Consider the following 288,358-nt stretch of genomic DNA (forward strand, 5'->3'; position numbering starts at 1 on the left):
CAAAAGCATCAATTCTTCATCGCTTAGCCTTCTTCACAGTCCAACTCTCACATCCATACATGACCACAGAAAAAGCCATAGCCTTGACTAGACGGACCTTATTCAGCAAAATAATGTCTCTGCTTTTGAATATACTATCTAAGTTGGTCATAATTTTTCTTCCAAGGAGTAAGCGCTTCCTTTTCTTTTTACTCCCCTATCTTCTTGGTTTCACATATTAGTAGGATCCACAAGGCAAAACTGTGAGATAATATCTTCATCATATTGTCATCCTTGCAACACAAATCTTAAGTCATTGACTCATGGTCCTGATTGACCCCCACCCTCTGCTTCATCCAGACACAGAATTTCTCCCTCATGATTAAACCTGTATTTCTCAGTCTCAAGAACTCTATACTTTCTCCTCTTTTTAATTCTCCTCTAAAACATTTTTCAAGAAAAAAAAAAGACTTTTTCAAACATTAATTATTTTGTATTAGAGTAATTCAGTTCAAATCAGCTCAGTTCAGTTGCTCAGTCATTTCTGACTCTCTGTGACCCCATGAACTGCAGCACACCAGGCCTCCCTGTCCACCATCAAGTCCTAGAGCCTACCCAAACTCATGTCCATTGAGTCGGTGATGCCATCCAACCATCTCATCCTCTGTCCTCCCCTTCTCCTCCTGCCTTCAATCTTTCCCAGCATCAGGGTCTTTTCAAGTGAGTCAGCTCTTCATATCAGGTGGCCAAAGTAGATGAATCATTCTTATTAATCAAGGTTTATTACTTGACAGATTCATATTTGTTCTCAAATTTTAGCTCCATGATAGGTAAGTGTGTGCGTGTGTGCTAAGTCACTTAAGTTGTGTCCAACTGTTTGCGACCCCATGGACTGTAGCCTGCCAGGCTCCTCTGTCCATGGGATTCTCGAGACAATACTGAAGTAAGTTGCCATGCCCTCCACCAGTGGATCTTCCTGACCCTGGGATCTAACTTGTATCTCTTGCATCTTCTGCATTGGTAGCAGGTTCTTAACCACTGACACCATCTGGGAAACTCGATAGGTAAGTAGGATTTGTTTTTCCTTAATCTGAGATTTCAAGCTTTGATGTTCAGGCAAGAGTTTCTCTAAGTGAAAGCTGTTTCTATAATCATTTTTCTTTTTCTTCCTTGCACATCTTATGTTTATTTTCCTTAGACCAAATTCAAGTTCTCAACATCTTAAAAGATAATTTTTAAGTATGTTCTGTCAAAATGTTTCAAAAGTTTTTTTTTCTTTAATAATATGTGAGATGACATTCAAAGACTGGCATTCTTTCCCCTTATTTGTCCATTTATGAACACGATAATTACTTGATTGTGTCCAGTACTAATTTTCCTCACAAAATTTATTCTCTTCTGGGTATAACATACCCACACAACTAGGAGACCTGCATGAGAAATGTCATGGTTAAAACAGCAATTCCAACTAGAGATTGTGAGACTATCTCATACTTTCTTTCATAGGGCAAAGGTTTGTAGAAACACGCTATTAGAGTTTATTGTATTAATAATTTACCACATTGTGTTTTATATTGCTATTGTACATAATCATGAATAATATTTTAATGCAACTTTTAATTTTCTTTCAAGACTTCATTTCTCAAAACCCCAATAAACTGCAGCATTCTGTGACCTTGAGTGCTGGTTAATTTTGTCTCTTTTTAGAATGAAAAGGTATTTTCTTTGTACTATCAAAGCTGTAAAAACATCTAAGTTACGATTCTTTCCCTATCACTGCAATATGTACAACTACATTAGAAGGAATAAATTTGAGTCATATCAGAATTATGAACAAAATAGAGCAAGATATAATGACTCAAAAACACAACATTTAGAAATTTAATATATTTGATGAAGGCAATTTTGCATGAGGTTAATAAAATTTTGTTTTTGTAAAAAATTAAAACAAAGGTGTAGAAATTTCTTTTCCAAGAGCAGAAAGTTATGGCTCTTCTATAACACACAGAAGTGAATTCCAGTCAACTGCAGTTGTTGTTGTTCACTCATGAAGTTGTCTGACTATTTGCGACCCCATGGACTGCAGCATGCCAGGCTTCCCTGTCCTTCACCATCTCCCAGAGCTTGCTCAAACTCATGTCCATTGAGTTGATGATGCCATCCAACCATCTCATCCTCTATTGTCCCCTTCTCCTGCCTTCAATCTTTCCCAGTATCAGGGTCTTTTTTCAATGAGTTGTTTCTTCACATCAGGTGATCAAAAGATCAGAGCTTCAGCATCAGTCCTTCCAATGAATATTCAGGACTGATTTCCTTTAGGATTGACTGATTTGATATCCTTACTGTTCAAGGGATTCTCAAGAGTCTTCCCCAGCACCACAGTTCAAAAGCACTGATTCTTCAGTGCTCAGCCTTCTTTACGGTCCAACTCTCATATGTATACATGACAACTGGAAAAACCATAGCTTTGACAATATGAACCTTTGTTGGGAAAGAAATGTCTGTTTTTTAATATGCTATCTGGGCTTGTCATAGCTTTTCTTCCAAGGGCATGCATCTTTTAACTTTGGCTGAAGTCACCATCCACAGTGATTTTGGAGCCCAAAAAAATAGAGTCTGTCCCAGATTCTTTATTATGTTATTGACAGCATAAAGAAATATAATTGATTTTTAAAATTTGGCATTCTGTCACAGAAGAAAATTTTAAAAATCAATTATATTTCTTTATGCTATCAATAATGTATTGTTTTTTAATCCACATATAAAAGGCATCAAACAAAATTCTCAAAAATCAGATTAGCCTTTTGAGAGAGTGAATTCCTAGGCAGGTTGATAAGAAGTCCTAGAGTGTCCAAGGAGATAGGGGTCTGGAATTCCCAAGGAGGAGGAAAGGACAAACTTTTTTTTTTTTTTTCTGTCTACGTTCCTTAGTCTTAGTCACATAAAAGTTGTTTTTTTTTTTTTTTCCTTTAACCCTGGAACTGATGCTTACACAACAAACAAGTCAGTTTGAACTCTGTATGAGGGGTTATATAGCAACAATGTATCCTACTCGAGGACAATTTCTCCTTCCTGGAAACCTTCTGACAACTGTGGTGTTGGACAAGACTCTTGAGAGTTCCTAGGATTGCAAGGAGATCCAACCAATCCATTCTGAAGGAGATCAGTCCTGCATGTTCACTGGAAGGACTGATGTTGAAGCTGAAACTCCAATACTTTGGCTACCTCATGTGAAGAGCTGACTCATTGGGAAAGACCCTGATGCTGGGAGGGATTGGGGGCAGGAGGAGAAGGGGACAACAGAGCATGAGATGGTTGGATGGCATCACCGACTCAATGGACATGGGTTTGGGTGAACTCCGGGAGTTGGTGATGGACAGGGAGGCCTAGTGTGCTGCAGTTCATGGGGTCACAAAGAGTTGGATACAACTGAGCAACTGAACTGATACTGATTCCTGATATTTTAACATGTATATTATGGGAGTGGGTCTGGTAGGATCTTTCTATTGTTAAATTCTAATCCCATTATACTAAAATGTAAATTGTGGGAGTGGGTCTGATAAAATTTTCACAAACTTGAGATGTTCTTTTGATTTATTGTAATGACTAATTAAAAACATATATAACTCCTTTGCTAACACTAGCAAGGGGGGCACTCTACATCCCCCTTTTGATGTCTATGTCAGAATCTTTCTGTCTCTTTTCTTACTTTAACAAAACTCTGCTACACAAAAGCTCTTGAGTGATCGAGCCTGGTCCCTGGTCCTGAAGCTAAATATTCTTTGGAGATAATGAATCCAACATCATTCACTGTAAGCTATCACTATTGTATGTAATACTCCCAAACTTAAAATTATAAAACATCTCTAAGATAAGTTTTGAAAATCTAAATAGCTGGAGATCTTTACAGATTAGAAAAATCAATATGTTTAGTCATTGGTTCTCCCCTGATTGATATATTCAAAAACAATTTTCACCAGAATAACAGCAATTTTTAAACAGCAAATTTTAAGTTATAAAATTTACATAGAATAAAAGACCAAAAATATTCAAAACAGAACAATGCATTGGCAGGATTTACACTATTTGACATATACTTTTTCTTTAAAACTATATTAATTAAGAGATGAGATATTAGCTTAAGATAGACATATAGATGGACTTCTCTGGCTGCTCAGCTGGTAAAGAATCCACCTGCAATGCAGGAGACCCTGGTTCGATTCCTGGCTCAGGAAGATACCCTGGAGAAGGGATAGGATAACCATTCCAGTATTCTTGGGCTTCCTTGGTGACCCAGATAGTAAAGAATCCACCTGCAATGTGGGAGACCGGGGTTCACTCCCTGGGTTGGGAGGATCCCCTGGAGAAGGAAATGGCAACCCACTCCAGTATTCTTGCCTGGAAAATCCCATGGACGGAGGAGCCTGGTAGACTATAGTCGAAAAGAGTCGGACACGACTGAGTGACTTCACTCACTCATAGATATTACAGAGATGGCATTCAGAGATCACCCTTAACCCTTTCTTTGGCGTGAAATGCATATCTTTTGTAGTATGGTGTTAATTTAGAGTCTTCCTATTCTTAGAGACAAGCTCACTTCTCACTCGTTTAGCTTCTGTCACACATCAGAAATTTCCTTAATGGAAATATTTTGCCCAAGCACTTTGTAAAAACAGTCCCATCTTTTCTGAGTTCTTCTCTGACATTTATTAAAAGATATCTGGCTACCAGTAATCAACTTCATCTTTTCAAAGACTGGCTGAGATTTTTAGTTTGAAATCTCAAAGTTCTAGCACAGCTCTGGCCCAGAGTGCATTCCTGAGTCAAATGTCTAAAATTGTCTCAACTTGAACATGGATGCCAAAAGTAGTCTTTAATATGCCTTCCCAATGATGCCGCTCTCACTTTTGTTTGGAGAATGCCCAAGCACTCTAATCCTCCTATTCTTTTTTCCTCCCTCATGTACAGATTCCAATGTACTGTGCTGTGCTCAGTCATTCAGCTGTATCTGACTTTTTGCAACCCCATAAACTGTAAACCACCAGGTTCCTCTGTCCATGGGATTTTTCAGATAAGAATACTGGAGTGAGTTGCCGTTTCCTCCTCCAGGGAAACTCCCTGACCCAGGGATCAAACCCACATCTCCTGGGTCTCCTGAATCAGCAAGCAGACTATTTACCACTGAGCCACCTCAGGAGTCCACAAGATTCCAGCAGCCATTTCCAAATAGTGTGTGAATTAGACAAATGACAAAAAATGAATGGAGGAGTGACTTTATCTCAATCCTCCTTATCCTGTCATTCTAATTGAATTACTTTAACAATAGCAGTAAGGCAATTGAGAAAGGGATAAGTGTTAATCACTCAATCCTGTCTGGCTCTTTGTGACCCTCTGGACTGTGGCCTGCAGGCTCCTCTTTCCATAGGATTCTCTAGGCAAGAATACTGGAGTGAGTTGCCATTCCCTTCTCCAGAAGGCTATTACTGAAAAATAGACTTATTCTCTTCTGGTCAGTGAATTTAAAAAGATGTAGCAGCACTGACTATACATCGGTTAAACTTCTCACCTTGGTCTCAAAGCAATATTCTCTCCCAGTCTGGGCTAAATCATTTCTAATAAAGTATATTATTGACAATGTAAGTTAGAGTCATTTCCTAGGCAGGTTGATAAGAAGTCTAGGGGTCCCCAAGGAGAGAGGGGTCTGGAATTCTCAAGGATGAAGAAAGGACAAGCTTTTTTCTTCTCTACATTCCTTAGGATTATACAACAATGTATTCTGCCTGAGGACAGTCTCTGGATTAAACCTTCTGGCTAATTCTGTAAATTATGGGAGTAGACCTGCTCTTTACAAGGATTATATAACAACAATGTATTCTGCCTAAGAACAGTCTCTGGATTAAACCTTCTGGTTAATTCTGTAAATTATGGGAGCAGACCTGCTATTTACTAGGATTATATAACAACAATGTATTCTGCCTGAGGACAGTCTCTGGATTAAACCTTCTGGCTAATTCTGTTATCTTAAAATGTAAATTATGGGAGTAGGTCTGGTGAGGTCTTTACAACCTCCATACATTCTTTGGATTCACTGGAGAGTATATAACTCCATTGCTAACACTAGCAAGTGGGTACTCTTTCTACCCCCTTCTGATGCCTATGTCAGAAGCTTTCTCTATCTCCTTTATACTTTAATAAAACTTTATTACACAAAAGCTCTGAGTGATCAAGCCTCTTCTCTGGCCCCGGATTGAATTCTTCTCCTCTGGGGGCCAAGAATCCCGGCGTCGTGATTCAACAACAACCTTTCATAAGGCCGAACTAAAGATGTAAGGTCATACTAACAATGGAAGTGGCCCCTTCCCTAGAATGGAACATTATAGTTTTTGACCTACCAAACTGATTTGATTGTTCAAAGTTTGTCCAAGTGTTTAGCCTACAAACTGTTAACCATATATATATATATATATGGTTATATCAATTATTACCCCATCCATTGATAAGAATTCAGTCATCTTCCATTGGTTTTAACCCCTGGCATTAAAGTTATCCCCTGCTTCTTTAATGACCTATCATTGCTAGAAAAAGAAGGCATAATCTTGTTGCTTGTTTACAATCAAGTCCTTCTTATTAGAATTGAAAGCCTGCTTCTTTTTAGCCCAAACATTTTACCTTTTTTGCTGAAGCTGTTTTGTTACTTCAAGATTTTAAACTTCCATTATTAATGACTAGTGTAAGATTGTTACTTTCAAAAAATAAAGTGATGCTAAGCATTGTTTTGTAGTCTGAAGCCTTCAGGCCAAGATAATCACACAGAAAAAGTGAAGCAATTTCCTGTACCTAGGTAATCCTATGCCACCTAAGGTTCTTAATCAGCACCCATTCCAAATTAAGCGGAGGCCCAGAAAGCTGCTTATGTGTGCCTGTTCTGAGGCAGAACTTTATTTCTCCCAGGTGAACTGGGGTAAGTGAGAAATATGTGTCTCCAAGAGTGGCCTACTTGAGCAGAAAACTCAAATATTCTAAGGTTGACAACCATCCACATTCTAACTTTCATTCTTCGTATGCAAGTCAGTATGGAAAATCACTGTGATAGTAGATCACATGGATTGAGGCCCTTGGTATAAACACTATGCTCAGCAAGTTCCATGTAATTTTTCCAATGCCTTCAGCTGTCCTGTGATACAATTATAATTCTCTGTACATTTCACAGTGAGGAAACTGAGGCTTAAATGATTCAGGTGCTTTACTGAAAAGGTCGCACAGTAAGGAATGCAGAACAAATTCATATGCAAATCTGCCTGATTTCAGAGCCCACCTTCTTAATCACAACCCTATATATTTTCTAAATGTGATGGGCTACAATATGGAAAATTTTATTTTGAATCTCGGTTGCCAAATTCAGGGAACTTAAACATCTTACTGTGTGGAGCAATATATCTTACATGGAAGAATGTTATTATTATTATTTTTTAATAAACTGCTCACATCTTAAAAGAAAAAGAAAAGAAAAAACTTTGAAAAATTTCTGTTAATTTGCAAATGTGTTATCAAAGTTAATATGTTTATTCCAAGAATAAACTTTACTGACTCTTATAAGCATCAGTAGCATTACTTAATTAAATGATGTATTTATGACTTAAATTCATGAAAAATGTTCAACTCTAATTAACAATTTTAATCAGCACTGTAGTAAGAATCTTGCTAAATATCTGTACTGTTTCTTCATGAATTTTTTTTTTTTTAATGAGTATCTTACTTTTCTGGTTTGTGTATATATTGGAATGTAGGAAACTAGATAGCTGCCTTCAGTTCCATTACTAAATTCCTTCTAAAACACAAAATTGTCCAGTTTAAATGTCTTAAACACTGAGATATATAACTGGCACAATACATGGACTTTATGTGTTTTATATGTTTTATTAAAGTGAATTCAAAATGACATAATTTTAACTGTTACATTTAAAGTCCTATTTGACTAATAATTTCTAAGATAAAAATAAATTTGCCTAAGTAGTTGTTCAATGAAATTGTGAGGCTTCACAATCATTCTATTTTTAGGCTTGGTAATAAATGCTGAAGTTCTAAGAAATCTTCTAGAGGAGAAAATTAATCCCTGAATTCCCTGTAAATATTTTACTGACTAGTTAAATTTCCTTCTTGTGAGCTTTTTAAAGTTATCTATTAAATAATTCTGTATTATCTGTTCAAAAAGTAATTTCAGTCATTTCATCTCTTTGAAGAAAAATAATTATTTAACTTTTCTAATTAAAGGATTGCTTCCCATGTTAATTGTATTCATTCAGTTTTATTCAAGGAATTCATTTTACTTTAAATAATTTGCAAAGGGATTGGTTTATTCATTTTAGCAGTCTATAAGTAGTTAGAACTTAATGATTCTGAGAAAATCAAATCAAATGGTGTCTAGATTATTATTCAAAACTATACAAAGAGAGAGATTGTATTTTTACTACCCTTTGGTCCTGATTTCACCTTCTCAATTGTTAAAATTAGTAACTATTATTTGTTACCCCTTTCTCCTAAAATATTTTAAATAACTATACTTCTTTCTGCAAAACTCACTGATTTTCATTATTAATACTGGACATAAAGCCAGAGTCTCTTGCTGAGGAATTTAAGCACAAGACTAAAAGATGAGCAGCTATTCCTTTGCAAGGAGAAAATGTTCAAAAGTTAATTTTTATAAATGAATCATTTCAAGGTCTGGGATGCTTAATAAGGATTTAGAAACCAAAGTTCTGATATATCTGGTGAGTAGAAGTCATGACTTCACCAGATCAATTATTTCCTAACAGCAGATCAGACACATTTTTCATGTAACTCAAATGTTGATGAGGAAGTATCTAGAACTTATCTAATAACTTTGTATGAAGGGTTACAATTACATGATTCTATTAACAATAACAGACCTTTAATCAAACCATTAAAATGAATCTCACATGCTCCTAAGAAGAATTCCAACTGAAGGGTAAAAATCATATCAGGATAAAGTATTAATACATAAACAAGGGAAAAAATGGTACATTCAATATCTAACCAGTTTTTCTGAAAAATGGTTTTCAAAAGGCCCAGATTTCAAATTAGAATTTACTTCACAAGTATGAGCATCCTCTTTGGAACTTTGTAAAGAAAATTTGAGTTCTTTATATGACATTGTCTCCATAATAGAATAAATGGAGACAATATTTATTCAAATATTCCAATATTAAATTTTCAATACTCAAAGCTCTACCTTTGATAATTAAGTCCAAGGAGCTAAGGATAAGTATGAAAATGTTTACTGTTGATTATAGTATCAATTTTGTATTGAAATTGTTATCAGTTAGTTCACATTTATTTGTATTCTTATTCAATAATACAGCCCTCAAAATCAAGATATCCTATTGAATCTTTTCTTCAGTTCAGTTCAGTTCAGTTCAGTCGCTCAGTCGTGTCCGACTCTTTGCAACTCCATGAATTGCAGCACGCCAGGCCTCCTTGTCCATCACCAACTCCTGGAATTCACTCAGACTCACGTCCATCAAGTCAGTGATGCCATCCAGCCATCTCATCCTCTGTCGTCCCCTTCTCCTCCTGCCCCCAATCCCTCCCAGTATCAGAGTCTTTTCTAATGAATCAACTCTTCACATGAGGTGGCCAAACTTAATTTTATAAAAAATTTTTAATTGGAGAAAAATTATTTTACAATGTTGTGCTGGTTTCTGCCAGAAAAAAAATGTGACTCAGTCATAATTTTAAATATATATATATATATATATATATATATATATATATAATCTCCTCCCTCTTGAGTCTCCCTTCCCTCCCCTCACCATCCCACCCCTCTAAGTCATCAGTTAGTACACACAAGTTTGAGAAGTAGAAATAAGTTGCTTAAGCTATTCTCTACTTACAACTCAAAGACACACACACACACAGGGAAGGTGTATATTATGCAACATTAAGATTCAATAGGATGGAGAGGAACCTACTGAACCTTAATGCTGCCTAATACATGCCTTCCGTGTGTGTGTTTATGTATCTCTGTGTCTTTGAGTTATAAGTAGAGAATAACCTAAACAAGTTATTTCTACTCCTCAAACCTATGTTTGCTAATTTAACAAACCACTCTGAGGAAATTACAAACCTGAAGAATACTGATGTATGGGGTTTGTGTGTGTGTGTGCGTTCAGTCTCTCAGTCATGTCCAGTGCTTTGCAACCCTGTGGACTGTAGCTTGCCGGGCTTCTCTGAATGTATGGAGTAAGGCTCAACTAAGTCCCTAACACTTTCAGAGTCTATACACTTGTATTAATGCTGTTACATATTAGCTCATTTATTGCCAGCTGATCTCTCTCTGAGAACCCCAGAGTAGGAGGTAGATTTTCCATCCTGCAGTGGTTTTCAGGAAGTCTAGAGGGAATTTTTTTCTCAAGTAAAATTGTAACAAGTGTTTTTAATTCAATTGCATCCATTGGAAGCAAAACAATCACAATGAGAGGATAAAATCACAAGTAGGAAAGTAATTGCTTTGTGCATGCCTAGTGTGTGAACCTTGACACTGGACTGACAGTAATGATTTCCTCTAAATTCACCAGAACCAAAGCTTATATCCAGTAATTCTGTTTTCATCTTGAAATGCTATATGAAAACTGAAACTTTTCCTCCAGGGGAGTATACAAAACAGAGTCAAAGAAAAAAAGCAAAAGTAAGTTTAATAACAAGTAACATATGCTTGTGTCTAGAAAAGCACAAGCTCTGCTGTTAAGATTTTTTTTTTTTTTTTTGTAATTGCAGAAAAGAATTGTTGTAGGAAAGGCAAACCAGATCCTAGGTAAGCACAGAGGACCCTTCTATACTAGAAATGCAAGTTAGCTTGAAGACTTAAGTGCTGCACATGGGGAAACCAAGATTTATCCCTTCTGCTAAGAATATTGGGCTTCCCTGGTGGATCAGATGGTAAAGAATCTACCTGCAGTGCAGGAGACCTGGGTTCCATCCCTGGGTTGGGAAGATCCCCTGGGGAAGGAAATGGTAACCCACTCCAGTATTCTTGCTTGGATAATCCCATGGACAGGGGAGCCTGGTGGGTTACAGTCCATGGGGTCGCAAAGAGTTGGACATGACTAAGAGGCTAACACTTTCAGTAAGAACTTTGAATTTCATTTTGGAGAGTTTACATTTAAAGATGTATACATGTGCAGTTTTGTACAATATCATAACTTATCATCTTATAAAAGAGATGTGGCAGGTAAATCTATGAACAATCCCCTAAAATCCCTGAGAAGGAAATGACAATCCACTCCAGTATTCTTGTCTGGAATATTCAAAGGACAGAGAAGCCTGGCGGGCTACAGTTTAGGGGGTCAAAAAGAGTCAGACACGACTGAGCGACTGAGCACAATCCCCTAAGATCTTAATAAAAAAGGACACAATTCAGTAGGGTTTTTGTGAACTACTTGAAGTAAAAATAATTTCATAACAATTGGCAACCTGACAGTAGTTTTTGGCACATTAGTTCATCTTACTGGTTTCACGTTCTTCATGGACCTTTTATTAAGAAGTGCCCCTTTATGTAGGTAGGTCCAAACTCCCAGGGAACTGAAGAACTGTATTATAATAAAGTCCTTGACAAAATCACTGCATCTGAAGTGAAAAAGATGCACTCAGTGTTTTTGTTTTTGCTTTTATAAAGTAGGTCCATCTGCATAAATTTGATGGAACATTGCATTGTAATTTGGTCCCAGTGATTAATCATGGATTAGCTTGAAATGAATAGGATAAAAATGTATAATTTATATTGAATATCCCACATAACTATAGAACTGATTATCCAGGTTCGAATATTAGAATGTCTCCCTGGCTTTGCTCTTGTTTACCACATATACATGGACTAAATATTTATATCCCAGGCCCATATTTAACTGGGTTTCACCTGACAGATGTAATAACTTCCAGTATTTTATATGAAAAGGCTGGAATTTATATATACACATGACAATCAAACCCCTGAGGCTCATGCCAGAGGATGCCAGGAGAATACTGACATTTAAGGCTGCTGTGGATTTTTTTTCCCAGCTGAAGGAGCATTTAAGTGGGTCATGGCCCAAAGGTATTGAACGTCTTCCCTTGCTGACAGCTATTTACCAGAGCACAGTCAAGCAAAGGAAGAGGATTAAGGAGCTCCAATTGATCAGAAAATAGCATTCAAAGTTGAAACCTGTCTCTACTCCCAGAACTCAGCTTTTGAAAATCTTTCAGTGAAACTATTGTCAAGGGAGGGTATAATCACAGAATGAAGTAAGAAGATTTAAAATTCTTAAGCAGACAAAAAGGCATTGAGAGTCTCAGTTTTAAGGACTCATAGGAAATAGCCAAGTGAAACTGAATCACAAGGAACAGTCATTGATCCTTTCAAACTATAACAAAAGTTTTCAGAAGAAAACATATCCTCTCATTCCACAATCCCAGATGGATTAGAATGCTAGAAAAATATAGGAAATAATGGAATACACATTTTATTTAATTTGAAATAATTCATATAAGCAGTAAAATACTGAAGTTAAGGTTATATTTATTAATTTGAAAATGAGTATGCATTGCATATAAAAGAATGTAAAAAGTGTATTGAACCACTATGTTCTTGGCTGTTTATTTCCTTCAAGCTTCCATTCAACCAATTTCTACCACAAGTTAAAAATGAAAGAGGTAAGCAAAATGCAAGTGATGGAAACCTGAAAAGTACCAGTTTTAGGAAAAAACTGGACTGACTCATAAAAATGATACATATATTTTTGTTCTCTTTTCTAAGGATTATTATTTCATTTTATGTGGATTTGTTTTTGTTTTGGAAGATAAGATTGGTGAGTTTCCTGGGTCATCTCAGAGTGAAGACATTTCTAACTGAAGCCTATAAAATGAGTCATCAAGGATGACTCTCATGAAGGACTGGATATTTATCATTGCTCAGATATTCACAACTTCAAAAGTCTGGTTTAAAAAATGAAATGACAATAATAAGTGAGAGTCACTGCCTGCTGTCATATACCATAGCTGTGTGTTAGTCCCTCAGTCATGGCCACCTCTTTGTGACCCCATGGACTATAGCCCACCAGGCTTCTCTGTCCAAAGAATTCTCCAGGCAAGCATACAGGACTGGGTTGCCATTTCCTATTCCAGAAGATCTTCTTGACCCAAGGATTGAACTCGGGTCCCCCACATTGTAGACAGATTCTTTACCATGTAAGCCACCAGGGAAGCCGTAAACACTTTATGTGAATTAGGTCAATTACAGTCACAGAGTCCTGGGGAAGGGAATTCAGTATTTCCATCTTATGAAGGAGGAAACTGAAGTAAATGAAAGTTCAATAATTTGACCAAAGACACACAATTAGAAAGTGGTGATATTAAGAACTGAACTCAGTAATGTTAATTCTTGTTTACACATTAAAGTATTGTTAGAAGTTGCAGTGATCTTGAAATCAGAAGACATACATACATGTAGTGCTTTGACAAGTCACCCCAACTAGGAGATATTTTTCTTCAGTGAAATTGTAACAGAGCAGGACCCTGTGGGTTCTTCCTGAGACAGACCCCTCCCTCACATCCATTGTATTAGCTCCTTTCTGAAGTGCCTAGATAAGAGTATCTGATGCTTATTTCCTGAGTTGTTTTACAGATGCTAAAACCACCAGCAAATGGAAGACATTAACTACTTGATGACAAAGAGCACTTACCCCTCCCCACAGGCCTACTGAAGTATCAGTTCAGTTCAGTTCAGTCGCTCAGTCGTGTCCAACTCTTTGCGACCACATGAATCACAGCGTGCCAGAACTCCCTGTCCATCATCAACTCACGGGGTTTACCCAACTCATGTCCATCGAGTCAGTGATGCCATCCACCCATCTCATCCTCTGTTGTCCCCTTTTCCTCCTGCCCCCAATTCCTCCCAGCATCAGGGTCTTTTCAAATGAGTCAACTCTTCGCATGAGGTGACCAAAGTATTGGAGTTTCAGCTTTAGCATCAGTCTTTCCAATGAACACCCAGGACTGATCTCCTTTAAAATGGACTGGTTGGATCTCCTTGCTGTCCGAGGGAATCTCAAGAGTCTTCTCCAACACCAGGTTCAAAAGCATCAATTCTTCAGTGCTCAGTTTCCTTCACAGTCCAAATCTCACATCCATACATGACTACTGGAAAAACCATAGACTTTACTAGATGGACCTTTGTTGGCAAAGTAATGTCTCTGCTTTTCAATATGCTATTTAGGTTGGTCATAGCTTTCCTTCCAATGAGTAAGCACCTTTTAATTTCATGGCTGCAGTCACCATCTGCAGTGATTTGGGAGCCTAAAAAATAAAGTCAGCCACTGTTTCCACTGTTTCCCCATTTATTTACTATGAAGTGATGGAACCAGATGCCATGATCTTAGTTTTCTGAATGTTGAGCTTTAGGCCAATTTTTCACTCTCCACTTTCACTTTCATCAAGAGGCTTTTTAGTTCCTCTTTACTGTCTGCCATAAGGGTGGTGTCATCTGCATATCTGATGTAATTCATATTTCTCTCGGCAATCTTGAGTCCAGCTTGTGCTTCTTCCAGCCCAGCGTTTCTCATGATGTACTCTACATATAAGTTAAATAAGCAGGGTGACAATATACAGCCTTGGCGTACTCCTTTTCTTATTTGGAACCAGTCTGTTGTTCCATGTCCAGTTCTAACTGTTGCTTCCTGACCTGCATACAGATTTCTCAAGAGGCAGGTCAGGTGGTCTGGTATTCCCATCTCTTTCAGAATTTTCCACAGTTTCTTGTGATCCACACAGTCAAAGGCTTTGGCATAGTCAATAAAGCAGAAATAGATGTTTTTTGGAACTCTCTTGCTTTTTCCATCATCTAGCACATGTTGGCAATTTGATCTCTGGTTCCTCCTCCTTTCCTAAAACCAGCTTGAACATCTGGAAATTCATGGTTCACATATTGCTGAAGCCTGGCTTGGAGAATTTTGAGCATTACTTTACTAGCGTGTGAGATGAGTGCACTTGTGTGGTAGTCTGAGCATTTTTTGGCATTGCCTTTCTTTGGGATTCGATTGAAAACTGACCTTTTCCAGTCCTGTGGCCACTGCTGAGTTTTCCAAATTTGCTGGCATATTGAGTGCACCACTTTCACAGCATCATCTTTTAGGATCTGAAATAGCTCAACTAGAATTCCATCACTTCAAATAGCTTTGTTCATAATGATGTTTTCTAAAGCCCACTTGACTTCATACTCCAGGATATCTGGCTCTAGGTGAGTGATCACACCATCATGATCATCTCAGTCATGGAGATATTTTTTGTACAATTCTTCTGTGTATTCTTGCCACCTCTTCTGCTTCTGTTAGGTCCATATGATTTCTGTCTTTTATGGAGTCCATCTTTGCATGAAATGTTCCCTTGGTATCTCTGCTGCTGCTGCTGCTGCTAAGTCGCTTCAGTCTTGTCCGACTCTGTGCAACTCCAGAGACGGCAGCCCACCAGGCTCCCCCGTCGCTGGGATTCTCCAGGCAAGAACACTGGAGTGGGTTGTCATTTCCTTTTCCAATGTGTGAAAGTGAAGTCGCTCAGTAGTTTCCGACTCCTCACGACCCCATGGACTGAAGCCCACCAGGCTCCTCCATCCATGGGATTTTCCAGGCAAGAATACTGGAGTGGGGTGCCATTGCCTTCTCCATTGGTATCTCTACTTTTCTTGAAAAGATCTCTAATCTTTCCCATTCTGTTGTTTTCCTTTATTTCTTTGCATTGATCGCTGAAGAAGGCTTTCTTATCTCTTCTTGCTATTCTTTGGAACTCTGCATTCAGATGCTTATATCTTTCCTTTTTTCCTTTGCTTTTTGCTTCTCTTCTTTTCACAGCTAGTTGTAAGGCCTCCTCAGACAGCCATTTTGCTCTTTTGCATTTCTTTTTCTTGAGGATGGTCTTGATCCCTGTCTCCTGTAAAATGTCGTGAACCTTCATCCATAGTGCATCAGGCACTCTGTCTATCAGATCTAGTCTTTAAATCTATTTCTCACTTCCACTGTATAATCATAAGGGATTTGATTTAGGTCATACCTGAATGGTCTAGCGGTTTTCCCTACTTTCTTCATTTTAAGTCTGAATTTGGTAATAAGGAGTTCATGATCTGAGCCACAGTCAGCTCCTGGTCTTGTTTTTGCTGACTCTATAGAGCTTCTTCATCTTTGGCTGCAAAGAATGTAATCAATCTGATTTTGGTGTTGACCATCTGGTGATGTCCATGTGTAGAGTCTTCTCTTGTGTTGTTGGAAAAGGGTGTTTGCTATGACCAATGCATTCTCTTGGCAAAACTCTATTAGCCTTTGCTCTGCTTCATTCCGGATCCCAAGGCCAAATTTTCCTGTTACTCCAGGTGTTTCTTGACTTCCTACTTTTGCATTCCAGTCCCCTATAATGAAAAGGACATCTTTTTTGGGTGTTAGTTCTAAAAGATCTTGTGGGTCTTCATAGAAATGTTCAACTTCAGCTTCTTCAGCATTACTGGTTGGGGCATAGACTTGAATTACCTAATATTGAATGGTTTGCCTTGGAAACGAACAGAGATCATTCTGTCATTTTTGAGATTTCATCCAAGTACTGCATTTTGGACTCTTTTGTTGACCATGATGGCTACTCCATTTCTCCTAAGGGATTCCTGCCCACAGTAGTAGATATAATGGTCATCTGAGTTGAAATCACCCATTCCAGTCCATTTTAGTTTGCTGATTCCTAGAATGTTGATGTTCACTCTTGCCATCTCCTGTTTGACCACTTCCAATTTGCCTTGATCCATGGACCTGACATTCCAGGTTCCTATGCAATATTGCTCTTTATAGCATCAGACCTTGTTTCTATAACCAGTCACATCCACAGCTGGGTATTGTTCTTGTTTTGGCTCCATCCCTTCATTCTTTCTGGAGTTATTTCTCCACTGACCTCCAGTAGCATATTGGGCACCTACCGACCTGTGGAGTTCCTCTTTCAGTATCCTATCATTTTGCCTTTTCATACTGTTCATGGGATTCTCAAGGCAAGAATACTGAAGTGGTTTGCCATTCCCTTCTCCAGTGGACCACATTCTGTCAGACCTCTCCACCATGATCCGTCCATCTTGGGTGGCCCCACACTGCATGGCTTAGTTTCATTGTGTTAGACAAGGCTGTGGTCCATCTGATCAGATTGGCTAGTTTTCTGTGAGTATGGTTTCAGTGTGTCTGCCCTCTGATGCCCTCTCACAACAGTTACCATCTTACTTGGGTTTCTCTTACCTTTGATTTGGGGTATCTCTTCACAGCTGCTCCAGCAAAACGCAGTCACTGCTCCTTACCTTGGACAAGGGATATCTTCTCATGGCCACCCTTCTTGACCTTGAATGTGGAGTAGCTCCTCTCGGCCCTCCTGAGTCTAAGGATTGATAAAGATTAACCCTTAGACTTCACCCTGTTATCTCACTATCAACGAATCAGAGAATTGTATATGAGAGGATCACGTATCTTGGGACTCCCTTTCCTCACCTAATCTCCAAGAACACTTTGCTGAAACCCACTGGAGAATTTGAGTTTTGGGGAATTCGAGTTTTTCAGTTGGACTCCTTGCTTGGTGCCTTATAATAAGTGCTGCACTTTCCTTCAAAACAACCTACTGTTAGTAGATTGGTTTTACTTCGTCTGGGAGAGAGGACATAGGTTTTGGTTTATTAAAAAAAAAAAAAATGGATCAGCAGTCCCCATTTCACAGCATTACTATGTGCATGGAATAGAATTCAAAATATGAAAGGTTGTTTTTTTGTGTGAACTGTTAAATTTTGTATTGTATATAGAAATTCTATTTTTCATATAAAACTACATTTTCAAAAACTCCTGGGATTAGGTCATAATTCATTGGATAAATAGTAGCCTCTTCCCTTCTTTTTCTCAAATAAAGGAACAAAAAGATCAGCAAATTTTCTCAGTGTGACCTTAGGTCAGAAGAGCAATTTATGTTCATATATTTTAATTTCTCAAATTCTTTAATTTATTTAATTTAATTCTTTAATTTCTCAAATTTCTCAAATTCTTCATTTACCAACTAGTTTCATATAACTCATATATACCAAAAGCATAATTATCAGACATGTTTTGAGAGTCATTCTTGTTTCAAAAAAAAAAGAATAAAACATACTAATATATTGTAAAATATCAGGCCACTTTAAAATCATTGATAAAAATGTTTTATGTTACTATGTAGTAATTAATTTTTTTGGTTACTAAGCCTAACAGCAGGAACAGTAAATAACAGCTTATCTAAGCAATAGTCTCGGCATTACAAATAAAAGTTGTAAAACAAATGCATATATAACGGATTCTGGGTGTCTGAATATCAGAATGAAGCCACATTGCAAATGATTTAAAATTATATAAATGCCTCATGTTGTTATTATAAAGATTTCTTTGGTGGTTCAGTGGCTAAGACTCCATCTCCCAATTCAGGGGGCCAGATTCAGTCCCTGGTCAAGGAACTAAATCCCACATGCCTCAACTGAAAGATCCTACAGATCACAATGAAGCTCAAAGAGCCTAGTTTTAGTGCTGCAACTAAAACCTGGCACAGCCCAATAAATAAATAAAATTTTTTTTTAAAGCATCTTCTTGGATTCGCTAGGGCAAATGAAATCAGAATGCTTGGTGATGGGTCCGAAAATATATATCTTTTAGTCTAACTTTAACAAAATCCCCAAATAATTCTCAAACCCATGATATTTGAACAACTCTATATGCTTTCAAAACAGGATACAATCTGTGTTCTCAGCCCCTAAAACATACACAATAGGTAAACTCAATAAATATGTTAAACAAAATAAATAATGTATGTCAACAAATCCTTTCCTTTACAAATCAATAATAAATAAAAGTGTTAGGTAGGTAGAATAGGGAAAAGGAGTCCAAAATGGTGGTGGCTAAAAGACTAGGAAGGTCCAAGGACTGGAGTGAGGCCTTCAGGTAGAACAGCACTCCTGACTAAACCCAATTTGCATAGGGCAAGCCCAGAGGGAAGAAAAACAACATATAAAAAGAAGAGCCAAAGGACTCTCTCTCCCTCCCTCCCTCTCTCTCTCTCTCTCTCTCTCTCTCTCTCTCTCTCTCTCTCTCTCTCCCTTCCACGTGCGTATACTTTTTCTCTCTCTCTCTCCCCAACCCACCCCCACCCTCACCCTCACCGGCACATTCCTCCACTCTCTCTCTTCTTCAAGGATGAATTCTCCTTCTATCTTTTAAATAACATAGAGCTGTAACAGTGATTTTTCTAAGAGCTATGACATGGTTTGCTCAAGACCCGAGAGCTGCGACGCGCCAAGGGCTTTAGTGTCCACCACCCCAAATCATTGTTGTGACGAGACAAAGAACCGAAGAGCATACACTCGCCTGACATGTATTAAAAGCAAATATATTTGCCATAATAGATGCCCCCATATGCATATACGTTAAATCAAACCAGCTTTCTTGGCTTCTTTCTGCTCTCATTTTGCTTCACCTCTTCCACCACCAGGTGAATCACTCCTGCACACTGCTCTAGGATTGCTGAAATACAAAGGTGAAAGACTTTGGAATTATTTAAATATAAATAACTGCTTTGCAAAACAAACAGAAATCTCCTGTGAGGATCATATATGTCTAAAACACCAAACTTAGTATTTTTAGAATTAAACACAGACAGGGAAAATATAAATATTCTCATTTTTAAAATTATAATTTTCACTGTCAACTTTCTGAAACAACTGTGACTTTTATTTCATTTTCTTTTAATTTTTTCAATAATTTCCAAAGTTGTCTTTGTATATACAAGTAAAGGGTATCCCAGGTGGTACTAGTGGTAAAGAACACACCTGCCAATGCAAGAAGCTCAAGAGACACATGTTCAGTCCCTGGGTTGGGAAGATTTGCTGGAGGAGGGCATGGCAACCCACTCCAGTATTATTGCCTGGAGAATCCCATGGACAAAGGAGCCTGGTGGTCTATAGTCCATAGGGTCCCAAAGAGTTGGACAGGACTGAAGTAACTTAGCACACACATACAACTACGAGTCCCAGTACAAAATATCACATGACTCTGGGTGGTATCTTTAGGCATCTATGACAAAAGAATACTCTCCTTTCCCACAATATTGGATATTTATGTTTGTTTTTTTTAATATATGAATGTTTATTACTTTATACTGAAATGATCATTAGAGAAGGCCATACATCTATGGTTATCTGTAACTTTCCCTAAAAGTGATTGGGTTAATCACATGTTAGTTGTTGTTTGAAGACAAGATATATAAATTTGCAATGCCAACCTTGGAGAAGCTGTTTCCTTAGATAATGAGTTTGAATACCAAAGACGATTCTGCTTGTGCCTAGATGTTGTTGATTACTGATGATCTCTGCCCTATCATTAGTAATGGGCATGAAGACCAAAACCAGGGAATGAAGATTTTCCTTTTTTGGACTGTAGGTATAAAATAGTTGTCTTAGACTATTCAAGCTGCTATAAATAACAAAAGAACATAGTTTGAGGTGTTGGGGGTGGTGCTTAAAAATAACAGAAATTTATCACTTATTTCTCACAGTTCCGGAGGCTAGAAAGTTCATGATTAAGGCCCCTGCAGATTGTGTCTGGCGAGACCTCCTTCCTAGTTCAGGGGTCCTGTCTTCTCTCTGTCTTCACATGGCAGAAGGGGTGGAGGAGATCTCTGATGTCCCTTTACAAGGGCAACTCATCCTATTCCTAAGGGCTCTATACTTAGGACCTAATCACTTTCCAAAGGCCCCACCTCCAAATACTTTCATAGTAAGAAATAAGCTTCAACACATGAATTTTGGATGGGCACATTCAATCTACAGCTGCGAGTTGTTTAAACCAGATTATTCTCTTGCAAGTTCCTATTAAACTGCTGTTAGTGGCTATCACCTGCTATTTATAAGTTCTTGACTTAAGCTGTGAAATATAATGGTAAAGAGTTGCTCCCCTTGAAGCCAGATTTGATAGTAAGAGCAGCAAATAATGTTCAGGGGAAATTAGCCAAGGGAGAAGGGACTCATGGCTAAATTGAGTCTCCCCCATTTCCAACAGACACTTCAGAACTTTAGAAAGACAGCAGTCTTGTAATTTTTCTCCCTCTAGATTTAGTATCTCCCCTTGTCTCTTCTCTTGTTCTGTTTGGTCATGTCTTGTTATTCTACACTTATTTGATTAAAGTTAGCTTGTTGGTTTTTTCTTAACTGTATATAAACAGAGGCTTCTGCAGTGAATCGGTGGTAAAGAATCTGCCTGTAATGCAGGAGGCTCACAAGATGAAGCTTCTGTCTCTGGATTGGGAAGATTCCCTGGAGGAAGAAATGGCAAACAAACAAAATGTCCCTGGGTAATCTTCAGCGGTGGGGAATACACAAGGCCAACATATCTGAACATAATTGGTACCATCTTACAGAGTCATCTGCTTTCCCTAACCTGTTCAATAACTTTTCTCATAAAACCTTCTGATGACTGTATTTATCATATCCAGAGCTGATTTGTTTAGGCTATATAGAATTTATAAATTAGAAACACACTAAATGGATTCTACTTTGGCACTTATTTTATTCACACAGAACACTATCTGTGTGAACCCCAGAATGAAACAGTCCTAAAAAAAAATTGGTTTTGGCTGTGCCACGCGGCTTGTGGGAACTTAACTCTTCAACTAGGGATTGAACCTAGGCCCCTTGCAGTGGAAGTGCATTGTCCTAACCACTGGACCATTGCTGATGGACAGGAAAGCTTGGAGAGCTTCAGTCAAAGGGGCTGAAAAAAATCAGACACAACTGAGTGACTGAACTGAACTGAACCACTGGACCACCAGAGAATTCGCACAATAAAATTCTTGATAAATAGTTTGACTTTAATTTAGAAAGAATTATCATTGACTACCTGAAAAAGAAAATAGACTGTAATATTTTGAATTTTTGTTCAACTAGCTGAAAAACTGAGAGAGCCTCATCAGCTGTTCCAAACTCGCTTTGATAAGAAACAAGATTTTCAAGGTTGTGGGGCTTTGGCCTTGTATGATGGAGATTAACTTTCTCTCCTAAGGATGCCTACAGAAATTGTGTGTCATTAAAGAAAACCTGGGTTTCCCTGGTGGCTCAGCAGTAAAGAATCTGCTTGCAATGTAGAAGACCTGGGTTTGGTCCCTGGGTTGGGAAGATCCCTTGGAGGAGGGCATGGCAACCCACTCCAGTGCTCTTGCCTAGAGAATCCCATGGACAGAGGAGCCTGGCAGGCTGCAGTCCATGGGGTCACACAGAGTTGGACACGACTGGAGCTACTAAGCAGCAGCAAGAGCAAAGAAAGCCTAGCATTGATGATCATGAATAATTTCTCTAAAACTACAAATAATTAATAGCTTAATTTCCATTTTAGAATATAAGTTGGAAAAAGTGAATGAAAAATACCTATGAGGAGAAAAATACAAACAAAAGCATTTGTCGGTTCACATAAATAGTCATGTGAAGCCAGACTGTTTTAGTGCTTAGAGTAGATAATCTGCTTGATAACCATAATTGTGTGATCACTCACCTAGAGCCAGACATCCTGGAATGCAAAGTCAAGTGAGCCTTAGGAAGCATCATTACTAACAAAGCTAATGGAAGTAATAAAATTCCAACTGAGCTATTTCAAATCCTAAAAGATGATGCTGTGAAAGTGCTGCACTCAATATGCCAGCAAATTTGGAAAACTCAGCAATGGCCACAGTCCTGGAAAAGGTCAGTTTTCATCCCAATCCCAAAGAAAGGTAATACCAAAGGACATTTAAACTATCACACAATTGCACTCATCTCACATGCTAGCAATGGCACCCCACTCCAGCACTCTTGCCTGGAAAATCCCATGGACGGAGGAGCCTGGTAGGCTGCAGTCCATAGGGTCGTGAAGAGTCGGACACGACTGAGTGACTTCACTTTCACTTTTCACTTTCATGCATTGGAGAAGGAAATGGCAACCCACTCCAGCGTTCTTGCCTGGAGAATCCCAGGGACAGGGGAGCCTGGTGGGCTGCATCTCTGGGGTCGCACAGAGTTGGACATGACTGAAGAGACCTAGCAGCAGCACATGTCAGCAAAGTAATGCTCAAAATTCTCCAAGCCAGACTCCCACAGTGAATCGAGAACTTCCAGATGTTCACACTGGAGTTAGAAAAGGCAGAGAAACCAGATACCAAATTGCCAACATCCATTGGATCATAGAAAAAGCAAGAGAGTTCCAGAAATATATCTGCTTTTTCTTTATTGATTATACCAAAGCCTTTGACTGTGTGGATCACAATAAACTGGAAAACTTTTTAAGAGATGGGAATACCAGACCACCTTGCCTGCTTCATGAGAAATCTGCTTGCAGCTCAAGAAGCAAAAGTTTGAACTGGACAAGGAACAACAGAGCTGGTTCCAAACTGGGAAAGGAATACATCAAGGCTGTGTATTGTCACCCTGCTTATTTAACTTATATGTGGAGTATATCATGTGAAGTGCTGAGTTGGATGAAGCACAAGCTGGAATCAAAATTCCCAGAAGAAATATCACTAACCTCAGATATGCAGATGATACCACCCTTATGGCAGAAAACAGGAACAGAGGACCCTTTTGATGAAAGTGAAAGAGGAGAATGAAAATGTTGACTTAAAGCTCAACATTCAGAAAACTAAGACCATGGTATCTGGTCTCATACTTCATGGCAAATAGATGGGGAAACAATGGAAACAGCCCAAGACTTATTTTCCTGGGTCCAAAATCACTGTGGATGGTGATTGCAGCCATGAAATAGAAAGGGGCTTGTTCCTTGCAAGAAAAGCTATGACCAACATAGACTGCATATTCAAAAGCAGAGACATTACTTTGCTGACAAAGACCTATCTAGTCCAACCTATGGTTTTTCCAGTAGTCATGTATGGATATGAGAGTTGGACCATAAAGAAAGCTGAATGCCAAAGAATTGATGCTTTTGAACTGTGGTGTTGGAGAAGATTCTTGAGAGCCCCTTGGACTGCAAGGAGATCAAAATAGTGAATCCTAAAGGAAATCATTCCTGAATATTCATTGAAAGGACTGATGCTGAAGCTGAAACTCCAATACTTTGGCCACCTGATGTGAAGAACTAACTCATTGGAAAAGACCCTGATGCTGGGAAAGACTGAAGGCAGAAGGAGAAGGGGATGACAGAGGATGAAATGGTTGGATGACATTACCTACTCAATGGACATGAGTTTGAGCAAGCTCCAGGAGTTGGTGATGGACAGGAAAGCCTGGCATGTTGCAGTCCATGAGGTCACAAAGAGACAGACACAACTGAATGACTGAACTGAACTGAGATAATCTGCTAACAAATGCATTAAATGTGTCCACACGAGTAGTTAGTGAGTAGCAAATTAGGAAAAATATCAATATTTGGAAAGAGCTGTATTTGATGGAGAGATCAAAGAAGATGTGGAAATATATTTTTTTAGTGAAATTAATGATAATAACACTCAGGATAGCTATGAAAGAACATTCAATCATGTTAAAATTTAAACTGTGTCATTTGGAAAGATAGGAATTTAATGACAGAAAAGATGATCATTGTGAAATAAGGATACAGGAAGAGGAAAAAAATGAATAGAGATTGGCTTAAACTAAGGAAAAACTTGCTCATCAGAGAAGGGAATTTAATAAAATCGAGGTATCCTAAAGCAGATAAGTTTTATCATCTTAATTTTCTTCCAGAATCTCCTACATGTCCAATTGTTCACAGAGTTCATCTTAACTCTTGCTTTAGGGTAGTGCCTTGATCATTTTGCAACATTAAAATAATGATCTTTTATGCAGAGAAAAAAAATATCATCAATCACTATGTTATACTGATTTCCTTTCTAATTAGATCTTTAAAGAATGGAAGGAAAGCTATCATAATAAACATTCATATGAACTAACTAACATTCATATGAATAGGTCATGACAAAAATTTAATGAAGCACTATTTGAAATTTTAAAATATACCACTATTCAAAATGCATGAATACTGTCTTATTGTTTAATAGATTGAGGGTTTTTAAAAATTATTTAATATCAAATTTTAAAAATTATCACACTTGAAAGTATGTCCAGGATTCTTATATATAACAGATCCATGAATTTGACATGGAAATAGAGGTTTCAGTACTTAACAATCTCAATGCTTTCTCCTTTTGGGTTACACAGACCCTTCGTACTGATCCTCATAGAAAGATATATTGTTGGGCTACACCCCACAGGCCTACAAGATTTGCAGTTGCCCAGCTTTGAAACTGAAGAAAGAACCCAGAGACAACAGAGATATCAGTGGTTTAATGGAGAGAGGATCTTACGTGTCTGAATCAAGGATGTGGAGCCTGACAGGGCAAGACATCAAGGTAGCAGTCTTAGCTGGGGTGGAGGCAGAGGGTGAGGAGGGGATGAACTGACAGTTATCGGGGAATTGGTTGGTTTCAGGTGGACTCATTTGTTACCAGAGAAACCAGTAGAGGGTCGTACCCCTCAGCACTACTTTGATAAGAACAATCACTATTTCTGCCTTCCAAATAAGATCATCTATACCATTTTTCTAGATTCCACATACATGAGTTAATATATGATATTTGTTTTTCTCTTTCTGATTTACTTCACTCTGCATGACAGTCTCCAGGTGTATCCACGTCTCCACAAATGACCCATTTTTTTAATGGCTGAATAATATTCTATTGTACATATGTATCACATATTCTTTATTCATTCCTCTGTTGATAGACATTTAGGATGCCCTGACTGTTGTATACAGCGCAGTGGAAACTAACACAACACTATACTCCAATAAAAATTAATAATAAAAAAGAACAATCAGTAGCTGGGGCTTGGAGCAAGTATGTACCAAGGTCAGTCATCTGTGTAACATATAGGTGAGTGGGCCCTGGTCAAATGGGGATGTACAGAGAGCAATAGAATAGCCATCTTGGGTGGCCTGACCATACATATCTGCAGTTTTTCCAAATAAATTCACATAGGTAAGATTTGTCTACAGGGATTCCCTGATGGCTCAGTGATAAAGAATCTTCCTGCCAATACTGGAGATATAGGTTTAATCCCTAGGTCAGGAAGATCCCCTGGAGAAGGAAATGGCAACGCATTCCAGTATTCTTGCCTGGGAAATCACTATGGACAGAGGAGCCTGGTGGACTACAGACCGTGGGGTCACAAAGGGTCTGACATGACTGAGTACACACCTACAAGATTTGAACATAACTTTCCCTGAGCACTTTGTCTGGGAATCCAGCAACCCCATGCTCTATAATTATAAGACATTATGATAACTCCCTACTCTCTTTGCAACAATCCCACATGAAAATATTCTATGCCCTTTAAGTCATTATCTCAGACCTCTACTCTCTGTTCTCCAGTGATTTCTAGCTTTGTATAAACTTCTCTGAACTGGGTTGTACAGCTAACCACTCAGAAAACTTTGCATTTAAAAGGAGATTTGAAGATGATAGCCAGTCTCTCTCCATCCTATAACATGCTATAATTTTGCGCTTCTAAATCTAACCAGTCTGTTCTTGTCCACCTATAAATACAATGTAATATATGCCTCTCCTTAACCTGTCTTCCTGTTATTGACTTTGAGCATGATACTTTTATAACTCACCTTTCAAAATCTTATTTCTCTAAGAAAAGGTGATGAATGCTATTTGCAATGGAAAATACTATAAGTGTAAAATTTTCAACTATATATTTTATAGTTTGATGACTTCAGAACTTAAATGTTTTTAAATAAAATTTAAAACTTATTCACTATTCTTACCTGAAATTCTTCCAAAACTTTATTATACATACTGAAAAAAGACCACTTCAAAGAAAGAAGACTGCTGAAAAATAGATATCCTTGCCTTGATATGATTAGCCAACTGTTCCCTTGTTGACTATTTGTGGGTACATTTTTTAAACCCTTAGAACTAAAGTTTCTCCATCAACAATATGATCACAGAAATCATTCTTTTCTTTTGGAGAAGTTAGCAGAATTACATTAATTTCTAAATGTAATGAACTATTTAAATGCAAAGCATTATAACAGACAAACAAAAAAGGGCCATTTGCCATGGGTAAATTTGTCAAAGCATATACGGAGATGAATATGCGTAAATCTCAAATGGCCAGCAGTAACTCCTGAGGAGTATAGAAGAGATTTTATCTGAAAGTGGATATGAAGGGAGAATTGACTTTTTAGAGCAGATTGTTTTCATCATTGTTCAACCCTAAGAAAAAAGATTTATAAGAAAGAATGCAGAGCACAGATTAATTAAAAGATTTCAAAGAAAACCATATGGATTAAAGGGCTTCAGACTTTAAAAAAGAACAAATGAATGATCTATAACATTCCGCAATAAAGCATTCTTTTGTGATGATTTGAAGTTGTTAATTAAATCTAGTTCAGGGTTCTCATAGTGAAATTTCAACTTCCTTTAAATGGTGGCTGCAAAAAGAAACCTAATTTGATGTGCATCCACAGCTGACACACAGATTTTCTGCTTTAGATTTATTTTCTAGGCCAACACGTACAATGCATTAGTTTTCAAAACCACACCGCTCAGATTTACTCATGCATGCACACGCAAAAATGCATTCATGCGTGCGTATATTTTGTATATAATAGAGTATGATTGGATATTAGATTGTTGCTTTTTTTCTGTTAATCTCCCTCCTGTGACTCAGAACCAGTTTTATAATGTTAGTAGTAATTTATAGTATGCAATGCCAGGTGGTTCAGCGGTTAAGAATCCACCTGCTACGCACGCGTCTCAGGAGATGCAGGTTCAATCCCTGAGTCAGAAAGATTCGCTGGAAGAGGAACCCACACCAGTGTTCTTGCCTGGAGAATCTCATGGACAGAGGAGCTTGGCGGACTACAATCTATAGGTCGCAAAGTCAGACACGACTGAAGCAACTTCGCATGCATGCAGTGATATGAAAGCCCTTGAAAAAGACCGCATAAAGCACCACACAAGTGTAAAGCAATATTTATAGTTATTACTTAACCACTTTTATACCTTTTAGCTTACCACATGCTGATATAAAGGATGATATGAAGAGACATTGGTAATTATATTAATCTCCCCTTGAATAATGATCATTTTCCTGAGTAAAGTGGAATAAAATGCTGGACAGATGTTTTCAAATATTCAAGATGAGACAACAGTTAATTACGAAACTCCTACAAAACTGCAGAACAAATAAAGTTTTCATGAAAATGTACAGAAATAATGTCAGTGCCTGAAATGTATATCTGAATATATTTGGCCTTTACCAAAATAAGAGGTGACTACTTTTGGGGAGATAGGCTAAATCTTTGTTATTTTTAAGAGAAATGATGTGACCAAAATTCCAAGACATTAATCAAAGAGTTTCTCCTACTTCTTTATTTTCAACACTACCATGTAGAGCATGTGAATAACATCAAACTGGCTTCATTCCACTATTCTTGAAACCTCTTTTTTTTTTTTTCCATAGGTCACAGAGGATTAGGCCACTCCTCCCCATCATCTGGGCCATTGGACAGTTCTAAGATTAAAAGGACAGATGCTCTTGGCAGTGGTAAGATCAGGCAATGTCTCACTGCCCCAGGGAAAGCAAGTCTCATGAACAGCACACTTGCTATTACTTAATATTAACATTAAAAGAGTAAATTTGTATGCTTTCTGAACTGAGATTTTTTTAGCAGGGTATTTAGCTCAGTTAGTAAAGAATACATCTGCAGTGCAGAAGACCCCAGTTCAATTCCTGGGTCAGGAATATCTGCTGGAGAAGGGATAGGCTACCCACTCCAGTATTCTTGGGTTTCCTGTGTGGCTCAACTGGTAAAGATCTGCCTGCAATGCTGGAGACCTGGGTTTGACCCCTGGGTTGAGAAGATCCCCTGGAGAACGGAAAGGCTACCCACTCCAGTGTTCTGGCCTGGAGAATTCCATGGCCTGTAGAGTTCATGGGGTAGCAAAGAGTACAATACGACTGAACAACTTTCACTTATTTTAGGTTTTACATGTTCCATTTCTTTGCAAATAAGAACTTCAATAAGACAGAAATCTTTGTGTAACTTAATAAAAATAGTTGTCATAAATGATTACTCCCAATTTTTTGAAGGAAAAAATTATATAATGATTGATGAGTATAAAAGAGAATTTGACTATTTCTCATATTTAAGATATCCTTATGCATCAATTTCCTAGACTGCAATAACAAAGTACCACAAAATATGGGGCTTAAATGAAGTCCAAAATCAAAGTATCAGCCAGGCTGTTGTTTAGTCTCTCAGGCATGTCCATCTCTTTTGTGACCCCATGGACTATATAGCCCACCAGTCTCCTCTATCCGTGTACTTTTTACAACTCCATGGTTATAGCTCACCAGACTCCTCTATCCGTGGGATTTCCCAGGCAAGAATCCTGGAGTGGGCTGCCATTTCCTTTTCCACGGAATCTTCGCAACACAGGGATCGAACATACTCACCTGCATTGACAGGCTGGTTCTTTACCACTGAGCCACCGGGAAAGCCTCCAGCCAGGCTGTACTCTCTCCAAAACCTCTCAGGGAGGATCTCTTATTGTTTCTTCCAATTTCTGAGTGCCTCTGACATTCTTTGGTTTGTGGCAGCATCAGGTCAGTTCAGTTCAGTTCAGTCATTCAGTCTTGTCTGAGTCTTTGCGACCCCATGAATCGCAGCACGCCAGGTCTCCCTGTCCATCATCAACTCACGGGGTTTACCCAACTCATGTCCATCGAGTCAGTGATGCCATCCAGCCATCTCATCCTCTGTCGTCCCCTTCTCCTGCCCCTAATCCCTCCCAGCATCAGGGTCTTTTCCAATGAGTCAACTCTTTGCATGAGGTGCCCAAAATATTGGAGTTTCAGTTTCAGCATCAGTCCTTCCAATGAATACGCAGGACTGATCTCCTTCAGAATGGACTGGTTGGATCTCCTTGCAGTCCAAGGGACTCTCAACAGTCTTCTCCAACACTACAGTTCAAAAGCATCAATTCTTCAGTGCTCAGCTTTCTTCACAGTCCAACTCTCACATCCATACATGACCACTGGAAAAACCATAGCCTTGACTAGATGGACCTTTCTTTGTTGGCAAAGTAATGTCTCTGCTTTTCAACATGCTGTCTAGGTTGGTCATAACTTTCCTTCTAAGGAGTAAGCATCTTCTAATTTCATGGCTGCAGTCACCATCTGCAGTGATTTGGGAGCCCAGAAAAAAAAAATCAGTCACTGTTTCCACTGTTTCCCCATCTATTTCCCATGAAGTGATGGGACTGGATGCCATGATCTTAGTTTTCTGAATGTCGAGCTTTAAGCCAACTTTTTCACTCTCCTCTTTCTTACATGTTACATAACTTGTAAGAATCAAATGAGGATGTTTCCAGACCAGAAGAACTCTTTTTTGTGCAAGCAATGTACTTGCGTGCATTATTAGAGACTTCATATACTAATGTGAATCATTTCTTCCCACGTAGCAAGAAAGAACAGCAGAAGCTGCACTGGTGACACTGACCCCACCCTGCTTCCCCTGAGCCTTGGACCCTTGAAATGATAGGAGGCCACAAATCTAGGTTAGATCACCATCGTGCGTGTGTGTGTGTGTGTGAGGCTGATGTTGACAGTCCAGTAATGTGTTAGGTCACCAGCAAACAGAGCAGCAGATGGTGACACTCGTGATCACCCTTCATTTGAAATGTATGGCATAAGTGAAATGCAGATGCTGTCAGAGGTGGCTCTTATTAAGGCACACCAAACAAGCCAAAAAGTGCTCAGGTGTGTTTGACCTATTACAGCAGAGATGAATGGACCAATCCACTTAGAATTCAGTCTTCCTTTCAGGTCATCATCAGTATATTTCCTGTTCACAAAATTATACCTAGACCTATGATCAAGTAACAGAAAGTTAACCAAAGGAAAAAATAATTCCCTTTTCTGTTTTTACTAGAACTAAATGTTTGTAACAGAGACTTATAACTCTTCTAAGAGAAAATACCTAAACTATCAATATCAAAATAATATGAAACTTCCTTCAAGGAAAAAAAGTCACTACTTATTGTATATGATACTACTCACTGACACGGATACACATCTAATAGGTAGCTTAACTCATAGCCCCAAATTTTACTGCCTCCTTAAAAAGAATTACTAAGAACGGCAACTTTTATAACTATGGCTGACACTAATACTGTGTAAAGTTGGTTGGGGCTAAGGCTCATCAGTCAGTGATGATAAATATAATGGGATGATTTATGAGCTAAAAACACATCCACATACATATGCATATTTTTAATTAGCTGGAGTCACATTCAGTGAACTAAATCTATATCTAAAATCAAGAAACAATTTGAACAGAAAAATCATATCTGTCTTTAAAATTCTTAATGAATGTGAGAGACATTGAGAGATTCAATGATAGTAGAGTATGTTGGATGATTTTCAAAAGAAAACTAGATGAAACGGCTAATACAAGGCAAGTGATCCCTACTTACCAAAACTAGATTTGAAACTTGGTTCATCTAAGCAGGACCTCAGAAAGGTCATTCCAGTCACTCAAAAGCAAAACAGAAAATTGTTAGAGCTGAAGACTCAATACAAACTTCCTACTACAAGATATTAAGGAAAATACTTTTAAATATTTTAAGTAAAAAAGAAAGAAAGCTCACTCTCCTTGACTGGTAACAGTGGTCTTAAAAAGACACATGAGACACATTAAAAGTCAGGATCAAGGTGACTAGCTTATTTTTTTCCTTTTTTTTTTTTAATGAAAGGTCAGGCACATTTTAAAAATTGATTTCTGGCTATCCTGGCTCTTAGTTGTGGCACATGACCTGTTCACTGCTGCCGCAGGCTTTCTCTACTTGGCGATGAGCAGGGACTACTCTCTAGTTGCCACGTGCAGGCTTCTCATTGGAGTGGCTTCTCTTGTTGCAGAGTACAGACTCGAGGGCACATGGACGCAGTAGTTGTGGCCACAGGATTAGTTGCGCACGACATGTTGGATCTTAGTTCCTGGCCAAGCCATCTTCCCTGCATTGGCAGGTGGATTCTTAACCACTGGATGACCAGGGACAACCCGAGTTGACTTACCTTTAAGAAAGGATCCAAGACAAGTCACACAACATGTACAATGCCAGCTAGTGGAGGTCCAAATCACTCTGCATTTGGGGCACATGTATGCTAGTTAGTGAAAAGGCTGAATGAATGGGCACCCCCTCAGCTCAGGGAGGTTGTCAACCCAGGAATCCCTTCCAGCCTCATATCTTTCTCATCATATAGCTTCTTTGGGCTGTCTAGTGCCATTCTCCAGTGTGGCTGCATCTCACCCATTACTAGTTATTCAGTGCTTACAGAATCTTAGGAAGAATCTTGCTAACCCACAAGACAGGCCCTGAATTGGCATAGAGCATATTCTGCAATGTTTTCCACTGTTCATTTTGATCCTCTGAATGTTCCTTAAGTTGGTGTTGCAAGAGGCATTTCGCCAGAGGAAATGTCACAGATCCAATAGCAATTCTTTCTTTCTGAAGAAATATCTCACCATGATTTCCAATTGGATTAAATGAAGGAAAAAATTTTGAGACAATTAAAAACTTTTCAAATGAGCAACATTTCTACCAAATTGAAAAGCTGAAAGAAGTATGCTGAATACTGAAGACATATAAATCAAGGACATAAAAGACCAGCTGAAGATACTGGGCACCAGAGGAAAAGCCTATGTTTGTGTGTATGTTTACACATGAATATTTATTAAGTAGTAAATATTATGCACATGAAAATTTAAAATTTTAAGAAGCGTGGTTACTAAATATAGCCGCTTTCTTATATGTGAATTGGAATTTCTAAAAAAAAATTACATAGGGGCTTCCCTGGCAGTCCAGTAGTTAAGACTTCACCTTCCAATGCAGGGAGTGCAGGTCAGGGAGTTAAGATGCCATATGCCTCCTGGACAGATAACCAAAACCTAAAATAGAAACAATATTGTAACAAATCCAATGCAGGCTCTAAAAAAAAAAAGAATTACAAAGAGGAAGAAAAGGGAATAATTAAATAAATATTAATAATAGAAGAACACTTTCCTGATTAAGTCGGACACGACTGAGTGACTGAACTGAACTGAACTGAACTTCCTGATTTAAAGAAAGATTTGAGCAAGTGCATTTATTAGGCCAACTTCATAATAAAATATAAATCCCCAGACACATTTTAGTGAAACTTTTTGAATTTTAAAGATCTGGCAGGAGAGGACATAAGAAAGTTATCATGGAAGAAGCACATTTGCCTCAAATAGCGCTTTGGTCTTGAACATCACCAAAATCTGCTCCTGGATAAGACAAAGGAGTTAAACCAAGAGCAATAGAACCCTGCATCTATGACATTTTCTTGAGAGAAAAAAACCAGTGAATGGAAATACAGTGGGACAACCTTTGGTGAAATCAAGCAGCGCTGATCAGTTCTGCTTCTGGTAGTAAACTTGTAATAAGTGGCTGTGAGTAAGGTCCTCCACCAGCTGTGACTACAACGAAATAGTTTTTATTCACATGGAGTCATCAAACAGGAGGGTCTGCTTGAATCAAAGCAGCTGCTTAATGATATAAAAAGGTAAGAATTTTCTTTTTAATCTTTAGCATATTGACTTCATTTTCTTAAATATAATAGCAAGTGAGATGAGAAATGTAGAAAATAGGTAGGTCAAAGGTTAGACTAACCATGATGGTTTGTTGAGGGCTGCATACTTCAACACCCTCCTCAAATTTGGGGTTCTGTTAGCACAGAAGGGAAGCAGAATTTTGGTTGTGCATCTAACACTGTATCCCATAGACAGAGGCAGATGAGCAAGTGGTAGGCAGGGTTGAATCCATTCTCAGAGGACCATTGCCATGCATACCTTACCTGTTAACTTGACTCTTAAAGCCGATCACTTTCTCTGTAAGAACCAACTAAACCAACAAGCAAAACTGTTGCAATGAAAGGGATTCCAATGACATATTTTATCACAAATGCAAACTCTAAATAGGATTAATTTACCCTAAACCAGGCATGGTGGAGGATGGGAATGGGAAAGGAGACTTTTCTTTTTTTACTTTTCTATTTCATAACATTAAATTTTTTTAAAAAAATTATTGTCATTTAATGCCTGTGGTAAGAAGAATTCACATTATGACAATGTGAGTAAGCTAGGAAGAATTGAAATATATTATCATTATACTATTAGCATAATTGGTGAACCAGTTGGCAACACATTTTCCCACCTCTTTAGTTTTCAATTTTTTTTTCAGCTGTGCCCTTATTTTCCCAACCAGAGATCATAACTGGGCCCAGAGCAGTGAAAGTATGAAGCCCTAACCACTGGACCACCTAGGAATTCCCTATTTTTTTCAAATTTTATCATTGAAAATACACAATTTTATAATGATGGGACTCTTTGGAAAGCAGGAAATAATATAACCTGAATTCAACAGAATTAAATAATGGAACAAATTTTATTGAGATGGTCAATCTATAGAAAGGATACTTTAGTAAAACCAAGAAGTAGGAAGTTTTCTAATTGGTGAGCAGAAGTCACTGAATTCAATTCCTCATTGATCCTCTCATTACACATCACAATATTGTGCAGAAGAGAATGCAAACGTGACCAGATCAGCTGACTCCAGAATCTGCCACTTACTTGCTAAGTGACAATGCAAGAGTGAATTAACTTCTCTATTTTTTGGTATCCTCCTCCATTTTAAGGGAATATTATTATTTCCTACCTTACAGAATACATATGCTGGAGAAGGCAATGGCACCCCACTCCAGTATTCTTGCCTGGAAAATCCCATGGACGGAGGAGGCTGGTAGGACTGAGCGACTTCACTTTTCACTTTTCACTTTCATGCATTGGAGAAGGAAATGGCAACGCACTCCAGTGTTCTTGCCTAGAGAATCCCAGGGATGGGGGAGCCTGGTGGGCTGCTGTCTATCGGGTTGCACAGAGTCAGACACGACTGAAGCGACTTAGCAGCAGCAGCAGCGGCAGCAGAATACATATGCAGATTAAATGAGGTTATATCTGTAAAGTGTAAGTATTTAGGGTATCTGTCACATATCTATATGTGTGTATATTTATACAGACATAGATCTACATATATACCTAGTGACTAAATAAGAGTTTATGAAATAAAGTAAATGTATGCCTTCGGAGACAGAAAGGAAAACAAAGACATCATTACAGGAAAAAAGGTATGAAGAGTTAAAAAAGGTTTCTTGAAAATATTTAGGGAGGAAATAATTATATCAATACAAAGAGATATTTTGTTAACATTTATCACATTCATAGCATTGAGCTTGTGCAGAGCCAAAAATCAATGTTAATGTCTTTCTCTTTCCCACAAAATAATGTATTTTTGTTTCATTCAGGTTTTTGACACCAAGCCTGCTTGAAGGTCAGAATATCAATATATCTGAATCATTAAAATTTCCAAGAGAAAGATGTACAAGTATATTTGGAAGATATTTTTAAACATTTTTTCCTTCCTGAATGTGATGTAGCATATAATATTATTAAGGTCTTGGTGGTTCGGATGGTAAAGAATCTGCCTTCAATGCAGGAGACACAGGTTTGATCTCTTGATCAGGAAGATCCCCTGGAGAAGGGAATGGCTGTCCACCCTAGTATTCTTTCCTGGAGAATACCATGGCCAGAGGAGGCTGGCGGCTAACAGTCCATAGGATTGCACAGAGTCAGACACAACTGAGCGACTAACACTTTCATTTTTTTTTCAATATTATCACAGCATTTAAAACTTTGAGAAGTTCTTATTTGCATATATATTTAGTGGTGGTTTATTCACTAAGTAGTGTCTGACTCTTGCGAGCCCATAGACGTAGCCCACCAGGCTTCTCTATCCACAAGATTTTCCAGGCAAGAATACTGGAGCGAGTTGCCATTTCTTTCTCCAGGGGATCTTCCTAAACCAGGGATTGAACCCTGGTCTTCTGCACTGAAGGCAGATTCTTTACCAACTGAAAGGGAATTCGTGTATATATATATTATGTATATATTTAAACTTCTCAAATGGTTTATATATGTAACTACATAAGTAGTTGCTAAATAATAAGATATTACTAATGATTTGCATGCCATGCAAATCAAGACTGACAGAAACAGACACATCGCAGGAGAAACCAAAAGAGCCATAGTTTCTCCAACAATAGAGATATTTTAGGTTACTAGTGGAAACTGTTTGCTCAGTGAAAATTTACATTATGGGACTTCTTTTCCTTCTATCCCTTATTTTTTAAATTATTCTTAAAAACTGTAATAAATATTGTAACCTAGGCAGATTTTCTTTAAGTTTCATTCAAAGGCAAGACAGCAGAAAAGTTTTGAAAACCTACTATCCATAATTTTAAATTCAGATTTGACTGTGGGTTCCTACCAGGCAGATTTGCTGATTGAAACAAAACATGGATGGCCAATCAATATGGATGCAAATTTCAATAACAATGCTTTTCTGCTGGCAGGCAGTTACTTTACTACTTTCTTTGAAGAGATTATAGTGTCAGCATTCCAATGATGTCTGCCTTTATTTTGGCTTCTTTGTGAACAGATACTATTCTGTATTGTATTAGTCATACATCGCTAGGGAACTCTTTGCCCTGAAAATCTCTGGCGTCTTACTTTTTCAACATTCCATTCAGTCTCCTTTGTTTAGTTTTTTCATCCCTTCTACTGCTGTATTTACATCAAGAAAACATAAACACCATGCAGCTTAGTAAATTGCCCTTGCTTTTCAGCCTCTTTTCTAGCTGTTGGATTCCCAGCCCTTTTTGAACCATCAGCTGATAGCTTGCAGCTTTTCACAAAGCATAATTCATTCATGTGCACAGTCTTTGTTGCCCTATCGCTCCTTTTGTCAGTTCTTTTTTGAATCTGCGGAGTTGGCATCGCTTAGCTCTGATTCTGAATTAAACCTATCAGGGACTTGCTTACTTTGTGTTTCTTATTTTAAGCAAAACAGCAGCATAGATTTTATGAATCAAAGGATTAATGAGCCCTCTGTCATATTTTGCAAGAATGCCTCTGTGAATCACTTTTCTGACTTTAACTGGCACTGGGAAATTACTACCTGTAAATAGACTCTCAGAAATGTCAAACAAGAGGGTAGTATAAAGGAATGTCTGTATGGTTTCTCCATACAGACTGGTTTGGCTGGGCTGAGAGCTTTGTTAGACCACTGGGAGACATCTGGGCACTGGAGGTTAAGCAAGATGTTCAGGATGTGAAAAGGAGTATGAAAGAGCTGGAGAATAGAATTTTCTTTCAAATGAGCAGAGGTTATGAGCTTTGGAAATTATTGCTGAGCTAAATGGAAACCAAAAGAATAAATACAAGGTCTCAGATAACATTATGAATCTATTGGTGAACATTTAAATTATTTTCTTTGGAAGTGGAAAATATAATGGCTTTCCATTTGAGAATTTACAGAGGAACTCTCTATAAAAATATTTAGGCAAACTCTTGACACCTAGCTGAAATGACTTTTTCTTTAACTAAAGCAACTTTCCATTTTGGTTCATGTTGTGATAAGTCTTCCATTAAGGAGGATGAAGATCAAGATGAGGTTGATATGAAACATCACTGAGTGTTCTTAATGTCCCTGGCATCATGCTAAACACATTGAGTTGTAACCTATTAATATAAGGAAAGAGTTACTTTTATAGATAATTAGTATTTTTATTTTAAAGAGATATATATTAGTGAGGATTCTACTAAGGAATAAGAACCACTGAATAAATAAATTCATTGGGGGGATTAGATTCTCCCCAGTTATGAAAAAAACCACCAAAGGAAAGATCAGGAAATGTATGGCTGGAGGATGAGAGAAAATTCACTAACAAAGAATCACGGACAAGAGGTGGTGAAATGTATGGAAAACTGTTTGCAAAAGAAAATGCAACCCATTCCAGAATTCTTGCCTGGAGAATTCCATGAACAGAGGTGCCTGGTGGTCTATGGTCCACAGGGTTGCAGTGTCGGACACATCTGAGTAACTAACACACACATAGACTGTTGCCTCTGCATTTGGAAGTGGACAGACAATAGATCAGCAGGGTTGCACCTAAAATGAAAAAAAATTGAATAAGAACCCATGAGGACAAACCAAAATCCACGGGGATTAAACTAAAACCTGTATTTTCATTCATTCCTTCCTTATTGTCTCTAATGCAACACATAGCTTTGAATGACCTGCAGAAGAAGCTGGGGCCCTTCACCTTGGCACTGCATAGGAGCCTGGCTGACAACTTAAACCAGAGGGAGTTCTGTGCTGGCTGCCCATGCTGAGATGAGCTAGCCAGTCAGCAGCAATGTGAGACCCACAGTAATGCCTGGATCCTTTGCACCAATCTCCTATTAATAGCTTACTAGCTGCTTTTTCATACCCATCTTCCAAATCTCACTCATTTATTTGGTGGCCACCCTAGCCTATGTCAACTTCAAAAATGTAAAATGTGACAGTTTTGAGTTAAGTTTTATTTGGAACAAAATGAAAACAATAGACAGAGAGGCAGCATTTCAGATAGCTCTGAGAAACTGCTCCAAAGAGGTAGGAGGAAGGTCAGTATTTATGTGACTTCAGTGAAGGGAGAGTACACACAATCAAGCACGTATTCTTTTCAGAAGGTTTCTGCTAATCTCATGAGGTTACTGCTAATCATGAGGCTCAGATGTCACCTTAAAGGAATTTAGTGCTTTTCTAGATATGAGGAGATGCAAGAGCTGATGAGATGATAAATCAGCTCCTAGAAATATCTGACTACTTGAAGACTTGTCCTACCAGTTTTTCCCAGATCACAGAGTGCCTTATTTCTGCTCTCCACTCTGAACTCTTCTCATGGAGTGTTGAAGGTTAGCGGGTATTGAAGGCCAGCAGGTGCAGCAACACATGATTTAATCCTTGGAAAAATAGACAACAATTACCAATTTGTAGTTGACACCCAGAACCATACAGAGAAGGACACTTGAAACATCATGCTAATGTACATAAATGGACGCATGTAAAACCGTTGAATTTGCTCTTTAAACCTAGATTACTTGAATTTCCTGTATTTGGTGTTTACTGGCTCTAGTACTTCAGGCTACTCAAATGTTCAGTGTCAGTGTTCAAATGTCAGTTTCCACATCTGTCAAGTGGGAATAACAGTAAAACCTTACCCATAGTGTTATTATAAGAAGCAAATAAGTAAATACATGTAAAGTTCCTAGAATGACACATAGCCTAGAAAATGACCATTAAATATAAGTAATTACATATTATTTTATTTAATCTCTTTTTACTCTATTTTCAAAATAGTCTCCTGAAATGGTGTCTTGAGATCTGTTCTTAAATAGCATGCTTCTTCTCTAGTTAGAGCATGCTGTAATTTTTAAAAACCATAATACGACAAAATATCAAGACTCCAAGGGTTTTATTCTCTATTTATTGTCTATTAGGGGTAATACATTGCTTTCAGCCCTCTGCTTGAAGGCAGAAACACCAAAAGTGTAGGAAGACTTTTGCTCGAAGCTGGCATTATAATTTTCAGTGGACATAGCCAAAGGGATGTGTCAATGACAATTTTTCTTAGGGCAGTGAAGGTTGAACTTAAAACAGATGATGAAATCTACTTACAATCTCCCTGAGACTTAACCCGTTATCATTCCAGGCAAAATTTGATATCAGAAAAATGCTGCTCAGACCTTAAACAAAGGAGCAAACTATTCCATAATAGAGAAAGGATAAACACATTCATTGGTATAGGAGAACTATCCCCAAACAAAAGGATGGAAATTGCACATGTTATCTTTTATCTTTAATGAAACTGGGTAGCTATCTTCCAAAAATATGCTGACCTCTGGCATGCCTAAATTAAAACACTAGGTAGAATCTTATTAGAACTGTAAGAAAGGAAACCTTGTTATCTGACCAGGCATAACAATATCTGGTATCAAAGGAGAACTTTTTTGAAGTTTTCCTTTAACAGATAATTATCATATCCATTGTATTGATGAGGAAACCAATGGTCAGGGAAATTAGGTAAAATCTACTTACATCTTTACAATTAGTAACAAGAGGCCAAGATCTGAACTCAAAGTCAGTGTTTTGTTTTTTTTTTTTAATAAAGCAATGCCTTTGATTCACAATCAGCAGGGAACATTGAAAACTGTGGCCAAGGTCTTAGAACATAAAATTACAGATTCTTCTATGCTAGACCAAGAGCTGATTTGAAATGCTTAATATATTGCATATTTTTATATCATTGCAGGTCACATTAATTCTTTATTAATGCTCTTTCTCAAAATTAGCATTTATTAATATTTATTTTCTCAATGTTTACAATTATTAGTAGATAGTATTCCCCAGTAATACTCAGTGCTATATTAGTCCCAAGTCAGATATTTAAAATAACAGTTAAAAAAAGAATTTCTGAGTTTCTCCCTAAGCTTATTCTTTGAAAAGTCTGTACTTCCAGAACTTTTATATGCATATAAGTCATCTGAGCATCTTGTTAAAATAGAGATTCTTGGTAAATTATTTGGGTGAGATTCTGCATTTCTAACAAGCTTCCAGTTGATGTTCAGAGACTTAACTTTGAATGGTAAAGGTATAACCACTTCATGTCCTCTCTAGATAACTCATGGGAGAGAAAGAAAGCCCACACACCAGGAAACTCTTTGATTATATATTGCTGGGACAGACTGCAGTGAGGTCTCTAATGTCACTAAGCCCCAGGATCACATCTACATGGTGAATCCCACTAGGAGTATCTTCCCACTGCCCAAGCCTGGCCATGCTATTTATACTAAACAGAAAATCAGAGATCAAAAGCTTGTTTTACACAGCAGCAAGATCAAGCGTGCTTGTTATATGTTACACATCTTAGTCCAGTATGGTGTCATAAAGAATAACAATATCACTAAATCAAATTGCTAATTGTTTGAGGAAGTATATGAGTTTTACTATGTGTAAGGTAGTAATGGTGATTGATCTGATTCTTACTACAACCCATGAATTTTTATTATGCCTCTTAAATGTTGAAGATTTTTTTAAGCACATAGAAATAGCAAATTCAGTTGAGTTTTTATTCTCTCCAACTACAAAGTAACTTCCGGTTACCTAATAAAGAAATAATGAAAGGAAAGATTATGGCAAAGGTTGATCATAGAGTTAAGGGTTAAATGTTTGTGTTTCTCCCAAATTCCTCCAAATTCATATGTGTACCTCCAATATTCATATGTTGAAATCTCAGCTCCAAAAGGTGGGGGCTTTTGAGAGATGATTAGGTCATAAGGTGAAGCCCTCATCAATGGGTTAAATGATCTTAATAAAGGGACCTCAGATTGCTCTCTTGTCTTTTCTGCCATGTGAGGATACAATGAGAAAATGCCCATCTGCAACCAGAAGGGAACCTTCACCATAATTTGATCATCTGACACCCTGATCTCAGACTTCATACTCAGTTCAGTTCAGTCATGTCTGACATTTTGCAGCCCCATGGACTGCAGCACAGCAGGCTTCCTTGACCATCACCATCTCCCGGAGCTTGCTCAAATTCATGTCCATCAAGTCGGTGATGCCATCCAACCATCTTATCCTCTGTCGTCCCCTTCTCCTCCTGCCTTCAACCTTTCCCAGCCTCAGAGTCTTTTCCAATGAGTCAGTTCTTTGCATTAGGTGGCCGAAGCATTGGAGCCTCAGTCCCTCCAATGAATATTCAGAACTGATTTCCTTTAGGATTGACTGGTTTGATCTCCTTGTTGTCCAGGAACCATCAAAAATAAATTTCTGTTGTTTATAAGTCACCCAGTCTATGGTATTCTGTTGTTAGCAGACTGAAAATAAAACAAATGGTGACTTTAGGAATGCTGCTTAAGGTTACTCTTACCATAGACTCAACAATGTTATAGTTGGCCAACTTTGTCTCATCCAAAATATTCATTGTATAAATGCAGAAAGTGAAACTTGAATAATTCAGTTAAGTTGTTTAATCAAGAAAAGGATTTTAAATTTTTAGCTCTTAGTCTGGTGTTTAGGGAAGAATGACTTTCTATTTGGATATACCTACCTCCACTATGGGCGCCAAAGAATTGATGCTTTTGAACTGTGGTGTTGGAGAAGACTCTTGAGAGTCCCTTGGAGATCCAACCAGTCCATTCTAAAGGAAATCAGTCCTGAATATTTATTGGAAGGACTGATGCTGAAGTGGAAACTCCAAAACTTGGGCCACCTGATGCAAAAAACTGATTCATTTGAAAAGACCCTGATGCTGGGAAAGATTGAAGGTGGGAGAAGAAGGGGATGACAGAGGATGAGACGGTTGGATGGCATCACCAAATCAATGGACATGAGTTTGAGTAAACTCTGGGAGTTTGTCATGGACAAGGAGGCCTGGTGTGCAGCAGTCCATAGGGTTGCAAAGAGTCGGACATGACTGAGTGAACTGAATGACTGACTGACCCCACTATTACTATTAGATCAACCAGGACAGGCTGCACTAGAAAATGATTCTCAGGTCTCAGTGGCACACAACAACATCCCTTTCTTACCCGTATTGCATGCCCACAATTGGCTAGCTGTGACTCTGCTTCATGTTATCTTCATTTTGTGGCCCGGGTTGATAGAGCAGTCCTGTGTGAGAGATTGCTTTTCTCATTGCAAAGGGAAAATAATGATTTTTTCCACTCACATTTCATTAGTCCAAAACAATCATAAAATGACTGCAATGCATTTTCTATTTGCAGAGAGGAACATAGCAAGGGCCATGGTCACCCTTGATGTCAATGGAGTAGAGAAGAGTATTTTCCTATTAAGTTAGTGTAAAGACTTCCCCTGGTAGCTCAGACAGTAAAGAATGCACCTGCAATGTGGGAGACCTGGGTTCGATCCATGGGTCAGGAAGATTCCCTGGAGGAGGAAATGTCAATCCATTCCAGTATTCTTGCCTGGGAAATCCCACAGACAGAGAAACCTGGTGGGCCATAGTCCATGGGGTCAGAAAGAGTCAGAAATGACTGAGCGACTACTCTCAATACTTTCAGAGTAGTATAAATAGTATTTTTAAATGACACAGTTTTCTGCAATTACAAATAGTGTCAATTCTGTTGCTTTGGCATAGATCTAGTGCTTATAGTATATACTCAATAAACAGCCCATAATTAGTCCATTTTCTTCCCGTGGTGGTTCCAATTTTAATGATGTTTGCTAGCAGAGATTGGTCAGGTTTATTCTGAAGAACTGAAATGAGAGTATCCTCTTTTGTGAACTAAAAATATAGCTTACATATATATGTGTATATACTTATATTATAATTATCAAAGCAGTTTTGTTTGCTTGGTATCAGCAAAAGGCAACATCTACGGGACCTCCAAGCACAAGAAGGTTGACTCAAGCTTAAGGTTATAGCCCAGACGTCTGATGTATACATGTGGATAATTCACTCTCACAAAGACGTGACCGCTGTTATTTCTACTTATGTACTTATAACGTCATCAAGAGTCTAACTCACTGGCTACAAAATGACACCCTCATTCCAGCTGGCCACTGCAGATAAAAATGAAAAGATGCAAGAAAGACCACAGGACACTTCTCAGAAGAAGGACAACTCCCTCATGCCTAATCCACAGAAGCAGGGTACCCCTTAGACTCTTCTGGATATTGTCTGCCAGTTAGTACCAAATATTAAAGTTGATGGATGAAATGAAGCCAAAGGGGAGGGTGTGTTTGGGAAAGATGGAGAGAAGGTATCATTTCTTTTATTTTCATTGGTTATGACTGAGAGAGCAAATGATAACACATAATAATACATAATAACACATTTAGTTACCATTTCTCTGAAGAAAGAGACCAGGATACAATGACTGTTTTTCTTAAATCACTAGGCAAGTTCAGTTTCTTCCAACAGCTCTGCAAAGGGAAGATCAGCTCTTCAATTTCTTCTAATGGATTACTTGTGAAATAAATAACGCATTTTTAGCAATTATACTTTAATACACTTATGTGTGTGTGAATATATGTGTCTGCTCTTGCAGGAAAATGTATGGATTCTGAGTATGTGTGTGTATGTGTGCACGTTTATGTGCAGGGGCATGTGTGTATTGCTTATGTGCGTGGCTGTCCATGTGAGTCTGTGTACATGTTCATGCTTATATGTGTGTAGGCTACCAGTCTGACTGACCCTTTAAAGCTGTTTATGATGATAACTTCTCATTATTTTTATAACATGATCCATTCACACTAAGCAACAATAGTTTCTGACAATCTATTTGAATCGTTGCACTGAATAGTTTATTTTCTAGATCAGAAACATCTAGATACAGACATATGAGAAGGCTGAGTCTGTTTTAACATAAGGTTGCCGAGTTCAAATTGCATTGTGAATATAGCAAAATTTGTTTGACACAGATGCTACTTAAGTAATCATTGAAGTAAAGTGCTTCAAAAAAATGTTTGTTTGTTTGTTTTAAAGTAGTCTTCTGCTATTGAAAGGAAATGTGGCAGCTATTTCAACTGCATTGTGTGCTTTAATTGAACATTTTAATTATATAACCATGTTTGGGACTCTCTTCCCAAGTGGTGCTAGCGGTAAAGAACCCACATGTCAGTGCAGGAGACATAAGAGATATGAGTTTGATCCTTGAGTCAGGAAGATCCCCTAGAGAAGGGAATGACAATGCCCTCCAGTATTCTTACCTGGAGAATCCCATGAACAGAGGAGCATGGCAGGCTACAGTCCATAGGGCTGCAAAGAGTCGAACACAACTGAGGCAATTCAGCATTTAGCACTGAAACATCTCTTCTTTTATTTCTTTTTTCTAAATGAAATATAGTTGATTTAAAATGTTGTGCCGGTCTCTGCTGTAAAGCAAAGTGACCAGGTTATACACATATGTGCATTCTTTTATATAGCCTTTTCTATTATGGTTTATCTTGGGAGACTGAGTATAGTTCCCTGTGCTTATGTTGCTGCTACTGCTGCTAAGTCACTTCAGTCGTGTCCGACTCTGTGCGACCTCATAGACGGCAGCCCACCAGGCTCCCCTGTCCCTGGGATCCTCCAGGCAAGAACCCTGGAGTGGGTTGCCATTTCTGTCTCCAATGCATGAAAGTGAAAAGTGAAAAGTGAATGTGAAGTCGCTCAATTGTGTCCAACTCCCAGCGACCCCATTGACTGCAGCCTACCAGGCCCCTCTGTCCTTGGGATTTTCCAGGCAAGAGTACTGGAGTGGGCTGCTATTGCCTTCTCTGTGCTTTATGATAGGATCTTGGTATTTATCCATTCTGTATGTACCAGTTTGTATCTACCAACTCCAACTTTCAGTCCATCCCTCTTTATCTCCTCTCCCCATTGGTAGCCCCAAGTCTGTTCTGTATGTCTGTGAGTCTGTTCTTGTTTTGTAGATAGATTAATTTGTGCCATATTTTAGATTCCACATATAAATGATCTTATATGGTGTTTGTCTTTCCTTTCCTGACTTACTTAGTATGATAATTTGTAACTACATCCATGTTGATGCAATTGGCATGATTTCATTCTTTTTTTATGGCTGAGTAGTACTCTATTGTATGTGTGTATTAATACCACATTTTTTTTTTAATCCATTCATTTGTCAATGGACATTTAGGTTATTTCCATACTTTGGCTATTGTGAACAATACTCCTATGAACATAGGGGTGCATGCATTTTTTTAAATTATAGTTTTGTCCAGGTATATTTCCAGGAATGTGACTGCTGGATTACATGGTAATTCTATTTATAGCTTTCTAAGGGACCTCCACTGGTTCCCATAATGGCTATATCAATTTATATTCCCACCAACAATGTAGGAGGATACCCTTTTCTCCAAACCCTCCCCAGAATTTGTTATTTGTAGACTTTTTGAGGATGGCCATTCTAACTAGTGTGAGCTGGTAATTCATTGTCATCTTGATCTGCATTTCTCTAATAATGAGTGAGGTTGAGCATCTTTCCATGTGTCTACTAACCATCTGAAGCAATGTCTCTATTCTTTATCTTTAGAGACCTCAGGTGGGCTGTCATTGCACCTGCTTACTTGCTCTGGCATAAATTTTTATACAAGGGAGACAATAGTAGGGTTATGTAAAGTGCAGGAATGGTTCATTTTTGCCTTCTTATCTTCACAAAGTGGAGACTTTCTGATTGAATTTTTAATAACATATTTTTGGTGAAAAGGGGTAAAAAAAATTTAAAGCAGAATGGACAAATAAATGGTGATTAAACATGTCCAAAATCTTGAAACTATTTTTTGAGCCATTTTATGTAAATTTGGCATAAATATTACAATCAATGTGACTTTTTGATTACAGTTAATTCTATATCAACTCACTTCAAGCTGCTATATCACACAAAAACATTAATCTTACAATTATCAAAATGTGAATTGATATGATCATTTTATCATTATCATCAAAGAGATAGAAAGTGGACTGGCCTGACATTTCAAATTAATCTAGTGTGAGCAGACTTTGCCTTCAGAATTAATGTCTTAAAACCTCATTAAGGCAACATAAAGATCATTGAAAATGTGTCTACAATAGACAAGTACATTCAAGGTATCAGCAGGATACAAATGTGTATATTCTTGAATGAATAAGCTTATTATATCCAATAGCAAGAGATAAAGAAAATCAAAAGCTCTGGGTATTTTACAGTAAAAAGTAAGAACACATTTTTAAAATGCTTTAGAGTATGCTGCAAAGAGCTTGTGACTTTATCAAAGAATTTCACATTGTGGCTAAATATTAGAACTTCACAAACTAAAGTATCATTCTCACTTTGTTAATAGTATAGATAAATCTATACTGTTAGGAATCAAACCAGGTCTCCTGCAATGCAGGTGGATTACTTCCCAGGTGAATTATCAAGGAAGCCCATAGATAAATCAGAGGGACTCAATCACACATGCCCACTATTTAAAAGATATTTAGGATGATCAGCGGAGAAGGCAATGACATCTCACTCCAGTACTCTTGCCTAGAAAATCCCATGGACGGAGGAGCCTGGTAGGCTGCAGTCCATGGGGTCACGAAGAGTCAGACCCAACTGAGCGACTTCACTTTCACTTTTCACTTTCATGCATTAGAGAAGGAAATGGCAACCCACTCCAGTGTTCTTGCCTGGAGAATCCCAGGGATGGCCGAGCCTGGTGGGCTGCCGTTTATGGGGTCGCACAGAGTTGGACACGACTTAAGTGACTCAGCAGCAGCAGCAGCAGCAGGATGATCAGAGTTTTAATTTAGGATATCCTGGAAAATTAACAGTTAAAATGGAGTATAAACACTGTAAAATCACAAGAATTAGAAAAACTTTTAAAGAAACTAAGGAAAAATAGATAAGATATTTTAATTAATATTCGAATGGCAGTGTATTAAGTTGAGAACAAATACATTCCTACGCTTGAATAATTACTCATGGAAAAGAAAATGTTATCAAAATATCATAATTAGAGGAATTTCTATTTTTAAATAAACAAAGAAACATTTTCTAAAGATGTTTTTAAAATCTTTTAAAAGTATATCATGGATTATATTGAAATTCCTCATAAAACTCACAGTAACAGTTTACTGTATAAGTGAGATAAAGAAGTAATAAGTTGATTAAATAACACAGATGTTTGTTTTCCTGTCTATATTAGTGCAGACACAAAGGACCAGGGCATGTGACTGGCTCTGCCATTCACAAGTATTAAGAGTTTCCAAGACCACTACTTTTCCTCATTTTCTAGCCTTTAGAAAAAAAGGAGAAAATTCTAGCAAGTCTCTATAAAGAGATGATCCAGAAGTTGCACATGTAACCTTCTCTCATACCCCGCTCTCCTGAAATTAATCACATGGCCACATCTAAACTGAAAGGGCTGTTGCTCGTGGCTCACAGGGAGAACTCAGGGAGTTCCATGATTAAAAGGATGAAGAGAAAATGAAAACAGGGAAAGAGTGATCTCCACTACATTTTTGTTTACATAATTTTTTTCTTATTTTAATGCAATCTCTCCAATGACATAATGTAAGAAATCTTAGTTAATATATAAATATATATCCTGCTTAATTCCTGATGCCTAACTAACTTTGCCAAACTCATGCCTCTATCATTGACTTTGCATCTTAAAATAGTGGCTTAAGATCAAAGCTACACTCCTGGTTACTGCAAGTTATTTTATTTTTAATGTGTATAATCCCCTCTTAGCAGTAGTGGCAAGAAACATTCATTAAACACACAATTCTGGATACATTACATTATTTAAGCAAAAACTGCATACCTGACCACTTTCATCTAGAAACTGACACTCAATAAAAGAGAAGTAAACAAAATTCATATAAAGAAGCTATGCATTGGTATTTACTGATATTCCCTGGTGGCTCAGAGGTAAAGAATCCACCTACAATGCAGGAGATACGGGAGATCCCTGATTCGAGAAGATCCCCTGGAGGAGGATATGGCAACTCACTCCAGAATTCTTGCCTGGAGAACCCCATGGACAGAGGAGCTTGGTGGGCTACAGTCCATGGAGTTGCAAAGAGTCTGACATGCACGCATTACACTTACTTAGTAAAAATATTGCCAAAATAATTTATCTGGGTGTCATCTAAAAAGGCATAGTCATAGAAAATGAAGTGCAGAATTTTACTTGGGAGGTTGAGATCTGGATCAAGGTGGAAAACTTTAGTTTTCTTAAGTAGATGATTTCTTAGTTGGATTTTTATTTTTTTAGTTAGGAAAGAAAAGAAAATGAGCTTTCTGGAACTGTTTTAATGACAGGACAGTGAAAACTGCTTTAGCAAGTTGATGTGGAAAACTTGTTCTATGGAAATACTAATGCTTGATAGAAAACTTTAGTGATGATAGCAGGGCAATTAGATGAAAAGGAATTGAGAAAATTTGACAAGTAAGCTAATTCCCTTTCAATATCCAAAAATCTTTTGACCTCCAGGAACTAAGATGATTAAAGTAAAAAGAAACATGGTGAGATGACAAAACCAGCCTGAACTACAGATGTGACCATCTCAACAATATAAAATCGTGGGGTTGTGAATTGGTTAGGATTCTGGGTACATAGGGGGTTTCTTTGAAAATGACCTAAACTAGCTGCTTATAGGGAGGAACATGCTGATATTTTTTCAGAGCTCCCTACTAACCAACTAAAATGCTATAAAAAGTGTGGTAACCCCTACTAGGAAAAACCAATCTCTCCCAGCCTAGTAAATTTTTCTTTCCTGAAACACAAATCTATTTTTCACTGCTGTCATTAATAGAGTTCTCTTTCGAAACAGTTAAGCGTTATGCAGTTCAGCATGTCCTGGTGTAATACCTTTGATTTAAAAGTTTCATAATCCACTTTACAGACAAAAGTAGATTAGGGAGATAGGCTTGGTGTGAGTGACTTTCATATAGCAAGGTAAGAAGCTACATGCAGAGCAGGAACAAAGGATGAAGAACTTCAACGCACAATTTGCATTAGCAAAGGGAAAGTAAATAGGGTTTCACTGTCCTCAGACAAGAGAAGGATAAAAAAGAAACAGCAGTGAGAATGAAAGGTCAGTGGGAGAGATGAAGGAAAAGATCTTAAGAAAATGTTTGAAAAGACATTGTCTCACATGGATAATTTTTTGGTGAATCTCTGAAAGAAATTTGGGAAACAAAGACTTTCAACATGAAGGGTCATAAATCATATACTTTCCTTTGTAAGGCATCATAAAAGTCATAAACTCAGGAAATTTTAGAAATAAGGCTGATTTTAAGGTCAATAACTGTTCTCCAGATAATAAAACTGAAGCTCAAAAAGAGGTTTAGTGGAATGCCCCAGGTGCATGGTAAGGGTCTATGGCTTTACATAAAGGTGAGCTTACTGTCTACAAGACTAGTGCATTTTCCATAACCTCATGCCCCCTTCTTTGAATGGAAAATACATTTTTTTTTAGCAATTAAAGACTGCAGTTTTACAATTTAAACAGAATATTTCAGTATGTAAAAACTTACAGGGATTTCTTTTTACTATCAGCCTAAAAGTAATAGAGGAACCCAACAACTGGTTGATGGGACTGTAAAATGATGTAAAAGGTTACTATAAATTGAAAGGAGTGTTATTCTCTTTATTTTCAGTTTTCATGGATGTACCTTTTGGTAAACTAATATTTAGCTGAAAACATGGTCCATAAGTGAACTTAGTACTATTGTATCCTCGGACTTTTTCAGAGCCAAGAACTTTTGATATGATATATAAAGTAATGTTTCGGTATAGTTTTAGTTGAATAAAATTTGTATAGTCTTTAGGTCTGAAATTACAGTGGATAGACTTTTGAGTAAAGTCTGAAATGAAGCTTAACACATCCTTCTCTAGAATGTAATTAAATGAGTCATAAACTAGTTATAAGCTGAAACTCACCAATGGGAGGGAGGACGGGGTGGTGCAGAAACCAAGCAAACAAACTAACGACAACAGCAATAAACAAAGTTCTTGGCAAAACTTTGTCCAATAGCAAGAATATTATGAGGCTCAACCTGTCTCTCTTTTTCTATTAGTTACCTAACAAACCCTATCTTCCCCACAACCCTTTGGACTGTAGCACACCAGTCTCCTCTGTCCATAGGATTTCCCAAGCAAGAATCCTGGGTTGTCATTTCCCCCTCCAGGAGATCTTTCTGACCCAGGGATCCTGAGTCTTCTGCATTGCAAGAGCATTCTTTGCCACTGACCATCAGGGAAGCTCCCAATATTGCTGACGAGAACTAAAAATAGTTTAATATTTTTTTATATCTTGCAATCTGTAGAAAAGCAGGTCAAACTGGTGAACCAGGTAGCAGTAGTGATAAAGAACCTGCCTTCCAAAACAGGAGTGTAAGAGACGTGGGTTTGATCCTTGGGTCAGGAAGATCCCCTGAAGAAGGAACTGGCAACCCAATCCAGTATTCTTGCCTGGAAAATTCCATGGACAGAGAAGCCTGGTGGGCTACATTCCATGGGGTTGCAAAGAGTCTGACACACTGAAGCAACTTGGCACCCATCACAGTGATCCCTAGTGACTCCTGACTGCTAGGGCATCTCAGTGTAGACAAGCAGAAACCACAAGGCCTTGTAATCTCTCAGTGCTATTCACAAACTTGTAGGAAAGAGTATAAAGTACAGTTGTACCTCACACACATTCACAAACAAAATAAACCCCCACGTTAGTACAGGGGGAACTTTGTTGTAGGTTGTTTGACAAAATTGCAGGAGAGAAAGAAATATGAATGGTCATAAATATGGAATAGATAGCTTCTATGAGTTTGTTCTCCATCCTCAAAACCTTCTCCCAACTCCTCAGTTTACAAAAAACAAAAAAGCATATTGTATGAATTCCTCAAAATGTAGCTCCTACAAAGGCATGGAGAATTCACCAACTCTATGGGAAAACTATGGGAAAGAGTCTAAGAAAACGAAGCAAACCAAATAAAAAGAAACAGCGTGGCTTCCATGCGAATAAACCTCAGAAGGAAAGAAGGGAGAAGGGAAGAGACTAATTTATAAAACGTTGTCCAAAAATCTGACTCTAGAAGCAGTTTCAACCAAAGGAAAGTCTTCTACAGTTTTGTTGTTGTTATTCTGTTGCTAAATCATGTCCAGCTCTTTACAACCCATGGACTGCAGCATGCCAGGTTTCTCTGTCTTTCACTATCTCCTGGGGTTTGCTCAAGTTCATGTTCATTGATTTGGTGATGCTATCTAACCATCTCACCCTCTGCTGCCTTCTTCTCTTTTTGCCTTCAATCTTTCCCAGTATCAGAGTCATTTTCCAATGAGTCAGCTCTTCGCATCATGTGGACAGAGTATTGGAGCTTCAGCTTTAGCAACAGGCTTTCCAGTGAATATTCAGGACTGATTTCCTTCAGGATTGACTGGTTTGATCTCCGTACAGTCCAGGGAATTCTCAAGAGTCTTCTCGAGCACCACAATTTGAAAGCATATATTCTTCAGTGCTCAGACTACTTCTACAGTACTACTTATTAAAAAATATGTTAATAAGAAAATAAGTTCAAGATAGTAATAAATCAACAATAAGTTACTAAAACATAGAAGTGGTTAAAAGAGAAAGATTATTTAAGAAAAGTGCAATGTGAATCAACAGCATTGTACAAACTATAATAAATTAGAAACAACAGAACAGAAAGCATAGAATTGAACATCATACATAATTAAAATATATGAGAAACTTACAGATATGGTAATAATTAGGAGAAATGTATAAATATACAGAAATTACTGAGATGATACAACCAAAATAATTGGGCTCCAGCCCCCAATAAGATATCCAGTAAATTGAACAACACAAAAATTTTTTAAATTTTAATAAAAGAAGATTAATTTTTATTTTTTTTTAATTAAATTTATTTATTTTAATTGGAGGATAATGACTTTACAGTATTGCATTGGTTTTGCCATACATCAACAGGAATCCACCACGTGTGTACACATGTTCCCCATCCTGAACCCCCCTCCCTCCTCCCTCCCCGTACCATCCCTCTGGGTCAGAGACTTCAATCATATGCTTCCCCTTTCATTATATATATATATATATATATATATATATATATATATATATATATACACATATATGTTGTGCTTAGTTGCTCAGTAGTATTCAGCTCTTTGCGACCCCATGGACTGTAGCTGGTCAGGTTTCTCTGACCATGGGGATTCTCCAGGCAAGAATATTGTGATGGGTTGCCATGCCCTCCCCCAGGAGACCTTCCCAACCATCAGAGCCACCAGAGAAGCCCAAGAATACAGGATTAGGTAGTCTATCCTTTCTCCAAGGGAACTTCCTGACCCAGGAATCAAACTAGGGTCTCCTGCATTGTAGGCAGGTTCTTTACCAGCTGAATTACCTTGGAAGCCCATATGAAGTGAAACTCGCTCAGTCGTGTCCGACTCTTTGCGACCCCATGGACCGCAGTCTACCACACTCTTCCGTCCATGGGATTTTCCAGGCAAGGGTACTGGAGGAGGCTGCCATTTCCTCCTCCAGAGGATCTTCCCGACCCAGGGATCAAACCCAGGTCTCACGCATTGTAGGCAGATGCTTTACCATCTGAGCCACCAGGGAAGCCCATATATATATATATATATAAACGTATATATAAACTCTCTCCAGTGTTCTTGCCTGAAAAATTCCATGGCCAGAGGTGCCTGGTGAGCTGTAGTTCTTGGGGTCACAAAGAATCAAACATGACCGTGTGCACATACACACACACACACACATACATATATTGTGTGCATACTCAGTCGTGTTTGACTCTTTACGGACTGCAGCCCAACAGGTTCCTCTGTCCATGGGATTTTCTCCAGGCAAGAATACTGAAGTGGGTTGTCATTTCTTCTTCCACGGGATCTTCCCAACCTAGGGATGGAACCCACATCTCCTGCATTGATAGGCAGATTTTTTAACACTGAGCCACCTGGGAAGACCATACATATATTAGAATAATGCAAAAAAACTATTAATTCATGTGTCCCAATCATCTACTTTTGTCAAGTTAACATGGTTCCTTAATTTATTTCAAAAATTTTAAGAATCAACACAATGCAACTACAGTTGAAGTCCCCTTGGTTGGTATTCCATTCCCACACTATCCAATCCCGTTCTTAGCTAGAAGTAATCATTATATTGAATTTTTAATTTATCATTCATATGTAAACTTCCATTACATGTAACTACATCCCTAAACAAATTATTTTCTTTTTTTACTTTGAAAAAGTTTAACAATGCATGCATTCTTCTGCAACTTCTTTCTTGTTTTTATTGAAATATATTTTGACATACAATGATATATTAGTTCCAGGTGTGCCACATTGTAGCTGACTTCTAGTTCACAGTCTCTAGTCTCATCTCATAAGATGCTTAATATGAGTTCAATCTTCTTAAATTTGATAGGCTTGTTTTGTATTTGGTCTAGTATTTGATCTATCCTGGAGAATGTTCCGCATCCCTTGAAAAGAATGTGTATTCAGCAACATTTGAAAGGACCTTCTATCTGTCTGTCTGTCTGTCTCTCTGTTCGTGGACATGGCTAGATCTTGGGGTTTAACTGGTTTCTTTATGTAAAATGTTTATTGATTATTTCCAAACTGTTCCATAGAGTTCCGATTTGTACACTTGTAACATGTGTAATATTTTATCATGTAAAAAGTACAATTCATTTCCCTATTGATGGACACAAGGTTTCTCTCTACTTTGTGAGGCTTACGGTAGTTTCATGATGAATATTGTCATATTGTCTCATTATCTGCATGTGTTAGAGTTTCTCTAGGAGGTAATTACAAGATGAACTTGGGAGTCAAATTCTATGTGTATATTTAGTTTTGAAAAATACTACCAAATTGCTCTTCAATATGATTTTAATTTTCTTTCTCACAACTAATAGTTGCCACTGCTTAGCAATACTAAGGATGTTAAATGTTGCTAGTATATTTGAAGTCAACAATATTTCATTTTTTTATTTTAATTGGAATTCTATAATTATTATTGAAGTTGACCATCTACTAAAATTGACTGCCTATAGATGTTTGTGTTTTTGTGTTTTATTTCTTTAAAATTTGTTAGAAAAAAAAATAAATAAATAAAAATAAAAATAAAATTTGTTAGGATTTGTGCTTTTGTTAATTTCTTGGTGTTTGTCTTTTAAATGTTATTTAGAAGAAATTCTCCGTGAAGTCTTGAAAATATTTCTCAGTTGGGAACTATAAGGGTCCTCCCCACATGTGCTCTCATTCATCTCTGCAAACTAAAAGCAATTTTTCATGAATGTTCTATACACACACAAGGTGAGCTGAAAGTAGGAAAGTTAAAGCCCCAGAAACTACTGTCTGCCGGTGAGCAAGGCTATTTGGTTAATAAACATCCCTGCTTCCTTGCCCATTAATTGGGGTAATCCTGAAGACTTTTCTCTCTGTTTCACACAATCCACAGCAGGATTATGTTCCTGAGCCTACGGTGGTTTCTGGCTTGATTATAGTTTTATTGCCTTGATTGTTCCCCACTTTTCACTTCCCAACTCATCTCATGGACTTTTTTGAATTACCTTCCAAATAAATTTGAGACACTCATACAAAATCTTAGCCTCAGTTCTGTTCTGTTGTAGTCAAATAAAAACATACACAGTAAAAAATGAAGAAAAAAAAAGGAGCAATATACTTTGTGTTTTGTTTTTACTTTCGTTGTATGTCTTCTGTTTAAAATCCAGTTTGTGTTATTATTGTAAATATTATTATTAAGAATATTTATCAATATTCTTCTTAGTTCACATTTTTAATAAAATGACAATTTCTGTAGTTTTTGGTTTATTTATCCACCTGGAATTTATTTTTCTTATGATGTGAGATAAAGATCTACTTTTATATCCCTAGAAGAATAACCTGATGACCCAGCATTATTTATGAAATAGCATTCTTCTTCACATATTAGTGAGACTCTTTTTGACATATGAAATTTCCATATATGAATCAAGTTGCTTATGAATTCCTTATTCTGTTCCACTGGAATATTTTTTCCCTTTTGGCCCAATATCACTCACTCTTTATTATAACTGAGTAATGAGTTTTGTTATCTTAGATGCTAAGTTCTGGGCTTCTCTGGGAGCTTGGGGGACTTCCCTGTGGCTCAGATGGTAAAGAGTTTACCTGCAATGTGGGAGCCCTGAGTTTGATCCCTGGGTAGGAAGATCCCGTGGAGAAGGAAATGGCAACCCACTCCAGTATTCTTGCCAGGAAAATCCCATGGATGGAGGAGCCTGTCAGGCTATAGTCCATAGGATCACAAAGACTGGGACATGACTGAGTGACTTCACTTTCTTTCTTGTAGCTCAGCTGGTAAAGAATTCACATACAATGCAGGAGACTCCGGTTTGATTTCTGAGTTGGGAAGTTCCCCTGGAGAAAGGATAGGCTACCTACCCCAGTATTCTTGGGCTTCCCTGGTGGCTCAGATAGGAAAGAATACACCTATAATGCAGGAGACCTGCATTCAGTCCCTGAGTTTGGGAGACCCCCTGGAGGAGGGCATGGCTACCCACAGACATGGCTGAGCAACTAAGTGCAGCACAGCATGACAAGTTCCATTTTATTTTAGTAACTTTTTCAGTTTCAAGACATATAATTTGTCCTTTTTCATATTAACCTTTCATCTTCTTTCAGTCTGTCCTTCATATATCAACATCTTTTTAAAGAAAAGCTATTCCTCCACTTATTTGTCTGAACATAATAAGCACAGTCACTTAAAGCATATAATTTGAGGAAAAATTATAATATGAATGCTGATTTCATTTCTGAACATAAGTATATAATTGATGATTTTCAATCTTCTGTTTAATATATTATTGCCCTGTGTGGAGGATAGTGCATGAACTAATTTTGCTATCTTTTTCTTCCCTTATATAAAATCAAAAGAAAATTCTACTTGGTTTTCTGAAAGCAATTGCCAATGCAACAGCTATAATGAAGAAAACAGTCATTTATCTCCATCTTCTTGATTCTCCAAATTCAAGGGGACCCTCTCATGTCTCCCATTGTATAGGAGGGTCTCACCTATCATTAGAATCATCTCCTAGAACATGATGAAGATGAAGCTCTCCCAACTCCATCCATGGTTTCTCTCATATCATGTGTATTTTAAAGTGATTAAGAATACTTAGTATGAACTTAGTTAAATAAAAAATGTAAATATATTCCATGACATACCTTTATTTATTTATATTCCAAGTTTTATTAGTAAGGCTTTCAGAAAGCAACATGTGGTTCTTTTTATTCAAGAGTAAGGAAGAAGAAACAAATAAGTTATTGCTTATTTGAGCCAATATAATACGCCACGCTTTCAGCACATTAACCCTGGACCTAGCACTTCCTTGCCTCTGACTAGTTTTACTCGCGAGAACTAGAAACAAATTGGCTTACTTCAGAACAAGTTTGGTTTTATTTATTAATTTGAATTCTAAATTGTTATTCAGAGTGTGGAAGGCCTCATGATGAAGTGTACTTTTATTACCAAAGGACAGTCTTGGTTTTCACATAACTATCATCATGAGTGTGGTTATCTCAACCTGTCCTGTCATTATTGTGGGGATATTTAAAATAGTAAAGTTCAAGGCAAGTGAGTAATGTCTTCCCCACCCAGAATACTTCCTTAAAAGAGAAAAAAATGCTTCATTCCTCCCACAGCAGTTACTCTTGTTCATTGATAACTACGTGAGGACATTAAAATGTTGGCATGTGAAGCCTTGTTTACGTGGACTTTCCTTTAGGTTAGATCAATACTCCCTTGCATTGCGAAACTTCAGATGGGCGGCATAATGAAGACTGCCAAATTTGTGACTGCTTCATGTTTGACTCTTTGTGACTCCCATGGACTGTGGCCCACCAGGCTCCTCTGTCCATGGAATTCTCCAGGCAAGAATACTGGAGTGGATTGCCATTCCCTTCTCCAGGGAATTTTCTCCACCCAGAAGTTGAATCCAGGCCTCCTGAATTGCAGAAGGATTCTTTATCATCTGAGCCAACAGGGAAGCTCCCAATTATATAAGTATATATAAACATAAATAAATATATATATATATATATATATATATATATATATACACACACACACATATTCTCTCAATATATATATTGAGAGAGAGAGAAAGAAAGTGGGAGAGAGGGAGGGTAGGAAGAGATATAAGTGTTAATATATATGCTAGGCTATTTATCTGTGCTTAAAAGTTATCTTTAGAATGTCTAAACTTACATAAAACAGGAAAAATGCCTTAATAATGACCTGAGTCAGAGGGTAGAAGGTTAATCTGTTAAGGACTTACTACAAATATCATGTGTGTGCCCGATGACTAATTTGACTATCGTGAATTTCATATTTCTTCTACCAGTTCTCAAAATGATAAAGTTTCATTTTTGTTTACAACATGCAGTTAATTTCATTCACATTGACACTGACCTGCTTAGGTGATTAACATTTATGGCTCTAAACACCTCTGTACTCACTAATATTTTATTAAAGATTAACTTCTTAAAGATTAAAGCTAGTTAATGTATAGAGGTGTAATGCTGCCAAAGGGACATACACACTTATATACACTGACTAGTAAGACTAATGTAGATTTGTTTGACAAAACTTCTTGGAAAACTAGAGAGTTTCTGCTCTTCAACTGCTGCAAGCTTCTGTGCTCTTCCAGACTCCTTAGAGTAGCAAACCTTCAAAAACCAAAAATGGGGTCAAAGCGAAGTGTACCATCAAGGTGCCATTCTCTCACCACCTATGAAGTCATGTTTGCAGTTCTCTTTGTCATATTGGTGGCACTCTGTGCTGGATTAATTGCAGTGTCCTGGCTGTCAATCCAAGGATCAGAAAAAGGTAAGTTACATAAGCTTGGCTACAGAAAGTACTCACAGGTGAATATATACACTTCAGTCTCCAGAATCCTGCCAGCATTTTATATCCATTGCTGTGACTGATTTCCTGGCAAGGTATTTTTATTGCATCCAGATGCTTCACCTTACTTCACATCATAGGAATTTTTTAAGTTGGTATATAATTTTGAATTTAATTCAGAATTTGAATATGCGACTAAGTATTTAAAATTTAAAAATGATTAGATTCTCAGTTTCAACATATAACAAAGTAGGTTCATAGCCTTTGGGTCTATTCTAATAGAATATAAATCACAAACACATTCAAACCTTGTTGACTATAGAAGTGGCTAAATAGGCCAATTAAAAATATATATTGCTTATTTCTAGAGAATTATATCTTCATTCTTATTAGTACATCAATTTTAATTATAACAATATAAGGGACCCTTGGTATGACTGTGGATTTATAAACGTCTCAAGATGCCTGAGCAGCAATTTGTGATTAACAGAAAAAATAAATAAGAAAAAGAAACTCTTCTTTAGAGCTAAATGGCCTGTGTTGTGAAAATCACCCAGTCATGTCCAACTCTTTGTGACCCCATGGACTGTAGCCCACCAGTCTCCTCTGCCCATGAAATTCTCCAGGGAAGAATGCTGGAGTCTGTAGGCATTCCTTTCTCCAGGGGATCTTCCTAACCCAGGGATCAAATCCAGATCTCCCGCATTTCAGGCAGATTCTTTACCAGCTGAGCCAGCCAGGAAGTCCAAATTACCTGTCCCAGCTGCTTTTAAAAGCTCTACAAATGTATTCTCTTGTTACAACAAACCTATGAGTTAGTTGCTATTGTTATGCCCATTTTACAAGTGAAAAACCAGAGGCAGAATTTCGGTAACTTGTTTCAATTTGGAGCATTGCCAGGTAGTACAAACTAGATAATCTAACTGGAGAATGTGCACTCTACCATTCATTCTTTTATATGATTTTTTTTTAATGTTAGCATAGCAAAAACCTTGAATATTGGATTTATTTTTTCTGAGAAGATTTTCACATTTTTATAAAATGATGAATTATATGGTATATTAATTCCTTTAAAACCATTTAATGGTAGTGAGTTTGGTTTTACTGGGAAAATTCTCAACATTTGAGTTAGTTCTTTTCCCTTAGCAAATGAGTTTAAATTAGAAATAATAAACATGATTTATAGTTTTATAAAAGAATTCCAATATAATCCCTGGTTTATATTACTACTATGCTAAGTCACTTCAGTCGTGTCTGACTCTGTGCAACCCCATAGACGGCAGCCCACCAGGCTCCCCCATCCCTGGGATTCTCCAGGCAAGAACACTGGAGTGGGCTGCCATTTCCTTCTCCAATGAATGAAAGTGAAAAGTGAAAGTGAAGTCGCTCAGTGGTGTCCAACTCTTAGCGACCTCATGGACTGCAGCATTCCAGGCTCCTCCGTCCATGGGATTTTCCAGGCAAGATTACTGGAGTGGGGTGCCATTGCCTTCTCCTATAGCTATATACAAAGAGAAGGAAGTCTTGTGAGTATAAAATTAAATAAAATTTAGAAGTTCCCTGAGCCTTTTAGAAAAGTGACCACTTTGGTGTTAAATGCCCTGTGAATACCTTCAAGGACATGTAATCATTTGGAAGTCCATTGGAATGTTTCATATTCAATGAAAATACAAAAGTTAGTTTTTTACCAGGAAAAAAAAAAATACTTTTAAAAGCTAGTGTGATTTAATCATGAACAACTGAAAGTCAGAAGAGATTTGAAATAAAACTATAACACTACACCACAGGATGTAAGACTCACTTTCAATACATACTTTAATATTTGTTGTTGTTCTTCAGTCGCTAAGCCTGTTGTACTCTTTGAGACCCCATGGACTGCAGCATGCCAGGCTTCCCTGTTCTCCACTGTCTCCAGAACTTGCTCAAGTTCATGTCCATTGAGTCAGTGATGCTTTCTAAAACCCATCGTCTGCTGCCCTCTTCTCATTTTGCCTTCCATCTTTAGTTTACTTTACACTTACTTTAATGTATTTCATACTATACACTTGGATATACTTAACACTTTTACTGGAAATCATTTTAGATTTCAAAAAGTTATAAAAATTGTAGAATTATTTTATAACATTCATACAAATTCCCCTAATGTCAGCATCTAGTATATACATATACAGCTATCACAGCCAAGAAATTAATAAAATTGTTACAATAATACTAACTAAACACTCTACTCAAAATTCACCAGTTTTTCACTAATGGCTTTTCTTGTTCAGGATTCAGTACAGATTCCTACACTGTATTTAGTTTCCATGTTTCTTCAGTCTCTGGCAATCCATGACAGTTCCTCAGTCTTTCCTTGTCTTTTAAATACACAAATCTACATAATATTTTGAGTATTGTTTAAAATATTAATTCTAAAGTTTCTTCTGAACTAAGAGATTTGTGTCAATATTAGCAGCAGCAGCATACAATATGGGAGACCTGGGTTCTATCCCTGGGTCAAGAAGACCCCATGGAGAAGGGAAAGGCATTCTTGCCTGGAGAATCCCCATGGACAGAGGAGCCTTCCAGGCTACAGTTGGCATGGGGTCGCAAAGATTCAGACATGACTGAGCAACTAAGCACAGCACAGCATGACAGATCTTGAGGTTTGAAGTCAGTCAGTTCTTTGCAGATGACACCACCCTTATGACAGAAAGTGAAGAGGAACTAAAAAGCCTCTTGATGAAAGTGAAAGAGGAGAGTGAAAAAGTTGACTTAAAGCTCAACATTCAGAAAACGAAAATCTCGGCATCCGGACCCATCACTTCATGGGAAATAGATGGGGAAACAGTGGAAACAGTGTCAGACTTTATTTTTGGGGGCTCCAAAATCACTGCAGATGGTGACTGCAGCCATGAAATTAAAAGACGCTTACTCCTTGGAAGAAAAGTTAAGACCAACCTAGATAGTATATTCAAAAGCAGAGACATTACTTTGCTGACTAAAGTCCGTCTAGTCAAGGCTATGGTTTTTCCAGTGGTCATGTATGGATGTGAGAGCTGGACTGTGAAGAACGCTGAGTGCCGAAGAATTAATGCTTTTGAACTGTGGTGTTGGAGAAGACTCTCCAAAGTCCCTTGGACTGCAAGGAGATCCAACCAGTCCATTCTGAAGGAGATCAGCCCTGGGATTTCTTTGGAAGGACTGATGCTAAAGCTGAAACTCCAGTACTTTGGCCACCTCATGCAAAGAGTTGATTCATTGGAAAAGACTTTGATGCTGGGAGGGATTGGGGGCAGGAGGAGAAGGGGACGACCCAGGATGAGATGGCTGGATGGCATCACAAACTCAATGGACTTGAGTCTGAGTGAACTCCGGGAGCTGGTGATGGACAACGAGGCCTGGCGTGCTGTGATTCATGGGGTGGCAAAGCAGACACGGCTGAACGACTGAACTGAACTGAAGTGAATCCTTTGTCCAAATTACGTATCTGTCACTTTTATAACATTGAAAATTTTTCTTAGTGAGTCTAATCCCCAATTTGCCCAGCTGGAAAGAAAAAAAGAGAAATAGCATCTTCTCATATCAGGTCAATGCATCATTATTAGCACATTTATTAATGATCTCATCATTGTACAAGCTTCATCTGAAGCAATTTGTTTTGAAGATACATTCAAGGAAAATAATCACATAATAGTATTGTATTAGACTTAATGGCAAATTTATTTCCCACGTCCCTACCCAAATTGTTAGCTTTTTTAAACATATTTTTCATATTGAGATAATATTTTCTGCAGCATTCTCGAAAACTTCCCCAATAATGACAGTCCCCATCTAACGGCAAAAGGTTATACATGTCAAATTTATAATTATTAGAATGAAAGAAGTAGTTTCAAAGCTATGCTTCAAAGTAATGCACACGCTGAAATCCTCACAGCAATCCACATGTAGAAAACCAGCAGTGTCCCTTGATGCTAGGTGTTCAAGAAGTATCTGAAAGCAACTACAAAACTTTTAATGGTGCCTTTCTCACCATGTTTCCCTGAATCAGTTCCCATAATTGGTGGAAGTTGATCATTCCTGTATCTTCCAACAGGAATCTCAATAACAAACAAAAACAAAACAAAACTTGGTAGTTTGCAGAGCTGGTTAGATTTCAAAGAAAAGAAAAAATATATACAATGGGACAGAGATGAAGTTTTAATTTTCAATCTTTTAAAACAACTGGATAGCTAAGAAAAAATTTAAAAGATAAAAGCAGATGATAATGAAACAGGAAGACTAAAAAGAAAAAGCAAGAACTCCAGAGTCAACACATTTAGTAAGAACTTTGCTTCTGTGTCTTAACCAGAATGTGCATATTTTCTTACTCATCATTCACATTTTCAGTTTTGTTTCTTATAAAATCATCTAGATGCAGCATTTGGAAAAAGTCATGAAGCCAGAGGGACATTGAAAATAATATCTGGAGCTACTTATAATTCTCATTTGCAAGACAAACTCTCAGTGGACTTCAAAGTTCTTGCTTTTGACATTCAACAAATGGTAGGAGACTTTTTCTCTTTCTCTCTTTAACTATGTTAAAATTTCATAACATAATTTCACTAACTACTTGCTAAAGATACATAGATCTTGAAAGTGAAAGTGAAAGTCACTCAGTCAGGTCTGACTCTTTGTGACCCCATGGACTGTAGCCTGCCAAGCTCCTCTGTCCATGGGATTCTCCAAGCTAGAATACTGGAGTGGGTAGCTGTTCCCTTCAGGAATCTTCCCAACCCAGGGATCGAACTCAGGTCTCCCATGTTGCAAGCAGATTCTTTACCATCTAAGCCACCAGGGAAGCCCACATAGATCTTATTCTCTTTGAAAAAAAATCAGCCAATAAATATAACTGCTCAGGATACTTAAATATGAAATGTATTATCACAGAGAAGGAAAGTAACCCAAAATAGTTCTAAGAAGAATATTAAAAAAATGTGTTTAATATTTTGCTTAATAAATAAAATATTAAATTTAATATGTCTTTTTAACTTTCTTTCAGATAGATGATATCTTTCAATCAAGTAATCTGAAAAATGAATATAAAAACTCAAGAGTTTTACGATTTGAGTGAGTATAGCTCAAAATTTTTATATAAATAGAAAGCACAGAATCACATCATAGTAATCTCTTTGCTGCTGCTGCTGCTGCTAAGTTGCTTCAGTTGTGTCTGACTCTGTGCGACCCCGTAGATGGCAGCCTACCAGGCTCCCCCATCCCTGGGATTCTCCAGGTAAGAACGCTGGAGTGGGGTGCCATTTCCTTCTCCAATGCATGAAAGTGAAAAGTGAAAGTGAAGTTGCTCAGTCGTGTCTGACTCTTCGCGACTCCATGGACTAATATATGTAAAAAGAGCATCACAATTTTTAGGAGAAAATGGAATATTTTACATTTTCAACATTTTCTGAGAGGGTTGAGGAAAGTGGCACAGTATGGACTTTTATATTGGTAGAAAATAACAATGCTAGATAATTGATCTCATATTAACATATTCCCTTCATGTGAGTACAGAATCTTTCAGAGACACATGAAGAAGAGTGAGGTTGATTTTATGCAGATGTCTAGGAGTCTGACAGTTAACCTATATCCAAGGGAAGCCATAAGGGATTCCAGGTCATTGGAGAATACAAAGAGCATCACTTTATTTTATTAATTAATTAATTAATTTACTTATTTCCAAGCTTCCCCAGTGGCTCAGTAAAGAATCTGCCTGCCATTGCAGGAGCCTCAGGAGATGCGAGTTTGATCCCTGAGTGGGAAAGATTCCATGGAGGAGGAAATGACAACCCACTGCAGTATTCTTTCTGGGATAATTCCACGCACAGGGGAGCCCAACAGGCTACAGTCCACAGGCCTCAAAGAGTCAGACATGACTGAGCGCTCATGCAATCCATCTCAGATCAGAAACAATTAAACCAGAGAGTCTGCCATCAAAGATACTTGTTACATGGTCTTCACAACAGTCCTAACATTTGTATAACAGTCCTTTGGTTCACAGGGACCAAACAGAGATAGGTCAAGTCAAAGAAAAAGAGATTATACTTAGAAGAACAATGACAGAAGGTCAAATTAGTTAATGGGCAGAAGGAAATGTTAGTCCTTGCCATTTCTCGTTGGAACAAAATGAACAAAAGCACAAAGCTTTATTTTACCAAATACAAAAAAAGAAAAAGAAAAAAAGGCTATTTTCACCTACTTATCTATTTATCTTTATCATTCTTTATCCCAGATAGCGTATTCATGATATCTTAGTCTCAGTAGCCAGTCAACTCCACCCCATCTACTGTCTTCATTCCTGTCCACAACACAGAGGCCTTGACTCCTGTTTTCCAGGTTTACGATCACTAATAACCTCTTTCTTAACCTAATTTCAGGGCTAGAAGGAGACATGTGGCCTCTCAGGAAAGACTTACTAGTGTTTTTTGTTTGTGTATTTTATTCAACATATTGTTTTAAAATATTTATTCAGTATTTATTCCGTGTAGGTAAAGCCATGGATGCAAGCTTTTATTTCACTTTAAGTTAATTATCTATTTAGAGTAAGTGGAACTGATTTCTCTTTTCCAGTTTTAGAGAGGACTGAGTATGGAGATCTGCATTAAAGCTTCAATTAATATTTAGTTCTTAAAGGTTTTGCATAGATTCCCCCAGAGAAGAGACTGGCTACCCACTCCAGTGTTCTTGCCTGGAGAATTCCATGGACAAAGGAGCCTAACAGGCTAAACGCATGGGGTCACAAAAAGTCAGACACGACTGAGCAACTATCACTTTTAAGGAGCGGAATCCCATGTTCTTCCTCACCTTCAAAAGGCTCTGCCCAGTGAAATCCACGCTAAGCGCATTATGTAGTGCAAAGTTTATTAGGATAGTTTCCCTAATGGAACTGTTTGTCTTCTCTTGCTTACAACTTGCTGGATAACTTTGTTTTTACTCAACTGGGAAATTTTGCTGAATATAGACTTTTATATAAGGTCTGGTAGTTTATCAAAACCCTAGCATTTTCTTTGATATTTATTAAGTAACCTTACATTTCTCTAGATAGTAAAATCACTATATTTGAAACTGTAAATTATTTGAGCTGAGGAATTATTTCCTTCCCTTCCTTTAAACTACCTAGGAGACCAATATAGTGCCTAAACCTTGATACATATTTTATAGCAATTCTCAAATAATATACTTCATCAGTATAAAGAAACTTTCACCTAGTTGTAGCTGAACTACTTTTAAATCAGAAGTGAGTTTTTAAAAGATGCAACGCAAAGGAATTTCATGAAAATGTCTGTAAGATAAATTACAGGTAGGTGCTTTGGGAGACTGAGAAGAAAAGGAGGAGAAAAATTTAGAAGCAGGAAAGAAAGTAACAAGCAAACATTTAGGTTTACTTTAACTAATATGATATGAAATGACATATTCCAGTTACAGAAAAAAGTGAAAGTATTAGTTGCTCAGTCATGCCCAACTCTTTGCTACCCTATGGAGCATAGCCCACCAGGCTCCTCTGTCCATGGGATTCTCCAGGCAAGAATACTGCAGTGAGTTGCCATTCACTTCACCAGGGGATCTTCCCAACCCAGGGATCGAACCCGGGTCTCCATTAGGCAGATTCTTTACCACCTGAGCCATCAGAGAAGCCTATAGAAATAAGTGGCAGACTCTTAACTGCTTTTATAAATTATTTGTACTTTAAACTGATTGATAAAATCAAGAAACAGAAATAACTGACTTCTCAACTAACAGTAGCCATATCAACTCTGAAAAACACATCTAAAAATTCTTAAAAATGCCTATTTCATTGTTTGTTACTGATTTTAATGAAACACACACTTTATGCATGTGTGTATGGTTAAATTATAACACTCAGAATATTACATTTAGTCATTAACCTATCTCTTCTTCCTTTTAAAAATATTATTTAATGTCAACTCTTTCCTCCACCATTAAGTTTTGTGTACATGTGTGTATGTGTGTGTTTTGAGCTATTCTGCAGCACAAGCAAATGGTCTACCTATGTCTGGGAAGCCTTTTATTACTCTGCTTTGTGGAAAATGCTTTGACTCAGAGAGCATTTAAGAGTTGACTCTTTTAATAAAGTGCTGTTTACTCTTTGTAGCAATAGGAAGCTTATTTTGCCCTTTGAGCACAGATAAGTCATCAAGTTAGGAAAGGAAAGACTTTTGTTTACTCAGCAATCCTAGAGGTTATCAATGTCATTAAGGAAAATAAGAGATAAGAAACATTTGATTTATTGCACACAGGCTTTCTGTATAATGATAGGATTTATCTTTTTTTTTTAAAAAAGGATGAACTCAGATATTCCACTGAAAAAGGGCTTTGAAATAAAAGTGGTCATTGTTTCCTTTTTTTTGTTTTCTAAAGGAAAAATTCTCATTTTCTTAACAAATAAATTCAATCTCACGGCTGTGATAGAGATGATTACTAAACCACATATCAGCTTTATTATTAGGTGAAGCATACATGTTTAATATGGTTTCCCTGATTTCTACTGTATATCTTTCTTATCTCAACATTTATACTGAATAAGAAACAAATTTTAAAGAATGCAATTGTGTGTAGGTATAGAATATGTAACTCCTGTCTTTGCAAATGAATTATTAAATGCAATATACAGTTCACAACCAAAAAATCCCCACATCTTTCATGCAAAGATGTTTTATGTCTGAGAATAAACTAATCCAGTTACTTTCAACTCAGTGAAAGAAAATCCCAGATTTGTATGCTCTCTGCCAAAATTACCTTACCTCTTCTACTCCCTAATTCAAATAAAATAAAAGAAAGTGGTAAGTGAAATTAAATCTGTGAAAGTTACATAAAGAGAAAAAAACTGTTTTAATCAGAATTAAAACTATATGCTGGGCAACCAAGGATGAGTTGGCAATGAAGAACTGAAGATGGACATTGTTCACGCTCACTTTATCTTAACCACATTTAACTCTATTCATTTAAGAAGACTGGGATAAAGATTGGTAAAGAGACAAGGAAAAAGAGAAGGAAGAAGAGGAGGAAAAGATGGAGAAAGAGTGAGAAGAAAAAGAAAAAGATGAAGAGCTATTAGAGGAGCAAGAGAGGAGGGAGAGAGGGAGAGAAAAAGAGGAGGGAAGATCCTGTTTCCCAAAAGTGTGAAGGCAATTATCTATCCATTCGCCATCCCAGTTCCAACCAACCATTTCCCCATCTCTTTGGATATAAAGTTCTGGTAACAACGCAAGACAATAAAAACCTGGACCTGCATCTAGGCAAATGTATTATATTGTTTTCTGTATTAATAAATAGTGCATAATGGTGTTAATAGCAGTGCGGGGGGGTGGGGAATCAGAACTATATCAAAACACATCTGGGACACAGAGTTTCTGGGTTTTATTCCTCTATCTAGGCACAATTACATATATGACTCTAAGTTTCAGTCTCCTTATTGCTAAAATTAGTGTTGGCCAACATCAGGTGAAAAATACTAGAGTCATTTTCCTTTACTCAAGCTTCTGTTTAAATAAATATAGCATGAAACCTGAGAGTTATATGCCTGTTAGGATTTTTAAAATAGCAATTAACAGAACACATGGCTGAAAGTACCCTAAACAAAAGTGATTATCATGCGACATTACAAGAAATCCGTAGCTTTCAGAAGAGGTTAATTCAGTGATACAATGATTGTGACATGATCAAAAATGTATGTGTTTTCAATCTTTTATTATGCTATCTGTAGCTTGACAATCATAACTTGCTTCATGGTTCCAAAATAGATGCAACAATTCCAGCAATTACATGTAGACATAATAATAATCAACAGAGTAGTAATCCACTATGAGCCTTTATTATATTAAATACGGAAACATTTCCTAGAAGTTTCCAATCAGTTTTACCTTATATTCCATTAGCCAGGTCCTGCCATGAATAGTCACATGCTCATGAATAAAACTATCATTGACATGAGCAATGGTTGCAGAAGTTATGTGAAAATGGAGCATTATTTTCAAATAAAAAGAGAGACTGACCAGCACGGAAAAATTCACAAGTGTGGAGGAGTATGTAAAAACAGTGTCTGTGATGAAATCTACTTTTATCATGGATAGCAGGTGATTTACATGTGTAGGTGAATTTGTGACATTGTTACTTAGTAAATAGTTGCTAAGGAACCTTGCCATTTAAAAGATTTGGATAATTCGATTTAATCAAATGATTGGAAAGTTAAACATCCTAACATTTAAAAATTCTATACTTAATAGAGGAGAAATGTGTAATTATTGATCAGTCTGTTCACATCAATCATGAAAAACTGCTGCTGCTGCTAAGTCACTTCAGTCGTGTCCAACTCTGTGAGACCCCGTAGACGGCAGCCCACCAGGCTCCCCCGTCCCTGGGATTCTCCAGACAAGAACACTGGAGTGGGTTGCCATTTCCTTCCCAATGCATGAAAGTGAAAAGTGAAAGTGAAGTCGCTCAGCCCTGTCTAACTCTTTGCGACCCCCTGGACTGCAGCCTAACAGGCTCTTCTGTCCATGGGATTTTCCAGGCAAGAGTACTGGAGTAGCTACATAGAAGGGAATTACTTATAAACTGTGAACTTGAATAGTAGCACAGAAACTAAAAAGGAATATTCTACCGAGGGGAAATGGTGATCTACTGTGATCTTTCAGGGACATTTTGATCCTGTATTTAGTCTTGGGAGAGGAAAAAAAAAAAAACCTATATATATATTGTAGGTGTTACCAAGACATATATACATACAGATACTTAAAGAACCCTTCAGGAGTTGATGAAGCCCTTCAAGAAACTAATTAACTTACAGATATGAATATAAATGCCTAAATTTCAGAAATAGCAAATATATTATGCAAAATTCGGTTCTTTAGTCTGCCTTTTTTTTTTAAAGATTCCATTCTCCTTAATGGATATTTATATATTTTTGGTTACACTTTGGTTTTACTTATTTTATTTATTATTTTTGCTATTTGATTACCATTTATTTTATTGTTATATTAATATTATATTTTTATTATTTTGTTATTTTTATCTTTATTTACTATTGTTATTTATTTTATTAATTTATTATTTTTGTTGCATTTTTGGTTTTATTTATTTTTAGTTGTGTCATGCAGGCTTCTCATTTCTGTGGCTTCTTGTTGTGGCTCTCATTTTATGCTCGCTGGCTTCCATAGTTGACGTGCTCAGGTCTTAGTTGCCCTGCAATGGGTAGAATCTTCCCAGACCAGAAATCGAACCTGAGCAACATCCCTGCATTAGCAGACATTTTCTTATTCATTGTACCACCAGAGAAGTCTGTTAGTCTGCCTCTTTTTTTTTTTTTTTTTTTTTTTTACTTTATTTTACTTTACAATACTGTATTGGTTTTGCCATACATTGACATGAATCCACCACGGGTGTATACAAGCTCCCAATCCTGAATTCCCCTCCCACCTCCCACCCCATATCATCTCTCTGGATCATCCCCATGCACCAGCCCCGAGCATCCTATATCCTGTATCGAACATAGACTGGCAGTTCGTTTCTTACATGATAGTATACATGTTTCAATGCCATTCTCCCAAATCACCCCACCCTCTCCCTCTCCCTCAGAGTCCAAAAGTCCGTTCTATACATCTGTGTCTCTTTTGCTGTCTCGCATACAGGGTCATCATTACCATCTTTCTAAATTCCATATATATGTGTTAGTATACTGTATTGGTGTTTTTCTTTCTGGCTTACTTCACTCTGTATAATCGGCTCCAGTTTCATCCATCTCATTAGAACTGATTCAAATGTTTTCTTTTTAATGGCTGAGTAATACTCCATTGTGTATATGTACCACAGCTCTCTTATCCATTCATCTGCTGATGGACATCTAGGTTGTTTCCATGTCCTAGCTATTATAAACAGTGCTGCGATGAACATTTGGGTACATGTGTCTCTTTCAATTCTGGTTTCCTCGGTGTGTATGCCCAGCAGTGGGATTGCTGGGTCATAAGGCAGCTCTATTTGCAATTTTTTAAGGAATCTCCACACTGTTTTCCATAGTGGCTGTACTAGTTTGCATTCCCACCAACAGTGTAAGAGGGTTCCCTTTTCTCCACACCCTCTCCAGCATTTATTGCTTGTAGACTTTAGGATCGCAGCCATTCTGACTGGTGTGAAATGGTACCTCATTGTGGTCTTGATTTGCATTTCTCTGATAATGAGTGATGTTGAGCATCTTTTCATGTGTTTGTTAGCCATCCGTATGTCTTCTTTGGAGAAATGTCTATTTAGTTCTTTGGTCCATTTTTTGATTGGGTCGTTTATTTTTCTGGAATTGAGCTGCAGGAGTTGCTTGTATATTTTTGAGATGAGTTGTTTGTCAGTTGCTTCATTTGCTATTATTTTCTCCCATTCAGAAGGCTGTCTTTTCACCTTACTTATAGTTTCCTTTGTTGTGCAGAAGCTTTTAATTTTAACTAGATCCCATTTATTTATTTTTGCTTTTATTTCCAGTATTCTGGGAGGTGGATCATAGAGGATCCTGCTGTGATTTATGTCAGAGAGTGTTTTGCCTATGTTCTCCTCTAGGAGTTTTATAGTTTCTGGTCTTACGTTTAGATCTTTAATCCATTTTGAGTTTATTTTTGTGTGTGGTGTTAGAAAGTGATCTAGTTTCATTCTTTTACAAGTGGTTGACCAGTTTTTCCAGCACCACTTGTTAAAGAGATTGTTTTTACTCCATTGTATATGCTTGCCTCCTTTGTTGAAGATAAGGTGTCCATAGGTGTGTAGATTTATCTCTGGGCTTTCTATTTTGTTCCATTGATCTATATTTCTGTCTTTGTGCCAGTACCGTACTGTCTTGATGACTGTGGCTTTGTAGTAGAGCCTGAAGTCAGGCAAATTGATTCCTCCAGTTCCATTCTTCTTTCTCTGCCTCTTAAGGATCCAAGTTAACCCTGAGCAGCCCTAGCTTACTGAAGCATACAGAATGAAGACCAGAGCTAAAGTTTGTTTTCCAAACAGTTGTATCCTAAAAGCACATTGCTCCTGCTCATCCACTTCAGTCGTGTCCAACTCTTTTGCAACCCTATGAACTCTTTGCCACCAGACTCCTCTGTCCATGAGATTCTCCAGACAAGAATACTGGAGTGGGCTGCCATGCCCGCCTCCAGGGCATCTTCTTGACCCAACGATCGAACCTGAGGCTCCTGCGTTGCTAGTGGATTCTTCACCACTGGGCCACCAGGGAAGCCCTTAAAACATAGTAGCAAAGTAGAAACATAGACCAGAGAGCAAAAACCTCTGAAGCATTTCCACTGGGCCAAACATGTATTCATTTTTTGATTACCAGTGAGGAAAACTTTAAAAATGCAGGTTTCAGAGGAGGAGAGGAGATGATGACTTGGGGCGTGTAACTGAACTCTAACATCATGGTCAGAGATGAACAGACAACATAATCCCAACTCTTGACAATGACAGTACAGCCCACAACTTCCTAGCAACCCACATATGCTTGTCTTCTTTCTGCTCTTTGAAGTCAGGACATATTTCAGTATTTTATATTAAGAATGAAGAAGAAAAAAGAAGATAATTTATTAACAGTTGTTATAAGCTTGCCATTAGGCCTTTGTAAACTACACAGAAAATATTTTTTCTGAAATCAGTGTAACTACTTTAGACTTATTCCTACTTAGAAGTCATCTGTGAAAATAAAAAATCCAATTACAAATCCTCATGTTTTCAAACAGTACAGTAGGAATAAATGTCATGATATCATGCGATTTTGTTTAATTTGACGCAAGTGACTGTGGTTTGGCCTAGGGATTAGTGTGCTACTGTGGAACTGAGAAAAATTGGGTTCTAATTCTGGATATATCTTGTGCTCTTGTAGAAACAGTCATTGTTTAAGTTCTCTTTCTTCCACCTGTGAAATAAAGATAACACTTGACATGACCTTCCATGTACAAGTGTGATAGGATTAACAAGGTGATGACCATAGAGAGTCAAACACAAATCATTTGAAGAGGGCTGAGTTTTTCTCTTATGTCACTTTTTGCTTTGCAGAAATGGCAGCATTATAGTCATATTTGACCTTCTCTTTGTCCAGTGGGTGTCAGATAAAAATGTAAAAGAAGAACTGATTCAAGGCATTGAAGCAAATAAATCCAGCCAACTGGTCACTTTTCACATTGACTTGAACAGCATTGATATCACAGGTATCTGTGAACCTTATTTGATACTTTGAATCAATAAGCCATGAAATTAAAATTCTATGTACCAAAGGAGCAGTGGGATCACCCTGGACTTTTAGGAACCTGTCTTATTGCATGAGTAACACATTTACATAAGGATAGTGAAATATGGAGAAAATATATTAGAAAAAAAATGCCAATGAGAAAATCTTTGTAAAATATCAAATACCAAAGAAGATCTGAAGATATTGGCATGCATTAATGTTTGTGGGCCTAATCACACTTTTGGCAATGGCCGAGCACAACACTGATTTTCCAGGAACCCTCTATCTGAAAGTGACACATTACTTTCTGATAGTCATATTGTTGTTTAGTCACCAAGTCGTGTCTGACTCTTGCAGCACCATAGATTGACTGTAGCCCACCTGGTTCCTCTGTCTATGGAATTTTCCAGGCAAGAGTATTGGAGTAGGTTGCCATTTCCTTCTCTAGGGTATCTTCCCAGCCCAGGGTTTGAATCTGAGTCTCTTGAACCTCCTACATTGGAAGCTGGATTCTTTACCACTTCACTACCTGGGAAGCCCCTAGAAAACTTAATCTACCTCTAAATGGCTGCATTATTTAAGGCAATTTACCAAAATTTTCTGTATGTTTGTTATCTCATCTGGAAAATGGGACTAGTAAAGATACTGTGTAGTAGCATTGGTTTCAGGGGTAAATGTGTTGATATAAAAAACACTTGTTCTAGCTAATAATAGTTAGTAGTATTTTTCAGCTCATTTGAATTAGACAAAAAACCAAAATAGTCTCTGCTCCAGCAGGTGTGCCAGAGGGGACCAAACCATCAGTAGAGGAAGCACTTAAGAACTTGAGTTGCCTTCTCACTAAACAGGCACAGCAGGATAAAGCAGAAAACTGGATAAAAGTAAACTGTGCTTGATGAGCCCTTGCTGTAAAAAAAAAAGCAGCTAGAGGTCTGCAGTTTTATATCTACTATTACAAAATCAAAGAAACAAAGCACTCATGTCTTTATATATTTGCTTAAGAGCAAATCAATATTGACTTATGCTGAAGTAAAACTATTTGAAGTGGCAATAGGCTACTTAGAGTGTGCATATAAGTGGATACTTATATATTGATGAGCTTTCTAACATCTAAAAATTTCTGAATTCAAAAGCATATTTAGCTGAAGGTTTACAGAGAAGAGATTTTGGATACAGATGGGCCTGGTATTTCATTTTAATATTTATTTGCATCATGTCAATTTTCAAGTTTGTTACATTTTAAAATTGGTTAATAATCCCACAAACATCTTAGATTTTTATAAACTGTCAAGCCAGACACAATGAAAAGATATTCTTTAAGAAAAATTCTTATAAAGTTGATTTTATCTTCTTCATTAATAATCTACCACATATTTAGGAAACTGTTACAGGTCTTTTACAAAGAAGACAATGCAGTAATGAAGAAATAGTGCAATAAACCATCTAGTTAGTAGAAGAAGACCTACCTCTTAGCCCACTTACTATAAATATTGTTTTGAATAAAAGCAAATTCATTAGATCAGGGCTTCTCAGAAGATATGGTTTGGTTTCCTCTATTTTTAACATAGCTGTCATGGTGTCTTTAAAAATATTAAACATGTTAAATGGTGAAGAAAATAGCTATTTTTATCATTTAAGTGAAAATGACTTTATGCTTAAACAGTTCTTAGTTCTCAATAGATATTATCGTGTACCAGATTATTTTGGCATCCATTTGTTTCATGCAAAACCATTGATTCTAGGTCCCTCAAGATTGAGGGTATTAGATTATCTCTCTTAAATATAAATTATTCTATATAACTTTGATGAATAAGTAGATACCCTTCTTAAATGGGTAAAATAAATGAAACATTCTATATATGTAAATTTTATAGAAAGACTATATAAAGATTCTGAAAATTCATTGAATGTATCATAATCAAATAGTAATTAAATAAATAGGAACATTCAGGGTGAGAAAGGATGAAATGGAAACTCTAGATCAGAAGCCCTTTGGATAACTATTTGAACTGCACTTGATGTTTTGTAATACTCTAAACACTATATTCAAACCAACTTTATTCCAGCCCCTTTGGAGAATTTCTCTACGATAAGTCCTGCAACAACGTCAGGTCAGTACTTAATGACATTTTAAAATATATAACTCGGTGACCATAAAACTTTATGACATTAAGCAAGGATTCTAATTTTTTCTGGTGGCTCTTTCCAAATAAGGTATTTAGTCTTCATTTAAAAATGTAAAAAGTATACATTTGGCCTGGAATAATGTAGTTCATAGTATGCAGGATTCATAATGCTTAGGTATATATGCAAGGATATGCATTTCAAATTGCAATTGTCCTTTCATACGTTAAACTCTATATACATATGTACACATATATGATGTGTGTGAATATGTGTGTGTGATCTCAAAATATGACTCTGATTATGCAGCCTTGGAAATGAAGCCCTGACGTTGCTAAGGTCACTATGAATGAGGGAAAGGAGTTTTAAAGATAATGAAATGATAACTTTCAAAATATATTATACTGTTTGGAAAGGACAATCTAAAGTTTAATATTAACTTTGCTCTATTCCAGCATTTTCTTCACTCTCTCTTTCTAACTACAATTGATCACTGCTGCTCATAAAATTGAGGACTTAACTTTGTCTTATCAAGATCATACTGATTATCGAAAGAGCTTTGAGAAATTATCATTTTAAAATTAACCTGAGTTATCTTAAAATGTAAAATCATTTTGTTGTAGAAATCTTATTCAAATTGAAGTCAAAATATCTGAACACTAATCCTGTCTCTGCCAACTATCAGAATCACTGAGAATTTCACCTTCTGAAAATCTGTTTCCCATAAATTGTGAATAATAAAAGTTTTCTAAAAATGCTAAAAGTCATCCCAAACATCAAATTCATAAACAAGTGCTTTTAAACTGTAAACTGTTATAAAACTATAACCATATTACTTTTTATATCACTTGTAATCATGAACACTTTTATAACACTTTAAAAATATATTTTAGGTACTGTATTTTACAAACATTATCTCATTTAATTCCCAGAATGATTTTGTAGAGATGTAATACTTTTTCTACTTAAAAATACATAAGTAATAAAGAAAGTGCCCAGAGTCACACAGTTTACATTTATCAAAGTCGGGAATTAAAAGTAATTCTCTGGACTCCAAGGCCAATAGTTTAAGCATATCTCAAGCTCCTATTTCAAATAGCATCAGATTAAGCTAGAACATTTATGTCTACAGCCATTATGAAATAAGTGAATTCTTATATTAGTTAATTAATTATTGAAAAAATCTTTTTTCCTTAAAAAAGTGAACACATCTAAAATTTTCTGCTATACGACTCTAAAAATCAATAAAAAACATAAAAGATTTGTTTTTTAGATCCAGATACAAATGATATATTAAGTTAATGAACATTAATAGTGAAGTGAAAGTGAAGTCGCTCAGTCGTGTCCGACTCTTTGCGACCCCATGGACTGTAGCTCCTCCGTCCGTGGGATTCTCCAGGCAAGAGTACTGGAGTGGGTTGCCATTTCCTTCTCCAGGAGATCTTCCCAACCCAGGGATTGAACCCAGGTCTCTCGCATTGCAGGCAGACGCTTTACAGGGAGCCACCAGGGAATAATTCATGGTAATTTTAAAAACTCTCACATAAAATATTAAATGAGGAATTCCTAATAATCGGTTCAAAAATGTAATTTTTATTTATGTTATTTATTTTTACAGAAAAGCTAACAACCAGCATTCCTCTGGCAACCCCAGGTCAGTTTTAATAATATAATTTCTCTTGTTTTTTAAAAAGTTTTTGTTATGTTTCACTTTGGACTTCTGAGAATTATCTGATAAACAGCAGTTAACAATACGCTTATCATAGATAAGAAAAGTAAAGCATGAAAGTTTATAGTTAGCCTAAGTTTTTACCAAAAGGCAACAACATATTTGAGGTTAATTAATGCCTGTATTATCTAATCTCACTCCAGTCCTCTATCTATTAGAATCACGGTTATTATCTTTTGCTAAGTGTGCCAAGAGTAGGATCAAAATGTTTTCCAGAAAGGATATAGGTTTCATCAGGTGTGAGGGACTTTTTTCTCTAATTATTCTCTCTGAATACAAGTGACACATACTTGCTCTCTGCTTTTAACATGATATGGTTGCCAAATCAGTACCAAAGTTGCCTTGGATTCATTCATTCAACAATTTTTCATTAAGTGACTGCTTCATACCAACACATGGCATGTATTTGCTTTTAAATTTTCATTGGAGTACGGTTGCTTTAAACGTTTTGTTAGTTTCTACTGTACAACAAAGTAAATCACTTATGCATATACATATATACTATTTTTTAGATTTCCTTCCTATTAGATCACCACTGAGCAATGAGTAGGTGACTAGAGCATTGAGTAGAAGAGTAGTTCCCTGTGTTATTTGGTAGGTTCTCATTTGTCATCTTTTTTATACATAATAGTGTATCTGTTTCAATTCCAATCTCCCAATTCATCCTACCCACATTTGGCTCTGTTTGTTAAGTTTGTTAACAAACTTAAGCCTGTTCTCTACATCTGTGTCTCTATTTCTGCTTTGCCAATACATCCATCTGCACTATTTTTCTAGATTTCACAAGTAAGCAATCTTGTATAATATTTGTTTTTCTCTTCCTGATTTCCTTCATTCTGTATGATAGTCTCTAGGTCTGTCCAAGTTTCTGCAAATGGCCCTTTTCACTCCTCTTTATGGTTGAGCAATATTCCATCATATATAGGTACCACATCCCCTTTATCCAGTCCTCTGTTGATGGACATTTAGCTTGCTTCCATGTCCTGGCTATTGTAAACAGTGCATGCATCTTTTTGAATTATAGTTTTCTTTGGTCATACCCAGGAGTGGAACTGCTGGGTCATGTGATAGCTCCATTTTCAGTTTTTTGCAGAACCTCTATTCTGTCGTCTAGAGTAGCTGTACCAGTTTACAACCCCACCAACAGTGTAAGAGAGTTCCCTTTTTTCCATACCCTCTCCAACATTTGTTATTTGTAGAATTTTTGATGATGGCCATTCTGACCAGTATGAGGAGGTGATTCATTATAGTTTTGCTTTTCATTTCTCTAGTAATTAGTGAGGTTGAGCATTTTTTCATGTGCATTTTAGCCATCTGCATGTCTTCTTTGGAAAAATGTCTATTTAGGTCTTCCACCCATTTTTTTATTAGGTTGTTTTTTTATATATATATATTGAGCTACATGAGCTGTTTGCATATTGTGGAAATTAATCCCTTGGCAGTTCCTTTGTATGCAATATTTTCTCCTATTCTGAGTGTTGTCTTTTCTTTTTGTTTATGGTTTCCTTTGCTGTGAAAAGCCTTTTAAGTTTAATTAGGTCTCATCATTTATTTTTATTTTCCTTACTCTTCAGTTCAGTTCAGTCGCTCAGTCGTGTCCAACTCTTTGCAACCCCATCAACTGCAACTTGCCAGGCCTCCCTGTCCATCACCAACTCCCGGAGTCCACCCAAACCCATGTCCATCATGTCGGTGATGCCATCCAACCATCTCATCCTCTGTCGTCCCCTTCTCCTCCTGCCCTTAGACTTTCCCAGTATCAGGGTCTTTTCAAATGAGTCAGCTCTTCGCATCAGGTGGCTAAAGTATTAGAGTTTCAGCTTCAACATCAGTCCTTCCAATGAACACCCAGGACTGATCTCCTTTAGGATGGACTGGTTGGATCTCCTTGCAGTCCAAGGGACTTTCAAGGGTCTTCTCCAACACCACAGTTCAAAAGCATCAATTCTTCTGTGCTCAGCTTTCTTTGTAGTCCAACTCTCACATCCATACATGACTACTGGAAAAACCATAGCCTTAACTAGATGGACTTTTGTTGGCAAAGTAACTCTTAAGAGGTGGGTCAAAAAATATCTTGTTTGGATTTATGTCGAAGAGAATTCTGCCTATGTTTTCCTCTAAGAGTTTTATAATATCTGGTCTTACATTTAGATCTTTGCTCCACTTTGAGTTTATTTTTAAGTTTTGTGTATGTTGGTATGTGTCTTTAATGTCATAATTTTTCCAGATTCTTAATAATTGTCTACTTTGCCTTTGCCTATCTGCTGCTTAACCAAAGTGTCTTCTCTAGTTCTCACTTAATCTTCATGTTAAACAGTTTAAATGTGTACCTAATCTCTTTAGGTAAACTCCATGCAGGCAATATTGTATAACCCTTCAGCTCCTAAAATAATACTGCTATTTTCATGTTATTAGAATTTATATCAAATATTATATAATACAAGGAGAGAATATTTGTGAAATTATAAGTGGTCTCTGGGTAAGACTTAGGAATTCCTAGATAAAACAGTAGGTATAAAGTTTGAAAAGCAGAGTGATATGTGAATGATGTATCAAAATACTTTATGAAACAAATCATCCCACATCTAAACCCATGGAGAGCTCTTATGGTAGGACAAGCCTGCCTGGAGTTGTCTTTTGGTGTTGTCCAGAGAGCAGCATGACACAATAAAAGATGGAACTGCTCTTCAGCCCACTGTCCCTTATGCATTGCAGAAAACTATTTATAGCATCTAAAATCACCTTTCAACACACTCTCAAAAAGTGATTTTAAGATGAATAATGACCAATTAACTTAATCTAAAATCTAAATAACTTTATATATTTTAAGAAACATTTCTATAACTTTACAAGTCAGCAACAAATGCCAAAGTTAGTGCTGTGTTTTCTATTTACCTGTTTATTGATTCACTGAGTGATTCATAAAACCCACAGTTATTGAGGACCTCTTTGGTGTATAAAACGCCCTAAGGGAAACATGTGGAAAGACATAGAAGGGAAAAAAAGGTGCTAGAGCAAAAAATCTTTGGACTTAAATTTTCCTTCTTACTCTCTTGAAGACAAGCCCACCAAAAATATGAAAAGTGACTGAGCAATATGCCCAGTTTCTTACAAGACTTTTGGTCCTATCCAGAATGCCCATAAGGCATCTGCCCACACCAAAATGGTCCTTGATAATTTGGTCCTGTCCAGAATTATTTGAAGGACTTCCCTGGTGGTGCAGAGGTTAAGGATCTGCCTGCCAATGCGGGGAGAATGGGTTCAATCCCTGGTCCAGGATGATTCCACGTGTTGCAAGGCAACTACACATGCACCGCAACTACTGAGCCCACGTGCCCTAGAGCCCACTTGCTCTGCAACAAGAGAAGCCGCCACACTCAAGTGTAGAGATGCTCACGCTCACTGCAACTAGAGAAGGCCCACATGCAGCGACAAAAACCCAGCTCACCCAAAATACATTAAGAAACAAAAAAGCAAGCAACAACAAAACCCAAGCCATTTGAATGGAACAGATATGCTCTTGGACACTCTTTGTTATTATTTAGTCACTCAGTTGTGTCTGACTCTTTTGTGACCCCTTTTACTGTAATCCACCAAGGATCCTCTGTCCATGGATACTTTAGATAGGAGCAAATTTTAAGGAGCTTTTGGAATGGATCAAGTGTTTAAGATCCAAATGTCTTATGGACCAAAACATCCCACAAACCAAATGTATTATGACATTTTACGTGCTATGTACACACACACATCGTTGCTCAGTTGTGTCTATTTATGACCCTGTAGACTATAGCCCACCAGGCTCCTCTCTCCATGGGATTTTCCAGACAAGAATACTGAAGGGGTACCCATTCCTTTCTCCAGAGGTCCTCTTGACCCAAGGATCAAACTCAGGTCTTATGCATTGCAGGTGGATTCTTTATCTTCTGAACCACCAGAGAAGCTGGGTAGGATCAAACTTTGGCTAACAGCCCAGCTTCTGGCAAAAGGATATGGTGAAAGGGAAACACAGAGTGTGAGGGTAATACTTGACCAGCACTTTTCTTTCCCAGAGAGTGGAACAGAAATCTTTCTAACCTGTAAACTATAAGAATGGAATCAGTACATATTTATTTACATCTTTCACATTTTACATGAACAGTTGATAATCATAATAAAGACCAAAAAGTAACATACAATTTTCAAACATTGAAAGTGTGTAGGTGAATCCACCTTAACTGTTTCCACCCATTACTGTCACATAATGTTTGGTAAGCCACCTAGTTCTTGAACTTTGTATTTATTATCTGAAAGACAAAGATTTAAATATATGTCTTAAAGAGCAGTCATGAAGAAAGGAAATAATACAGATACCAATTCATGATTGGCATAAAGGAGGGCCACAACAACAGCAACAAAAAAAAAGCAAGTTGTATACTTTTTGAAAAAAATCTTTTAAAAACTAGACTAAGGTTAAAACAAGATTGTTGTATTCAGTAGTGCTCGTTTTAATCTGATTATTTCTTTGTCCTCAAAAACTCCATTTCCAAAGCTTTCCTATTATTGGAGACCATATTGAATTACCTTCCTCAATCCTGAAGAATTCTCATAATGTAAGTAGGTGGTAAAATATCACATTCCCTCTTTTACTGGATCCATGAGTCCCCAGTCACCATTCATTCCTATTCATTCCTCTCACACAGCAAGATACTCCAGATTTATAGAGGGGAACGAGGCAATTAAACTTCAAAACCACAGTTTCCAAGCAGTAATTTATTATGAATATGACTTTCAGGGATGTTAAGTTTATTCTCATTTTTATACGCCTGGAAGACAGAGTTTGAGAAAAATCAACAAATGCATGCACCATATACCTGGCATTAGTACTATTATAAATTCTGCCAAAGAGAATTTTTATTTGATAGTGGGTACAAAGTCCATGAGGATTATGTTCTATTGTTCAACTGCCTTTGTTGCCAATTACCATAAAGTTTTACTAACCCATTCAAAAGAGTAAAGGGAGAGATGGGAACTAAGGTTGCATTACACCGATTGATTTCTAGCTGTTGCAGTGTGCCCAAGAGGGGCTCTTTTGCGCAATTGTTCATATGCTTGAAGGGTTTCTAGAATACAGCTTGTTCTACTCTTTTGTTGCTTACTGGGCAGGCAGTGATTGCAGAAAAACAAGATTAACTATCATGGGCTTTCTCAGTCTCAACAAAATGTAATTTGCTATAGTTCTACCACGTGGAGGGGTTTGAGGATGGAAGGAAAAGAACTGGCTAATTTAGTAAAGAATATGAAATTGGTTCAAGAGAATTTAAGGCAGAATTATACTCTTCAATTGAATTGATTGTCCCAGGACTCAGAAACAGGCACTGCAACCAACACCAAATGTTTTTTCACTTCAAGTATCTGTTTTCTCTGCATCTGAGAAAACAACATATATATACTGCTAAGCACTCTCCTCTAATTTAAGACACTCCTACACAAATAATAACAGAACCATTAAAGTATTTTCCTACTTTAATTTCATTTGAATTGAACAGCCACAGTCTTGCTAAAATGACTAAATTTGTTCTTTTAAAGTAGAGGAGAATTTCTGTAAAGTGATATCTCCCAAACACAGTACAGTGAAATGAACTTGGTCTCTTAAAGCAGGCATTCATGCATTCAGATTCTGATTTCATTACTAAGTAAGCTATTAAATCTTGGGTTTAATTTGTCTCATATTTGGTCACCAAGGATTATTACACCTATTTTTAGGGAAAATAAAAATCAGGATGGGATGATTTGGGAGAATGTCATTGAAACATGTATAATATCATATATGAAATGAATCACCAGTCCAGGCTCAATGCATGATACTGGATGCTTGGGGCTGGTGCACTGAGACAACCCAGAGGGATGGTATGGGGAGGGAGGAGAGAGGGGGGTTCAGGATGGGGAACACGTGTACACCCGTGGCGGATTCATGTTGATGTATGGCAAAACCAATACAATGTTGTAAAGTAATTAACCTCCAATTAAAATAAATAAATTTATATTAAAAATTTTTTAATTCAATTACAAAAAAATCTAATATTTCCCAAATATGATTTTCAAATTACTGTCTTGTATGTAACACTTCTTATAAGTGGTTTGGTTTCAGTCTTTTTTTTCTCCACAATGCTTAGTCCAGAGTCTGCACGAGAGATTCCTCACCTCAAGTCACTGGACAGTGTTATTACCGTGGATTACTCTGAAGTAATCACATTTGAGTGTATACTGAATCCTTCATGATACAAATATAAATAGATGATAAAGCCTTCAATTTGCAGAATTACAAATAATGCTAATTTATGGTGGGTTTCCATATTATGCCAAAAATTAATATCCTAAAGATTAAAATGGCATATAACATAAAAATATGCTAATCTTTTTTCCACTCAAGAAAACGGCAACTAATATTTAGACAATTTGAACAGATCTTAATAAACAGAATCAATTATTATTTTTGTACACATTTCCTTAAATAGAAATCCTTAACTGTTTTGTTAAATAGTCCTCAAAAGAATCACAGTAGAGATTCCCAAGAAAAAGAGATGTGCTAAAGTAAAAACTAGTGGGTGAAATGGCAAACTAAATAGTCCAGTCAAAGAACTCTAGTTTTAAGAATGGAAAGTTACTTTAAAAACTGGCATCTGGCTAATTTCTGCAGCAGTTAATGTTTTCATCAATGGTTTTGTTGGAAATGGACATCATACCTGTGTATGTAAGATGAGAGGGAGACAGAACACTAGGTAAAAATAAAATCTGATAAAATCCTAAAACACACTTTCTTTATATAAGAAGACTATATTCATATTTTCTTTTTTATTAATTTATCTATTTATTTATTTTACTTTCCAATATTGTATTGGTTTCGCCATACATCAACATGAATCTGCCACGGGTGTGCACGTGTTCCCCATCCTGAATGCCCCTCCCACCTCCCTCCCCATACCATCCCTCTGGGTCATCCCGGTGCCCCAGCCCCAAGCATCCTGTATCCTGCATTGAACCTGGACTGGCGATTCATTCCACATATGATAATTTACATGTTTCAATGCCATTCTCCCGTATCATCCCACCCTCTCCCTCTCCCGCAGAGTCCAAAAAACTGTTCAATACATCTGTGCCTCTTTTGCTGTCTTGCATATAGGGTTATCGTTACCATCTTTCTAAATTCCATATATATGTGTTAGTATACTGTATTGGTGTTTTCCTTTCTGGCTTACTTCACTCTGTATAATAGGCTCCAGTTTCATCCATCTCATTAGAACTGATTCAAATGTATTCTTTTTAATGGCTGAGTAATATTCCATTGTGTATATGTACCACAGCTTTCTTATCCATTCGTCTGCTGATGGACATCTAGGTTGCTTCCATGTCCTGGCTATTATAAACAATGCTGCGATGAACATTGGGGTATGCGTGTCTCTTTCAATTCTGGCTTTAAATTAGAGGAATTTCTCTTTATTCATGGACCAAGACATATGAAGGGTGCTTATACAACAGAATATGGAGATATCAAGAGTACAATCTAAATAAGAGTGTAATATTTCCACCTTCATATCTAAATATTTCAAACTAGAGTCATTTACTAATCCCACCAGCTGTTTCTCTGATAATGCCTATTGTGACTAATGAACACTGGTATTTCATGACCACTCCAAAGTGCATCTACCATTCTGAGCATCCTTTTCTCCACCTCCCTCCAGCCAGGAGCATATCTGGCCACTAAAGCTCATCAATCCTACTTGTAAAATAGCATTTGAAATATATCCCCATCTCCCCTGCTAGTGCAAGAGTTCCAACTCTCATCAACTTTCACCTTGAATGTTGAAATGGTTGCTCAGTTGGTAGCAGAATTGTCTTTATGAAACATGGACTGGTCATATCACATATATATGTTAAATTTTTCAGTACTGTTATTTACAAAAATATTTTAATATGTTAAAATGATTTGTAAAATGTCCCCCAGAATTTGACTAAACTCCCTTCCTGCCATAGTTTCAGTAAGCATCCCAACATCTAGATAAGTTAGATGCCTCTGCTTTCCCTATAGTAATGTGACCTCTCTTCATTGTGCATTTATTTCTAAACATCTTTCAAATTTTAATTTATATGAAGATGTTTTCAATCCCAGACTCAGAAGGAAGATACTCCATGGCATAGCCCAGTTTTGATGTTCCCACATCACTTTTTTCTACCTCATTTACAAAATTTGCTAGCCAATGAATCAGTTGCCCACTAAACTCCAAACTCCATAAAAAAGTCATCCTATTATTTCTATCCCTTAAAAAGCCATGATGCAAATAAATAGGAAATAAATACTTGTAAAGTGAATGAATAATCATTAATGAGATAAAATGTTTCAAGGCGTATCTCTTGACAGTGTGGTTTTGAAGTTCAATCTATACATTTCAATAAGCAATAGACAAAGATATGAAACATCAGTAAGTGAAGTTTCCATAGAAAGCATTAGATCAGACAAAATCATAATGTCTCTAGTTAAATGCCCAAATCTATTCTTATAGATGCTGAATACCTAGAACTCCTTCAACCACTGTTTAAAAGAGACAGTTACTACAGTGATGTCTTTTTTCTCATTATTTTTTAGCAAGAATTTTTTGAATACTATCAACATGACACCTCTTATGGATTAGTGGCTCAATAATTAAGAACTCTTGATGAATATCTCATATGTGTCATAATATGCAAGTTTATTTAACATATTTAAAATTTTTTTTTCTCTTAAATGGGAGTATTTTAGCACTTGGAAATGATTCAGCTTTATCCTGTCCTATTTTATATGTTAGGTGATCCATAAATTTCCCAAAGGTTTATATCTATTTTAATTACAATTATAAAAGACCAATTTAGTTGTATTTATATCCAGCATCTCTGTCTATAATGTTCTTAATTAAACATTACCTTAGCAGATTTATTAACAGAAGCACTTTCCCCAATTTATTTCTTGGAGCCTAAGAGAAATTTCAGAATCAAATCTATTTTTAAAACCCAGCAGATGGCAGTACAAGGCTGGCTTTAAGATTAAGGCCAATAACAAAAAGAAAAAAAAAAATGCTATTGAGCTTAAAGATTTTCCAAAAACTTTAAATTGTCATTGTTATTCTAATCATAAAGAAACATATTGAAATTATCACATGGCTCAAAAAATTAAAAACATATGTGGTTACCCAGTGGTCATATATTATTAGGATTGCACCTAAATTTTCCAAGTCAATTTCTAGAAGGAAAATGTGTTTCTCAGTCCATTTCTATATTTAGCAATGTGGAAAGAAGCAGGTGAAGGACAAGACAGGCTAAGAGGTGGAAATTTATCAGATCCTGGTCAGAGTATGACATGGAATCCTTCTGGGGGATGTTTGCAACTTTCCTCCTAAGAAACCCTGACCCAAGAAGCAAGGAGATAATGAACAGAAGACAACCATTGGGTTTTCTTGTTCAATGTACTGTGGACTTTAAGTTTCATTTTACTATAAAATAGTTTTCATTGTTCTGCAGGATACAAACCTTAACTTCAACCACTATATTTTCAAGTCATAAGTTTATAAGTAAATGAAGTGGCTATTAGATACTGTAGATGATGAGATATGCATTGTAGCAAAGTGCCCCACATTACACTTAACAATCCTAGGAGGTGTAAATATTGGGGACCAAATAATGCTCCAAACTATAGCATTCCTTTATCAAGATTAAAAATCAACAAAGTAGGGACTTCCCTGATGGCTTAGTGGTAAAGAATCTGCCTGCCAATCCAGCAGATACAGGTTTGGTCCCTGATCCAGGAAGATCCAACATACCTCAGGCAATTAAGCCCATGCCCCACAGATACTGAGTCTGTGTTCTAGAGCCTGGGAGCCAGAACTACTGAAGTCCACATGCCCAAAAGCCCATCCCTCCCTCCACAACAAGAAAAGCCACCTCAGTGAGAAGTGGCCGCACTTGCCACAACTAAAGAAAGCCCGTGCAGCAACAAAGACCCAGCACACACAACCAAAAGCAAATGAATAAATAGACAGTCTTTTTTAAAAAATCAACAAAGTAAGCATCATATTTAATATCTATAAAGAAATATGTATCATTTCTTCAAAATTTGAAACTGTAACATCAATTCATTAAATGAAATAAATATTTTGGGGCGAAGTTGAAATAATTATAAATAAGCATATACTTACTTGGGCTTCCCTTGTGGCTCAGCTGGTAAAGAATCCACCTGTAATGCGGGAGAGCTGGGTTTAATCCCTGAGTTGGGAAGATTCCCTGAAGAAGGAAAAGGCTACCCATTCAAGAATGCTGGTCGGGAGAATTCCATGGACTGTATAGTCCATGTGTCTGCAAAGAGTCAGACACAACTGAGTGACTTTCACTTTCAATTTCAATATCAGTTCACCTCAGTTCAGTCACTCAGTCGTGTCCGACTCTTTGCGACCCCGTGAATCGCAGCACGCCAGGCCTCCCTGTCCATCACCAACTCCCAGAGTTCACTCAGACTCACGTCCATCGAGTCCGTGATGCCATCCGGTCATCTCGTCCTCTGTCGTCCCCTTCTCCTCCTGCCCCCAATCCCTCCCAGCATCAGAGTCTTTTTCAATGAGTCAACTCTTTGCATGAAGTGGCCAAAGTACTGGAGTTTCAGCTTCAGCATCATTCCTTCCAAAGAACACCCAGGGCTGATCTTCAGAATGGACTGGTTAGATCTCCTTGCAGTCCAAGGGACTCTCAAGAGTCTTCTCCAACACCACAGTTCAAAAGCATCAATTCTTTGGCACTCAGCCTTCTTCACAGTAGAACTCTCACATCCATACATGACAACAGGAAAAACAATAGCCTTGACTAGACGAACCTTAGTCGGCAAAGTAATGTCTCAGCTTTTGAATATGCTATCTAGGTTGGTCATAACTTTTCTTCTGAGGAGGAAGCGTCTTTTAATTCCATGGTTGCAGTCACCATCTGCAGTGATTTTGGAGCCCCAAAAAATAAAGTCTGACACTGTTTCCACTGTTTCCCCATCGATTTCCCATGTAGTGATGGGACCGGATGCCACGATCTTCATTTTCTGAATGACGAGCTTTAGGCCAACTTTTTCACTCTCCACTTTCACTTTCATCAAGAGGCTTTTTAGTTCCTCTTCACTTTCTGCCATAAGGGTGGTGTCATCTGCATATCTGAGGTTGTTGGTATTTCTCCTGGCAATCTTGATTCCAGCTTGTGTTTCTTCCAGTCCAGCGTTTCTCATGATGTACTCTGCATAGAAATCAAATAAGCAGGGTGACAATATATAGCCTTGACGCACTCCTTTTCCTATTTGGAACCAGTCTGTTGTTCCATGTTCAGTTCTAACTGTTGCTTCCTGACCTGCATACAGATTTCTCAAGAGGCAGGTCAGGTGGTCTGGTATTCCCATCTCTCTCAGAATTTTCCACAGTTTATTGTGATCCACACAGTCAAAGGCTTTGGCAAAGCCAATAAAACCGAAATAGATGTTTTTCTGGAACTCTCTTGCTTTTTCCATGATCCAGCAGATGTTGGCAATTTGATCTCTGGTTCCTCTGCCTTTTCTAAAACCAGCTTGAACATCAGGAAATTCACAGTTCACGTATTGCTGAAGCCTGGCTTGGAGAATTTTTAGCATCACTTTACTAGCATGTGAGATGAGTGCAACTGGGCAATAGTTTGAGCATTCTTTGGCATTGCCTTTCTTTGGGATTGTAATGAAAACTGACCTTTTCCAGTCCTGTGGCCATTGCTGACTTTTCCAAATTTGCTGGCATATTGAGTGCAGCACTTTAACAGCATCATCTTTCAAGTTTTGAAATAGCTCAACTGGAATTCCATCACCTCCATGAGCTTTGTTTGTAGTGATGCTTTCTAAGGCCCACTTGACTTCACATTCCAGGATGTCTGGCTCTAGATGAGTGATCACACCATCGTGATTATCTGGGTAGTGAAGATCTTTTTTGTATAGTTCTTCTATGTGTTCTTGATACCTCTTCATAATATCTTCTGCTTCTGTTAGGTCCATACCATTTCTGTCCTTTATCGAGCCCATCTTTGCATGAAATATTCTCTTGGTATCTCTAATTTTCTTGAAGAGATCTCTAGTGTTTCCCATTCTGTTCTTTTCCTCTATTTTTTTTTTTTGCATTTTTCTCTTAGGATGGCTTTCTTATCTCTTCTTGCTATTCTTTGGAACTCTGCATTCAAATGCTTATATCTTTCCTTTTCTCCTTTGCTTTTCACTTCTCTTCTTTTCACAGCTATTTGTAAGGCCTCCCGAGACAGCCATTTTGCTTTTTTGCATTTTTTTTTCCGTGGGGATGATCTTAATCCCTGTCTCCTGTACAATGTCATGAACCTCATTCACTCTATCTATCAGATCTAGGCCCTTAAATCTATTTCTCACTTCCACTGTATGATCATAAGGGATTTGATTTCGGTCATACCTGAATGGTCTAGTGGTCTTCCCTACTTTCTTCAATTTAAGTCTGAATTTGGTAATAAGGAGTTCATGATCTGAGCCCCAGTCAGCTCCAGGTCTTGTTTTTGTTGACTGTATGTAGCTTCTCCATCTTTGGCTGTAAAGAATATAATCAATCTGATTTCGGTTTTGACCATCTGGTGATGTCCGTGTGTAGAGTCTTCTCTTGTTTTGTTGGAAGAGGGTGTTTGCTATGACCAGTGCATTTTCTTGGCAAAACTCTATTAGTCTTTGCCCTGCTTCATTCTGCATTCCAAGGCCAAATTTGCTTTCAAGTATATACTTACCTAAATGACAAAGAATACATAATAACTTTTAAATTCAATCTTTTTTTTTAAGGAAATGTCTCAATAGAGTGCCCACCTGATTCAAGGCTGTGTGGTGATGCTCTAAAGTGCATAGCAATTGATTTATTTTGTGATGGAGAATTAAACTGTCCAGATGGCTCTGATGAAGACAATAAAACTTGTGGTAAGTAGTTAACTTCCCTTCCTCACTGTGTCCACACACACACACACCCCTCAGGTACCAGAAATTACTGGAGATTGAGATACACCCTTAGTCATGTTTATGATTTAAGACAAAAACATAAAAGTAATCATATTAATATTCTTAAACTTTATCTTGTTACATTAAACCTATTTTAGTTAAACAGAATTCCATTTGACAAGTATAGAAAGAATGCTGTGGTTAATAATATCTGAAAGAAGAAAATGACCTTATATTTCATCCATTATTAAATTGCTATGAATTATTAAATTGCTATTATGAATTTGAATGTTTTTCACCATCATATCATAATACAGATAACTTTATTTTTGCCATGTTAACAGTCTTTAACTCAGGAATCATCACTCCTTAATTCAAATTGATGCCTTTATTCAACTTTTGGCAAAGAAACAAAAAGTAGGAAAAAAGTGTACTTGAGTTGTAGTTCTGTGAGTAAAGGAAATCAGTTAAGAATAAGATCTTCATGTGTTAAACTAAATATCTGTTTTATTTTGTTTTTGTAAATACTGGCATTTGTTTAGAGTGCTAATAGTTTTTAAAATCGCTATTATTACTGTTAGTTAACACTTAAGTAGCACTTACTAAATGCCAAACATAGCTGCAATTTAAACATGTAACTTAAATATGCAATTTAAACATATTTCTTTTTTGGCTTATTTCTTCATTTTATTGCCTGTGTAATATAATGTATATACAATTGCTAAGTAATGTGAGGAACTACTTGAACAATTCTAACCTACAATTTATTCTTGAAAAATTAAATAGCAGGAATTGAGCAATTTTTTGGTATAGTTTATAATCAGTTTAAAAATTGACCATGAGCACAGTTAGTTCCCGAAATGTGTAAAGGCTTTGATTATAATTTACTTCACTTTACTTGTTATACTTTGCTCTTCTTTCTGATATTAATTTAAGACAAATGCTCGAATACCAACTGAAGTTTTAAATATTGCCTATCCACTCAGGATATACTTGAAAAGATAGGCAGTTGGTCTGTTTCCCAGAACCAACTCAAAAACCAGCAACTTGACTAAAGTGTCCTCAACTAAGCACTCCTAGTTCAAATGTTCTTGGATGAAATTCAAACTTCAAAGTTTAACTGCGTACTTTGAAGTGCACTCAGAGCATACTGGAAGAAAGTGCAGGCTACAGAATATTTTTTAATCTATCTTCTATAACTAAATTACTCAAAGAAGAAGAAAGCAATGTCTTTGTTTGCTATGATTTTCAGGAAGTTTTCAAAACCTTTTCAGTGGGAATGTGATACAAGTGTGCCATCATGAGGTAGTAGAGGTGATGTTCCCCCAATTTATATTTCAAATATTATGTGTATCAAAGTGAGCCACATACCTTTAAGTCTATATGGTGATGATCACTAACTGTACATGGGGAGAAATATCTAAGATGTATAATCAGAAAATGAACCATAACTATTATGTGCTCTCTACTGTTGCAGGTTTTATAATTTTCATAACAAATTAGTATCCATGCATATCAAATAATAACCATAGAAATACACTATATGTGGCAATTTATCCTGAAGTAAGTTATAAGGCCATGAATTATATTTCTGAGTCACTATAAATGCATGACATGAACTTCAGTATGAGAACTGAATTCTGTAATTATGATTATGTGTTTGTATTAAATATATAACCAAACTGCATCATTTTTCAATATCATGAAGATTTTGTGTTAATGGAATCTTACTATCAATTCACCATCCAAGTGATTAACTTTCTGAAGCCTATAGATCCTTGTCTGTCATTTTTCTTGATTCTCTTTATTATTTGCACTTTAAAGTTAGCATTGTATCTTTTTTTTTTTTTTTGCAAAAATAATATAAAGTCTTTGTGGAATAAAGAAGAAAAAAAATCAATCAACTACTCTATCTTCCCTGGTGGCTCAGATGGTAAAGAATCCACTCACAATACAGTAGATCCCAGGTTTATATACTTGGTCAGATGCCTGAGTTAGGAAGATCCCTTGGAAGAGGAAATAGCAGCCCACTCCTATATTCTTGCCTGGAGAGTTCCATTGCCAAAGGAGCCTGGTAGGCCACAGTCCATGGGGTCACAAAGCATTGGACATGACTTAGCAACTAACACTTTCACTCTCACACTTTCATTCATTACTTAATCATAAATGATTGTGAGTATCTCACCTCAGCCCCGCCTCAAACTTGTGCTCAAATTGTAGCACAATTTCTAGAAGAAAGCCCTGTCCATCAATTTACATTCACTGAAAGATGATTTTGGAGAAGGAAATGGCAACCTACTCCAGTGTTCTTGCCTGGAGAATCCCAGGGACGGGGGAGCCTGGTGGGCTGCCATCTAGGGGTCGCACAGAGTCGGACACGACTGAAGTGACTTAGCAGCAATGAAGATGATTTTAAGAGAACTATCTGTGTAAAACTGACCTATGCTCTCACTTCTCTCCCTTATTCCTCCAGCTGTGAGCTCTAATTCTAGTCGGTGTTATTAATAGAGTCATATTAATGTTAAATTCCTAAACAGCTTCCTTTTTAGGCTTTAGTTATTTAGGTTTTCACAACTTATAGCTGACGATAGCAGAACCAAGATTTCTTTAAATTGTTTTCTTCTTCTGATGAGGATTGCATCAGCAGGAAAGTTCACTTTTTAGCTGACCTGTGAGAAAAAAAAGTGCTGACCCAAACCCTTCAGGCCAATGTTCAGGCCTATTTTGGAAGCTGGCAAGTGTCTCCATAGGTTGTTTGTCTGTCTCATATGTACATGCAAAATAGACTTGGGTGGATGGGCAGAGATCATGTTTGATTTATATGTGTGTGCGTGTGTGTGTGTGTGTGTGTGTGAGAGAGAGATAGTCACTCAGTTATGCCTAACTCTTTACTACCCTATAGACTGTAGCCTGCCAGGCTCTTCTGTCCCTGGAATTCTCCAGGAAAGAATAATACTGGATTGGGTTGTCATGCCCTTTTCCAGTTTGATGTATATTCCTGGAGAATTCAGTGTACTGAGCAAACACACTATTGAAAAATAATGAGCCAGCAGAGGGAGCTCTCAGTGGGTCCTAAGAACACACCTATATGAATCCCATTCCATTATAGTCAATTTTGGATATTGCAATAGAATAGCTGATAGCATAATATTGGACAGGTTCATTTATCTCCCACCGAGAGTTTTTTCTTAGCACCACACTAAAAAGCACTTAGTAGTCTAAAAAATTATAATTCTGAATACTTAGTAATCATACTCAGCCATGGCTGGGTTATATCTGTTTTTCCAGAAATATGCCCTGCTCCATGTCTTATGTGACATTCAGTTCGCTTCAGTTGCTCAGTCATGTCCGACTCTGAGCCCCATAGACTGCAGCTTGCCAGGCTTCTCTGTCCATCACCAACTCCCAGGGCTTGCTCAAACCCATGTCCATTGAGTCAGTGATGCCATCCAACCATCTCATCCTCTGTCATCCCCTTCTCCTCCTGCCTTCAGTCTTTCCCAGCCTCAGGGTCTTTTCTAAAGAGTCAGTTCTTCGCATCAGGTGGCCAAAGTACTGGGGCTTCAGCTTCCACATCAGCCCTTCCAATAAGTATTCCTGACCGATTTCCTTTAGGATGGACTGGTTGGATCTCCTTGCAGTCCAAGTGACTCTCAAGAGTCTTCTTCAACACCACAGTTCAAAAGCATCAGTTCTTTGGTGCACAGCTTTCTTTATAGTCCAACTCTCACATCCAGACATGACTACTGGGAAAACCACAGCTTTGACTAGATGGACCTTTGTTGGCAAAGTGATGTCTCTGCTTTTTAAGATGCTGTCTAGGTTTGTCATAGCTGTTATAAGTAGTTCAATACTATTGTAACTTTATTTTAAATGCCTTCAGGAATGTTCTTCTTAATCTTTTCTCAAATGCAGAAATTCCCACAGTTCCTTTAGAGTATAAATTGATCTATAGATTATCCATTTCCACTAAAACTCAGCAACTTCATAGAAAACTGAACACACAAACTGATCATGTCCTTAAGGGCAAACTAAATATTATGAAAGAGGAGAGTGAAAGAGCTGGCTTAAAACTCAACATTCAAAAAACAAAGATCATGGCATCTGGTCCTATCACTTCATGGCAAATAGATGGGGAAACAATGGAAACAGTTACAGACTTTATTTTCTTGGACTCCAAAACTATTGTGGACAGTGACTGCAGACATGAAATTCAAAGACGCTTGCTCCTTGGAAAGAAAGCTGTGACAAACCTGAAGGGCATATTAAAAAAAAAAAAAAAAAAGGCATCACTATACTGACAAAGGTCTGTCTAGTCCAAGCTATACTTTTTCCAGTAGTCATGTATGGATGTGAGAGTTGGACCCTAAAGAAGGCTGAACACTGAAGAATTGATACTTTTGAACTGTGATGTTGGAGAAGAATGTTGCGAGCCCCCTTGGACTGCGAGGAGATCAAACCAGTCAATTCTAAAGGAAACTAGTCCTGAATATTCATTTGAAGGACTGATACTGAAGCTGAAACTCCAATACTTTGGCCCCCTGATGCGAAGAAATGACTCATTGGAAAAGACTCTGATGCCAGGAAAGATTGAAAGAGGGAGGAGAAGGGGACAACAGAGGATGAGATGGTTGGATGGCATCACCAACTCAATGGACATGAGTTTGAGCAAGCTCTAGGAGATAGTAAAGGACAGGGAAGGCTGGTGTGCTGCAGTCCCTGGGGTTGAAAGAGTCGGATCCGACTTAGTGACTGAACAACAAAAAATACTATGATAAATAATCTTAACGATATAAGAAAATTACAATTTATCACTGACACTGTAATTCAAGGAAGATGGCAAGAAGCTGTGTTCTGAAGCATTCAGGATTCCAGTGCCTCCACCATACCTTCTGAGCCAAGTTCTCCCCTGGATTCTTTGCAATCTGCTGACAGACAATGGAAGAATGTTAGAGAAGATCTTTTCAGAAATCATATCTGGAAATAAATACAATCATTTCCACCATAGTTTATTAACCAGACTATGTCATGTGACCCATGTGGAGGTATTCAATCTAGTCATGAACCTAGAAAGGGACTGAGTAAATGTATAACAACACACAACCATCTTTGCCAACACGGACATAATTCAGTGTTTTTTGAAGTTTATTAATCCTGTTGTGCAGCCCAAAGCTGTTGATACCTTTCCCCACAAGTATGTAGTGAGTGGACGAGGCTGCTGCTGCTGCTAAGTCACTTCAGTCTTGTCCGACTCTGTGCGACCCCTAGACGGCAGCCCACCAGGCCCCACCATCCCTGGGATTCTCCAGGCAAGAACACTGGAGTGGGTTGCCATTTCCTTCTCCAATGCATGAAAGTGAAAGTGAAAATTGAAAGTGAAATCAGTTGTGTCCAACTCTTAGCAACCCCATGGACTGCAGCCAGCAGGCTCCTCAGTCCATTGGATTTTTCAGACAAGAGTACTGGAGTGGGTTGCCATTGCCTTCTCCAGAGTGGATGAGGATTACTAAAATGTTATCATCTTTGCAAATAGGATTTATACATTCTAAAACTGGTCTTGTTTTGTTCCCTTTTTTACTCCATATTTGTTTTTCTTTGTATTTCTCCTGTTTGTTGTGAAGTGCTATTGCAAATGTGATCTATATTATAATTTTAAAAACACTGGATTGATGAAATTCTCTTAATTTCATTTCCTCTTTCATTTACAATTTCTCTTTCTCTCTCTCTCTCTCTCTCTCTCTCTCTCTCTCTCTCTCTCTCTCTCTCACGCACACACACACACATGCACACACACACCCCTGCTTTTCAACTCAAAGAGATTTGAGTGATATCATTATGATAGCTTTATATATTGTGGTATTAAGATAATATTAGGTATTGGGTAAGACTGCCTGTCTTTGACTCGTTGCTTATAAGCTGAGAGAACTTATGCTACTTACTTAACCCTCTGAACCTTAGTTTCCCCACCTAAAACATCATAAGTTTGTGGTGAAGAGAACACTAGTAATACTTATATAGTGACCTTAGGGCAAGGCCAGTACATAAGAAATACTCCACCAATGCTAGCAGCTGTTATTTTATTGCTGGTAGGATTAATTGCTCTTCCTCACTGAGTTCCTGAGTATTATAGTTTAAATAGAAACTATTTACAGTAGTAGTGGATTTTCATGCATTGCCAATAATCTTGGAGTCCACATGTTTCTTTACAAACTGTGATTAAAAGGCTCCATATATCATTTAAAATACAAGCAGACATTATTCTTACTTTTATGATCAGTGAAGCTAAGGGATTAATGGTCTCATTTCTTTGGTGTGGTTTGTGATAGACAGCTTTGAATGAACAAGGGAGTTTTTTTACAACTAGAAAATTGTTTAGTTCTGCCTTAAAAACTCATATTTTCACTGCTTACTTTCAAATCATATAAACTAGCCTTAATTGTCCTTTTTGCTCCAGTAAGTATAACACACCAATTGAGTCAGTTTTCTCAACAGATCACAGATTTTTCCCTTTTATTTCCTGAAATCTGTGATATCAGGTTATTATCTTTCCTGCTCTTCATTCGTTCTTTTTTTCTTTCGTCACCTTCTGGGAACTAGGCTACAACAATCCCATGCACCACCCAATACAATTAACTCCTAGGCTACAACAATCCCATGCACCACCCAATACAATTAACTCCTAGGCCATTGTTCTTAACAGACTTTGAATCTTAAAATGTACCTACCTTTTTTATGCCTTTACCTTATATACCTTTAAAACAAATATGCCCAAAGTAGTAAAAAGTCAACCAAAATGCAAGATCTTTGCCTAGATTTCCATGTGCTGTTCAATTTCTTTCTTTTGTTCATGTGAAATATTTCATGTCATGTAATAGCTTGTATTTTATAACTTGAAAGAATTTTTGTATAATGTTAGGATGGGCTTTTCCATCTATCAATTTAGGATTAGCTTATGCTAGCACTCATATTGCAAGAGCAGCAAGCTGATTTTGATAAATTTCCTTGATTTCCCTGCCCTCCATCAACATGTCTGGCATTAACAACATGCCAAGAGATAAAGGACACATTTCAGAAGTCTTTATTTTAGAATATTATGAATGTCAATAGAACTAAGTATACAGAAAATAACCTAAGAAAAACATTAACTTTATTTTTAATACATATGATACATAGAAAGTATAAAATGAAAAGCTGTTAATTCATGACTCCTGGTTCATGCTTTCAAAAAGGTTTACTCTAATTGGAAATGATTCATATGAAAACTAAGATCAGTAGTAATGCATGACATTAAAGAGAATGGCTTCCCAGGTGGTACAGTGGTAAAGAGTCCGCCTGCCAATGCAGGAGATGCAAGTGACACGGATTTTATTCCTGGGTCGGGAAGTTCTCCTGAAATAGGAAATGGCAACACAGTCCGATATTCTTGTCTGGAGAATTCCATGGACAGCAGAGCCTGGTGGGCTAGAGTCCACAGGGTTGCAGAGAGTCAGACACGGCTGAGCACTGAACACTCCGACACTCTGATACTTTAACACTTTGACTTGACATAAATATATTCATGCTACAAGAATTAAAAGAGGAAAGTGAGCTGTCGTAGGAAGGAAAAACACATTCAGATATCCTGAATGAAAACACTGAACTAGATCATGAGTCCATATAAAAGCAAAAGTGAAGTCTAGAAGTTGTGTGTAGTAGAATTTGAATGGAAAGTTCTCTTTAAGCCGCTTGCACCATATGTTTCATTTGCCTGGTCGTATTCTGACCATTTTCAGGAAGAGAGATCACTTAGCACACGTAGTTGAAACTCACTCTAGCTCCAACTTAATGGGGAAAATAAAATGAAGAACACAGTAGTTATTCGTTTAAATTAGAAGTTTATAATTCAGATATATATATATATTTTTTTACAAATGTGGAAGGATATACTAAAATGCAACTTAGTTATGGGTATTTTAGAAATAGAATGCTTTTCTATTTTTATGGACTCAGTGATGGGCTGTGTAAAAGTATCTGAAAATAATCAATAGATTTAAAACATGAAATTTGATCTACTTCCATTTGATCATTTTGGTTTTGTGAAATAGCCTCCTATAGATTTAGTCATGAGTGTTCTATGAAGATTCATTAGCCAATTTGAATCCCATTTCATTTGTGAAATGCTTCCAAGATGGTTTTTGTCTGAAATTAATTTCCTCTTCTTCACAGCCACAGCTTGTGATGGAAGCTTTTTGTTGACTGGATCATCTGGATCCTTTGAGGCTCTGCATTATCCCAAGCCTTCTAATAATACAAGTGCTGTTTGTCGGTGGATTATACGGTAATAGTGAGTGAAGTCACTCAGTCGTGTCCAACTCTTTGCAACCCCATGGACACCAGGCTCCTCCATCCATGGGGTTTTCTAGGCAAGAGTCCTGGAGTGGGTTGCCATTTCCTTCTCCAGGGAACTTCCTGACCCAGGGATCAAACCCAGGTCTCACACATTGTAGACAGTCGCTTTACCATCTGAGCCACCAGGGAAACCACCTTTTATTCCATGTACTTAAGTCATAAAGTCTTTCTCTGATGCAGGAAGTCTTAGCATCTGTAGTAATGCATTTATTTTCTAGACAGCTGTTTCCATTAGCTACAAAGCAAAGTCTTCCCATCTGATATACTGTCTAAGAAGTTTCTCTCTCATTCTTAACCTTTTAAAAAGAACTTTGCCCTATAAATGGGGCCATCTCATTGGGCTCTGTAGCAAATTATTTCTTTTTTCCCCCATATGGTTGTCACAAATCAAGTGCTACCAAAATGAACAGCACACCTGTGTATCTGTATATCACAAGAAACCATATTTCCTTCAGCTGCATCCTGACTGCAGAATAGTTCCTTTCTCATTATGCTTTGTATCTGTATGAAATCTCCTATGTTGTGATTTGGTCATGCAGATCAAGATCTGAGACACCCTCTGTACTCATCCTCTTTGCTGTATCTTGAATAACACTTAGTTCACTTAATTTATATTTGACCTCCAAGTCTTAATTCAGTTGATGAATGCAATCATTATGATAAATAAAATAATCAAACTGCTGATAGCTGGTCTACCTTAATATATGCCTAAGCATTTTTCACAGAGGAGTAATGTTTCTCCCAGATATTCCAAGAGAAGTATCATTTGTACTCAAATAAATATAAGCAATACTGAAATAAACTCAAGTGCAAGACTTCTCATAGCCTTAGATAAGTTAAGATGCAAGTAAATCTCCCCCCAAATATACAGTTGACTTTGAACAACAGAAGGCTTAGAGGCGCCAACACCCTGTGTAGTCAAAATCTGTGTATAACATTATAGTTGGCCCTCTTTTCTGTAGTTCCCTATGGCTTGTGTAGTGTTGTAGTATGTTGCTGCTGCTGCTGCTGCTGCTGCTAAGTCCCTTCAGTCGTGTCCGACTCTGTGCGACCCCAGAGACGGCAGCCCACCAGGCTCCCCCGTCCCTGGGATTCTCCAGGCAAGAACACTGGAGTGGGTTGCCATTTCCTTCTCCAACGCATGAAAGTGAAAAGTGAAAGTGAAGTCGCTCAGGCGTGTCCGATTCTTCACGACCCCATGGACTGCAGCCTACCGGGCTCCTCCATCCATGGGAGTTTCCAGGCAAGAGTACTGGAGTGGGGTGCCAACACCTTCTCCAGTTGTAATATGCACTTTTTGAAAAAAAAATCCACATATAAGTGGACCCATATTCTTCAAGCCAGTATTGTTTAAGAGTCAACTGTATATTTCCTATTAAGCCACTGAAATTTTCCCCCCACAGAGTATTCAACACACATGTTCTGCGGAATTCACTTTGAGAAATGAATTCTAGTTCGCTCATTTCTCTTAACAGCTGGAAGGGATTTTGGTTTCCCAATCTGACCTACTATATATTTATTTTAATCATTATGATGACTCAATAGAAAATGGGGAATCAATATAACAACTGATCAAACAAGACTGAAAGACAGAGCCTTGGGTTCTTGCCAAACAAGTGATAGGAAATGGCCCCATAAATACTCACAAGAGTTCTTTTCCTGTGTAAACATATTCCAGAGAGGACATGAGGTATGAAGGGAAGATTGTTCTAAACACATTTACTTGGCATTATTCAGGGAACAAAGAACATGCTGTCCTGTTTAAATAATTTCTATTTTGGAGCTCAGCCCCATGTAAGTTATGTGATATAACTAGAAGCACACTTTCTTCTTTTCAGTGCTCTAAACAACATGTTGTTGCTGTTGTTTAGTCGCTAAGCCGTGTCCAATTCTTGCTACTCCATGGAACGTAGCCCACTAGGCTCCTTTGTCTATGGTTCCTAGGCAAGAATACTTGAGTAGATTGTCATTTCCTTTTCAAGGGAATATTCCTGACCCAGGGAACAAACCTATGTCTCCTGCATGGGCAAGTGGATTCTTTACCACTGAGCCACCTGGGAAGTACCTAAACAACACACTATTTGTGTGCAAAAGATAAGATTTTGCATATTAAAAATGGCAGTTCTAAGTAATTCTCAAGTGAAAAATTTTTTTAAATTTAATATTTATTTTAAAATATTAGGGCATCATTTCTGATAATCACATTTAAAAAGAAGGTTTATAAATGACTATTAGTACTGTTTTTAGTACAATGAAAAAATATTCCATTCTTTACCTAAAATGTCAGCAGAGAGTCTTATAAAAATCTTAAATTACTTCCTTTAAAAAAGGGAAATAAAATGAATTCTAACTGATCTATGATGCATTCCTAACTGCGCAATGATTTCTTCATGAAATCTTTGGAATTTTATTAACACTAAATAATAATAATTTAATTTTTATGTAATTAATATTTAATCATCCTCCACTTCTTAGTAAAGCTATGTCAAGTCTTCAGGGAAGTCTTATAAGCAGACCACAATGAACAATATTATTTTTGCTGCAATAGTAATATTTATGCATAATCAACATTATGTTAATTAAAGATTTTTATGGTCTGTTCTTTCTACTTCCTTTCAATCACTTAATTTTTAAAACTATTTTAAGAAATCCACTATTAATTAGGGATATTTTTAAAACCTACAAAATCTAAAATATTACTCTAAGTAAATACTGTATTGCATCATAAAATTATTATTTAAAAGTATATAAATTTTCTAAGTGTATTTTCTTCTCCAAACTAATTACTACATTAGATGGTGGTTTGTTTTCCCTAATGGTGGTCAAAGTAGGGTATAAAAGCAATAATGTTTTCTTACAAGCTTGGAAACCCAGTAGCCAGTAGAGAAATGGTTATGATACAGTTAAGCTATATTTTGGAAATATATTAAGGCCCCGTGTAGCAGAGTGTCAGTGATGAAGGATGTGAGTGCTGAAGACAGTCTGTGTGGCTTCAAACCTGGCCTCCTCACATTCAACATCTACAATATCAGGCAAATGTCTAAATCTCTTAGACTCAAAATTTCTATGTCTATAGAGGTCAGGGCCTCTAACTACAGGGGTCAAAGTCATCATGAAATGTAAAAGACTTTGTGCTCTATTAGGTGCTCAATAAAAGTGGGCTCTAAGAAGAGTAGCTATTGATACAAAATGTAAAATATAAAAATGACATTTAGAAAAGTACCCTTTCCCTTAAAAAATTCATAAGGTAGCCATGGCTAAAATTACCATTTAATCTCACCTTTGTAAATACCTGTGTTTTATTGCAAGTAAGTTGAGTTTTCTGAAACAGAAGTAGAACACAGCCTGCACTCATTTCTCTCCTCCATCTTCAGTTATCTATTTTGAAAAAAGTAAAGGGCTTCTAAACATGAAGTTTCTAAGGGAGCTTTTCTTGATGACTTAGTTTCAAGGCTTAAAAATAACATCAATTTTTGAAAAAAAGAATCACTATTTTCTTGCCTGGAGACACCAAAACTTTCATTAAAAGAACAAAAATCATTCCTGAGGGGGCTGCTTATTTCTTCTTCATCTGTCTTCTTCTTTGATGTTAGATTCCCTAAAGGTCTTACTCGCAGGCTCACTTCCCCCGGTCCCTGAAGAGGCCTTTAGGAGGCGGAATTCCTCTAAACAGCTGCCACCACCTGCTTTGTTCTTATCTCAGTCTGGGCCGGGAAGAGCTCATACTCCTCATATTGATCTCCTCCCGCCTCTGTCAACCTCCTGTGGTTACTGAATACATCCGAGGGTAGCCCATGAGCGCAGCATCCTCTGTATCTGCCCATCTTCCTCCAATGGCCCTCACACCTGGAGCATATAAAAATACACATCCCCTAATCCACTCCAGAACCACTGAATCTGATACCCACGGCTGAAGTCCACATGTCAGTATTTAAAAAAATAAGCACACTGCCAGTGCTCTACCCTCACTTTCCAGGCAATAAACACTGGTCAGATCCAAAAACCTAGATTTCTATTTAGATGTCTTTTAATCCTGCACTGCTGGTCATGGCCATTTCAGTGTTGTCAGCCCCACTCCTTGAAGACTAAACTCTAGTCTTGCCTCCAGCCCATCATCAGGAATATTATACAATGAGGTAGTGCTCCAACTTGACATTTTCCTACCATGAAATTCAGAGTTTCAAAATTAACTATATTTGTTTTTTTTAACTTTCAAGTAATAGATTTTATTTCATTAATTTTATTTTTATTATATTTTTAATTTAATTTTATTTTTTACACTAAGACTTTGGTGAAGTTGCTCAGTCATATCCGACTCTTTGTGACCCATGGACTGTAGCCTACCACGCTCCTCCATCCATGGGATTTTCCAGGCAAGAGTACTGGAGTGGATTGCCATTTCCTTCTCCAGAGGACCTGCCCGACCCTAGGATCGAACCCCAGTCTTCTGCATTGTAGGCAGACGCTTTACCGTCTGAGCCACAAGGGAAGTCAATCCTAAATAGAATTGATAATATCAAACTTTTTTTTTTAATTGCTGATGTTATTAAGGGTTAAAAGTGTGTTGGTCTTAATTTTTTTCTTTTAATTTTTAATTTTTTCTCCTTTATCACTGTTATTTTATTTGTGATGAATGTCCCCAGTTTCTCAATTGACTGATAACTTACCAAAAATATGAACTTGCCATGTCCCTGGCCAGGAATCCTGGTTCAGTCAGTAGCCTCCACAGTCAGCCTCTGAAGTCAAGAGTCTTTACAGTCTCCTTATCTTTGGAGATTAGCCATCTCCCTATTATCAGCCCTTTCAGTATTTAGCCAGCTTCAACATTATCACCCATGTTTTGCTCTACTGCTCAGCTTCCTCCTTTGTGAAGAGTTCAGGGGAACATTGCCCCTCCAAAACACTAAAGAATTATTCGCATTTCTGATCCCACACTTCAGTGAAACAATGTAATTATAAATAGGCATTGCCCTAGATACATTTCCTCAATCTGAAAATTAAAATTTGAACACTTTCCCCACAGAGCATTCAGTATAATGTAGATCAGCCATTGGCAGTTTGATTATTGTGATCATCATAACAACTGAACCATTCAACCAAATCAAGAGTTTAAAGATCAAATATATAGCAACTGATCCAAATTTTATTCAAGACTTAGCAAAAAGGATGTATATAAATGGTGTTCCCAAATTTTAACCTGCCATTAATAAATCACACCATAGGAGATTTTCATACAGATGAGAAAGGAAATGTTCTATAGTCAGGAATGACTCACCTTTGTTCCCACACAGATATATCAAGTTAACAATGAAGTGTGGACCAAAAGATATTTATGAAAATTCCAGAATTCAGTTTAGAAGTTGCATGCCCTGGGTGAGTGCAAAGACAAGAACAGCTCCAAGAAATGGGCAAGAAGATTAAGTTCATTTTAACCTCCATCAGCATTTCCCCCAACACAGCACAGCCCAACACAGGTCTTATACTCTCTCCTTCTTCCTTGGAAGGAAAGACGAGGGTGGAATATACATCCAGTGTCCCAGCTTTTCCAAGAGTTTCCAAAGGAACTATTTTCTGTTCTCATATATATAATGAATGGGCCTGGCATTGTTTGAATGCCTGAGAGATACTGAGAACAAATAGGAGTGGGCGCAGCTTGCTATGATCAGCAGGACTTGATACAATTATGAAAGCATGAACAAATCAAGACTTCTCCCTAAAGGTGAAAGAAAGAAGTGCAGGAAGTTTCCAACATTCTAGCTATTTCAACAACTTCCCCAGCAACTGGCGTGTACTTGCATGAATGGGAAGCTGATGAACCAGCACAATTTGCATGACCTGGTGGCTGCAGAGAATAAGGGAGAGTGGGGTGACTTGCTGCGGTAGGAAGAGAAAACTTGCAACCCACATTACAGACACCAGAGAGAGTAAGAAACAGAAACCACCAAAGAAGAAACCTGCCAGCCTCTTGTTGTTGTTCTTCAGTTGCTCAGTCCTGTCTGACTCTTTGTGACCCCAGGGACTGCAGCACCCCAGGCTTCCCTGTCCTTCATCATCTCCTGGAGCTTGCTCAGACTCATGTCCTGTGAGTCAGTGATGCCATCCAAGCATCTCATCCTCTGTCATTCCCTTCTCCTCCTGCCTTCAATCTCTCCCAGCATCAGGGCCTTTTCCAATGAGTTGACTTTCTGCACCAGATGGCCAAAATATTGGAGCTTCAGCTTCAGCATCAGTCCTTCCAATGAGTATTCACTGTTGATTTCCTTTAGGACTGACTGGCTTGATCTCCTTGCAGTCCAAGGGACTCACGAGAATCTTCTCGAACAACACAGTTTAAGAGTGTCAATTCTTCAGCATTCAGCCTTCTTTAGGGTCCAACTCTCACATCTGTACAAGACCACTGGTAAAACCATAGCTTAGACTATATGGACCCCTGTTGGCAGAGTCCTGTCTCTGCTTTCTAATACACTGCATAGGATTGTCATAGCTTTTCTTCCAAGGAGCAAGAGTCTTTTAATTTCTTGATTGCAGTCACTGTCCAAAGTTATTTTGGAGCCCAAGAAAATAAAGTCTGTCACTGTTTCCATTGTTTCCCCATCTATTTCCCATGAAGTGGTGGAACCAGATGTCATGATCTTCATTTTCTGAATGTTGAGGTTTAAGCCAACTTTTTCACTCTCCTCTTTCACTTTCCTTAAGAGGCTTTTTAGTTCCTCTTCACTTTCTGCCATAAGGGTGGTGCCATCTGGATATCTGAGGTTATTGATATTTCTCCCGGCAATCTTGATTCCAGCTTGTGCTTCATCCAGCCCAGCATTTCTCATGATGTACTGCTGGGGTCCAGCCCCGGTGGATCCAGGGAATTCGAAGCGGGGACAGAGTTGGGGTCTGGGAAAGGACTATTTAATTAGAAATATAAAGAGATTAGGAAAGAATAGTGTAGTAGGAAAATTAGTGGAGAAAAGAGGCTGAATAACTTGGTTTATGCAGAAAACTAATAAAACTTCGAGACAAGAGGTTTGCACCATCTACATTAGGCCACCGGTGCCCACTTGAATAGCAGAGGGTGCCCTGCCTTGGGCTCCTTCTTGCGTGGATCTTAGAAGCCAGGGCAAGTAAGTAGACTTGGCAAGCCTCCGCACTCCAGATGGGAATTCAGCCGGAAAAGGGGAGAAAAGAACGACATGGGGGAGCCCAGCAATGGTGCAAGACTCAAGACTTTATTTTCAAAATCAGCTTATATACCCCAAGTTGTACATAAAGAAATAAAGGAATATGCAGAGTTATGCAGGGGCAGCAGTCCTGACCCTCATTGAGACCAGGCTTTCTTTTTGCATACCTTCCCATATACAAAAGGTCTCAGGTGGTTTACATTATCTTCTGGCCAAGAGGCCTGTTAACATTTTTATGGCTCTCTTCCTAGATAAATGTCTATCAACCAGAAAACTCTTTTTCCCTAGAAGTGTTTTTTCTTAACTCTGCATCACCCTCAAAGTACTAAATAAAGTTGCATTCCTGTAGAACAAAGGTGCAGTGGGTTATAACAAAGAAAGTACTTAATTCAAAGATCTAATGTTGCCAATTCCAGGTCTACTACCTGTTTTTTCTATATACCAACTATATCTACAAATAAAGGATATGAAAATTTGGCAGCAAGTATTGGCTCAACAAATGAAACCTTTAATCAGTCCTATTCTAATGATTTTGACTCCTCAGAAGCCCCTACATTCCTAGGATGTTTTAGGCTTCCTGTGCCTCTCGCGGTGGGGAGGCTGCAAACAATCACATGCGCGGCTGTAAGAGTCCAGCAAGCAGGCTAGAAAGCCATCAGAGGAGTTTTGGGATTGAAACACTCTTATTATGCCCAGGAGATTTATTATCTAAAAGCTCTAAATTAACTTTTTCCAGAAAAAGGTGGTGGGGGGAAAGCCCCCTGTTAATGTCAGAAGAGTAGGTGGAAAGCATAACACAGTAAGCAGGCAGACTCTGGTTTTGGGGGGTGGATGCTCAGGAAATTCCCCGGGGGAACCCCTGAAGCCTGATCACGCCCTTGCATTTTGTCAGGCTTCCTTCCTCCTGACCTTTGCCATGGGTGGGATTCCTCACGCTGGCTCCCGGCAATGTACTCTGCATATAAGTTCAATAAGCAGGGTGACAATATACTGCCTTGACGTACTCCTTTTCCTATTTGGAACCAGTCTGTTGTTCCATGTCCAGTTCTAACTGTTGCTTCCTGACCTGCATATAGGTTTCTCAAGAGGCATACTAACTAATGAAAACGCAAAGACTTTTCCTCTAAGATCAGGAATAAAACAAGGGGTGCCCCCTCTCACCACATTTATTCAACATAGTACTGGAAGTTCTAGGCAGAACAATTAAGCAAGAAAAAAAAAATGCAATGTATCCAAATAAGAAAGGAAGATGTAAAAATCTCTGTCCACAGAGGACAAGATCTTATATATAGAAAAACCATAAATTTCACCAGAAAAAAGAGAAAAAATGTTGAGTAATAAAATAATTAAGAAAAGTTACAAGATACAAAAATTCACATAGAATGATCACTTGTGTTTCTACACATTAATCATGCAAAAAGAAAATCAACAAAATAATCCCATTTACAATAGCAGTGAAAAGAATAAAGTATAATACTTACAAATAAACTTAATCAAGAAGGCAGAATTTTTTTAATATTTATTTTTACTTTATTTTGCTTTACAATGTTGTATTCATTTTGCCATACATTGACATGAATCACCCATGGGTGTACATGAGTTCCCAATCCTGAACCCCCTCCCACCTCGCACCTTGTATCATCTCTCTGGATCATCCCGGTGCACCAGCCCCAAGCATCCTGTATCCTGTATTGAACATAAACTGGCGATTCATATCTTACTTGATAGTATACATGTTTCAATGCCATTCTCCCAAATCATCCCACCCTCTCCCTCTCCCACAGAGTCCAAAAGTCCATTCTATACATTTGTGTTTCTTTTGTTGTCTCACATAGAGGGTTATCATTACCATCTTTCTAAATTCCATATATATGTGTTAGTATACTATATTGGTGTTTTCCTTTCTGGCTTACTTCACTCCATATAATAGGCTCCAGTTTCACCCACCTCATTAGAACTGATTCAAATGTATTCTTTTTAATGGCTGAGTAATACTCCATTGTGTGTATGTACCACAGCTTTCTTATTCATTCATCTGCTGATGGACATCTAGGTTGCTTCCATGTCCTGGCTATTATAAACAGTGCTGTGATAAACATTGGGGTACACGTGTCTCTTTCAATTCTGGTTTCCTCGGTGTGTATGCCCAGCAGTGGGATTGCTGGGTCATAAGGTAGTTCTATTTGCAATTTTTTAAGGAATCTCCACACTGTTCTCCATACTGGCTGTACTAGTTTGCATTCCCACCAACAGTGTAAGAGGGTTCCCTTTTCTCCACACCCTCTCCAGCATTTATTGCTTGTAGACTTTTGGATCACTGCCAATCTGACTGGTGTGAAATGGTACCTCATTGTGGTTTTGATTTCCATTTCTCTGATAATGAGTGATGTTGAGCATCTTTTCATGTGTTTGTTAGCCATCCATATGTCTTCTTTGGAGAAATGTCTATTTAGTTCTTTGGCCCATTTTTTGATTGGGTCATTTATTTTTCTGGAATTGAGCTGCATGAGTTGCTTGTATATTTTTGAGATGAGTTGTTTGTCAGTTGCTTCATTTGCTATTATTTTCTCCCATTCTGAAGGCTGTCTTTTCACTTGCTTATACTTTCCTTTGTTGTGCAGAAGCTTTTAATTTCAATTAGATCCCATTTGTTTATTTTTGCTTTTATTTCCAGTATTCTGGGAGGTGGATCATAGAGGATCCTGCTGTGATTTATGTCGGAGAGTGTTTTGCCTATGTTCTCCTCTAGGAGTTATATAGTTTCTGGTCTTACATTTAGATCTTTAATTCATTTTGAGTTTATTTTTGTGTGTGGTGTTAGAAAGTGATCTAGTTTCATTCTTTTACAAGTGGTTGACCAGTTTTCCCAGCACCACTTGTTAAAGAGATTGTCTTTAATTCATTGTATATTCTTGCCTCCTTTGTCGAAGATAAAATGTCCATAGGTGTGTGGATTTATCTCTGGGCTTTCTATTTTGTTCCATTGATCTATATTTCTGTCTTTGTGCCAGAACCATACAGTCTTGATGACTGTGTCTCTATAGTAGAGCCTGAAGTCAGGCAGGTTGATACCTCCAGTTCCATTCTTCTTCTCAAGATTGCTTTGGCTATTCGAGGTTTTTTATATTTCCATACAAATCTTGAAATTATTTGTTCTAGTTCCGTGAAAAATACCGCTGGTAGCTTGATAGGGATTGCATTGAATCTGTAGATTGCTTTGGGTAGTATACTCATTTTCACTATATTGATTCTTCCAATCCATGAAAGTGGTCTATTTCTCCATCTATCTGTGTCCTCTTTGATTTCTTTCATCAGTGTTTTATAATTTTCTATATATAGATCTTTAGTTTCTTTAGGTCGGTATATTCCTAAGTATTTTATTCTTTTCGTTGCAATGGTGAATGGAATTGTTTCCTAATTTCTTTTTATACTTTCTCATTATTAGTGTATAGGAATGCAAGGGATTTGTGTGTGCTGATTTTATATCCTGCAACTTTACTATACTCATTTATTAGCTCTAGTAATTTTCTGGTGGAGTCTTTAGGGTTTTCTATGTAGAGGATCATGTCATCTGCAAACAGTGAGAGTTTTACTTCTTCTTTTCCAATTTGGATTCCTTTTATTTCTTTTTCTGCTCTGATTGCTGTGGCCAAAACTTTCAGAATTATGTTGAATTGTAGTGGTTAAAGCGGGCACCCTTGTCTTGTTCCTGACTTTGGGGGAAATGATTTCAATTTTTCACCATTGAGGAAAATGTTTGCTGTGGGTTTGTCATATATAGCTTTTATTATGTTGAGGTATGTTCCTTCTATTCCTGCTTTCTGGAGAGTTTTTATCATAAATGGATGTTGAATTTTGTCAAAAGCCTTCTCTGCATTTATTGAGATAATCATATGGCTTTTATTTTTCAATTTGTTAATGTGGTGAATTACACTGATTGATTTGCAGATATTGAAGAATCTTTGCATCCCTGGGATAAAGCCCACTTGGTCATGGTGTATGATCTATTTAATGTGTTGTTGGATTCTGATTGCTAGAATTTTGTTAAGGATTTTTGCATCTATGTTCATCAGTGATATTGGCCTGTAGTTTTCTTTTTTTGTGGCATCTTTGTCAGGTTTTGGTATTAGGGTGATGGTGGCCTCATAGAATGAGTTTGGAAGTTTACCTTCCTCTCTGGAATAGTTTGAGTAGGATAGGTGTTAGCTCTTCTTGAAATTTTTAGTAGAATTCAGCTGTGAAGCCATCTGGACCTGGGCTTTTGTTTGCTGGAAGGTTTCTGATTACAGTTTCAATTTCCATGCTTGTGATGAGTCTGTTACGATTTTCTATTTCTTCCTGCTTCTATTTTGGAAATTTGTACTTTTCTAAGAATTTGTCCATTTCTTCCACGTTGTCCATTTTATTGGCATATAATTGCTGATAGTAGTCTCTTATGATGCTTTGTATTTCTGTGTTGTCTGTTGTGATCTCTCCATTTTCATTTCTAATTTTATTGATTTGATTTTTCTCCCTGTGTTTCTTGATGAGTCTGGCTAATGGTTTGTCAATTTTATTTATCCTTTCAAAGAACCAGCTTTTTGCTTTGTTGATTTTTGCTATGGTCTCTTTTGTTTCTTTTGCATTTATTTCTGCCCTAATTTTTAAGATTTCTTTCCATCTACTAACTCTGGGGTTCTCCATTTCTTCCTTTTCTAATTGCTTTAGGTGTAGAGTTAGGTTATTTATTTGACTTTTTTCTTGTTTCTTGAGGTATGCCTGTATTGCTATGAACTTTCCTCTTAGCACTGCTTTTATAGTGTCCCACTGGTTTCAGGTGGTTGTGTTTTTATTTTCATTCATTTCTATGCATATTTTAATTTTTTTTTATTTCTTCTGTGATTTGTTGGTTATTCGGCAGCATGTTGTTCAGCCTCCATATGTTGGAATTTTTAATAGTTTTTCTCCTGTAATTGAGATCTAATCTTAATGCATTATGGTCAGAAAAGATGCTTGGAATTATTTCAATTTTTTTTTAATTTATCAAGTTTAGATTTATGGCCCAGGATGTGATCTATCCTGGAGAAGGTTCCGTGATCACTTGAGAAAAAGGTGAAATTCGTTGTTTGGGGACGAAATGTCCTATAGATATCAATTAGGTCTAACTGGTCTATTGTATCATTTAAAGTTTGCGTTTCTTTGTTAATTTTCTGTTTAGTTGATCTGTCCATAGATGTGAGTGGGGTATTAAAGTCCCCCACTATTATTGTGTTATTGTTCATTTCCCCTTTTATACTTGTTAGCATTTGTCTTACATATTGCAGTGCTCCTATGTTGGGTGCATATATATTTATAATTGTTATATCTTCTTCTTGGATTGATCCTTTAATCATTATGTAGTGGCGTTCTTTGTCTCTTTTCACTGCCTTTGTTTTAAAGTCTATTTTATTGGATATGAGTATTGCTACTCCTTCTTTCTTTTGGTCTCTATTTGCGTGGAATATCTTTTTCCAGCCCTTCACTTTCAGTCTGTATGTGTCCCTTGTTTTGAGGTGGGTCTTTTGTAGGCAGCATATATAGGGATCTTGTTTTTGTGTCCATTCAGCCAGTCTCTGCCTTTTGGTTGGGGCATTCAACCCATTAACGTTTAAGGTGATTATTGATAAGTATGATCCCATTGCCATTTACTTTACTGTTTTGGGTTTGGGTTTATACACCCTTTTTGTGTTTCCTGTCTAGAAAATATCCTTTAGCATTTGTTGGAGAGCTGGTTTGGTGGTGCTGAATTCTCTCAGCTTTTGCTTGTCTATAAAGCTTTTGATTTCTCCTTCATATTTGAATGAGATCCTTGCTGTGTACAGTAATCTGGGCTGTAGGTTTTTTTTTTTTTTTTTCATTACTTTATGTATGTCCTGCCATTCCCTCCTGGCCTGAAGCGTTTGTATTGAAAGATCAGCTATTATCCTTATGGGAATCCCCTTTTGTGTTATTTGTTGTTTTTCCCTTGCTGCTTTTAATATTTGTTCTTTGTGATTGATCTTTGTTAATTTGATTAATATGTGTCTTGGGGTGTTTTGCCTTGGGTTTATCCTGTTTGGAACTCTCTGGGTTTCTTGGACTTGGGTGATTATTTCCTTCCCCATTTTAGGGAAGTTTTCAACTGTTATCTCCTAAAGTATTTTCTCATGGTCTTTCTTTTTGTCTTCTTCTTCTGGGACTCCTATAATTCGAATTTTGGAGTGTTTCATATTGTCCCAGAGGTCTCTGAGATTGTCCTCATTTCTTTTAATTCATTTTTCTTTTTTCCTCTCTGACTCATTTATTTCTACAATTCTATCTTCTATTTCACTAATCCTATCTTCTGCCTCCAATATTCTACTATCTGTTGCCTCCAGAGTGTTTCTGATCTCATTTATTGCATTATGCATTACATATTGACTCTTTTTTATTTCTTCTAGGTCCTTGTTAAACCTTTCTCGCATCTTCTCATTCCTTGTCTCTAGGCTATTTATCTGTGATTCCATTTTGATTTCAAAATTTTGGATCATTTTCACTATCATTATTCGGAATTCTTTCTCAGGTAGATTCCTTATCTCTTCCTCTTGTGTTTGGTTTGATGGGCTTTTCTCCTGTTCCTTTACCTGCTGAGTATTCCTCTGTCTCTTCATCTTGGTTATATTGCTACGTTTGGGGTGGCCTTTCTGTATTCTGGGAAATTTGTGGAGTTCTCTTTATTATGGAGTTTTCTCACTGTGGGTGGGGTTGTAACAGTGGCTTGTCAAGCTTTCTTGGTTAGGGAAGCTTGTTTTGGAGTTCTGGTGGATAGAGCTGGATTTCTTCTCTCTGGAGTGCAAGGAAGTGTCCAGTAATGAGTTATGAGACATCTATGGTTTTGGGGTAACTTGAGCTGCCTGTATATTGAAGCTCAGGGGTGTGTTCCTGTGTTGCTGGAGAATTTGCATGGTATGTCTTGCTCTGGAACTTGTTGGCCCTTGGGTGGTGCTTGGTTTCAGTGTAGGTATGGAGGCATTTGATGAGCTCCTATCAATTAATGTTCCCTGGACTCAGGAGTTCTCTGATGTTTTCAGGATTTGAACTGAAGCCTCCTGCTTCTGGTTTTCAGTTTTATTTTTACAGCAGCCTCAAGACTTCTCCATCTATACAGCACCAATGATAAAACATCTAGGTTAAAGATGAAAAGTTTCTCCACATTGAAAGACACCCAGAGAGGTTCACTGAGTTACATGGAGAAGAGAAGAGGGAGGGGGTAGTTAAAGGCGACTGGAATGAGATGAGGTGGGATCAAAAGAGGAGAGAGCAAGCTAGCCAGTAATCACTTCCTTATGTGCGCTCCCCAGTCTGGACTGCTCAGAGATATTCTTGGAGTTATACAGGGAAGAGGAGAAGGAGGAAGTAGACAGAGGTGACCAGGAGGATAAAAGAGAGAAATGAAAAGGAGAGAGACAGATCCAGCCAGTAACCAGTTCCCTAAGTGTTCTCCATCATCTGGAACACACAGAGATTCACAGAGTTGGGTAGAGAAGAGACGGGGGAGGGAGGAGACAGAGACAATCTGGTAGAGAAAAAGGAGAGTCCAAGGGAAGAGAGAGTGGTCAAGCCAGTAAGGGAAGGATCCTGCAAACAAACAACACTGGCGTGTGCTTGCAGTGTCTCAGCCACGCTGGGCATGCCCCTGCACACAGCGCACACCGCTCAGGCTCTATGTTGCTCCGCCAGGAACCGTCTGAGGCTGGCCCTGGGCTGCATGCCCCTCCCAGGTCTAAGCCACTCAGGCTCGGCTCTCAGGTAGCCCTTAGAGGTGCAGATTCAGTTGGGCCTGCGTTTTGTGCCCTTCCCAGGACCGAGTAGCTCAGGTGTTTGGTGAGCGCAGTCGCTGCGACTTATCGCCTTTCCCTGATGCTCAGTTTTCTGGGTGTACTGCAGGCACCCCTTGTCAGGCAGATGGTGACTGTCCAGAACCCCAAGAAGTCTTAGCAAAGAAGCCTGCTTGCAGTTTGGTAGGTAAAGTCTCTCTGGGGCTCCAGTTGCCCTCTTCCACCCCTTTACAGCTCTGGCTGCCTGTCAGCACAGGGGATGGTCTGCAGCCGGCTATTTTTGTTCTGTCCTTTGTTCTGTGCGCGGTCCTCCTGGTGTCTTATGTTAGAGCTTTTTGCGTGGTAGCCATCCCAGTCTGGTATGCTAGCCCAAGTTAGCCGCTCTGGTTACATTCGGGGCATTCCGGTCCAATTCTTAGAAAGCACTGCAGCCCGTGCCTCCCTGCCTAGCCCCCACTTGCTAGTGGTGGATGCAGGCGTCTGTGCTGCTTCTCTGCTGGGGGAGTTACCATTGGGCTCGTAATCTGTTGGTTTTAATTATTTATTTATTTTTCTTCCCTGTTATGTTGCCCTCTGTGCTTCCAAGGCTCACCACAGACTCAGGAGCGAGAGTGTTTCCTGGTGTTCGGAAACTTCTCTCTTTTTAAGACTCCCTTCCTGGTGGGACTCCCTTCCCAGGTTGGAGCTCCCTCCCTACCTCCTTTGTCTCTTTTTAGTCTTTTATATTTTTCCTACCTGTTTTTGAAGACAATGATCTGCTTTGCTGGGTGCCTGATGTCCTCTGCCACCATTCAGAAGTTGTTTTGTAGAATTTACTCAGCGTTGAAATGTTCTTTTGATGAATTTGTCGGGGAGAAAGTGGTCTCCCCTTCCTATTCCTCCAGCATCTTCTGAATTCCCTGAGGTAGAAGTTTTAAACAGTGAAAATAATTAAACATGACTGATGTAATTTAAAGACAAATGGAAAAGCATCTCACATTTATGAATTGGAAGATAATGCTGTTAAAATATAGTAACATAATATAATGTCTCTACTACTGAAAATGATCTGTAAGTTTATCACAATCCCTATGAAAGTCCCAATGACTTTTAAAAAATTTGGAAAAAAGAATCTTAAAATTCACATTGAATCACAAAGGACCCAAAATAGCTAAAACAATTTTGAGAAAGAGAACAAAGCCTCACATGTCTTGATTTCAAACTATATTACAAAGCTATGGTAATCAGTAAGTATGTTGCTGCTAAGTTACTTCAGTTGTGTCCAACTCTGTATGACCCCATAGATGGCAGCCCACCAGGCTCCCCCATCCCTGGGATTCTCCAAGCAAGGACACTGGAGTGGGTTGCCATTTCCTTCTCCAGTAAGTATAGTTCCAGCATAAAAATAGACATATAGACCAATGAAGAAGAACAGAGAGGGCAGAAATAGCCCACATATATATGATCAAATCATCTTTAACAAGGATGGAAAAACCACAAGATGGGGAAATAGCTTTCTCTTCAACAAATGGTGTTGGTAAAACTAGATATTCTAATAGAGAACAAAATTTGCCTTTATCTTACACCATACACAAAATCAACTCAAAATTAAGTAAAGGTTTAAACATAAGATCTGAAATTATAAATCTCATAGAGGAAAATATGGAAGGAAAACTTCATAGCTTTGGTCTTCACAATGATTTCCTGAATATGTAAACAAAAGCACAGGCAACAAAAGCAAAAATCAACAAATGGCAGTATATCTCATTAAAAACCTTCCAGACAGTAAAGGAAACAGCATGAAAAGGCAACCTAAGGAATGCATGAAAATATTTGCAAACCATTTTCTAATAAGGAGTTAATATCCAAAATATATAAGGAACTCCTTCAAAGCTCAATAGCAAAATAAACTAAATAAACATTGGGCAGAGGTCTCAATAGATATTTCTTTAAAAAAAAAAAAGACATACGAATGGCAAACATCAATAATCATCATGGAAACACAAATCAAAATAATAATGGTCATTATCAAAAAAAATCAGAACGTTATAAATATTGGTGAGGATGTGGAAAAATTGGAACACTTGGGTGCTGTTAATTGGAGTGTAAAATAGTATGTCACTATAGAAAGCAGTATGAAATTTCCCTAAAGACATAAAAGTATAACTACTATATGATCTAGCAATCTGATTTCTTTGAGTATTTATTCAAAAGAATTGAAATCAAGATCTCTAAAAGATACACTCTCCCATGTTCATTATAGCATTATTCACAATAGCCAAGAGGTAGAAACAGCCTAAATTAGAAACAGCCTACACAGCCTAAAACATTTATTACTAGCCTAAATGTTTATTGACAGAAAAATGGATAAAGAAACTATGGTTTCACTATATATACAGTGGAATATTATTCAGTCATTAAAAGAGGGAAATCCTATCTTTACAGCAGAAGAAAAACCTGTGATAACATGGTCGCACCTTAAGGACATTATACTAAGTGAAATAAACCAATCACAGGAGGACAAATCTTGCATGATTTCACTTACATGAAGTATCTAAAGCATTCAAAATGATAGAGACAAAAAGTAGTGCAGTGGAAACAGTGGGGAGTTACTGATCAGTGGATATAGAGTTTCAGTCATGCAAATTAAAAGAGTTCCAGAGAGCTGAAGTACAATATTGTGTTACAAATACCATTCTTTACATTTAAATATTTGTTGAGTGTCCATTACAGGTTATATATTTTTATTACATTTGGAATAATACATTAAAATTTGAGAATGCATTGAGTTGTGCCAATTGTTAAATGTTTAATAATCTTTTTTTTTTTTTGCTTTTAATTTAGTGTAAACCAAGGACTATCCATTCAACTGAACTTCGATTATTTTAATACATATTATGCAGATGTATTAAATATTTATGAAGGAATGGGTTCAAGCAAGATTTTAAGAGGTAAGCTAAAGCAAATATACAGTTCATTATCAAAATGAAAATATGTACACAATTTATGGAGTAGATTGTGCTTTCATTGATTTTGAGCTGAATATGAATTTGTACTTTGTCTCTAAAAGGAAAAACTGATCTTCATTATAAAAATTAATAATTTAGTGCTCTGTGTAATCAATCTTCTTAGTAATAAAAGAGATACTGTTTCACATGATCCTCTTCATGTGGAAATTTACTCTATCCTGTGTTACTTCTCATTAAGCAAAATTCAAACAAACCCTAAAAATGACTATTTTTCTTCAACATTTGATTTTTTTTTCTCTTTTTAATATGCACTCTGCTTCTCAGGCTCTTTCAGGACTATTACCAGTAAAATGGATAACACAATGACTAGGTCAAGATGTAAGCTCTTTAAGTGAATGGTTTGGATGGTATTGTGCAACCATTTGTCATTGTGGACATAGACATCAGTGGGAGCTGGAAAAAGCACTAATAATATATTTGTGGCTAACACACTTTATACCATCTGATCCCCAAATGCATAGACCTATTCATGGTAGCCAAAAAAATGGGAGCGAAAATAAAATAGGAATGAAGGAGGAAATAAAATAAGGATGAATGTGGCAGTGAAATCCAGGGAATAACTAGTTTTCCTCACACTTTTGAGAAATAATCAAGTGCAGAGCTAAGATAAGGTTACAAGAGGTATCTCTCATTAAAGTTTAAATAATAGCTCCATATATTCATGAATGCCAAGTCATTTCAGTCGTGTCTGACTCTTTGCGATCCTATGGACTGTAGCCTGCCAGGCTTCTCTGTCCATGGAATTCTCCAGGCAAGAATGCTGGAGTGGGTTGCCATGCCCCTCTCCAGGAGATCTTCCTGGCTCAGGGGTTGAATCTGTGTTTCCTGCAGCTCCTGCACTGCAGGTGGATTCCTTATCGCTGAGCCACCAGTATAGCTGAGCTGTATATATATATATATATATATATATATATATATATATATATATATATATATATATATATATATGTATGTATATGTATATATATAATTTTGGATTTTTGAATTTCAATTATGAGCAATGAAAAGTAGGTCTTATCTAACACATGCTTTGATTGACTTATTGATCTGAGAAATATTTGAGCATATGATAATAACATGTACTTTTTATTGGGTGCTTTCAATATGGCACTCAACATACTGAGTGCTCTATGTGGATATCTTATTTAACATTTTTAATAAATCTGCAAAATATGCATTACAAGAGAGGAAAGTGATGTCCAAGAAGTTAAATGACAACAAGTCCACAAAGGTAGTTAGTGTTGGAGATAGAAATCAGACCCAAACAGTCTTGACTTCAAACACAGTGTGTTAATTCATTGTGCTTTAAAAGCTCCAAGTACAAATATAATAATGAGTATACATAAAACAGATGAACTCATGGTAAGTCACATTTGGACTTAAATAAATGGGCTAGTCATTTATAATCTACTTATTTCTGTAGTTGATAAATCAAGCTCATTCCAATTATGTCAATATAAATATTTACATAGCTGGATAAATAACCCAGCTCATATAAATTTCTCCAAGGGCCAATGTGATGTTAATAATAAAATTTAGCATACTTTGATCACTTGAAATATTCAAAGTAGTGTAATCATTACCTTAACTCGAAAAAAAGCTCCTGTAAACCATATTACGTAGGTGTTGTTATAATCTTTATTTTACAGATGATAAAAACTAAATTCATAGAGGTTAACTGGCCAAAGTGGTAGGTGAAATTACCCTCATGCTCTCTTCTCTAAGGCTACAATTTGCCTGAATGCTATTTTTACTTATTTTCACATGCTTAGATCATCAGAAATATATAACAAAATCTTCGAGTCATTAGATTTAGTGATATGAATAATGCATAAGTCATTATCATAAATATCCAATAAGAAAACTAAATATCCAAATAGAAAATAGAAAAAAAAAGAAAACTAATTTAAATTATAATAAATAGGTAGTTGTTTAGTTTTTAGGGTCTTTTTGAAATATGAAGACATTTCAAAGTTTTTTAAATTAAATATATTAGTTTAACTTGAAAAAATATGAGAAATGGCATTGTTATTAAAATTACATTTTAAATTTTAAAATAATGCCTTGTTTGAAGATAGATTAAACTATCTTACCTCTAGATTCTAGCACATGCCTAATATATTGTAAAAATTTTATATTTTTTATTTAAATACAAATCAACAGGTTTATATATTATGGTATATAGTAGTTAATCAATGGAGATGAATAATATTTATTACAATTTTAAAGGTATTTTGTTTTTTAAATATGCTGATACTTTTATCTATTTTCTAAATATTTTAGTAAGTTTCTTTCTGTGAGAGATACGTACAAACTTACTTTTATTAAATTACAATTCAGAATAAAGATAATTAACTTTATAACATGGAAATAAACAGATATTTTAATTAAAGCAATGAAAATCAGATTATGTAAAGAAATATAACAAAATACAAGTTTCCAGCACCATAAATTAGCTATTGCATACTTGATTAGGAATATGTCAGTATAAACAAATTTTAAAGGAGTTTTTCAGTCATTTTTATATAAAGTCATGATGTAAAAGTTCTCTTGTGGAAGGTTTCAGAGGAAGATGGGCATTTCATAAAGACAGATGATATAGAGAGCAGTAGGAAGTATTTGGAAATACTTATTTCCAAGTAAGTATGAGAATCAGGGTAAATTAGAATAAATTAACAGAATAGTTCAAAAATGTTTTCTTTAAGTTGTAGTTATAAAGGAACAATATTAAATTCATTAGTGTTAATTATTATCAGTGCTGGGTATTGAAATGGTTTAGTTCAGTTAGGTCGTTCAGTCATGTCCAACTCTTTGCAACCCCATGAACCACAGCAATGTCAGGCCTCCCTGTCCATCACCAACCCCTAGAATTTATTAAAACTCATGTCCATTGAGTTGGTGATGCCATCCAACTACCTCATCCTCAGTCTCCCCATTCTCCTCCTGCCTTAAATCTTTCCCAGCATCAGGGTCTTTTGCAATGAGTCAGTCATTTGCATCAGGTGGCCAAAGGATTGGAGTTTCAGCTTCAACATAAGTCCTTCCAGTGAACACTCAGGACTGATCTCCTTTACGATGGACTGGTTGGATCTCCTTGCAGTCCAAGGGACTCTCAAGAGTCTTCTCCAACACCACAGTTCAAAAGCATCAATTCTTTGGTGCTCAGCTTTCTTCACAGTCCAATTCTCACATTCATACATGAACACTAGAAAAACCATAGCCTTGACTAGACGGACCTTTGTTGGCAAAGTAATGCCTTTGCTTTTTAATATGCTGTCTAGGTTGGTCATAACTTTCCATCCAAGGAGAAAGCATCTTTTAATTTCATGATTGAAGTCACCATCTACAGTGATTTTGAGCCCCAGAAAATAAAGTCTGTCACTGTTTCCACTGTTTCCCCATTTTTGCCATGAAGTGATGCGACCAGATGCAATGATTTTTGTTTTTTGAGTGTTCAGGTTTAAGCCAACTTTTTCAGTCTCCTCTTCCACTTTCATCAAGAGGCTCTTTATTTCATTTTCATTTTCTGTCATAAAGGCGGTGTCATCTGCATATCTGAGGTTTATCATATTTCTCCCGGCAATCTTGACTCCAGCTTGTGCTTCATCCAGTCCAGGGTTTTTCATGAGCTACTCTGCATATAAGTTAAATAAGCAGGGTGACAGTATATAGCCTTGAAGTACTCCTTTTCCTATTTGGAACCAGTCTGTTGTTCCATGTCCAGTTCTAACTGTTGCTTCCTGACTGCAAATAGGTTTCTCAAGAGGCAGGTCAGGTGGTCTGGTATTCCCATCTCTTTCAGAATATTCCACATTTGTTGTTATCCACACAAAGGCTTTGACATAGTCAATAAAGCAGAAATAGATGGGGTTTTCTTTCTCTGCAACTCTCTTGTTTTTTCAATGATCCAGCGGATGTTAACAATTTGATCTCTGGTTCCTCTGCCTTTTCTAAAACCAGCTTGAACATCTGGAAACTCACAGTTCACATATTGTTGAAGTCTGGGATAGAGAATTTTGAGCATTACTTTATTAGCATGTGAGATGAGTGCAATGGGGCAGTAATTTGAGCATTCTTTGGCATTGCCTTTTAGAAATGAAAACTGACATTTTCCGGTCCTGTGGCCACTGCTGAGTTTTCCAAATTTGCTGGCATATTGAGTGCAGCACTTTCACAGCATCATCTTCCAGGATTTGAAATAGCGCCACTGGAATTCCATCACCTCCACTAGCTTCATTCGTAGTGATACTTCCTAAGGCCCACTTGATTTTGCATTCCAGGATGTCTGGCTCTAGGTGAGGGATCATACCATCGTGATCATCTGGGTCGTGAAGATTTTTTGTATAGTTCTTCTGTGTATTCTTGCCACCTCTTCTTAATATCTTATGCTTCTGTTAGGTCCATACCATTCCTGTCCTTTATTGAGCCCATCTTTGCATGAAATGTTCCCTTGGTATCTCTATTTTTCCTGAAGAGATTTCTAGTCTTTCCCATCCCATTGTTTTCCTCTATTTCTTTGAGCTGATCACTGATGAAGGCTTTCTTATCTTTTCTTGCTATTCTTTTGAACTCTGCATTCAAATGGGCATATCTTTCCTTTTCTCCTTTGCTTTTCACTTCTCTTCTTTTCACAGCTATTTGTAAGACCTCCTCAGACAGCCATTTTGCTTTTTTGCATTTCTTTTTCTTGGGGATGGTCTTGATCACTGTCTCCTGTACAATATCATGAACCTCTGTCCATAGTTCATCAGGCAGTCCATCTATCAGATCTAGTCCCTTAAATCTATTTCCCACTTCCACTGTATAATCATAACGGATTTGATTTAGGTCATACTTGAATGGTCTAGTGGTTTTCCCCACTTTCTTCAGTTTAAGTCTGAGTTTGGTAATAAGGAGTTCATGATCTGAGCCAGAGTCAGCTCCTGATCTTGTTTTTGCTGACTGTATAGAGCTTCTACATTCTGGCTGCAAAGAATATAATCAATCTGATTTTGATGTTGACCATCTGATGATGTCCATGTGTAGAGTCTTCTCTTGTTTTATGGAAGAGGGTGTTTGCTATGATCAGTGCATTCTCTTAGCAAAACTCTATTAACCTTTGCCCTGCTTCATTCTGTACTCAAGGCCAAATTTGCCTGTTACTCCAGGTGTTTCTTGACTTCCTACTTTTACATTCCAGTCCCCTATAATGAAAATCGTAGAAGATGATAAATATTCAGTTTATATTTTATTCAAAAATACATATATATATTTATGGATCTGCAAAGAAAGACATAAAAAAAAACAGCCTTTAAAGAATGCTGAAAGCAATTTCAAGTTGCCAGCCTCAGAAATTCATTTTTTCTGTGTGTGTACTTATTACTCTTTTCTTTATATCCTGAATGCTTAGCTGTTATTCCATTCCCAAAGGACTGTTAGACCAAAGGACTGTTATTATCATACTCTTAGTATTGGAAGTTGTAGTTTAAGACCATGTTTTTAAAACTGAATCACACAAAAATGGAAATAGTATAGCTGAAGATATGTAATAAACATAATGGATCTTCTTGACGCTCCTCTTGAATTGTTAACTTGTCCTATGACAAAAATAATCACAGTGTGGTGTGTGTGTATTAGTCATTCAATCATATCCAACTCTTTGCGATCCCATGGACATTAGCCTTCCAGGCTACTCTGTCCATTGGATTTCCGAGGCATGAATATTGGAGTGGGCTGCCACTTCCTGCTCAGGGTATCTTCCTGACCCAGGGATCAAACCCTCATCTACTGCATTGGTAGGCAGATTCTTTACTACTGAGGCATGAGGAAGTCCCTATTGAACCAATAGCCACAGTCAGATCCTACCAGAAGTCATTTTCCCCAAAAACTTTATTGCTGTAGAAAAGAAAGCAAGAAAGATAGGCAGATAGCTTTGAAGCAAAATTTCTTAAATATTCACATCCTTTAAACAACTAGACATTTATGGACTACAAAAAGTTTCAGTGTTGGAACCGTTGGATTGTGTGTGTGTGTGTCAGCTGCTCAATCATGTCTAGCTCTTTGCAACCCCATCGACTGTAGACCAGCAGGCTCCTCTGCCCATGGAATTATCCAGGCAAGAATACTGGAGTGACGTGTATACCTGTGGCGGATTCATGTTGATGTATGGCAAAACTAATACAATATTGTAAAGTAATTAACCTCCAATTAAAATAAATAAATTTATATTACAAAAAGAGCAAATAGAAAAAAAATTAATAGATATTTAAAGGTTCCTTTCTGGCTAGTTGAAGATGTGGGACAAACTTTTATTTGTGTGTATGTGGGACAAATCTGTGTATGTGAGACAAACTTTTTAAAGTTAATTAAAGACAATTAACTTTAAAAAAAAAAAAAAAAGAATACTGGAGTGGGTTGCCATTCTCTTCCCCGGAAGATCTTCCCTACCATGGGATTGAACCCCAGTCTCCTGCATTGCAGGCAAATTAGTTACCATCTGAGCTACCAGAGAAGCCCATCCATTTAGACTACACAGTTACATATGCTAGTAGAAGGAATCCAAATAACCAATGGAATTCTTCAGGAGAGAATACTGAAAGAATGACATACAGCTTTATCAGGAAAAAGAGTAAAATATAAGTGAAAGCTTATCCATGGCTTTCTTTCCATTAGATGTTACTGAAATTGTCATGCATGTATCACATTTTTCACTGATTTCTACACAATAAGCACAGAATTTTTCAGTAGTTTTGAAAGTATTTTTCTTTGGAACTCAATAAGTAACAGTGATGCTTTGTCTTCAACTTGCAAACATAGTAACTTTCATAAACTTGAATCTGATATCCAGTTCAAACTGTTACACTAAAATTTAAGCTACTATTTCCTACCCTATTTTATTATTCCTACCAAGAAACTTTTTAGATGTTTTTTTCCCCCTGCTGCTCACCCATGAAATTTTAATATTTCAGATATTGTCTATACCTGTACTGTATGAATATCTAAGAATTTTTCTTCTGCTTCTGATAAAAATTTTACCATTTATAGTTTTTTAGCAATTATAAAAACTAAGAATTTTTCTTTTGCCCCTGAAAAATTTTACCATTTATAATTTTTACCATCTAAGAGGCAATATTACCCCTTTTGAGAGTGTATGTGCTAAAAGCAAATTTTTATAAAAAGAAAATATTATATAACAATACTTTTTAAAAAAATCACATGAGTACTTATTTCTCAAGCACTATATAAATTCGTGAGAATCAAAGATTTTGAAAGATAATACCTTTTGTAGCTAGAATTAAGACAGAAAAGTGACTAGATCAATATCGGCTTCCCTGGTGCCTAGTAAAGAATCTGCCTTCAATGTGGTAGACCTGGATTCGATCCCTGAGTTGGGAAGATCCCCTGGGGGAGGGCATGGCGACCCCCTCCAGTATTCTTGCCTGTAGAATGCCATGGACAGAGAAGCATGGCAACAGTCTATGGGGTTGCAAAGAGTTGGACACGACTGACCGGCTAAGCACAGCACACAAGATCAACATAGAATTCTGTAGAAACAATACTTAAGTTGCCTGGGATTTTTGTGAGGTCCTGCTACGCTGCTTCAGTCGTGTCCGACTCTGTGCGACCCCATAGACGGCAGCCCACCAGGCTCCTCCGTCACTGGGACTCTCCAGGCAAGAACACTGGAGTGGGTTGCCATTTCCTTCTCCAACGCATGAAAGTTGAAAAGTGAAAGTGAAGTCACTCAGTCGTGTCCGACTCTTAGCGACCCCATGGGCTGCAGCGTACTAGGCTCCTCTGTCCATGGGATTTTCCAGGCAAGAGTACTAGAGAGGGGTGCCATTTGAGGTCCTACAGTTATGTAAATAAAGAGAGAAACAGATACCCTTATTTCTATTATTTTGATGAAATTTCAGTTCAGTTCAGTTCAGTTCAGTTCAGTTCAGCCGCTCAGTCGTGTTCGACTCTGCGACCCAATGAATCACAGCACGCCAGGCCTCCCTGTCCATCACCATCTCCCGGAGTTCATTCAAACTCAAATCCATCAAGTCAGTGATGCCATCCAGCCATCTCATCCTCTGTCGTCCCCTTCTCCTCCTGCCCCCAATCCCTCCCAGCATCAGAGTCTTTTCCAATGAGTCCTCTTCACATGAGGTAGCCAAAGTATTGGAGTTTCAGCCTTAGCATCATTCCTTCCAAAGAAATCCCAGGACTGATCTCCTTTAGGATAGACTGGTTGGATCTCCTTACAGTCCAAGGGACTCTCAAGAATATTCTCCAACACCACAGTTCAAAAGCATCAATTAGCCCCTATTAGTATAGCATGGGAAATACTGATAGTATTAAAGTCATTTTTTGTTTAACTTTTTAACTTATATACTTCTAATTTGAAACATTATTATAATAGAACAAGGGACATTTTATTTCAAATAAATTAATTTTAGGACTAATGCTTTCAGTTATCCTTAGGATCAGATAAAAAATTGATAGATCAATAGAATGATGAATGGATAGATGAATGATGAACACATCAATAGATAAGTAAATAGATACATATGTACATATAACATTCTTTCTTTCTTTCTTTCTTTTTTTTTTTTTTTTTTGTAGCTTCTCTCTGGTCAAATAATCCTGGCATAATTAGGATTTTTTCCAATCAAGTTACTGCCACTTTTCTTATACAATCTGACGAAAGTGATTATATTGGTTTCAAAGTAACATACACTACATTTAACAGCAAAGAGCTTAATAGTAAGTACTGTTTATTCCTTAGCCTTTGAATCTTCAGGTGCTTTAATGCTATAATGGAATTTTAAAAGCAACAGAACCTAATATTTTAGAAAAGGATCATTATCTATTTCATTGTGCAAGTTCTTCAATGAGTATCTCTTATGAACACCTTTCTCCACTTGATACTTGGAAAGAAATGAGAATTTAGAAAATCACTCACATCCTTCAAAACAAAGAAATAACCAATTTGAAAAAAATATATAATTCAATAGAAAAATTAAATTAAACTTTTATACTGCAAATATTCAAAGATTTAAAATTAGCATAAAACTAATTCTGAGAATGTTCCACATCAATTCAATTTTGACCAGATTATTAAATTTAGTAAATAGATAGGGGGAGAAAAAATGGGGACAAAGTTTATGCAGGTAAGTCAACAGAGGTAAGCTATAAAATTTAAAGAACGATAAGAACAAAAGGCTTATCTTGGCTAAAGCCATAATGGGGCATAAGAAACATATTAACACTGTTGGCAACAAAAGCTGTTTTGTTTTTTTTTTAACTACATCAAATTAAACAGCCAGCATTAATTTTCAAAAATAATTCTGTGCATGCCACTTGATTATAAATGGTATGAGTATATATTTTTTTCAATTCAATCTATTATACTTAGTCATATCATTGACTCAATTTTAAGCAAATTTTTAATTTACAGATTATGAGAAAATCAACTGTAATTTTGAAGATGGCTTCTGTTTCTGGATCCAGGATCTAAATGATGACAACGAGTGGGAAAGGACTCAGGGAAGCACCTTTCCTCCGTCTACTGGACCAACTTTTGACCACACTTTTGGCAATGAGTCAGGTATAATTCATATTTAATTCAGAAACCAAGAAGAAAGTGCAGTGTCTTGTTCCACAGTTCAAATTGAGCAGTATTAAATGCAAATTTAAATGCAAATTGAACAGTATTAAATGCAGATTTTTTTTGATCATGAACTAATAGAATGAGTTTAACTGAAAATGGTATCAATTAGGCAAGTAAAAGTATTTCAAGAAATGTGTTTTTTACCTTATATATTCACAAAATGTTGAAAAGAACACAGAGGCCATTAGAGACAAAGAGGCGGGTTGTCACCCTAGATTTGCCACTTTATTATTAACTAAGTGGACTTGTGTGAGGTAGTTAACTTTTCTGAACTTTGGTCTACTATGTCTTAATTTCACTTTCTCATTGTTCACTGCTAGTGTAGAGAAATCCAGTTGATTTTGGATATTGACCTTGTGCCTTGCAGCTTTGCTGAAATTAGCTTTTTAAGACTTTTCAATAGATCAATATCATACCATCTTGAAATACAGATAACGAGGCAGGTTTACTTCTGATAAGCCTTCTTAGACTGTTCAGGCTGCTATAACTGAATTTTAGAGATTGATTTCTTAAACAATCAATATTTTTCACAATCTGAAGACAGGAAGTCTGAGGTCAGGGTGCCAGCATGGTGTGGTTCTGATGAGAGCCCTCCTTTTGGTTCACAGACACCAGCCTTCTTAGTATATCCTCATGTAGCAGAGAGAGAGAACATAGAGAGAGATCTCTCCTGTCTCTTCTTACAAGATCACTTGTTCCATCATGAGTGCTCATCTTCATGAAGTGGTTACCCTCCAAAGGACCCATCTCTACTCTCATCACATTTGGGCTTATGGTTTCAGCATATTGGGGGCAGGAGGGAGACCACCATTCAGACCATAAGAGAAAAACTATGGAAGATCTGATTCTAAAGCATGGTCCTAGAGGATAAGATGGTTGGATGGCATCAGTGACTCAATGGACATGAGTTTGGGTAAACTCTGGGGGTTGGTGATGGACAGGGAGACCTGGTCTGCTGCAGTCCATGGGGTCGCAAAGAGTAGGACACTACTGAGCGACTGAACTGAACTGAACTGAAGGGAAAGGTGATGTTTTGTAAATATATTTGTCACATAAGTGAGATATTAGAACTGGATTTCAGGTGGAAACATTAACATTAAGATAATAAAATTTGACTGAGAAAACCAGAAATTATTGGGGATTATTAAGGAATAAGGAACTTCTAGTGAAAAGGCCAACTATATATACCTTGGATGCATGTATTCATAATATTTGTCATTGTTGTTCAGTCGCGGAGTTGTGTCTGACTCCTTTCGACCCCATGGACTGCAGCACACCAGCCTTCCCTGTCCTTCACTGTCTCCCAGAGTTTGCTGAGATTCATGTCCACTGAGTTGCTATCTAACCATCTCATCCTCTGTCACCCCTTTCTCCTTTTGCCTTTATTTTTTCCCAGCATCAGAGTCTTTTCCCAATGAGTCAGCTCTTCACATCAGGTGGCCAAAGTATCGGAACTTCAACTTCAGCATCAGTCTTTACAATGAATATTCAGGATTGATTTCCTTTAGGATTGACTGGTTTGATCTCCTTTCTGTCCAAGAGACTCTGAAGAGTCCTCCATCACCAAAATTTAAAAGCATCAGTTTTTTGGTGCTCAGCTTTCTTTATCATCCAGCTCTCACAACCATACATGATGCAAAAAACCATAGCTTTGACTAGATGGACTTTTTCGGCAAAGTTATATCTCTACTTTTTAATATGCTGTCACGTTTTGTCATAGCTTTCCTTCCAAGGAGAAAATGTCTTTTAATTTCATGACTGTAATCACTGTCATCAACGATTTTGAAGCCCAAGACAATAAAATCTGTCACTGCTTCCACTTTTTTTCCTGCCATTTGCCATGAAGTGATGGAACTGGATGCCATGATTTTATTAATAGTTTTTTGAATGTTGAGCTTTAAAACAGCTTTTTCGCTTTCCTCTTTAACCCTCACCAAGAAGTTTGTTAGTTCCTCTTCACTTTTTGCCATTAGAATGATATTTTCTGCCTACCTGAGGTTATTAATATTTCTCCCAAGAGTCTGATTTCAGCTTGTGATTCATCCAGCCCATCATTTCAGTGATTTACTCTGCATATATGTTAAATAAGCAAGGTGACAATATACAGCCTTGTCATACTCCTTTCCCAATTTTGAACCAATCTGTTCCATGTCCTGTCTGTTGCTTCTGGACCTGCATACAGGTTTCTCAGGAGATAGGTAGGTGGTCTGGTATTCCCATTGCTTTAAGAATGTTCCAGTTTGTTGTGATCCATGCAGTCAAAGGCTTTAGTATTATCAATGAAGCAGAAGTAGATCTAACTACAAATCCAGATGTAATATGGATCTTACAAAGTAAAGTGAAAGTTGCTCAGTCATGTCCAAATCTTTGCAACCCCATGGAGTCCATGGAATTCTCCAGGCCAGAATACTGGATTGGGTACCCTTTCCCTTCTCCAGGGGATCTTCCCAACCCAAGGATAGAACCCAGGTCTCCGCTTTGCAGGTGGATTCCTTACCAGCTGAGCCTCCAGGGAAGCTCAAGAATACGGGAGTGGGTAGCCTATCCCTTCTCCAGCAGATCTTCCAGACCCAGGAGTCAAACTGGAGTCTCCTGCATTGCAGGTAGATTCAATTAAAAAAAGCAATGCAGGTGCATTGCTTTTGATCTTACCAGCTGAGCTACCAGGGAAGCCTTTTAAAAATCAAAGAAAATTACAAAGAGGACAGAATAGAAATTCATGCTCTTAGAGGATTTTCTTAGACAAAATCAATCCTATAATATGTTTTACTATTGAGATTTCAATTCAATTCAAAAAACACATATTAAATGCTTCTTTTAACTAAACATGGTTCTAGGTATTGAGGACATGGATCACACATCATAATTTCTACAAAGCCTTTCTGGAACTTCCAAGTTAAAATTCCTTTCCATTAAGCTTTAAAGCACCTCTTTTATTTTTCCTATCACATGACCTTATATCTGCTTACTTGTCTGTTTCTTTTCATCACAATGTTCTCTTCAGGAACAAGAACCTTGTCTTTTTCATCTTTGAGATGCTAGTGCATTTTCAATGCCAGAGTATAACATGTAAAATTATTTTTAATTAATGAGTGAATGTCTACACTTTTGACTCAATAAGTCATTTTTTAATAAGTGATTGACTATGTGAAATTGCTTATAACATAAAAATAGCCTGAGCACATGTGCATTATAATTTAATATTCCCTGGTGACTCAGACTGTCAACAATCGACCTGCAGTGCAGAAGACCTGGATTTGATCCCTGGGTTGGGAAGATTCCCTGGAAGAGGGCATGGCAACCCACTCCAGTATTCTTGCCTGGAGGATCCCCATGAGAGAGGAGCCTGGCAGGCTACAATCCATGGGGTCGCAAAGAGTTGGACATGACTGAGCAACTAAGTATAGCAGCACATATTACATAGATCAATATCCATGTTTTAATAACCTGAAAATTAACTAGCTGATTTAATGTCAATTGCAAATTACACCTAGTAAGAGCACACCTTTTTTATAGTAGAAATGTATCTGAATAATCCTAGTTCCTTAGAAATGAAGCCCAGGATAACAAAATACAGTTCACCCAAATTACAGTTCATGAAGTATTTCTTAACAAGAATGCGGCTGCTTTTGATCTATTTCTCTAAGAAATCACTGAAACTCCCACTCCATGTATTCATTCACTCCTTTATTTAAGAAGTATTTTTTTGAGTCCAGGCCCTATTCAAGACCTCTGGATGTATCTGTGAATAAAAGAAACCAGATTTTCTTCTCTTACAGAACACATTTTATAGCAAAGAAAAACAGAAAATAAGCACTATGCATCACAAATCATTACATTTTGGGCATCTGTTTAATGTTAATGAGTACTTAGGGGAAAATACAGAGCTTGGTAAGGCCAATGGGGAGGGCAGATGTTGAGGTGTTTCTGCAAATTAAAATACAGTCATTAGTTTAAGTCTCATCGAAACAATAAGTGACATTTGAATCAAAACTTTATGGGACATACAGATTACTCCAAGCATAGGAAACACGCAGAGTAAAGGCTCTAAAAGACGCATGCCTGACCTGCATGAAGGAAAGCCAGGAAACCAGCATTGCTGAAACAGAATCAATAGGGCCAATAGGGTTCAGATAATAATGAATCTTCCATGGCTCTGCCCTTTTCCCCAGTGAAGTGAGGAGCCACTGACGTTTAAGTGTAGGAATGAGAAGATTCACTTTGATTGGTAGAATAGTTTATGGAAGAGCAAGAGAGTTGTCAAGGAAACCAGTGAAAAGTTATCACTTAATCCAGAAAAGAGGCCATGGGACTCACATGTGGTGATATGAGGTCAGATTCTGGATATAATCTAAAAGTAATGTTAATAGGATCCTGCTAAATTAGTTACCAGTGTGACCCTATGGATAAAAAAAAAAAATACATATATGTTCTGCATAGATGGCCAATCTCATTAGACTTACATGCTTAAAACTAAATATTATGACATGCATCATCTTATGCATAATTATTCTCCTTTGAATCAGTGATTTCCCACAGCCTGGTCCTCTAGGGATAAATTAGTAATTTGCACAGTTGAAGATTAACCCCCAGGTCATAATCATCCCCAACTCTCTAGAGAATCCTGCCCTAAAACAGTCAAATAATTTGACCACTTTTTTTCCTTAGCTATAATAAAAAAATAATTGTCTCTCACACTTGGAGTAGTTAGAGGGAAGTACAGAAAGCACCTATATCTATTGACTCTGACAGATAGCTTTTATGTAGTTGAAATCTTTGATGTTCAAATTATCATTTTCTCCTTTTATGTCATCATAATAAGAGAGAAAAATCATTCCACTGATATTTGAAGACTATAAGTACATTAGAGGAGAAAAATGATTTCAGCTTGCCAACAGATTAAATCACAAAAGAAATAAGATGAAACTGACCAAAGTGAGACAGGTTGAATGTCAGGTGGAGGTTTTAAATAGTTGGGTTGGAAATGCAGTCTCAGGAGAAGGTTGTGAAGCAGGAGTTATTTAAAATGAGATGAGTCAGAGCAGTTGAGAGCCCGCCAGAGGCAGCAGTGTAATGAGAACGGATGAGAGGCCTTAATAGGTCCTTCCCAAGTCTCATACCAGTGATTTCATAATCTAGCAGTCATTCCCCTCCAAGGGGTATTTTTCTTCCAGCTTGCTTTTTATGTGTCAGACATCCTGCCTCTGAGATGGAAGGGAATTAAGTCTTTCCTGCTGTTCCTCTTATCCATGCAGGATTTTTTTTTTTGTTCTTTACTTTCACTTTAAATGACAGGTAGGCCTAAATGAAACAGATAAACTTTGAATTAACATTGCTTTAGGGAAGAACAGCTAAACCCTTTAGCTCTCTAAGTCTTTCTGAAGAAGTTTCTCCTGGTGGAGCACCTGCTTTGAAATCTTTGTCAATGCTCCGTTTCTCTGTTCTTCTTAGAAACAAAAGCAACTGGTGGAGACATTGGTGGTGATACAGGGCAGCAGCCTGGGGTGCTCAGCAGAGACCCATTTGTCCAGAACATTCAGGGATATAAGATGAGTAACATAAAAATTTCAGAAATGGAGGAGTCACAAAAGAGCTAGAAGAGATGAAGAAAGTATTTTTTGTTGGCCTTTCTCAATGAAATCATAATCATTCCAACACTTGGGGGCTAGCTAGCACTGTATAGTAGTAAGGATCATTAAAATAGAGACCCTGAAGTCATAGCTAGGTTTACATTTGAGCTCTGCATTTAAATCTACTCTGTTAGATGACTCGTCATCATTAATCATCTCATCATCTATCTCAGTTTCCTCATTGGGAAAGTGGGTTGATGATAATAGAAACTGGCTTTGGAGGAATATTATGAACATTAACTTAATATGTTTTTAAAAATCTTAAGAAAATGCCTGACATGAAAAATGCTTTACACATATTAGGTATCATAACTATTTTCTTTGCATACCACAGAAACATTCAACAGAAACAAATTGGCTGTAATACTGTTCTAAATATTATATCAGAGAGGAAAATAGTTATAGATTCAATTTTCAAAAGTATGTTAAGTCTTTGGGATATCTGCATTTTATTTAGCCTATAAACCTATTCTAAAATAAGAGTAATTTCAGTGTTTCAAAGTAAAATTGTTCTTATGTCCTTATCTTTCCTGTGATGTTGAATTTCAGAAAATAATGTTGCTCTTTAATATTGAGAGAATCTGGCTGAATTTGCACCATTCTCAATCTAAAACTTTTGATATTTATCTACCAGATTTGTGTCCGACTCTTTGCAACCCCATGGACTGTAGCCTACCAGGCTCCTCTGTCCATGGGATTTTCCAGGCAGTAGTACTTGAGTGGATTGCTATTTCCTTCTCCAGGATCTTCCCAACCCAGGGATTGAACCTGGGTTTCCCGGATCGAAGACAGACACTTTACCATCTGAGCCATCAGGGAAGCTTCAGTTAATTTTATATCCACCCACAAACTCACAAAGTGATTCTTAGAATAGTGTTTTCTTTTTGAGATGGCCCTCCAGTTTTCCAGAAAGTTCTACCCTCTCTGCAATTTCTGCTCTCTCTACATCAACATCCAACACTACTCCTCTTTGAAAGAGAAGTAGTACTACAACTTTTTTGGAGGCTGGAGTGTTTGAGGGGCAGAGGTTAGGTTCAGTTCATGAAGAAACAAGCAGAATAAAAGGATAGATGGACGTTGTAAGAGAAACCAAATGACTCACAAAAACTCACTGAATGCTTAACTTACAAATTTTGAAGCTGACTCTGAGGTTAATTCCAAGAATTCTCAAAGATATTTTAAAAGAATTATCATTTAACCTATAATTTCCCATAGAGTGTGGAAAATACCTATTTAATTATTTCAATTGTGTAGTAGTTTAATAAATTTAAAAATAAAAAGCCAAATTAATGTAGCATGAATATATTAAATAATATTTAGCTAATCCACACAGAGAATTAAGAAAATGTACCAAATGTCTTTCTTTTATCCAAACTTCTAACAAGTTTTTAACATCACATATGAATATAAATTTAATATATGGTGGAATACTCTAAGTGACATCAGAAGTACAAGTGTAACTAAGAATTCAAGAGTCACATCTAGTTGGGAAGACCAAAAAGGATTTTCTGAAGATGTTAATTTGACTTAAATGACCTCAAAAATTAGTGACAGGTACAATTGTAAGGGAAACTCCAGAAGAAGAAATTGAACTTTCCCTTTGAATTTGTATTTAAGTACTTGCCTTAAGTGAGTTAGTCCATCAGCATATCTAAATATCTTCATGGTCCTATTGTCTCTAAAGGAGTGGATACTCAAAACATCTAATAAATTGGAACTAAAGTGGTATTTGCTCAAAGTAATAAGATGAAACAGTCATGTGAACTCTTAGTAACTTAGATTTTATTATATCCTTAAGGATGTTCCAGTTCAAGGCTATTGGGAAGCTCAAAGTTGAGAAGGGACTTTCTTAAATAATTGATTATGGAAGTTGCCTTCTGGCTTGTAGTATAGCTCCTTTCCATTCTATCTAAACATGTTTCTTGATATTTTCCTGTTAAAGGTGTGCTTTCCTGTTTATAAATTATGTAGAAGGAAAGCACAGCTATCATTTCACCAAAATAATTGCTAATATTTAAGTGAAGCAAAATATTTTTGTTGTTTTTTACAGGATTTTACATTTCCACCCCAACTGGACCAGGAGGAAGACGAGAAAGAGTAGGACTTTTAACTCTCCCTTTAGATCCCACTCCCGAACAAGCCTGCCTTAGTTTCTGGTATGTTGTAGACACATGTTAAGTAACATCTTATTTAATGAGGGATGTTGCTTTTCTTACATTGCCAGGCTCAAATTTTACAAAGATGTTGCTCCAAGTTTTAATGCACTAGTCATTACTGCACTAGTCATTCATAAAGCAGAAAATACTGAAAACTTTCTTTTCTCTAGCAGCTCCCTCACCCAAGAGAAAAGAGGTATTTGAGTGAAGGATTTAGAAGAACCCTAATATATCTACATATATGTGAATATATCTACATATATGTGAATATATATATATTTTTTTCTAATGTTGTAGGAATTGATTAATTTTTGCTTGTTTCCAAACTAGGTATTATATGTATGGTGAAAATGTTTACAAACTAAGCATTAATATCAGCAGTGACCAAAACACAGAGAAGACAATTTTCCAAAAAGAAGGAAATTATGGACAAAATTGGAACTATGGACAAGTAACATTAAATGAAACAGTGGAATTTAAGGTGGGCAAAACACTTTATAACCATGTATTTGTATTATAAAATGGTGATACAATTATTGTTTATGGTGATATGTGAAAAGCAACTTACTTTCTGGCTATAGCTAAGTCGTTTTCTCTTCTTTCCTTATCTTCCTCTTTTTTTAATATTTGAGTTCCTCTATTTTCAATTATGCACTGACATTAAAAACCACTTACTGAGGAACAATTTACTACATGGAAGTACTACTTATAATGAGCCATAAAATTCATAGAGAACTTGAAGGGTATTTCAGCTTTCTTCAGCAACTTTCTAGCACAAGCCAACCATGTCTTCCTATCCCACTGCCTAACTCGGTTTTCCAACTTTTCAAAAACACCACCTAAATGACCCATACATTTTTCTAGGGAATCACCTTTTCCTGTTATGACATCCACCCCCACCAGTATCCACACACGCTGCCCCATTCTGACTTAATCGCTACATATTTCCTCTAGAGACAAGTTCTATGAGCTGTATCATTGGGAAGTTTCTGATCATTTATTTCACTTTAGGGTGAATTAATTTTTCACATAATAGCTTAATGTGTTCTCTTCCCAAGGGTGTTTGCAATTAAAATATAGGATCATATAAGCTAATAGCTTGACCAAATTAACAATGTTTTAATTGGGCAATTTCAGATACAAGAGTATAACTTTCAGAACATGTATGTTTGGACAGACATCGTCATCAGTGAAGATTCAGTGCTTTCCTGTGACTTGATATAAAGCAGGCGATAATCAATGACTCTCATTTGTATTCCTCCCAGCTTTCTTTCTTTTTTTTTTTTCCTATCCTTTTTCCTTATCCTCTTTCTTCTGATTCTATAATTCTGTAAAGTTTTCTTTTCCACCTTAATTTTCTGACAATTCAAGGAAGAGTAAAGGAAAATGGAACATGAAGGAACAAAAAGATGGCAGAAACAGGAAGATAGGTATTGCAGTAACTAAATCTTGGGCAACTCATGGAGAGTCTTAAAAGTCACAAAACTGCATCCAGTTTTTCATCAGGCAGAGTAAGAGGACTGAGTTCCATAAATATTTACACCTTGGCTTTGCCACTTCAGTTACACAATCTTGAAAAAGTTACTTTAGTCTCTTTGACATTCAGCTTGTGTGTATCGGAAAGGAAAAGATACCGTGAAGGAGGTAGAATGAACAAACGAGTGAATAGATGACTGTAAATTCAATTTAATTAGTGTCAGAAAAAGTAAATAAGATAATGCATACAATGCACCTTGCATAGCAGTTAGCACATCAGGTATTCAGTTTATGTCTTTCCTTTCCCAGACAGGAGAGGATCCAACAAAGTCCAGTCAAAAATACCCACTGTTCTTAAGAACCTAATACGTTTCATCTGAACACCGGGCCTTCCCCCAGGTCTGGGTCTATGTCCTCTGGTCATCACCTTTGTAATATATCTCACACAAACTTCCCAGGTCAATTACGACCAGTACCAGCAGGCATTCCCCACTCCAGGGGATCTTCCCAGCCCAGGAATCCAACTCTCTTGTGTCTCCTTCACTGGCAGATTCTTTACCACTAGAGCCACTATTTGGCTCTGAAGAACTATATCATATTCATATTTTCTCTTGTTTTCTTCTTCTCTCTTTTAAATTACCTAATCAATGTGTCTTCTCTTCAGGGTTGTATGCTCTAAGGGTTTCTCGGATAGCTCAGTTGGTAAAGAATCCACCTGCAATGCGGGAGACCCTGGTTCAATTCCTGGGTTGGAAATATCCCCTGAAGAAGAGAAAGGCTACCCACTCCAGTATTCTGGCCTGGAAAATTCCATGGACTGTATAGTCCAAGAGATTGCAAAGAGTGGGACATGAGAGAGTGACTTTTACTCTCTTCAGGGTTGTATGCTCTAGGAAGGCAGAAGGCTGCCTGGATTTTTAATAATGTTGTGGAAGGAACCTAGAATAAGGTTGCTATCCCTGCAAGACAATGTGTATATGTGACAGAGTACAGTGGAGCATGACAATATCATGAAAGAAAGAGCTAGAGACATAGAGAAATTGTGAAGATGTTGCCTAACACAGAAAGAAGACACTAGCAAAAATTTAGACCACCATGAACGCATAGTTAGGGAGCTGGGCTCAGCCGAAGGACCTTGAAAAGCAATATTTCACTGTGTGATAACTTGTCCACATTTACTTGGACATGACAGTATTGATTCTCCAGAGAATACTGGGCTACAAGAAGAATCAATCAGAAAAGATTAAAGTGGAATCATTTTATGTACCTCTCTGAATTACAGGTTGCTTTCTATGGGTTTAAAAACCAGTTCCTGAGTGATATAGCATTGGATGACATTAGCCTAACATATGGGATTTGCAATGTGAGTGTCTATCCAGAACCAACGTTAGTCCCAACTCTTCCGCCAGAACTTCCCAGTAAGTAACCTTAAAGTGTGTTTTCCCTAATTAGGTTATTAGTATTTCCAGGTAGATCTCTCTCTGACTTATTTTTTATTATCTTGCCATAGTGCTGTCTTTTCACTGAAAATCAGAAACTTTAAGATATAAGTAAAATGGAAACTAGTAAAATATTACACATTAAATATAGATCACTAATGAAATAATGCTGTACATCCTGTTATGCTTATGTTTATGATAGTTTTAGTACATTTTCATTTTTGAAAATAATTTAGGTGCTGATTGCCATTTTGTTTTCAATTTAATACAGACTAATCCTAGTTGTGGGGTTTCCCAAGTGGCCTTAGTGCTAAAAAAAAAAAAAAAATCTGCCAATGCAGGAGAAGTAAGAGACGCAGATTCGAGCCCTAGTCAGAAAGATCCCCTGGAGGAGGGCATGGCAACTCAACTCCAGTATTCTTGCCTGAAGAATCCCATAGACAGAGGAGCCTGGTGGGCAATAGTCAGTCCATAGGATCACACAGAGTTAGACATGACTGAAGTGACTTAGCATGCACACAATGCTAGGTGCATGTATGGATTATACATAAATTCTTCAATATTTGAAACAGTCACTCAAATTTTATAAATATTGCATACAAAGCACTTCATAAGAAAATGTAAGATATATCAATAACCACTATTACAAGGAAGAATAATCCATATAATATTAAATACAAAAAGCAACATATAACTATGTGCACCTAAAATTAATACATGAGAGACTTAAGTGGTAGAGTACTTTGGGGAAGAGAGTGTGAGCTGGAAAAAGCTTCAAGGAAACACTAAGATCAAGCAACAGAATGACATAAAAAAAAATTGAAACAAAAGAAGGAAAATACCAAGTATGCCTGTATGTGTGCATGCTCAGTCATTGCTCTACAATAATATTGCCCCCAAAATTGTTTTCTTGACACCAAACTCTGGATCTTAATCACCTTTGATTCACTGTTGTCTGGTTCTTAATATTGCATATATAGATCATCAATAAATACTGTTAGGTATAAACTAAAACCTCTCTCTCATTCTCAGCTGTTTGTTCCTTTTGGTAACAAAAACATTTCTGCCAAACAAAATTTTAATACCAGAAATAAAGCTTGCAAATGATGGTGGGGCTAGCGATAGAGAAAATATCAATCTGAAACCAATAATTTGGGCTTCACAACATTGTTTAAAAATAATTGTCTCACTTGATTTTGTGAAGGAGTCTCACATCCTTCTGGTCTATTATATAAAACTTTTTATATGCAAAAGTATTACAATCATTAAAATCATTGCTGATTTGATAAATAATTGCTACGGATACCAAACATTACCAACATCTTGCTATTTTGATACTACAATCATTTGAAAAATAGACTGTCTTCACAATCTTTTCTGTTAGCTTGTTTCTCTATTCCTCAATAAGTTGTCAGGAAGAAAACTTTTCTAGGTGAAAGTAACATAGTTTCATAGAATTGATATTTTAAAAGTAGCCAAATTTCATCACTATACAAAGTAGAAAATTTGAGATAACTTTGAGATAACTTTTATCTGTAAAATCATACATATATAATTAAAACTTTAATTTTTTGTATTAAAACTTTATCTGCATAATGCATAGTCCACTTAATCTATTCCAACATGAAAGAGAAAAATATAATACCTCAATGTCAAGGAAGCATGATATACCTGCATATTTTCACCATATTGAAATTATAAGGGTAGAATAATTCATCTGATTTTAAAATATAAACTTTAGAATTTGCCCAGAGTGTATCTGTTCCAGTTTCCAAATGGTTCACTTCAGGGCAATATTTAGCACAGCAAAAAATGTTAATTACCATCAAATGCGTTCTGAACAATTTCATTCAAATGACATTTGCAATTGGTTCAGTGAAATTCTTATTTGAGCAGAGCTTTTCTGGTTCCAGATCCGCGGTTTGTTTAAGCAGAAACAAAAGGAAACCATGGCTGACTGCCTAATAGTCTTTTCTTTGGCTCTTAGAGAGCATTTAAATAAGAAAATATTGCCAGTCGAGTAACTGACTAGCTAAGGCCATTTTTCTCTGTTGTTTCTAGGGATTCAGGTTGTGCCCTGTTTAGGGAAATATAAGTTCAGTTTTCCAAACTGCAGGGACTTTTCTTTTCCTTTTCTTTTTATCACTTGCTGCTACATCAGCTCTATCATTTTTGCCCTGTGACATTGGCACAAGTAATTTAAATATGGGGACTATATTAAGAACTCTTTAAAAAGTAAACATTCCATTACACAAATATAATGCCAACTTGCAACACAATCAGAATGATTCATCACAAGTCCTTACTAAATAGTATGCATGTGAGTGTGCTAAGTCACTTCAGTCCTGTCCCACTCTTTGTGCCCCTGTGACTGTAGCCTGCCAGGCTCCTCTGTCTAAGGATGCTCCTCTGCCTATGGGATTCTCCAGGCAAGAATACCAGAGTGGATTGCCATTTCCTTCTCCAGGGGATTTTCCCCGGCCCAGGGATTGAACCTGCATCTCTTGCAAACCCTGCCTTGGCAGGCGGGTTCTTTACCACCAGTGCCACCTGAGAAGCCCACTAAATACTGTAGATAATACAAAAAGAAATTCACATTTTAGCCCCTGGCTTATTTCTGAACTCTTAAAACTAATTTAAAAGAAGAAGAAGAAGAAGAAGCTAGTTTTAACTATTGTAAAACAGTTAAACAATTTTTGCTACAGTTTTGTTCTATTTGGACATTATTAAGCCATTTTCCATTTCCAAAAACAAAATAAAAGTTAATTAGGAAAGTTTCATGGGCTTGGTATTATACTTAGAGCTAAATAATCTTTGACTCTTGTTATTCATGTAAAATGAATTAGTACCTATTCAATTATTTTATAATTGATGGCCATGTAGATCTGCTTGCCTTTTATATCATTAGTATGATTCAATATTCAAACTCTTAGCAAATTCCAAATTAACTGCACTCATATGCTGCTATCAGTGTTTTTGACTATTCTATTGTTTTATTCTTTTACCTTCAAAACAGCCTACTTATTAGATCTATTATTGGCTAGATTGCTATTAATTATAAATAAAATGAAAATCACTGGGAATAAAAATTGACCTTTATTGCCACAAATATAATAAAAATATTTATATTATGACTGGTCACTGTAACTTGTGAATGGAAATAAAAATTTTGATAAACCGAACTCCAAATTTTCTTTTTATATAGCAAGCTAATCTTTTAAAATGTTGTCTGTAATATTGTAGGACTTATGTATTACTATGATTACAAGAAAATTCCTAATTTTAAAAATTAGCCCCTTTGAACATATTCAAATATTAATGTGAGTAGTATTTGTTAAACTGTACCTATTATTTCCCTCACATAAAAGTAACATTCAGAAACCTACCTTTATCACCCTTATTTCTTGCTTGAAATATCTTGTCAGAAATAACTTTAATTTGAACCCTTTTATTGTAAGTGAAGGCCTGACTCTCCTTCTTTCCACCATACAGTAAATGTCTCCACATTGACACATATCTCATTTATGTTAGAGGGTTAAGCATGGATTAAAAATGATGTGCCTCAAGGAAAACATCTATCCCTGACAACCACTTTGCAAAGTACTGCATATTATTTACATATTGCATGCAGTGAAGATCCCTACTGGCATAGGAAGAACTTAATCAGAAAACAAATCTTTGAGAGAACAGCTCCAAAAAAAAGAAAAATGAGAAAGTTTAACAACCCTGAATAGTGTTCCCCATATCAAGAGGCTATTTGACTCTCATTCTCTGAGTGGAGATGGCTTATTAAATGACACAGCAGGACCTTGATCTCCAGAATTACATTTCATGAGTCTTTGGCTCCTCTATTGAGAAGCACATGCTACATCTCTGCTATAGCAACACTACCATTAAAATCAACGGTGTCATCATGTTTAGAATGGCTGAAAGTGCCTTTGCCAATTTCTTACATCCATTTATATACCAGAAGTAACTGATACTCATCTTATAAGGCCAATGAACAGAGATACTTACTAATCAGTTATATGATGTAAAATTACATTTGAAATGTATTTCAAAAAGTACTTCTTCAGGATTTTATTATTTTTAAAAGACCTTTAAAGTATTGAATTTTCCAAGATTGCTATTCAGAAGAGAAATGCTAAGTCAACTGCCTGCCCTGACAGACTTTACAATACACTTAACAGCATTTTAGTTCTGATCGTGTGTTTAAGTCCTATGTACTCATCTACATATAATATAATGTACTGTCAAGTGTTCAGAGAGGTGAACATGTAATGCATTCTCCAAAATTTTGACCATTTACTGTATTAGTATACAATTTAGAAATTTTCCTGTTCCTTGAAGAGAAAATGAGAATGATGTTTAAACAGCAGCATCCCTAGTCACCACACTGGGTATGGCTAAACTTACAAAGTAGAAAGAGCTGGCTTCCTCCCTCCCCCACCATCCTTCTTCAATCTGCCGTGTTACTTTTGTCCTTGTAGTTACGTTCTCCCTTTCCATCAATTTCCTAGATGATTGAAGGAAGAATTTCAAGGCACTTAGAATTATAGAAAATTACAGGCATTGTATGTGGGGAAGAGTTGAGCGGTTGTAGTGGATCCCTTTTCAGGAATCTTTGCAAGACAGCAAGTCACACAATCAAGGAGATGATTTGCCTCCAAGGGACAAATGCCTGGGAGCTCGAAGTTTCTTCAGCGTTTCTCAGTGGAGAAACTGCCCTAGTTCTGAATTACCACTTTCTTAAGAAATTGCCCTTGTTCTGAATTACCATTTTCTTTGGTTCCAATGTCTTCTTCAGCACCCTGTATACTCTGCTTTCTTCCTTCTATATCTGTTCATCACTGACTTTCCTTTTTAGAGATCTCATCCAACTTCCCCTCTGTCCTCCTTCTCCTTGTCACCTACCCATCAAGTATATATCACCTACCCACCAAGTGCCATTTACTGAGATGCAGTCTAAACCCTGCCTATGGCTTGGACCAGGTGGTTAAAATGATTCCATTTAATCAACCCAATAGGAGACAGTAACATACTGCGAGATGAGCTTGAGGTTCACTGAGTTGAAGCCTTGACACTAACTGAATGTGCAAAGCATTAGCAATTAATGGAATACCTCCAAAGTCTAGATTGCCCATTTAAAACTGAAATAGTCATAGTAATTACCTGTTTCCCAGAGGTGCATTGAAAATCAGTACTGAATGTGCCAGGCATTTTTCACAAATTATTTCTGATTTTTACAACAACCTTGAAAATCTCTAATATATATCTAGTTTATATATGAGAAGACCCAGTCTCAAAAAGATGAGAAACTAACACAGAGAAACCGTTTTACTCCACCAGCTACAACACATCTTCCTTTTGCACACCGTGTTCTCTCTCCAGATGAGACAATGTGCATGGACCATGTGCAAACAACGAGTTTTTAGAAAGATTTTATTATTCCTGCTGAACTCATCTGTTTCTGGATAAGCCAGTCCCAGGAGTTCATATAAGTTAGGCCAAGTCCTATCACCTAACAGAACAGGATATATTGGCAATGATACTAGTTTGAGCCACAGTAACTGTTTCTGTCCCATTGTGCATATCACAAAACCCAAATCAAAGAACATTATTACCTACAAGCTTGAAAAATGCACATAAATTGGAAGGATTCACATAAATAAGGCAGATGACATGTGAAAGAGGGATTAAACAAGAGTGTCTGATAGAAGGCACTGCTGTAGATGTAGAGACATTTAATTTTCCCTTCTCTAATCTGATTTATATGTTATTGGGAGTAAATATATCATTATCAGGCTCCCCTGGTTGCTCAGCTTGCAAAGTATCTGCCTGCAATGCAGGAGACTCTGATTGGATTCCTGGGTCAGAAAGATCTGCTGGAGTAGGGCTAGGCTACCCACTCCAGTATTCTTCCTCTTCACTGGTAGCTCAGGCAGTAAAGAATCTGCCTGCAGTGTGGGAGACCTAGGTTCAATCCCTGGGTTGGGAATATCCCCTGGAGGTGATCACGGCAACCCACTCCAGTATTCCTGCCTGAAGAATCGCCATGAACAGAGGAGCCTGGCAGGCTACAGTTCATGGGGTTGCAAAGAGTCGGACATGACTGAACAACTAAGCACACAGCCATATCATTATCATCTGCTTTAGTAATAGGAAAATACATACTCATCTTGATTCTCTATATTCTTTTCTTTAGGTTACTTTTATTCTTTTGATCTTAAATATAATATGATATTAAAAAGTAAGAACTGGTTTTACATTACTTTAGAATGGTCTTCTAATGAGCAAGATAAATAAATATAAAGTAGGTTACACATTTCAAAAAGTTAGTTTACCTACTTGAAGCATCATACTCTTAACTGGAAGATCGGTGTTGTTTTTTCTTATAAATTTGTGCTTAGTTCAGTCCCAACTTCACTCCTAGACAATCTACGGTAACCATTTAGAAAGTAGCAATTGTGTTTGTCTCCCTTTCTTGACCATCAAACGCCTCAATACAGTATACAAAATGGTGAAAAGTCTCTACTAAAGAAAAGTAGGAAAAAAAGAAGAAGAAACAAGAAATGATAGGATTAGTTATTTACTAGTCCTTCTCATAAGAGAGAGGCATATACTGTGTTTGTTCCATTACAAAGATTCATCTATTTTTTCTAAAGCAAGGAATTGATACTTTATTTCATGAAGACTACCTATAAAAGATGCTTGTCAAAATTGTTTCCTTGCCTAGATAATTTTGGAAAATGCAGAACACTATTATGCCTTCTTGGGGAATCACAAAGAGCATAAAAATATATAAGGGTTTGAGAAATTCTTCAGTAAAGAAACCTGTTAGCCTATATTTTCCCTTATACAAGCTCTAAAATGTATCTGCCAAAACCAGTATTCCAAGAAATAAAATTGGAAATTTGCTGGCATATAGTATTACAGCTCTGAAATAAATATTATGTTACTAATGATTTTTCATTGCTTTCCTTTTCAGCGGACTGTGGAGGGCCTCATGAACTGTGGGAGCCAAATACAACATTCACGTCTATAAACTTCCCAAACAACTATGCTAATCAGGCTTTCTGTGAGTCATTTCTTTTCCAGATCATGGAAAACAAATGTATATACCAAAGTTAGATTCTCCCCTTGACACAGCAAACTAGATTATAAATTTGCTATATCTGGATACAACTACTCCAGCTATGAAATCACTTAATATGGTGAGAAGAATAATGATTAATGACTAACATTTTTAGCATTTATTTTATGCCAGTCACAGCACTAGTGCTTAATATGACTTATTTTAGTCAGTTCTTATAATAATTCTTTAAAACAGGTGATATTATGATAATTCTCCTATGTAAAAAAATTAGTAAAAGAGGTAGTAGCCTTATTGCAGATACCTGTCTCCTTGATTATGCATATATTGTTTATCTTGTGTATAACAAGTTTGAGTTACATGGTATAAGATCAGTGGAAAGTACATAAAGCAAAGAGCCAATTGTGACACCCACATTTTTTTTCCCAATGTTAAATGCTATTTATTTATACATATTTTAACAAGTGTAAAAGGTGAACAAAACTATTCTATTTGCTCAGATATTACCATTTCTGTTACTTTTACTTCTTTCTTGGCATTCCAGGGTCCCCTCTGCTATCATTTTTTTTTTTTACCCTTATGGACTTTCTTTAACATTTCTTTTAAAGCAGGTCCACTGGCAATGAATTCTCTTAATTTTCTTTCTTTTGAAAATGGTTTTATTTAATTTTCATTGTTGAAGGATACATTTGTTGATTAAACGATTCTGGGTTGATAGTTTTCTGTTTTGTTTTCAACGCACTTTATAAATAGTGTTTCACTATTTCTGGCCTCCACAATTTCTTTTTTTTTTTTTTAATTTATTATACTTTTTATTTTGTATTGGCATGTAGCCAGTTAGCAATGTTGTGATAGTTTCAGGTGGACAGCAAAGGGACTCATCCATATATATATATATATATATATATATATATATATATAACTACAGATTAAAGAGAATAAAGCTGGCAGTGATTAAAATCCCAATATAAAGTGAAAGTATTAGTCTCTCTGTCATGTCTGACTCTTTGCAACCCCACCAGACTCCTCTGCCCATGGAATTCTCCAGGCAAGAATACTGGGGTGGATTGCCATTCCTTTCTCCAAGGGATCTTCCCCACCCAGGGATCAAGCCCAGGTCTCCTGCATTTAAGGCAGATTCTTTATCACCTGAGCCACCAGGGATAAAGGATGAACTAATATGAAGGATACTAAAAAATTCTAAGCCTAGAGAGAAGAGGCTTGTTGGGAACGCATGTAAGAATTAAAGATTTTAAAATTTAAAAAAATAAATAAATAAAAAATAAAACATTTAAAAAAAATAAATAAAATAAAATTTTACTTCTTTACCCATTAAAAAAAAAAAGATAAAACCAGATAAAGCTTATATCTAGGTCATTAGTCCTAAATAGAGATGCTCATTAGAACTGCACAGAGATTGTTAGTGTTAACGATGAAGATTCCACTGCCCATCCCTCCAAAGATTCTGCACTAGTATTTTGAGAAACAGACATGTTCTTCCCCTGCCTTCCATGGCCCCTGATAGCACCACCAACCTAAATGGAAAATTCTACCAGAGAAAAAATACCCCAATGACAGTGAAAAACATGGTATTAGAAAATGTCAGTGTTTCTTCCTTCAAATGATCCAGAGATCATATCATTTTGATAGGATAATAGAGTCACTATTATAGGGAGATATCTGATTAAAAAAATAAACAACCATTAATCTAATTTGACTTGTATGGGGAACCAGAGATTATCATCTCTACTTAGCATAAAAATATCTTTTAAACATTTGTACAAAATAATAATGTAAAAATATGATTTGTACATTATCATTTGTACAAAGTAATGATGTAAAAGTATCCAAAAAAAAGTGGAACATTGAAAGAATAATTTGGAGACATTTATTAAATTTATTAACTTATACATGAAATCTTTTTTGAGTGCTTTATTTGTTAGGTACTGAAATAAGTAAAGGAGAAACAAACAATTCAGTCTAGATCAGGATTCAGATAAGTTGTCAGGCATCACACAATGCCTAAGGCCCTGTTTGTAATAAGGGCAAAGACAGGAGGCTGTGCAGGAACATAAGAAGTATTTAACATACAAAAGTTCAGAAGTAGAAGATCTTGATTTTTTTCTTAAATCTTCAAGCAAAATTAAGTAATGATAACAAATGAAAATGAAATGTGAAGTTATCTCACACCATATTAAGCAGTTTGAATTTTATTCTGAGAGCACTGAGAAGACTTTCAATGGCTTACAGGAAAATAGTGATAAAATCAAGTTTGCGTGTTAGATGGATCCATCCTTTTGTATTGCAGTCCATGAGGTTGCATAGAGTTGGACACTACATGGTGACTGAGCAACAACAAATTCTATTGCAGGATCAGACATTGGTTGAAAGGGAGCAATTAGCCTCATGAATTAGGAGATGAAAAATAACAGTGACTTGAACTTGGATAGTGGCATTGGAGACTGAGAAGGCAATGGGATCCCAGGGATATAGGAGCTAGTATTGGCAGCCTTGGTAATTGATTGTATATGGGAGGAGAGAGGAGGAAGATGAGGAGGCTTCTGGTGGAGAAAACTGTGAGTGGATGATTAGTGGTACTATTCACTAATAGGAAGAATGAAAAGAGGAATGAGTTGGGGGAAGAGATCACTGTGTGTTCCCTTTATTACTTGTTCAGTTTGAGATACTTATGTTTATACACAGTAAATATTGGATAACTGGAACTACTTCTCAAGAAAATGTAGAAGATAATTTAGAGGTCCATTACTATGTCAGTGAAATGACTTCCTTAAGAGTGAATGAGAAATTCATGTAGAATGAAGAAAAATTCAGGAGCAAAATCTAAAGACTAAATCATTTAAATAATCAATAATACACAAGGAGTGTTTACTGACACAAGGCTGGTGGTGGTGGTTTCGTCACTAGTTCAGTTCAGCTCAGTTCAGTCGCTCAGTCGTGCCCGACTCTTTGCAACCGCATGAATCGCAGCATGCCAGGCCTCCCTGTCCATCACCATCTCCAGGAGTTCACTCAGACTCACGTCCATCGAGTCAGTGATGCCATCCAGCCATCTCATCCTCTGTCGTCCCCTTCTCCTCCCGCCCCCAATCCCTCCCAGCATCAGAGTCTTTTCCCAATGAGTCAACTCTTCATATGAGGTGGCAAAAGTACTGGAGCTTCAGCTTTAGCATCATTCCCTCCAAAGAACACCCAGGGCTGAACTCCTTTAGAATGGATGGGTTGGATCTCCTTGCAGTCCAAGGGACTCTCAGGAGTCTTCTCCAACACCACAGTTTAAAAGCATCAATTCTCCGGCACTCAGCTTTGTTTATAGTCCACTCTCACGTCCATACATGATCACTGGAAAAACCATAGGCTTGACTAGATGGATCTTTGTTGACAAAGTAATGTCTCTGCTTTTTAATACGCTGTCTAGGTTGGTCATAACTTTCTTTCCAAGGAGTAAGCGTCTTTTAATTACATGGCTGCAATCACCATCTGCAGTGATTTTGGAACCCAGAAAAATAAAGTCAACCACTGTTTCCACTATTTCCCCATCTATTTGCATGAAGTGATGGGACCGGATGCCATGATCTTTGTTTTATGAATATTGAGCTTTAAGCCAACTTTTTCGCTCTCCTCGTTCACTTTCATCAAGAGGCTCTTTAGTTCTTCTAAAGAGTTGATGCTTTTGAACTGTGGTATTGGAGAAGAACTTTGGACTGCAAGGAGATCCGTTCTAAAGGAGATCAGCCCTGGGTGTTCTTTGGAGGGAATGATGCTAAAGCTGAAACTCCAGTACTTTGGCCACCTCATGTGAAGAGCTGACTCATTGGAAAAGACTCTGATGTTGGGAGGGATTGGGGGCAGGAGGAGAAGGGGATGACAGAGGATGAGATGGCTGGATGTGATCACTGACTCAATGGACGTGAGTTTGAGTGAATTCCAGGAGTTGGTGATGGACAGGGAGGCCTGGAATGCTGCGATTCATGGGGTCGCAAAGAGTCGGACAAGACTGAGCAACTGAAGTGACTGTCTGATTGAAGTCCTGCTTTGACAGGCAGTGTCTTTACTGCTGTGCCACCAGGGATTCCTGATACTAAGGCTGTAAATATTTTGTTTTGTTTTGTTTTAAAATGAACTGTCATCATGTAACATATATAAATAACAGCAACATTTACTTAAAGAAATATTAAAGTTTAGTTGCCCTACAAATTATGTTTTAATTACCTCATTTCCTCTACATTTAATCTTGGAAATAAAATAAATAGTAGTAGACTATTCATATCTTTTAATGTTCGTATGTTTTAGATTGTAGGAGTAAAAGGCTATTTGCAAGCTTTGATGAAGGTATTTCATTTATATGAATAAAATAAATTCAATTAGAATAAATGATCTCAAATTTAGTTGAAATTTTACTATAAGTATTCTAGAATAGATGAAATATTTCTTCACACAGACAAATAGTTTGGAATATTAGTTTTATAAAATGAAGAAAAGATTTTTGAAAGTGGTTTGAAATTCTCAGAAGGTTGAATGAAGTAAGAGAAATCAAAAGATGTATATTTAAACTAACTTTATTATTTATTACTTTTAAGGTGTTTGGAATTTAAATGCACAAAAGGGAAAAAATATTCAGCTTCACTTTCAAGAATTTGACCTGGAAAATATTGCAGATGTAGTTGAAATCAGAGATGGTGAAGGAGATGATTCCTTGTTCTTAGGTAAGTCTCCAGTTTATTGTGAAAGTTGTATGACTCAAGACAGTAATGGAGAGGGAAAATGAAAGTAAAAGTGGTTCTTTCATGTCCAACTCTTTGCCACCCCATGGACTGTAGCCTGCTAGGCTCCTCTGTTCATCGAATTCTCCAGGCAAGAATACTGGAGCGGGCAGCTGCTCCCTTCTCCAGAGGATCTTCCCAACCCAGAGATTGAACCCAGGTCTCCTGTATTGCAGGTGGCTTCTTTGCCAGCTGAGCTACTAGGGAAACCCATGGAGAGAGAATTTCTCAATACATATAGTCACCTTTTTACAAAGAGCAAAGTGAAAACACAAGAGTAAAATAACACATCAAATTGTATGTGGCATTTCCAATATGGGGAGTGTTCACAACGATGACAGAAAAATATTCTTGAGACTTCTTGGAATATCAAGATTCATAGTTTTGAGTCAGCAGGTCCTAGTGACACTAACTTACTATAATAAGCATTATACTTTAGAGACTAAAAGCCAAGAACATCCATTATGCAGTTTTCTATTCTATGCATTTTGTATACATTGTATGTCCAAAGATAACTATTATAATACATTTTATTTCATTTCAAACTGAAGGATCAATTATGTTTATTATGCAGAATTTTGAAGTGATATTTACTTTGTGTTTCACTATTACTTTGATTGTGTCTCTAGTACTAGCTTCTTCTATATAAATACCTGAGAATGAGTCAAAAATTGATCAAATTGATTCTTCCCAATCATTTATTGATCACTAATTTTTAATAGACATGGAGGAAAACTGTACTATTCGAGAAGTTATTATACCTAGATCATAAATACCTTTTAATATAATAAAGTTCTATGAAATATAATGGCTAATAGATATTAAACAACTACCAACTTTTAAGAAAGAAGTGTCTCTTGATAAGTCATGCAAAACAGCACACTTTTCAGAAGTGTTTTATCTAACTGTGCTTTGTGCGTGTGCTCAGTCATGTCTGACTCTCAAAAGCCTCCTGGGAGAGGAGATCCACACACAAAACAAATAACAATGAAAGTCTCAGTGGACAACAGTGCCTTGTACCAACAAGAACTGAGGAACTTCAAGTTTGACTTTCAATAAATGCATCTTGAGTAGTTTTTCCATTTTCACTTTATGTTGTCATTATAATAAAAATTTCTGTTCCTGTGATCTAAGAATAATCAGTTTTTATCATTTCACCTCTTAGTGTTTCCATCAATCATTGAAAAGTAAATAAGAATTCCAAAAGGATCTCATAATCATTGTTTTCAAATTTATCAGCAAGAAGCTCTTTTGATACAGAATCACTTTCAAGTATTCCAAATATATAAAATATTTAACACAATGAATGTATTTTTAAATTAACTGAAGCCAGTACTTTTTAACAGGGCTACCTTTGTGGCTCAGCTGGTAAATAATCTTCCTGCAATGCGGGAGACCTGGGTTTGATCCCTGGGTTGGGAAGATCCCCTGGAGAAGGGAAAGGTTACCAAGAGGATTTTATTGTTTATGAAGCCCTGTAGCCCGAGGGATTAGAGGGGGAAAAATTGAATACCATCATTTAGGTCTACGTTAACTGTCTCTAATATATCTTTCAGATAAGGTTAGTGATTCAATTTATTAAAGAAAATATCAAATGAATTTAAACAAAAATTTATTTAAAAGGCAATTGAGTTATTAAGATAAAAATTCAGACTAAATTTATTGAGACAAAAATTGTAAAAAATTATTTATAATCTCCATTATTTTATAAAGGTATTTAAAAGCAGGCAAATAATTTTCTGGGGTAGCATGAGCTTTGAATAGTACTGGTGCTAAGTCAGACAATATTATGAGTAATTTCATGATTAAAATTCTAGAGCTGCAGAAACCTTGAGTAATACTGGAAAAGATCAACAAAGAAGTTGGCTTTCTTGGAAGCAGTGTCTAGAATATAAGAGAATGTACTCATTTACCTACGTGTGGGTGCTTCTTGAGCAAGCCACCCTGCATGCTGCATACCTCTGGGGGACAGAATTCAGAAAAAGGGTGCATTTCCTTCTAGAGACAAATTATTATCTCACTAATTATCCCATTTTCTTTGGGAGCAGCTGTGTACACAGGCCCTGGTCCAGTAAAGGATGTGTTCTCAACCACGAACCGAATGACTGTGCTTTTTATCACTGATGATATGTTGGTAAAACGGGGATTCAAAGCAAATTTCACTACTGGCTATGGCTTGGGAATTCCACGTAAGTAGGTGTGGGATTACATGCTGCCTTATAAGTTTTGGAGCCAAACAATAGAAACAGCCAGAACTTAATTTCAGTGTTTGCATTCTAGGTCATTCGTTCATTTTTCCTCATCTTAAAGAATTTCTTCCTTCCTTTATACCTGATTAACCACTAGGTGACTTTGCTTAAAGCAGGAATCCACAGGGGTTCACACTTCTCTGCTATGTAAAGAGTTGTGCATCTTGTATCTGAAGAGGGCCATTTTAAACTGTAAAGGGGGCTTCTTGGCACTGTGAGGAAGGAAGATTGTCCGTAACATTCCTTTTGCCAAGAACGTTTTCAGAGAACAGCAGGGAAACAAGCAAATGAGCTGTTTGAATGCCAACAACATCCAATTAAAAAATTAACATTAACTTCTTGGAGATAGTGTAAAAAGGCACAGCCATGAAGGCAGAAGGAATTTGATGCTGATATTTACTGGAATGCACAGCCTTTTTGGTGGCTCAGATGGTAGAGTCTGCCCTCAGTGCAGGAGAACCAGGTTGGATCACTGGGTCAGGAAGGTCCCCTGGAAAAGGGAACGGCAACCCACTCCAGTATTCTTGCCTGGAGAATCCCATGGACAGAGGAGCCTGGCAGGCTACAGTCCATGGGATTTCCTAGAGTCAGACAGGACTGAGCAGCAAAACTTTCACTTCACACTTTTCACAACCCTCTTACCCTATGTTTTTTATTACACCCATGACATAATCAGCAGGAAAAACAAAATCGTGACCTGCCTGCTCATCATGGAGTGATGTAGATATAGCTGTAGATACAGATACAGATGTTTTCATTCAAATAGGTGAGATTTAACTCTGCATTCAGTGATCTAAAGAGAATTTTTTTGTCTTGCTGCTCCCCTGAACTATGATTTTTTAAAATACCTCTGCCCCACCACTTAGTGGTTCTCTAGGTGGAACTATGTCAGGAAGACAGAATACACATGGCTTCCTACATCTACATTTCCCTTCCATAGGAAATTGTGGTCAGTGTGTCTTTAATTAGAATGCTTAGAAAAGAGGTAGGATTGTAGTATTGATCATCATCTGGCCTATTCTCTAATACTAGAATCATCTGTACAAATATCTGTTCCTCTACTTACAACCTAGACCTCATCCCAGAAAGTTGTGTGCTTTGAACATTACTGTAAATGTGAAAAATGACCTGTAGCTTATCTATCCTCTGGACCTGAATATAAGTCATAACAATTGTTACTGTCTAAGCTACTCAGATGAGAATAAGTGGTAGCTTAGAAAATGATGCTATTCTTCTGGAATTTGTGATTGGCATTAGATACACCTACTTAGGATTTATAAGCAACATTGACATGAATCAACCAAAAAATCAACCAGTGAAGTAAACAAACTAAACATCAATTACAGAGGTGAACAAACAAAAACATTAAGGCCTGTGAAAGAGTATACAGCACCAAAGAAAAGGAATAAAGACTTCAGAACAACTGAAAATTAGAATTTATCTTAAAAAAGAGTACATGAAAAATGAGAAACATATAGAAAGTAATATGATTTACAATTATTTTAATATACAAATAAAATTATGTATTTTAAATTATATTTATACTTATCTTTCAAAATAGCAAAAAAGAAAATATATTGATATGAAAATATAAATAGAACTCATGCTGCTGCTGCTGCTCCTAAGTTACTTCAGTCATGTCACACTATATGCGACCCCATAGACAGCAGCCCACCAGGTTCCCCCATCCCTGGGATTCTCTAGTCAAGAATACTGGAGTGGGTTGCCATATCCTTCTCCAACACATGAAAATGAAAAGTCAAAGTGAAATATATGTCATATGTTTGTGTAAATATAATGTGTAAGATATATACAGAGAGTGATGTAGATAGATATCAGTTCAGTTCAGTTCAGTCACTCAGTCGTGTCCGACTCTTTGCGACCCCACGAATAGCAGCACGCCAGGCCTCCCTGTCCATTACCAACTCCCGGAGTTCACTCAGACTCGCATCCATCGACTCAGTGATGCCATCCAGCCATCTCATCCTCGGTCGTCCCCTTCTCCAACTGCCCCCAATCTCTCCCATCATCAGAGTCTTTTCCAATGAGTCAACTCTTCGCATGAGGTGGCCAAAGTACTGGAGTTTCAGCTTTAGCATCATTCCTTCCAAAGAACACCCAGGGCTGATCTCCTTCAGAATGGACTGGCTGGATCTCCTTGCAGTCCAAGGGACTCTCAAGAGTCTTCTCCAACACCACAGTTCAAAAGCATCAATTCTTTGGCGCTCAGCCTTCTTCACAGTCCAACTCTCACATCCATACATGACCACTGGAAAAACCATAGCCTTGAGTAGACGCACCTTAGTCAGCAAAGTAATGTCTCTGCTTTTGAATATACTATCTAGGTTGGTCATAACTTTTCTTCCAAGGAGTAAGCGTCTTTTAATTTCATGGTTGCAGTCACCATCCGCAGTGATTTTGGAGCCCCCCCAAAATAAAGTCTGACACTGTTTCCACTGTTTCCTCATCTATTTCCCATGAAATGATGGGACCGAATGCCATGATCTTAGTTTTCTGAATGTTGAGCTTTAAGCCAAATTTTTCACTCTCCTCTTCCACTTTCATCAAGAGGCTTTTTAGCTCCTCTTCACATTCTGCCATAAGGGTGGTATCATCTGCATATCTGAGGTTATTGATATTTCTCCTGGCAATCTTAATTCCAGCTTGTGCTTCTTCCAATCCAGCGTTTCTCATGATGTGCTCTGCATAGAAGTTAAATAAGCAGGGTGACAATATATAGCCTTGACATAACCCTTTTCCTATTTGGAACCAGTCTGTTTTTCCATGTCCAGTTCTAACAGTTGTTTCCTGACCTGCATACAGATTTCTCAAGAGGCAGGTCGGGTGGTCTGGTATTCCCATCTCTTTCAGAATTTTCAACAGCTGATTGTGATCCACACAGTCAAAGGCTTTGGCATAGTCAATAAAGCAGAAATAGATGTTTTTCTGGAACTCTCTTGCTTTTTCCATGATCCAGCAGATGTTGGCAATTTGATCTCTGGTTCCTCTGCCTTTTCTAAAACCAGCTTGAACATCAGGGAGTTCACAGTTCACGTATTGCTGAAACCTGGTTTGGAGAATTTTGAGCATTACTTTACTAGCATGTGAGATGAGTACAATTGTGTGGTAGTTTGAGCATTCTTTGGCATTGCCTTCTTTGGAATTGGAATGAAAACTGACCTTTTCCAGTCCTGTGGCCACTGTTGAGTTTTCCAAATCTGCTGGGATATTGAGTGAAGCACTTTCACAGCATCATCTTTCAGGATTTGAAACAGCTCAACTGGAATTCCATCACCTCCACTAGCTTTGTTCATAGTGATGCTTGCTAAGGCCCACTTGACTTCACATTCCAAGATGTCTGGCTCTAGATTAGTGATCCACCATTGTGATTATCTGGGTCGTGAAGATCTTTTTTGTACAGTTCTGTGTATTCTTGCCACCCCTTCTTAATATCTTCTGCTTCAGTTAGGTCCATACCATTTCTGTCCTTTATCGAGCCCATCTTTGCATGAAAAGGTCCATACCATTTCTGTCCTTTATGGATCCCATCTCTGCATGAAATGTTCCCTTGGTATCTCTAATTTTCTTGAAGAGATCTCTAGTCTTTCCCATTCTGTTGTTTTCCTCTATTTCTTTGCATTGATCTCTGAAGAAGGCTTTCTTATCTCTTCTTGCTATTCTTTGGAACTCTGCATTCAGATGCTTATATCTTTCCTTTTCTCCTTGGCTTTTCACCTCTCTTTTTTTCACAGCTATTTATAAAGCCTCCCCAGACAGCCACTTTGCTTTTTTGCATTTCTTTTCCATGGGAATGGTCTTGATCGCTGTCTCCTGTACAATGTCATGAACCTCATTCCATAGGTCATCAGGTGCTCTATCTATCAGATCTAGGTCCTTAAATCTATTTCTCAGTTCCACTGTATAGTCATAAGGCATTTGATTTAGGTCATATCTGAATGATCTAGTGGTTTTCCCTACTTTCTTCAATTTAAGTCTGAATTTGGCAATAAGGAGTTCATGATCTGAGCCACAGTCAGCTCCGGGTCTTGTTTTTGTTGACTATATAGAGCTTCTCCATCTTTGACTGCAAGGGATATAATCAGTCTGATTTCGGTGTTGACCATCTGGTGATGTCCATGTGTAGAATCTTCTCTTGTGTTGTTGGAAGAGGGTGTTTGCTATGATCAGTGCCTTTTCTTAGCAAAACTCCATTAGCCTTTGCCCTGCTTCATTCTGCATTCCAAGGCCAAATTGGCCTGTTACTCCAGGTGCTTCTTGACTTGCTACTTTTGCATTCCAGTCCCCTATAATGAAAAGGACATCTTTTTGGAGTGTTAGTTCTAAAAGATCTTGTAGGTCTTCATAAAACCTTTCAACTTCAGTTTCTTCAGCATTACTGTTTGGGACATAGACTTCGATAACTGTGATATTGAATGGTTTGCCTTGGAGACGAACAGAGATCATTCTGTCGTCTTTGAGACTGCATCCAAGTACTGCATTTCAGACTCTTTTGTTGACCATGATGGCTACTCCATTTGTTCTGAGGGATTCCTGCCAGCAATAGTAGATATAATGGTCATCTGAGTTAAATTCACCCATTCCAGTCCATTTTAGTTCGCTGATTCCTAGAATGTCGATGTTCACCCTTGCCATCTCTTGTTTGACCACTTCCAATTTGCCTTGATCCATGGACCTGACATTCCAGGTTCCTATGCAATATTGCTCTTTCCATCATCAGATCTTGCTTCTATCACCAGTCCCATCCACAACTGGGTATTGTTTTTGCTTTGGCTCCATCCCTTCATTCTTTCTGGAGTTATTTCTCCACTGATCTCCAATAGCATTTTGGGCACCTAATGACCTGGGGAGTTCCTCTTTTGGTATCCTATCATTTTGCCTTTTTATACTGTTCATGGGGTTCTCAAGGCAAGAATAGTGAAGTGGCTTGCCATTCCCTTCTCCAGTAGACCACGCTCTGTCAGACCTCTCCACCATGACCCGGCCATCTCTTTGCCCCGCAGGCATGGCTTGGTTTCATTGAGTTAGACAAGCCTGTGGTCCTAGTGTGATTAGAATGACTAGTTTTCTGTGAGTATGGTTTCAGTGTGTCTGCCCTCTGATGCCCTCTTGCAACACCTACCATCTTAGTTGGGTTTCTCTTACCTTGGACGAGAGGTATCTCCTTACCGCCACCGTTCCTGACCTTCATCGTGGGATAGCTCCAATGTATACAAAATCAGAATGAGACCACCTGTTTTGGACTAAGTCACTTTTCTATCTCTGTAGCCTATTCTCTTCCTTGAGAAGAGGAATTTCTGGTTGAAACGCTACCGCAACCAAATTATTATTTGACTCCATCAGAGGTTTTTGGTAATCATGTGAACTGCACAGATTTTTGGTCAGTCCTATACCTATGCAAAAACTCTGACAGCAAAATCCCACATTATCACAAAAACGCTGCACAAAAAGCATGATCAAGAGTCAAAAATGATAGGTAAAGAGATGGAAATATATGGAAGTCTCTGATGTGCATACAGGAAAAACACCAACCCACAAAATGAAAGTAATAGTCATTCCCAAAGGAAGACAGCCAATTAAAACTAACACTAAAAGTTATAATAAGAAAAAAACAATATAATTTCTAGACCCGATTAAAGTGTCTGAAAAATCATGAAATATGATTGCTTACTGTAAAAATTTATAAGTAGGAATCAGTGTCAGAACATTTCATATTTAAAAATTTAAAGGAAAGTTTTCACAAAATTTTAAAGGAAAATAAGCAGAATCAGTTTTTAAAGATGTTAAAAACCAGTTCAGCTCTACATTTTAGTCATTTCATGATGAATATTTTAAAACAGTGGCGTGATATTTCTAAATTTTCGAGGAGAAACTTCTGTAATAAAGAAAATGTGTGACATCAGTGTCATTGTATTTGAATGAAATACAATTATGTGCTTGGTTCTCTATTTTAAAATAGAGCAAGAAAATACCTAATAGTTACTCTATTGGAGAGGTGGGCTTCCCAACTTTTTTCCAAAGATGTCATGGAAGGAACTTTTGAGGAGTACTGTAAATGGCACCCCACTCCAGTACTCTTGCCTGGAAAATCCCATGGAGGGAGGAGCCTGGTAAGCTACAGTCCATGGGGTTACAAAGAGTCGGGCACAACTAAGCGACTTCACTTTCACTTTATATGCTTTTAAAATTTATTCTAATTATTTTATTTATTATTACAATAAAATTCATTTTTCAATGTTTATTTCCAGTGAGCATAAAACACAGAATAAACCAAAAACTTGTAGCATATTATATTAACTGCAAATTGAGTTATTAGCTGTTTAATATTGTCCCATATCTATTCACCAAATTAAAATGAACTTCAGTTTTTTCTACTTTCTTTTTTTATTGAAGTATAGTTGATTTACAACATTGTGTTATTTTCACATATATAGTACACTGATTCATTTATATGTTACATATATTATATATATTCCTTTTCAGATTCTTTTCTCTTAGAGATTATTAGAAAATATTGAGCACAGTCTCCTATTCTGGACAGTAGGTCCTTGTTGATTTTCTATTTCATATATAGTAGTGTTCATGTTAATCCTAACTTCCTAATTTATCCCTATCTCTACCCCATTTTCCCCTTTGATAACAGTAAGTTTAATTTCTATGTCTGTGAGTCTCTTTCTGTTTTGTAAATAAGTTCATTTGTATTCTTTTTAATTTTTTTTAAAGTTTTTGTTAGAGTATAGTTGATTTACAGTGTTGGGTCAGCTACATAGAAAATAATAAAGACATTACCAGAAAATAATAGAGCTCATCAATGAATTTGTTAAAGTTCCAAGATACACAATTAATACATAGAAATCTTTTGCATTCATATAAATTAACAACAAAAGATCAGAAAGAGAAATTAAGGAACCAATCCCATTTACCATCTTACCATTGCACCAAAAAGGATAAAATATGTATCTTTATTTTAGAGTCCACTTATAAATAATGTCATATGATACTAGTCTTTCTCTGTCTGACTGAAAATTACTATATTTTTAAAGAAATGAAGATGAATTGTAAAACCAATTGAACTAATGAGATTAAGAAAAACTAATAGCTGTAACCAATAAGGGAGTGAATGTATCCAAAAAAGTAATTATTGACCATCTCACTTCAGTTCAGTTCAGTCGCTCAGTCGTGTCCAACTCTTTGCAAGCCCATGAATTGCAGCACGCCAGGCCTCCCTGTCCATCACCAGCTCCCGGAGTTCACTCAGACTAATGTCCATCAAGTCGGTGATGCCATCCAGCCATCTCATCCTCTGTCGTCCCCTTCTCCTCCTGCCCTCTACCAGCTGCAAAAATCAAAATATCTTGAAACAAAATTTTAGAGAAATAGTAGGTCTTTAAGCCATATTTTAAATTGTAAAGGAAAAGGGAGGAAAGAATTATAAAGGGAATAGGTTGGGGAAAGGAAGGCAGCAACACCTCTTTCATCAAAAATATTACAGTTGCTAGCTTTATTCAAGTCTTCTAATAAAGTAAATACATTTGGACTTTGAAAAATATTACAAGCAATTTCTAGTCAAGATAAAAGACAAAAAGAACATAATCTATGGCTTACAACACAAAATAGATAGGAGATTTATGGCCTAGGTATTGTTTTTATTTGTTTGCCCTTTCAAAAGGCAAACTTACTATGAAACTTACATATCAGTTACTATGATAATGTTATTTAGGCAATAAATCATTTAGAGAAAATTTCCTGGATTGAAGCTAAACTGGAGTCTTCCAAGACCATCACTCTGTGTTGAATATGTTGAGAATGTGGTCTCACATTCCTCTTGGCGAGGGACGTATGCTGCTAGCGACTAGAAAATGGAGTGATTGAGTCATTATCAACAAAATCTTCTCCCAGAGGGATTTTTTTACACCAAAAGGCTGAAAAGCAATTACAGACACAGTGAACTGGCAGTGGCAGATAATCACACTAGTCATGGAAGGAGAGATTAGACACACACATCTTTGCATTGGTGTCCTGCTTTGCCGGTCATTTTAGGAAATAAAGGAGCAAATATCATAAATATGGAGCATGAATGTGCTTCATTTATCTTCTAAGATATTTTAGGTCCACCTTCCAAAGCACTTAAGTGACATGTAACACTATTGTACAACATATTTTTTGTATCTCCTTTCTTTATCTTAGTTTTCACATTTTATTTACATTAAACTAGAGTATAAGAAATAGGATTTATTAAGATCACTCTCCTCTGAATGTCCCCTCATTGCTCTTTTCTGAATCTCAGAGTCTTACTTTGGAACTCAATAGTGCTTATCTGGCAACTATGGAAGTGGCAGCTGGTTACATTTAGGGGTTCAGCACCCTCCCCAGATCATGTGGCATGTGCCTTAGAGATCAGTTCAGTTCCATTTAAAACCAGGCATATGTTGACTAAATGAGGCAGGGCTATTGGAGACTTCATAAAAAGGAGATGGGGAAATTTAGTTCTTAGCAATATTTCTTTTTGTCTCTCTCACTATGGGCATAAAATGATCAGAAATAAGACTCCAGAGGACACAGAGAGTTAAACTTTTGGATTAAATTCTTAAAGTTGAATTGTTACATGCTGCAAAGAATCAGAATCCAGTTCATGTACATAAAGATAAATTTTGAAAAAATTAATTTAAATTTCTCAGAATTTGTCATTTATTTTCAGTTCAGCAGCAATAAATTATTTTTTTCCCCATTCAGCATTTTTTTTTAATCCAACAAACTCATCTTATGAAGATGGGGTAATTTTTCTATGTTCATTTGGTATAACACTAACAGCTTGGGCTAGAGCAGAAAAATGAACTATAATTTTCAGATATTTGCACATGCTTTCATTCATGTTTTTATTCAGTTATTTATATTTTAATTCAATGGATACATGCTTTTTGAATTAAATATAGCCTGGCTATACCAGTAAAAGAGTAAAATTATTAATAAATTATCAATGATTAAATTATCAGCATTTAAAACTCATTTTTACCTAATGACTTAAAAAATCTATGAAAACAAAGTAATGGGATAATTTAAAAATAACTAGTGGTGACTAACATTCTATAAGTATATTAATTTATTTGATTATGAATACAAAATTAGGCTGTCAGCTTTTAAAATAAATATAATATATATTAAAATATATATTTAAAATAGATTTAAATTCAACACATGTATGCCTAGTTTTAAGTATTTCTGCTTTCTAAACTCAATAGTGGAAAGATTAAAATATAAAGTCAGTTAAAACATTGAAGCTTGCCTGTAGAATAAGTAGCTGTCTTTGCCCATTTATTTTCTCACTAATCTGGTTTAGAAATATGTGTTTGTGAAATAAATTGATAATTGCATTTACAAGAACCTTCCTAATAGTATTATATTTGATATATGTAACCTACGCTCAGTGGATAAACATTTGTAGAAGCAGCTATTCCAATCACGCCTTTCTTAAAAGTATTTTTTATTAAAGTAACTTAAATTTGGGTGAAAAAATATAGGCTTTATCAAGTTTAAAATAACAGATACAAATACCTCCAATTATTGCTGTGAGATACCTGGAGGAAAGCATTAGGTATGATTTCTTGCATTATCTGGAGAAGAAAGTAGCACAACCAGCACATAGAAGTATCAATGAAAGGATGACATCTAAGTATTAGTAGTACTACTAATACTTAGTATTAAAGTATTAAAAAGTAGTACTACTTTTACTGTTAAGGATAAAATTTATTCTGCATTCAATGTATTCATATTGGCACAGTTGCTGCTGCTGCTGCTAAGTTGCTTCAGTCGTGTCCGACTCTGTGCTACCCCATAGACGGCAGCCCACCAGGCTCCCCCGTCCCTGGGATTCTCCAGGCAAGAACACTGGAGTGGGTTGCCATTTCCTTCTCCAATGCATGAAAGTGAAAAGTGAAAGTGAAGTCGCTCAGTCATGTCTAACTCCTAGCGATCCCATGGACTGCAGCCTACCAGACTCCTCTGTCCATGGGATTTGCCAGGCAAGAGTACTGGAGTGGGTGGCTATTGCCTTCTCCAATTGGCACAGTAAATACATTCAATTTTTTTTTGTCTTTTTTTTTTTTAATTTATTTTACTTTACAATACTGTATTGGTTTTGCCATACATTGACATGAATCCACCATGGGTGTACATGCGATCCCAAACATGACCCCCCCAAAAATAATTCTCATGATATACCTAAGATATAAGCAGTATTTATCCCACTTATATCAAAGAAACTGAGTTTCTAGAAGATTAATTTATTTGTCCAAGGTCAAAAATAAATAAAAAGAAAATGTTTAAATTGAAGGTCAAATCAGTCACATGATTCCGGAGCTTATGTTTTAACCTGCACCCAATTTCAAACAATTAAATTTTATCTTCATAATTCATAGATTTGATTGTTATTTTTCAAGTCAATAGTTATCATCAGCCAATCAACTGTCTACTTTTTAAATGTATTTTTTGAAATCATACTTTTAGTGATTTCTTCGTATTTTGTTTATTATCAATGTGCATGCTGATTTTTGAGACATACCCACTTACCTAATACAAATTAATTCACTTAACATTTAACAAATATCTACTGATTTCTTACTTTGTTACAGTCATTTTGTGAAGTCCTAGGCATATAAAAATGAAGAAACAAGGCATATAGATATTACAGCTAGTAAATTACAGATTCAATTTAATGAATGGACTCAATGAGAGCATTCATAGAAAAAGCTTTACTTTTACCCATCTTTGTTGTTGCTCAGGTTTGTCCAATCCTTTGTGATGCCTTGGAGCAGCACACCAGGCTTTCTTGTCCTTCTCTATCTCCCAGAGTTTCTTCAAACTCATGTCCATTGAGTCAGTGATACCTTCCAACCATCTCATCCTCTGTCATCCCCTTCTCCTCCTGCCTTCAATCTTTCCAAGCACTGGGGTCTTTTCCAATGACTTAGCTCTTCACATCAGGTGTCCAAAGTATTGGAGCTTCAGGATCAGTCCTTCCGATGAATATTCAGGGTTGATTTCCTTTAGGATTGACTGGTTTGATCTCCTTGCTGTGTCCAAGACACTCTCAAGAGTCTTCTCCAGTACCTCAGTTTGAAAGCATCAGTTCTTCTGCACTCAGCCTTCTTTATGGTCCAGCCTTTCATCTGTACATGACTACTGGTAAAACTATAGCTCTGACTATACAGACATTTGCCGGCAAAATAATGTCTCTGCTTTTTAATACACTGTCTAGGTTTGTCATAGCTTTTCTTCCAAGGAGCAAATGTCTTTTAATTTCATGGCTGCAGTCTCTATTTGGAGCCCAAGAAAAGCTTCTTAATACCCAACTGCTATTTCCTTTCTCAGAAAATCCAGATTCCACATGGCCCCAATGGAGATTCTAATATCAGGATGTAGCTACTCCTCCCAAGCCACAATCAGAAAACAACTCTAGGGTAGCAAACCCTTCTTTTCCAGTGAGATGAGGGCTCCCCCAGAGCAAAACTCCATAGAATAAACAAACATTTCCAGGAAACATAGTTCTCACTCCCTTTAAACAATGGCTACTTCAAGTACATATTTTTTGCACAACTCAAATTCTGGAAGCAAGCACTATATGTATTCCGATCCTCTCTTGTACAGCCTCTTCATTGTCCTTCTGTGTTTTCACGTCCAAGCACATTCCCAATAACTCCAGCCCTGCTTTCCCTGTTTTCCTTTCAAATTACTGCTATTGCAGTTTCCATTTCTTTAGATGACTTTTTCCCACCTGACCGTGCTTTAATTAAACTATTTCCAGCTTGGTTCCACTTTGATTCCACCAAAAGACAGCTTCCACATTTCTATGTAAGAAAGGTTTGGAGGTATCATTTAGATGGTAAAATCAAGATATCTCTCTATGTTTGTGAACATTCCAGTGGTTGTTACTTGTATACTCACATTCATTGGGTTGGAAGAATTTATAAGATTCACAGAGACGGTGTGGGATGGTATGTCCAAAATCTCTCACACATCGCTTGGAACTGCCCTGCCCTCTGCTGCAAAGGAGATGCTTAAGGTTTTGTTCATACTCGAATTAAACCATGTCTCTAGCCTTATTTGGAGCAATTGTTTCATCATATTCAATATCAAAGTCAGCTTAACCAAGGACTGTGGCAAAGAATGGATGTTTAAAGGGACAGAAATGGGATGGGTACTCCAGAATGGTCTATTTGTCATTTCATTATCCTATACAATACATATTTTTTCCCTCCATAGAACCCTGCAAGGAAGACAATTTTCAGTGTAAGAATGGGGAATGTATTCCACTGGTGAATCTCTGTGATGGTTTTCCACACTGTAAGGATGGCTCAGATGAAGCACCCTGTGGTATGTTTTATTTTTAGGAAAAACTTTGATCATCTTAATTTCTACATTTGGATTCTACAAATACAAAAGGAAGATTATGACTATTTTTATTAGGGCATATCTTGGTACTTATGGCTTATGATTTCCTGGTGATTTTACTGCCTCTGCCATCATTCTGGTTATAAGAAATGCTAACACGCAAACTTGTTTCTGTTTAAAGTTGACTGCATTTAATACCTCTAAGTCTGTGTGCGTTAAGTTGCTTCAGTCGTGTATGAATCTGTGCTACTCTATGGACTACAGCCTGCCAAGATCCTGTGTCCATGTGATTTCTGAGGCGAGAATACTGGAGTGGGTTACCATTTGCTTATCCAGGTGATCTTCCTGACCTGGGGATTGAACTCAAACCTCTTAGGTCTCCTGCTTTGGCAGGTAGGCTCTTTACCACTAGCACCACCCGGGAGGCCCAGCTTTAGGTCTGCTGCTGCTGCTGCTGCTGCTGCTCCTGCTAAGTTGCTTCAGTCGTGTCCGACTCTGTGCGACCCCATAGACAGCAGCCCACCAGGCTCCCCCATCCCTGGGATTCTCCAGGCAAGAACACTGGAGTGGGTTGCCATTTCCTTCTCCAATGCATGAAAGTGAAAAGTGAAAAGTGAAGTCGCTCAGTCGTGTCCAACTCTTAGCGACCCCGTGGACCACAGCCCACCAGGCTCCTCTGTCTGTGGGATTTTCCAGGCAAGAGTACTGGAGTGGGTTGCCATTGCCTTCTCCAAGCTTTAGGTCTAGGACAATGCATTTTCAGGTAAAAAGCATAAAACACCTCAGAAAGACAACAGCGCATGCCAGCCACTCCAGCCACCACTCTAACTCCTGTACTTTGTACATTGCCTATACACAGAGGTCCCCTCATGCTCGTTTATAAGTGACTTTCTTAGACTTGTCCTTGCATTCTTGATTCTTCAGTATCTAATTCTCCTCCTGCCTTGAGTCTCCTGCCCATCCCCTCTCCAGCTCTCTGTTATATCAGGAATAATGACTACTTTTACTCTGTCCTACATTTATTTAAAAAAAAAATAGTAAAAGCTATTTATGGTGTGCATGTACTATAACGAGGTGCTGTAAAATGATTTTAACATAATTGGAATCAACTCTGTTTCACTGAAAACTGAGGCTTGGAGGAGTTAAGTGGTTGCTAAAGATCACACCTCTAGTAAGGCTTACGGCTACGTTTTCAACCCAAGTCTGCCTAAATCCACAGGCAATGCCTTTATTCTTATTATCATCAGAAAAAAATGGTAAACAGTAACAAACACAGAATTATTGTATGGCATTTGCGGGTAAAACTACGATGGGTGAAATTTTATCTGTTTGATAAACTAACTCTCTTAGCCCAGTCTCCCACCTAGCCTCTGATGACCTTAACGCTCTGTCCAAAATGGTTGTAAATTGAAGGGGGGATGACAGAAACCAAACAGCAGAAAAATAAGGTCAAAGAAAACACCTTCTGGAGAGAGAAGTAAGAAAAATAATGTTTAAAGTTGTTCTTGAATTTGTTTCCTTCTTTTGGTAACTATGCTTATAAGATAAGCTCTTCAGATAGCTTTATTTTCTGTTTATGTGCTGTACTGATAGGCAATGAACTTACATATCTCTGCCAGTTCCATCTTTATAATCACATGAAAAAGCAAAATTCATACTATCAAACTTATCATTTTCAACTTAAGACTTACAGCATGTTCTTAAATCATACACTATCAATCTCTAAATGTTAAGAACATTACATGTTTAGCTTAAGAGTCCAGCATTTGCTTATTGGCTTGGGTCACAGTGACCCTGTGAATGATCTCATCTTTTTAGTGCGTCTCTTCAATGGCACGACAGACCGCAGTGGTTTGGTGCAGTTCAGGATCCAAAGCGTATGGCATGTAGCCTGTGCTGAGAACTGGACAACCCAGATCTCAGATGATGTGTGTCAGCTGCTGGGACTAGGGTAAGTAATTCCACTCAGCTCTCAAATTATTCTCAAGCTATTTTATGGGTTTCAAATTGGGTTTATTAAGAAATTTAAAATTTGTGGAAGTCATGAATTTAGAAAATACATCTGCTCAAAAGGAAGAAAACGTAAATCTTATTTAAACCCATTCTCAAAAAGACAACCACAGTTAATAATCTTTCAAGAAATATTACATAAATATGAGTATACAGAAATAGTATATTATAAAATCATGCAAAATACCATATTATAAGCTGTTTTGTAACCTATTTACACACGAACATTTCTCATGTCATTAAATACTGTCTATAAATTGTCTTCTTTAAGAAAAGGAAATATTCCATTTTATGCTCTATTATAATGTATATAATTAATCACATGAGTAATGGAGAGAACATGCTTTTGCTGTGTCTTCCTGACCCATTCATGACAATTCTTTTGGAAAATTTGAGGAAGTATTATTGTCACGAGAAAGAAAACGTGCAGGATTGCAAGACTTAATTCAAGTAATAATTCCATATTAATGACTCTCAAAAAATTACTATCAGTTCAGTTAAGCCACTCAGTCGTGTCCGACTCTTTGCTACCCCATAGACTGTAGCAAACCAGGCTTCCCTGTCTTTCACCATCACCTAGAGTTTGCTCAAACTCATGGCCATTGAGTCAGTGGGGTGTTGGTTATGGGGCATAATGTTTTTTAATGAAAAATCAACAAAACTCTGAAATGGATAGTTGTATATCCTCACTTCAAGTAAAGCACTGGATAAGTGGCACTGACTCGAGATTCCTACTTTAACGTTGCCTTTAGTTAAATAGTGAGTCCATGCAGGTGAGGCCCTAGGAATTTATTTGCTTCCACTCAGTTCAGTTCCCTTGACCAGTCATGTCTGACTCTTTGTCACCCCATGGACTGCAGCACACCAGGCCTCCCTGTCTATCACCAACTCCCGGAGTTATCCATACTTGTGTTCATTGAGTCAGTGATGCCATCCAACCATCTCATCCTCTGTCGTACCCTTCTCCTCCTGCCTTCAGTCTTTCCCAGCATCAGGATCTTTTCCAGTGACTCAGTTCTTTGCATCAGGTGACCAAAGTATTGGAGTTTCAGCTTCAGCATCAGTCCTTCCCATGAATATTCAGGACTGATTTCCTTTATGATGGACTAGTTGGATCTCCTTGTAGTCCAAGGGACTCTCAAGAGTCTTCTCCAACACCACAGTTCAGAAGCATCAATTCTTTGGTGCTCAGCTTTCTTTATAGTCCAACACTCACATCCATGCATAATTATTGGAAAAACCATAGCTTTGACTAGATGGACCTTTGTTGGCAAAGTAATGTCTCTGCTTTTTAATATGCTGTCTAGATTGGTCATAATTTTTCTTCCAAGTAGGAAGTGTCTTTTAATTTCATGGCTGCAATCACCATCTGCAGTGATTTGGGAGCCCAGAAAAATAAAGTCTCTCACTGTTTCCATTGTTTCCTCATCTATTTCCCATGAAGTGATGGGACTGGATGCCATAATCTTAGTTTTCTGAATGCTGAGTTTTAAGCCAACTTTTTCACTCTCCTCTTCCACTTTCATCAAGAGTCTCTTTAGTTCTTTGCTTTCTGCCATGAGGGTGGTGTCATCTGCATATCTGAGGTTATTGATATTTCTCCCGGCAATCTTGATTCCAGCTTGTGCTTCATCCAGCCCAGGATTTCTCATGATGTACTCTGCATATAAGTTAAATAGGCAGGGTGACAATAAACAGCCTTGACATACTCCTTTTCTTATTTGGAACCAGTCTGTTGTCCCATGTCCAGTTCTAACTGTTGCTTTTTGACCTGCATACAGATTTCTCAGGAACCAAGTGAGGTGATCTGGTATTCCCATCTCTTTAAGAATTTTCCACAGTTGCTTCCACTACTTAATTTGATAGTCATGCTGAGGAGCTGTTTTATAGACTCAGGAACTTAGTACAGTTTAGGCTAAGGAGATTGGCTCCTTGACCTTGTGACCACAGTTGATGGACCTAAATGCCCTGGATGATTGGGCTTTGACTGTACAGGAGCTTGAGTTATAGTTTACTTAGTATCACTATATGATTGTCAGCACAGTTGTTCTTTCCCCTGTGGTGTGTGAACCTTAGCTAAACTGTCTCCTCAAAGAGACAATGTTGGCGTTAAGGTGAAGCCTTTAGAAAGATCAAAGATATCAAGATCTTCTTTGGCAAAAATATTTTTAATGCATTTGAATAAAATATGTTGAGTGATAGCATAAAGCTGACTCCAGTTGCCTGCAAAAGCATATTGGAAAGGGAACATTTATCTTCATTATTTTTTCTAACAGTTGCTAATAGAAACACATTATTTTGATTATTCACAGTTTAGAAGTTTGTGCATTGGGAATGATAATGTGTCTTCTCTTTGGATAAATAAGACATAGTTTTTACTTTAAGTGCTTATGTGGTGGAGACAGACACAGAAATAGAGAATTACAATATATTGTGATAAATACAATGTCTTGTAGGAGAACCTCTACTCAATTTGGGCATGTCAGGGAAAGCTTTCTAGAAAGTGGCCTGAGCTGTATAGATGACGGCCAATTCCACATGACCATATACTACCTATTTACAAGTTTTTACCTTCAGCCAGATTTTACTCTCTAGTTCACTGACCTCATTTCTAATGGATCACAGTCACAATCACAGAGAGGGAAAGAGAACTAGATTTTTTTTTTAAGTGTGTATAAAGCAAGTAGTACACCCCACTGCCTTCAATACAACGTTTTTCATGAGGTAAGGCACTCAGCTCTCTTCAGAAATGAGCCAGGTAATCTCTGCAAAGACTTTAATCTTTGGACCAGCACTTATTAACTAGTCTCCCTAGTGCTCTAGTAATTGAAAGAAAGTTACAGCCTTAATGAGAATTTGTGTAGGTTGGTGCATGCTAATGGAAGAAAACAGTGAGTTTAAAATGATGTGTTTGGTATAGAGGAAAGTAATTTAAGAGTCAATTTATTAAAAGGGCACTGTAGCCTATCAAGATTATTTACACAGTTAGGGTACAAAATGCAATTCCCCACAGATTCTAGTAAATTATATGAGGCAGATTTCATCAGCTTTCCTATTTTTAATGAAATATTTTTCATTCCCCACCATTGATAGCTGCCTAAGTAAAAAGAATTTTGAATAACATTTTCACGTCTCTGATCAAAGTATGAAAGAAAACATTTTAGACTGATGCAAGAATAAATGTTAAAGAAATAGTGAGCAGTGATTTTTAGAATATTTCCTAGGAAACCACACTACCCTGTTATTAACCCAATAAATGAACGATGCAGTTGATGTGCTCTGCTAAGGCATTAAAATCAAGAAGTCATCAGGTCTGCAAAGCTCTACAAAATTTAGGGAATGCTAACACTTTAAAAATAGAATTAGCTATATGTATCCCCATGAGGAACTGATGTTAATTTTTAAATCCCATAGGAGTCTTGTGCTAGATAACTTCAGTTCAAATATCAAAAACATCTAATTGAACGTCTCATTCTGAAACCCAAAATTAGAAGCAGAACTACTCCAATGTTCTCCCATTTCAGAGGTGTTTTGAAAATGTAATGTTTCACATACATAGAGCATAATAGTTTAATTTCCTGTAAGCACTAGAACGAATTCGTATTCATAATTTAGCACTAAAAATAGGTTCATAGAAAATCGAAAGTAGAATCTGTGTTTCCTATTAGCATGTAAGAATTAAAGATTTTAAAATTTAAAAAATAAAAAACTAAAAATAAATAAATAAATTATTAAAAAAAAAAAGAAATTGGTAGACAAATAATGCTCCTGCTCTTGTACATATTTTCTGTCACTATCCCCAAATTTTCAACTATGAAAGCAAAGCCTTAACACAAAAAGACAATAAAGATTAGATATAGGAATTAGTAGAAAAAGTATAACTGCTACATAAAATTTAAATAATTTTTTATTTGCTAACTCTATACAAAAAATAATAAATGATATTCTCTGTTATTTTAAAATTTTAATTGATGAGTTCAAGATGCAAAAAACATTTTACTTTTATTCTTAACTATGTTCCTTGGGTGGAATGGTTGAGGCAGTGGGCTAGTTGGGTAGGAAGGGCTGTGGGCAAAATGGTGAAAAAAAATTTTATTTCATTTGGTTTAACTGACCAAGCTAAAAAGCTAATCATTTGCCTGAATTGCAATTTGTACCTCTGATTTGTTTTTCCTGTTTTAGAATGAGAAATACATTAATTAAATATAAGCAAAAGAAAATAATAGCAAACTATAATAATTTATAACTTCCTAAGATTAATCTGTAAAAGGCATATCATCTCACAAAGATGTAGAAAATACAGTGGTAGATAATTATATCTGCTATGGGCAAGGGCATGAAAACAAGTATACCACTGAAGTGTAATCCAAGAGCTGGATCAACAGTTCCCGAACCTGATGATACATTAAATTCACCCAGTCATGTTCCCAGACATTCAGATTCAGGGTGGTCCAGGTCAGCGGTTCCCAGTGTTTCATTTTAAAATCAAATTAGTAACTGAATCACTTTTCTTTACAGCAGAAATTAACAGAATTTTATAAATCAACTATACTTCCGTAAAGTAAATTTTAAGAAAGACAAATATTATATGATATCACTTACATGTGAAAATTAAAAAGGTGATACACATGATCATATTTACCAAACAGAAACAGATTCACAAACTCTGAAAAGCGACTTATGGTTACCAAAGGGGAAAGGTTGAGGAGGGGCATAAAGTAGGAGTTTGGGATTAACATATACACGCTACTATATATAAAATAGATAATCAACAAGGACATACTGTATAGCACAGGGAACTCTACACAATATTCTATAATAACCTACATGGCAAAAGAATCTGAAAGAGAATGAGTATATGTATAAAACTGAATCACTTTGCTGTATACCTGAAACTAACACAGCATTGCAAATCAACTAATACACCTCAATATAAAATAAAAATTAAAATAAACAGTAAGATAAAAAAAGAATTAGCAGCATCTGTAACAATCACCTGGGATGCATGTATACAAATTTACATTCTGGAGCCCCACCTCAGACCCACTCATCTGAAAGTCTAGAACAGAGACCAACAGTTTCCATTTGAATAAGCGCTTAAGGTGATTCTGATGCTGCATATAGTTTGAAAATCTCTATCAAAGTGGGGTTGTCCTTAACCTTCTTCTGTGTGTCATGGACATTTTTGGCAGTCTGGTGGAACTTACCAACCTCTTCTTAGGTGCATATTTTTAAGTTGCAAAAGAGTAAAATACACATAATTTTGAAGGAAATTCATTTCATTGAAAAAGCTATCAAAGTGTTAAAAATATAGTATGGTATTATATATTTCTTTTTTAAGAGACTAAATAAGATATGCTGGTGATTCTAATTGCTGTGCTATCATAAGTGATATTTTTAGAAGAATGCGCTAAGATCTGAAGATATGTATAATTTGTCTTAGTGACAAAATTATTGGTGCTGCTAAGAATATTGTGGTTAGTCACCTACATTTGTAGCAGAAATAAAGACTGTGTTTCAATTACAAGTTAGTAAAAATAAAAATATCATTATTTATCCTCCAACTATAAACTGGCTACATGTTACCATGAATTGCTAGGGGCTCCATAGAACTCACGCTGGAATTTTGGCTAGAGTAAGAGCCAGAGGTCTTGGTTCTTTCAAGAACACTGGATGATTCTCCTGCCACAGGAAAGTAGAACTGTCATATCAAAAGAACCCAAGAAACCTTGTATATTTGTTTCAGTAGAAAACATAGAAATTATACAAAACATCTCTGAAGTTTGGCAGTTTGATTTCATCTGGTATTAAAAACAAAGTTCAGTTCAATTCAGTTCAGTTCAGTCGCTCAGTTGTGCCCGACTCTTTGCGACCCCATGAATCGCAGCATGCCAGGCCTCCCTGTCCATCAAACTAATTAAACATTTTTTCTCCTACTAAGAGCATGTGTGCTAAGTTGTGTCTGACTCTTTGCGACCCTTGTGGACTGTAGCCTGCCAGGCTCCTCTGTCCATGGAATTCTCCAGGCAAATATTCTGTTGTGGGCTGCTGTGTCCTCCTCCAGGGCATCTTCCCGACACAGTGATCAAACCCTCCTCTCTAACTTCTCTTGCATTGACAGGTGTGTTCTTTACCACTGGCACCACCTCGGCAGCCCAACATGAATTCTTAGCTTCCCTATGTGCAGGTCAACTCTGGCTTAATCCAGGGGATTCCTCAGCTTTTCATTCTCACACTAGCCTCTTTTAACTTCTGTGGAAAACTTTTTCACTCAGTAGATCAAAACAAAATTAGAGTTTAAAAAGACCACTATAAGTAGGACATCATTAAAATGGTATTTTTTTCTTTAGAAAAAAGAAAAAAAAATCAAGGCTAAGATTTCAACAAACACAGGTTGGTATTATTGCTTGCTTGGGAAAAATTCATTCCTGATGTATACTAGTAAGTATTTGAAAGAGTATTATTGGAAAATAAAGGATTCTTTTATAAGAAATCACTTATTTTTATTAATTCAATTTAGGGAGCAAACTCTTTGTTGCCTTTAAGTTTTATTTTGACTTAAACATGAATGGGTATTTTGCAACCCAGAGAAATTTAGGGGGCAAGGAAATTGCTGAGAATATAATTATACACATAAAGAGATAGAATTTCTTCTGGTCAATTGTGAATCATCTACCAATAAATTTTCTGCAACTTTGTTGTCTAGTCTGCAAAAGCCTGTTGTAGAGTTGGGGGGTTTTCATTTGGTTTTTGTTGCTGTTTCTGCTTTTTAATCAAAGGCTTTTTTTCTTCACTTAAAATTGTTACATAAAAATAACAAATATTATAGTTTTCCCCAAACCAAAATATCTTTCACCATTCCCTTAAATCCTGATGTTGCGGAGAGGGAGGGAGGTGTCTATATTCTAAAATAGAAACAGATAAGAGCAGGAGAAAACTATCATTCCCTGAATGAGTAACAAAAGTTTCCTTGTTCATTCTGATGTTGTTGTTTAGTCAGCTGTAAGTCGTGAAGTGTCTCTCTCCATGAGATTTCTCAGGCAAAAATACTGGCCTGGGTTGCCATTTCCTTCTCCAGGGACCTTCTCTACCCAGGGATGGAACCTGCATTTCCTGCATTGGCAGGGTTCTTTACCACTTAGCCACCGGGAAGCTCCTTGTTCATTTAGCCTCCTTCCTAAAAATTATTTCCAACTGATCAAACAGTAAACAACATGCTATATTTTTTGAGGTCGAGGACAATTTTGGATTAAATTGATGAACTCAAATGAGTTAATATACTCTTTTCTCCTTTCCTTTAATTACACCTTCCTCTTTCTCTTACTTACTTTCTTCCTTATTTTTTTTTTTTTGCTTTCGTCCTCACTTCCCTATTCCCCTCAACTTTTCATCTTTATTTCCTTCCATTCTCTCTTCTTTTCTTTACAGTCTTATATTTTCAAAAGAAACTGTATTGATTTATAACAGTATATGTGGTAAACTTAATACACTAGAAAAGTAAATAAGGTCTAAGAAAGAAGGAACCAAATCGATACAATATACAGGGTCAGCACAATTACTAATACATGTGTTTTAGATTTCCTGGAAATCCATGCCAAAAAGAAAACATTAAAAACCACATAACTTTAATTATGAGATAAGCTGAATAATACCAGTTCCATAGGAGGAGAAGGTGATGGCACCCCATTCCAGTACTCTTGCCTGGCAAATCCCATGGGTGGAGGAGCCTGGTGGGCTGCAGTCCATGAGGTCACGAAGAGTCGGACACAACTGAGCAACTTCACTTTCACTTTTCACTTTCATGCATTGGAGAAGGAAATGGCAACCCACTCCACTGTTCTTGCCTGGAGAATCCCAGGGACGGGGGAGCCTGGTGGGCTGCTGTCTATGGGGTCACACAGAGTTGGACACGACTGAAGTGACTTAGCAGCAGCAGCAGTTCCATAGGAAAATAGATTTCTACTGAACCCTCAATTCTAAAGGAAATTTTGCATGCATGACCTTAAAATATAGTAAGGCATTAAAAAGCATGCACTAGTGTCAGACTTTATTTTGGGGGGCTCCAAAATCACTGCAGATGGTGATTGCAGCCATGAAATTAAAAGACACTTACTCCGTGGAAGGAAAGTTATGACCAACCTAGACAGCATATTAAAAAGCAGAGACATTACTTTGCCAACAAAGGTCTGTTTGGTCGAGGCTATGGTTTTTCCTGTGGTCATGTTTGGATGTGAGAGCTGGACTGTGAAGAAGGCTGAGTGCTGAAGAATTGATGCTTTTGAGCTGTGGTGTTGGAGAAGACTCTTGAGAGCCCTTTGGACTGCAAGGAGATCCAACCAGTCCATTCTGAAGGAGATCAACCCTGGGATTTCTTTGGAAGGAATAATGCTGAAGCTGAAACTCCAGTACTTTGGCCACCTCATGCGAAGAGTTGCCTCATTGGAAAAGACTCTGATGCTGGGAGGGATTGGGGACAGGAGGACAAGGGGACGACAGAAGATGAGATGGCTGGATGGCATCACGGACTCGATGGACGTGAGTCTTAGTGAATTCCGGGAGTTGGTGATGGACAGGGAGGCCTGGCGTGCTGCGATTCATGGCGTCCCAAAGAGTCGGACATGACTGAGCGACTGAACTGAACTGAAGAAAATTTTATAGTTAACATGGAAGTGTATATCGTATACCTCTTGCTGCTGCTAAGTCACTTCAGTCGTGTCCAACACTGTGCGACCCCATAGACAGCAGCCCACCAGGCTCCCCCATCCCTGGGATTCTCCAGGCAAGAATACTTGAGCGGATTGCCATTTTCTTCTCCAATGCATGAAAGTGGAAAGTGAAAGTGAAGTTGCTCAGTCAACTCTTAGCGACCCCATGGACTGCAGCCCACCAGGCTCCTCCATCCATGGGATCTTCCAGGCAAGAGTACTGGAGTGGGGTGCCATTGCCGTCTCCGGTATACCTCTTATTCAAAGATAAATAAACTGCAGGGACTGAGAAAACAATGTTACAACTGAATCAAGAATATACTATAAGGGATAAATATCATTTTATCCAAGGTGCTGTCCACAGATATCCCATCTCCCATGATCGAAGTATCACTTTTCTCAGCCATGTTTTTGGTTTTTAGTAGGAGGTACAAGGAGTTTGTCTCCTTGCAAATACCATTAATATGGTAGAGAGTGGCTACCAGACTGACCCTATCAATTTCTCTCTGGTTCTTAATACAGTAGCTTGTACAAGGGGTAAATTGATCAGGGAAAGAAAATTTTTTCTATGGCATTTTTTTTTTCCTTTTGTGTCTCATGAAATTTTGAGTTGAGATCATAAAATCTAAAATTAATTAAGCTTACTTGTTTTCTAAGAGCTAATATATGGCTGGGTAAGTGCTAGGTGAGTTGTTATAAATGAATAAGCTATTTTGGTTGCATTTTGGTTACATGTGTCCAGTTCAGTCATGATGCTTATGGAATTGCCCACGAGTCCCCACTCTCCTAGTTGGAGCTTTGCAATCCATTGCCTCAAATTCCTTTCATTCATCTTTCCCCTGCCTATTAAAATGCTCTCTCCTACCTTCTGTTCTGCCAAATCGATCCCCCTCTTTCCCTCCAATCGAAAGGGAAGGCCCATTCTTCTCCTAAAACATTTTCAGACTAATCCCATCTGCTTCCATTCATTACTTAAACCTTTTGGGGTGTGAAATGAGCTACAGTGCCTGACTGCAGCATTTGCAACATTTGTGATTCTTTGCAGCTTTAGTGAGCCCAAAAGCTTAAAACATCCCTACCTAAGCTCCAGCTTCAGGGAGGAATTCTTATCACAGTATACACAGTCTAAGGAGGGAGACGAAAGAGAGGAAACCTACAAGGGACCTAAGAATAGGGGCAGAAGATTTAATATTGTGCAAGACGCCTGGGGATAGGCTTCTTTTTCTCACTAGAATTCCTCTCTGAGTGTATTTTTGTACTCCATATATGACCTCAAAAATAATAATGGTGGGCTGCATTTATATGCTTCTTTTCTCACAGAGAATAAGGTTCCCCTGAAGCCAGGGGAGCCCTTTGAGGGTGCACAACGTATAAAAATGGTAATAAAGTCTTAGAAATAGGCAGTCAGGAGGCATTACCATGTCATCAAGGTGATGCTATATGGATGCATTTTTATGTGGCACCAAACTGCAGATTTCAAACAGTTATGCAAATATGCACAGAGTTATCTAAATCTGCAGAGCTGGGACCTTTTCAGAATTAAAAAAAAAAAGCAAACTCCAGTTGTAATCTTGACAGAATGCCTCTCAAAAATGAACAACTAGTTTTCTTGCAAAAAGGAAACTGAGTCAGGGAGTGCCTCAGTTACATGCTTTAATTAAAGAACTGAATATAATATATTCTCAGCAGTTCAGTTTCTCAGTTCTGAGACTTTATTTCCATGAACTAAACAGTGACTATACATATGGTTGTCAACCTTTTATTTTGCCAAGAATATTTTAAATGTATCCTCATTTTCTCCATCATTTTCTGAAATAAGAAATAGTTTATCATAAACTTCCTCTGCTGCTTATATTTTGTTTATTGTGAATACCAATTGGAAGACATTGTGTTTGGTTTGTAAAAGGTGAATTCAGCTTGGCAGGGTTTGAAATGCAGGTACTCTCTCTCAAATTAAATTCTAACTTTTAATATCCAGCACTGATGCCTGGAAATGTTTGTATGAACCAATGGGCTCTATACACCACCCTTAGGTTGCTGATATCAATATTTACAATAAAAATTAATTATGTGAGTACTTTAGAAGTTTTTTCTAAAAGAATGTTTTACCCAGTTGTTCTGAGTAACCCAAAACAATATACGTGCACCATTAACTGCAGGTTTTTTCCTCATATAAGGTTTGAGTTTGCAAATTTAGAACACAAGCTTAGAATACAAGGTTTATGTGTGTCATTTTGTCCACATACATACATAATCTATTTTTCTTAGCCAGCTATTGAAAACATAACTATGAAATGGTACTTGAGAATCCCAGGTAGAACATTCAGCATTTACTAAATATTCTTCGTCCTTAAAGCTTTGCCTCTAGTCTTCCTTTCTTCTAGGATAGGCTTGTGTTAAAAATGTAACTGAAAATCCCACCACAGTGTAGCGTCAGTGGTAGGTGTGTGATGAACAGGTATTAAACACTGATTTATAAATAATTTTCAATATTTTTTCAATTTCATTTTGCTTAGACTTTGCTTTGAATTTCCACAGAAGTTAATACATCTCCTCAGGATCTATCTTTAAAAGACAATTAAGCAATAGACTAAAAGCAGCCAGAGACAAAGGAAGCCTTAAATCCACAACCTCAATGTGCATTTTTAATGAATAACTCTTCTGAATGTTCCCCCATGTAGTCACAAGTGCTGTCAAGTGACAAAACTAAACCAATTCAACAATCAGTGGATGTCCTTTATTCAAGGGGAAGGACTTCCCCCAGTGGCTCAGTGATGAAGAATCCACCTGCAGTGCAAGAAACACAGGAGATGCAGGTTCCATCCCTGGGTCAGGAAGATCCTCTGGAGAGGGAAATGACAACCCACTTCAGTATTCTCGCCTGGAGAATCCCATAGACAGAGGAGCCTGGCAGGCTACAGTCCATGGGGTTTCAAAGAGGCAGACATGACTGAGCACGCACATACACATGCATTCAGGAAAAAATAGCCCATAGATTGGAGGGGACAATGCCTCACAAGCGGTGTAGCACTATTACTGAGGGATCTGGGGCAAGAGTGAGTTGAATGTTAGAAGAGGCAAGGGAGAAACAGGGTACCACTGGCTAAAAGGCCAAGGATTTCCTTATAGCCTTACAGGCTACCAGGTCCTATTTTCTGGGGTAAGGTGAGTCAGCTAAGGCAGAAAGTGAAGAAGAACTAAAGAGTCTCTTGGTGAAAGTGAAAGAGGAGAGTGAAAACACTGGCTTAAAGCTCAACATTCAAAAAACGAAGATCATGGCATCTGGTCCCATCACTTCACGGCAAATAGATGGGAAAACAGTGAAAACTGTGGCTGACTTTATTTTGGGGGGCTCCAAAATCACTACAGATGGTGATTGCAGTCATGAAATTTAAAGACGCTTCCTCTTTGAAAGGAAAGTTATGACTAACGTAGACAGCATATTAAAAAGCAGAGACATTACTTTGCCAACAAAGGTCCATCTAGGCAAGGCTATGGTTTTTCCAGTGGTCATGTATGGATGTGAGAGTTGGACTGTGAAGAAAGCTGAGCACCGAAGAATTGATGCTTTTGAACTGTGGTGTTGGAGAAGACTCTTGAGAGTCCCTTGGACTGCAAGGAGATCCAACCAGTCCATCCTAAAGGAGATCAGTCCTGAGTGTTCATTGGAAGGACTGAGTTGAAGCTGAAACTCCAATACTTTGGCCACCTGATGTGAAGAGCTAACTCGTTTGAAAAGACCCTGATGCTGGGAAAGATTGAAGGCAGGAAGAGAAGGGGAACAACAGAGGATGAGATGGTTGGATGGCATTACCAACTCAATGAACATAAGTTGGTTAAACTCTGGGAGCTGGTGAAGGACTGGGAGGCCTGGTGTGCTGCAGTCCATGGGGTCGCAAAGAGTCGGACACGACTGAGAAACTGAGCTGAGCCAGCTAAACCTATGTTGGAGGATTATGACTGGTGTTACATTTTCTTGACAGTGAAGCACTTCCTGTAAGTGCAGGTTGACTTAGATTTAGATTTGTGACACGGACCAGGCCCCTGGGTGATATTCATTTTGTGGATCCTGATTTATGAGTTAATTTATCAGTGCCTTAAACAGATTGCTTAGGTCCATCCATTTTGTCACAATTGGCAAAATTTTATTCTTTCGTATCCATTCCTCTGTTGATGGCCAAATAGGTTGCTTCCATATTTTGGTTATTGTAAATAATACTGCTGTGAACACTGAGGTGCATGTATCATCTTAAGTGAGTTTTTTCCTTTTCTTTGGATGTCTTTATTCCTGTTTTCTTTTCTGAGCTATAACAACTATATTTTATATAAGTCTTTAAAAAAGATAATTATTCTTCCCACATGGAATGAATATATTAAACTTTAGCAATAATAGTACTAAGACTCATTTTCCCTTTGGTAAATCCACTTTAGATTTTATTAAAGGACTGGTCATTGATTTGTGTGCTTCAGTTACTTTCATCTGTTTATAAAATGAAAGTGCAAGTGCTGAATTCTGGGACATTACGTAGGAGTTTCATTGTTCCAGCTTTCTGTTCAGTGGATGAAAGCTACTGGACACTTTCAGTATCTTTAAGGTATTGTCTTACCTGAAAGAGAGAGGAAATACCCTCTCCTTATTTCTTTTCCTCTTGCTGATAATAGCCATGAGTCTTCCTTGGAAACTCCTCTGTGTACAGAGTTAGGAAATGTTCATCATTGACTATCGTCCAGGGAATACACTGGACCCTCTTTTAGAGAGGCAGTGGGCAAGTCCATAATGATATTCCAAAAGATAGGAACCACATCATCTTCCTGCCAGCCAGGAGGAGAGAGCAGGTACCAGGATGTCTCTAGCCTAAAGGCATAATTTATATGAAGATTGAAATCTAGAATAAATAAAAGGCAGGAAAAATATTAAAAACTCAGAAGTTAAAGTTTCCAGCCTAAGCCTAGGAAAGAGTGGATAATTAAAATAAATCTTCCATGAAGGCTCACAGTTGACAGAATGGCTATAATAGGCTTTCAAGGACAACAAAGGCCAGTCACTTAATGTCTTTTGTCACATAAAGTTGGGTAGCCCATTCTGGCTTGCTGGTTGACACTCAGAAGTCCAGGCTACATACTCTGTCTTTTAGAACAATCACATAGCTTCTGACTTTAAATTAAGATAGTTATTAATAGGCTTTGCATTGAATAAAATATCAAGAACAGAGCGACTAAAATAAACACTGATATTTAAAAAAATCTTTTTCTGCAAATAAACCTTTTTCTGCATTCTTAGACAATGTGCATGTTCTTAAAAGGTGAATTACACTCAACAGGAAAAAATGTTTAATAAATTATGGTGCAGCAAGTCTGTGAAGTTGTCATTATAAATGACCATTATGGAACTTTCTGGACAACATAGAAAAACTCAAATGACAAACTCAGACACTCAAGTGATGTGTGCACTGATCTTAACTCAGTTAAATAATAAATATGAGCAGGCAAATAAGAACTAGAAGTATTATACAAACATTATCGTCCAGTGTATTCCCTGGATGATAGTCAATGCTGAACACTTCCTAACTCTGTACACAGAGGAGTTTCCAAGGAAGACTCATGGCTATTATGATCAGCAAGAGGAAAAGAAATAAGGAGAGGGTGTTTCCTCTCCCTTTCAGGTCAGACAATACCTTAAAGACACTGAAAGTGTCTAGTAGCTTTCATCCACATTTTATGTCATTGTGAGTAATTCTTCTACAGATCTATAACATCTTTTAAACATTAAAACACTTGAAGTTGAATATTAAAATGTTAATCCTTTGTCAGAAATTTGATAGTTTACTTCAATGTCCACAGCATTAAATAACTAGTAGTCTAATTTATGTTTTTGTTTGTTTGCTTGTATTTTGATTTCATTCCTGGGTTTTTCCCTAGGACTGGAAACTCATCCATGCCAACCTTTTCTACTGGAGGTGGACCATTTGTAAAATTAAACACAGCACCTAATGGCAGCTTAATACTAACGCCAAGGTAGGTTACAAAATGTGTTCTTTGATTAGATGTACATGGACCAAATAATAGATTTTGAAGCCATCCCATACTGGCCATATAATTTTGAAAGGTATTTAACTTTTTGTTATTCAGGTAATCACAAGAAGTATCTAATCCATCCTATTGGATAACATTACCTAATCCATATATATGGTAAGATGGTCAAATGAAGTATTGTAGTGTAACTAGCACCCAGATATTCAAAAAGTTTTACATCAGTATCTTTTTTATCCCTACTCTTGGATTTAAAAATAGCAAATCCCATAGACAGGCTTCCCTGGTGGTGCAGACGGAAAAGCGTCTGCCTGCAATGCGGGAGACCTGGGTTTGATTCCTGGGTCAGGAAGATCCCCTGGAGAAGGAAATGGCAATCCACTCCAGCACTCTTGCCTGGAAAATCCCATGGATGGAGGAGCCTGATAGGCTATAGTCCATGGGGTCGCAAAGAGTTGGACACGACTGAACGACTTAAATTGTGAGAGTTGAGATAAATAGGTACATATCAGACTAAACAGAGTGATGCCATTATGTATCATCAAAAGAGAAGAGAGAAAAACAAAAGTCATGGTATTCTTTTTCCTAGCAAATGTGTTCATGCTAAGTTGCTTCAGTTGTGTCAAACTCTGTGATCCTATTGGCTGTAGCCTACCAGGCTCCTCTGCCCATGGAATTGTCCAGGCAAGAATACTGGAGTGGATTGCCAGGAGAGTTCCTTACCACTAGAGCAACCTGGGAAGCCTCTTCCTTGCAAACAGAACATGGATATTAACTGAAGGAATCCAGGCTCTAAGTCGTGTTTGCATTTCTCTTTCACCCTTTAAAATTAGGTTTGCTTTTACTCATGTTTTAAAAGCAGCATCTTTCCTGTATTCAAATATCTGTTTTAGCTTAGATTATGTCATTTCTTCTGTTCAGGCATTAATGATAACTTCAGTTATTAATTAATTAATTTGATTGGCTTCAAATTTTACAGCTCCATTAAAGGCGAGCTCGGGGGTGGGTGGCATCACGGACTCGATGGACGTGAGTCTGAGTGACCTCCGGGAGTTGGTGATGGACAGGGAGGCCTGGCGTGCTGCGATTCATGGGCTCGCAAAGAGTCGGACACGACTGAGCGACTGAACTGAACTGAACTGGGGGTGGGTGGAGAAAGATACTTTAAGAAAAGACTATAACTACAAGAATTTAAGATATTATTGCTGGTACATTAGGTTGTAGTTTTTGGTTTAATGTATTATATGGTGAAAAGTGAAATTATATAATTATTCAGCTGTTCATGAAAAGTTGCCATTTCTGTAAGTTCAACCAGTAAAACAAATGTTAAAGGAGTACTTTTAGTACCAAAGTACTTTGCAGTTGAATATTTTATATGAATGCTTGCACAGCCTTAGCTGATATTATTAGTCTCAGAGGGGATGAAGCAAAGAATCTGCAAGATCTCCTTTCACAGATTTCCTTTTTATAAGGCATGTCTAAATTTATATTACCGTTACAGATGTTGAGCAGCTTGTATGTTGAGAATGGCTCTCATTTATATTTTACAAACATTTAAGGATGAGTTAGGAAACAAGGGAAAAATATTAAATATTTTCATATTAATTATATGCATGTTTAAAATAAGAACTAGGTTATTCTATGCTTATCAACAAAATGGCAGTATCATTGTACATTGATGTCTCTATTGTATGTAGGTTTGTATTATTTGAAAGAGATACCATTTATAGACAGAGATATTTGAAACTTTCAGTATATCAGTAAGCCAAGACATTCTTAATCTCTTTCTTGATTAGCCACGTATACTGGGTTGGCAGGAAATCAGATATATTTGCACTTAGTTAATTTATTAATATATTTATTTGTTTTTTGAAGAGACAGGTTTATTGCCCCATGTAATGTAATGTTTTGAAAATGCTCTTTCACTAGTGGTCATAATAAAAATATAAGAAAAGGAAGAAGATATCAAGGAGGATGATTCTTCTAACTACGGAAGCAACTTGACCTGAAATAACTGGAAATGTAGAATTGCGCTACTTCCAGTCCTGGGCTTCCTTTTTCTTTGTCTGGTAGTCCTAGACATAAGCAAATTTTGATTTTATACATATTGGTTGAGAATGTGTTCTAGATACAAGATGAAGAGTGCTTATCAACACTTTGCCCCTCAGTCGCTCAATCACGTCCAACTCTTTGAGACCCCATGGACTGTAGCCTGCCAGGCTCCCCTGTCCAGGCAAGAATGGAATTTTCCAGGCAAGAATACTGGAGTGGGTTGCTATTTTCTACTCCAGGGAATCTTCCTGACCCAGGGATCAAAACTGCATCTTCTGTATCTCTATTACAGTCTTCATCTCAGTTAAACATTACAATGCTACAGAGGGTATTTCCAGTTCATATAAAACCTCTGTGACTTAGGTAGTACTTCTGTACTCTAAGGTTAAGGAAACAAGCCTGCTGTTGATAAGTGATTTGGACACTTTCACAAAGCTGGAGGCAACATGAGATTTTAAGCCTTCCACTTTCCATTCTACCCTCCTATATTGTGAATGCTCCAAGGCAGCATATTACTTTAAATAGCAGTTTTAGAAAGGAAAAAGAAAGAAACAGGGCCAGTGTTGCTGGGCAAATATAGGAAGAGGATTTAGTTCACTTTGTCAACACAGCAGATACAGACATCCATTTGTATCCCAGTGTTGCCCCACTGGACTGGGAGTAAGACACAGCATCATGGCATTGCCTATTTTCCCATAGAGGGGAATAACCTAGTTCTCACTCCAGGACCGAAGACCAGAACAGTTACTCTATTTTTCTCTAAACTCTCTAAATATACCTAGACAAATGGACTCACTGCTCACTCTGACTGGAAGTGAAGCCTCTTACTGCTCTGTTCTGAGACTACATACGTGCTTGTGTATGATAAGTTTGATTAAGCAAAACACGTGAAGAATGAGGTGCTAGTTCACTTCAATTTTCTGGTTAAGTTAGCCAAAATCTGTTAAGTTAGCCAAAAACTTCTCTGTGGTTGCTGAAAAGAAATCCATCCATTTTATACAAACAACATAACATTAAGTATTGTTCAACACCTAAGAATAGAAACCATTTTGAATATCAGTTTTTATTGATAAGTATGGTAAATGTAGTAAGTTTGGATGAAACAGGACATCATCGTGGAAAATATCTTAAAAACTGCTTATCTCCTAACCCTAGGTGGATAACAGAAGGAGAGTTAACTGAGGCTTCTTCTTTGGGGAATGTTAGATGCATACTGATACATCTACAGAAAGTAAAATTTGCTCAGTCGTGTCCAACTCTTTGCAACCCCATGCACTATATAGTCCATGGAATGCTTTAGGCCAGAATATTGGAGTGGGTAGCCTTTCCCTTCTACAGGGGATAGTCCTAATCCAGGGATCAAACCCAGGTCTCCTGCATTGCAGGTAGATTCTTTACCAACTGAGCTATCAGGGAAGCCATATAGATACATCTATATCTAGATAGATATACCTACATGCACATTGCTTATTAATAAAATATACATTTCCTTATATTTCAATTGAATATGTCTACTCTAAAGAATTTGTCCATTAGACAACATGAATGCCTGTGATCAAATACTTACCATGTATGTTCCAAAAACATTGAATTGCTCTGATTGTATTTATTATCTCACATGGATCTTGGGTCATGTTTCATGTTTTTTGATTTGGTCTTTTCTAAAATTTCAAGCATCTAAACAATGTGCACAAGAGATTGTGTAAATATTTAAATAGAAACTTAAATTACATACATATGTGTGTTTTATTATAAGCGATAGCTACATAGCTGCATCAGGAAAAAGTGTGGGCAAGCTCTTTAATTCCTTGTATTATACTGATCTCTAGTGGTTGGTAAGTATAACATTTTAAAACAATTTTTCTTTTAATTTCTTTAAACGAGAATTCTTGGCTTTGAAATAAGTCGGTGTCCAAATATTTAAACAGGTAGTGAGTTTTTAATTATTTATGCCTGCATTTTATGTGCCTGTTTACACATCTGTCTCCTTTGAAGGTAGGACCTATGATTTATTCATCATTGAATTCTGTGAATAAGTACACAGCCTCACACACAGTGTTGGGCACCAAGGCATATTCTGTGTTATAGAATGATGAAATCCAAGGTTGATTCACAGACGCTAACAGTAGGCATGGTTTATAGAATACTCATTCTGTATAATGCACAATAGTAATTCCATTGCAAACATTTCTTTATTTCTCACAAAACTCCAATAAGGTACTATGCCCCAATCAATGGATATTAAAACTGAGCCTTGGGGATATTGAGCAACTTACCTAAAATCACCTGCGTTGCAGAGTTAAAGGTTCAAACTCAGCTTTATTTGGCTTTCAATTGAAGATTCTTTGCTGTACATTTCAACCTCCCTACATTTTGAGTATGATATATTTAAAAGCCCATTGTACTAAAGAGAAAAAATAGGATAACCTATAATACTATGTTTTGTTATAAATGTTATGTCCACCATTTTTTAAATATAGTTGCTCTTCTATTACAGCCAACAGTGCTTAGAGGATTCACTGATTCTGCTACAATGTAACTATAAATGTAAGTAAATATTTCCTCTTGTTCTCCTTCAAGCCTTCAGTTTAATGTCCTGGAGTCGCTGTCACCTTAAATTATTTTGTAATGGCCCATTCAATTTTCAGGATCAGAGGAAATTCACTGAAACTAACTAGAGGCTGTTTCTTCAATTATCTTAATAGCATGTGGGAAAAAACTGGTGACTCGAGAAGTTAGCCCGAAGATTGTTGGAGGAAATGACTCCAGAGAAGGAGCCTGGCCTTGGGTCGTTGCTCTGTATTTCAATGATCAACAAGTCTGCGGAGCTTCTCTGGTGAGCAGGGACTGGCTGGTGTCGGCCGCCCACTGCGTGTATGGGTAAGTGTGATGTCACTTCCCCAACGAGGTGACCCTGGCAGACCCTGTGCATCCCATTTCAGGCAGCCTCCCCAAATCCTCCCAGCAGGGAAACGTCCCCACTGTTTATAACACTATAAACTGTCCAGTAATTTTCCCATGCAAGTCATGTATAAAAATAAAGTGCAATTAAAACTCATTTTCATTAGAGTCTTACATCAAGTATTATGTTTCCCACATACATAAATATTGAAATTTCCACTTATTCACAAGGTAAGCATTTTTAAAGGTATAAAATGAGCTTTTACCATATAATTTGTGCTGGTTATCAGTCATTTAGAACAATATGTATTGTCATTAAGTCATCAGTGTCAAAAAAAAAAAAAGCATGTATCAACAGATCTGGAGTTACAAACTAAAAAGTGTGCTCTTTGAAATTCATATGTAGGCACCTTGCTGTGAATTAGCTTAAAAAGGTTTCTTTAGTTCTCAAGTCAGATCTGTTTTGATGCTGGTGCTGCTGTTGAGTCGCTTAATTTGTCTCCCACTCTGTGCGACCCTATGGACTGCAGCCTGCCAGGCTCTTCTGTCCGTGGGATTCTCCAAACAAGAATGCTGGAGTAGGTTGACATGCTCTCCTCCAGGGACTCTTCCCAACACAGGGGTAGAACCCAGGTCTCCTGCATTGCAGGCAGATTCTTAAGCGCTAAGCCATCACAGAAGCCCGTTTTGATGCCAACCGTAACTAAAACTTAGAACTAAGAATCAACCATGTCTAATGCTCTTCTTGTAGTATGATTTTACAAAGTACATGTGGAATTCTAGGATTTGTCTTCTCCCTGTAGAGCAGCCATCCTTAGAGCAGTGCCTCAGGAGAAATGAAAGTGGATGGAGGAGGTAGAAAATACACATCAATATTCCTGGGTCCAAGAATGTGTTAATTTCTTCATCTACCTGAAAGATGTCACCTCTTTATGTAATTATACTCCAACATTTCTGAATTAGGTCAGAAAAAGGTAGCTTCCTCATAGATTCCTGAGACCTCACAAGGGTGATTTCCTGCCCCTGATTGAGAAGGAGAGGCCTCCAGGAAATGACCTCAACTGTGAGGGTTAGAATGAGCTGCAAACATCCAGAATCTCTAAGTGAAAAAGTGCCGTGTGTGTGCAGAATGGAGGAGACAACTGCCGTTAATCAGTTAAAAGACTAACTTTGTACAAACACAGACACTGAAAGTTCTTGGATGAATGGAGATAAATCAACCACAAAGGCAGTCAAAATTGTTTGGAAGACACGGAGGCCCAGGGAGAATGAGTATTAATGAATTGAGACTAATATGAAATACCCATTATACCAGAATGAGAGCAATCTCACACCAAGAATGCTGGGAGCCTAGAAGTAAGGACCCTAATTTGTAGTTTGGCCAATTACCTTCATGAGGACTCTCCAAGGTACTGTCTGCTTCTAAAGTTCTCAGAGTCTGTGCATTACACTCTGTATCTGGGTGACAATACTACAGCCTCTCCCATATCTAAACTGCACCCTGACTTTGCTGCTTCTTGATAACTCTATTTTAATCTTTTTTTTTCCTACCATATCATAAAAAAGAACATCTGTAGTAGTCAATTTTCCCATTCCCTGCTAAACAAGACTTCAACCTTTACCTACACATGGTCTATGCATTGGGCATGTCACCAATGGGTGACCTGTATCCTAACTATGTTACAGGTAAAAGGTATCTTTAGCTGGAAATTCAATGTTTTCTGCTGCACCATAGGTAGTTCTTAGTAAGAGATCAATCTCCTGTATTAACGTCAGATTTGGTAAATTCATCCATTCGATATTCTTGCAGAACATATGTTTTCTAAATATCAACCAGGCTTGCTGTGATGTTAATGACATCTTTCAATTATCTGCTTTACAGCTGTACTTATTTTGGGTTAAGGATACCAATAGCATCTTTTGAAACCATGAATACATGAAGGAAATGGAAAAACATTTTCATCTAATATAAACACATGTTCAGTCATACATAAAATGACTTTTCATACAGTTTTAAATCTGAACAAAGGCAAGCAAGTGTAAGCTATAGAATTGTGATGGCTCAGACTTTTCCTCAGCAACTTTGCATTGTTCGCACTCTCCTTAGCCCCTCAGTGGCATTATATCTCATTCTTTTTCAGTTGCCAGGAGTTTTCTTGCTTTCTTATGTATATCTCTAACCATGAAAGTTTCTGATATTATTTCAGAGAGCTTTATCCAAAAAAACTATTCTTATAAATATGCTAATACTGACTCTGATTTTTAAAACTCTACTTATACAGCAAAAAGCTTAATTTCCTAATAAAAAGGAGAACCCAGATCAAGAAACTTACTGAAACTAAACCATACAAATAACCTGTACCTGTGTGCATGTTAAGTCACTTCAGTCGTATCCAGCTGTAGCCCACTAGGCTTCTGGGCTCCTCTGTCCATGGGATTCTCCAGGCAAGAATACTGGAATGGATTGTCATGCCCTCCTCCTGTGGATCTTCTTGACCCAGGAATTAAACACTGATCTCTTATGTCTCTTGCATTGGTGGTGGTGGTTGGGGGGGGGGGGGAGGTGTTATTTACCACTAGGGCCACCTGGGAAGCCTCACACAAATTACTTATGTTTGTACTGCGTGCTTAGTTGCTTCAGCCATGTCTAACTCTGTGCAGCCCTATGGACGGTAGCCCTTTCGGCTGCTCTGTCCATGGGATTCTCCAGGCAAGAATACTGAAGTGGGTAGCAATGCCCTTCTCCAGAGGATCTCTCCGACCCAGGGATCAAACCCACGTTTCTTATGTATCCTGCATTGGCAAGCGGGTTCTTTAACACTAGAGCCACCTGGGAAGCTAGTGACCTGATCTGACCTGACCTCGATGTAAATCTGCTCCAGGAGTTTCCACCTATGGATAGTTAAATGCTTTAATTGAAGAGTTCTTCTCTGTCTACATTTGTACGTTCACACCCCCTTTCCCATCCCTCAGCTCCAGTATTCCTGAATGTCACTAAATTTCCCTGTGCTTGTTCCATTTCTCCTTTACTATTGTGTCTGGTGTTTTTGTTTTTGTTTTTGTTTTTCCAACCTTAAAAGAGATATTTGGAAAGTATGAGCCGATTTTGCTGTGATTTAAAGACAAGGTGGACTTCAACTCAGAGAATAGGATTTTGATCCGACTTACGGTACTGACTGAATGAAGATTACTTATGGTACTGACTAAAGGGGAAGCCCTCTTGTGGCTCAGATGGTAGAGAGTCTGCCTGTAGTGCAGAAGACCCAGGTTTGATCCCTGGGTTGGGAAGACCCCCTGGAAAAGGAAATGGCAACCCACTCCAGTAATCTTGCCTGGAGAATCCCATGGATGTAGGAGCCTGACAGATACAGTTCGTGGACTCGCAAAAAGTTGGGCATGACTGAGAGATTTCACTTTCCCTTTTACTCTTTCAAGGCACTGACCTTGTGTGACTTCAAATCAATCTGTGGGTTTCAGGATCTCATCTGTAGAGTGTCCACAGAATATCTACCTGCTAGGGTGATTGCCAGGGCAAAATTAAGATGCTGCAATGCTTTTGTGAATTAGAGAAATGTGCAACAAAATTTTTATTGTTCCTGATCAGGAAATGTCCTTGGAAGAAGACTCTAAGTCTTACCCATGAAATATTCAGCACATTTATTTTCTACATTTTTTATATTGATATAATTTCAGACATGCCCCCAAATTGCAAATAATAGTACAGAGAACTCCTGTGTACCTTCACTGACATTTACCATTTGTTTACATTTTATGCTATGAAAACTTTCTCATTCTTTCATTCCCTCCACTTTGGAGAAATATTTGTTTTCTGAATCATTTGACAGTGGGTTAAACATGTGCCTCTTTACTCTGTGTTCTTTGGGTTTTTTTTAAAACTAAGAACAAAAATATTTTCCTACATAATCACAGAAAATCATGGAAATTAACATGCATGCAATACAATTATCTAATTAACTAACACAGCATATATTTACTTTTGTCAATTGTCCCAAATATGTTTTTTAGAACATTTGTAGCTTGTATGTTTTCTCCACCCAAGAACCAATTAAGTATAAGGCACTCAATTTGGTTGCAATGTCTCTTTCATCTTTAATCTAAAACAGCCTTTCTGTCAGCCTTACTATCTTTGTCTTTGTCAGTCTTTTTTTCTTGTTTTTGATATCTTTTTAATACAAGCAAGTTATTTTATAGAAAGTCTTTATATTTGGGGAAACCCTTCAAGCTTGCTCCCTTGTTGGTCTTGATATATCCCCATGCTTTGAGAACTTTCTTACTTTCTGGCAAAATAAAATGTTCCAGGTTCATCTTGTACTTTCCCTGCCCTTGCCCTCAAATTAAGCTTTCTATAAGAAACCCCAAATCCATTCAGCAATTTTAGTTCCTTCTACATTTAAAAAATAATATCATCTACAGGCCTATAGCTGCTGGTATGCCCTGATTCTAGACCCTCTCAGTGGGCATATCTCTATACTCTCACAGCTCTATAAATATGAACTCAAAATGGAACAATTCAAATAAAACACAATAGAATACATTTCGGTCTTTTCTCCTTCCATATTTGTAACTCATCTCCAATTATGACAAAGCTTATTTATGCTGTCTACAAAATAAATATGGATTTGCTCAAGCTTAGAATGGAAAAGTAGTTTGAAAATTGTGAACCATAGCACTGTCTAAAGCAACCAGAGTTTAACATTGCTTTCATTTTTTCCCACTGACATATGCAAAATGCCTAATCTTAAATGTCCAATTTGATTAGTTTTAAAAATGCATATGTCTGTGTGACCACACTCTCATCAAGACATAAAACATTTCCACCACCTGGGAATTCCTCTCTTACCGCTTCCTAGTCATCACCATCCTTGAAGGAGACCCCAGAAGGGACCACTGTTCAGTCTGGGTGAGTCACTCATTTATAATTTACAGTATGGATCACATCTATTGAATAGACATCTATTCATGATGAAATTCCTGGAGGAGGAAATGCACCCCACTCCAATATTTTTGCTGGGAAAATCCCATGAACAGAGAAGCCTGGTGGACTACAATCTGCGGAGTCACAAAGAGTTGGACACAATTGAGCGACTGAGCACAATAATGAAATTATCATTGACAAGAAGGCTCTTGTCAATCTTCCATTCTTTAATTTGCTCGTCAGAGACAATCAAATGCACCATATGGATTACCTCATTTCTCATTAAAACAACTTATTGAAACAGGTGTTAACATTTCTGAAATAGATGATTTCATAACCAGGTGTTTTGGTGTATGACAAGAAATACACACTACTATTTATGCTTTATTTAGTGCTAATTTAATTTAACTTATAGTGATAATAAAACTCTGAAGACCAACTTTTTAAACAGTATTGACTACAGTGAGCAATAGTCATTCAGTCGTGTCCGGCTCTTTGTGACCCTATGGACTGGAGCCTGCCAGGCTCCTCTGTCCATGGAAATCTCCTGGCAAAAATACTGGAGTGGGTTGACATTTCCTTTTTCAGAGAAACTTCCTGACCCAGGGATTGAACTCACGTCTCCTGGATTGCAGGCAGATTCTTTACCATCTGAGCCACCAACATTAATTAATTAATTGATACTGCAATTACAGTTTAAAATTTGGATTCTTTTTAATGCCTCAGATAGATCTAGGACACAGAATCTACCCAAATATAATGTTTTAAAAATTATTTCATTTCTACTTAAACATACTCTAAAAAAATATTGTGGGTTTTTATTTAGTTTATTATTTAGTTTCTCTATCTACCTATTCTTATGGTTTTATGAGATGAGCTAATAATAAATTATCTCCTTCAGGTTGCAGAAATCCTGTTACACTTTTTCAAGATTTTAGTAATTTTTACAGATCAAAAAAAAAATGAATAGTATTTTCCTAAGCTAGTAGGGATGTCAAGATTAGTGACTTATTGGGTTTTGGTTATGGCATGGATCTTGATTCCTTTTCTAAGAGATGCCAATTTCCAATCTGTTGTCATCTACTTAAAGTCACCTTTGGCCCATATCATATAACTCATTTCCTTCATAGTATTCTATCAGCACTACTTTTAATAACATACTTTTATTAACAGGTAACTTATTATTAGTCCACTCAGAAGTTTTATTTCCTAAATGTTTCAGCATCTGATCTCTGAAGCTACTTCTACTTTGAGAATGAATTCTTCATCTTGGATGGCATTACTGTGTGCTCTCTTCCCTTATTTATTTTGTGTAATCACATGTGCTGATATGGCTTGATCTGCACCTCGTCTCTCTACCTGGCTGATATGTGTAACCACTGGTTGTGCTCAATCTTTCTGACTCCTGGATTGCATCGTTTTTCATGTAGTGCTTCAGTCGTTTTTTTGTTCTGCTTTTGGCTTCGCTGAGTCTTCATCGAGGTGTGTGAGTTCTCTATTGTGGCCCACAGGCTTAGTTTTGGGCTCCTAGTTCCCTGACCAGGGGTGTAACTTGTGTCCCCTGCGTTGGAAGGAAGATTCATAACCACTGGACCACTAGGGAAGTCCCAGGGAACACTTGCCTATGCCAAGCGCTGTTCTAAGTTTTAGGGATAATAATGTTCACAGACCAACAAAGTTTTTGCCTGAATGATGCTAATATTACAGGGTAGGGAAGAAAACAGAAACACTGAGAAACCTTTCTACCACTGTTAATCAGGAAGTGATTGACGGTGGGGTAGGAACAAGATATGAGATGTAAGCAAGACCATATCCTAGGCCCTGCGGAGGACTCAATTGACTCCGGTAAGTGGGACGTGAGACTGTTTGGAAGGCGGAAGAGTGACCTTGTCTTGTCAGGTATCTGTGTAGAGATTCCACTGCTGAGGGGAGCAAGGATAAAGTTGGGAGAACCAGTCAGAAAGAAACAATGGTGGCTCTAAGATTATGTTAGAGAAAGCTGGACAAATGTCTGGATCTTATTAATACGCTCAGATGCTGAGAGTCTTCTAAAGTTGCTAGTGATCTCAGAAAGTGAAGAGGAACTGAAGAACTTCTTGATAAGGGTGAAAGAAGAGAGTGAAAAAGTTGGCTTGAAACTCAACATTAAAAAAAAACAACAAAAAAACTAATATCATGGCATCCAGTCCCATCACTTCATGGTAAATAAAAAGGGAAAAACAAGAGGCAGCGACAGATTTTATTTTCTTGGGCTCCAAAATCACTGCAGACAGTGACTGAAGCCACAAAATTAAAAGATGCTTGCTCCTTGGATAGAGAGCTATGACAAACCTAGATAGCATTTTAAAATGCAGAGACATCACTCTTGAGAGTCCCTCAGACAGCAGAGATCAAACCAGTCAGTCCTAAAGGAAGTCAACTGTGAATATTCATTGGAAGGACTGATGCTGAAACTGAAGCTCCAATAGTTTGGTCACCTGATGGGAAAAGTCGACTCATTAGACAAGACCATGATGCTGGAAAAAGTGAAGTTGCTTAGTCATGTCTGACTCTTTGCGACCACATGAACTGTAGCCTACCAGGTTCCTCCGTCCATGGGATTTTCCAGGCAAGAATACTGGAGTGGGTTGCCATTTCCTTCTCCAGGAGATCTTTCTGACCCAGGGATCAAACCTGGGTCTCCTGCATTGCAGGCAGACGCTTTACCATCTGAGCCACCAGCAGATGCTAGGAAAGAATGAAAGTAAAAGGAGATGTGGGCAGCACATGATGCGATGGTTGGATAGCATCACCAACTTAATGAATATGAATTTGAGCAGACTCTGGAAATAGTGAAGGTCAGGGGAACCTAGCGTGCTGCAGTTCAAGGGGTCAAAAAGACATGACTTAGTGACCAAACTACAACAACAGATAGAAAAGGAGAAGAATAAAGGGTTTGTCTTTAAGCAATAAGATGAGTGTTGATATCATTTATTGAGATGATGAAAATGAGAAGAAACAGGATTGGAAAGGGAGTAAAAGTTCTGATGTTTCGTGTATTAAATTTGAAACTTCCTTCCAGAATCCAGGCTTCGCAGGTGTGCTAGTGGTAAAGTACCTGCCTGCCAAAGCAAGAGACACAAGAGACATGGGTATTTCTGGTATTTAAAGTCATGGCATTGGATAAGATCATCACTGAAACTAATGTTAATGAAGAAAAGAAGGCAGAAAGCAAATTCTAGAGTATTCTAATATCTAAATTTTTGAGAAGAAAAGAGCTGGGAAAGAGAAACTGAGGAAGAGTAGAGTGTAAAATAAGAGGAAAATCTCAAATCTGTGGATAGTCCTGGGAATCAAGTGAAGAAATGCACTCAAAGATGATTTCTTAAGTTTCCAGATATAATCCTTGTTGTTGTTCAGTTGCTAAGTCATCTCTGACTCTTTGCGATCCCATGGACTATAGGCTACCAGGCTCCTCTGTCCATGGGATTCTCCAGGCAAGAATACTGGAAGGGGTTGCTACTTCCTTCTCCAGGGGATCTTCCTGACCCAGGGACTGAACCCACATCTTCTGCATTGCAGGTATATTCTTTAACACAAAGCCACCTGGGAAGCCCAGGAGTAATCCACCAGATCAAATAGTGCTGAGGATTGTTTGGCTTAATCTTTGTTCCCTGTACTTATTTCTCTTTTCACACTTAAACACATAGATGCATAACTTTATTTTAAAAACGTCAGTTCAGTTCAGTTCAGTTGCTCAGTCGTGTCCGACTCTTTGGGACCCGATGAATCGCAGCACGCCAAGCCTCACTGTCCATCACCAACTCCCAGAGTTCACTCATACTCACGTCCATCAAGTCGGTGATGCCATCCAGCCATCTCATCCCCTGTCATCCCCTTTTCTTCCTGCCCCCAATCCCTCCCAGCATCAGAGTCTTTTCCAATGAGTCAACTCTTCTCATGAGGTGACCAAAGTACTGGAGTTTCAGCTTTAGCATCATTCCTTCCAAAGAACACCCAAGGCTGATCTCCCTTACACTTAACAGATGAAATAAAAATTCCCATATGTATGAAACTCTTTCCTATTCATGAGAAAGGATAATAATGGAACACAACCTTCCTGTCAACCTGCCTTTACAATACATCTGCCTTTTTACACACTTAGCTTTTTTCTTTTGAGTTTCTTTGTGGATTCATGGCCCTTTATTAAAAATGTATTTTATTAACTAGAATAATTATTGTGATTACTGAAGGAGAAGCTCTATACAGTGAACAAAAACAAGACCAGGAGCTGACTGTGGCTCAGATAATGAACTCCTTATTACCAAATTTAGACTTAAATGGAAGAAAGTAGGGAAACTGCTAGACCATTCAGGTATGACCTAAATCAAATCCCTTATGATTATAGGGTGGAAATGAGAAATAGATTTAAGGGCCTAGATCTGATAGAGTGCCTGATGAACTATGGAATGAGGTTCATGACATTGTACAGGAGACAGGGATCAAGACCATCCCCATGGAAAAGAAATGCAAAAAAGCAAAATGGCTGTCTGGGGAGGCCTTACAAATAGCTCTGAAAAGAAGAGAGGTGAAAAACAAAGGAGAAAAGGAAAGATATAAGCATCTGAATGCTGAGTTTCAAAGAATAGCAAGAAGAGATAAGAAAGCCTTCTTCAGCGATCAATGCAAAGAAATAAAGGAAAAGAACAGAATGGGAAAGACTAGAGATCTCTTCAAGAAAATTAGAGACACCAAGGGAACATTTCATGCAAAGACAGGCTCAATAAAGGACAGAAATGGTAGGGACCTAACAGAAGCAGGAGATATTAAGAAGAGGTGGCAAGAATACACAGAAGAACTGTACAAAAAAGATCTTCATGACCCAGATAATCACGATGGTGTGATCACTCATCTAGAGCCAGACATCTTGGAATGTGAAGTCAAGTGGGCCTTAGAAAGAATCACTATGAAAAGCCAGTGGAGGTGATGGAATTCCAGTTGAGCTATTTCAAATCTTGAAAGATGATGCTGTGAAAGTGCTGCACTCAATATGCCAGCAGATTTGGAAAACTCAGCAATGGCCACAGGACTGGAGAATGTCAGTTTTCATTCCAATCCCAAAGAAAGGCAATGCCCAAAAATGCTCAAACTACCACACAATTGCACTCATCTCACACTCTAGTAAAGTAATGCTCAAAATTCTTCAAGCCAGGCTTCAGCAATACGTGAACCGTGAACTTCCAGATGTTCAAACTGGTTTTAGAAAAAGCAGAGGAACCAGAGATCAAATTGCCAACATCCGCTGGATCATGGACAAAGCAAGAGAGTTCCAGAAAAACATCTATTTCTGCTTTATTGACTATGCCAAAGCCTTTGACTGTGTGGATCACAATAAGCTGTGGAAAATTCTGCAATAGATAGGAATACCAGACCACCTGACCTGCCTCTTGAGAAATCTGTATGCAGGTCAGGAAGCAACAGTTAGAAGTGGACATGGAACAACAGACTGGTTCCAAATAGGAAAAGGAGTGCATCAAGGCTGTATAGTGTCACCCTGCTTATATAACTTCTATGCAGAGTACATCATGAGAAACGCTGGACTGGAAGAAACACAAGCTGGAATCAAGATTGCCGGGAGAAATATCAATAACCTCAAATATGCAAATAACACCACCCTTATGGCAGAAAGTGAAGAAAAACTAAAAAGCCTCTTGATGAAAGTGAAAGTGGAGAGTGAAAAAGTTGGCTTAAAGCTCAACATTCAGAAAACGAAGATCATGGCATCTGGTCACATCACCCTCATGGGAAATAGATGGGGAAACAGTGGAAACAGTGTCAGACTTTATTTTTGGGGGGCTCCCAAATCACTGCAGATGGTGATTGCAGCCATGAAATTAAAAGATGCTTACTCCTTGGAAGAAAAGTTATGACCAACCTAGACAGCATATTCAAAGGCAGAGACATTACTTTGCCAAATAAGGTCCGTCTAGTCAAGGCTATGGTTTTTCCTGTGGTCATGTATGGATGTGAGAGTTGGACTGTGAAGAAGGCTGAGCACCTAAGAATTGATGCTTTTGAACTGTGGTGTTGGAGAAGACTCTTGAGAATCCCTTGGACTACAAGGAGATCCAGCCAGTCCATTCTGAAGGAGATCAGCCCTGGGATTTCTTTGGAAGGAATGATGCTAAAGCTGAAACTCCAGTACTTTGGTGACCTCATGCGAAGAGTTGCCTCATTGGAAAAGACTCTGATGCTGAGAGGGATTGGGGGCAGGAGGAGAAGGGGACGACAGAGGATGAGATGGTTGGGTAGCATCACTGACTCGATGGACGTGAGTCTGAATGAATTCCAGCAGTTGGTGATGGACAGTGAGGCCTGGCGTGCTGTGATTCATGGGGTCGCAAAGAGTCAGACACGTCTGAGCGACTGAACTGAACTGATATGATACTAAAATTGTTAAAGCTAGCCAGTGTTATCCCATTTAACCTGGCTCCTTAGTTCTTTTAAAATTACCTCTGATACTCTTGAAAACTTTCTTGCTCTCTGACAACTGTAGCACATTTCAGTGGCATTTCAATTCTTTCTTGCCTTTGAAAATTGAAGTTGGCAATTCCATTAGGAATTCTTTTCCATTCATGGAGAATGATAATAGAGACTAAAAGTTCTGTAAACATATTGTTGGGTTGGCAGTGGGCAAACTTGCTGAGGTTGATTTATGCCACCATTAGTAATGGGAAAATATTAAAAAATTCAGTTTATAGTGTGCGTTCTCATTGATCTTTTTTTTTCCTTTTACTATATTGTGCTGCTCTATGATAATTATGTTACCATGTTTACTTCCTACCACAATGAAAATCCCATTTACAAATGGACATTCTTTATTTTTTATAAGGATTTTTATAGATCAGATGACTATTTATATTTCCTTTTGACCATGTCAAGTGGCATATGGGATCTTAGTTCCCCAACCAGGGACAGAACTCATCTCCCTGCAGTGGAAGTGCGGATCCCTAACCACTGACCACCAGGGATGTCCCCTGGTCATTCTTATGTTTAGATTAGTGAAGGTATATACATCCCAGGACAAAGCAACAAACAGTGGACAGTATTAGGTCATCCCACCCAGGGCAGCATTTCTGAAGCACCTACTATATGCCATGAGGTGCACAGTCTTTGAAGTTGCAGATGTCAGGAACACACACCTTTGTATTTCATTTCAACCTGTGCCTTTCTTTCCCTCGCTACTGAGAAAAACACTTTGCTTGATCAAAGCAGATAAATATGAAATGTAGCAGAAATTCAGACCACTCGCCCTAACTAAAAATACCCTATTTCTACATCTTTAGATTCTGCTGGATTGGGTCTGCCTATCCAATGGGGTTATATACTATTCCCATCCCAACCTGTCTTCTGTCCTATAGCTTTTCTTTGCTGTATGAGATTACAGATGCTTTAAGACAAAAATATTTTTGAAATATAACAAGTCCTCTTTCTTCATCTGTAGTGATTCCTCTGAAGATTTTCTTCCCCCATCTCTTGGCTCTGGATGAATGGAAAAGCTAGGAAGGATTCGTATTGCTCGATATACCAATAGTAATTATAAAGTACAGATTCTTGAGTCCCATGCCAACCTTCTAATTTAGAATTTCTAGAGATAGAATGTAGGAACCTGAATTTTTAGTAGATTTCTCCATTCATTCATAAGATTTAAGTACCATTGGTTATGACTTCTGTATTTTCAGTTCTTTGTGCTCAGAGAAAAGGATGTAGTCATTTTACTGTGCTTGTGCTAATGTGGGGCTCATGCTGGGGGAAGTTAGTTACATAGACACAGAAAGTTATGCAGACAGGACATGAGAGAGGTGTGCAAATGACACATGTTGGAGAGATATTTCTTATCCATAGTGCTGCTTACAGATGGTGGAAAAATAAAAATATGGAAGAGAGGCTCTATTCATTGTAGCACAATAATAATTTCAGAAATCATCAAGAATTATGTCAAAATAACATTGCTGAAAGCCACATTAGACAAGAAGATGAAAACATGCATGTTTAATCTTAATAGTTTGTTGTTTGTGTGGCTTTTCTATTTGAAATACCAAAATAATGAGAGAAAATGGTGATTGCTAAACTTTGCATTACCTACAAGTTCTCTCATTTCAATAGTTCTCAGATAGAGTACGGTACATACAAAAGAGATAATTTGGGAATTTAGCTACTAAACTGCATTTTATCCGAGCTGCATTGTTTTATCAATTTAAATTGATAGCAAATAAATTGAATATACCACTGAGAACTCTTATGTATTTTTTCTGAATATAAAAGATGTAGAAACACTTAAGGAGACAATCATTTTTTTAAGTAAATGTACTCAACTTCAAAATGAAATCTATAAGATGGGGTCATACTTTGTTTGAGCGAATGTTAATAGTTATTATTGAAATATTATGCCATTAATATAGTGTTATAGTATAATAATTAGTATACCAATTATACCAATTAATAATACTTTATTATCATTCTTAATAAAGTCAATAATCTATTAAATGAATAACATTTCAGTATTTATAAGTGATTTGATTATGAGTTACTTAATTATAAATAGTAAATTTAATAATTTATTGATAATAAGTGAACAAAAGTAATAATTTATCATTACTAAATAATACTTACTATAAATGATTAGTATGTATAATTTAATATATAAATAATAATATAATGCATTGATTATATAAACTATAATGCAAGATACAATATATATAAATAATATAATTAAATGCAAAGTAGGAAAATAGTGCGGCAATTTTAAGATGCATTTTTTGTAAATATGTAAATTAAATGCTGAGTAAAAATACATACAACTTTTTCAGAGGAGTAATTTAAGAGACATACACAAAGTAATGAATAAATGGGTAAAAACATAACAGATGGACTTGAAATAACTTCATGCCCTTTATGTATTTACATATATTTGTAGGTGACTTGAATTCTAATATTTGAAGTACCATGTTAAACTGGGCATTTGTGACCACAGAGAATTGAATGACTAGTTCTGCTATATTGCAGTTATTGGAAATTTCACTTCATTGTGAATATGGCTCAGTTGGCTTAATACCAGTTTTCCAATGGTAATTTCTTGGCATGAAGATGTTGCCAACCAACAGCACATTGAGGAATTTCTGTACACTTTCCAATTCTAATACAATCTCCAATTTAATCTGCCTATATATAATACAAATGTTATCCTTTACCAGTACATTATCAGTAGTCAACACTGTGTATGAAAATTTATGAGTTCATTATGTGAGGAAACTGCTCAAGCTCATGTATTACCTTATAAATATAATAGGTTTTATTGTTTATGTGACCTCTGTGAATTCAGTGATCCCCTAAACAGGAGGTGCTCCTTTCATTGTTACCATAGCTACTGTGGTTGCTGGAAGAAGCCTTGGACCAAGAGGTGGTCTCCACACTGGAATGTGATCTATAGCAGTTGTTCTAAACCTTACCATCAACACAGAGATTTAATTTTTAAATGAATATTTAAAAATGCCTCTCTCCATCCCAGACTCATTAAATCAGAGATAGGGAAGGGAGAGCAGTGTTATTTAAAAGTGCAACAGGTTATTCTAATGGGAAACATAAGTTAAAAAACCGCAATCTAGTTCAGTTCAGGCGCTCGCTCAGTCATGTCCAACTCTTTGAGACCACATGGACTGCAGCACTCCAGGCTTCCCTGTCTATCACCAATCCAGAGTTTGCTCAAACTCATGTCCATCGAGTTGGTTATACCATCCAACCATCTCATCCTCTATCGTCCCTTTTCCCCTGGCTTCAATCTTTCCCAGCATCATGGTCTTTTCCAAGGAGTCAGATCTTCGCATCAGGTGGCCAAAGTATTAGAGCTTCAGCTTCAACATCAGTCCTTCCAATGAACACCCAGGACTGATCACCTTTAGGACATAGGTGTTTGATCTCCTTGCTCTCCAAGGGACTCTCAAGAGTCTTCTCCAACACCACAGTTCAAAAGCATCAATCCTTCAGCACTCAGATTTCTTTAAGGTCCAAATCTCACATCCATACATGATTATTAGAAAGACCATACCTTTGCTGCTGCTAAGTCGCTTCAGTCGTGTCCGACTCTGTGTGACCCCATAGATGGCAGCCCATCAGGCCCCCCGTCCCTGAGATTCTCCAGGCAAGAACACTGGAGTGGGTTGCCATGTCCTTCTCCAATGCATGAAAGTGAAAAGTGAAAGTGAAATTGCTCAGTCGTGTCAGACTCTTAGCGACCCCATGGACTGCAGCCTACCAGGCTCCTCCATCCATGGGATTTTCCAGGCAGCAGTACTGGAGTGGGGTGCCACTGCCTTCTCCAATACCTTTGACTAGAGGGACGTTTTTCTGCTTTTTAATATGCTGTCTAGGTTGGTCACAGCTTTTCTTCCAAGGAGCAAGCCTCTTTTAAATTTCATGGCTACGGTCACCACCTGCAGTGATTTTGGAGCCCCCAAAAATAGTCTCTCACTGTTTCCATTGTTTCCCCATCCATTTGCTGTGAAGTGATGGCACTGGATGCAATAATCTTAGCTTTTTGAATGTTAAGTTTAAAGCCAGCTTTTTCACTCTCCTCTTTCACTTTCATCAAGAGGCTCTTCAGTTCCTCTTCACCTTCTGCCATAGGGTGGTGTCATCTGAATATCTGAGGTTATTGTTATTTCTCCCAGCAACCTGGATTCCAGCTTGTGCTTCATCCAGCCCAGCATTTTGCATGATGTACTCTGCATGTAAGTTAAATAAGCAGGATGACAATATACAGCCATGATGTACTCCTTCCCCAATTTGGAAATTAAAGGAAATATTTTTAAAGAAGAATTCCTCAGAGAAGTGCAAGATTACCTGAGGATAGGAACAAGTGGTTCTGAAATATCTACTGTTATTTCTCTAGAGTCTAACTGTGGTGGATGGGAAATTTCTTATTCTTTTGTTTTCATAATCTTTAGGAGAAATTTAGAGCCGTCGAAGTGGAAAGCAGTGCTAGGCCTGTATATGGCATCAAATCTGACTTCTCCTCAGATAGAAACTAGGTTGATTGACCAAATTGTCATCAACCCACACTACAATAAACGGAGAAAGGACAGTGACATCACCATGATGCATCTTGAATTGAAAGTGAATTACACAGGTAAGAGAAATCAGCTTTAGTCATCTCATCTGACCAAACTAATTCAAAATCATATTTGAAATATTATCACTACCAGTGCATTAATAGTCCATAAAAGTTGGATAATTTGTTAAAGACATCATTATAATTTAAATGGAATTGGGGAATGGAGAGAAACATTAAATTACCTTCATCAAGGTGCTTAAATCCAGCTTTCTGGAAAATTGACCAGTAAAATAAAACTCTCAGAGCCCTGTATAACAGTCAACTCCAAGGAGCAACCCAGAGAAAATAGGTCATGCTCTACTGCACGCCACCTCTCTTTCTCATGGAAAAGAAAGGTAGGTTCACCTGCTACAAATTCTGGGATAGGACAAAGCGAGATGAGCATGTGTTCAAAGAGCAAAGGAAGTGAGAATGGCTATCGGGGTGTGTGTGTGTGTGTGTGTGTGTGTGTGTGTGTGTGTGTGTGTCTGTGCTCAGTCATGTCTGACTCTTTGTGACCCCATAAACTGTAGCCCACCAGGCTCCTGTGTCCATGGACTTTTCCAGGCAAGAGAACTGGATTATGTTGCCATTTCCTCTTCCAGGGGATTTTCCTGACTCAGGGGTCAAAGCCACGTCTCTTCTGTCTCTTGCACTGGCAGGTAGGCTCTTTACCACCCTGCCACATTCAAAAAGAGAGTCAGTAATATTAACGAAATGGCAGACGGAGGGCTTCCTCCAAATATGTACATAAGGTACAAGAAATCACCTGAGAGAGTAAACCTTATCCTGAAGGGCTCTACTGAGCTCCAACCTTTACTCTGAAGACTTTCCAGTCCCCACTCAGGAGAAAGTGTTGGAATTCCTGTGCTTCTAAGAAATTTGGTCTCCGTGTGTAGGAGTATGTGTGAGTTACTCAGTGTGTATAACTCTTTGTGACTCCATGGACTTTAGCCTGCAGGCTCCTCTGTCCATAGGATTCTGCAGGCAAGAATACTGGAGTGGGTTGCCATTTCCTTCTCCAGGGGATCTTCCCCACCGGTCTCCTGTATTACAGTGGATTCTTTACCATCTGAGCCACCAGGGAAGCCCCCACATGTAGGAGAGCACTTCTCAAAGGCACCTGTTTGCTGCAGTTGGTTGTATTAGCCTATCCTTTTATTTACTTTTGCGTCTGACCTGTGTTTTACATGTCTTGGATGCTGAATAAATGTTAGGAGGCTTGAAAATTGTTGGAGGAGGGCTTCAAAAGTCAGAAACCTGTGCTAATGCCTCCAAAGTACCCTGTAAAACAATCACCTAAGACCCTTTTTAATGTGGGGATAATTGGGGAAAAGAAAAATCCCCCATAGAACATTTGCCCAAATTTCTCTTAATTAACCCTGAAAAAACAGCCTTACCAAGATTTTCACAGAACTGGCACCACATTCTATTAAGTACCATGATGATCTGAAAATCAAATGTATATGACTAATTCCAGAACTAAGATGTGTACATTGCAGCAGAGTAGTTGAGACAATGTGGAGCATCCTAAGAGGCCGCCAGTGGCACCTAATCCACTTTCAAAGAAGTGCTGCTCGGCAATGCTTCTTTCCCTTACGATTGATGTCTAAACCATGCCCAGGCAGCATAAAATGAAAACACAAGTGGTTTTTTTTGGATGAAATGTTGAAAAGGATTGATTTTTTAAACTTTTGGAAATGCATGTGTATTTGTTCTTATTTTGTTTTCTTTCATATTTCTAGATTATATACAGCCTATTTGTTTACCAGAAGAAAATCAAGTTTTTTCCCCAGGAAGAATTTGTTCTATTGCTGGCTGGGGGACACTTGCATATCAAGGTAAATTGTCAGACTCAAAAGAAAATATAAAAGCTTGCTACTGCTCTACCCTGTGACTATTTTAAAAAGACTCATATTATAACACTTTTCTGCAATGTCTCTTAAAAGCGCTGTCAGGCTTATATTCATATGTTCTGTATTTGTATAGTTAAAAATTGTATTTCCAAACTGCACGTGCCATATTATAAAACAATAATTATTATAAGAGGGAAATACAAGCATCCCCCAAGCTCAATATCTAATATTAATATTAATATTATAAACTATCTGATGAAAGGATATACTCACAGAAGTGAATACAGCCAAAAGTTACAAAAATGTATTTTTGTAAAGCATATGGATGAAGTCTCATCAGAAGCCAAATTATTTTCTTTTTAATTAATTTTTTTATTGAAGGATAGTTGCTTTACAGAATTTTGTTGTTTTCTGTCAAATCTCAACATGACTCAGCCATAGGTATGCATATATCCCCTCCCTTTTAAAGCTCCCTCCCATCTCCCTCCCTATCCCACCTCTCTAGGTTGATACAGAGCCCCTGTTTGAGTTTCCTGAGCCAACTGTAAATTCCTGTCGACTATTTTACATATGGTGATGTAAGTCTCCACATTACTCTCTCCATACATCTCACCCTCTCTCTCCTCTCTCCTTATCCATAAGTCTGTTCTCTATGTCTGTTTCTCCATTGCTGCCCTGTAAATAAGTTCTTCAGTACCATTCTTCTAGATTCCATATATATGTGTTAGAATATGATATTTATCTCTCTCTTTCTGACTCGCTTCACTCTATATAATAGTCTCTAGGTTTATCCACCTCATCAGAACTGACTCAAATGTGTTCCTTTTTATGGCTGAGTAATACTCCATTGTGTATATGTACCACAACTTCTTTATCCATTCATCTGTCGATGGACATCTCGGTTGCTTCCATGTTCTAGCTATTGTGAATAGTGCTGCAGTGAACAATGGGATACATATGTCTTTTTCAGTTTTGGTTACCTCAGGATATATGCCTAGGAGTGGGATTGCTGGGTCATATGGTGGTTTTATTACTAGTCTTTTAAGTAATCTTCATACTGTCTTCCATAGTGGCTGTATCAATTTACATTCCCACCAACAGTGCAAGAGTGTTCCCTTTTCTCCACACCCTCTCCAGCATTTATTGTTTGTAGACTTTTTGATGATGGCCATTCTGACCAGTGTGAGGTGATATCTCATTGTAGTTTTGATTTGCATTTCTCAAATAATGAGCGATGTTGAGCATCTTTTCACATGTTTGTTAGCCATCTATATGTCTTCTTTGGAAAAGTGTCTGTTTAGGTCTTTTTTCCACTTTTTGACTGGGTTGTTTGTTTTTCTGGCATTGAGTTGTATGAGCTGCTTGTATATTTTGGAAATTAATCCTTTGTCAGTTGTTTCATTTGCTATTATTTTCTCCCATTCTGAGGGCTGTCTTTTCACCATGCTTATAGTTCCCTTTGCTGTGCAAAAACTTTTAAGTTTAATCGGGTCCCACTTGTTTACTTTTGTTTTAATTTCCATTACTCAAGGTGGTGGGTCAGAGAGGATCTTGCTTTGATATATGTCATCAAGTGTTCTACCTATGTTTTCCTCTAAGAGTTTTATAGTTTCTGGTCTTACATTTAGGTCTTTAATCCATTTTGAGTTTATCTTTGTGTATGGTGTTAAAAAGCATTCTAATGTCATTCATTAACATGCAGCTGTCCAGTTTTACCAGCACCATTTATTGAAGATGCTGTCTTTGCCCTATTGTATATTCTTGCCTCCTTTGTCAAAAATAAGATACCCATGGTGCATGGGTGTATTTCTGGGCTTTCTATCTTGAGAAGACAAGTTATTAACTACTACTTTTCCCAAAGCAATGAAAGTATTTGTATTAAGCATAGAAATTACATAATTTATATTACATAAATTATCATATGTGTTTGCATAATAAATCCTATAAATTAATCATATAAATGTAAAGATGAGTAAAAAATTCTTTTCAACATGCTGATTCCACCTATTGACAAGAAGACTCAGATATGGCATGAATGATACACTGAATACTATAAATTAATAAACCATTGGCTCACTAGCATCTTTTGATAACATGCTTTCCAAACAAAGAAAACATGCCCATATTAAAAATAATCAAGCATTTAAAAATAAAAAGCATTCTAATACTTCATACCCCATAAATGTAACCGCAAGTTTCATTGGTTTCAAAATTCCTCATGAGAGTTAACTCCATGTAGGAAAATTTGACCACTCGTTCATAGCTAAGCAAAAAGTTAAAGAACTATTGTCAGGTGGAAAAACCTGGTCTCTAGAATCACAACAGATCATTGTCATCTTAAGCAAAAATCCTAATTGCATTTAAGATGAAAACACACAAAATCTTGTGGAGAAGAGCAGGTCCCCAAAGCAAAAGATGCAAGCTAAAATATCCTTACTTCATGTAGGAGAGAGTATAAAATATGAGTCAAATCATTGCCTGATGGTTCCAACAAAGGTTCTCTACTGCAATTATGTTATGTAGCTGAAATGCTTTGCTTCTGCTGCCCGGAAAGTATATTGAAGTCAAAGACTGTTTATTATTCTATTTCCTCCATTTGAAAAATGTCATGACTTATTAACTTTGAAATCTGAAGAGTAAAAATGATTCTTAGATATTTTTTCTATCAGACTTCAAGCTAAAAGACATTTATGACTACAATGTACTCTTTAAAAACAAATTATCTACTAACAAAATTTAAGACTTCATTGCATAAGAAATTATTTTTTTAAGAGTTGAGTAAACTTGTTCAGATTTGCTTATTGTTACTAAAGATATGCATTTAATTGATTTAAGAAAAGACTCCGGGAGTGGTATGGAGCCAAGAAAAAAAATCTGCATCTGAGATCAATTTCACTTAGAAATAAACAAATCATATTCAAATACTTCCTGGGTGCTGGCAATTTTAACGAATTTTATGAACTTTGTCTTAGGGTTTCCATCTATTTCTAAAATCCCAGTTTTTCCCCTTTGAGTGTAATATACTAATTAATTTTCTAAGAAGATTATGAACATATTGCTTACAAAAAAAAGAAATAAGTATTTAGTTGATTAAATCAAGGCAACTAGTAATATTAAAATAACTTCACCAACATTTTTGTGTAGATTTTTTCTGTGTGAACATGTGTATTTTCAATTGTCTTCTTGATAACTCATGTTGACAAGTATTAACTGTAAGATCACTGCTCAAATTTTTTTTAACTTTTAAAAAAGTTTTATCATATAGCCAACCAATTTTTTTTTTATTTCTTGACAAGCAGCAAAATTGTCTTTGATTTTTATCGTAAAACTAAGTCTACCAGGCCATACTCAATCTTCATAGAATAAATGACAGTGAGATGCTGAAAGTTCTCCTCCATCGTAACCTCTATAATTCACTTTTTAAAGTCCATTGTCAAACTTTAAAAGTCATCCAGCCTCTGAAGTCACTGGCACCAGTTGGAATCAGTTCCCAAATACATGTTCACTGTCATACTGATGCCTTGAAATTGACCATGGTTGGAGTGCTTATAACAGGCACATTGACAGACGATACATACTGCGGCTTTGTCTTCATTTCTTGAAAACCAGTTATTGAACATTTACAAACATACCACTGGGTTATTTATACATTGCTTTGCACCTAAATCACACACACACACACACACACACACACACACGCATGTGTGTTTCTCATCTTTTAGTGTGGCAATGAAACGTAACTGGAAATGAGGTCACACCAACACTGGCTGTCACATGCGCTGGCTGATTTTCAACTTTCTGCCTCTCTTGAGAAACCAAATAGAATTGCTAATTATTGGAAAGTGCTTATCATGTACCTTTTCTAGGGCACTAGACACCTGCTTTTTTCACATCCCTCTTAGGATTGGTGCTTCGGTAAACAAGGATTCATGCTTTCAGTGGATGAGTCATTTTATAAAAAGCATGGAAGTATGGAAGTATGATCTGCTACTCAATGCCTCCTTTCTCTCTGCCTGCACGTGGATGACAAGCTGATTGCCCTGAGACCAGGGCACAGTTCCTCTGAGCTTTGTCTCTTGCTAAGTTCGCACCTGTTTGCTCACAAAGGAGCTGAATACCATCATAAAGGAGCACCTATTCAGGTGGCAGATGAAAAGCACTTCTGGATTTCTGAGCCTTTGCTAATTTTCACGAATGAAGCTTTTTGTGTTGGTGGGCTTTTTTCCCCCATGAACCATGTGGTCACCGCTTGAAATTACTGAAAATACCCAAAGACTGTTTAGTCCAATCGCCCATCCTGCTAACCCTTGCGAACTAAAGAAAGTGCTTCACTGTCACTCATTTGGCAAAATCCACAGATGGGCTTTATTATGTGCTTTAAAGTACAAGGTTTAGCATTCAGTTTCATTATATATGCACACAGTACTCAGTAATGAGACGGAACTGTTGAAATAAATGAGACTGATGGTGGCTCATTCACTGATACATGTTGATCACTTCTGACGGGCTGGCTGCATTATCCATCTCCAACAGGTTCTACTGCAGACGTACTGCAAGAAGCTGACGTTCCCCTTCTATCAAATGAGAAATGTCAGCAACAGATGCCAGAATATAACATTACGGAAAATATGGTGTGTGCAGGCTACGAAGAAGGAGGGGTAGATTCTTGTCAGGTAAATATGTAAAATTGCTCACCCTCAATTTCCAAAAAGCATTGCTACATGATGAGTTCATCATTTAAGATGACCGGGGAGTACAGAACTCACCAGGATCTTAAGTATTTCTTTTTTTACACAGCTGTGACTTTTCACTTTTATTTGTGGCTTATCTGAATAGTCCTCCAGGGTAGACCTGAGTGTTAGAAACAAAGCTAATTTTACCAACAAGAGTTACAAATCAGATGTTTTTAGAGGCTAGGCATAAAATAAGAATGTGTTCAACTGCCAAGTGAAATAGTGGGGGCCTATAGGGGTGGGTGGGCTGGAGAGGTACACCTTAGCTAGAAGCATTTACTTTCAGATTTCCAATTCTTTAAAAAAAGAAAAAACCCTAATACAAACAAAACAGATCTGTAGGCCAATTTGGCCTATACTTCTCCCATTCTCAACCGTTATTCAGAGTCTGGTCACCCAAAATAATTTCTGGATGAAAACCAACCTGGAGAGCGTGCAAGGTATTTGAAGTATCACTAGCTTTTGACTTGTGTGACTTTCAGAAGAAACTCTTACCCACAAAATAACCCTCATGGAAAATAAAATCATCTTACCACCTAGAAATCATGTAGCCATCTATCAGTTCTAGGAAATCTACATACACTCAACAAATAAAAAGTAAATTCTGCTAGATTTTAGAATTTAATTAATTTTAGGTACAGCATGAAATAACAATGAGGGCATGGATTCTACACTCAAACTATTTGACCCTTGCTTTAAAACTTACCAGTGAGAGTAGGCAAGTCACATAGGTATGATTAGAGTGAGTTTTAAAAGCAGTAACACATGTAAGTCACTAAGTAAGCACTCAAAAAGAATAAACATTTTTATTGTGAGACTGTAAATAAATTTTGTGGCATGCTTTCTATATTTGAAAATTAATAAAATATTTATGCATTGACATCTACTGGATTAGATTAAATCTGATAACAAGATTGTGAGGTTTGTCATGTCTGACTCTGTGACTCCATGGACTGTAGCCCGCCAGGCTCCTCTGTCCATGGAATTCTCCAGGCAAGTATACTGGAGTGGGTAGACATTCCCTTCTCCAGGGGATCTTCCCAACCCAGGGATCAAACCCAGTTCTCCTGCATTGCAAGAGGATTCTTTACCATCTGAGCCACCAGGGAACCCCATGTTTTCTATATTTAAAAATTAATAAAATATTAATGTATTAACATCTACTGGTTTAGATTAAACATGATAGCAAGATTGAGCCAATGAATAATTCACAAATGAAAATGTAGCAATTTATCCAGTGCAGAAATGGCTTCACTTTGTTAAGGTGTAAATAACTTGTTATATACATGAACACGTATTAATACATATGTCATAATAATCTGACTTGAAACAAGACTTTCTTAGACACTCAAGCTGGTAGGTCTGTATGTGTCCTCTAGTTGGGTCCATCTATCATGTCATCTTAAATGTTCAGCTTAGTTTTACATTTATTCTGCTTTGATGAACACTTGCACATTCAAGACGAATAGGATTGCATTCTTCTTTAAAATTTATCTCTGATATCTACTACCTTTTAAAATGAAAAGTGTGCTAAAGGTAAGATATATTGCCACTTAGAGGGAGATTTGTACAATTATTGTTTAGAAGGGAAATCAGCAGTACACCTTCAATTAGAGTTAATGGGGGTTGTGTACTGGACCCCCTCACACGTGAGGTAGAAAGTATTACTGCTGGTGCTATCGATGCTCGGGCTATACTAAGCCAGTAACTCATGCCAGATCTCTGAAATCTGTTTGGCTCTGGTTTCTAGAGAGTCAAGTGTGTTATTCATTAGCGAGTAAGAAAGCTCCCACACAAGACAATTCTTTGTAACATAATATTGTCGTGATTGAGGAATTGATAGTCTGGAGATTACATGATTTTCTTTTTTTAAGAACCTACTTAATAGATGTTGTTAAAAATGGGATCACATTCTACTTAAAGCCACTCGATCTATACTAAGAGAATTACTTAATTTTCTTTGTTCAACTTTAATATTGTGTTAAACAGAAGGGTTGATTAAACAGATACATTATTTTAAATTATGCCTATGTTATTATTGGTACATTACTTAAGTTCTTCGAAACATTATATTTTTCCCCTCTAGTGGTGAAGAATTTGTCTTAGTCATTCACAGATTCTTCAATATCTTCCAGTTTCCCAAAGGCTTGTGGTTGCTAAACAGTTGTTTGGATTTTACAGCACTGTGATTAGCTGTCAAAAGTCCCCGTAAAACTAAGTGAATGACATACAAAGAGCAAACCTGTTCTGCCAACTATTTTGATCCTTATTCTATAAACTGGTTTTCAAAGCATGGCCTCCAGTCCAGATTAGCATCACCCAAATACTTGTTATAGGTGCAGATTCTTAGCTCTGCCAGAGAGCCACTGAGTCAGAACCTCTAGAGGCGGAGGTCCAGAAATGCATGTGTGAGCAAGCCCCCCCAGTGATTCTGATGCAACCCAAGGTTTAAGAACCACTACCCCAAACAAAAATGGTCTCCAATCCTCCAATCCTCATACTCAGATTATTAGTCATAGAAGTTAGTGATTTTTGTTTTCTTCACAAATATAGCATCTCAGTGGAAACACACTTTAGGTTAATACTTTGTGTTCTGAAAGTGAAATTGAAAGTCACTCAGTTGTGTCCGACTCTTAGTGACCCCATGGACTATACAGTCCATGGAATTCTCCAGGCCAGAATACTGGAGTGGGTAGCCTTTCCTTTCTCCAGGGGATCTTCTCAACTCAGGGATCAAACCCAGGTCTCCCTCATTACAAGTGGATTCTTTACCAGTTGAGCCCTCATGTTCTGAACTTTCACTCATATTTTTGAAGTAGTTACACACCTCAGAGGTAGTGGAAGAAGATTATACCTTCATTGAATCAATCAGAAAATAAAGGCAAAGAGAAGTTACATAGTGGGACTGACACGGTGCATTTTGATGATGGGAAGAAATAGCCCCAGACGTAGGTTTCTCAACCAGACGGACCACCCAGCTGTTTGGCCTCAAGCCTGCTGGTGGATTCTTCAAATAATTTCAAATGAGCCAGTCTCTGCTGGGTAATTTAAAATCCTTGTTCATGTAATCAGCATCTGGATTCTGCCATCTATTAAAAAATTATTTTGAAAATATGAAGAAAACCAAATGAGTCCTTTCAAAAGCACCCAAAGAGTTGGAGTTTATTTTTACTAATTTCTAAGTCACATATCACTTAGAGTCAGTATTTATTCTTATCTTGAATTGACACTGTTCCATAAATATTTCTGAACCTATATTATGGGCTGAGAGTTGAGGATGTAGAAGTATTAATCAAATCACAATCTCTGCCTTCAAACAACTTGAGTGCATTTGTTACATCTAGGAAAGAAATTAACCAGTGGTTGCCAATATGACTTATGCTCCTCTGCACCCAAGAGAGAAAGGGTGATTTTCTAAATACATTTTTTCCCCTTAAATGTAGGCTTCAAAGGTAATCAAGAATCAGGCAAAAAAAATCTCTCAGGATAATTTTTTAAATAAGTTTGTGTGAAATATTCTATTGTACCAGTAATTTCAACCACAGTATACAGGGCTTTATGTTCCTTCATAAACATAAAAAAGGAAAGGTTAATTAAAATGTTTCACAATTAATGTGGGAAAATATTTGTCAATTCTCTATCATTAAATAATGGTATTATATATTTGCATTATATTCCTTTCCATTACACAGGAACAGTCATGTGTAAGTAAACTATGTAAATAACTAAGAATTCTTATAATTAATATTTATTAAAATTACAGACATTTCATCAATTAAAATCTCAGATGAAAACATGTGTACCTGTCACTAGAAATTATATTATAAATGTGCCCATTTCCACTGAAGTATTATTTTTTCAAATCTGATTATTCTTGTCTAATACCCAAACCTAATGCTACTCAAGAGAACTAAAATCAATTTTATGTGTGAGTCCTTAGTCATCCTAAAGCACATAATGTGGAATGACTGTCTTCCCACAAAGTCCCTCATAATACTTAGGATAAGTTAATATCTCCTTTAATAAAAAGATTAGCTTTTAACATATATTTTGATTGGGACACTCTCAGAGTTGTGCCTTAGAAGGTATCTTCGTTGTTTAGTCCCTAAGTCATGTCCAATTGTTTGAGACCCCATGTAATGTACCCCACCAGGCTCCTCTGTCCATGGGATTTCCCAGGAAAGTTTCTTGGTACCCATTAAAATGCCATAATTAAAGGGAATGCTTGCTATAAAAGTGAATCATAAAAAATTACACACAAATTTTGTTTTAGTTGTCATAGTTTCTGTGTCCTTACTGACAAGCTAAAGGTTTTCATTCTTGATCTAGTGTGATGATGAGACTATTCATAGATGACTTGCAATGAAACCATATTTTTTATCTGCAGTTTCGGATTTATTTGCTAAACAATTATATACATATTTGTATAAACTGACCACACATCGATGATTTTCTTTGGCAATTTACTGTTCAGGGGGATTCAGGCGGACCACTCATGTGCCAAGAAAACAACAGATGGCTCCTGGCTGGCGTGACGTCATTTGGGTACCAGTGCGCACTGCCTAATCGCCCAGGGGTGTACGCCCGGGTCCCAAGGTTCACAGAGTGGATACAAAGTTTTCTACATTAAAGTGTTTTCAAAAGCAAAGATGAAAATCAGGCAGTTTTCCCATTGCACTTTAAGAAGCATGGAAATTGAGAGTTGAAAAAAAATTGTTTATAAAAGTCTTGATTCCTACCTAAGCCACTAAAATGCTACAGGAAAAAAAAAAGCAGAAAATAATCTTTATAATACAAAGTAACTGTAAAATAATAAATTTTGATTTTATTGTAAACAGTTATTCTTTCACAGACATCATTATTTCCTTTGTTCTTAATCATTATTTTTATCGTATTCTCTTATTTAAAGAAATGTTATTTTAAAGCATGTAATATAATGTGTAAGCAAAATTAGGAAGAGACATGAAATAAACTTTTACACAAAGTATGGTATTGTTTGAAATAGATTGCTATAAGTTATCTAATTCTAGGATGCTGCTGCTGCTGCTGTTGCTGCTGCAAAGTCGCTTCAGTCATGTCCTACTCTGTGCAACCCCATAGACAGCAGCCCACCAGGCTCCCCTGTCCCTGGGATTCTCCAGGCAAGAACAACAGAGTGGGTTGCCATTTCCTTCTCCAGTGCATGAAAGTGAAAAGTGAAAGTGAAGTCACTCAGTCATGTCCGACTCCCAGTCACTCCCATGTCTGACCCCATGGACTGCAGCCTACCAGGTTCCTCTGTCCATAGGATTTGCCAGGCAAGACTACTAGGATAGGTCAGTATTATCAGCATCTCAATCATCTTGCTGTTTTTCTATCCAAGTGCGTTTTCAATCCATCTTGAGCACATCCCTAATATTTTCCCCATAATAAAATATATTTATTGTAAGCTCATGTCACAAGCCTGGACTAAACTGATTGTACAATCTTTTCAAATAAGCTAGTTAAACAGCAAACTAGCACAAGTCTACACATTGCCCTTGCATCAAAATAAAAGCTAAACTAATTAACATTGTCATTCTCTCATCAGATCATTTTTACTTGGATTATTATACCACAGTCCATTTATTTCAAGCTGGCATTTTTTGGGTTTCCAAAAAGTTATCAGTCATATCAAAGAGATACAAGTATTACAAATGTGGGTTTTCTCTGACAGATGTGTTTATAGTGGGTATTTCTAACATGTCCAAAGCTTATTTAGACACAGCTGAATTGCCCATTACAAGGCCAAAAATGTAGAATAAATGCATTTGTTCCACAGCTTTAATCTCTTGGATCACTTCCAAAGTACAAACCAATTTAGCTCACCCCACAAAACCTTCTAATTTATTCAGAAAGAAAAAATTTATACAAATTAATACAAACACACACACACACACACACACACACACACACACACACATTCTTACATGGGTCTGTATGGTCCAAAGTAATAGAAAAGTTTCAAGCAGTTGAAAGAAGAGATCCATCAGTTCATATGGAAGAAAGGAGACTTGGGCTGGACCTGAGTGAATAGTTGTTACTGATGGACTAAAAAGGCATCAGCATACGTAGGTGACTCCCATGTAGGTGAGAGTAGCCCTGAAAGTTCAGAGAGAAGGGACAGTAGACAATCATGAACTGTCCTAGTAAAAGGTGTTCTTTCTGGGCAATGGTCAGAGAAAGGGAAAACAATGTCATGACAAGAAGGTATGGCCAGATGATTGAGGACTACATGCTCATGGAATTTATTATCAGAACAAAAATTGGGAGTCCTTGAACACACTGTTCTTTTTAAGACCTTTCCAATGACCTGTTCTTAATAGAAAGGATGAAGTGATTAGGAAGGATAGAGCATCAAGGGTAGAGTGTGTTATTTGATTTTATTCCCCAAATATCATTCCACAAATGTTTCACCTGCATTTCAAAACATTTATTAGAAGTATGTTCTGAAAATTACAACAGATCTATCATGCACTCCTTTTTATTTTTCAAAGGTCAGCTTTAGAAACCCTTAGGACAGTCACTCTTTACCATCTTCTATTACGAGAGAAGTTCCTTATCCCATCCCTAGGAACTTTTGGGTTTAGTAATTGATACCAGAAGAGTAATCCAGGTCTGGAAAAGGATAAAAAGCAAAACCAAGTCCCTTCCCCATACTTTGTCTCTCCCTCCCTGCAGCTGTTGTAGCTGTGGGTGGCACAGACTTTGGGGAAAGCCCAGTCTCCCTCCATCCAGTCTGGACTGAAGGAAATAATGTATGGTGGGAGCTTGGAGAAAAGAGGTGGGTCTCAGCAGCTGGTCTCCTATTCTGCCCAGAAAGATGGGTCTCCAAGAAAGGAAAGAGGAGTGTTAAATGTGGGCAGCTGTAAGCTTAGAAGGCAGCTGCCCATTTTCTCAGTCTCTAAGCAGCTGAAAACAGACCACTGCCCACTAATTTCTATTTTGTCTCTTAATTTTACCAAACAACTGGAGTTGTGAATTCCCACAATGAAACCACGTTCATTATCTAATTGAAAAGATGAGGTTTAGAACACCCTGCAGCTGTAACTTCCATTCTTACCACACTTAAACAGTCATTTGTTTCCATGCATTATTGCAAACACATCTGTACTTTGTTCATGTAAGAGATTTAGACAGCACCAATGATCATTCTTCAGAAACAAGAACTTTTTATTTGGTTAAAAGGAGCACAGAGACATTTGAAGACCAGATAGTTACATCTCTCTCTTGAGAGGAAGGAGCCACAAGCATTGAAGAAACTAGAAGATAGTACAGAGCCGCCCCAATTTATTCTCCCAGCCAAACCCTGGACAGGGAACACATGATCACTGACGCCTACAAACACATTTTTACACTGTTTCAGTTTCTTTCCTCGTGGAAATGTCAACGTGCTGTGCTTAACTCCACACTCATGGTGACCACTCAACTAGTCCCCACGCTTAAACCCCCTTATATGCTGATAGAGGCTAAACGGAGCCAATCAAGCTCTGCAGGAGTTTGCCTCCAGAGTCAACACCAGAACCATCTTTGCTTTGCTGGCAAGAGAGGGACTGATTTCAGAACCCTCGGAGAGCTACTTGTGGTTATACAGGCAACATGTGAAGACATTATCTTGATTGTGTATGCCACCTTTTTTGTTCTAGATTGAGTATATTATTGTTTATACAGCTATTTAACAAAGTTATTACAAAATCTGTTGAACTTTAAATTCAAAATAATTGTAAGGCACATGTCTTGCACAATTGAAATTAGACAATTCTTGCCTCTAAGTAAAATATTTGAGTAGATACCACAGTTAATGAAATAACTTCTTATTTCTGAAGACATTTCCTAAACTTCCTCTGACCCAAAGCAGAGAAACTAAAAGAAGATGAGCCATTTCTAGAAAATGAAACTTTTTCTACGGTAATAGATTTATGTGTGTGTGAATTCAGTTGACAACAGCGATACATTTCTTTAATCAAAACAGCATGTATTGAAAAATGAGACATCATAAAAAATAAATACTAGAACAGTCCATTCTATCAAACACTCATGTAAAGGAAAAATATTTTGCACACTGTAAATTTCAATGCAATTTACATTAACTAGATTACAACTTATGAAAGATGAAAGAGACAAAGATAACTGCTTCCAATGAACACATTGCTCTGATGTGTTCTCAGCAATTTTATCTGCATCTTATCCATCCCATTGACTTGAAGTTTTTGGATGCATCCTTTAGCAAAATAAGCATGTCTCACTCCATGATTAGCACAGCATTATTTTATAAATGAGATAATGAACATATAAAAATTATTTTAGTATTTGCCTCAAGGGGGAGCTTACAGTTCATCTTGCACATCCTTTGAGATTTCAAGCCATTCCAAGCTAATGTTCTGATGCCATTCCTTATACAGATCCAGAATTATAAAACTCCATTTTCTTTTCTGGAGCCAAGTCAATGGATTATTATACTTCCATGCCACTTTCTTTCCTGGTGCTTTTTGAAATCCACAGTGTGGACTGGTTTGGGCTAGTTTTTGTTCTTCCTTTACTGAAAAATAGAAGAAGAAGCAAATTCAATATCTGAGACTTCTCATCAAACTAGGCATGTCTTGGCCCAAATGGAGCTTTGTCAGACTTATTATAAGAGTATCTTTCTTCCCTCATCAGCAGATTTTTTCATTCCTACAAAAAATTCTAGATTATTCCAGTATGTGAAGAGGGTAAGCAGTTCATATAAGATAATGGAAAAAAAAAATCTCTCTGACCCTTCATATTTTAGAATTCAGACACATTCACAAATATGTTTAACTCAGTTTCAAAATGTTTATTGTAATCACCAATAAATCTTCATTTTCTTTGATCAATTATTTTTATAATTTTGCTTTTTGAATAATCTGCAGTTGTTAAAGTACATACGATGTACTTTAATGTCAAATCATCAAAATAGTGTTTTTGTCCTATGTATAAAAACTGTCCTATCCCCTCCACCCATCACTTTCTTTCTGTCCTATAGTTAAGTCATTTAATTCCTCAAAGCTTAATTTTGCTATAGTTTCTGAAACAAAGGCAGTTCAAGGCAGATTCAGGCCTGAGAGAGTTCCTCTAGCTCTCAGGCTGACCTGCACTTCATCCTATCCCTCAAGCTGTGATGTTTTCTAAAGTGAAAAGTGAAAGCGTTAGTCATTCAGTCCTATCTGACTCTTGGCAACCCCATGGAATGCAGCTCCTGTCCGTGGAGTTCTCCAGGCAAGAATACTGGAGCAGGTAGCCATTCCCTTCTCCAGGGGATGTCTTCTAAGTTTTTCCATAAGATGGCCACTTCTTAGACTCCTGCAAATGTGACTGTTTCTGAGTCTCTCCCTTCCTGAGTTGAAGAGAAGTCAGCCTCTTCAAGATACTTATCAAGATTGAGGCTTTTTTTGATTGTTTCCTGGGAATGAGCCCTCGCATAGATCACTCAATCTTGATAAGTATCTTGAAGAGGCTGACTTCTCTTCAACTCAGGAAGGTGGTTCCTGTTCGTTTCCTCCTGTACTTCCTTGCTCCTATAGGTGCTTCCTTCAATAGCATCTGCCTCCACCCCACGCCCCAGGCATTCCTCCTACTCGATCCCACTTGATCTCTGTCTACAAGACACTGTACTGCTGAATTCCTTCAAAGAAAGAGTCTTTCTAAATAAGCCTGAGCCATAGAATTTTATAATATTACTTAATCGACTTCAATTTAACTGTAAATTTATTGCTAACACATGATTGTATCTAAATGATACATTTTGGAGATATGCATCCAAATAAGTAAGATCAACACATCTCTACCTAGGAAGTTATTTTACATGAATGGAAAATAAGCCAAGCAAAGTTGATGAAAAACATGAAATTCTCCTCAATGGTTGAAACAAAAGAGTGGTTAAGTTATTAATGTGGCTTTGGGGTAGCATTAGTATTTACTTGATTTAAGAGTTATCATGGGTTAAGGAAACAAGACTTCTTATTTTGAACTTGACATGGAATGACAGAAGCCATCATGTGTACCCAACCGGAATTTAAACTTTCTGCAAGGAACTCAGATGACAATGGATTGGAGTCTTTGATGAAGTTTTTCCTTGCTTTCCTGCAAGAAAGGAAAATGGGAGGATCTAAGAGAGAATGAATTAAGCACTAATAGCTAATTCTGGTGTCTGGAGATGGCTTATGTTTGAGTGAGTATATTTCCTCACCCTTGAGAATTTCCAACATGTGAAAACTCCAAGGTCTTCAAAGTATAAAAACCTGGAAGACTTGAGAATGAGCAGAGTCTCCACAATAATATACTATTTTAAAAGAAGGAAAGCAAACTTCAGAGAAAACTCAGTTACTGATACTTTGGTAATTTTACTTTTAGAAATGAGAAGATCTACATAATTTTTCTCAAATCTTTGATTAGCTATTTATAGCTCTTCATTACAGTTTGGCTGGATTATGGAGGGGGAATTTATATCAAATCTTCCCTCTGCTTCATTGTTTTTCATACTGATAAATCATCTTTTCATCTATAGTCTTAGAATTAAGGGTAAAAGTCAGATACTTACTATTGTTTTTATTCTGTATAAAATATTGAAAACATATATATGTATATATATAAACTGAGTACTCAAAATATAGTATTAATTTGCCAAGCTTTATTTATCATTATTCAAATATAGCTTCTTTAAACAGTCAATATATCACAGCTTGGATTCTTTAAAAAATTTTCTTATGTACCATTTAGAGTTTATATCTTTTTTTTTTTCTGGAGATTTTTAACTCAGTAAATTCTTTAGGGTTCATGAAAAAGAAAATGAAGTTAAAAGAAAAAATTACTCATCTGCATATCCTTCCCTGTTGGAAACATTCTATCATTTTTTATTTAGAACACTGACAAAAACGTCTAGTTTATTCTAACAAGCATGTACTAATTTAAATCCATATCTTCTTTTCTTTGATACATACTTATATTGTACATATTAATGTTTTATTTTAACTGTCAAACTGGCACATAGGAAAAAATTTCACCTGTAATTCAAGGGTATGAGTAAACAGATATAAAAGAATACTCTCAAGAGTCTTGATGTTAAGATATATCACTTTATTCAAGATGCCTACTAAAAAGTGACTCATTTTACCATTGTTCCTATACTTAAAATATCCTTTGGAAATAAAAGAGAAGGCTGTTTTTGCAAAAGGTACTACAAAGTTCACATACAAAAATCAAGTCTGGCATGCAACTTGAGGTCAAGATTAAAAGGTTTAGCATTACTGCCTGTACTTAATAGAAAGAGACAGTACAGTATAGTTGCTTATGTTATGGACTGAAAAACATTCACATTTCAGATTCATCACACATATTAGCCATGAGACCCAAGGCAAATTGTATGACCCATTTGAGCAACCATCTTCCTGAAAAAGAGAAAACAGAAGGATACCTACTTCATATGGCCTGTGAGGATGAAATGAGATAATTCATAATCCTATGGTCAAGGTGTATGTTATTAGATTATATATACTGCATTTGTACTGAAAGAATAAGAATCACAATTTTCTTAAGGAAACTTAAAAACATAACTTTTTAAAGAGTTCTGAAAACGTATTTAAAGATTTTCAAGTTGTCTCTCCATGTATGAATTATTTACCTTTTATGCAGCATCTGGAAACAGCAGGTTCCAAAAGCAACCAGGATCAGTAAGAGCAAAGGGATTGTTGGTATAACAACATAGATTAGATTGGGAATTATTCCTACAAAAGTAAAACAGTCTTAATGTAAACAGATAGTTGAGGCAGGATTCTGACATTATGGTTCTATAAAAGCTTTCCAAAAAATTAAGGCAAAATAGAATGATTATCAATAAGCAGATACCAAGTAAGGTCTTCCCAAAATACTGAATTAATCTAATGAAGTAATATATTTATGTTTGGTTAAGAGTTAAAAACAAAATCATGCTGCATGGTTGCCATGCTTCAGTTAAATGTCCATATTTCCAAAACTATTATTAAATTTGCAATTCAGATAGGGGCTGGCTTTCATAACATATTAATAATCTTAGCTATCTCACTCCATTAATCCTTCTCAGTTATTACTTTGAAAACAAGCACTGATTATTAAAGAATAATCATGATTAAAGTAATTGTTGATTTATTGGATATGTAATTATCCTAACTAACGAGCTCAGTGCCATGATGACATGCATAACTCTCTGGGATTAAGCCAAAATACGTAAATATTAACTGATGATAGAGTCATAACCTAGAGACATAAGGCTCCAGAGGCATAAATATTTGATCTTAATTAAATTCTAAGATGAATCACTTTTTAATCCTGTTCCATCACACTAGATAATGTTAGGTATTCTTGGAAAAATAAAAAACTGCCACACAGAACCCCCATATACTTGCAATGACTTTATTACACAATTTTTCAATGTCATAAGAGGGAAAATATTCCTAATATAATTATTTACTGATCTGTTTGATTAGATTTACATGGTCTGCATGGTTTTAAAATCAGACGACTGAAAGTGAAAAGCACTAAGGTTTAATATCACATCCATACAAGAAAAGCAAATTAGAAAGCTATATATTGAGATAGCAAATTGAAAGCCATTATCCTAGTCTAAATGCGTGTGTGCTCCGTCACTCAGTCATGTCTGACTCTTTGCAACCCCATGAATTTTAGTCCACCAGGCTCCTCTCTCCATGGAATTTTCCAGGCAAGAATACTGGAGTGAGTTGCCATTTCCTCTGCCAGGGTTCGAACCCACATCTGCTGTGTCTCCTGCACAGACAGGTGGATTCTTTACCGACTGCACCATGCTAAAACAAGCCCCTCACTGATACTAAGAACAGTTGTTCACTAAACAGATATTTGCACTGGGATTGTGTGGTGTGTCTTTTGCAGACAATGGTGTGCCAATAGGCACTGAGTTGAAAGCTCATTGTATGTGTCCACTACCCAATCTGCTCTTCAGTCATGTCACTTGGTAGCTGGAAATTGGCCAGGGTGGCAGTTTTCCATACCACAGAAAACTCAAAGCCTACAAATTGGACTTTTTAAATACTAGCTTACTCCAGTCAATCCCTAAACATTTACCAGTTCCTTACTGTTTATAGGCTACTGACTGTGCCAATTTACATCATAACACCTACAAATTGGGGAAGATCTTTATGAATCCACATTTTAACATGGGATACTTAGTTTAGTATTACATACAGAAAACAAAATTTCTATTCAAAACCTGGCTTAGGGGACTTCCTGAATGTCCAATGGTTAGGACTCTGTGCTTCCACTGAAAGGGGCGTGGGTTCGATCCATGGGGAACTGGGGAACTTAGTTCCCACTTAGTTCCCTGGGGAACTAAGATCTCACAATCCACACTGTGCGGCCAAAAAAGAAATACCCACAAAAACTAGCTTAGCATCATTTTTTCCAATGCAATTCTAAAATAAATTTCCATACGCCTATCTTTAGTGCACTTTTTCACTAAGCAACAAGAAAATTGGGGCCAACATGGAGCAGAGTGAACTGAGAGAGTAGCACTGACATACATTCACTACCACGTGCAAAATACATAGCTAGTGAGAAGCTGTTGTGTAGCATGGGGAGCTCAGCTCAGTGCTCTGCGATGCTCTCAAGAGGGAGCTCAAGAGGGAGGGGATATATACACACACTCATAGCGGATTCACACTGTTGTACAGCAGAAACCAATACAACATTATCAAGCAATCATCCTCCAATCAAAAAAAAAATTAAGTACATTTTCTTCTCCTTATAGGTGAGTTAAACACATATGAACTAATTACCTGCCTCAGTAACAACTACATTTTGATGCGTGTCTCCAGGTTGGTTGGTAAAATACGTCTTTTCTACAGGAGCTGTTGGATTAATCTCTGTAAATAATAAGTACAGTTATCATGTATAATGATAAATAAGACAAATGCAAATGTAGATGAAAATAAAAGCTTATTACAAAACAAAATAAACATTGATTTCTGAACAACTTCCAGCTAATTCTATTTTGAATTTAAATTTATATGAAATGATTTAACAATAAAGGCAGCATTTAATTGTCTCTGAATAAAAGATCTGCCTGGTAACTCTTTGCAACTTGGATCCACTGGGTAAATTCCTATAACCCCAGACTGCATTTAACAATCCAGAGCATCTGTGCTGATCATAACCTATTACAGGTAATAATGACAAAGAAGGTATAAAAGTAGGCAAAGATAGGCAAGAATTGGAAAGCATAAGAAAGTGAGGCACTAGCTGTGAATAAAGACCAACAAAGATGATTTCTACACTACTGTTGTTTTGTTTTTCTTTTAATTTTATTTATTTTTTTATTTTTTAAATTTTAAAATCTTTAATTCTTACATGCATTCCCAAACATGAACCCCCCTCCCACCTCCCTCCCCATAACATCTCTCTGGGTCATCCCCATGCACCAGCTCCAAGCATGCTGTATCCTGCATCAGACATAGACTGGCGATTCAATTCTTACATGATAGTATACATGTTAGAATGTCGTTAAGTCACATCTGACTCTTTTGCAACCTCATGGACTATAAGCCTGCTAGGCTCCTCTGTTGGTGAGATTTCCCCGGCAAGAATACTCGAGTCGGTTGCCATTTCCTTCTCCAGGGGATCTTCCCAACCCTGGGGCTGGCAGTCGGATTCTTTACCACTGAGCCACCAGGGAAGTCTTTATACTATTATGGTATATAATTTAGATTTCTCCTTACAACAAAAAACACCAGATAACTGCATACGGACAGTATCCGGAATTGATGATTCAAATAAAAATGTTCTAAAGCACATTTCTGTCCCCTACGAACAATGCCATCCTTAGATTTCCTTCTCAACCATATCTGCATCTTTAAAAAAATATATCATAAATTAAGGCTTGCAAATTGTTTCTCTCCCTGTTTTTCTGAGGCAAGATTTTTCCAATTGCCACACACTTGAAAAATACTGATTTTTTTAAATAACAATCTGGTACTACTCTCTTGTCTAACATCTTTTTCTCGGGCACTATTGTTAAGAATCCACCTACAGTGCAGGAGACCTGAGTTCAATCCCTGGATTAAGCTGGAGGAGGGGATGGGAACCCACTCCAGTATTCTTGCCTGGAGAATCCCCATGAACAGAGGAGCCTGGCAGGCTACAGTCCATGGGGTTGCAAAGAGTCAGACACGACTGAGCAACTAAGCACAAGCAGTTGCTGAATTAATAGATAAATTAAATAGAATTACTAAGAAATAATCTGTACATTTGTTTTCATTTGTTCCAAAAGTATAATTCTGCTTATTTTTCTCAATTAATGGAAAAGAAAAAACACATGCAGCATCTTACATTAGTTTCAGAATATTAAACCGCTTCAATGTAATGTTTACTATTCCAATTTGGCCATATAGTCTCTCTTCATTAGAAACTTACTCATACACCATCCTATAATAATATTTACTATTCTTTTAAACATAGCTTACCCTGACACTTTGCTTCCTCTAGTCTTCAGTCCTACCCTACACTCATTCTTCTACAGAATTTAGACACTCCTTGCTTCTGGTGCTCAACTGGTATTTGCTGAATAATACAGATATTATGCAATTTATCAATAGAGAACTGATTATATTTTAAATAGTTCACAAGTTTTAATGTAATTGCTGATTAACTGAGAAAATTTTAGAAATACAATCTAATACATACCGTTTTTATTGTCTAAGAATAACAGTGCTTAATGTAATTTTAATAAATTTAAAAATTGGATTCAATATTCAGAAAACTAAGCTCATGGTAACCAGTCCCATCACTTCATGGCAAATAGATGGGGAAACAATGGAAACAATGACAGACTTTCTTTTCTTGGGCTCCAAAATCACTGCAGATGGTGATTGCAGCCATGAAATTAAAAGACAGTTGCTCCTTGGAAGAAAAGCTATGACCAATCTAGATAACATGTTAAAAAGCAGAGATATTACTTTGCCTACATAGGTCCATCTAGTCAAAGCTATGGTTTTTCCAGTACTCATGTATGAATGTGAGAGTTGGACTATAAAGAAAGCTGAGCACCGAAGAACTGATGCTTTTGAACTGTGGTGTTGGAGAAGACTCTTGAGAGTCCCTTGGGCTACAAGGAGATTCAACCAGTCCATCCTAAAGGAAATCAGTCCTGAATACTCATGGGAAGGACTGATGCTGAAGCTGAAACTCCAATACTTTGGCCCCTGGATATGAGGAATGAACTCATTGGAAAAGATCCTGATGCTGGGAAAGATTGAAGGCAGGAGGAGAAGGGGATGACAGAGGATGAGATGACTGGATGACTTCACCAACTCGATGGACGTGAGTTTGAGCAAGCTCCAGGAGTTGGTGATGGACAGGGACACCTGGCGTGCTGTAGTCCACAGGGTTGCAATGAGTACGACACAATTGAGCCACTGAACTAAACTGAAAAATTGGATTCAGAAGCATCCTCTTAATAATGTCTCTGGATAACAGTGATAGACCCAAAGAATAAATATGCAGCTCATAGGACAATAACAAAAAATATTGGAAAAGAAAGTGAGAAAATTTAGAAGTGAATTATTCAGTTTCTGTATAACTAGGCTAATTTTTTTTAACCACTTTTGTATATCAGTAGTCATACTCTTGTGGTGCTAGAGAAGACTCTTGAGAGTTCCTTGGACTGTAAGGAGATCAAATCAGTTAATCCTAGAGGAAATCAGTCCTGAATATTCATTGGAAGGACTGATGTTGAAGATGAAGCTCCAATACTTCAACCAACTGATATGAAGAGCTGACACATTGGAAAAGACCCTGATGCTAGAAAAGATTGTAGGCAAAAAGAGAAGGGGGAGATAGATGATGAGATGGTTGGATGGCATCATCGACTCAATGAACATGACTTGGAGCAAACTGTAAGAGATAATGAAGGACAAGGAAGCCTGGCATACTGCAGTCCATGGGGTCACAAAGAGTCTGACATGACTTAGCAACCAAACAACCAGTCCTGCTATTAGATAATATTCAGGAGCAGAAAGTGGAGACTAAGTTCAAGTCACATAGTACCTCTGATATAGTTGGAGAATAAAGTTCAAAATATTGTTACAATTTGTAGATTAGTTTTACTGCTTGCTTCTCTAATCCCCACACCACTAAAAAGCTAACTACTCACCACCAAAATAGCATTGAGTATACAAGCAGGGAATTTAATCAAGCCAACATCCTTCATAAATAAGATACTAAGCTCAAGGAAAGAAAATCAGTTACATATGTGTGTGTGTGTGTTAGTCACTCAGTCATGTCCAGCTCATTAGTGACCCCATGGATTGTAGCCCACCAGCCTCCTCTGTCCACGGGATTCTCCAGGCAAGAATACTGGGACGGGTTGCCATACCCTTCTTTACTGCTGAGCCACTTGGAAAGCCCTCTCCATCAGTTACACACAAGGTAAATAAAATGAAAATAAAGTATAGAAATTCTAAGTACATTAATAAGATCAACCATGGAAGTGTTCAAGTACTTCAAAAACAATAAGTACATAAAATAATCTTGCTCAAAAGCTACCCATATTTGAAGATTTAGGTAGAATATAGAAGATAAAGGAAAAAATAATTTTACATCTAAAATGCTGTTCCATAAGTAGTATAAACTTAGACTACCTAATACAAAACAAGATTCAGAGGTACCAGTGTCCTGAATAAGGTGGTAAGTGTGATGCAAGATAAAATAGTATATAAAGGTCAGCTAAAGGTTCAAAGAAAGGAGAAGATAATATTGTATTAAGAATATACCATAATATACTTTGTTTCATTCAACAGTTTCAAGCACTTAGCGTCACTAAGTTAAAATGTCAGAGAATTTCAACTTTATATTTTCCTAAGGAAAAAAATCTAGACAAAGAACCTAAGTGCAAAACAGATTTCATTTTGCAAAGGCTTCTAAGAGGGTAATGATGGATTTAACCACCAAGAGGTTTAAAGAATAAACTCACCAGGGATAAAGAGAGAAGGCTAATATACTCAAGAGCAGAATAAATATAAGAGAAGGGTAAATCTAATCCAAGTAATCCCTTGTGCTTTACAGTCTTATGAGTAAAGAAGAAGTATAATTTCAAGAGAATAATGGAAATAGCAGCACTTGATTATAATTGCCTACCATGAACATATGCTTCAAGGTCAAGCAGACAGCCCTTGGGAGAGTTCAAATGAAATTTCCAAACACTGAGAGGAGAAAAACAGCAAAAAGACCTCAAAGCCTAAGTGTCTAAGTTGACTTTCTCAGATCATTAAAAAGATGAGTTTACATAGTTCTGATTAGTGTCTTTTTTGGTCAAATTTCAATTCAGTTCAGCTGTCCTGTTCAAAGTAATTCAAGTTTACCATTTCAGTAGGAAACCATACTACCATAGCTCAGGTCAGAGCAATCTCTCCATGTTCTGCATCGGGTAAGAAAGTTGGAGACTTCAAACAGAAGGAAACTGAGGAGGCATATTCCATAGACTGAGGGCCACAGCAAGAACATGGCACACGCCCCTACTTTTCTGCACCAGGGTTCTCTGACATCCAGATTTTCACTGAGGAGTACAAGCCAAATATCCTGCCATTATATGATAAGCTAATATCCCAGAAGAATGGTGCTTGGTTCCCTTAAATATACCTGAAAATGTCCTTCTGCTGCTGCTAAGTCATTTCAGTCATGTCTGACCCTGTGCGACCCCAAAGACAGCAGCCCATGAAGCTCCCCCATCCCTGGAATTCTCCAGGCAAGAACACTGGAGTGGGTTGCCATTTCCTTCTCCAATGAATGAAGTGAAAAGTGAAAGTGAAGATGCTCAGTCGTATCCGACTCTTAGCGACCCCATGGACTATAGCCTGCAGGGCTCCTCCATCCATGGGATTCTCCAAGCAAGAGTACTGGAGTGGGTTGCCATTGCCTTCTCCAGAAAATGTCCTAAAAAACTACTAATGACATGTGTAAACTCATAGGTGCTTTGGTAACATACCTACTTCACGCGCACTATACTAAATGCTCAAATGTTTGTAAATAGATATTTATTCTTCATAAAACCTGTTTACAAAGACACAATTTGGCTTTAATATTAAAAATAATTACTGTCTCTTAAAGACACCTCTCTGGATATTTCTAGATACTCCCTTCCATTTCAGTTGTTTGCTTTATAGCTTACTGTGCTTTAATACTCTGTTGCAAAGTAATTTTGTGTTTCACTGCAGAAAAACAAAAAAAAGCCCAGGTAGCATAGATTAAAGATGAAAAATAGAAGCCAATACACATATACAATCTGCTCCTACTGACTTACAATGCTTCCTACCTGGTTCATACTTGCAGATGTAATTGTGCTTCATGTTGCACCTGTCGTCATTCCACTGGTAAAGGTAGGGGCCCCCGAGGCCAGGGTTGGCCGTTGGCTGATGATACATCACAACACACTTCTCACTTCCACAGGAAGGCTCATCAGTGTACCAGTTTCTGCAAGGACAGAGTACCAGGGACACTTCTCAGTGACTTCGCCTGCTCTACTCCGACATCCTCTACAGGTAGCGGACATCTCCCCCCATTCTTTGCCCTCTGAGTCCCCTTAGAGACCTCTGCCTCCTCAGGATCCCCGCTCACCGGTACTGGGAACTGCTTCCATCCGACCACTGGTAGAGATCTGGGCAGGCACCGGATGTTTGCCCCTGGCCGTTTCTCCAAAGCCCTATCCAGAAATCACTATCAGAAATTCCTATTCCTGGCTTTGTCAGGTTCTGCAACATGCTTTCTATTAACTTCTGTTCTGCTTCATTCTCCAGGCTCAGAAGGGCTCCCCCTTCGCTCTCACAAGCCAGCCGTGCCTCCTGAAAGCTCACGCGGCTGGACAGCTCGTGAAAGTAGGCCACCTTGTAGCAGAGATGCTTGAAATCAGCAAAACATAATTTTTGGCCTGAAAAAAAGAAAAGATGTCCATGTACTGATTATCTGAACTATCTTCATAATGCTACTTACTACACGTTAAAATGAAAGAACGAATCAAAACAGAAAGATTCTACCAAGAATGTTTCTCCCACTGAACCACTGCATAAAGTCTAGAAAATATTCTAGATTCCTACTTCAATCTACTAAAGCTAATTGATTCCCTAATAAACTAGTAACCCAAACTTTTCAAAACAGGGAGAAAGAAAGTATAAGTGGCTCAGTCGTGTCCAAATCTTTGCAACCCCATGGACTGCAACGCACCAGACTCCTCTGTCCATGGAATTCTCTGGGAAAGAATACTGCAGTTGGTTGCCTTTCCCTTCTGAACCAAGGGATCTTCCTGACCCGAGGATTGAACCTGGATCTCCCACCTTGCAAGCATATTCTCTACCATCTGAGCCACCAAGGAAGCAGTACAATTGGGAAATTTTTGTAAAGAGAAGTCATAATTCTTCTGGCTTACCTTTTGCAAACTGATAGCTAGAGCAAGTGAAAGTAGATAAAGAAATGTCAAGTACAGACAGTAAAGGAAGCTAAAAGATCAAAATTATGAAATAAGAATCACAATTCACAAAGGAATTAATAAAAAGTAAAGTAAAAAAGCAATTTTTACATAAGGCATCATGAAGTGAATACATTTAAATAATTTAAATTGAAATAAAGTGGCAACTATAAACTGTAAATATTTGTTTTTCTTGTATATATCTGAGAGCAAACATATTAAAATTCAAAGTTGATAGAAGTCAGTATAAAGGTAAGGGTAATAATAAACAATTTATTAATATAGTGTGATATTAGAAGTGACAGGTAAACTTTCTAGAGTACTCTAGGATACTCAGAATTTGGAACAGAAATGTTAAATGCAAATTTTCACTTGTATTTTAAAGGTTTTTATAAGTCACAACACTCAGTTCAACCATCTATGCTGATATCTATGAATGATTTTAAAAGTCACTATATAGAGAGAGAATACAAATTTATGTCAAGATATTAGATTGAACCACAAATGAAGTTTAAGATAATTCTCAAGAGTTCTTAATGAAATATCACCTTTTATCAAGCTTCACTGCTATGTCATCACTAACAACATCTGTGAAGTCTTAAATACATAGGCAAACAAAAGTTTGACTTAAAAGGCCTCTCAAAATTGAATTTCACATACCTCTGCATATAGATCAGAATGAATACTCCTAATTATTTCGTGACAGAACTACAAATATGAATGATCACACTGCATCATATAAAAGCCATATAAATAACAGGAATAGTGTCCAGGATTTAGCAACGAAATTCCTATTGTTCTCTTGCTTGCACTTGCCTCTTTTTATCACCAAGTAAGTATGCCAAGGTTATAGACACAGCCTCCACAAAGGTCATGCTGCTTTGTTTTGCTTTTCATTAGCTTCCATGATTCACCTCAAATCTTTGCCATCAACTTTAAAAACCACCATGGCTCTATCTCTGTCATTATTCCTTATCCCCTATCCCCAGCCTGCTGTCCACAGTCTCCACCTCCCTTTTAGTCTCTCATTTCAGCTTGAGGTTTGCCCTTGGAAAATAGCTAGTATTTTATGTAAAATCAAGGCCAGTTACTTTATACCAAGAAATCAAGACATAGCTTTACTGCTTACAGTTCTTATTCTTCTTGGGATTGAAGGCTTTATTCACTGTGTATTTAATTTTGTAGCTGATCAAGAAAGTCTGTCAGTATTAGAGGGCTGTTATAACACTGTTTCTAGCCAGTGTTATAATATTTAAAATAAAGCATTCAAGCTTTATACTCTTAATTACAGTACATCACACTGAGCCAGTGTTTGTATCACATTCATTCTCCCCCACAATCAGCAATTAATGACCTCTGATGACACTTAGAGGCAGGAGGGAAGAAATCAGTGGAAGGCCATTAACCTCACACCAGTGTTTGAGTGATAGGCATTAAGTATCTTGACACAAGCTGAGAACAGCCAACTAACAACACAGAAGTTCCATCAATGCAAGCAAGACAGCCAGGTGTCCTCTCTGTCTCATTAACTGTGATCTGGACTCAGGAGTAATGCACTGAATAATAAGAACAAATTAAGAGACTGCGCCAACTAACTGTTAATGAAAAATAACATGTTCATATGAATGACTACAGGAAACTTGAATTAAAGAGATACCAGACAAATCAGCCTGAAATAAATAATCTGGGGGAGATGACATGGAAGTCCCAATAGTTGATCCTAATACAATTTTTTTTTTAATTTTTAATTTATTATTAGGGTTTGTGATGATGTCAATGTTCAAAATGGTTGTTCCTGGCAATACTTTAGTAATGCCATTAAGCCTAGTGATTTTTAGGCTTGTATTTTTAAAGCAAGCTCTATCTCTATTTTCATTTCTACATCTTTTACATACTTCTAAATCTCAAAATATATCTGAGCTGCATTCCCTTGAGCTTTCAATTTGTTCAATTTTCTACCCAAGAACTCTCAGACTTCAACGTGATCCTAGCACTTCTGAAATATTAACTTGCCAGTGAGATTGTTTGGCAAGATAACAGAAAGAAACCAAATTAAAAAAAAAAAAGATTAGCCAGAAATTTTAATGAGTTAAAAATTATTTATGTAACAAAGCCAGCAACAGTAGTTCAGAGGATATGCCTAGTTCACTTTATAAGCTAAAAGTCTCTGCTCATTATCTTTGACATATTGAAAAATAAATGTAGAGATTTATTATTTATAATGAGGACACAAGAAAATGATGAAATTTTATTTATAAAATTAAAATAGCACTTCTAATTAAATGCATAAGAGAGCTTTAAGTGTCCTGTGGAAATTCCTAATACCACTACTAGGTATTAGAAATGTCAACGTGTAGATAAATGTTAGTCTATACAGAAATAATAATAATAAAGGAAAAATCTAGAGACAGGGATTATATTTTAAACAGTTAAGAACTAATACTGTAGGAGTCCTGGACAATAGCTAGCTTTTGCACTCTCTGCGCCAGGTACCATTTCTTTGGCAGTGGATGATGGAATGGTCCAGGATCCTGGAAGATGGGATGTAGACTGTGGTGGCTGCATACCAGGGGGACTCTTAGAGGATGAGGACAATGACCAATTACCAATTACAAATATATGTTAACTGCAAAGTGTATTAGTTGAATATCAGCTGTGTCCACACATTTTAAAACTGAAGTTACTAGCAGTTCAGCTTTAGCAAGGCAGTTTTGAGGAAATTATTAACTATATGGAACATTTTTATGGTATTTATATATAAAATCAGTTAAAGCTGACACTGAATTTCTTCACATTCAATTCTATTTTATTATCGACTTCCACCTTATTCAGCAAACTTGGTCCAAGTTGCAGCAAAATCAGCAGAAGCAACCGCTGCTGAACCACTCACCACCATTTCAGCTGACCACACTTGGCTGTAAGAGCAGCGGAACTTTCAACAGCTGGGAAACAAATGTTGCCCTAATTCCCAGAAAAGTCCCATTAATACGGGCCTTCTGGAAGCAACTTTCCCACTTCTCTGAAGGCTAATCTTCTTAGGGAGGCATTATGACTACATCCCTTCTCATTCTGTGAGATCACATGGAAAATTTCCTTTTCTCTTGTTTTTAAATATTCAGAATAAACCCTCCATTGACTTTTTTGAACAACAGGAAGCTAGTCTTCTGCTTACTACATAGAACTCCATCTACTACATCTAATCTGCCACCTACTATTCTACCACCTGTAAAATAATCAGATAACCGCCTAGCAGTTTTTATTACACTAAGGCTAGCTTGATGACAATTTACTAAAACTTACCTAACATCTGTGGTGGGAAATCTCCCTTTATTGTTGGCTTATTTACAAAAGAGAAAGACTTTTGACCTAGGAGTCCACAGCTCCTGGTTTCATACATACATTCATACATGCATGCATGCACACAACACACAAACTCATACAACTACATAGACACATATGCACTTTAATTCAGCAATAATTTTTAGTATTGCCTGATAAAATGATCATTCTTATCATTATCATAGCTAAGATTCTACTATTGCCACAAATAGATAATTCTGTCTTTTTTCTTAGTCATAAAAATTCCTGTAGATCTAAATATTGGCAGAGTTTTAAATGTTTTTAGTAACAGTGTAAATGTGGGACCAACTCATAAAGTCATGGCAAGAATTTTTCTTCCTGAATAGAAAGGATCTATGATTTGGTTTGGGGGTGTGCATGTTAAGTTGCTTCAGTTGTGTCCGACTGTGTGACCCTATGGACTGTAGCCTGCCAGGTTCCTCTGTCCATGGGATTCTCCATGGACAAGAATACTGGAGTGGGTTGCCATGCTCTCCTCTGGGGGATCTTTCCCACCCAGGGATCGAAAGACATGTCTCTTACGTCTTCTGCATTGGCTGGTGGGTTCTTTACCATGAGATCTACCTGAGAAGCCTATGATTTGGTTGGGTTTCACTTATATTTATTAAATTTCTGAAAGTTGAGTCCTCAGTTATTAAAGTAACAACATTTTTTTCTTATACATCACACTATAATCACATACTATCAACATTAAATAAGTATTGAATTTTATTATATTTTTCAATAAAAACATGGAAGTCATACTATGAATTCCAGTTGTTCAATTATGATCTACCTTTAGTTGCAAAGAAAAAAGCAAGTTGTACAAAAGAGGACCTACATGATAAATCTTCCCCAAATCAGACTAACTGGACTTTGGACATTTCACTAGAATACCATAAACCAATGTGCTTTTCATGGTTCTTTTTTACTGTACTCAAAATCAAAGGGATAAATATGCTGAAACTGTAACATACAATGTGACATGACTTCTGATCATAATGCCCAAACTTTGAAACTAAAAAGGAAAGCTATCAATTATTCATTCTGCTTTTACTGTTCAATATTGCACCAACTTTTTAAGACTTTTTCACCATAAAAATGTTTTGCTATAATAAACTTTACTTTTGCAACAGATTTTGTAATATAATTAATTGCATAGTGCACTATTAAGATCGTGCTGGAATCCGTCTTCCTATACTGACAAACAGTGAAAACTATAGTCTTGGCCATTGGTTGAATAATGGTGGCATCAGTAAATCCTAACTCTCCACCTGGGAAACACCACAAGTCTTCTGAGAAGGGGATGAAATGTATTTCATTAACTCAGTATTTAAAATAAGATCTAAATAATACATGTAAACCAAGTAATCATGAGAGTGAAGAATTCAAGCATTGAATCACTAAGAGCTGACTTCAGTCAATAAGAGCTTTACTTGAACAGTGGAAATATTAGGGGCATTATTTAAAACTTTTCTGGCCTCAGTTTTCTTACCTAAAAAGTATGAGTAGCTTGGCGATTTAAAGAAATAATGATAATAGCCTGAGATTCATCAATAGCTAAGTGTGCAAACCCTCACAGCTAGCACAATCCACTGTTGTTTTTCAGTCGCTAAGTCTTGTCCAACTCTTTGTGGCTTCGTGGATTGCAGCATGCCAGGCCTCCCTGTCCTTCACTATCTCCTAGATCTTGCTCAAACTCATGTCCATAGAGTCGGTGATGCCATCCAACCATCTCATCTTCTATTGTCCCCTTCTCCTCCTGTCTTCAATCTTTCCCAACCTCAGGGTCTTCTCCAGTGAATCAGTTCTTCACATCAGGTGGCCAAAGTACTGGAGCTTCAGCTTTAGCATCTGTCCTTCCAATGTATATGCAGGACTGATTTCCTTTAGGATTGACTGGTTTGATCTCCTTGCAGTCCAAGTGACTCTCAGAGTCTTCTCCATGCCTTTGGGTAAATTAGGAAAGAGGATCTCTCCTGGTGATATAGGCTGCTCTCCTGTAGGTGGCCTCAGTGATAGCTGTGGGGCCTAAATTCCTGAGTGCCCTCTCACAGCTTCTTGGTGGAGCCTGTGTCCATGACACGACCTACACTATTGTGTTTGAACCCCTTTAACCCCACAACTGGGATGCTGGGAAAGATTGAAGGCAAAAGGAGAAGGGGATGGCAGAAGATGAGATGGTTATACAGCATCACCAATTCAATGGACATGCATTTGAGCAAACTCTGGGAGATAGTGGAGGACAGAGGAACCTGGCATGCTGCAGTCCATGAGGTCACAAAGAGTCGGACACCACTTAGCAACTGAACAACATCAACAACAACCCCACAGCAACCCTGTGGTGTGGATGCTGTTATCCTATCTTAACAATGAAGCAAGGGAGACACAGAAAAATTAAATCATTTGCCAAACTCACACAGCTCATAAATGGTTAAGTGTTTGGAACCAGGCAGTCTGAGTCCACAGTTCACACATGTCCCCAAATTTCGAGGCTGTCTCCATGGAGGTCTCAGGTATATTTTTCTAAGGTGAACAAATTCATGAATAAAGGGACTGATTCATGTATGCATAATTGGCATAAACTACACTCTCATGTTTAGCATTGGCTCATGGTTGATTACCAGATGGCTAACACATGCTCGGGGTTGTACACGTAGAGTTTCCCTCTAAGCAGAATGCAGAATTTCTTTCAGTTAACATTTAGACATAGGTTTCCTATTGCAACATCTATCTCAGATTTTCAGACCTCATATCTCCTCAATGATTTTTAAGTCTAGACCTTCTATTTTCCAAACAACATAGACAAGGTCCAATCTGAACATCTCCCCAACAACAAGGAATATCAGTTCAGTTCAGTTCAGTTGCTCAGTCGTGTCTGACTCTTTGTGACCGCATGAATCGCAGCACGCCAGGCCTCCCTGTCCATCACCAACTCCTGGAGTTCACTCAGACTCAGCTCCATCATGTCGGTGGTACCATCCAGCCATCTCATCCTCTGTCGTCCCCTTCTCCTCCTGCCCCCAATCCCTCCCAGCATCAGAGTCTTTTCCAATGAGTCAACTCTTCGCATGAGGTGGCCAAAGTACTGAAATTTCAGCTTTAGCATCATTCCTTCCAAAGAAGTCCCAGGGCTGATCTCCTTCAGAATAACTTTAGTCAAATTGTCAGGCTATGTTCTATCATCAGTGATATGTGAGAACATGAAAGAAACAATCTCGCCTGATAGTTGTATCCATCATTTACCTGTGTGCTAAGCATCTAACCCAGAAGACAGAGAGTTGGAGAAGGTCAACATTGCTAATGAGACCATCAGCTGACTTTCCACTTTGAACATCTTTATATAATACTGTCCCTTTTTAATGTTAATGTAACAGATATTACCATCTTCCAGTAAAAGAATTATGAAAATAAAACCATAAAATAATGAAAAACGGCAGGTAAGGATTAATGACTATGATGAATGTGTAGTTTATTAAGTGACTGCTAATAAGATTAATTCATTCCTCTCTTGCCCAAGAGATACTTAAAGTAATTGCATCTTTGAAAACTGCACTGTCATCACTTTATGCTTTTGATGATGTCATGGAATAGTACCACAAGCTGGAATACTCTCAGCAGGTTTTTGCAATTTAAAAAAATCTTGTATGTCCCTTGGTATTAATCTACAGGCTACTGGTCACCACCTATGATTTTGCAATATTCTGTGTCATTTAGGTGATCAAAATGGAAGTCTCTAAATCGTTCAGTCTTCTAAATAAAATGTTTGCCAATTTCAATAATTTCAAGTGAATACATATTAAAGTGTTCTGCATAAATGTGGAGGTACCCTGAAACATACGTAATGCACTTTGCAGTATAAACAGGTTAATGGGTTACTGCTGGGTGCATTTAAAAAGAGAAAGTAAACACACACACATTACTTCAGAACACTGTAAATGCTTAAGAATATCCATGTGCTCTTCAGATATATTCTCCCATCTTAGAGACCTGAATTTTTCATATGTATGCATATACCCCCAAAGTAAAATTGTCTTACCTTTGTCCTAAAGATGTCATTATCCTCCAGTCACTTCACAAATTTAAATGATTGCACCCCCCCCCCCGCAGAGATATCCTCTACAGAGGGATCCCCAACCTGCCTGATGGTCTGAGGTACAGTTGATGTAATAATAATAGAAATGAAGTACACAATAAATGTAATGGGTTTGAATCATCCCAAAACCATCCCCCTACCCCCCGTTCCATGGAAAAACTGTCTTCCACGAAATCAGTCTCTGGTACCAAAAAGGTTGGGACCATTGCTACACATCTGTGTAGAGCAACAAATCAGTACTGGTCTAAGATCTTAAAGTAATTCCCAAACTAGAATTAAAAATTCACTAGATATTCTGTGATCACTATCCTCATGGTTATATATTTTTATTGCATATTCATGCATCAAAATAAGCATAGCCAGGAATTTATAACCATATTTTTTTATTACTGCTAGATACTATGAAATCTTATGAGGCAGGTTAAGATAATGTTTCATAAGCTTATTCTCCTTAAAATGCTTTCACTTCATTTATAAATAATGCTCTCAACTTTTAAAAAGTGGTGTATGTAACAGTATTGGAAAGTATCTTATTGAATAAAGTTATGAGTTCTTATCTTTTTTCCCTAGGATAAATGGTTATTTTTCATACATTATATGGAAATTATAATGGTTATAATGATCTTCAATAACTAAAAAATGCATTCCATATATTGTAAGTATGTTCCTAATAATGGCCCTAAAAAGCTTGTTTCAGTTGACAGACAGTTAAGTAGAATTTTGGTCAATGGTCCCTAGTGGCATGAAAAAGTTGACGCACCTTTCAAAGCTTAACAGCATCCAGGGAGACATCAGACCTAATATTTCCGAAATATCAGGCTTTAGACTGCTCTGTTCTCATGCCATTATGGCTGATATATACATTTTTAAAAATTAGTCTTCAGAGGATAAAATTACAAATCAATTTATAATGGTTAGATTTCAATGTGAGTTTGTATGGCAAAGACAAATTATTCACAAGAAGAACATAACTTGGTAATTATTTTACTATCAAGTAAACATCACCATTTATGTTAAATTGAATAAATCATGTTCACTTAATTAGAAATTTTCCAGATGTCACCTACAAGATGTCTATAAATACTTACTAGAAGAACACAGCAAAAGGTTTGTAAGCATTTATGCAGTAATAGAACACAACATTAACTTTTCATCAATGTTTTTTCTCAAGGTCTGCTTTATGTATTCTTCTTCTCCCTTTGCAAATTTTGAGATGAAACAAGAATATACCTAATGGAGACTATTTAAGTCAGTGAAGTTTTTCCATGTGTTTAAGAAACACCTTAAGCTCAGAGCCTGAACTCTGCTGTTCATTCATTTGCACGAATAATTCTGACAGAGACAAAGGCAGTCAGATGCTTAACTCACACATTCAGATGAGTTTGTATGCTGGACTTTTCTTTGAAGCTAACATCGGCAGGAGGAATCCAAAGCTAGGGCTTGTGTAACCTTATTTGATTCTGCAATGTTTTCGTTTTATATTTAAATAATAACAGCCTGGGAAAAAAATGTAAGCAACATGTATTTCCAAGTGACCTTTCACACAATGTATTTAATTCCAGTATTTCCAGAGGGCCCAAAAGTTAGTGGAGAGTGATTGATACCCAGACATTGAAGGATTGTATTCAGAAGATGCAGAACATCACATTGCTGAGGGGAATATCAGTAACAATTAGGCTTAATAGGCCAATTTCTAAAGGTCTGGCTTCACTACTGATTAAGTCGCTGTCATCCGTCATCTACCTCTAGTGACACCTGTTATACAGACGCACAGAATGTGAAAAGGAATCTGTGCTTTCCACATTTAAAAAAAAAAAAATTACACACTGAAAACACAACCCACATACCTTCAACAAATGTCTATTGCAACACTATAATTAGCATCACAAGAAATTTCAATAAGGGTAGCTATGCTCAATTTTCCTGTAAGGCCCGATTCATTCATCCTAGGCTTTCGAGAATCTTCGTTGTTTTTTTTTTTTTTTTTAAAGAGACCTGCCCCCAAAGTAAGGGAGAATGAATGTGGTATGAATTGCTCAAAACAGGACAGTATAAGTAGTCGAAGAAAGAAAAAAAAAAAAGCAAAGCAAGGGCCGGGAAACTTGCCAATTCTGATCCCTTTCCTTTGCATAGATTCGAATCGACCTAATTGGGCACCTACTGTGTGCATAGACCTGCACTGATGATCATGCACACCTCAACCCAACTCGAGCCGATTTCGTGTTCTGAGACCTCCCCAACTTGCAACAATGTGTGTAAAAGAAAGATCTCCTCCCACGACGACCAGTGGCCTGGTCTTTGTCAGCCCTCCTGAGAACAAAGGCTGAGCACCCTGGGGTCGGTGAGCCACCCACAGCGAACAGGTCTGGTCTCAGAAATCAGCTGCATGAACCCAGTGCGGGCGGGCGGGGACTGGAGTCGAGCCAGGCCAACAGGGGGTGGCATTTCTGCAGCTGCTCTTCTGTCTCTGGGCTCTGTCTGCCTCCGCGGTACCCCACCCCTTCTACAGGTACCAGCCCTGCGGCCAACTCTCTTACAAAGAAAGTCGAAATAAGTCCTAGAAAATGCTGTACTGCCCAGGATGAAGCAGAGCTCGCTTCGCAGCTACTAAACCAGGCACTTCCAAAAGAATGTAAACTTTCCTGGGTGTTTAGGGAGGGATGGGGAGAAAGCAGCATGCAATCAATTTCCTCCTGCCTCCTCCGGCCCCCTACCTGCCCCTCACGGGTTTCCAACCCCTGGGAGAGCCTCCACCCCTGGACACGCAGGCCCTCGCCCGCGCGCCCCGCGATCCCCTCTCCCGGCTTGAGAGCCCGGCGGGCTGCCCTGGACTCACCGCTGACCACCCGGCGGCAGAAAGCTCCGTGGCCGCAGAGCAGCGCGGCGCCCAGCAGCAGCGATACCACGCGGCTCATCGCGACGGGGCGGCAGGTGTGGCGTGGAGCGAAGGTGGCCTCTGCGCGCCTGGCGGCCCGGCTCTAACTCTGCAATCCCCCTGCCTCCCCGTAGGAGGCCCTACTCCCGCCGCCCGAGCCCGGCTGCCCGGCCGCCTGAGAGCATCGCCTCGGGCCGGACCTGGCGCCGGGCGCGCTGATGCCGCGCGCGAGTGTGCCGGGTTGGAGCGCAAGACCCTGCGGGTGCGCGTCTCCAGAGAGGCACCCGAAGTGAAGGGGTCCCGTGTCTGTCCCAGAGAAGAAGCAGCCCCGGTGAGGCCCGCACCGTCCCCCTGGCTCCTCTCCTCGGTCTCTGGCCAGCGAGGGGCTGAGCCCGTGCGCCCAGGTCGTGGCTCCTACAGACGCAGCAGCAGCTCTGCGCTGGAGGCGCCGTCTTATATACCCACGTACCCGAGCTTCCAGCCCCTCGCCAGTAATAATGTTTAACTACTTCGTCTCTCCTGCCCTGCGGAGCATCCTTGGCCCCTCCCCTAAAAACTGGAGCCACTTTGAAAACAGTCCAGTCAGCAGCCCCACCTCCTCGCGCTCTCCTCTTTCCATTCGCTAGCAGACTCATTTGTGTAAAATGAGACAGTTTTGCTATTAAACTCTGGCAAAAGTTGGATCCATTTGATTTTCTCAAAGATTAATGGCCACGGGGATGCCAAGTTGTGGGGCCTTTCTCTCTCTCTCTCTCTCTCTCTCTCTCTCTCTTTTGGTGCGATATTACTTGATCATATGTATTGCTAGATGCAGAGCACTAGCCACTATTTAAGATGGATTGGTGGAGTGGGAGCCAAAACCTATTCGGTGAATTATACTGTTTGGCAGGTTTTCCCCCACCTCGGTTCTGCAAGGAGATTACTTCCAAGCAGGGTTGTTTGACTAAATTGCCACAGGAGTAAATTGAAGAGAGTATTTGAAACACAGTTTTCCCAACAGATTTTCATTTCAGTATTCTGGAATACTTGGGAATTTCCTGGACATAAAGGTATTTCTTTGCAATCATCTATCAGTGAGGTATGGTGCTGGAGAAGACTCTTGAGAGTCCCTTTGAACTGCAAGGAAATCAAACCAGTCAATCCTATAGGGAATCGGTCTTGAATATTCATTGGAAGGACTCATGCTGAAGCTTCAATACTTTGGCCACCTGATGGGAAGAACTGACTCATTAGAAAAGACCCTGATGCTGTGAAGGATTGAGGGTAAGAGGAAAAGGGGAAGGCAGAGGATGAGATGGTTGGATGGCACCACTGACTCAATGGAGTTTGAGCAAACTCTGGGAGACAGTAAAGGACAGTGAGGCCTGGCTTGCTGTAGTCCATGGGGTGGTAAAGAGTCAGACACAACTGAGCGACTGAACAACAAGAACAAATCAGTGAGATATGGTTAACAAAAGAAGTAAACCCTACTACAACCTGCAAATGAAATTTTCCATAACCTGATTTGGTCTTTATTGTAACAGTCCACTCAAGGATGCTAAATTTTCCTGGAGTACTGAAAAGAAGTTCATGAGAGTTTTATCTGGTCCATTATAGGAGCTCTGAGTATGGTCTCATAGTGGGCTTCAGTAGGACTGATATTTTGCCATTATGTTGCTTTAAGAGCATGAGAATTTTTTAAATAAAATCCTCTGTTTTTAGTTATTTTAAAGTTCTTTGGCTTTTATAACACCTCCCTGACTTTTGTTTTCATAAGCCATGAGTACACTCAACATTTGTTGGACTGTTTTCTTAGGGAAAAGGTTAGTCTACAGTTAAGACAGATCTTACAGAATAAGACATTTTAACACTTGGACGGATCTTATGGAATATTAAGTCCACCCTACTCAAGTAGAATCCCAAAGTGATTATAATGTCTATTGTTTTATTTTCCTTATGGAACCATTAGAAATACTAGTTTATTCTAGGGTCAGGGCAATTAACAAATCATATAAAGAATATGGGTTTTCACCACTATCTACAGATCCAAAAGAAAGAGTTGTTGCTGGGATTTTGATTGGAAAATGGAAAACATAAGTCCTCAAAGCCATGAAGGAATATATAGCTCAGTCTGTAAGCCATGTCAAAGAGTGTCCCTGGGTGTGGCTATATCAGAAAGTTGCTCTAGGGGTTCTAGAGGGGCATGTTTTTGGGTTTCAGACTGTGGACTTCTGGTTAGGTCCTCAGGTGAAGGAAAGAAACCTAAAGAGCTTTGGGGGCATCTTTAAAAAGGGCACTAGTTGCTTTCATGAGAGTTTTACTTTCATGACCTGATTCCTGCCCAAAGGCCTGATCTCCTAATACTATCACATCGAGAGGTAGAATTTCAACATGTGGATTTGGTTGGGGGGCAGGGGTGGGGATACAAACATTCAGTTCATTGCAAATGGCTACAAAGGAGATTTGTTACATTTAAAATTATTACAGCTTTATATGAATATATTTGAAATGTCACTGGAATTCAGTGGTAACTAATTTACTCATTCTATTACAGTTTAAAGATAGTAAATGATTCTTATGAGGACTATCAATACCATTGGTAGGACATAATAACATAAATATTTGAAAATGAAAAAATAAAGCTATAACCACATCAGTAGTAGGCACAAACTGTTATTTTCTTTTCTTTTCTAAATAATAGTTATCAGTCACTTCCAGGAAGAGACCATTGAATCCAAGGTTTTCTTTCCAGTTCTTCAGAGGTGACACCTTGGCATCTGTTCAGGCCTACAACTGACTCAAATGCAAGGATGAGCATTTGGTCAAATTCTCCCCAGATTTACTTTTGCCTTTCAAACCATGTCTTTGCTCTGGAATACATGACCTGCATCATTCAAGGGCCAGTTTTACTCTCCCTCATAATTCTAGGAGAAGCCTTCATTTTTATAGTGTTATCTTATGAGCTTCAGTGTTCATAATGCTATTTGAAATTTAATGAAGAATTATGTGTGTGCATGTTTTGTTGTGTTCAACTCTTTGCGATCCCATGGACTGTAACCCCCCGGTTCCTCTGTCCATGGGATTCTCTAGGCAAGAATTCTGGAGTGGGTTGCCATACCCTCCTCCAGGGGATCTTCCCAACCCAGGGACTGAACCCCCTTCTCTTACATATCCTGCATTGACAGGCGCCATTAGCACCACCTGTGGAATGAAACCTGCCTTACTATCATTTAAAGTTTAAATTCAGGAACTCTTGAGTCTGTTACACGTTTTAACCATTCAGGTGATGAGTTAGTATTTATGGAACTCAATTACTAGAAGTATGTTATCAGATCTGAAGATTCATATGAATTTATATGAATATGTAATTAAATATCAACTCAGTAGATTGAAATTTCCGTTTAGTGCCTCTTTATTAATTGAAAGCAATGCATTCAGTACCACTGTTACCCATTTATCATGGGCCAATACTTTTTACTCTAATCTTTGCTGAAATACTAAATCTGATCTCAATATACATTGATACAAACAAGCAAAATTGAGGTAATTAAACCAAAAAAAAAAAAAAAAACCTATAAGCCAAAGTCATCCTTACTTCAAGTGTCCAGCTTGAATTCTCTAGGTATGTGATTGACAAACTCCTTCCTGTGTATTGAAGTATGAAAAAATTACTTGGCTAAGAGAATGATTAATCTAGATTTAATATGATCTTAGGCAAGTTTCTTCATTTTTTTTGGTTTTGAGTTTTAAAATATACAGAGAATGAGTTGAAGTTCTGTGCTCTCTGACTGGTTGGCATTCTTGCCCAGAAAGGTTTATTTCACAACATTTTCAAATCTTAATCTTTATGATTACCAAGAATTATCCCCAACCAAGATAAGTAATGATGTATATAATTGCTGTTGTTCAGTCACCAGTCATGTCTGACTCTTTGCAACCCAATGGACTGCAGCACGCCAGGCCTCCCTGTCCCACACCATCTCCTGAAATTTGCCCAAGTTCATGTCCATTGCATCAGTGATGCCATCCAGTCATCTCATCCACTGACACCCTCTTCTTCTCAGTCTCAATTCAGTTGCTCACTTGTGTCTCACTATTTGCGACACCCAGGTCTTTAGTACGCCATGATTTCCTGTCCATCACCAACTCCCAGAGCTTGCTCAAACTCATGTCCATCGAATCAGTGATGCCATTCAACCATCTTATTTTCTGACATCTACTTCTCCTCCTGCCTTCAATCTTTCCCAGCATCAGGGTTTTTTCCACTGAGTCAGTTCTCTGCATCATGTGACCAAAGTATTGGAGCTTCAGCATAGTGCTTCCAATGAATATAGGAATAAAGGACTGATTTCCTTTAGAATTCACTGGTTTTATCTCCTTGCAGTCCAAGGGATTCTCAAGAGTCTCCTCCAACACCACAGTTCAAAAGCATCAATTCTTCGGCATTCAGCTCTCTTTATGGTCCAACTCTTACATCCATACATAACTACTTGAAAAACCATAGCCTTGAGTAGACAGACCTTTGTTGGCAAAGTAATGTCTCTGCTTTTGAATATGTTGTCTAGGTTGATCATAGCTTTTCTTCCAAGGAACAAGCGTCTTTTAATTTCATGGCTGCAGTCACCATCTGCAGTGATTTTGGAGCCCAAGAAAAGTAAGTCTGTCAATGTTTTCATTGTTTCCCCATCTATTTGCCATGAAGTGTTGGGACCAGATGCCATGATCTTAGTTTTATGAATGTTGAGTTTTAAGCCAGCCTTTTTACTTTCCTCTTTCACTTTCATCAAGAGACTCTTCAGTTCTTCTTCACTTTCTGCCATAAAGGTGGTGCCATCTGCCTATCTGAGGTTATTGATATTTCTCCCGGCAATCTTGATTCCAACTTGTGCTTCATCCAGCCCAGCGTTTCTCTTGACGTACTCTGCATATAAGTTAAATAAGCAGGGTGACAATATACAGCCTTGACATACTGCTTTCCCAATTTGGAACCGGTCCATCATTCCATGTCTCATTCTAACTGTTGCTTCTTGAACTGCATACAGATTTCTCAGGAGGCAGGTCAGGTGGTCTGGTATTCCCATCTCTTGAAGAATTTTCCAGTTTGTTGTGATCCACACAGTCAAAGGCTTTGGCATAGTCAATAAAGCAGAAGTAGATGTTTTTCTGGAACTCTCTTGCTTTTTTGATGATTCATCAGATGTTGGCAACTTGATCTCTGGTTCCTCTGACTTTTCTAAATCCAGCTTGAACATTTGGAAATTTCTCAGTTCATGTACTGCTGAAGCCTGGCTTGGAGAATTTTGAGCATTAATTTACTAGCATGTGAGATGAGTGCAATTGTGCTGTAGTTTATGTTCTCTTTGGAATTGCCTTTGTTTGGGATTGGAATGAAAACTGACCTTTTCCAGCCCTGTGGCCACTGCTGAGTTTTCCAGATTTGCTGGCATATTGAATGCAGCACTTTAACAGCATCATCTTTTAGGACTTTAAATAGCCCAGCTGGAATTCAATCATCTCCATTAGCTTTGTTCATAGTGATGCTTCCTAAGGCCCACTTGACTTTGCATTCCAGATATCTGGCTCTACATCTGGCTCTGGGATGTCTTCTCCTTCTACCCTCATCTTTCCCAGCATCAGGGACTTTCCCAATGAGTCAGCTTTTTGTATCCGTTGACCAAAATACTGGAGTTTCAGCTTCAGCATCTGTCCTTACAACAAGTTCAGGGTTGATTTCCCTTAGGATTTCTGGTCTGGTCTTCTTGCCATCCAAGGGATTCTCGGGAGTTTTTTCCAGCACTGCAGTTCAAAGGCATCAATTCTTTGGTGCTCCACCTTCTTTATGGTCTTTCTCTCACAACCGTATGTAACCACTGGGAAGACCACAGCCTTGACTATATGGACCTTTGTTGGCAGAGCAATATCTCTGCTTTTCAACACCTTGTCAAGGTTTGTCATAGCTTTCCTGACAAAAAGCAGTCATCTTCTGGTTTCATGGCTGCAGTCACGATCTGCAGTGATTTTAGAGCCCAAGCAGAGGAAGCCTGTCACTGCTTCCTCCATTTCCCCTTCTATTTGCCATGAAGCAGATGGTGATTGCAGCCATGAAATGAAAAGACGCTTACTCCTTGGAAGAAAAGTTATGACCAACCTAGATAGCATATTCAAAAGCAGACATTTCCGACTAAGGTCTGTCTAGTCAAGGCTATGGTTTTTCCAGTGGTCATGTATGGATGTGAGAGTTGGACTGTGAAGAAGGCTGAGCACCTAAGAATTGATGCTTTTGAACTGTGGTGTTGGAGAAGACTCTTGAGAGTCCCTTGGACTGCAAGGAGATCCAACCAGTCCATTCTGAAGGAGATCAGCCCTGGGATTTCTTTGGAGAGAATGATGTTAAAGCTGAAACTCCAGTACTTTGGCCACCTCATGTGAAGAGTTGACTCGTTGGAAAATACTCTGATGCTGGGAGGGATTGGGGGCAGGAGGAGAAGGGGACGACAGAGGATGAGATGGCTGGATGGCATCACTGACTCGATGGACATGAGTCTGAGTGAACTCCGGGAGTTGGTGATGGACAGGGAGGCCTGGTGTGCTGCGATTCATGGGGTGGCAAAGAGTCAGACACGACTGAGCGACTGAACTGAACTGAACTGAACTGAATGGGGCCAGATGTGGCCACATTGGTTTCCAAATTTATACAGATGGAAGTTTAATTTTTCAGTATCAATAAATTCATAAAGCTCTTTTCCCTACATGTTTTTTTAATCAATATTTACTTAAAGAACAATTGTTATTATGTGGGGTCATGCAATAATATATTTAGTGAAATTACAGCATCACAGTCATAGAGGTAAAGAATCACTAAAGCATAATACATTACCTCTAAATTTCCTTTCAGCTTTACAACCTGTTCTCTCTAATGTTAGGAAAATCTAACACTTCTCTTTCTTCCTTCAACTTTGCTTTTCTTTCTGCTTCCCTCCCTCCTTTACTGTCTCTTTCTATTAAAAAAAAAAACCCAAAAACAAAAAACAGTGTCAATTTACAATGAGTGGATACACCCCATCATTTGATTTCCAAGTTAATCAGAAGATAGGAATCCTGGAAAATTTTCCTACGATCTTTTGAGTATATTGCAGTTGCCACATAAATTGAGACTCCAAACATAGCAAAATAAAACTGAGTGCCAGGTTGAGTGAAATAAAATGCAATTAAGAGACTATAAAACTGTAAATAAATATTTGATGAACAGATTTTTTTCTATAAAAGTGCTCCATTTTATTCAAAAGGTGATTGTATCAGGAAGAGAAATAGCTAAAGACCCTGAAAACATAAAATATGCCTTTGTTGTATTCACAAATATTCAGTGTTTTTCCAAATATATTGAGTGACTAGAAAACAATGGTGTCAGAGCAACCATAATAGCAATAAACTGAGTTATGTGGAATGACATATAAAGTTAGAATGGGGGGACGGAAATAATGGTTTTAGGACAGAAAAAATAAAACAATTTAAATTTCCTTCTGGAGGTACATCTGTCACTGCGATATTTGTTCATATACTATTTCTAAAGGCAAAGGCTTATGTGCCAAATGTATGTTTATACTGCAGCACAGCAAAATGGAAATTGTAGGAAAAGCAAGGAACACGCTGTCAGGTAACTCGTAGTTACTGGCATCCATAAAAGTCTCCTTATCCTCTAAACTACGCTTTTTAAAATACACATATACAAGTTATCATTTATCTGTGTGTGCATGCTCAGTTGCTACAGTTGTGTCTGACTCTTTGTGACATAATAGACTATAGCCCTCCCGGCTCCTCTGTCCTTGGGATTCTCCTAGCAAGAATACTGGAGTGGGTTGCCATGCCCTCCTTCAGGGGATCTCTCCCACCCAGGGGTCGAACCTGCATCTCCTGCATTGCAGGAGAATTCTTTACCACTGAGCCACCAGGGAAGCCCCATTTATCTGTAAAAAGTTCTAAATATTCTGCATTGTAAAGAAACTTTTAAAATAAACCTGAACAGAAAGGGGGAAAGAAAAATAAAAACAGCAAAAGTAAGTACATTTCTATGGTGAAATCTTTTGTATCAGGAAAAATAAACTGTCCATATTACATAAGGTATTGATGCTATAATATTTCTCTCCAAAGAATGGACACATAAGATTCATGAGACAGCCTTTATTTTCCAGCATTTTCAAGATCAGAGACAAGTTAGGGACAGTTAGAAGGTTTGGGATGGACATGTACACATTGCTTTGTTTAAAATGGATAACCAACAAGGACTTGGTATATAGCACAAGGAACTCTACTCAATATTATACAGCAACCTATTGGGAAAAAATTTTTTAAAGAATAGATAGATGTATATGTATAACTCAATCAGTTTGTTGTATGCTTGAAACTACTGCAACACTGTTAATCAACTATACTCCAATACAAAATAAAAAGTTAAAAAATGAAGAACAGAGAGGCAAGAAATCATCATCAATCTATGAGCTAAGTATCTTCTATCTTTTCCAACAGTTAAGGGGTCATTTAATTGGATACTAAATGATTGAAAAAAATTAGCTTAGATTTTTAAATGTTTGTGAAGTCAAATAATACAACTGTTGCAAAAAGGTATAAAGTTCTTAATACAAACTGGGATGATCATTGTGGATTCTCGTTCATCCCCACTGGAGGTCATTAGCCTGTAACCTAATGACTTTAAATATATATATTTAGGGAATAAAACGGGGAACACAGGTAGCAGGTCTGGATGTCTTCATCCCCAAATAATTTCCCGACACACATGCGTCAACCCCTCCCTAAACAGGTCACTTACTCTAACACATTGAGGGCCACTAGAATGCTGGGGTCTTCTTGCAGACTCTACATTGATTTCTCTAACCTACTCGATTTAGTAGTTCATGGGGCTAAGAAGCTCTTTATGATGACCATAAAGGAAGTGAAGACACTGTCCTCCTTTTCTGCCTAGACCTCCAGAAAGATCTCCCTTGCGACACAATCTGAGTCTACCGCTTGTTTATCTCTCTCCCAGTTTTTCCAGTGACAGCATCTGTTACTCATTCAACAAACATTTAAGGAGCACATGTTGTACTTTTCTTCCTGTTAAAATCGGGGGTATACCTGTTTAGTTGTTTAATGCTTGCCTGTCCCTCTTAGGTTATAAGTTCTGAGCTGGTTTTATTTTCCATCAGTAGGTGCCTGATAATTATTTATCAGGTAAATAAGTGAAAGGATGAGTGAATCTCTGCATTAAACTTTTACCATCACCTGAAGCCAATTTTGGCACTTCTCCCTTTTCCTTTTCTGCTCACAGGAAAGGGTGGTGGGAGTGGGAGGGACCTCGCATGTGGCCTCCAGCACAGAAAGGACAGCCTCTTTCCCTCCATCCTTACTCCATCACCTGGCAGGGATGAAAAGAGGCTTCCGCAATTCTGAAAAACTCTTCAAAACCTTATTTCCCTTGACTGATATTGACAGATCTTATACTTGCAAATGGAGAGAGGTTTTCAAGAGTAATTCACCTCACTTGCATTTAAGAATCCTAGTTTAAACCTTTCTTCCTAATCTGCAGAAATCGTGGTCACACACATTTTAGCTAGATATTTTTTTGTGAGAGAGTGAACATGAATCTAAAATTCCAATATACATTCCTCGATGATAATGTTAGAGGCTTTAAATTTTGTTTTTCTATCTCCACACACCTCCACACACCCATCAGTAACATCTTCCATGAAGATGGTATCCACACATTCCAATTTGTCTGGCAAAGTTCTGCTTTGCCCAGAACATTGCCTGTCCACACCTTGATGGATGACTATCACTTTCTATATGAAGCTTATTTTTTAATTTCCAGAAAAGAAAATATTTTCTTGCTCTGATTTTTAAAAAATATTATACTATATTTTTCTCCAATACTTAATTGGGTACATTATATCTCTTTATGTAGACACATCAATTTCCTTTAGGGTAGATTCCTTGTCATTAATATCCTGCAGTGCCTAGGAATTCATAAATGTTAACTTCAATTAAGCGTTCTCAAAATCCTACAAATAGAAATTACAGAATAAAATTTAGCCTATTTGAAGGTTAATATAAAATTTCACTATTATTATATATTATTATATAAATTGCTTCTTTACCAAAATTATGCTTAATGTTTTAGGATGAATGTGATTATTTTATCATGACTATCTTTGCTTACATTTTCCTGTTTAGTATTTTACCACATTTATCCTTTCATATTCTATTTTTCACCTTTGAGTATAAGAGACTGAGGATATCTTATAAATACAAATAGAAAATATGCATTTATTGCTCAAATTTTTATCAAATTGCTGCAAACATTTAGAATTCTGAAATTACCTACTCTTTTGGTGAGTACCACAACTTCAATTTCTAGTGTGGTGGTAAGGTAAAAATCTAAAAGAAATAGAAAGCACCTAAACCAACTAACCATAATAACCACACTTCCTTTCAAAGAAACCTTAGAGACACTTTGTGAAACACTTGGGATTTATAAAACACATTTTGAAAACCAGAGTTTCAATCAATAAATAGCTATTATATGCTGAGCTAAGGGTCAAAATGTTCTGAATCTACCAAAAGCAATCAAAACTCAAGTAGATGAAGTAGACTTTTGAGATTTAAAAATAAAGGATGGTTGACTCATTTAATAACCAGCAGATGATGCAAGTATAACTGCGTATTCTAAATCTATATGATTTTAAGGGGGAAAACTATTCAAAACATTGTTGAACACCAAAGAATTTCAAATTTTTCCCTGGATTTATAAAATTTAAAAAAATTAAAAAGAAATGCCATCTAGCTAAATAGGAGCTATTTGTCTGTCTTTTTTGTCTCACCTTTAATACTCTAGTTTCCAATTGCTCTTCTAGGTTGTCATGGCAACAAAATGCTATTTTCAATAAGTTTTGGTAGAAAACCTGTGTGGAACATCTAATTTAGTATAAGTGGAGTACATTAAGTTGGTTGCATGTATGACAGATAGTTTAACCTTTTTACAGAATTATTTGATCATATTATTCCTGATGAGTACTGCTTCTTAAACTTTTTATGACATAAAATAACTTTTACAATTCATTGACAATACTAGGAATAACTTCAGTGCAGACATACCTATAGCCAATCCAAACAGCTGCCTGGGATTTAGGCTTTTGCTTCCCCCAAACCCAATACATCCAATTATCCTCTACACCAGCAACACGTTGTTTGTCTGAAGTATAGATTTCTCATATATTCATTATTTTAATTTCTTAATTTGCTTCCACTATTAATATAAATATACTTGTAGAAAACAAGACAAATATCAGAAAGAAAATGTATGGATGATGCCACTACCAAAAGCTCCTGTTACACACACACACACACACACACACACACACAGGTTTTCACATATTTTACATCTCAAAAGTTTTCAATTACATTCTGGCTGGTAGAATAAAATTTTAATTCTTCTGTGCTGCATCCAAAGCCCTCCAATATTTGACCCTGTTTACCTTTCTAGATTTATTCCCACTTCCTACTTTCATACATCAGCCAGTATCACCAACCAGGTGACTGACAGTCTGTCTTTATGTTTTCTCACTTCAGTGCACACTGCTACAAGTTTCCACACCTTTTCATGCTTTTCTCTCTCACCATGCCTATCATAAACATGGATTCCTCTTTTCTCAAAAAAAAAAAAAAAAAAAAGCCACTCAGTTAACTTCTTACCTTTCCCAGATTGAAAAAGAAAAAAAAAAAAAAACTTATTTGTCCTTTAATAGAATCTACTCTGTAGGATGTTTCATATTATCAATTTGCACAAGTTACTTAGCTGCTTACATGCAAGTATTTTACCTTCTCAACTGGAAGGTAAGTTCATTAAAAAAAAAAAAAAAAGAAATAGAACTATATTTGGTGTGTCTTTGTTCCAACCCAACAACAATTTTGTCTATTTTACTAAAGGTGAAAGAGGAGAGTGAAAAATCTGCCTTAAACTCAACTTACAAAAACAAAGATCATGGCATCCAGCCCCATCACTTCATGGCAAATAGATGGGGCAAAAATGGAAACAGTGGCAGGCTTTATTTTCTTGGGCTCCAAAACCACAGTGGACAATGATTGCAGCAATGAAATGCAATGCGAAGATTCTTGCTCTTTGGAAGAAAAGCTATAACAAACCTGCTGCTGCTGTTGCTGGTAAGTCGCTCAGTCGTGTCCGACTCTGTGCAATCCCATAGACGGCAGCCCACAAGGCTCCCCCGTACCTGGGATTCTCCAGGCAAGAACACTGGAGTGGGCTGCCATTTCTTTCTCCAATGCATGAAAGTGAAAAGTGAAACTGAAGTCACTCAGTCGTGTCCGACTCCTAGTGACTCCATGGACTGCAGCCTACCAGGCTACTCCGCCCATGGGATTTTCCAGGCAAGAGTACTGGAGTGGGGTGCCATCGCCTTCTCCGATAGCAAACCTAGACAGCATATTAAAAAGCAGAGACATCACTTTTTCCCAGCAAGGGTCCTTATGGTCAAAACTATGCTTTTTCCAGTAGTCATATACAGATCTGAGAGTTGGACTATAAAGAGGACTCAGCACCAAAGAATTCATGCTTTCAAACTGTGCTGCTGAAGAAGACTCTTGAGAGTCCTGTGGACAGCAAGGAGATCAAACCAGTCAATCCTAAAGGAAATTCATTGGAAGGACTTGTGCTGAAGTTTCAATACTTTGGCCCCCTGATGCAAACAGCCAATTCACTGGGAAAGACCCTGATCCTGGGAAAGATGGAAGGCAGGAGGAGAAGGTGGTGACAGAGGATGAGATGGTTGGATAATATCACTGACTCACTGGACATGAGTTTGAGCGTACTGTGGGAGATGGTGAGAGACAGGGAAGCCTGGCATGCAGAAGTCTATAGGGTGGCAAAGAGTCGGACTGAACCACAGCTTAATAGAAGAGACTTCAGGGTAAAAGTGGTATTCCAGATCCTTCCTGACTCCAGTGATGCACTCTAATAATTCACTTTACTGCCATATGTTATCAAACATATAGGAACACTGTTGGGGAGTAAAGGTGAAAGAATGTATTGTCTCCTCCCTCTTTTAATTGTATTCTCTTATTTATCCCAGATATTGCATGATTGCTACAAACAACTACTTCATGAGTTACCTACCTAAGAGGTCCTTAGCATACACCCATAATATACACAAGGAAAGCTGGAAAAATGGGTTAAGAGCTAGGAAGCAATACCAGAAACAAGGGTGTTTCTTTTCTGTTTAACTACCAGTCCAGTTCAGTTCAATTGCTCAGTTGTGTCTGACTCTTTGCGACCCCATGAACTGCAGCACCCCAGGGCCCCTTGTCCATCACCAACTCCTGGAGTCCACCCAAACCCATGTCCATCGACTCACTGACCCCACTCAACCATCTCATCCTCTGTTGTTCTCTCTTCCTCCTGCCTTCAATCTTTCCCAGCATCAGGGTCTTTTCAAATGAGTCAGCTCTTTGCATCAGGTGGCCAAAGTATTGGAGTTTCAGCTTCAACATCAGTCCTTCCAATGAACACCCAGGACTGATCTCCTTTAGAATGGACTGGTTGGATCTCCTTGAAGTCCAAGGGACTCTCAAGAGTCTTCTCCAACACCACAGTTCAAAAGCATCAATTCTTCAGAGCTCAGCTTTCCTTATAGTCCAACTCTCACATTCATACATGACTACTGGAAAAACCATAGCCTTGACTAGATGGACCTTTGTTGGCAAAGTAATATCTCTGCTTTTTAATATGCTCTCTAGGTTGGTCATAACTTTCCTTTCAAGGAGTAAGCATCTTTTAATTTTATGGCTGCAATAACCATCTGCAGTGATTTTAGAGCCCAGAAAAATAAAGTCAGCCACTGTTTCCACTGTTTCCCCATCAGTGATGGCACCAGATCCCATGATCTTCGTTTTCTGAATGTTGAGCTTTAAGCCAACTTTTTTACTCTCCTCTCTCACTTTCATCAAGAGGCTCTTTAATTCCTCTTCACTTTCTGCCATATGGATGATATCATCTGCATGTCTGAGGTTATTGATATTTCCCCAGCAATCTTAATTCCAGCTTGTGCTTCTTCCAGCCCAGCATTTCTCATGATGTGTTCTGCACAGAAGTTAAATAAGCGGGGTGACAATATACAGCCTTGATGTACTCCTTTTCCTATTTGGAACCAGTCTGTTGTTCCATGTCCTGTTCTAATTCTTGCTTCCTGACCTGCATACAGGTTTCTCATGAGGCAGGTCAGGTGGTCTGGTATTCCCATCTCTTCCAGAATTTTCCACAGCTTATTGTGATCCACACAGTCAAAGGCTTTGGTAGAGTCAATAAAGCAGAAATAGATGTTTTTCTAGAACTCTCTTGCTTTTTCGATAATCCAGTGGATGTTGACAATTTGATCTCTGGTTCCTCTGGCTTTTCTAAAACCAGTTTGAATATCTGGAAGTTCACGGTTCACATATTGCTGAAGACTGGCTTGGAGAATTTTAAGGATCACTTTACTAGGGTGTGAGATGAGTGCAATTGTGCGGTAGTTTGAGCATTCTTTGGCATTGCCTTTCTTTGGGATTGGAATGAAAACTGACATTTTCCAGTCCTGTGGCCACTGCTGAGTTTTCCAAATTTGCTGGCATATTGACTGCAGCACTTTCACAGCATCATCTTCCAGGATTTGAAATAGCTCCACTGGAATTCCATCACCTCCACTAGCTTTGTTCGTAGTGATGCTTCCTAAGGCCCACTTGACTTTGCATTCCAGGATGTCTGGCTCTAGGTGAGTGATCACACCATCGTGATTATCTTGGTCTTGAAGATATTTTTTGTACAGTTCTTCTGTGTATTCTTGCCACCTCTTCTTATTATCTTCGGCGTCTGTTAGGTCCATACCATTTCTGTCCTTTATTGAGCCCATCTTTGCATAAAATGTTCCCTTGGTATCTCTAATTTTCTTGACAAGATCTCTAGTCTTTTCCATTCTATTGTTTTCCTCTATTTCTTTGCGTTGATCACTGAGGAAGGCTTCCTTATCTCTTCTTGCTATTCTTCGGAACTCTGCATTCAGATGCTTATACCTTTCCTTTTCTCCTTTGTTTTTCACTTAACTTCTTTTCACAGCTATTTGTAAGGCCTCCTCAGACAGCCATTTTGCTTTTTTGTATTTCTTTTTCTTGGGGATAGTCTTGATTTCTGTCTCCTGTACAATGTCACGAACCTCCATCCATAGTTCATCATGCATTCTGTCTATCTGATCCAGTCCTTTAAATCTATTTCTCACTTCCATTGTATAGGCATAAGGGATTTGATTTAGTCATATCTGAATGTTCTATTAGTTTTCTCCACTTTCTTCAATTTCAGTCTGAATTTGGCAGTAAGGAGTTCATGATCTGAGCCACAGTCAGCTCCCAGTCTTTTTTTTGCTGACTGTATAGAGCTTCTCCATCTTTGGCTGCAAAAAATATAATCAATCTGATTTTGGTGTTGACCATCTGGTGATGTCCATGTCAGGCAGTTAAGCCCAGATTCTTGACAAGATATTCTACAATTTAAAGTTTAAAAAAAAAAATGTGACTTGTTTTCTTGTACTTTAGTTAATGCATACAGTTAACCAAGAGCCTTGGGCATGGAAATTTTCTTTATCTTAGCATTTTAAAAGTTAAGCTTTATTGATTCATTCTATGAATAATATAATTTGGAATATCACCCTTTAACATGTCACTAGAGAATTTAAATACCATGCAGTCTGTACTATGTTTTTTTGAAAGTTGTAGTCAGTCTATAGACAGTATTTTATTGACTTAAACATTTAAGCTTTGATAGGTTATTTTAAGTCACAGTGTAAAGCAATAAATAATACAGTCTTGCATATGAAATCTTTTCATTGGCACTTCAGAAGAGCAGAAAAGGAAATGCATAGAGCCTTACCAGAAGGAGCCTAAAAATTATAAATTAAAGCCAAATTATCTAAGTAAAAGAAAATTTATATATATATTCAATATATTCAAAATATTTGGCTTGATGTTTTAGCAAAATATTAGATGGGCTGTAAAAACTAAACTCAGGCCATCATATCATATAATATTATGGAGACTATGAGTTTCATAGGAGAATAATAATAATGATGATCAAATCAGTTTATAGTTACAATGAGAACAGGAACTATTCTGAAAGATTTATATTGTCAATACCTTGCATCCTCACAAAAGCCATGATGTTCCTGTTATTCTATTTATTTTATTCTAAAGATCTTTTTGATGTGGGCCATTTTTAAAGTTTAATTGTATTTTGTTGCAATATTGCTTCTTTTTTTATGTTTTAGCTTTGTGCCTGAGAAGCATGTGAGATCTTAGCTCTGCAGGCAGGAATCGAACTAGTACCCCTCGCACTGGAAGGTGAAGTCTTAATCACTGGACCACCAGGGAATTCCCCCATTTCTCAAGATAAAGAAAATGAAGCACAAGGATGTTAAGCGACTTGTCCAAGGCTACACTTGGCTGAAAGATGACAGCGGGAATCTGAACCCAGGAGATAGGTTCTAGAATCTTGGCTTTTAACACAACATCAAACCAGCTGTCAAGGGTAATTCCCCCTGAGTGATAGACACAGAAAGACTGGAGCTTCCACAAGTTTCTGTTTCCCAAGGCAGACTTTTTATCCATTTCATACACCTAATCCTCCATCCAGCACACACCCATCTGCCAACACTTTTAAAATTTTAATAGCTATATGTTAACCTTTATGTGTATTAAGAAATCAGCATAATTAGCACATCAACCACATGATCATACAGATATGAACTAGACTGAATAGTGAATAATTTAGATCATTTTAAAGAAAAAATATTAAGCAAGTAATAGGACAAATGGGGCAGAAATATTGAAGATGGCATGTAACCAATGGATATTTGCTAAACATTGACCTCAGCAGTGCTTTTTTCTGAGAGCTAAATTTCCAGATAACCAGCCCTGGAGTGTCTCAATTAACCTAAGGCAGAATTATTCTAGTTGCATCTCGTTTGCCACCATTTTTCTTTTATTGGAATATAATTGCTGTATAACATCGTGTTAGTTTCTGCTGTACAACAAAGTGCAGCAGCTATATGTGTACATATATACCCTCCCTATTGAGCTTCCCTCCCACTCCCATCCCAGCCCTCTAGGTCATCACAGAGCATCTTATCACAACCACCCAGGGTCGCTGAGCAGTCATATGCATTTTTCAACTGTGGTCTTTCCAAATAGAAGGCTATCTAGCACCCAGTGAGGCCCATGTCTCCTTTATTTTCAGAACACCTAGCCAGGTCCCTCTGTAGAGGCCCAAGCAGCGAAAATAAGGCTTCCCAGGTGGCTAAGTGCTAAAAAATCTATCTGCCAATGCCGGAGATATGGGTCCAATCCCTGGGTCAGGAAGATGTCCTGGAGAAGGAAATGACAACACACATCAGCATTCTTGCCTGAAAAATCCCATGGCCAGACGAACCTTGTGGGCTACAGTCCATGGTGTCACAAAGAGTCAACCACTGCGCGCGCACACACACACACACACACACACACACACACACACACACCAGCAGCAAACAAGGGTATACATGAATAGAGATGAAAAGGAAAAGGAACTGTGATTCTTGGAAGACCAAAAAGGGAAAGCACTTACACTGTGCTGACTACTGTCTTCAAAGCACTGTACCAACTAGGTAGTTTACTCTTCCAAATAACTGATCTGAAGACATCATTGTCCCTGTCTTTTAGAAAAGGACACCAGAGCCCACAAAGCCTCTTTGATTCTGAAGCTGGAGGATTTCTACGGTAGTGTGGAATAGAGGCTGAAGAAGAAAAGCAATACATAGTGAAATGAAGCTGAAAGAAACCTTGAAATGATATATTTCACATCTTCTTAATAGATTAAAAATTAAAGTGATGCAGAGCCAAATGGCCATGCACCCAGACCTACAACATGGATATTCAAACAGCCAGTTCAATGCTCTTTCTAGGACCCTTTTCAGAAAGGCATAGGCATTGGCTAAGGTAGAGAAAATGTTTGGCTGAAGAAGATGCTTAAATTAAGTCAAATGGAAGGAAGCTTTGCTGTGCCAAGTCACAGAGTTAGTACACGCCCAGTGGCCAGCAGCCATGGAAGCAATTTCTGCTGAATAGGTTATAAAACAAATAGGCGACTGCAGGGAACTCTCCAAGCACTATCATTTCATGATGTTGGAACCAAAAACACTGAGCACGTTAGTGGACTGGCAGGGAGAGGAGCTGACAGTTACCTTGTCAAAATCTTTATTAGAAGTACCATTACTTTATTGTAACATTGATTAGTACTTTTTTAAAATTTAAAAAGCTGAGTAAATTTGCTTCTTCAAAGACAAGCTACACCAGACATTCTCCCCAGTGAACCATAATATCACCAACCATTATATCCCCATATCGTCATGCCCATGATTGCAGATATAATTTTGTTGAATTGAAGCAAACACATTATAAAGGTTGAAACACCTGTGCAGGAATAAATGAAGATCCTCTAAGTGTAAGTGAAAGAAAAATCAGAAAATAAAAAAGTATTTGTATGTCTAGTAGTTTGTATTTATCTTCTTTTAGAGATATCTTTTGAGAAAGTCATTATCATAAAAATAACCTTGGCCAATTATGGTATATATTATGCTAAAATTATAACTCTACTACTCAATGACTCATAGTCATATTTTACCTTCTTCTTTGATATTTTAAAGCACAATGCTGCTATTAAGAGGTACATTAGCCCACCTTGCAACTCCAACAGTCCTCTAACCAAATTTTTATTTATAAAATAATACTAGATATAAATTTTCTGTTATGTTAATTCCTTTGCATTTGTGAGTATTTACTTCCACTGTCTTTCTTTTAACATTTTATAATAAATTATAAAGCCATATTATATGGAGTCAATGAACATTAGTGGTAATAAACTCCAGGTAATTGAAAGCCTAAATACTTAAAATTCTTTTTAGTTTCTGCTTCCCTTTCTTTTATTTAGTGATCACAGAAAGGTAGAGCTATTTAAAAGGTCACAACTTCCCAAGGAATTAATAATGCTAATTTTTTAATCTTGAAGTATTTGATTCTCTGATTGAAAATAACCTTTTCAAGGGGATACAAAACAACTATCAGGGGCATACCATTTGAGTGGTTTTTGTTTTGCTGTTTTTGTGTGGTTCTACTTCCTGGCTTTTTTCACTACAAGGAGTATTCTAGCAAAGCCAGATCTTGTGTAGAACTAGAACTATGAAGACCCTGAATGGCATTGAGAAAATTGCCCAAAGAAACAAATGAAGATATTGTAAAGGTAATAGCTTCGACTTAGCATAAGTTCAGAAACTTTTTCCCGCTAAATTCCCTAAGTACGTTTTATCTGGCGACATTGCACTTAAGCATTTGACATAGACTGTGCTATTTGCTTTTAGTCACTAAGTCATATCTGACTCTTTTGCGACTGGGATTTCCCAGGCAAGAATACAGATACTGAAGTGGGTTGCCATTTCCTTCTCCAGGGGATCTTCCCAATCCAGGGATCGAACCTGCATCTCCTGCATTGGCAGGTGAATTCTTTACCACTGAGCCACAGGGAAGCCCTATGGATGTTTCTAGTTTCACAAGTATTTACTCCCCACTTGCGCCTTCCACAGGAGAAGTAACATTTCCCATTTAATTTGTTTCAATTTGGGTCATGTGACTTACTTTGGCCAACAGTGGAAGAGAATGTGACATAAGCCACTGTGCATAGCAAGTCGATTTGGTCATATCCAACTCTTTGCAACACTATGGACTATAACCCACCAGGCTCCACTGTCCATGGGATTTTCCAGGCAAAAATACTAGAGTGGATTGCCATTTCCTGCTCCAGAGGATCTTTCTGACCCAGGGATCAAACCCACGTCTCTCATGTCTCCTGCATTGGCAGGTGGGTTCTTTACCACTAGTGCCACTGTGAGGCCCGACATAAGCCATATCAAAGCAAAAACCTAAGATATGCTTGGGTGATTTTTCTTGTTCTTTCACACTCTAGATCTTTTCACAAAGATCACGCCCTAGCCGAAATCTCTCCCTATCTATTAACACAGATAAATCCTGTGTTATCCTAGCACAAGATAACAAAGACCTGGCACCAACCAGATCCACACGGACAGCCTAGAGCAGAGCCTCTGCAGCCTCCACACACAGGACCATTTTTAGAGATTAATTGTATGTCATTGCAAGTTACCGGCATGCTTCAATCCACTGTTACATGCCATCAGTATAGCAAAAACAAATACAGATATTGTTACCAGAAATGGGATGCCTGAAGGAAAATGTAAAATTAATGACAATGGCTTTAGGGCCAGATGTGGGTGGCCAGGAAGCTTATATTTTTAGAGATTAGTCTACTGTTCCACCTCTGGATATTGCTTGGAGATGGGGGAGGGCCAGCTATGATGTAGAGGCTACCATACAATTTTGAACTTCAAGTATGATGCCATAAAAGCATAAAACTTTGAGGGAAGGAAAGGGTCTTCACTGGCATAGGGATGAATACATTTTATGGGTCGAACAAAGGAAAGGTGGGCTTCCCTGGTGGTCCAGTTGTTAATCTACCGCCAGTGCTGAGGACGTGGTTCGGTCCTTGGTCTAGGAAGAACCCACATGGTGCAGGACAACTAACCCCATGTGCCACAACCACCGAGCACTCAGTCCAGAGCACGTACTGCACAGTGAGAAAAGGCACTGCCGTGGAAGCCCGCACAGGTGCCGAGAGAAGAGCCCCCACCACTCAGCCAGAGAAAGCTTGTACACAGCAGTGAAGGCCTAGCCCAGCCAGAAAGAGAGTAAAAGTCAACATCTGTCTTCCAAAGAACAAATTATAGATTGCATAATTATAGCACAAATATTCATTCTCCCAACCCACATTACTGGAGAAGTACATATTTTCACACTGTTGATGTTTGCCTTGACCACTGGAATATGACAAACAGCCAACTCATACTGAGGCTTTGAAGGTGCTTATGTGGTTTTGGTTTGGCCTTATATCTCTTCTTTTCTGCCATGAGAATAATATGCTCTGGTTAGCTTGCATCTTAGCATGGCAGATATATTGAACATGTCAAAACACACCTAGAGTCTCAAGAAGAGATGCCTCAGCCCTCTACAGGACCTTGAGTAAGAAATGAATGTTTTTTGATGCAAGTCATGGAAATAAATATTCATGTTATGTGACATTATCACAGAAGACAACTAGTATACAGTTTCAAAATAATGTGTCTGTAATCTATACAAATCCTACTTTGCGTTCGAGTCCACTATAATGAAAAGGACATCTTTTTGGGGTGTTCATTCTAAAAGGTCTTGTAGGTCTTCACAGAACAGTTCAATATCAGCTTCTTCAGCGTTACTGGTTGGGGCATAGACTTGGATTACCGTGATATTGAATGGTTTGCCTTGGAGATGAACAGAGATCATTCTGTCGTTTTTAAGATTGCATCCAAGTACTGCATTTTGGACTCTTTTGTTAACCATGGTGGCTACTCCATTTCTTCTGAGGGATTCCTGCCCACAGTAGTAGATAGAATGGTCATCTGAGTTAAATTCACACATTCCAGTCCATTTTAGTTCACTGATTCTTAGGATGTCAATGTTCACTCTTGCCATCTCTTATTTGACCACTTCCAATTTGCCTTGATTCATGGACCTTACATTCCAGGTTCCTATGCAGTATTGCTCTTTACAGCATCGGACCTTGCTTCTATCACCAGTCCCATCCACAGCTGGGTATTGTTTTTGCTTTGGTTCCATCCCTTCTTTCTTTCTGGAGTTATTTCTCCACTGATCTCCAGTAGCATATTGGGCACCTACTGACCTGGGGAGTTCCTCTCTCAGTATCCTATCATTTTGCCTTTTCATACTGTTCATGGGGTTCTCAAGGCAAGAATATTGAAGTGGCTTACCAGTCCCTTCTCCAGTGGACCACATTCTGTGAGAATAGAGTTTTGCCAAGAAAATGCACTGGTCATAGCAAGCACTCTCTTCCAACAACACAAGAGAAGACTCTACACATGAACATCACCAGATGGTCAACACCAAAATAAGATTAATTATATTCTTTGCAGCCAAAGACGTACAAGCTCTATACAGTCAACAAAAACAGGACCGGGAGCTGACTGTGGCTCAAATCATGAACTCCTTATTGCCAAATTCAGACTTAAATTGAAAAAGCAGGGAAAACTGCTAGACCATCCATGTATGGCCTAAACCAAATCCCTTATGATCATACAGTGGAAGTGAGAAATAGATTTAAGGCCTAGATCTGATAGAGTGCCTGATGAACTATGGAATGAGGTTCATGACATTGTACAGGAGACAGGGATCAAGACCATCCCGATGGAAAAGAAATGCAAAAAAGCAAAATGGCTGTCTGAGGAGGCCATACAAAGAGCTGTGAAAAGAAGAGAAGCAAAAAGCAAAGGTGAAAAGGAAAGATATAAGCATCTGAATGCAGAGTTCCAAAGAATAGCAAGAAGAGATAAGAAAGCCTTCTTCAGAGATCAATGTGAAGAAATAGAGGAAAACAACAGAATGGGAAAGACTAGAGATCTCTTCAAGAAAATTAAAGATACCAAGGGAACATTTCATGCAAAGATGGGCTCAATAAAGGACAGAAATAGTATGGACCTAACAGAAGCAGAAGATATTAAGAAGAGGTGGGAAGAATACACAGAAGAACTGTACAAAAAAGATCTTCATGACCCAGATAATCACGATGGTGTGATCACTCATCTAGAGCCAGACATCTTGGAATGTGAAGTCAAGCGGGTCTTAGAAAGCATCACTACAAACAAAGCTAGTGGAGGTGATGGAATTCCAGTGGAGCTATTTCAAATCCTGAAAGATGATGCTGTGAAAGTGCTGCACCCAATATGCCAGCAAATTTGGAAAAGTCAGCAATGGCCACAGGAATGGAAAAGGTCAGTTTTCATTCCAATCCCAAAGAAAGGCAATGCCAAAGAATGCTCAAACTACCGCACAATTGCACTCATCTCACATGCTTGTAAAGTAATGCTCAAAATTCTCCAAGCCAGGCTTCAGCAATACGCAAACCGTGAACTTCCTGATGTTCAAGCTGGTTTTAGAAAAGAGAGAGGAACCAGAGATCAAATTGCCAACATCTGCTGGATCATGGAAAAAGCAAGAGAGTTCCAGAAAAACATCTATTTCTGCTTTATTGACTATGCCAAAGCCTTTGACTGTGTGGGTCACAATAAACTGTGGAACATTCTGAAAGAGATGGGAATACCAGACCACCTGACCTGCCTCTTGAGAAATCTGTATGCAGGTCAGGAAGCAATAGTTAGAACTGGACATGGAACAACAGACTGGTTCCAAATAGGAAAAGGAGTACGTCAAGGCTGTATATTGTCACTCTGCTTATTTAACTTCTATGCAGAGTATATCATGAGAAACGCTGGACTGGAAGAAATACAAGCTAGAATCAAGATTGCCGGGAGAAATATCAATAACCTCAGATAGGGAAATGACACCACCCTTATGGCAGAAAGTGAAGAATGAAAAAGCTTCTTGATGAAATTGAAAGAGAAGAGTGAAAAAGTTGGCTTAAAGCTCACCATTCAGAAAACAAAGATCATGGCATCCGGTCCCATCACTTCATGGGAAATGGATGGGGAAACAGTGGAAACAGTGTCAGACTTTATTTTTTTGGGCTCCAAAATCACTGCAGATGGTGATTGCAGCCATGAAATTAAAAGACACTTACTCCTTGGAAGAAAAGTTATGACCAACCTAGATAGCATATTCAGTAGCAGAGACATTACTTTGCCGACTAAGGTCTGTCTAGTCAAGGCTATGGTTTTTCCTGTGGTCATGTATGGATGTGAGATTGGACTGTGAAGAAGGCTGAGTGCCGAAGAATTGATGCTTTTGAACTGTGGTGTTGGAGAAGACTCTTGAGAGTCCCTTGGACTGCAAGGAGATCCAACCAGTCCATTCTGAAGGAGATCAGCCCTGGGATTTCTTTGGAAGGAATGCTGTTTGAAGCTGAAACTCCAGTACTTTTGCCACCTCATGGGAAGAGTTGACTCATTGGAAAAGACTCTGATGCTGGGAGGGTTTGGGGACAGGAGGAGAAGGGGATGACAGAGGATGAGATGGCTGGATGGCATCACTGACTCGATGGACATGAGTCTGAGTGAACTCTGGGAGTTGGTGAGGCCTGGCGTGCTGCAGTTCATGGGGTCGCAAAGAGTCGGACACGACTCAGTGACTGAACTGAACTGAACTGAATCTATACACATAAGAAAACAGTGATATTTCACCTGATCTTGTGTTCTTCCGTTTCCATATGTTTTATATGTGCAATTTTTGTAGTTTTATTTGTAGGTCTGTTTCACCATACTACAAAAGTACACTTTTGTTGATGTCTGTTGTATTCACCCATGCTTCCCTAAGACATCCAAGGGACTTAGAATATTCATAAATTGTTGGGCTTGTGAGGTCAACCAGAAAGACCTTATAGAAGTATTGTCTTTTTGTAATAAACTATGGAAGTTTTACATTAGCCACTACTTTTATTTGGTGAGCTAAATAACAACACAACCTTTGTACTGCATCTAATAGTAACATAATTCATAACCTACATACATTTATGTCAATGATTTAGTTGAAATAAGCTACTGTCTATAATCCTAAATATCATTATTCAAAACTAAAGAGAAAAAGCTTTTGATAAACCAACCATTTTAAAGAAAGAAGTACATCAGAGTAGATTATTAGGGTTTCAGGATTTAAGAGTTCTCTTCTATCCACTGGCAGAATTAACAAGAGAATTAAGTTGGCTTGTGAATACCTTCTCGTGCCAAAGTAGACATCAGGGAACTGAAAACACAGCTGGGATGCTGAGATTATGTGTGTGACATCCCCACGAGGGACTGCCAACCAGATGCCCACAGAAACTCCAGCATTCCTTGTGCTGTGTAGACATGAAACTAACGATGCGATACATGATGTAGCCATTGAGAGAAAACCATCTGTTGGTTTATTCGCCCACCATTTTGTCACTACAGATGAGCATTAAGGAAAAAACATGGCATAAAAAGCAATTTACATAGGGAGGTTTGTGGTGTGTAGACACTCCCTAATGACTATATGCAACCATAAATTTGCAACTGTCCATCCACAGCACTGTCTTATGTAACACTACCTACATAAATTATGCTTGTGACTCCAGCAGGTTGCAAAATTAAACTATTGGCTGCAGTAAGTAAGCCATCAGATCAATTAATTACTATAAAATCTTGATGTGAGGTATACAAAGCCTTGAGAAAAGTCAGATTAAAAAGTTGACTTTTTAAAAACTGTAAACAAATAGCATTGCCACACTGAATGGTTGGGTTTATTCCTATCAAATATAAAGATGCAAAACTGAAAAATTAGCAGCCCCAACCATAGCCAACACAATATTCTGAATGCTTCTGTAGTAGTAATACTTGTAATAGAGACTTCAACACAAAAGTCTCGGTCTTTTAGAAAGCTTAAAGTTTTTATCACAAACCACTATTTTCATTCAGATATTGTCACTCACAATATTTTGCTTTGTAGATATATATAGCATTGTGGAGAAACAAATTTTCTAGTTAACTTACGCTATAAGCAAGTGAATAATAACATTAAATAAATAACTACAATTTAGAAAATGTTTTTATACAATTTTACAGGCATACCTGAGATTGCAGGTTTAGTTCCAGACCACTACTATAAAGCAAATATCACAGTAAAGTGAGTTACATGAATCTTTTTTCTTATGTATATAAAAATTATATTTATACTACACTGTGGTCTATTAAGTGTACAACAGCATTATGTCTCAAAAATCAATGCACATACAGTAATTAAAAATTATTTTGTTGCTAAAAAATGCTAACCGTTGCCTGAGCCTTCAGCGAGTCCATCAAACAGCAGTGATCACAGATCCTTATAACAAATATAATAACAAAAAATTTGAAATATGTTAGAATTAGCAAAAGTGACACAGACATGCAATGAACAAATGCTGTTGGAAAAATCATGATGATAGACTTAACACAGTGTTGCTACAAAGCTTCAATTTGTAAAACAAACAACAACAAAAAAAATCCCACAACATCTGGGAAGCACAAAGAAGGTATGCCTGTATGGTTGATTCAATTAACCACCTAGTGTGTTAGTTACTATTATCTGCATTTAACCATGAGGCTCCTGAGATAGGGAGAGGGGCATGACCCTGTCTTCCTTCCCCATCACAGAGCTGGGAATTGGAAGAATTTAGGCTTGAACCTAGATTTTTCTAAATCCAAATCAAGTTGAATTTCTGATAAGCGAACAGATTGTTTTTATTTACTAGTTAAATTAACATGTTTTCTCTCTTCATATGAGTATTACATTAACAAAAGTTAAATACCCACTACATAAAACAAGTATGCTTAAACAATAGTATTAAAGAGTATTTTTAATGTAAATATCAGACACAGGAAATCTTGGCAAGTTTCATATTAAGAATCTTGATTCCACAGCAGAATTATTTTACATTTACCACCATTAGAAACGTTTACATTATTTAGGTCACTTAAGTTCAAGTTCAGTCGCTCAGTCTTGTCCGACCCTTTGCGACCCCATGAATCGCAGCATGCCAGGCCTCCCTGTCCATCACCATCTCCCGGAGTTCACTCAGACTCATGTCCATAGAGTCAGTGATGCTATCCAGCCATCTCATCCTCTGTCGTCCCCTTCTCCTCCTGCCCCCAATCCCTCCCAGCATCAGAGTCTTTTCCAATGAGTCAACTCTTCGCATGAGGTGGCCAAAGTACTGGAGTTTCAGCTTCAAACAGCATTCCTTCCAAAGAAATCCCAGGGCTGATCTCCTTCAGAATGGACTGGTTGGATCTCCTTGCAGTCCAAGGGACTCTCAAGAGTCTTCTCCAACACCACAGTTCAAAAGCATCAATTCTTCAGCGCTCAGCCTTCTTCACAGTCCAACTCTCACATCCATACATGACTACAGGTCACTTAGTTTCCCCAAAATCTGTTTGACAAGAAGATGCAGATAAATAAGAATTGAAAGAATTGATGCTTTCAAATTGTGCTGTGGAAAAGACTCTTGAGAGTCCCGTGGACTGAAAGGAGGTCAACGTAATTAATCCCAAAGGAAATCAACCCTGAATATTCATTGGAAGGACTGATGCTGAAGCTCCAACAGTTTGGCCACCTGATGCGAAGAGCCAACTCATTCGTAAAACTCAGATGCTAAGAAAAATTGAAGGCAAAGGGAACAGGGGATAGCAGGGGATGAGATGATTAGATAGCAACACCAACTCAATGACATGAATTTGAACAAATGCTGAGATATAGTGAAGGACAGAGGAGCCTAGAATGCTGAAGTCCATGGGGTCTCAAAGAGTCAGACAGAACTTAGCGACTGAATGACAACAAAAACCTAAGATTTTAGGAGCTTAATGCATACAAATGATGAACCTTTTCTCTGGGATATATAACTATTATTTGTTTTTTTTTTTTTCTCTTGCCCCAGAATTTTTTTTTGAATTTTACTGCTTTAAAATAGACTTTAAACAACTACTTAAAATAAATGGATCCATATATTTATTTTATTACAAATGACAGGAAACATGAAAATTTCCACAGGACTATAATAAAAAAATCAATTTATATAAAAAACAAGATATTATAGCTTCACTTCAATGAATATTGCTAAGAGACAGGAAGAGTATCTTCTATTTAGGATAGAAAAAGCAAAACATTTCCTTTCAATCACAACTCATTTTCTCTATAACTTAAAATAATGAATCCATCCCTTGGACCTGGCAGAAATAAGCATTCCATCTTCCCAAGCGTGAAGGGGAAGAACCCTTGTGAAAATGATGTACTTCAGGTTTTCCCCAAACTTGGCAGCCCTTACATTCATTAAAGGACATACTTACAACGCAGTAGAGTTTACCTTTGGCCCCTGTCCCATATCACTTTTAGATCCCTCCTCTTTCCCCTCTTCCTGTCTTTGCTTCTGATGCGCTAGATTCCCTTGCTAACAGTATTATGTGTCCAGATGGCCTTTATTGTCTGTGTGTATTCATTTATTTTACATGGGTCTTGAAGATAAATACCCCTAAAATCTAAAGAATTACTATCTTAAGACAGTTACAGTGTGCTTGTGTGTTAATTTTGAGCATGCGAAAGTCAAAGTGATAGCTGCTTAGTTGTGCCCAACTCTTGGTAACCCTTGGACTGTAGCCTGCCAGGCTTCTCTGTCCATTGAATTCTCCGGGCAAGAATACTGGAGAGGGTTGCCATTTCCTTCTCCAGGGGATCTTCCCCACCCAGGGATCAACCCGGGGTCTCCTGCATTGCAGGCAGATTCTTTACAGTCTGAGCCACCAGTGAAGCCCAATTTTGAGTATACAATCAATTTATATTTTTCATTAACTTGAAATGAAAGATACATAAAGTATCATCTTGCTTCAATTGCTTTCCAAGTTTTCCTGGTTTCCACTCATCCCACCAAAAAAAAAAGTTACTCTATCTGTCTCATGTGTTCTTTCAAGTATATTTTAAGCATATGTAAGAAAATAAAAATAGTCTATCTTCTTCCTACTAAAATTGAATAATGTACAAATATTTGTTGCTTTTTTTTAAGTTACAGTATATTCTGAAGATTTTGCATTCAACTGCATAACAAATCTTTCTTTTAAATTGTTAAAATATATTTCACTTATATTAACAATATAAGAAGGTCTGTATGTCTTCAAATAGTTTAAACAGTGAATAAAATAATAATTAGAGAAATGCAGTTCAAAACTGCAATGAGGTATCATATCACATCAGTCAAAATGGCTACCATCAAAAAGTCTACAAAAATAAATGGTGGAGGGAGCCTGGGGAAAAGGGTACCCTCCTACACTATTGATATGAATGTAAATTAGCAAAGTCAATATGGAAAACAGAATAAAAGTTTCTTCAAAAACTGAAAATGGAGTTACCATATGATCCATCAATCCTACTCCTGGGCATATATTTGGAAAAGATGAAAGCTCTTTCAAAATGTTACATGCACTCCAATATTCACAGTGGTACTATTTACAATATTTAAAACATGGATTCAACCTAAGCGTCTGTCAACAAGCAAATGGATAAAGAACACGTGGCATATGCACACACACACACACACACACACACACACACACACACACATACACACACACACACACAGAGGAATATCACTCGGCCATAAAAAATAATGAAATAATGCCATTTGCAGTAACATGGATAGACTTATAGATCATCATACTAAGTGAAATAAGTCAGACAAAAAAAGAAATAATATTTCACTTATATGTGGAATCTAAAAAACATTAAACAAATAGGGAACTTTGCTGATCATCTAGTGGCTAAGACTCCAAGCGTCTAATGCAGGGGCCCCAGATTCCATCCCTGGATAGGAAGGTAGATTCTGCAGGCCACAACTAAACATCCTGCTTGCTGCAGCTAGGACCCACTGCGGCTAAATAAATGTTTTTTAAAAATTATACAGATATGTTTATTTACAAAACAAGAATACTCAAACATAGTATGATGACCAAAGGTGGGGGGAGGTATAAATTGGTAGTAGGGATTAACAGATGCATACTACCATAAATAAAATAGATAAGCAACAAGGTTTACTGTATAGCACAGGGGATTATATCTATAATAGACTATAATGGAATAAAATTTAAATATATATATATATATATATACACACACACACTCATATAACTGAATCACTATGCTGTATACCTGAAAGTCAATATTGTAAATCAAAAATACTTCAATTAGAATAAGAACTAGAACAAATAATTTCAAGATTTGTATGGAAATACAAAAAACCTCGAATAGCCAAAGCAATCTTGAGAAAGAAGAATGGAACTGGAGGAATCAACTTGCCTGACTTCAGGCTCTACTACAAAGCCACAGTCATCAAGACAGTATGGTACTGGCACAAAGACAGACATATAGATCAATGGAACAAAATAGAAAGCCCAGAGATAAATCCACACACATATGGACACCTTATCTTTGACAAAGGAGGCAAGAATATACAATGGAGTAAAGACAATCTCTTTAACAAGTGGTGCTGGGAAAACTGGTCAACCACTTGTAAAAGAATGAAACTAGATCACTTTCTAACACCCCACACAAAAATAAACTCAAAATGGATTAAAGATCTAAATGTAAGGTCAGAAACTATAAAACTCCTAGAGGAGAACATAGGCAAAACACTCTCAGACATAAATCACAGCAGGATCCTCTATGATCCACCTCCCAGAATTCTGGAAATAAAAGCAAAAATAAACAAATGGGATCTAATTAAAATTAAAAGCTTCTGCACAACAAAGGAAAATATAAGCAAGGTGAAAAGACAGCCTTCTGAATGGGAGAAAATAATAGCAAATGAAGCAACTGACAAACAACTCATCTCAAAAATATACAAGCAACTCCTGCAGCTCAATTCCAGAAAAATAAACGACCCAATCAAAAAATGGGCCAAAGAACTAAATAGACATTTCTCCAAAGAAGACATACGGATGGCTAACAAACATATGAAAAGATGCTCAACATCACTCATTATTAGAGAAATGCAAATCAAAACCACAATGAGGTACCACTTCACACCAGTCAGAATGGCTGCGATCCAAAAATCTGCAGCAGTAAATGCTGGAGAGGGTGTGGAGAAAAGGGAACCCTCCTACACTGTTGGTGGGAATGCAAACTAGTACAGCCACTATGGAGAACAGTGTGGAGATTCCTTAAAAAATTGCAAATAGAACTACCTTATGACCCAGCAATCCCACTGCTGGGCATACACACCGAGGAAACCAGAATTGAAAGAGACACATGTACCCCAATGTTCATCGCAGCACTGTTTATAATAGCCAGGACATGGAAACAACCTAGATGTCCATCAGCAGATGAATGGATAAGAAAGCTGTGGTACATATACACAATGGAGTATTACTCAGCCTTTAAAAAGAATTCATTTGAATCAGTTCTGATGAGATGGATGAAACTGGAGCCAATTATACAGAGTGAAGTAAGCCAGAAAGAAAAACACCAATACAGTATACTAACACATATATATGGAATTTAGAAAGATGGCAATGACGACCCTGTATGCAAGACAGCAAAAAAGACACAGATGTGTATAACGGACTTTTGGACTCAGAGGGAGAGGGAGAGGGTGGGATGATTTGGGAGAATGGGAATTCTAACATGTATACTGTCATGTAAGAATTGAATCGCCAGTCCATGTCTGACGCAGGGTGCAGCATGCTTGGGGCTGGTGCATGGGGATGACCCAGAGAGATGTTGTGGGGAGGGAGGTGGGAGGGGGGTTCATGTTTGGGAACACATGTAAGAATTAAAGATTTTAAAATTAAAAAAAAATAAAATAAAATAAAGTCTCCTGCTAAAAAAATAAAAAATAAATAAAAATAAATAAAACATATAGAAGATCAAAAAAAAAAAAAGAAAGAAAAATATTAACACTTAATCAAGTTGCATAATTCATTTAACAGAACTTATTCCACTGGTGGGCAAATTGAGTCTATAAGGTAACACCTACAAATAATAGGCAACTGCCCTTAAATACAAGACCAAACACATTAGATACACAATCAGGAGTAAACAAAAGACCTGGTTATTTTTTTTAAGAAAGACAACATTTTAAGTGAACATATGTATGTTTAACTCAAATGAAATATGTCACCTTTAATAACTGCACACTTAAGACTATTACATAAATAACTATTTTATGCAATATAACTATTTATGTAATGCCACAAATCATAAAATGAGTGTGTGTGTGTGGGGAGGGGTGTAAAACTTTTCCAATATAGTAGAAAAATCAACTCTGTAATGTAAAGAATACTAAACTGCACTTCTATCCAAGCCTTTTTAAATGCAAAATTTAGGAAGTAAAACATGCATTCAGAAGAGTAAACATATCATCATAAGTGTTCAATCCACGCATTTTCACAAAGTGAACATACCTGTGTAATCAACATCCTCATAAAGAAACAGAAGATTTACCAGCGCCCTGAAGACTTATCCTGAGCTACCCTGGTGGCTCAGATGATCAAGTCTGCCTGCAATGCAGGAGACCCAGGTTCAGTCCTTGGGTTGGGAAGATCTCCTGGAAAAGGAAATGGCAACCAGCTCCAGTATTCTTGCCTGGAAAATTTTATGGACAGAAGAGCCTGGAGCGCCCCAGTCCATAGGGTTGCAAAGAGTTGGACATGACTGAATGATTAACACCTCACTTCAAGATTTTCCCATGTGAAAAAAAAAGAAAGAAAGAACAGGCAGAGGTACTAAATAGACTAAAAAAAAAAAAAAAAAAAAAGGAGAACAGTTGCCTTTTATGAGAAGTTGAAGAAAAACCATTAAAACTCTAAAAATATTAACTCCAACACCTCACCTCTCTTTCTCTTCATTTGTATATATAGGAGGTCTATAACTTCCTACCCTCTCAGTTTTTATACAATGCTGAAAATACACTTGATGTTTGAAATCCAAGGAGTGTGCAGGTTTGAAGAGTGGGACATATTCAGGAAGGGAAAAAAAAAATGCTAATTTCTCAATCCTAAGGGAATAAAACAAACTCCCTGCTAATTTGTGTCTAGGATTTAAATTCAGAGATTAGATCCAAAATGGAAAACCAGGAAGTGCCAGGAACAGTGGGCAATCATAGCAACTACTTGTTAATTACAGCAATTGACAATAGGAGGGCAAAAATGACTGAGAATTTTGCCATGACAGAAAGTATCCTAGGCACTTTATAGGATTATTTCATCTAATCTTCATATCAACTTTATGAGATCAGAATAATTATTATCTCTATGTTAAAGATGCACAAAGGTAGAGAGGGACTGAAGTGATTAAAAAAGCAATTTGGAACAGATCATCCAGCTTGGAAGTGTTGGAGGCAGGATTTTATAGCCAGTCAGTCTGATTTCCAGCACAGCAGTGGCTCAGAGCAAGTCTCTAACAGGAGTCTGAGGTATGGAAGAGTTAGCTTGGCAAGAAATAGTGAGCATGTGAGGGACCTCAGTCAATCAGACAGCAGTGGACTATAGGGCTCCAGGCACAGGAGCTCAGAAAACTGGGGTTCAACTCAGTAGTCAGAATCCCAAAGAAATTAGCATGGTGAGTGTTGGGGTCCTCATGTCTTTCCACTGTGACTCCCTGACAATAGTTTAGAGGGTCTCCAAAATTGAGGTGATTTTCCTCTAGCAGCTGGTATTCTCTCAGTCAACCTCTAAAGCTGGCCTGTTAGTAATGATAGGTGTCTTTCAGTTTTATGATCCTTTCCACAGAGGTATCATAAGGCTCATAGATATACTTTTTCTTGAGAATTCCTTGACTTCTTGTATTAAAAATATACCTATGTTAATACGTATTTTATAACTCAATGCCTTTACAACAACAATATTATTTTATGATCATAGACTCTGATTGGGTTCATTTAATCTGTTAGTTACGCCATCTGCCACTGGTGAGAACTGATAGACAAACGGCAGAAGCACACCTACTGAGAACTGCCTGAACCCATAAGTTCTAACTGCAGAGGAAGCTGGGGAGCAGAGTGTGACACATGGGGTTTGGTGGACCCTATGTGCCCACCACAGACAGCCTACTCTTTCAGAAGCTAGACATTCCTGTCGCCTTTTTTTTGTTGTTGTTTTTGATTATTGATTTTGGCATTCTAGTTGGTCCATTTTGAGTCTCAAATTTCACAGGCCACGTCTCCTCAGAGGCCTCCAAGTCCCTTGTACAATTGTATTTCTGGTAGGGAATGCTGTGATATCCCAATGTGGATATGATCCTCTTTAAAAATATAAAAAAATTAATATAATTAGAATTCACTTTGAAACTCAAGAAAAAAAAAAATCTATGGTTTTCTCTTGGTGCCAGTGACGGCACTTTACAGATATTGCAGATAAAGCATCCTAGAAAATATACTGAGTTCTTTGGACCAGTAGCTTTTGTTTCTAAATGTCCATGACTTCTACTGATTATCACTCTTCAGTTTCTGATCATTTCTCCCATTTATGTGATTAAAAACCTTCTGGTCATTGGTGCTTTCCAGTTTGTAATAGTTTTGCTATTCAATTCCTCTTCAAATGAAATATTATGACAGTTTCATATCAATAATATAGAATTTTACTGGCAGTGAGGTTCTTTGTATCCCTGTATTTATGGTGTTCCTAGAAGTTTTCTCTTGCCTGGTTGTACTCAAAATTCGCTGCCTGACTCCATTTCCAAAGCTGAATGATAATAATGTGTGTGCGTGCATGCTCAGTCATATCCGACTCTTCGCAACCCCCTGGACTGCAGCCCAACAGGTTCCTCTGTCCTTGGGACTTTCCAGACAAGAATACTGGAGTGGGTTCCCATTTCCTACTCCAGAGGATCTTGCCTAAATCAGGGACTGAACCCATGTCTTCTGTGTCTCCTGCATTGCAGACAGGTTCTTTACTGCTGAGCCACCACAGAAGCCCTGAAAAAGCCATGGTTTTTGTTCAGTCATTAAGTCATGTTTGATTTTTGCGACCCCATGAACTGCAGAATGCCAGGCTTCCTTCACTGTCTCCCAGAGTTTGCTCAAATGCACGTCCACTGAGGTTGGTGATGCCATCCAACCACTTCATCCTCTGTCCCCAATTTTCCTCCTGCCATCAATCTTTCCCAGCATCAGGATCTTTTCCCATGAGTCAGCTCTTTGTATCAGGTGGCCAAAGTATTGGAGCTTCAGCCTCAGTCCTTCCAATGAATATTCAGGACTGATTTCCCTTAGGATTGGCTGGTTTTATCTCCTTGCTCTCCAGGGGACTCTCAAGAGTCTTCTCCAGCACCAAATTCAAAAGAATCATAGGGTAGGAGGGTTAGCTCCATCACCTGAGCACAAGGGACTCTCAAGAGTCTTTTCCAACACCACAGTTTGAAAGCATCATAGGGAAGGAGGGTTAGCACCACCCCAACTGAGCAAGTTTATTTTGGAATCATAGGAGTTTCCCACTGGAGGTGACTCAGAGAACAATATTTTTGCTTATATTGGTAGAAATTAAAGGATATAAGCCTGAACTCTCTCTTCCACCCATGAATTACTTAACATGAGACCAAGTGTGAAGGGAATAATGAGGCAAGATGCTTTCAGATCATGGAGAGCTACCTCAAGCCACAGCACTTTACCAAAATTATGCTTCATGTTTTAGGATGACCACTGTTATTCTATCATGACTATCTGTGCTTATATTTTTCTGCTTAGTACTTTAATCTACCAATTTTATCCTTTTTGGATTCTACTTTTTACCTCTTATTGTTCATGTGTTGCTAATTCTTCTTTCCTGTTATTTCCACACTCCTCTTTTTTAAAAGTATCACCCAAATGAAACCATCAGAGCAGGGGCTATGATGGGAGCCATAGGTGGGAGATTGATCCATGCTGTAAATCAAGCATATTAGGTGACTATCTCATTGTGATACTGGCCAAAGCTCAAATGCTGTCTACACTGAGCTAGCCCAAGAGGGATTCCTCTAGCAATAATGATGCTCAAAAGAGTGCCTGGAAAATTTTAGATGCTCAAAAATTATGCACGCAGTCAATGACTGTCTTCCCTATGTCATCCTTGTTTGGATTTCATAACTATAAAATTAATTTATAGTGAGATTAAATTGGTGGTGGTGGTTTAGTTGCTCAGTCACATCAGACTCTTGTAATACCATGGACTGTATCCCTGCCAGGCTCCTCTGTCCATGGGAGTTTTCAGGCAAGAATCCTGGAGTGGGTTGCCATTCCCTTCTCCAGGGCATCTTCCCGACCCAGGGATCAAACCCAGGTCTCCTGCATTTCTGGCAGATTATTCAGCACTGAGCCACCAGGGAAGTTACTGAAATTAAATTATCCCCCTTTTATTTACAAATAAAGAACTGAGGGAAAGACAGGTTTAGTAACCTGAGAAGAATAAATGATCCATTGAGTCTGGCTTAGAATTTGTGTAAATATCAAGTAACCTTATGGAAACGATGTCAATTAATGATTACTATAGGCAAACCACTTTGCTAGATGCTAGTGAGATAGATAATTAAGACATTCTTCCTATGCATATTAAGCTTACAGTTTAACTGGTAAAATATAGAAACTGAAATAAAGCATGAAATAAGCACTACTTAGCCTTAAAGAAGCAGAAAGTCCAGAGGAAGATGTGACTCATTATGATGAATAGACCTAGTAAAGCTTTAAAGATGAGGTGACTTAACATTCCTTTAATGGATAAGACTTTAAAAGGTAAAGAAGGGAGAATGCTGAGCTAATGTAATAATACAAGTCATAATTCAAACCACTGCAAGCTGAAGGAAATTGGATATGGGGAGAAAATAGATGGTGATAAAGTTAACATTACAAATTTATTAGATTTCATGGACAGAGAAAAAAATAATTTCAGAGACCGTAGACTCATTGAAAATTTTAAGGCAAGACTTGTCATCAGTTCAGTTCAGTCACTCATTCATGTCCGACTCTTTGTGACCCCATGAATCACAGCACGCCAGGCCTCCCTGGCCATCACCAACTCCCAGAGTTCACTCAGACTCACATCCATCGAGTCCGTGATGCCATCCAGCCATCTCATCCTTGGTCGTCCCCTTCTCCTCCTGCCCCCAATCCCTCCCAGCATCAGAGTCTTTTCCAATGACTCAACTCTTCCCATGAGGTGGCCAAAGTACTGGAGTTTCAGCTTCAGCAACATTCCCTCCAAAGAAATCCCAGGGCTGATCTCCTTCAGAATGGACTGGTTTGATCTCCTTGCAGTCCAAGGGACTCTCAAGAGTCTTCTCCAACACCACAGTTCAAAAGCATCAACTCTTTGGCGCTCAGCCTTCTTCACAGTCCAACTCTCACATCCATACATGACCACTGGAAAAACCATAGCCTTGACTAGACGGACCTTTGTTGGGAAAGTAATGTCATAGCTCCCCATATATTTTAGAATTTCTAGGTTGAACCCTTCCAGTAGAGGAAGAATAAACTAGCTGAGATACCACGGATCCCTCTCCTACCTTTCTCAATCTAGTTCACTGTTTAAAGTGGTGGGAATACTGCCCCTTCCTGAACACTGACAACTACTGAATAAACTCATTTTGACCTAACCCATTGACTGGGTTCAGTTCTTATTCCAGTGTTTCAATTTTATAGATAAAAATCCTTCTATTGGCATAGTTAATTGAAATCTCCATCATGTATGGATGTGAGAGTTGGACTGTGAAGAAGGCTGAGCGCCGAAGAGTTGATGCTTTTGAGCTGTGGTGTTGGTGAAGACTCTTGAGAGTCCCTTGGACTGCAAGGAGATCCAACCAGTCCATTCTGAAGATCAGCCCTGGGATTTCTTTGGAGAGAATGATGTTAAAGCTGAAACTCCAGTACTTTGGCCACCTCATGGGAAGAGTTGAGTCATTGGAAAAGACTCTGATGCTGGGAGGGATTGGGGGCAGGAGGAGAAGGGGACAACCAAGGATGAGATGGCTGGATGGCATCACGGACTCGATGGACGTGAGTCTGAGTGAACTCCGGGAGTTGGTGATGGACAGGGAGGCCTGGCGTGCTGTGATTCATGGGGTCGCAAAGAGTCGAACACGAGTGAGCGACTGAACTGAACTGAAGGTAGCCTTTAAGATGCACACCCAAAATTAGAACAGATGTCCCCAGGTTCTTAGTCTCTGGGCTTGTTTACCCCACCCCTGTTCTATTTTATGCTTAGTCTCATCTCATCTCCCTTCACACCCAAGCCTATCCCCAACATTTTCATTTCTTTTATCTTCCTATTAATTTCTTCTACCTCAAAGTTTAGTCCACCAAATGACTGGCACTGTGCTAAGATATCTGAACCCTACTGGTTGCGATGACAAAGAAGCATTCTTTGTGTGCCAACACAGGCAAAAATGAGAATTGGTGAATAATAGCATTTGTTGTTTTATTGGTGTATACTAAATAAGATAAAATGATCCATCGTCCCTTTGGACATTTTGTTTGAATTCTAGATCAGAAAGGATTGCTTTCTATCGCCTTAGAAATTATACCCATTTTGGTCAGGCTAATAATCATTTCAAAAACAATAAGCAGTCTGTACTGATACAAGCCTTACAGATATTACATGCTGAAAATGTACAAACAGCCATCTAAAGCGGCAAGGCTGGTTAAATTATGAGAGTGTCTCAAAAGATGGACCTTTGATCAGAACATTACTCACAATTCCAGTAACACATGCCAAAAGAAGAATTTTTCATCTATCAGAAATTGGACCCAGGTAATTTGCTTGACATCACCTAACAACTTAGAAAACAAATAAATCATTGCACTTTGTTAGTGTTTCCTGAATGATGAAAGCAATCAATATAAGTGATTGCTCTTTAAATGAGAACTCCATCACTTCTTCCAAATAATGTGATGGTCTTTGGCTTTTTGCTTTCATCTTCGTTTGTATGTCTAGCTAAGATAAACAAGGTATTTATACATGCTAGTGCAGGATAATTAGCAATTTCCCTTTGAAGACAAATGTTTTAAAATATGATACTGTCATAGGAGAATCTCAAAACATAACATGTATAAAGAACAAAAGAGATAAATGGAAACTATTCTCATTTCAAGAGAATATTTACAGAAATCTTTCTATAAATTTGTTTCTAGATTAAGTTTATTTTTAAAATCCAAATTTATCTCAGTATATTTTGATAATTTACTATTTAAGCTATAATTTATGTTGCTCTGAATTTATTTTGAACATGATTATTTAGTTGTGGCTTTCTGAATTCTTTCTGTTTGATGCATATTTTCAATGTAAATATGTAGACTCATTAAATAATAACAAAGTGTAAATGCCTGTTGGCACTGTTTTAAGTCTAAATTTACAGACTTTAAAAATAAACATTCTTGTTTGTATTTAGGTTTCAAGCTAATTTTAAATTTATCGAGATTGCCATGATCAAAAGCAACCTTTGCAAGATGTGATATATTGCTCAATACTCATATCTAAAACCAAAAAGACTCTCCTATTGATCTATTGACTTCTGAGGGCAATTACAGTGGTTTCAGACTTTAAAATTGCTATTAACCATGATATTGTTTGGGCAGTGGTAAAGCCATGCTATTAGTTAACGTTCAGACTGATATTGATTGGCTTTTTTTGACAATAAATATAAACTTACTAGACATCAATGTTCAACTATTTCTTTTCTGACAGTTATGGAACTAGCAAAAAGAGATTCAAAACGTGTGCTGCATGACCAAACCCATACCTGTGCCACAATTAATTACTGCTTTATTTATGCCCATATAGCACTCTGTATCTGCCTTGAGTAGCACACTTACTTCCTAATATTTATTGTTTACTTTGTACATAAATTCTAAGTTCTTTAAAATTCCAGGGTCCTACTTACTTGGAAGGCTTTCATATATTCATCATGGAATAAATATTTTTAAATGAATGCACTTATGATAGACAAATTCCAATCAGCAACAGTAAGTCTAGAGAGTAGTATCCAATAAAATTTTGAGTGCAAATTGAAATGTCCTAGATCAATGCTGTTTAATACAAGAGCCACCAACCACATATGACTGTTACACACAATATGTGGCTACTACCACTGAATTTTAAATTTTATTTTTCTTAAGAATTAAAGATTTTAAAATTTTAAAATAAATAAATAAATAAATATGCCTTTAAAAAGGCTATTCCAAATTGAAAAAAAAAAAAAAAGAGAGAGACATATTGCAGTTTTTGTACTGGACAGCACATTTCTAGATGCTCTTTAAGGAATACACTTTATCTATAGCTCTGAAATATTGCCAATTCTCTTCCCAAAATGTCAGGAAATCATAAAGCTATAATGGGAATTCAACAGTTAATGAGATGTTATAGTGACGTCTGCATTGATGGAGATCAAAAAACACCAAAATTTTAAATAAAGAGTGAGAAGATATCCCACAACCAAATCTAAAGACTCAAAAACTGTTGCCTTTTGCTGCCATGTCTATTTACTGAGCCCCAAAGGAAAATTGAACTGAAGCAGATGAACACAGAAAAAGGAAATTAAATGTACAAGAGGGTGATGACCAATAGAATTGGCTATTAAACAAACAGTGAGTATAATCAGAGTTCATCCTTCTTGAAACATGCAGACCTCAGACATGAATTTCCAGAATGTAATAGGCAAATTCACAATGTGCCAAGACCACGTGCTGTGCCACCAAATTTCCCTGGAACTACTACGACTCTGACATTAACCTTCCTTTTGAACTCATTGTTTAGCCACTGATTGCTTTTAATTTGACTTGCTTTCCTCCAATTTAAGTAATTCATTCGTTTAATGGTTATTGGGTATCACCTTACAGGCTGTTTAGTGTCCCAGACACTGGGGTACAGATCTGAACAAAAAAAAAAACAAAATCCCTGCTTCCTAGAGCTTACAGTAAGGGAATAAAAAAAATGAACAAATGACACAATTGAAATATGCTAGTGGATGACAAGGAGAAGGCAATGGCACCCCACCCCAGTACTCTTGCCTGGAAAATCCCATCGATGGAGGAGCCTGGTAGGACTGAGCGACTTCACTTTTCACTTTTCACTTTCATGCATTGGAGAAGGAAATGGCAACTCACTCCAGTGTTCTTGCCTGGAGAATCCCAGGGACCGTGGAGCCTGGTGGGCTGCTGTCTATGGGGTCACACAGAGTTGGACACGACTGAAGTGACTTAGCAGCAGCAGCAGCGGCAGTGGATGGCAAATGCTATGTAACAAAACCAAGCAAGAATATGGTGTGTGTTTGTGTGTGTGTGTTTAGGAAGCCTGTGTACATGCTAAGCTGATTCAAAGTCTGACTCTTTGAAACTATATGGACTGTAGCCTGCTCCTCTGTCTCTGAGATTCTCCAGGGAAGAATTCTAGAGTAGGTTTCCATACCCTCCTCCAGGGGATCTTCCCAATCCAGGGATCGAATCCATGTCTCTTATGTCTCCTGCGTTAGCAGACAGATTCTTTACCACTAGCCCATATGTTTAGGATGCAAGGCAACAAAACATTTAGTTCAGTTCAGTTCATTTCAGTCACTAAGTCGTGTCCGGCTCTTTGCAATCAATTGGACTGCAGCACGCCAGGCTTCCCTGTCCATCACCAACTCTTGGAGTTTACTCAAACTCATGTCCTTTGAGTCAATCATGCCATCCAACCATCTCATGCTCTCTCTCCCCCTTCTCCTCCTGCTTTCAATCTTTCCCAGCACCAAGGTCTTTTCCAATGAGTCAGTTCTTTGCATCAGGTGGCCAAAGTATTAGAGTTTCAGCTTCAGCATCAGTCTTTCTAATGAATATTCAGGACTGATCTCCTTCAGAATGGACTGTTTCGATCTCCTTGCAGTCCAAGGGACTCTCAAGAGTCTTCTCCAACACCACAGTTCAAAAGCATCAATTCTTCGGCACTCAGCTTTCTTTCTGGTCCAACTCTCACATGCATACATGACTACTGGAAAAACAATAGCTTTGACTAGATGGACCATTGTTGGCAAAGTAATGTCTCTGCTTTTTAATATGCTATCTAGGTTGGTCATAGCTTTTCTTCAAAGGAGTAAGCATCTTTTAATTTCATGGCTGCAATCACCATCTGCAGTGATTTTGGAGCCCAGAAAAATAGTCTGTCACTGTTTCCATTGTTTCCCCATCTATTTGCCATGAAGTGATGGGATCAGATGCCATGATCTTAGTTTTCTGAATGTTGAGCTTTAAACTGACTTTTTCACTCTCCTCTTTCACTTTCATCAAGAGGCTTTTTAGTTCCTCTTTACTTTCTGGCATAAGGGTGGTGTCATCTGCATATCTGAGTTTATTGATATTTCTTGATTCCATCTTGTGCTTCTTCCAGCCCAGCGTTTCTCATGATGTACTCTGTAAATAAGTGGGGTAACAATATACAACCTTGACATACTCCTTTTCCTACTTGGAACCAATCTGTTGTTCCATGAAAAACAGCAAACCATATGAGTACTTAAAGCAAAGGTTTTTCAGTCAGGGGTAAACATAGGGATGGGGGCAGAGCAAGAAAACTGTGTGTATCTGGAACAGAATGCAATAGCAGAGCAGTGGGAGGCAAATCAGAGAAGTAAGGAAGGCTAAAGAGTAGAGACTTTGAAGACGATTTTAAGGACTTTTAATGTTTATTCTGTAATATAAATTTTGATGGGATTAGTCTGCACTCTGACTACTGTGTTAAGATTGCAAAGAGTCAAGGGAAAAAGGAATCAGGTTCAGGAGCTCTGGATTCAGAGACTTTGCATTTGCTCAGGTAAAAAATGATCAATTTCTAGATACAGTTTTAAGGCACATCTAAGGGACTGGATGAACTGGATGGATCTACTGTAGATGTGAGAAGAGTCAAGATGTTCAACCTGAATAACTGATTGGAGTGGTATTTATTGACATAGAAGCAACTGAAAACTAGGAATTTGGGGAGAGACTTATCGGGAGCTAAAATCTGAATTCAGTTGATTTGAGATATTTCTTAGACATCTGTGTGTAGTCACAGATTTTAAAAATTCTAGAGTTTAAAGGAAATGGGGACAAGTCCAGATATAAATTTGGGAGTCATCAAAATCTAAACTCTTTGAAACCCAAAGGCATCATGGAAGACTACTAAGACCAAAAAATAGTAAAAAAGTAAAAGTGTTACTTGCTCAGCCATGTCTGACTGCAACCTCATGGACTATAGCCCTCCAAGGTGCCTCTGTCTATGGAATTCTCCAGGCAAGAATACTAGAGTTGGTAGCCATTCCTTTCACCAGGAGAACTTCCTGACCCAGGGATTGAACCCGGGCCCCCTGTGTTGCAGGCAGATTCTCTACTGTCTGAATCATCAGAGAACCCCACTAAGACCAAAGAAGGATACAACTGTTTGCAGGGAATGCAGAAGTGTCCATGATGAAAGCAAGGTGAAAGGCATTTCCTAGAAAAGCCATGAAACCTAAGGATAAGAATAAAAGAAACTGATGTTGCTTACTGGCACATGGGAGGGTCAGAGGGCAACAGATAAAGATCATAAGGATGAGCCTGAATTCCTAAAAGAGGAAAAGCTTTGCATGGTATTCAGAATATATGTTCATTCAAAGGGAAAATCTGAATTACATTTTTAAAGTGTTCTCCTATAAAGGTTTGCATATAAACATTAACTATTTTTTTTAATTTTCAGTAATTTGGAAAATCTAGTTCAAGAGACATATACCTTACCATTCTAAAAACTGAAATGCTACTGTTATCCCCACCTGTGGTATGTGGTCCACTGGGGAAGGGAATGGCAATACCACATCAGTATTCTTGCCTTGAGAACGCCAGGAACAGTATGAAAAGGCAAAATTATAGGACACTGAAAGATTAATTCCCCAGGTCAGTAGGTGCCCAATATGGAGAAAAGTGAAGAAATAAATCCAGAAAGAATGAAGAGACAGAGCCAAAGCGAAAATAACACCCAGTTGTTGATGTGACCAGTGATAGAAGTAAAGTTTGATGCTGTAAGAATAATATTGCATGGGAACCTGGAATGTTAGGTACATGAATCAAGGTAAATTGGAGGTGGTCAAACAGGAGATGGCAAGAGTGAACATTGAAATTTTAGGAATCAGTGAACTGAAATGGACTGAAATGGGTGAATGTAACTCAAATGACCATTTTATCTACTACTGTGGGCAAGAATCACTTAGAAGAAAGTAGCCCTCATAGTCAACAAAAGAGTTGAAAACGCAGTTCTTTGATGCAATCTCATAAGCAACAGGATGATCTCTGTTCATTTCCAAGGCAAACCATTCAATATCACAGTATTCCAAATCTATGTCCCAACCACTAGTGCTGAAGAAGTTGAAGTTGAAGAGTTCTATGAAGACCTACACGACCTTCTAGAACTAACAAGAAAAAAAAAAAAAAAAAGAGAGAGAGAGAGAGATGTTCTTTTCATCATAGGGGATTGGAATGCAGTAGTAGGAACTCCAGTAGAGATACCTGGAGTAACAGGCAAGTTTCTCCTTGGAGTACAAAATGAAGCAGGGCAAAGGCTAACAGAGTTTTGCCAAGAGAATGCACAGGTCATAGCAAACCATCTTCCAAGAACACAAGAGAAGACTCTACACACGGACATCACCAGATGGTCAATACTGAAATCAAACTGCTTATAATCTTTGCAGCCAAAGATGGAGAAGCTCTATACAGTCAGCCAAAACAAGACTGGGAGCTGACTGTGCCTTGGATCATGAACACTTTATGGCCAAATTCAGAATTAAATTTAAGAAAGTAGGGAAAACCACCAGACCATTCAGGTATGACCTAAATCAAATCCCTTATGATTATACAGCAGAAGTGACAAACAGATTCAAGGGATTAGATCTGACAGCATGCCTGAAGAACTATGGATAGAGGTTCATGACATTGTACAGGAGACAGGGATCAAGACCATCCCCAAGAAAAAGTAATGCAAAAAGGAAAAATGGTTGTCTTAGCAGGCCTTACAAATAGCTGAGAAAAGAAGAGAAGCTAAAGGCAAAGGAGAAAAGGAAAGATATACCCATTTGAATATGGAGTTCCAAAGAATAGCAAGGAGAGATAAGAAAGCCTTCCTCAGTGATCAATGCAAAGAAATAGAGGAAAACAATACAAGGGGAAAGACTAGAGATCTCTGAAAGAAAATTAGAGATACCAAGGGAACATGTCATACAAAGATATGCAGAATAAAGGATAGAAATGGTATGTCAGAAGCAGAAGATATTAGAAAGAGGTGGTAATAAAACAGAGAAGAACTATACAAAAAAGATCTTCACAACCCAGATAACCATGATGGTGTGATCACCCACCAAGAGCCAGACATCCTGGAATGCAAAGTCAAGTGGGCCTTAGGAGGCAACCCTGCGAACAAAGCTAGTGGAGGTGATGGAATTCCAGTTGAGCTATTTCATATCCTAAAATATGATGCTGTGAAAGTGCACAGCATTTTCACACTCAATACGCCAGCAAATTTGGAAAAGTCAGCAGTGGCCACAGGACTGGAAATGGGCAGTTTTCATTCCAAACCCAAAGAAAGGCAATGTCAAAGAATGCTCAAACCACCGCACAACTGCACTCATCTCACACACTAGCAAAGTAATGTTCAAAATTCTTCAAGCCAGGCTTAAAAAGTACATGAACCATGAACTTCCAGCAATCCAAGATAGATTTTAAAAAGGCAGAAGAATAAGAGATCAAATTGCCAACATTGTTGGATCATCGAAAATGCAAGAGAGTTCTAGAGAAACATCCACTGCTTTATTGACTACACCAAAGCCTTTGACTGTGCGGTCACCATAAAGTGTGGAAAATTCTTAAAGAGATAGGAATACTAGACCACCTGACCCACTTCCTGAGAAATCTGTATGCAGGTCAAGAAGCAATAGTTAGAACAGAACATGGACCAACAGACTGGTTCCATATCTGGAAAGGAGTATGTCAAGGCTGTACATTGTCACCCTGCTTATTTAACTTATATGCAGAGTACATCATGCAAAATACCATGCTGGATGAAGCACAAGCTGGAATCAAGATTGCTGGGAGAAATATCAATAACCTCAGATATGCAGATGACACCACCCTTATGGCAGAAAGTGATGACAAACTGAAGAGCCTCTTGCTGAAAGTGAACGAGGAGAGTAAAAAAGCTGGCTTAAAACTCAGCATTCAAAAAACAAAGATCATGGCATCCGTTCCCATCACTTCATGGCAAATAGATGGGGAAACAGTGGAAACAGTGACAGACTTTCATTTCTTGGGCTCCAAAATCACTGCAGATGGTGACTGCAGCCATGAAATTAAAAGACATTTGTTCCTTGGAAGAAAAGCTATAATCAACCTAGACAACATATTAAAAAGCAGAGACATTACTTTGCCAACAAAGGTATGTCTACTCAAGGTTATGGTTTTTCCAGTAGTCATGTATGGATGTGAGAGTTGGACTACAGAGAGAGCTGTGCACCGAAGAATTGATGCTTTTGAACTGTGGTGTTGGAGAAGACTCTTGAGAGTCCCTTGGACTGCAAGGAGATCCAACCAGTCCATCCTAAAGGAACTCAGTCCAGAATATTCATTGGAAGGACTGATGCTGAAGCTAAAACTCCAATACTTGGGCCATCCAATCCGAAGAACTGACTCATTTGAAAAGACCCTGATGCTGGAAAAGATTGAAGGCAGGGGAAGGGGACGACAGGATGGATGTTTGGATGGCATCACTGACTCAATGCACATGAGTTTAAGTAAACTCTGGGAGTTGGTGATGGACAGGGAAGCCTGGTGTGCTGCGGTCCATGGTGTTGCAAAGAATCAGACATGGCTATTGAGTGAACTGAACTATGGTATGTGGGAAAATTAAGAAACTTTTAGACAATAGTTAACAATGCTGTATTATGTGCTTAAAAGTTGCTAAGCAAACAGATCTCAGAAGTTCTCAGAATAAGAAAAAATTTTGTAACCACATGAAGTAATGTATGTTAACTTGCGGTGATAATTATTTTGCTATATGTGTATAAATCACATTGTTTTCCTTTATACAATGTTTTATGCCAATTATATCTCAAAAAAACTGTGGGGTTACTCAGACAGGACAGCAAACTTGTCTTGTTCTTTATCTTATTCTTCTACCCCATCTGCTCATTGAGCTTTTAGGAAGTTCAGAATTATACTTTACTAATGAACTCAACTATTTGGACCTACCATCTTTAGCCTAAAGAAATATTTTTTTTGTACATAAATTTTAAAAACAACCAAGTGATGCCTATTAAGTAAACCAAATCTTCGCTAGAAAGTTTAAGTGTCACTGGAATTAAGCAACTCCTTTTTCTCAATGGCGATCTTAATTCAGGAGTGTTTCGTAAAGACGTAAACAGGGTTGAGCAGATTGTTCTCTTTCCTGAGGTTACAGTCAAACGGTGGCCACAGAAAAAATAATTTCCAAGAGTTGCTTTGTTTGATCCATCAGGGAAGGAGGGAAAGAAAATATTTTAATAGTTCTATATATTGATAGTTTGTTAAAAGGAAAGCCTGTCTCCACTATTTTGTAAAGCTGTCCAAACCCTACGCTTCATGTCCTGAAATTCACTCAGGGATGCTGCATGTTTTCTCAGGTACTGTGTCTCAGAAATAATAAACTGCAATGGGAAAAAAATGGCGTATGGTTTACATTAAAAAATAAACTAAATATCATGGAATGGCAGAATCTGACCTTTAATGTGGCTGCAATATGTCTGGAAGTATGAGTATTACTGCCATAATTCTTAGTTACTTATTCCCCAGATAACTGTAGTACTCATTTTAAAACAGTCTTATAGGACCTTGGTATGACTTAGAATCAAGAATCCATAATGATGTCTTAATAGTTTCCAGTAAGCTTTCAGCTCCTATGAGTTTCTTTTCCACTTCCATAGCCACAACATTTTTTAAAGTGTACGGAATCTTAATTGGTAAACTACAGAGATCCCTTTAGATTTTTTTTGTCCCAAAGTTTAAAAAATTTCTAAATAGAATACAAAAAAAGAGGCAAAGTTTAATTTTTCTTTTTTTTTTTCAGTGAGCTTATATTTTTTTAGGATTCTTTTTTCAGTCACTGACTTCTCCCTTAGATAGCACTCTGTGTGTTAGGAGCTCAGTCGTGTCTGACTCCTTGCAACCCCATGGACTGTAGCCCACTAGGCTCCTATATCCATGGAGTTCCACAGGCAAAAGTACTAGAGTGGGCTGCCATTCCCTTCTCCAGGGGATCTTGCTGACCCAGGAATCGAACCTGAGTCTCCTGCATTATAGGCAGATTCTTTACTATTTGAACTACCAGGGAAGTCCAAGGGTATTAAAAATTCATAATAGTGTAATCTGAAAAAGAATATTATATATATAACTGAATCAATTTGTACCACTAAAATTAACACAAAATTGTAAATCAACTATACCTCAATAAAAATGTGTAATAGTAGACTTTGATTAATCTGTTACTTTTAATTGAAACATTTCTATTGAGTTCATTTCTCAAATCTTATAGTGACTTTTGAGTGAAAATAAGGTATCAAACAACACCATGTTAGGTTATTTTGGCATAAATTGCATGCAAATACTACCCTAAGATTTATATCAATTGTCTTCAAGATGGTACTTCTCTATGAGTTTATCTATGAGCATAAGAATGAGGTCCAAAAAATTAATATTTCATAAGTATGAATCATAGCCATACCTTTGCTGTGGATGAAGATACTCAGGTTGTCTAAAATACCAGACTGTCTTTAACTGAAGTTATATCAACTTATTGGCTAAACTTAATGTGTCATGCTGAGCAGAGCACACTATTGCATGCGTTTCATTAATATAAAATCAGTTATGTATTATTTCTAAATACTAGGTATGATCAAAACCTTCCAAAATATATGATAGGTGAAAATAGTATTTCTAATTTTCATTGGAATGTAGTAGATTTACAATATTGTGTTAGTCTCTGCTGTACAGCAAAGTGAATCAGTTACAAATATACGTATGTCTACTCTTTCTTATGTATATATAGGTCCTTACAGAGTATTGAGAAGAGTTCACTGTACTATATAGTAGGTCCTTATTAGTTATTTATTGTATATATATACTGTGTATATATCAATACCAATCTCCCAATTTATCCCTACTCCAGCCACTGCTTTCCCCTGGTAACCATGTTTGTTTTCTACATCTGTGACTCTATTTGTTTTGTAAATAATTTCATTTGTACTGTTTCTTTTAGATTCCACACATAAGGGATATTAAATGATATTTGTCTTAGTGAGAAAAAGTAATTAAAAAAAAAAGCCACCCTTAAATGAAAAACTTGGGAATGATAGAGTTTTAAGAAGCCATGATTAAAGACCTCAGGTTAATATAATCAAAAAACTCTGTAATTTCACTTGTAATAAGATGTACAATGCCATCTAGAAACGAAACTTGAAATTATAAATCATAACAAACTTTTTGTTAATTTAAATGCAACTTGGAAGAACGTTTGAAATTTTAAAGCAAACTGTATGATTGCTTTTATGTATATGTACATTTTTACTTGTAAATTATTTGGCAATCACTTGAAAATATTGCAGAATTTCATTCAAAAGTTGAAAAGAAAGATATATCAGCTGTCTGAGTTGACTTTTCCTTCATAAGTCAAAAGCTAATGGATATACAAATGGCTCTTAAACTTTGTTTCTATCCTCACTCTTTCCCTTATGATCACAAAAATAAATCAGCAAGGATCCTCTAAGAATTTAGTGAAACAAAATTCTGGTGAACCAAAAGATCACCAAATAACATAAGAGAATAATTCTGATAGTTTCTAGATGGATTTGATCTGCACATCCAAAAACCCACTGTATTTCAAATTCAGAGTTTAATGACTAGATTAATCTTTACCATCTAAAGTATTATTTTTGATTTATGTTGGCTGACATTCTCTAACAATGATTTTTCAAGATGAACTTTCCTTTTAAATTATTCAAGTTCATCACTGACATTGAATGATCAGCTAGTTTCAGCAGATGTAGACACATGCAGAGTATTTACTGTCTATGTTAAATTGTGCAGGATATTATACTTTTAAGGGCCAAGATAGACGAAAATGAAAATCTGGTCTTGTTTTGTTGAAAACAAAAAAGGTTTTTTTCTACTAGCCTCAGTCTATTTTATCAAGAGTGAGATTTATATAAAATTACTAAGAAACATAAAGTATTCAATTAAGAACTAATCCTGAGGTTGTATGTTTTCCATTTTCCATTTACATCATCAGTAAATCATTTTAACTTGGAATGTATTAAATAAAACTATTTCATAATCTAAACTTCCACTTTCTCAGGATTTATTAGAATAAAAATTACTTTTTAGAATAACTTTTTAACAATTAAAAGCTGTCATAAGAGCTTTTGAACTTTAACAAAAATTATTTATAAAATATAAACTTCAAAATGTGCTTCTGCCTTTCTCTCGTATATAGGAAAGGAGGTGGGAGAAACTATTTGGAAATGATGTGACTGACAAGGGATTAATTAATTCACAAAATATGCAAACAGTTTATACAGCTCAATATCAAAAATAAACAAGCAAATAAAAAAATGGGAAGGAGATCTGAATGGCCAGTTCTGAAAGAAGACATACAGATGGCCAAAAGGTATATAAAAAGATTCTCAATATGGCTAATAGAGAAATACAAATCAAAAC

General features: G+C 37.5%; 2 protein-coding genes across 2 annotated transcripts; one reads left to right on the forward strand and one right to left on the reverse strand.

Annotated features, from left to right (window-relative positions):
- Positions 58,324-211,954, forward strand: TMPRSS15 (transmembrane protease, serine 15). The gene is made up of 25 exons (XM_018051693.1): positions 58,324-58,492; positions 62,904-63,034; positions 63,531-63,598; positions 72,566-72,717; positions 76,480-76,515; positions 89,435-89,566; positions 97,790-97,901; positions 115,779-115,885; positions 124,553-124,693; positions 125,388-125,537; positions 133,281-133,386; positions 133,717-133,867; positions 136,145-136,280; positions 143,290-143,379; positions 147,993-148,118; positions 150,224-150,364; positions 162,701-162,811; positions 164,648-164,780; positions 179,464-179,559; positions 184,124-184,173; positions 184,332-184,506; positions 200,446-200,627; positions 202,337-202,432; positions 206,981-207,120; positions 211,655-211,954. Exons 1-25 carry the CDS (start codon positions 58,348-58,350, stop codon positions 211,808-211,810), a joined length of 3,063 nt encoding a protein of 1,020 aa, XP_017907182.1. The 5' UTR covers positions 58,324-58,347; the 3' UTR covers positions 211,811-211,954.
- On the reverse strand, positions 214,348-238,518 carry CHODL (chondrolectin). The gene is made up of 6 exons (XM_018051724.1): positions 237,946-238,518; positions 226,831-227,140; positions 226,529-226,686; positions 221,001-221,087; positions 218,837-218,939; positions 214,348-215,737 (listed from the first exon to the last, which is right to left on the reverse strand). The coding sequence occupies exons 1-6, from the start codon at positions 238,022-238,024 to the stop codon at positions 215,653-215,655; spliced, it is 822 nt and encodes a 273-aa protein (XP_017907213.1). The 5' UTR covers positions 238,025-238,518; the 3' UTR covers positions 214,348-215,652.

The sequence above is a fragment of the Capra hircus genome, chromosome 1, assembly GCF_001704415.2.
Source record: "Capra hircus breed San Clemente chromosome 1, ASM170441v1, whole genome shotgun sequence".
Taxonomy (NCBI): domain Eukaryota; kingdom Metazoa; phylum Chordata; class Mammalia; order Artiodactyla; family Bovidae; genus Capra; species Capra hircus.

Bases quoted from the DNA above. Each gene is read 5' to 3' on its own strand.
- TMPRSS15 (XM_018051693.1), top strand. From the start codon at position 58,348: ATGGGGTCAAAGCGAAGTGTACCATCAAGGTGCCATTCTCTCACCACC. The intron at 72,718-76,479 runs GTATCTGTGAAC...TTATTTTTACAG, and splicing joins GAACAGCATTGATATCACAG to AAAAGCTAACAACCAGCATT. The intron at 162,812-164,647 runs GTATGTTTTATT...TCATCTTTTTAG, and splicing joins CTCAGATGAAGCACCCTGTG to TGCGTCTCTTCAATGGCACG.
- CHODL (XM_018051724.1), bottom strand. From the start codon at position 238,024: ATGAGCCGCGTGGTATCGCTGCTGCTGGGCGCCGCGCTGCTCTGCGGC. The intron at 227,141-237,945 runs GTGAGTCCAGGG...TCTTTTTTTCAG, and splicing joins CTGCCGCCGGGTGGTCAGCG to GCCAAAAATTATGTTTTGCT. The intron at 221,088-226,528 runs GTAGGAAGCATT...TATTATTTACAG, and splicing joins CATCTGCAAGTATGAACCAG to AGATTAATCCAACAGCTCCT.